Below are 231463 nucleotides of genomic sequence, written 5' to 3'. Positions count from 1 at the left end.
AGAATCTAGCGAATTTTGGAAAATTAACACCATCGTATCGACTACCTCATAAGCCACTCTTTTGAGACCCTAGAACGGAATCCATCGGGATCTGGAGACTTGCCAGCCCGTAGCTCCATCAATTTGCTCAGCACCATTGCCCTAGTGACTTCAATTTCACAAAGTTCCTTTCTCCCATTCACCTCCTGATTTGCAGCTATTACTGGAATGTTTTTTGTATCCTCTATCATGAACACAGAAGCAAAATATTTGTTTGTTTCTTCTGCCTTTTTTTAATTATCTAATATTAACTCCCCACTGTCACTCTCTAGAGGACCAACACTCACTTTACTTACACATTTCTTTTTTAAGTACCTGTAGAAACTCTTGCCATCTGTTTTTACATTTCTAGCTAACTTACTCTCATACTCTAAGTTCTTTCTCCTGATTAACCTTTTAGCCATTCTCTGCCGTTCTTTATATTCTGTTCAATCGTCTATCCTGCTACACATCTTTGCAGAGTGGTATGTTTTTTCCTTAAGTTTGATGCTTTCCTTAACTTCTTTAGTTAACCATGATGATGGGTCCTCCCCTTAGAATTTTTCTTTATAACAGGAATGTACTTATTTGGAATATTCTGAAATATCCCCTTAAACATCTGCCACTGCTTCTCTGTTGATCCATCCTCTAGCCTAGTTTCCTAGTTCGCTTCAGCTAGCTCATCCCCACATAGTTGCCCTTATTTAAGTTTAAGATAGTAATCTTAGACCCACTCTTCTCCCTTTCAAACAGGATGTAAAATTCAATCATTGTGGTCACTGCTACCTAGCGGTGCCTTTACTGAGATCATTAATTAATCCTGTCATGTTACACAATAACAAGTCTAATATAACTTGCTCTGGTTGGTTCCAGAGCATGCTGCTCTATGACCCCTCTGCTAAGGGGAAAAGTTTCTTCCTATCTACACCTCTCAATTTTGTATACCTCTATCAGGTCCCTCCTCAGCCTTCTCTGCTCCAAAGGAAACAACCCTAGCCTATCCAGTCTCTCTTCATAGCTGAAATGCTCCAGCCCAGGCTGGATTGGATTCACTGAACTATTGGTGCTGATGGGCCCTGACATGTTTATCGCATGCAGCCAGTGGTCATCCCCCAGGGTAAACTTGATACATCTTGAAAGGCCAAGTGCTGGCTTGACTTTTATTTCTAAAATTAACAAGTGAATTGGGACTTTTAAAGTGGAAGTGTCATGATGCAGTACACCCCTCAGTACTGCACTAGAATGTCACCCTGAATTTTGTGCTCAAGTCTCTGTCTTCTGTCTCAGAGATGAGAGTGGTACCTGAGTTGAAGCTGGCAACATAGGACTATATGCCTGCCTGCCTTGAGTCTGAGATGTTAAACTTGTTTATAAAGCTTACTGTTTTAAAATATATCCCATTCAATGTAAGCTTGCTGACAGTATCTGCCATGCCTCTTGAATCAGAAGTTTGGGGCTTCAAACTCCACTCAGGAGTTGAGCTGAAATTCCAGTGCAGCAATGTGGGAATGCTGAAATGTCAGAGGTGCCATCTTTCAGGTGAGAAGTTAAACTGAGACAGGGGATGGAAAAGGTCCCATGAAACTATCTAAAAAAGTTAACATTTTGGGTCAATGACCTGTCAGAATGTGAACTGATTCTCCACAGATCCTGCAATGACCTGTTGAGCATTTCCAGTATTTACTCATTTTATTTCAGATTTCCAACATCTGCAGTATTTTACTTTTGCCTCAATGAACATAAGTGCTTTAATAACTTTATTTTCTTCCACAGCACAACTTAATGACTGAGAACACAAACAAACAAACATGAATTCTTTATGAATTGACAATGGCAGGGTGATAAATACTGAATCTTCAGTATCAACAGCACTGACAGATTTAAATAGATTAATATACATTATGTTTAATTCATTTACATTTCAGCAGATGATTGAGCTGCACTAAACTGCTGCTTGAAATGGTGGCACTACTTGCAAAAGTCAAACTTCTAATTCACAAGTGATTATGCTTCAGTATTAAGAAAACAATTGTCTCCACTCAGATAGCACATGTAACTGCACTCGGTATATTTATACTGTTTAAGATAAATCTAAGCAAATTGCTTAATTGGACCATCAAGTTCCAGCCATTAAGTAGATTGCATTTGAGCAGGATCTTGTCTGGCCACCAAGCTTGTCCTTTTGACCCATTCTCAATATCCAATTGTTATCAACTGAATTTCAGTTTTCTTTGCTTTGTGCTCCAATTTATTAGTTTGCAGGAAACTGAACCCAAAAAATGACTTTCATTTGTAGAACAATCCACCCATTGATAGAAATATCCTTTATGTCACAGAAAAATTTGCATTTATAAATCGTCTTTCACAAACTCAGGACATCCCAAATTGCTTTACAGACAATGACTACACTTCAAAAGTACTTAGATGTCCTGATGTTGGAAATAAGCAGCAGGGTTGGGTATAGCAGGGTCCAACAGACCACAATGAAATAAATGACCAGGTAATCTATTTTTGTGATCTTAGCTGATCTTGGCCAGAGCAATGGGGAGAACTTCTCCTGCTCTTTGAAATAATGGGCATGGGATTTTTTTTTACTGAAATTGCAGATAGAGTCTCGATTTAAAGTCTCATCTGAAAGACAGCAATTGCAGCACTTCTGGACTGCTGTGTCAGCCTAAATTCGTGTTCAACTCTCTGGGGTGGAACTTCTACTCATGACCATCTCGTAGGAGGCGAGAATGATGCTCACTATTGCTCTTCATGAACTTCTGTTGGAGTTGCTGAGAACATTGCTTTAAGCCTGGCATTTAATCAAATTTAGGCAAATGTAATGTCTAGGACTCAAGGCAGGCAGATACATAACCCTATGTGGTGTTCCTAAAATTGGTGGATCTCCCCTGCTTAGCATTCCAAGTCTGAGGAATGTGTGCACTGAGAGAGGGGTGGCTGGGGGTGGGGGGTGTGGATTGGTGGTGAGTGGGCAGTTGATAAAATCAAGGCGTTTAAGGCGTTTATTGGTAAAAGGTTAGCAGTGGTGGAGGGGTGGGAAGAGAGGTTTGGGAACTGGGTATAGGGATTGGAATATCAACAGGGAGGGCGGGAGTGGAATACACAGTAAGCCCTTAAAAGTTGTAGTCACATTCCCAAGAAAAGCAACTACAACTCCAAGTGAATCATAGGTTCCCACAGGAATCAATGTTAAAACCAGAGTGAGGTTCCCTCGATATTTCTTGCCCGGAAAACCAATGTACAGGTTGAAATACTGTACTGTACATGTGCAGCACTGTGCATTCCTAGCTGAAAGAACTTGCAAAATAAACCACTAAATATAAAAGAAACACTCCATAAATTCAAACTGGATATCACTCACCAGTCTCTCTTTTTAGGCAATCCCCCAGGTTCAGGGATAGCTTGTTTCCACTCTGGCTCAATGGGTTCCAAGATGGCTGATAAGTCCAATGCACAATCTGCAGTCTTTGCCACATGTGGGACAGGTGTTGCTTGGAGAGTCAGTTAGATAAGTTGTTTGGAGGTTGTATCACTCTCTCCGATGCCTTGACTTCACTTCTGCATGTTCCTGACAAAATGCTTGTTTGTTGCCTTCCCGAATGAACCTTTTTTGTCAGTTACCATGAGTTGGAGGAGATGTTTGACTACTTCAGGGGTGCACTGAGGACAACTCTAAAATGTTTCAGGGGAGGTAACTGAGTGATTAGCATCTCAATGCTGCGTTCTCTCTCTGCCTCACCTGCTGCAGAGTTGAACTTGGGGCTCCAAAATTAATCAGAAATTAGCAATCAGGCTCCCCTGTCTTTTTCACCCAACCAAGCCCTGAGACAAGGAAAGCAATTTTACCTGTGTGCTGTAAAGTAGCAAATGATGTGCCCTCAGTGACTTTAAAATGGCCTCTCTGCCTCACCCCAATGTATAGCTCTATAGCAGACATATGTAAGGCTCCAAAATTAAAACCAGCTTGCAGTCAAGTAACAGGCCTTTTCTTCACAGAAATGTGCAGCCTAGGCTTCAGCCTTTTCCTTGCAAAAAAAAAATCCTTGTTTGTTTGGATATTCTTCTTGGAAAAGTTTGTTTCAGGCTTTTAAAAAAATGTAATGAATCCTTCGTGTGCAATTAAAAGTTGCTCATCACACTTGACTGGCGATCAGGTTATGGAACCTAATGTCAAACCAACCTGAAATGGCGACACAAAACGGCAGAGAACAATAATGCACAACGACACGAAACAAGGTAAAACTGGAAGTGAAGGTGTAAAACGGGATTTCTGGCCCTAAACACTGCATGACTTTGAAAGAAAATGACTTAAAGTGGGGACGTTCTGCACAAGAAGTCAGAGCAAGGGGCTCTAGTCTTGTTAGGGGATTGGGATTTTTGAGAGAGCGTAAATGTGACTTAACTGTAATTTTCAACGGAGGTTGCCTTGAGCATTTATTTTACGTAATACAAGTTTCCCCAAGTAACTGCTGGAAAAGCTCCTATGGCACGGGTGGAAGAGGAGTGGGGAATTCTTCCTGATGTCCTGGTTGATGTCTATCCTTCAACCAATAATGCTAAAATCTGCTTATCACATTACTGTTCACAGGATATTGCTGTGTGCAAATTTACTGCCATGTTTCCTACATTAGTGTGTACACTTTACTTCAGTGGCTGGAAAGCACTTTGGGACTTACTGGGGTCGTGAAGGGCACTGTATAATTCCAAGTCTTTCTTAAAACGATTATCCCAAACAGTGCTGAGATACCATGCAACTTTGTTGGAAGTACAAGCCCAGGGCAACAGGCAGGACTTAGGAGCACCAAGAAGGTGAACTGTACCACAATATTACCCCTCTTGGGAATGGAACTAAGACTTAAACCAAAGCAAGCAATAGTGCTACTAACCTACAAGACTAAGCTTCAATTGAGTCCTCCAATTTAAGTGAAATGAATTAAGTTTAATCCTGACAGGAGGAAGTAATCATAACTTGGTAGGAAGTGTGAACTTCAGACTTAATTGTTTGGCCTAGCAAAATGTGAGATTTGCACACCTGGAAGGTACGGACATGGCAGAAACCAGATGATATGCAGTTAGAAGGAGCCTACGTTGTGCAATTTAAAATATACACTCTTCTTCTGCTGTTAGTTTAAGTGTGTGTGAACATTTAAAATGTAGTCAATAAAAGCAAAATACTGTAGATGTTGGAAACCTGAAATAAAAACAAAGTGCTGGAAAAACTCAGCAGGTACAGCAGCATCTGTGGAGAGAAGAGTCATAATTGACTCAAAACTTTAACTCTCTCTCCACAGATGCTGCCAGACTTGAGTTTTTCCAGCACTTTGTTTTCATCACTTTAAGATGTATTGTTCTGCATCCTTGAAACAAATGCTTTGCAATGGGATACAAAGACTCTGCCTCAGTTAAGCATGATGCAGAGATTTTCAGATGACAGTTTGTGCAATTTGAAATGCAATGCTTAGCGTAATGAAATTGGTTTAAAAAATAACCAGAAACAGTGCTACAGAATGTTAAGTCAAAGGATGTGCTTGTTATAAGGACAGGAGGATTACACTGAGATAGAATGCAAGTGTACATCCATTTGTTCCATGGATTCACGCTGGGATTTAGGCACAGTTGGAGTTCAGTGGTTAAGTGGGAGAGAAATACAGTGAGGGGGGAGGGGTAGATGGACAATTACCCCTGACACCCCACCAACTCATTGATATCCACCTTTTCTTTTGAGAAACATCAGAAAACATTAGGCTGAAAAGTTACACTTAAAAGTACTGGAGGGCTTCCACCCAGTACCGAAAACACAGGATTGGAAAATGCACAATTCTGCTTGGATACTTTTTCCAATTGTGTTTGGGGGAGACAAAGACAAAAAGATCAACAATTTTGAAAGTTATGAAAAAAGCTTTAAGTTAGAGGGAAAACAGTGCCCCAATGAACATAAATCTAGGTCATTTAAACGTCGAAAGGTGCCTGTTTATCAACGCTATTAGTTACCTCGCTGAAAAAAACTTCTATGTTTTTAAACCTACCGCTTTAAGGCAGTTTTTGGCGTTGAGATGTCCTCCATCTAATTTTGCAATATGACACTTTTCCACTGCTTTTATTCATGTCACTGATGTGACAGGAGGTGGAATTCCACACAAAACTCAAACACTCAACATTGAATTCAAATTCTCAAATTGTCACAGAACGCATCTATGAGGCATCTTTAAAATTCTGAAACAAAGGGTGGTGACAGAATGCTGAGTTGTGGCCCTACAACAGTTAGCATGCTGAGGTAACTCAATGGAATCAGCACCCACTTCAAACTTTGTGCACTTTGCACTTGGTTGAGCTACAATAAAAGATGCAACGAGATTGTGTTCTCAATTTCCTAAAGTTCAATAAAAAACAAACACACCACCATAGATAAAAACAAAAAACTGCGGATGCTGGAAATCCAAAACATAAACAGAATTACCTGGAAAAACTCAGCAGGTCTGGCAGCATCAGCGGAGAAGAAAAGTGTTGACGTTTCAAGTCCTCATGACCCTTCGACAGAACACACCACCATGTTTAATCTGCATAATATGATTGTGTATTAGACCAATAGGCATACCAAGGAGTTTAAGGGAACAGGTTAGACTCCTGCCTTAAGTGTTTCTGAGTTGAAGTATACTTCAGAAAAGCAAAAGCAACACCAGTGTGTATCCAATAAACAATCCAACAGGGAACATGGTAATACAATGGTTATTTTACTAGGCTAGTAATGTAGAGAATGCAAGTTCAAATTTCACTGTGACACTTTGAGAATTTGAATTCAATGTTGAGTGTTTGGAAATGTAAGAAGATGGCATCAATAAAAAGTGATCAACATTAAATGCTAGATTGTCAGGAAAACCCAACCTTCACGAATGCCCTTTAGGGAAGGAAATGTGTCGTTCTTACCCAGCCTGGCCTACAAGGGACTCCTGTCCCACACCAACTACCCTCTGGTGTGGCCTAGCAAGACACTCAGATGCATCAATGCTGCAGTTCAAGAAGGCAGCAATGGCAACTAAGCATGGGCAGTAAACATTGGCTTTGTTAGTGGTTCCAACATTCCATGAATGAGCTTAAACAACAAGATAGTAGCTGTATAGACCAGAGGAGAATTTGTGGTAGGAGTACCATGGGAGAATGCACACCCTTCATTGGAACAGGAATTCCCTTCATGCCCACAGCTCCAACTGTATCAGACGAGAACAGAGTCGGCTGTTCAGCCCCTCAAACCTGTTCAGTGAGGTCATGGCTAATCCGCATCTTAGCTGCATCTACCCACTTTGGTTCCATACCCATCATTATCCTTGTCTATCAAAAATGTACCCAAAGGGTACAAATATTTCATAGATGCAAATCATACTTTTCCTTGAGCAATTAGAAACACTTAACACCTTTATGCGAAGATCTGAAGACAAATAAGACATGACAGGTAAACTCCATTTCTTTTAATCCACGTAACAGATATTGCTATTAACCTCACCAGCAATGTTTAAATTATTGCCATAAATACATTCCCATTATCAACTAAAGTGGTACTGTATACATGAAGAAATGACCAATAAGCGATTTAATGATATAAACCAGAGTGAATCAGGCCACAAAAATGCCGTGCTGTTTGCATGTGACATCAAGGACAGAAGTTTGTGCACATTCCCTCCTTTTCTGAAGGTACCTCCCTTAAATCATGAATGAAAAAAATTACATTGATCATACATAGCCAGTTAATAGGATGCAAATAAATGATTTATTTTCCCTTCCATTTGTACCTATGTGAAGCCCTCCCATGAACACAACACAAACTTGTGGTCATAAAATACTGATTTCCTACTCTACCAGAGTTCTCTTGCTTTTCCTCAAAATAAAATAGCAGCAAAAGCAAACTGATTATCTTAAATTAGCATGAATAAACACAAACACAATATTTATCTAAGATTCACATAATCCTGAGGATTACTCTTAATGGACAGAAAAAGTAACCAATGCTCCACATTAACATGGCATATTAACTATGAGACAAATTTAAATCACGCCAGGGTTTCAAAATGTATCATCATTCAAGTCTACACTTCCTGTATTCTGTATAGTATGGGAATTCACAGGATTCTCTTGAAAAGCTCTCAAATAATGTATTTTAAAATTTTACACATTGCTAGGATTAAACACCTGCAAGTACATATTAAAAATTGTGGAGTTTTCTTTCACACAAAGCTATCAGGCTAAATTCATTAGCAACAGTATTGACAGATTCTTGAGGGGTGCTGAGAATAGGCGTTCATTTATATCATTTTTATGCAATTGGAATTCAATATGATACCTAGGAAATGAACGGTGATTGTGAATAAGATAAAGTTGCCAAATATTCTGAAATCTAAGGCACCTCAGGTGCATTTTTCTCCCCTCACTTTGAAAACATCAACTCTTCTCCTGGGATATGGCTCTATGGATGCCCTCTAACACCTCACTATTTCCATCCATGAGCCCAATTGATTGAATCCAGACTAAAGTTGTACAGGGCATCACAGCCAAGCCTGACACATACTTGCAGCATGGGTTGCTGGAACAACAATCAGGGACAGGAACCTCAGTCCATCTTCCTCTCCCTAGCTCCAGCTGAGTTCTGCCAACAAAACACAGACTTTTCTGGTTTTCAGGAAATACTCAACCTCTCTGTTGCTCTAAGGCAAAAATGGAAATCAGAATCTGAGGGTGTAAGAAGGAGATTCATTCCCATAATTCAAGTTAGACAACTTATTCCTTTGGTGTTGACAAGATAATTTTCAACATCACAATTAACTTAACACTTGAAGGATAAATAAGGCCAGTGGCTTAAGTATTTACTACAAAACACACACGCGCACACAAACATACATGCGCGCACAAACACAGTATGGCTTTTGTCAAAAATTCTAAAATTAAAAAATGGGGAAAGATCTATTTGACATTGGACCAAAGGTTCTCTTCACAAATGATAAGCAGTGAAGTTGGAGTGGAATTCAAGTCCTAGCTTTTGTGAAGGTTTTTCCATTTTGAATAGTTCCTTACTGCAAACAAACCGTTTTATTTTCACCATGGGGTATTAAATTACTTTATCAAGCACAGTATCAACATGATCCTAGTCTGAGCTGTTAAGAAGTGTAGTCTGAGTCAATATTTACCCTGCCCATTGCCTCTGAATTTGTAGATTTAAAAAAACACTTCCTTAAACAGTGTTTCCAAGCCTCATGAAATACCTGGTTGAGAGAAGGATTTCAGATTACCACTACTGGGCAATGATCAGTGACTGAAAACCTCAACAGTTGTAAACTACAGCTTGCTATATTCTTACTACTGATAACACAATCCTCAGATATTTCCAAATTTTGGCCAGAGTCTCCGTGAACAGGCAGTAAGCAAGGAAAAAGGGGAGAGAAATATTTAACTCTTGGAGCTTTTGATCCAGGTTGCTTCTGTGCAACTCCATACAACTGTTAGCAGATACATGCCTGGGAATAGACCCATCTGACTGACTTCCCTCACATTGCAGCATAGTGCTCAGGATATCTGCAGGAGTACACCACTTGACCCCTTGAGCCTGCTCTGCTATTCAATATGAATGTGGCTTACATGATCTACCTCAACTCCACTTTCCTACCATTCTACATATCCCTTGATTCCCTGAGAGACCAAGGTTATCTCAGCCTCAAATATATTCATTGATGGAGCAAACGCAACCCTCAAAGTTCTGAGTAAGGAAATTTGTCTTTATCTCAGTCCTAAATGATTGACCTCTTATCCCAAGGATGTGCCCCCATGTTCTAGGTTCCCCTGCCGGGGGAAACAACCTCTGTGTCTACTTTGTCAAGCCCCTTCAGAATCTTGTATGTTTCAAATGAAATTGCCCTTCATTCTTCTAAACTCCAGACAGTATAGGCCTAATTTATTCAGCCTCTCATCGCAGAAATTAACCTCTTGAACCTTCACTGTTCTGCTTCTCTAAGGCAAGTTTATCCTTCTTTAGATATGGAGACTAAAGCTGCACCTACACCACCAGGTGTGGTCTCACCAAAGCCCTATACAATTGCATCAAGGCTTCCTTATTTGTGTACTCCAATCCCTTTGCAATAAAGGCCGTTTTGCCATTTAAATGCCATTTGCTTTCCTAATTGCTTGCTGTACCTATATGCTAACTTTGTGCTCCTTGTACTACTGCATCCAGATCTCTCCAAATGTCAAAATTTAAAAGTTTCACTGCCTTTAAAAAGTATTCTGCTTTTCTATTCTTCTTAGCAAAGTGAATAACCTCACACTTCTCCACATTGTTCTCCATCAGCCACTTATTGTCCAGTCACTTAACCTGGCTTTCTCTTTGCAGCATCTGTGTCCTCCTCATTGCTTACATTCCCACCTAGCTTTATATCATCATCAGCAAATTTGGATACATGACTCTTGGTCTCTTTGTCTAAGTCATTAATATAGATTGTAAATCGCTGAGGGCCCAGCAATGATCCTTATGACACTCCACTAGTTAGTCTGCAAATTTGAAAATGCCTCATTTATCCCTGCTCTCTGCTTCCTGTCAATTAACCAATCCTATATCTGTTCTTATATACTATTCCTAACTCCATCAGCCCTTATCTTGCAAATTGACCTTTTGTGTGGCATCTTATTGAACATCTTTTGGACGTCCAAAAATATTACATCTATGGTTCCTCTTCATCTACCCCACTTAGCTACCACCTCAAAAACTTTAACAAATTTGTCAAACATGATTTTCCTTTTGTAAAACCATGCTGATTCTGTCTCGTCATACTATGATTTTCTAAGTGATTATTATTAATAAGCTTAGATTCCATTATTTTCCTGACAACTGATGTCTGGCTAACTGGCCTGTAGTTCCCAGCTTTTTCTCTCCTTCCTTTCTTGAACAGCGGCGTTACATTTGTTAACTTCCAACTGCTGGAACCATTCGAGGAACTCAGGTATTCTGGAATCACAACTAGTGCATCCACTAACTCTGCAGCTACCTCTTTTAAAGGCCTCGGTTGTAGGTCATCAGGTCCTGGGATTGCTGGCTTTTAGTCCCTTAAAATCTAAAGTGCAATAGAGAAGCCTAACTCAGGGCAGCATTCTAACTGTTGTGAAACATCAAACATTAGCAGTGATGAGCTGCCAGTAACTCAATGACGCAATTTAAAACTGAACATATACACAAAAAATGCAGGCATAGAGCTATTATCTAGTAATGTTATTTAATATATAGTCCCACTCCCTAAAAAAGGGAAAACACACAGCATTCGATATATTCTTCATTTGTAATTAACTTTATAAAATATCTGTTGAAACTTGATAGAACTATTGCCAGAAGTGGTATCACAAATCCTGCTCAAAATGGAGACGAAACAGATGCAGAATCAGTGGACTAAGCCTCTTGAAGTACGATGGCATGGCCAAGTGTTCCCCTTGATCCAACAGCATTGCTTTTACCATGCTAATGGGCATCACAATCAAATGCAATTCACAGTACAGCTTATATGAAACATCATACTACAACTTTTGTTGTAACTGCTCACCAAATACACTGTGATCCTTTGGCAACTGGGCAGAATTTTAAACACTTGCCAATTCAATATATCAGCATCCTCTCTCAGAGGTTATAGTGTTTTGAACTTGCTGTATTTTAACAAAGGATAATAAACTCCATTGTTTCATCAAGCTCCTTCAGCCCCTTAATTGTTCTATCACTGCCAGCACTAATTTTGAAATTGAACTGACTGAAACAAGGTTGCATTGATAGAACTTGCATAGTGCTCTGCAGGAAGACATTGAAAGGGGAAAATAATTTTTTCTGCATTATAAAACAAAATTTGACTCGCAGAAAGAACTTTAACAAAGTCAAATATAGCAATAACTGCAAAGTGCTGTTGACTTCTGACTAATATTAACTGAATTGACCAAAATGGTACAATTGAAGCAGAATTTTGTAAGGATATCAATGTGAATCTCAATTCCTTGCGTGATCAAAAACATGTTTACCCAGGTATCAGATACAACCTGAAAACAGCTGTATATTGTAATTTTATTTTACTCTTATTAAATTTAAACAGGATGGAGCATCATATAGAAGAAAGATACTGATCACAGCTATAGCGAAAACTGGTAGTTCCTGCTTCTCACTACTTCAAATGTTAACACTGGCACAGCCACAACAGTTAAATATCATCAGTGGACTGATGTGCCTTCCCTAGTAGTGAATTATGCAAGGCAGAAAATGGCTTCCACAAAGAGGGGGGTTGAAATGCTTCCATAAATTAAGTTAACATTTTCAAATTTCTAATTCCTTCACCCTCCCCTACATAAGACCACAGTGCGGTAGTAGATTCTTATCCTCATCAAATAGGGCGTACAAAAAGTCAGAAACTACAACAAATGTAGGCTTCCTTGTGGACAGGATCTGGACGCACTGTATCTAGATTATAGACACAGCAGATTAATAGCAGTTCATGTCAACTTAATCAACTCAGAGACTAGCCATTGACATTACTCTAACAGCAAGTTACAGTGGCGCTGCTACTCTCAAGCATGGTGAGTCAGGAATTCAGAACTGCTGCCACTCAAAGCCAAAGATGATTTGATTCGCATCCTGGTTTCTCGTGATCTCTTCTAGAATGCGGTGCTGCTGCCACAGTTGCTCGAGTTTCTTGTATCGCTCCATGCACAGATGCAATGGGTTACCTCTCCTTTAAGAGAAAATATAGAAATTTAAAATGTGTAAGGCTTCAATTTCTCAAGATGCTCATTTTGTTTTACATTTGGTGAATGATGCAATTGGCACTTTGTGACAGTTGATGAAATCAAAGGGCCTGGGAGAGACCCAACAATAAGTGACTGCAGAGACAAAGAATAAAGGAATGCAAGCGACGATTGTGTAGCAATCCAATGTGTTTATACAGTAAATCAATTCAAAAACAATAGCCTTTTCTTCCCCTCCCTACTCCATCATTATTTGCGTTGGGCATTGGTCGTTCAGGTTTTTCCTAGCATTTATAGAGATGCTTGTTTTACATTACATTTAACTGCCAAAGGGTGCTTCCTAGAAGTTTAGAGCATTATGGAAATCTCACTTTCGTTTGGTCAACTCTCTAGTACCTTCAATGCAATAAATTGCTGTATAATGATTACTGGCTCTTTGGAAAAGCTATTCGATCAATCCACTCAACTGCTCTTTGCCCACAGCCCTGCAACTTTCCCCAACTTTGAGTATTTATCCAATTTCCTTTTGAAAATTATTGAATCTGCTTCTACTACGTTCACACAGTGTATTCCAGATCACAACTATCAACAAATTGTGATGTCCATTCCTTTGTTGATTTTGCAATTGATGGGAATGTTATTAAAGGACAACCTCACTGTCTAGGTGATTATATTCTGTTCTTTTTACTCAGGAATATTTTTTCATGCTTACTATCCTGATTGCTTGTTTCTGGCATACTGCCTGAAGCGTCCTGTCTAACGGATTTGGCACTTTATATCCTTACATAGATCTTTGGAAAGTGCTGAAGGCTCATGCCAGTGTCAGACTTTCAGTTTATCAATGTGCTTCTCTCTTTATTTGTTGTTTAGATTCAGAGGCAAGGTGGGGCTGATTTTCATGTACTAATGGTAGGTTTTTTTGTACATTGAGGTACCTTGAGCCTTCAGCTGACAAGTTTGCTTTCCTGTTGCAGTTTTTATTTAACAGTTTTCCTCAGCCTGTTTGTCTTAAGTATAAGGTTAGATTGAGCTGGACTCTTTCTGACAGGCTCTCACCTCAAGTTAATAAAATTCTGTTGGAAATCAGTGCATGATGTTGAGGCCCAAAGGGGTAGCTTTTCAAGAGACCGGCAAAAGTGGGGAAAGTGGCAACACACCGGAGGGTTTGGAGAAAGAATTCCAGAATTTGAGACCATCATTGCCTACCCAAAGTTTTGCATTTGAAGATGGAACTGAGAGATTATGAGGGTGCAAAGGAGGCCAGAGCTGAACAGTGGAGGATATGGATTGGCACACCGGTGTGAAGAAGATTAGAGAAGTGAGGGAGCTGTGATTGGAACCATCTGTCAAAGCAGTTGAGGATTTGAACCACTATGAATGGACAACAGTTATCCATGTCAATCATTAGGTAGTCACTCTGATAAACAAGGGCAAAAAAAGCTCATACAACAACTGAGTCTTGGCCTTCCTAGTAGGGTTTTCTTTAATCCTGCCTTCCCTCAATGCTGAAAGTGAACGAAACCCACTTGATGGGCATTTCCAGGACTTGAGTCTGGAAATACAGTTCCACTGCTTAGGGTGGCCACATTGGCGCTATTGCAACTTGCTTGCTATATGCACTAGACAAATTAAAAGAGTTGTGCTATTGGTACTGAACAAACCACTGTAGCAAGCTATTATTCAATATACTAAAAAAGATTGGTTGCTGTGTGTAACAAGCTGAGAGAATTCTGCCTGGTGCTGTAAGTCCCCAAATCTGCCACAAATTTTCAGCACTCAGAGGGGCTGTGAATCAATGGTAGCACTCTTGCCATGAATCAGGTGGTCATGGGCTCAAGTCTCACCCTAAAAATGGGATCACAATCTAGAATTTCACACCCAGTACACGACCACCATTACTTCATCATTGGTGGCTGTGCCCTCAGCTATATAGATCCTAAGCTCTGGAATATACTCCCTACACCTCTTTGCCTCTTTACCTCACTTTCCTTCTTTAAGACACTCCTTAAAACCTACCCCTCTTTCCAAGCTGTTGGTCAGCTGACCTAATATCACCGTATGTAGTTCAGTGTCATATTTTGTTTTACAATGGTCCTGTGAAGCACCTTGGGACATTTTATTACACTAAAGATGAGATATAAATATAAGCTGCATTTGTTGTGAGGGAATACTGCTCTATTGGAGATGGTGTCTTTTGGATGAGATGTTAAAACTATGTCCCATCTGCTTTCAAGTGGGTGCAAAAGATTACAGGGCACCATTTTGAAGGGAGGAAGAGTTCTCCCCAGTGCTTTGGCCAATACTTAACCTACAAGCACCACCTAAAAACAGGTCACTTGGTTACTATCATATTACTATTTGTAGAGTTTGCTGCCATTTTTCCTATATTACTATACAATTCAATAGTATTTCACTGGCTGGAAAGCACTTTGTGACATCCTGAATCATGACAGGCACTATATAAACACAAGTCTTTTTCCCTTTTCATTTTACAGAGCCTGATAATACAGATTCTGCAAGGTCCACATAGCCTCTGCAAAACATACAGTGCAAATGAGATGCAATTTACAACTGCTAGAAAAGATATTACATAGCTATTCAACATATAGGAATAAATTCTCTTGAAATAATCATACTTGAGCAACTGGTCAGTCTCCCCATAATCATCCAGGTATGGAGCTGGTATGAAACATCCTCTATTCTTTCCTGCCAGCAGCAGCACCTGACACTCCCGTATCCTGGTGGAAGAAATGATAAGAAACATTCAAATAAATAGCTGCATTTTATCCTCTCTTTTTCTTCTTAACTCTATCAAAAATATTGTGTTCTTGCTGGGGTAGAATTATTACAGGTCCCGACTGACCAACACTCATTGGCCCATACATGGGCCTAACCAGCAAATGTGGGTAGGCTCTTCAGGCATGGAGTGCATCACTTCCAAGCTTCAAATGACCTCCACAAATACACCCTGCATGGGTCACTGGATTACAACCAGGAACAAGATGACTTTTCACCAACACAGGAGAATTAAGGGTTGAAAAGTCCCTACCACTACTCCAGCTGAGATCAGTTTTTAAAAATTCTTTCTTGGGATGTGGGTATCGCTGGCTAGACCAGCATTTGTTGCCCACACCCCTAACAGCCCTTGAACAGAGTGGCTTGCTAGGCCACTGCAGAGGGCAGTTAAAGGTCAACCACATTACAGTGGGTCTGGAGTCGCATGTAGACCAGACCATATAGGAACAGATATCCTTCTCTCAAGAACATTAGTGAACCAGATGGGTGGGGTTTTATAACAATCAACGACGGTTTCATGGTCACCATTACAGAGATGAGCTTTCAATTCCAGATTGAATTTTAATTCTACCAGTTGCCATGGTGGGATATGAACCCATTTCTGCAGAAAATTAGCCTGGGCCTCTGGATTACTAGTCCAGTGACTTACAACCACGCCACTGTCTCCACCTATTTAGTTAGCAACGTGCAGGTCTTGCAACCTGCCTAGTCTGTCTGACTCAGTTACCATCATTTTATGCAGATTGAACGATGAACTGATATTTTAAGAAATGTTCCTTAATACTCTCACTGGGGCGTGCAGCTGCCTTAATACCTTACAATTTTTTGATGAATTTACTGATCGTAGTTTTGTAACAGATTAGGCTGATCTAGTGATAAAAACAAAAAAACTGCGGATGCTGGAAATCCAAAACAAAAACAGAATTACCTGGAAAAACTCAGCAGGTCTGGCAGCATCGGCGGAGAAGAAAAGAGTTGACGTTTCGAGTCCTCATGACCCTTCGACAGAACTTGAGTTCAAGTCCAAGAAAGAGTTGAAATATAAGCTGGTTTAAGGTGTGTGGGGGGGGGGGGGGGGGGGGGGGGGGGGGGGGGGGGAGAGAGAGAGAAGTGGTTGCAGTTCTATCACTGCTTGTTTGTCCCTACAACCACACCAACCCCCTCCACTTCTCTCTCTCTCTGCCCCCCCACACACCTTAAACCAGCTTACATTTCAACTCTTTTTTGGACTCGAACTCAAGTTCTGTCGATGGGTCATGAGGACTCGAAACGTCAACTCTTTTCTTCTCCGCCAATGCTGCCAGACCTGCTGAGTTTTTCCAGGTAATTCTGTTTTTGTTTTAGGCTGATCTAGTGGCAGGAGGGTCAGCAGCCAGAGGGCAGAGAATTAGGATTTGCAAAAGAACCAGAGGGGTGATGAGGTGAATTTTTTTTTTGAGTAGTTACTTATGATAATCTGGAATGCACTGCCTGAAAGGGTGATGAAAGTAGAGTCAAAAAAATATAAAAGGGAATCAGTTATATCCTTGAAAAGGAAAATTTGCAGGACCATGGGGAAAAGAGCAAGGGAGTGGGAGTAATTAGTTAGCTCTTGCAAAGAGCCTGCACAGGCACAATGGCCCAAATGGTCTCCTTCTGTGCTGTATGATGTTTTTAAAAAAATTTTTCCATGGGATGTGAGCACTACTGGTTAGACCCGCATTTATAGCCCATCCCTGATTGTCCATGAGAAGGTGGTGACGAGCTGCCTTCTTGAACTGCTGCAATCCATTTGGTGTAGGTACATCCACAATGCTGTTAGAGAGGGAACGCCAGGATTCTGACCCAGAGGCAGTGAAGGAATGGTGATATATTTCCAAGTCAGGATGGTGAGTGGCTTGGAGGGGAACTTCCAGGTGGTGGTGTTCCCATCTGCCTGCTGCCATTGTCCTTCTAGATGGTAGTGGTCATGGGTTTGGAAGGTGCTATGCAAGAAAGCTTGGTGAGTTCCTGCAGTGCATCTTGCAGATGGTACACACTGCTACTACTGTTCGTCAGTGGTGGAGGGAGTGAATGTTTGTGGAAGGGGTGCCAATCAAGTAGGCTGCTTTATCCTGGGTGCTGTCAAGCTTCTTGAGCATTGTTGGAGTTGCAGTCATCCAGGCAGGTGGAGAGTACTCCATCACACTCCTGACTTGTGCCTTGTAAATGGCGGACAGGCTTTGGGGAGTCAGGAGGTGAGTTACTCATTGTACGATTCCTAGCTTCTGACCTGCTCTTGTAGCCACAGTATCTATATGGCTAGTCCAGTTCAGTTTCTGGTCAACTGTAAACCTCAAGACGTTGATAGTGGGGGATTCAGCAATGGCAATGCCACTGAATATCAAGACACGATGGTTTGATTCTCTCTTGTTGGAGATGGTCATTGCCTGGCATTTGTGTGGCATGAATGTTACTTGCCACTTGTCAACCGAAGCCTGGATATTATCCAGGTCTTGTTGCATTTGGATATGGACTGCTTTAGTTTACCAGAATGGTTCCAGGGATGAGGAACTTCAGTTATGAAGAAAGAGTGGGACTGCTCTTCTTGGAGAGAAGGCCAAGGGAGGAATTTCAAAATCATGAGGGGGCTGGATAGAGTAGATAGGGAGAAACTATTCTCGCTCGCAAAAGGATCAAGAATGAGAGGGCACAGATCTAGTGATTTGCCAAAGAAGCAAATGCGATGACAATTTTTCACAAAGAGAGTGGTTTGAGTTTGGAATACACAGTCTGGAAGTCTGGTGGAGGCAGGTTCAATTGTGGCTTTCAAGCGGGCCTTAGATGATTATTTGAATAAAAACAACGTGCAAGAGTATGAGGAAAAGGCAGGAGAATGGTACTGAGTCATAATGTTCATTTGGAGAGCTGATGCAGACATGATGGGCTGAATGGCCTCCTTCTGCACTGTAACAATTCTGTGCTTCAATATCTGCGCCATGAATGGTGCTGAACTTTGTACAATTAGCAGTGAACATCTCCCACTTCTGACCTTGTGGTGGAAGGAAGGTCATTGATGAAGCAGCTGCAGATGGTTGGGCCTAGGGCACTATCCTGAGGAACTCCTGCAGTGATGTCCTGGACTGAGATGATTCACCTCCAACAACCACAACCATCTTCCTTTGTGCTAGGCACGATTCCAACCAGCGGAGAGTTTCCCCCCACAATTCCCATTGACCCCATTTTGCCAGGACTCTTTGATGCCAAACTTGGTCAAATGCTGCCTTGATGTCAAGGGCAGTCACTCTCATCTCTAGAGTTCAGCTCTTTGGTCCAGGTTTGAACCAAGGCTGTAATGAGGTCAGGAGCTGAGTGACCTGGTGGAGCCCAATGTGAGCATCAGTGAGCAGGTTACTGATAAGCAAGTGCCGCTTGATAGCACTATTGATGATCTTTTCCATCACTTTACTGATGACCAAGAGTAGACTGATGGGGCGATAATTGGCCAGGTTGGATTTATCCTGCTTTTTGTGTACAGGAGATATCTAGGCAATTTTCCACATTGCTGGGTGGATGCCAGTGTGGCAGCTGTACTGGAAAAGCTTGGCTAGGGACACGGCAAGTTCTGAAACAAATGTCTTCAGTACTATTGCTGGAATGTTGTCAGGGTCCATAACCTTTGCATTGTACAGTACCTTCAGCTATCTCTATGTCACGTGCAGTGAATCAAATTGGCTGAATACTGGCATCTGTGATGCTGGGAACCTCTGGGGGAGGCCGAGATGGATCATCCACTTGGCACTTCTGGTTGAAGTTTGTTGCAAATGCTTCTGCCTTACCTTTTTCACTGTTGTGCTGGGCTCCCCCACCATTGAAGGTGGAGATATTTATGGAGCCTCCTCCTCCAGTGAGTTGTTCAATTGACCACCAGCATTCACGACTGGATGTGGCAAGGCTGCAGAAATTAGACCTGATCCGTTGGTTGTGGGACACAAGTAGTCTTGTATTGTAGCTTCATCAGGTTGACACCTCAGTTTTAGCTATTATGGTGCTGCTCCTGGCTTGGCCTCCTGCACTCTTTATTGAATCAGGGTTGATTCCCTGGCTTGGTGGTAATGGCAGAGCGGGACATATGCCAGGCCATGAGGTTATAGATTGTTGAGTACAATTCTACTGATGGCCCACAGTGTCTCATGGTTGCCCAGTCTTGAGTTGCTAGCTCTGTTCGAAATCTATCCCATTTCGCACGGCGGTAGTACCACACAAGACGATGGAGGGTATACTCAAATGTGAAGATGGGACTTTGTCTCCACAAGGCCTGTGCTGTGGTCACTCCTACCAACACTGTCATGGCCAGATGTACATGTGGCAGGCAGATTGGTGACGATAAGGTCAAGTATGTTTTTCCCTCACCACCTGCTGCGGACCCAGTCTAGCAGCTATGTCCTTTATGACTCAGCCAGCTCGGTCTGTAGTGGTGCTACAAAGCCACTTGGTGATGGACAATGTAGTCCCCCACTCAGAGTACATTCTGCACCTTTGCACCCTCAGTGTTTCCTCCAAGTGGTATCCAACATGGAGGAGTACTGATTCATTAGCTGGAGGAAGGGGGGGGGGTGGGGGTCATCAACAGGAGGTTTCCATGTTTGACCTGATGTCATGATGGTGGTCTGTCCGGTTTCATTCCTTTTAGAGTTTGAGTATCTTGCAAGGTCATTTCAGAGGGCAGTTAAGAGTCAACCATATTGACCTGGGTCTGGAGTCACATTTAGGTAAGGACAGCAGTGAACCAGGTGGGTTTGTACGACAATCATTTCATGGTCATCAGACTTTTAACTCCAGGTTTTTATTGAATTCAAATTTCACCATATGCCATGGTGGGATTTGAACCCGGGTCCCCAGAGCATTGGCCCTGCATCACTGGATTACCAGTCCATGATACTGCCACTACGCCACCACCTCTCCTGTATATAATACCTCTATGCCATGAAAGTAGGCACAAAATAAGTCAAATACTTGGTGCATGTGGCGAGATACCTGAGGAACATTCCCAATCCGGACCCACAGTTTATAGCGTGAGCTGCACAAGCTCCAAACTCTTCTCCATTTACTTCTTCCCGGCAGCATTGACTCTGCGAACACAGCATGGCTCCGCAGAACATGCAGAGGGCTAGATTCTTCGTCTCATCATCAGAAGATCTGGAGCACCTGTTAGAGAAATTGTGGAAATCTACTCAAAGTTCTGGCACTGTATATGTCATACACACTGCACCATCCTCGCCCTGCTATTGAATATCATGCTTCCATTGGCAGGAGAGTTGGTAACCAGAGGAAATTAAATTAAGAATTGGTGCTGGAGACAAATGAAGATGAGGAAAATTTTTTGCACCTCAAGCTGTTGAGATCTGGAGTGTATTACCTGAAAAGCTGGTGGAAGGAGAATGACAACTTTCAAACAGAATTGGATAACTGGAGTGCGACCTCAGAGTGCTAGTAGTTTGGCGAGTTGAGGGAATTTTAAATCTCTTTCTAAAACTCTAATAATGTTTGTAGTTAACACTTAACTGAAAGTAGTATTTAAATTCTAAATCTCATCAAGAGGCCTAAGCAGGGAGATAGAAGCTATCCACTGGGAAGCAGTTATAGTTAGTTAATTAAGGAAACTAGCTTGAACTGGTTTTTCTACGCCTGGGGCTCAGCTAGTTTCTTTAGTTTCAAAACATATAAATACAGTCATCTCAGTGCGACCTCAACGGAGTGCTGGGATTCTGGTAAGTTGGGGGAATTCGGCGAGGAGGGGGAGGAGGTGCTCCTTTGCTTTTTCTAACTTTTTCACCTCTGTCGGAATAGGTTCTTACTCTACTGCAGGAGAAGCTAGCTGTTTGGTGAGTATTTGATAAGTGGCTGAGGTCTATTCTATTCTAAGATTTAAAAATAATTCATGAAGTTGTGGTAAGGTTACTAAAAGACACAAGGAAAATAAGTAATTGAATAAAATAATTAAGTAGATAATTAAAACACATTAAGGATGGCAGGACAGGTGATGGGTTAAGGCTGCAACATGTGGGAGCTCCTGGATGCCAGTGTGATCTAGGGCAAACACGTCTGCAGTAAGTGTTTGCAACTCGAACAGCATCAGCTCAGGGTCATTGAGCTGGAGACCGAGCTACAGACACTGTGACACATCAGGGAGGGGGTAAGTTACCTGGTTGTTTTGTATCGGGAGGCGGTCACAGCCCTTAGGATAGGGTCTTCTGATTTGGAAAGTGGTCAGTATCAGGAGGGTGTGACTGCAGCTAAAGGGACCCAGAGAGCAGGAGTACAGGAACCTCAGCCTTTGCAATTATCTAACAGGTCTGAAGTTCTTTCAGCTTGTTTGGATGAGAGTGGAGGCTGCAGGGTGAATGAGGTGACTGACCATGGCACCATGATACAGGAAGCCAATCAAGTGGTGGGACGGAGGGGGGAGAAACAAAAAAGAATGTAGTGGTAGAAGGGGGCAGTATAGTGAAGAGGATTGACACAGTTCTCTGCAGCAAAGAGTGAGAGTCCAGAAGACTGTGTTGCCTGCCGGTGCCAGGGTTCGGGTCATCTGCTCAGGGCTGGAGAGGAACTTAGCAGGACGGGGAGGATCCAGTTGTCATGGTCCATGTAGGTACCAACAACAGACAAGATGAAAGAGAAGCTTCTGCATATTCAGTCTGAGGAGCTAGGCACCAAATTAAGCAGAGCCTCTGAATAATCTTTGGATTATTACCTGAGCCACATATAAATTGGCATAGGGCAAATAAGATTAGTGTGGGAGAAGTGGGTTCCGGTTCATGGGGCACTGGCACCAGTACTGAGGAAAGCAGAGGCTGTACCGTTGGGACGGACTACACCTGAACTGTGCTGGGGCTGGTCTTCAAGCAAGCCGCATAACTAGGCAAGTAGAGGGAATTCTAGACTAAAAAGTGGGCGCAAGGGATCATATTTGGGAAGATGTGGTAAATCAAAGAGACAAGGCAAGAGCGAAAGGTATTAATATGGGAAATAATAAACAAAACATGACAGGAATGGATAGAGTGTACAAATCTAAGAGTAAATCAACAGGTAAGGCTAGAAGTTACAAAAATAATAGAAAGTCACAACCAAAGACTCTGTGTCTGAATGCACATAGCATTCGAAACAAAAGGTGAACTGAGAGTGCACAAAGAAATAAATAAGTACGATTTGATAGCCATTACAGTGACATGGCTGCAGGGTGACATAGGTTGCGACCTCAATATTGAAAGGTGCATGACAAGGGGATAGGAAAAGGTGGGGCCGTGGCTCAGTTAATGATGATATTACCACAATTGGATGACCTAAGTTCAGAAAACCAGGACGTAGAAGCAGTTTGGTTAGAGATGAGAAATAATAAAGGTAAGAAGTCACTTGTGGGACTGGTGAACAGGCCCCCTAAAATTAACTGTATGGTAGGGCAAAGAATAGAGGAAGAGATAATGGGAGCTTGTCAGAAAGCTACGGCAATAACACAGGGGATTTTAATCTACATATAGACTGGAAAAATCAAATAGGCAAAGGTATCCTAGATGACAAATTCATAGAATGTTTTTGGGATAATTTCTTAGAACAGCACTTTCTGGAGTCAACCAGAGAACAGGCTATACTAGACCTGGTATTGAGCAACGAGATAGGATTAACTGATAACCTCATAATGAAGGTGGCCGTTTGTAGCAGCAATCATAATATTGTTGAATTTTATATTCAATTTGAGGGAGGGAAGAGTGGATCCAAGACTAGTATTTTAAACTTAAGAGCAATTGAGGGCATGAATGCAGAGCTACTAAAGTGAACTGGCAAATGAGGTTAAGGGATAGGTCAATAGAAATACAGTGACAAACAATTAAGGGGATATTTCAGAATACACAAAATAGATACATTCCAACAAGAGAAAAATTCCAAGGGGAGGACCCTCCATTTGCGGTTAACTAAAAAAGTTAAAGATATTATCAAACTGAAAAGAAAAAGCATGTAATTGCACAAAAATGGGTGGCAGGTCAGAAGATTGGACAGAATATAAAAAAAATCAATCTTTTAGTCATTCTTTGCTAAGGAGGGAAAAATCAGTGTGAGAGAAAGCTACCTAGAAATATAAAAACAGTGAGAGTTTCTATTCATACTTAAAATCATTAACTATGTGAGCGTTGGTCCTATAGAAAGTGAGGAGGATATCAGTAACATCCCACAAATAGCTTTAAGTTAGGAAATAGGAGGGAGGGAGGAACTCAACAATTTATAATCAACAGGGAAGTGGTACTGAGCAAATTGTTGGAGCTGCGGGCTGATGGACTTCACCATAGGGTCTTTAAAGAAATGGCTAGGAAGATAGTTGATGGGTTGGTTTGAATTTTCCAAAATTCCCTAGATTTGGGGAAAGTTCCAGTAGATTGGAAAATAGTGAATGTACCTCCTCTATTCAAAGAGGAAGACAGAAAGCAGGAAACTATAGGCCAGTTGGCTTAAAATCTGGTTTAGAAACTATTAGGAAATTATATCAGGGCACTTGGGAAAAATTAAAGGTAATCAGGCAAAGTCAATATGGTTTTGAGAGAGGGAAATCATGTTTAATTAATCTATTGGAGTTCTTTGTGGACAAAGGGCAACTGGTGCATGTGCTGTATTTAGATTTCCAGAAAGCATTTGATAAGGCGTCACCTCAAAGGTTATTGCAAAAAATAAAAGCTCTTGGTGTAGGGGATAACATATAGGCATGAATAGAAAATTGGCGACCCAACAGGAAACAATAGGCATAAATGGGTCATTTTCTGGTTGGCAAGATGTAACAAGCGTGTGCCACATGGAACGGTGTCGGGACTTTTTACAATTTATATAAATGACTGGATGAAGGGACCGAAGGTATGGTTGCTAAATTTGCTGATGATACAAAGACGGATAGGAAAGTAAGTTGTGAAGAGGACATGAGGAGGCTATAAAGGGATATAGATAGGTTAAGTGAGTGGGCAAAGATCTGGCAAATGGAGTATAATGTGGGAAAATGTGAAACTGTCCATTTTGGCCAGAATAATAAAAAAGCATGTTATCTAAATGGTGAGAGATTGCAGAGCTCTGAGATGCAGAGGGATCTGGGTGTCTTAGTGCAGGAATTGCAAAAAGCTAATAAGCAGGTACAGCAAGTAATTAGGAAAGCTAATAAATTATCATTTATTGCGAGGGGAACTGATTACAGAAGTAGGGAGATTATGCTTCAGTTATACAGGGCATTGGTGAGACATCTTGAGTAGTGTACAGTATTTGTCCCCTTATCTAACAAAGGACATAAATGCACTGGAAGCAGTTCAGAGAAGGTTAATTAGATGGGCTGGTTGCCTTGTGAAAAAAAGTTGGACAGGCTAGGCTTGTAACCACTTGAGTTTAGAAGAGTAAGAAGCGACTTGACTGCAACCTTTAAGATCCTGAGGGGTCTTGACATGGTGGATGTGGAAAGGATGTTTCCCCATGTGGGAGAATTTATAACTAGGGGTCACTATTTAAAAATAAAGGGTTGTCCATTTAAGACAGAGATGAGAAGAATTATTTTCTCTCAGAGGGTCGTGGGTCTTTGTAATTTTCTTCCCCAAAAGGCCTTGAAAGCAGGATCTTTAAATATTTTTAAGGCAGAGGTAGATAGATTCTTGATAAGCAAGGGAATACAAGGTTATTGGGAGTAGGCAGGAATGTGGAGTTGAGGTTACAATCAGATCAGCCATGATCTTACTGAATGGCAGAGCAGGCTCAAGGGGCCTATTCCTGCTGCTAGCCGGTATGTTTGTCTAAATAACTGAAAGGAAAATATGCAAAGCTATGTGGAAAGAGCAAGGGAATGTAACTAATTGATAGATGCTCTTTCAAAGAGCCAGCACAAGCATGATAGGTTGAATGATCGTTTTCTGTACTAAATTAATGTGATTACTTAATAAGATCATATCAAAACAATTACCTGATCACTTGCAGCTACAATCCAGCAATGACAAGCATCAGTGCTTAATCTACAACTCCTGAACCTGATACCCAATTTACTCTGCGACCTTCTGCATTAATGGTTGTAGAATGGTCATGTTTGTCTGTTTGCACTTCTGGCCACAGACATCACCTGATGTCAGGGCAAGGTGCATGCAGGCCAATGACATGGAAACGAGAACTCAAACCTGCCCACAGTCAGAATGGAATCACTGTGATCTGTGGTGATTACTAGCAGAGCTCTAGCCCTTGTCTTAGGAAACAAAGCTGTTTTTTGATGTTAGGTGGTTTGCATCCAGAGACACCTGCTCGTTTATATTACAGCACAGACTCTGGATGAAGAGCTGTAATACAGATGTGAGGTGAAAGCAATTAATGGCATCTAACAGTTTCTGAATGCTAGCTCCAAAGAGCTTGCCAGGTGACTTCAATGTCAATTTTTAAAATACATTTTCAACCTTAGGATGTGGGCCTTTCTATAATCTGTTCTGCTTTTTGCAATCCTAATTCTAACAAAAAAGTGTACAAAATAGTAACATTGAGAAGAGATGTTGATGAATGGACTCACTTATACTGGCAACTCTGATTCAGTATACAACTGTAGTCTTCTGGAAGTTCCATTAATTGATTTCTTTCCCTTGGATACCTTTTAAGAAAGAAGTTACTGTCAAGCAGCATCACCATTAAAGGAAGGATATCATTTTAAACATACATAACACAGCCTCATTCAGAAGCCTATACTGCTGCCATCATTCATCCATCAAAGAGGAGGCAAGACACCAAACGAGGCCACACTCTACTTTCTCACTGGCTCCTGTAAATTACACAATATAGGTGGATAGAGCTCAAGCACCAGACTACCACGATGGTAGCTGATTCTGAATAATTTGAGCAGAAACTTAATTCATACTCTTCCTTCACTATTTCCATCTTAAATAATTTTAAGAAAAAATATATCGAATCTGATATCATTCTGTAGAGATGAACAGAAACTGGTTCTCTGTACTCATAGGAATATGAGAATTTAACTTTTTAAATGCAATCAAATGACATGCAAATCATAATGTGTCATTAACTCAACATTAAAAATGCATTTATGTATTACATATCCATAAAATGATTACATAAAAACAGTTCGGATCTGTTTATAGTATTCACACATACAACTGCTCTCTGCAATTCACTTCCCTTTCACTCCCATCCCAATTTAGCTATCACTGGCTTCCCCTTGCTGAGTGAAGTACAAAGCTGCTCCAAGGTAACGTAACTGCTATTGCATTTGCACAAAAAGCCCCAAAGGGAATAACTGCTTATCTCAAAGCCAGCAGGCAAGGTGTCTCATTAATTTTGTCCTCGTGTTCTTACTTACTGAGTCTTATGAAGGTCTAACCTTTCACCCTTATCATTCTGCACAAAGGTGAAACAACAAACTGGGTAAAGCGTAAAATAGGTGCACTACACTCCTTATATCCTGCTAAACTTTAAAATTCTCAACCTCTTGTTCAAACCTCTTCATGGCCTTGTTTCTCCCTACTTCTGTAACCTCCTCCAGCTCTATGACTCTGAGATCTTTACTCTTCCCCTATTCTGGATAATTTTAATCCCTAATTTCCTTCACTTCACATTGGTGGCCCTGCCTTCAGCTGTCTAGGTCCCAAACTCTGGAATTCTTTAAATTGCTTCACCTTTTCTTCCTTCTTTCAGTCACTCCTTAAAACATACTTCTTTGACCAAGTTTATGGTGATATGTCCCAGTATCCCTTAATGTGGCTTGGTGCCAATTTCTGTCTGATAATGTTCCTTGGGACTTTTCATTATGTCAAAGGTGCTATTTAAACGAAAATTGCTGCTGCTATCTTCTAATCTGATTACTCATTCCTGACAAAGAAATTCAAAGATAAAAGAAAAACACTGAACAGAACAATTTTCCAAATTCTGGAAACTTATAGCAGGTTTTTGTGTGAGACCTTTTACCAGTGCTATGCTTTTGCAGCATTTTCTGACCTTGTTTTAGATAATGACAGATTCAATGAGCAATCAATAAAGGAAAGGGTTGAGAGAGAGAAAGATGAATGTGACCAGATAAGAGGGGAAGCATAAAGAACTCAGATGCAAGTCTCACTAACCGGACTGTTGTTCGCTTTCCCTTAAGAAAGCTTTGCACTGAAGAATCAGAACACCACCTGCAATAAAGCAGAAGAATTTTAATCAAACAAGCCTTCAGGTAGGCAGTTTTCAGATTTAAAACCTATAACAGATCAAACTGATGGCAAAAACTATAGTGATAAAGCTCTAATATGTGCTGGCAGGTATGTGTAATCAATAAAATGAGAAGACTTGGGTGCCTGAAAAAAATGGATCAATTAATATTAACTTCAAAGATCAAGGAGAACATGTTTGCACTAATTATAAGACCACAATATTTCGGTTTATTCACAGTAGTAGTACTGTAAATTAATCCATAGGATCATACTAAATCAATGACCTTCCTTCCATCATGTCAGAAGTGGGGATGTTCGCTGATGACTGCACAATGTTCAGCACCATTTGCGACTCGTCAGATACTGAAGCAGTCCGTGCCCAAATGCAGCAAGACCTGGACAATATCTAGGTTTGGGCTGACAAATGGCAAGTAACATTCACGCCACACAAGTGGTGGGCGATGACTATCTGCAACAAGAGGGAATCTAACCATCGCCCCATGACGTTCAATGTCATTACCATCACTGAATCCCCCACTATCAACATCCTGGGGGTTACCATTGACCAGAAACCGAACTAGCTATATAAATACTGTGGCTACAAGAGCAGGTCAGAGGCTAGGAATCTTGTGACAGGTAACTCACTTCCTGACTCCCAAAGCCTGTCCACCATCTACAAGGCACAAGTCAGGAGTGTGATGGAATACTCTCCACTTGCCTACATGAGTGCAGCTCCCACAACGCTTAAGAAGCTTGACACTATCCAGGACAAAGCAGACCACTTGATTGGCACCACATCCACAAACATTCACTCCCTCCACCATCGACACACAAACAGCAGTGTGTACCATCTACAAGATGCACTGAAGGAATTCACCAAGGCTCCTTAGACAGCACCTCCCAAACCCACAACTACTACCATCTAGAACGACATGGGCAGCAGATAGATGGGAACACCACCACCTGGAAGTTCCCCTCCAAGTCACTCACTTGGAAATATATCGCCGTACCTTCACTGTCGCTGAGTCAAAATTCTGGAACTCCCTCCCTAACAGCACTGTGGCTGTACCTACACCACATGGACTGCAGCGATTCAAGAAGGCAGCTCACCACCACCTTCTCAAGGGCAATCAGGGATGGGCAATAAATGTTGGCCCAGCCAGTGAAGCCCACATCTCGTGAATGAATTAAAAAACTGTACAATAATCAGATTTAATACTATTTTGACACAAAATTAAACAAGTTCTGGCCTACAGGTACATGCATTACAATTACTTGAAATCCCACCTTGCAAGATTTGCAGATCATAAAAACTTACATAAAGGTTCATTTTATTAATCTCCAGGACCATTCATGCAGCTGATAGTCACTACTTGCTCTGCTTTTTCTGCTCCATGTGACCACCCTAAGCTCATTCCACAATGTCACTATGACTGCTGCCTCAGCTCCCACTTCAATCTCATCTCTTACTCAAAATAAACTTCTTGCCCCCTCAATCACTCCTCACTGAGGTCCAGAGCACTCAATAATCCTCGCTGGCTACATGACTTACTTTCACAACACTTCAGTCAGTTCGGTCGAAGGGTCATGAGGACTCGAAACTTCAACTCTTTTCTTCTCCGCCGATGCTGCCAGACCTGCTGAGTTTTTCCAGGTAATTCTGTTTTTTTTCACAACACTTGTCTGCTCTGTTGTTTCCCCATCAGCATGAATTGAATTGGCATATTAGAGGTGTTCAATAACACATGTTGAGACAACAGGCTGGTTGCTCCCATGTTACTGAGCCCCCAGTCTTAACAATGCTACTATATGGTGGTAATTGGAAACCAAGGTACCTCCCTAAGGCACCACATGGTGCCAATTTGGAGCAGTATGAGCAAAACCCTGCCCACTCAGCTGCAAAAGGTATATAACGGGGCGGGGAGGGGATTGGGTGGCAGAGAAAGAGGGGTCATGGATAAACTGGCTGACGGGTTATAAGGCTTTCAATTGATGAAGAAGACCTTATAGTCTTTATAGTGGCAGGAAGCTGGATGAAGACTGGCTCTATTTTTTTTAAATGCATTAAAAAAGTTTATTTTTAACAGTGCAGCTCTAAATTTGTGAACTAGATTTTGCCTGCATCATCATTATGAGAGATGATCAGAAAACTCTGCTCCAGTCATTCACATCCTTGTTCAGTGGGGGAAGAAAAACTTTGCTTTAAATTGCATCTATTCATCCTCTCTTCGGATTATTTTTAATGTCCTAAAATTACTTAGACACTAGTACTTACCTTTGCAGCAAAAGGGACACTGTATCCTTGTGCTCTTGGAAAAGCTTGAAAAGGTTTGTAGGCAATGCCAGGTAATAACATAAGGCTTCAAACTGCCCTTCTGAGGAATCTAGGAACAAAGGGAAGATTCTAATGATGCACAAACCCAGTGCTTCTACATTAAAAATGTTAAAGCTTTGTTTAGGAGTTATTGGAACTCCTGGATAGAGAAACTGGATGGAGATTTTAACCAGTTTTATTTAACAAATGTTTGGCACAGCCTTGTTAAAAACAAGCCTAAAGCTACTTTTATATTAACACCATTTTAATTCTAACTCCAGGCAATTAGGTTGCTAAACATAGCTCCTTTATCCCAGCAGCAGATTTAGCAGTCCAGCCGTGGGATAATACAACTAGATTTTAACAACAGGAATGCCGGGAAATGATTTGCTGACCCTGGTATCCTTGAAACTGAATTAAAGCTGTGTTCATATAAAAAGCAATTAAAATAATGTACAAATTTTACAGGAATGTATCCCCAAGAACTGCTAATGCACTATTGCCACATCAATCACGTGTTTTACAAACATCACAATCAACAGTCATAACCTTTCATGATGGTGAATTTATTTATTCTGATTATTCAATCTCCTCAGCTTCATAATTACAATGATGCCTCCTGCCTTACTGTTGCTGCACACCCTCAACTCCCCAAGCACTGTCCTCTTTGACAGGGCGCCTCATTAGTGGCTGCTCGTTTGGACATTAAGCTGCTGTTCTCTGCAACTTTATGCTCAGTTTGCTCCACATGCCACCATAACAATCTTTCCCTTTGACCAGGCCTTTTGGCCCCATCCTAACCCCCTCCCTTTAATTTAGAAACTCCAACATTGAAACATGTCAGTTTTAAACATTCTAAATCCCAAAGCTTTTCTCTAATTACTGTCAGGAAGTTATAACAATGTTATTGGAATTTATTGTAAAACAGTAGTATCTGTGTCTTTATATGTGTGCGTGTGTTACTTAATTGGATTAAAGGCAGCTGGTCTGATGTATTAGAAGATGAACTAGATTTGAAATGTTAAGTAGGTAAACATGGAGGAAGTTCACAATGCAAGGTGTAAAAGGACATTTGCATTTTTAAATAATCTAGACTTGATTGTTTTCAGAGGAGCGGTGAAATGTATCACCTCGCCAGGTGAAGTTCAGAAACAGAGTGTTTATTTTCCCCAAAGATTACTGGTAGCATTAGTACTATGAGATATTTTTATGATCAGGGATGTAAAGTCGAAAGACATAGTGAAACAATGGGAATTTGCATTCAAAGGGGAAAATATGTTTAAAGGAGAGAAGGCTGTGTGTAAAGGGAGGCATTTTAAGATCTAACGAGTGTAAAAAGCCTTCAGCACCTGCACCTGAAACTGCTGTCTACAATGAACTGAAGTTAAGGAGACTCACTTTGAATTGGATTGTTCGGGGTGTCATGTTTCTTTGCCTGGGTCTTTTAAAATCCATGTTTTACTCTTGCCTTAACAAAAGTGGAACTGGGGGTTAGATTAACTAGGGGATTTAGAAGTTATTATTGTGGTAATTTGTAGACATACATATGCACTTAAAATCATTTCTCTTATTAATAAAAGTTTAATCTAGTTTTGTTCAAACTTATAAGGCTCAGTGGTCTTATACTATGGAATTCAAAGCCCACATCTCGAAACATAGAAATTGCAAAAATAAGTTGTGGCAGTTGTCTCAAGTTTCCCTCTGGGATTTGAACAACTCAGCATTTACCATTGGCTGTGCCATAACATTGCTTTATTCCCCTTTTCTTCAAGCACCCACCCTTAAACGTTCACATGGTCTTTGCCTCAAACACCTACTTCAGTGGTGCATTCCACAGCCTCACAACTCTGAGTGAAGGTTTCTCCTGCTTCATGTTCTAAATCCCTTGCATTTAATTTTCAAATGTTCCCTTGCTCTTAGCACTCAACCATTGGAAATTGTCTTATTCCAATATCTTCTGTCCTATTACTTCACTCTGTAACCCCAGATTTTTAAGTCTTTATTTAAGCCCAGTATATCATTAGGTTTTTGTAAGGCTTTATGATTTCCACTGCTGCTTTACACAAACCTGAACCCCTAAATATCTTCCTCCAAAATATGATTACCAAACTCTGGGAAAAAAAATCTACCACCTCATTTATTAACACTGAATTTTATTTGCCACAATGTTGCCCATTTCACCGACTCATCAATATCCTCTTGCAGCTTCCACTGCCCTGCAGTTACTGTACCTCCTATTCTCAGTATCCCATTGTTCAGTCCTCCTTAATGTGAAGTGACATGTGTTATCTTTCTGCAAGAGCAGCACTACAGAAATACAAGTATTTTTGTTCCTAATTCTTCTTTGCAATTTAGATGTAGAAAATAGATGCTGTGGTGTGAGCTCAAATTTGTACTTCTACCTTGGGGTGCAACTGAAACTCAAAGGTGCTTGATTACGAATGTACTGAAATCTAATAATCAAGATGTGAAATCAAAACAGTAATATGCTGAAAATGTATACAAGTCATTCAGTATTGAAAAGAGAATGGAGTTTAATGGAGGGGTGCACTTGAACATTAAGCATAGTCTCCTGGATGCTGACTGATCTGTGCTGCAACTCCACCTCCTCTAATTCCAGCCTCTTGTGCAGCCCTGATTTTCTTTGCTCCACCTTTGGCTGCCATGCCTTCAGCTGCCTAGGCTCTAAATTCTGGAATTTATCCCTAAATCTCTCTGCCTCTCTATTCTCCTTTAAGACACTCTTAAAATCTACTGCTGTGATCACGCTTTTGGTCAGTTGTCCTAATATATCCTTGTGGGGCTGTGTCAAATTTTGTTCGATAATACTTCTGTGAAGCACCTAGGGGGGGTTTTACTATATTAAAGATGCTTCTATAAATGCAAGTTATTGCTTACTACTCCAATTTCAAATGCCCAGCTTTCCTGGTTTTGCTTTGCTATTTCAGAATGAAACAAAGCCCAACATTCCACCCACCTAAAGCCATATGCCTAAACTAGAACGGTAATTGCTCCTCTTCACTTACCTTTTGAGAGCTCCTCGGGAGGGGGCACTCCTAGCAAGTAGTTGAAGAACAAGGCAGAACAACGAAGGAATGGAGTGATGCCACACTTCACACAATTCCACAGGTACCAGCCATGGGGCTTACATTCTAAAGATCTGTTAACAATTGCAACTCATTTCAACAATGCATTTGACTTGCAGAAGACAAAACCCTTGCTTTGCAGAATTAAGACACGCAACACAAATTGCAATTAAGAACAAAACAGATTATAGTAACCCACAATAGGATAATTAATTGCTGGAAAACAAACACTACCGTTGGATTCTCTTAAATAAAATGAAAACAAAAGACAAAATTTATTTTATTGTAAGTATATTTGAAACTTAACACTGCAATTGTAATCCCACAAGGATCAAGTAGCAATGTAAGCAAATTGCAAGACTTAAGGAGAGTCCTTTGAATAGCCAACAACTTCAGATTAAGTGCACAGAAAACTTGCATAAAGGAGGGAAGGAAGAAAATAATGATTATCAGAACACTAGATGAAGCCCTGCTTGACAGCAAAATAATTTTACCTTTCCCATGTGTGCCACCATTTTTTGCCTGATTTTGCAAAGAACTTTCTGCTACAATATTTGCTGGTCTAAACTTCAGGGAGACAAGCAGTTCCCAAGCCTCTACCAATGTGAAAAAGCATGTGCAGCATCAAGCTAGGGTGCTTGCCCTAAATTTTCTAATTCTCCACATTGGGAAACACCCAATATCCATTCAGCATTTCAGCTGATGGAATGATGAAATTTGGAGCTACATGTGTGGCAATATGATGATGGAAACAAGGAGATTTTGAACTGGAAATGCATCAATATGATGGAAAGGAGGAGATCGGGAGCAAGGACGTGGCTTATGTTAGAATGGAATAAGATCAATGAAACTTAGTGGACAGGAGGCAATTTAGCTAATCCATGTGCACTGGTTCTTCAAAAGCATCCAATTGGTTCCATGCCCCACACCCTCAGGCACTATCCCTCTCTTCTTGAAACCTGTTGTCACCACCTTCTCTTCAAAAAGCCAGCTCTTGACCCCACCGTCCTTGCAAATTATGGTCCAATCTCCAACCTCCCTTTCTTCTCCAAAGTCCTTAAATATGTTGTCCCTTCCCAAATTTGTGCCCATCTTTCCTGGAACTCCAGGTTTCAATCCCTCCAATCAGGTTTCTGCACTGCCACAGTATCGAAATGGCTCTACTCAAAGTCACAAATGGCATCCTATGTGACTGTGACAAAGCAAACTTTACCTCCTTTCCTTCTTAACCCACATCTAGCTTTTGACATGGTTGACACAACCATCCTCCTCCAATGCCTCTTCAGCACGGTCCAGCAGGATGGGACTTCTCTCATCTGATTCTGTTTTTATCCATCAATTAGAAGTCAGAGAATCATTTGCATTAGATCCTCTTCCTGCTCAACCACTGTTATTTCCCAAGGGTCTATCCTTGCCTACCACCCCCCATTTCTTATCTACATGCTGCCCCAAGACAACAGCATCTGAAGGCACAGCATTAGTTTTCACACATACACTGATAACACCCAGCTCTATCTCACCACCGCCTCTCTCAACTCTTCCACTGTTGCTAAATTATCAGACAGGTTATCCAACTTCCAGTACTGGATAAGCAGAAATTTTCTCCAATTTAATATTGGGAAGACTGAGGCATTGCTTTCGGTCCATATCCCAAACTCCATTCCCTATCTACCAATTCTATCCCTCTCCTTGACAGAAGTTTGCGCACAACCTTGGTGTCATATTTGATCTAAAGGTGAGCTCCTGATCTCATATGTGTGCCATCACTAAGATCACCATTTCCACCTCTGTAACACTGCTTGACTCAGCTCAGCCTCATTCATGCCTTTGTTACCTCTCGACTCGTCTCTTCCAATGCACTCCTGGCTGGTTTCTCAAATTCCACCCTCTAAAATTTGAGGTCATCCAAAACTCTGCTGCCTGTGCCTTAACTCGCAGCAATTCCATTCCTTTGTGCTTGCTGGCCTAATTGATTCCTGGTCAAGAAACATTTTAATTTTAACATTCTCACCTTTGTTTTCAAATCCCTTCATGGCCTCATCCCTACCTCTATATTCCCCTCCAGCCCCACAACCCTCCAAGACGCCTGTATTCCTCTTATTCTGGCCTCTTGCTCATCCCCAATTTTAATTGCTCCACCATTGGTGGCTGTGCCTTCAGTTGCCTAAGCCCTAAGCTCTATAATACCTTCCCTACATCACTCTGCCTCACTTTCCACCTTTAAGACACTCCTCAAAACCTGCTTCTTTGACCAGCTTTTGGTCAGCTGACCTTATATCTCCTTATGTGCCTCGTGTCATATAAGTTGTTGTTATCCCTTTAAAAAATTTTAAAAAGTTTATCCACTCCTTTTTAAAAATCATAGTATTATGGATTATTACATCATTGATTTGTGTTAGGGGATTCCATTTGCTAATGGGCAATCTTAGTGAAACATGAAGAAAGCTGATGGAATGGCCAAGATTGGGAATTAGATGAGTGAGAAGCAGCCTACTACACTGTATCATGTTCCACATTTATTGGGGCAAAAAAAAGTATACTGACTGGTCACAATTTCACTGACCCTGTATATGATGATTACAACTCCTGGGTCATTGCAGTGGAGGCCGCATATGCAGTGATGAGGATTTAGCAATTAGGTAGGCTGCTAAATGAGCCTAGTTTGCAATACTACAGGAACTAGGAAATCACATTATTGCAAGCATCTTTATCTATATACCTGCTTGTGTATTCCCGAAGAATTACATACAGCTCTGTTGCTGATTGGGTCTCCTCACTTTCCTCTCCATCCTGCTCCATAGGGCAGTCTGTTCAGGAATAACGCAGTATTACATTAAACAATGACACTTTGAATTATAACTCCCTGTGCATTATTAGTTAACACATCATTTCTTTTAGTTTAGAAAGGAAACTAAAATAAAATACAACATAGAGCAAAACAAAGGAAAGCTCATGTGCAAGTTTATATTGCGTACATGGCCTCTCAAATTCAGCTTTAAGTACAGGCAGCCTATCTAATATCTTCTGCTCATCAATGTTACACCCTTCAAATGTCTGAACTATCTCCTCTTTCACCATGACCTATGCAGCATCATCTTCCTTGGTAAAGGCAAATGTAAAGTATTCATTTAAACTCAACTCATAACTCAGTCCCTAATCGACCTCACTCCTCCTATTACCACTCTTTTACTATTTGTACGCCCATAGAAGACTTTTGGATTCCCTTTTATATAAGTTACCAATCTCTTTTCATACTCTCTTTGTTTCTCTTATTTGCTTTTTCAATTTCCCTCTGAACCGTGTATAGTCAGTCTGGTTCTCAGTTGTATTATTCACCTGACATTTGTCATGAGCACCCCTTTCTGTTCCATCTTAATTGTTATATCTTATGTTATCTGAGGCTCTGGATTTTTTTGTCCTACCTTTCCCCCTTGTGAGAATATACCTTGACTATGTCTAGAACACTCTTCTTTAAAGGTAGCCCATTGTTCAGTTGCAGTTTTGCCTGCCAACTTTTGATTACAATTTATCTGGGTCAGATCCATTCTTACCCCACTGAAGTTGGCTTTCTCCCAGTTAATTATTCTTACTCTGGGTTGTTATTTGTCCTTTTCCATAGCCAGCCTAAACCTTATGATACAATGATCACTGTCCCCCAAATGTTCCCCGACTGACACTTGATCCACTGAACCCATCTCATTCCCAAGAACCAGGTCTAGCAGCGCTTCTTTTCGCTGGAGTGGAAACATACTTCTGTAGAAAATTGTCCTGAACACACTGTAGGAACTCTTGCCCCTCTCTGCCCTTTACACTATTATTATCCCAGTGTATATTCGGATAATTGAAATCCCCCATTATAACTACTCCATAATTCTTGCACCTCTCTAATTTCCTTGCAAAACTCGTTGGTGGACTATAGACTATACCAAGCAATGTAACTGTACCTTTTTTGTTCCTCAGTTCTAATCAAATAAATTCTGTCCTTGACTCCTCTGGGACATCCTCTCTCTCCAGCACTGCAATGTTCTACTTAATCAATACTGCTATCTCTCCTCCTTTCCATCCTATCTTTCCAGAACACCTTACATTCAGGAATTTTTAACATCCAGTCCTGCCTAGGCAATTTTCCACAGTTTTGGGTAGATGCCAGTGTTGTAGCTGGAACAGATTGGCTAGAGGTGAGGCAAGTTCTGGAGCACAGGTTTTCAGTGCTATTGCCAGCATGTTGTCAGAGCCCATTGCCTTTTTGGTATCAAGTGTATTTAACCGTCTTGTGTTATCACATGGAGCAAATCAAATTGGCTCAAGATTGGCATCTGTGACGCTGGGGGCCTCAGGAGGAAGCCGAGATGGATAATCCACTCAGCACTTTGGCTGAAGATGGCTGCAAATGCACCAGCCTTGTCTTTTGCACTGATGTGCTGGGCTCCACAATAATTGAGGATGAGAATATTTATGAACCTTTTTTCCTCCAGTGAGTTGCTTAACTGTCCACCACCATTCATGACTGGATCTGGCAGGACTGCAGAGCTTAGATCGGATCCATTGATTGTGGGATCACTTAACTCTGCCTATCACCCTCTGCTTTCACTGTTTAACATGCAAGCAGTCCTGTGTGTTGTAGCTTCACCAGGTTGACACCTCATTTTTTGGAATGCCTGGCATGCCCTCCTGCACTCTTCATTGAGCCAGGGTTGATCCCTTGGCTTGATGGTAATGGTAGGGTGAGGGAAATGCCAGGCCATGAGGTTACATATTGTGGTTGAATACAATTCTGCTATTGCTGATGGTCCATAGTGCCTCATGGATGCCCAGTTTTGAGCTGCAAGATCTGTTCTGAATCTATTCCATTTAGCACGGTGGTGGTGCCATGCAACATGATGGAGGGTATGCTCAGTTTGAAGATGGGACTTTGTCTTCATAAGGACTGTGTGGTGGTCACTCATACCTATATAGTCATGGCCAGAAGCATCTGCAACAAGTAGACTGGGGAAGACAAGGTCGAGTAGACTTTTCCCTCTTGTTGGTTCACTCACCATATGCTGCAGGCCCAATCTAGTGGTTATGTCCTTCAGAATTCAGTCAGCTTGGTCTGTAGTGGTGCGCATAGTGGCAATGTCACTGGACTAGTCATCCAGAGGCCCAGGTTAATTCCCTGAGGCCGTGTTCAAATCCCACCATGGCAACTGATGGAATTTAAATTCCGTTAGTTAATTTTTAAAAATCTGGAACTAAAAGCTCTTGATGATGGACATTGAAGTCCCCACCCACAGTACATTCTACCCCCTTGCCACCCTCGGTGCTTCGTCCAAGTGGTGTTCAACATGGAGGAGTATTGATTCATCAGCTGAGGAAGGATCAGGTGATGCTCAATAGGAGTTTTCTTTGCCCATGTTTAACCTGAAGCCATTCGGCTTCATTGGATCTGGAATCAATGTTGAAGACTTCCAGGCAACTCCCCCCTGAATGTATACCACTGTGCCACTGCCTCTGCTGGGTCAGTCCAGCCAGTGGGACCGGGCATACGCAGGGATGTTGTGGTGGCGCCTGGGACATTGGGTGTAAGCTATGACTCTGTGAACATGATGACGTCAGGCTGTTGCTTGACCAGTCTGTGGGAAAGCTCTTCCAATTTTGGCACAAGCCCCCAGAGGGCTTTGCAGAGCCGACAGGGCTGGAAATGCCGCTGTCATTTCCAATGCTCAAGTTGATGCCAGGTGAACTGCCTGGTTTTATTCCTCTTTCACTTTTCTGCAGCAATTTGGTACAACTGAGTGGCTTGCGAGGCCATTCCAGAGGGCATTTAAGAGTCAAACACATTGCTGTGGGTCTGGAGTCACATCTAAGCCAGACCAGGTAAGGAAGGCAGACTTTCTCCCCTGAAGGACATTAATGATGGGCTTTCACAACAATCGGTGATAGCTTCATGGTCACCATTACCAGGACTTGCTTTTAGTTCCAGATTTTAAAAAATTAACTAACGGAATTTAAATTCCAACAGTTGCCATGGTGGGATTTGAACACGGCCTCAGGGAATTAACCTGGGCCTTGGGCCTCTGGATGACTAGTCCAGTGACACTGCCACTATGCTATTGTCTCCCTGAATCTAATGTCTTTACCATTTCTTTATTTCCCACTATAATTTCTCCTGTCTCAGCCTTGAAGGGACCCACATTTATTTTTGCTCCTTTTTTTTCATACTTCCAATTTATTTTCATATTTTTTGCTGGTTTACTCTCATATTTTATTTTTTTGATCAATCAATTTCATGGGCATCTTTTGCTGATTTTTAAAACCCTCCCAGTCCTCAGAGTTACTAGTCATTTTGGTAACATTGTAAGCCTATACTTTTAATCCAATATTATCATTAACTTCTCTAGTTAGCAATGGTTTTACCACTTTTCCAGTGGAGTTATATTCCTCAAAGGAATACATGTTTGCTCAGAACCTTCTGAGAATGTTGTGTTCTTTCAACCCTGGCTTCTTGTGAACACCACCACCTTCAACCCCACTCCTTTCACCCCACCAATGACGGCCATGCCTTCAGATGTCTAGGCCCTAAGCTCTGGAATTCCCTCCCTAAACTTCTCCATCTCTCAATGTCTCCCTTTTTAAAGACATTGTTTAAAACTTCTGCTCACCTGTTCTACTACACCTTCTTTGACTTGGTGTCAATTTTTGTCAGATTCCGGACCTGTGACATACTTTGGGATATTTTACTGCATTAAATGGTACAGTAAAAATGCAAGTTGTTGTTTTCTTGTACAATCAAACATTGTTTTTGTTGTTTTTGGGGTCGAAAATCTGCTATGATGCAACTTAACAGGATTCTGAAATATTCGAACAGTAGAGTAAACATACTTACGTGCAAGTTTTAAATGTACAAGGCACGTCAAGTATTAGGCACTAAAATTAAAAAGTGGGTTAGTGTTGATTGTGTGCTATTCTAGAATTGCTGACTTAGAGAAATACACCGAGGAACAAGCTGAATAGGTTTGCACTAGCATTCGCCAGTTGTTAATACTGCATACATAAAAAACAGGCATGTACTTTGTGTCTCAAACAGCTACCAGGTGTGTCAGGTCAACAAATGTGACAGGACTTATTTTAGAGTTTTTCAAAATGCTACATGCTCAAATATAACACTAGTTAAGTTACTTTCCCCAGTCTGTAGACTAGCCACCAAGCAACAATGTATATTTGTTTTTTGGTGGTGCCAGGTGGGAAAGGAAAGTTGGCCTTGACCCTTCACTTCAAACGCTGTATGGGATCTCTTACAATAACTTGGCAAAGTAGATGAGCAAAGAAAATTCCAATACTGTCCACGACTACAACACTAACTGTTAATCAAATAACCATAAACTCTTGTTTTGTTCCTGGAATCCAATGGTACAATTATCAAGACTTTTCTTTTCATTGGGCACCAAACACATGGCACTTATAAAAATTAAAGTGCTTCAAAATATGAATGTTAATGTTTGCTACTGTACTCAGAACAGACCAGCTGAGACCTGGAAAATATCAGACATTGCCCAGCTTCAACTTTTATTCTTAGGAAGCAAACTGAGAGACAACTGTGAAAAGGTTCACAGGAAATTAGATTTCAGCTTTTCCTCAAATGCTCCTTAAACTCAACTTACTATTTCTTGGAAGTCAGAGGAACTCTTTCATTGCATCGTGCTGCACAGAAGGCCATTCGGCCCATCTTTCCTGTGCCAGTTGCTCTTTCTCTATAGTCCTGCAACATTTTGTATTGGCAAGGGGGATAGAAACCAGAGAACTAGAAAAAATATGGCACAGAAAGAGGCCAATCAGCCCATGTCTGCACCAGTCAAAAAGAGAAAAAAGAAACTAGCCGCTCATTTTTAAACCCACTTTCCAGCACCTGGTCCGTAGCCTTGCAAGGTACCTTTTAAATGAGTTGAGCGTTTCAACCCCAACCACCAATTTAGGCAGTGAATTCCAAACACCTACCACCCTCTGGGTGTAAAAGGTTTTCCTCATGTCTCCTCTAATCCTTCCACCTATCACCTTAAATGTACGGCCCCTGGTAATTCCCAATCATGCCTCTCACATTTAAGTCCAAATCATTAATTTATACAACAAACAGCAAGGGCCCCAACTCTCAACCCCGTGGAACGCCACTGGAAAACGCTTTCCATTCGCAAAAACATCTATCCACCATTACCCTTTGTTGCCTGTCGCTAAGTCAATTTTGGATCCAACTCTTCACTTTCCCCTGTATTCCATGGGATCTCACTTTTCTGACCAGTCTATCATGTGGGATCTTGTCAAATGCCTTACTAAAATCCATGTAGACAACATCCACTGCATTACCCTCATCAATTCTCCTTGTTACTAACTTAATCAAATTTTATGAAGAAATAAGACACGATCTTCCCCTAACAAAACCAATCTGACTATCCCTGATCAATCCCTTTCTAAGTGACAGTTTCTATCCCTCAGAATGCCACAATGGTCACAGACCACTTAATCCGCTGGTACCTCACCTGTATCCAAGTGAGACTTGGGAAATAATCGTCAGAACATCCACTGTTTCATCCCTGACTTCCTTTAACAACCTGGGATACAATCCGTCTGGCCCTGGTGATTTACACACATTCAAAGATCCAGTCCCTCAGTACTTCCTCTCTCATTCTGCTTATTGTCTCTAAATTTCACACTCCTCTTCCTTAACTAAAATTTTTGCATCATTCCTCTCCTTAGTGAAGACAGAGGCAAAGTACTCATCGAGAACCCTGCCCACAGCTTCAGCATCAAAACACAAGTTACCATGTACATCTCTGATAGACCCTACCCTTTCCTTACTTATACTCTTGCACTGGTAAAACATCTTTGGGTTCTCTTTGATTTTATTTGTCAATATTTTTTCTTATCTGCACTTTGCTTTCCTCAATTCCTTTTTTACTTCACCCCTGTAATTTCTATACTCCTTTAGGCTTTCTTCAGTATTAACCTTTTTGTGACTTTCATAAGCTTTCTTTTCTGCTTCATCTTACCCTGTATGCTTCTGGATAATCGGGGACTCTAGGTTTGGCAGTACCACCCTTTTTTTGTGGGGAATGTCTACACTGTGCCTGTAGAATCTCGCTTTTGAATACCGCCCACATTTGACACAGTTTTCCTTTCTAATAGCTGCATCCAGTCCACTTTCACCAGTACAGCTTTGTAAAATTTGTCTTCCCCAATTTAGAACTTTTAATCCTGTTTTATCTATGTCCTTTTCCATAATGATGCTAAATCTAACTGCATTTGGTCACCATCTCCAAAATGGTCCCTCACTGCTATTTCATCCATTTGCCCAGCTTCATTTCTTAAGACTAAATCTAGAATTGTGCCCCCTCTTCTTGGGCTTGTTATGTGCTGGCTGAAAAAGCTCTCTTGAATACAGTTGAAGAATGTTGTGCCCTCTGTGCCCTTCACACTGCTCATATTCTAGTTGATATTAGGGTACTTGCAGTCTTCAACTATTACTGCCCAATTGTTCTTTCACTCAGAAATTTGCCTATATATTTGCTCTTCCAACTCCCTTCCATTATTTCGGGCTCTACAGTACAATCCTAACAATGTGGCTGCCCCTTTTTTCTTTCTAAACTCAATCCATATGGCCTCATTTGCTGCTTCATTTAGCATTTCTTTCCCCCTCGCTGCCGTGTCACCGTTGGCCCCCCTTCACTGCCGTGTCACCGTTGGCCCCCCTTCACTGCCGTGTCACCGTTGGCCCCCCCTCACTGCCGTGTCAGCGTTGGCCCCCCTTCACTGCCGTGTCAGCGTTGGCCCCCCTTCACTGCCGTGTCAGCGTTGGCCCCCCTTCACTGCCGTGTCACCGTTGGCCCCCCTTCACTGCCGTGTCACCGTTGGCCCCCCTTCACTGCCGTGTCACCGTTGGCCCCCCTTCACTGCCGTGTCACCATTGCCCCCCTCACTGCCGTGTCACCGTTGCCTCCTTCACTGCCGTGTCACCGTTACCCCCATCACTGCCGTGTCAGCGTTGGCCCCCCTTCACTGCCGTGTCAGCGTTGCCCCCATCACTGCCGTGTCAGCGTTGGCCCCCCTTCACTGCCGTGTCACCGTTGGCCCCCCTTCACTGCCGTGTCACCGTTGGCCCCCCTTCACTGCCGTGTCACCGTTGGCCCCCCTTCACTGCCGTGTCACCATTGCCCCCCTCACTGCCGTGTCACCGTTGCCTCCTTCACTGCCGTGTCACCGTTACCCCCATCACTGCCGTGTCAGCGTTGGCCCCCCTTCACTGCCGTGTCAGCGTTGCCCCCATCACTGCCATGTCACCGTTTCCCTCCTCACTACTGTGTCACCGTTGCCTCCCTCAGTGCCGTGTCACTGTTGCCCCCCTTCACTGCCGTGTCACAGTTGCCCCCCACTCACTGCCATGTCACCATTGCCCCCCCCTCACTGCTGTGTCATCGTTTCCCTCCTCACTGCCTTATCACCGTGGCCTCCCCTCACTGCTGTGTCACCATTGGCCCCACTCACGGTCGTGTAATTGTTAGATGTAAACGATGAAGAGTATAGATGTAGAGGTGATTCTTTAATATAATACTTCCAATTTTGTGACTGCAAAAAAAGTATAGTATATTTCATTGCTACCAGTCTTATAGTGCTCACCTGTTGTTGAGGTAAAAAGTATCTGTACAATGTGCGCCATGGTAATCAGGTGGAAGAGGTAGAGGTTGTTGAACGCACAGCTGATGTCTGAGGGTTGTAGTTCCACAGTCTCTTCCCAGTACAATGAAGGAAATGCTAGGACTAGGCTTACCTGAAAAACAAATTAGATGCAACAATACTGAAGAATTAAACAGCAATTCAACCTGCAAAAGGCAAACTCATCATCAATCACACAAATCAGTGTGGCAAATGCAATTTACAACTGGACTTCAGCCACCTACATCTTTAAAGAAATTCATATGTCTTTGTGGCCAGGTTTTTGCGAGCGGAGGAGAAAGGGAGGCTCATAGATGCAACAATGCACCCACCTATTCAATGAGAATTATCTGACGTCCTTTCATGGGCCTACTGCATGTGTTCCTAAATGAATTAGGTCAAAGGTTAGTTGGTAGAAAGGGCAAGTCTTCAGACTGGGGAAAATTAATTCATTTATTACTTATAATGCTTGAATAATCAACACAGCTTTCCTCTTCCACACTTGAGATGAAAGACTGACCTTTGTTATAAATCACTGCTGCAGTGAATTACCCACAGGTGTGGAGATAATCTACAAAATAGACGGGAAACTGTTCAACCTACGCCGCCTTCAATCCAAAACCAAATTGACTCTAACTTCAGTCATTGAGCTTCAGTACGCAAATGATGCTTGTGTGTGCACTCACTCAGAAACTGAGCTCCAGGTTACTGTTGACTCCTCCTCTGAAACATGAGAAAATGGGCCTTTTACTAAACACCCAGAAAACTAAGGTCCACTTTTAACCAGCTCCCACAGCATGATACCCGTGCACTAGCCCGTGCACCACGCCCCCCCACCCCACCCCCTGTTGATTAAGATCAATGGTGTGATCCTGAAAAATGTGGACCAATATCCGTATCTTGGAAACGTTCTCTCTATCAAGACAGGCACAAGATGATGAAATTCATCATAGCTTCCAATGTGCCAACTTAGCTTTCGGCTGACCAAGAAAAAGATTATTTGAGGACCAGGATATCAAACCAAAAACTAAAGTCTCAGCTTACTGGGCAGCAGTGATCCCTGCACTTGTGTTTCCTGCGCTCTTATGTTTTGAAGATTTGGACAAATTACAGCAGGCCAGGGGAGACGATGGCGTAGTTGTGGTGTCATTGGACTAGTAATCTGGAAGCGCAGGCTAACGCAATCAGCTTTGGACGCATCAGCCATCGAACCAGAGTGAAAGCAAGTCATCCTCCATTTCCAGGGACTACAGAGGAAGGCAAGAAGATTGCTGCAATAGTTGAACTCTAGATCAGTTGTGAGCTGACATATGGGCTGGATAAAACAGGTACAAACATTGACACTTCGTGAAGGTTCGTCAAAATCTACTTTATCTAAAAGTCTCGTCATGTAACAACTAAAAAGCAGGTTCTAGACTTGTAGATGGATTTGATCTTCTGATTGTTTAAACTATGGTTAGCTTAGGTAAGTGCTCTTCGCTTCTCACCTTGTTGTATCATTATTGTGTCATCATTTAGAAGTTGTAACTTCTAAATCAGCCACAAGTTTTGGCCAATAAACATTGATCTGACCATGTAGCATTTACTACTTTCCAGAGAACATGCTGCACAACCCACTGGATCGCTGGTAGCTGATATGACAAGTAAAGAGTCAGCACCATTCATAACTCCTCAGATACTGAAGCAATCCGTGCCCATATGCAGCAAGGCCTGGACAACATTTCAGTTTGGGCTAATAATTGGCAAGAAGTATTCACACCACACAAATGTCAGGCAATGACAATTTCCAACAAGAGAATCCAACTACCTCCCCATGACATTCAATGGCATTACCATCGCTGAATCCCCTAACGTCAACATCTTGGGGGTTACCAATGACCAGAAAGTGAAACTGGGCCAGCCATATAAATATTGTGGCTGCAAGAGTGGGTCACCTGTTCACCATCTACAAGGCACAAGTCAGGAATATAATTGAATACTTTCCACTTGCCTGGGTAAGTTCAGCTCCAACAACACTCCCATCCAGGACAAAGCAGACCGCTTGATTGGAACCTCATCCACCAACATCCACTACTGATGCACAATGGCAGCAGTGTGTACCATCTACAAGATGCACTGCAGCAACTTACCAAGGCTCCTTTGACAGCACAATCCACACCCACAACCTTTACCACCTAGAAGGCCAAGGGCAGCAGATGCATGGGAACACCATCAGCTGCAAGTTCCCCTCAAGTCACACATCATCCTGACTTGGAAATATATTGCCATTCCTGGGTCAAAATTCTGGAACTTCCTTCTGAACAGCCCTGTGGATATACCTACACCATACGGACTGCAGCGGTTCAAGGCGGCAGCTCACCACCATCTTCTAAGGGCAATTAGGGATGGGCAATAAAAATGCTGGGCTGGCCATGTCCCGTGAATGAATAAAAAAAGTTAATTCTGGTTGTGCTTCATACATGGTTGGATACTTCAGTTCCCAGAAGATGCCGTCTATTTAAAGAAACTCTCTTAAAAGCCCAAATCTCCAACTGTAATATACAGGAACAGGAGGCTAATTAACCCCTCAAGCCAGTGTTCTGCCATTGAGGTAGATCAATTTATCTGCTTTTGCTCCTTATCCTTGAACTCTTGCCTAACAAAAATCTATCAATCTCAGCCTTGAAACTTTCAATTCACCCCCAGGCTCAACAGCTTTTTCGGATAAGAGTTGCCACTACAACATGTGAAATGCTTCCTGACAATGGCTTGGAATCAGGAAATCCATAGTACAACCATGATATTACAATAGGACACACTATTAGATTAAATAATCTTCTCATATACCACAAAGAATAAAGGCCCATAAACATACCAAGAGGTGGAAGAAGTCAATATCCAGAATTGACCAAGAGTCTTCAACATCCATGTGGGGCACAAAAACTAGAAAGCAAAACAAAATCATATAATGTAAAAAATACAAAAACAAAAATAGGTGGAAAAACTCAGCAGGTCTGACAGCATCTGTGGAGAGGAACACAGTTGATGTTTCGAGTCCATATGACTCTTCATCAGAACTAAGGAAATAGAGAAATGAGGTGGAATATAAGCTGGTTGAAGGTGGGGGGGTGAGACAGGTAGAGCTGGATAGAGGGCCAGTGATAGGTGGAGGCAAAGAAGAGATTGCTAAAGATGTCATTGACAAAAGGATGAAGGGGTGTTGACAGTGGTGATATTATCTAAGGAATGTGCTAATGGGGACATTAAGGGTAGCAAGCAGGACAAGCACTGGCAGCTGGCCCTAGTGGGGGTGGGGTGGAGGGAAGGGATCAAAATAGGCTAAAAGGTGGAGATAAAACAATAGATCAAAATAAATTTAAAAACAGGTGGGAAAAGAAAAAGAAATTTTTTTTTTAAAATTATAAATTATTGGAAAAAGGGGGGTCAGAAAGGGGATGGGGATGGAATAGAGTTCAATGTAAAAAATACTTTCGTTGACTGAAGTGAATGGTTAATTATCAGATGTCAAACTAGCTTAGCTGAAATGTTTTGAGGTCCTTTCAATACAATAACTTGAATGATCAAAGTTCAGCAAAACTGAAAACATTCTATACCAAAATAACATGTTTCAGCAGCTGGAGTATGAATACAGACACAAATCCATATTTATATGGATGGCCAAATGTTACTACAAATTACAATATTCACTTACTAATTCCTCTTTCTACTTCTGAATCGCATAAGATACCATGGGAATTGGAGGACACGATTTGCTCTAGTTTGATGCTCAGCTGACATCATGCATGATTTTAACAGAGTCAGGTTTCAACAAAGGCAAGGCATTATGTATCTAACCTGGATATATATTGTCATAAAAAAGGTGTGAAGAAATCGATTTTCTACTAAAGGGAGAACAGCCATGAAGCAGATATCTACGGTCATAGAAATAAAGAGCACTCTTTTACATTTCTTATTATTTTTATTAATACGAATTTTACTACATTACATATAAAATAAAAATATAAATTAATATAACTTCCTATTATTCTTTCTATTTCGCATTACACAAAATTGAGCACATCTTTAGTACAGGGCAAAATCTGTCTTTGTCCTGCTAAGTATTTCAGAACAACTGATTAAAATTGTCCGTCTTTCCAAAATAGATTATTGCCAAACATTTCATAAGAGATTTTTTCTGAGGGCCATGAGTCTTTGGAACACTCTTCCCCAGAAAGTGGTGGAGGCAGGATCATTGAATATTTTTAAGGCAGAGGTAGATAGATTCTTGACTACCAAGGGAGTCGGAAGTTATTGGAGGTAGGCAGAATGTGGAGTTGAGGCCACAACCAGGTCAGGCATGATATTATTGATTGGCAGAGCAGGTTCAAGGGGCTGAATGGCCTACTCCTGCACCTAATTACTATATACATATGTGCTACTCCCATGGCGATATCATTTGTAAACACATCAAATTCCACACCCATCTTTCTCTCTCATTACCACCATTCTTGACACCTCCACTGTCTCCTATTTGTTACACAGCTTGTCCAACATCCAGTATTGGAGCAGGAATTTCCTACAACTAAATATTGGGAAGGATGAAGACTTTAACTCTTCTCCCTGTCCATCTTTTCCATCTCTGGTAACTGTCTTAAACTGAGCAAAACTGTTTGCAACCTCAGTGTTGTGTTTGACCCAGAGATGAGTTTCTGGCTACATAACCGCACTATCACCTGAACTGCCTATTTCCACTACTACAACACTGCGTAACAACTTTGCCCTTTACTCAGTTCATCTGCTTTTGAAACCCTTTTCAATGCCTTTGTCACCTCTACACTTGAATGCTCTACAATGCTATCCTAGCCACTGCTGCCAATACCTTAACTCCCTCCAAATTTCATTCACCCATTACCCCCATTTTGTTGACCTTCATTGGCTCCCCATCCGACAAGGTATTCATTTTAAAATTCTCATCCTAGATTTCAAATCCCACGATGGCTTTGTCCTTCCCTATCTCTGTAGCTTCCTCCATCCTACGAGGCTTTGAAATCTCTGCGCCCCTCCAATTTTGGCCTCTGACACATTGCTTACTTAATTGCTCCACCATTGGTGGCCACGCCTTCAACTACTTGAGCTCTAAGATCCAGAATTTGCTCCTGAAACCACTCTGCCTCTCTACCCTTCTCTCCTCCTTTAACGTGTTCTTTCCCTTTGATCAAGTATTTGGTCATCTCTCCTGATTGCTCCATCTGGGGCTCAATGTCAAAAATAGTTTTACTGATATTGCTCTTAGTAAAACATCCCAAGGTGCTTAACATGTTAAATGAGCTATATAAATAAATCTAAGTTGTTGTTGATGTTGTTGCTTTTATATAGCACCATACCACATCCTAAAAACACCTCAGACGACTTAATATTCAATAAATTACTTCAGAAATGGAGTTGCTGCTGTTATGTTGATTGAACAACACAACAACCAATTTGCACACAAGGTCTCTTAAAACAGGAACAACATAAATGGTGAGTTAAACTGCTACTGGGGTACTCATTGAAGGAGGATTGCTGACCAGAACTCTAAGACAACCCACTCCTCTACAACAGTGTCATGGGATCTGGTAGATTTAATGTCTCATCCAGCATCTCTGACAATTCAGCACTCCCTCAGAATGACACTTTTCAGTCTAGATTATATGCTCAAATCCTAAATTGGGGTTTGAATTGTCAACCTCTGACCCAACGGCACCCCTGAGGTCTTGCTGACATGAGAAGAACTGAGTAATCGGCAAAGATGGAAAATACAGGCTTTTCAGCCTTCTAAGAAGAACAGTTAAGAATGGACTTTAGGGAGGTATATAAGATAGTGAATCACATAGGACACTTAACCATAAAAGAAGGTAAGAGAGTACAAGCTCACAAGGAAGATTTTGGATTCCTATCAGGAACCTCTTTTACGAACTTCTAGGCACAGCAGCTGATGTGACAGTCCTGGGATTCCTTCAGAACTGTTGGGTTCTGTTTTGAGGGAATTTTTCTGAATGATCAAACCATATTGAATCAAATAGGCTCTCTAATCCACATCACTTTGGTATTAAAGACCTCATAGTAAAGGATACTCTAGGCAAGAGTGATCATAACATGATGGAATTTTACATTCAGTTTGAGTGTGAGATATGTGGGTGCATAACTAGCGTCTTAAGCAAAAGCAATTACAAGGGTTGAGAACAAAGTTGGCTCAAGTGGACTGGGTAAATAGGTTAAATGGGAAGATGGCAGAGAAGTAATTTAAGGAGATATTTCATAGCTCTCAACAAATTCCATTGAGGAAGACAGACTACCAGAAGGATGCACCATCCATGGCTAACTAAGGAAGTTAAAGGTGGCATGAAATTGAGAGGGGTACAATGCTGCAAAGATTAGTGATAAGCCAGAAGATTCGGAAAGTTTTAGAAACCAGCAAAGGATGACAAAAAAAGGGAGAAATTGGAGTATGAGAGAAAACTAGCATGTAATATAGAACAGATAGTAAAAGCTTCTGCAAGTATATAAACTGAAATGAGTAGCTAAAGTGAGCATTGGTTCCTTAGAGCGTGAAGCTGGGGAATTAATAATGGGAAATGAGACAGCAGAGACTTTCAATACACATTTTGTATCCATCTTCATGGTAGAAAACACAAAAGCATCATATTAGAAGACACAATAAACATCCCAAGAATAGTAGGAAATCAAGAGACAAAAGGGGGGAGGGACTTAAAACAATCACTATCACTAGAGGAAAAGTTCTAGGGAAACTAATGGAACTTAAGGCTGACAAGTCCCCTGGACCTGTAGGCCTGCATCCTAGGATCTTAAAAGAAACGTTTGCAAATATAGTGGATGCTGTAATCAAAAAACGGGAGGTGTTAGGTGTCTTGAAGAATATTAAGGTGGATAAGTTCCCAGGGCCAGATGGCATCTATCCCAGAGTACTGAGGGAGGCAAGGGAGGAGATTGCTGGGGCCTTGACAGAAATCTTTGTATCCTCACTGGCTACAGGTGAGGTCCCAGAGGACTGGAGAATGGCCAATGTTGTTCCATTGTTTACGAAGGGTAGCAGGGATAATCCAGGAAATTACAGGCCGGTGAGCCTTACGTCAGTGGTAGGGAAATTATTGGAGAAGATTCTTCGTGACAGGATTTACTACCATTTGGAAGCAAATGGGCGTATTAGTGAGAGGCAGCATGGTTTTGTGAAGGGGAGGTCGTGTCTCACTAACTTGAGTGAGTTTTTCGAGGAAGTGACAAAGATGATTGACAATGGAAGGGCAGTGGATGTTATCTACATGGATTTCAGTAAGGCCTTTGACAAGGTCCCTCATGGCAGACTGGTACAGAAGGTAAAGTAGCATGGGATCAGAGGTGAGCTGGCAAGATGGATACAGAATTGGCTTGGTCATAGAAGACAGAGGGTAGCAGTGGAAGGGTGCTTTTCTGAATGGAGAGCTGTGACTAGTGGTGTTCTGCAGGGATAGTGCTGGGACCTTTGCTGTTTGTAGTATACGTAAATGATTTGGAGGAAAATGTAACTGGGCTAATTAGTAAGTTTGCAGAAGACACTAAGGTTGGAGGAGTTGCAGATAGTGAAGAGGATTGTCAAAAGATACAACGGGATATAGATCGGTTGGAGACTTGGGTGGAGAAATGGCAGATGGAGTTTAATCCGGACAAATGCAAGGTAATGCATTTTGGAAGGTCTAATACAGGTAGGAATTATAGAGTAAATGGCAGAACCCTTAAGTGCATTGACGGGCAAAGGGATCTGGGTGTACAGGTCACTGAAAGTGGCAACACAGGTGGATAAGATAGTCAGGGTATTGAGTATAAAAGCTGGGAAGTCATGCTGCAGCTGTATAGAACCTTGGTTAGGCCACATTTGGAATATTGCGTGCAATTCTGGTCGCCACATTACCAGAAGGATATGGAGGCATTGGAGAGGGTGCAGAGGAGGTTTACCAGGATGCTGCCTGGTCTGGAGGTTATTAGTTATGAGGAGAGGTTGGAGAAACTCAGATTGTTCTCACTAGAGCGACAGAGATTGAGGGGCGACTTGATAGAAATTTACAAAATTATGAGTGACATAGACAGAGTAGATAGTCAGAAGCTTTTTCCCAGGGTGGAACAGTCAATTTCTAGGGGACATAGATTTAAGGTGAGAGGAAAAAACTTTAGAGGAGATGTGCGGGGCAAGTTTTTTTTTTACACAGAGGGTAGTGAGTGCCTGGAATTCGCTGCCAGAGGAGGTGGTGGAAGCAGATACGATAGTGGTGTTTAAGAGGCAGCTTGACAAATACATGAATAGGATGGAAATAGAGGGATACAGAACCCGGAAGTGCAAAATGATTTAGTTTGGCAAGCAATATGATCGGCGCAGGCTTGGAGGGCCGAAGGACCTGTTCCTGTACTGTACTTTCCTTTGTACTTTGTTTTAATCTTCCAAAATTCCCTAGATTCTGGAAAAGTCCCAGAAGACTGGAAAACCATATATGCAACACTGCTGCTCAAGAAAGTTAGGAGACAGAAAGCAGAAAACTATAGGCTAGCTAGCCTAACATCTGTCATTGCAAAAATGCTGTAATCCATTAAAGAGATAGTAGCAGGACATTTAGAAAATCATAATACAACCAAGCAGAATTAACATGGTTTTGTGAAAGAAAAATAGTGCTTGACAAATTTGTTAGAGTTCTTTAATGCTGTAACTAGCAGGATGGACAATGGGGAACCAGTAGAGGTAGGGTATTTGGATTTCAAAAAGGCATTTGATAAGGTGCCAGATAAGAGCTTATGGTGTTAGGAGTGATCTTTTAGCATGGACAGGAAACAGAATCAAGATATATGAATCATTTTCAGGATGGCAAATAAACTGGAGTGGCACAGGTATCTGTGCTGGGGCCTCACAACTACTTACAATCTAAAACAAAAAAAGAATTACCTGGAAGAACTGTTCTGTTGAAGGGTCATGAGGACTCAAAACGTCAACTCTTTTCTTCTCCGCTGATGCTGCCAGACCTGCTGAGTTTTTCCAGGTAATTCGGTTTTTGTTTTGGATTTCCAGCATCCGCAGTTTTTTTGTTTTTGTTTTTATTTTTGTTTTTACTTACAATCTATATTAATGACCCAGATGAAGGGACCGACTGTATTGTAGCCAAATTTGCTGATGATACAAAAAAAGGTAGGAAAGCAAGTTGTGAAGTGGATGCAGAAAATCTGCAAAGGGATAAAGAAGTTAAGTGAGTAGGCAAAAAATTGGCAGATGGAGGATAATGTAGGAAAATTTGAGGTTGCCCACTTCTTTGGTAGGAAGAATAGAAAGGCAGAATATTGTTTAAAGAGAGAGAGAGACTGCAGAATGCTACAGTACAGAGGGATCTGGGTGCCCTTGTACAAAAATCACAAAGTCAGCATGTAGATACAGCAAGTAATTAGAAGGCAAATGGAATGTTTGGCCTTTATTACAAAGAAGATAGAATATAAAGGTATGTAAGTCTTGCCACAGCTGTACGGGGCATTGGTGAGACGACTAGAGTACTGTGCATTGTTTCGGTCACCTTACTTAATGGAAACATACTTGCAGTGGAAGCAGTTCAGAGAAGGCTCACTAGGCTGATTCCTGGGATGAGGGGCTTGTCTTGAGTAAAGAGTGAGCAGGATGGGCCTATACTCATTTGGAGTTTAGAAGAATGAGAGGTGATGTTAATGAAATATAATATTCTGAAGGGGCATGACAGGGTAGATGATGAGAGGATGTTTCCTCTCATGGGAGAATCCAAAACGACGGGGCACAGTTTAAAAATAAGGGGGCTCCCATTTAAGATGGAGAGGGGGAGAAATTTCTTCTCTCAGAATGTCATTAGTATTTGGAATTCTTTTCCTCAGCGAGCAGTGGAGGCTGGGTCATTGACTATATTCAATGCATGACATAGGCAGATTTTTGATTGACAAGGGAGTCAAGGGTTATGGGGGACAGGCAGGAAAGTGGAGTTAAAGCCACAATTAGATTGCTATGATCTTACTGAATGGCAGAACAGGCTCAATGGGCTGAATGGCCTACTCCTGCTTCTATTTCTAATGTTTTTATTGTTACTACAAGTTTAGCATGCCTTGTTTAAAAATAAAGTTATTTTTTGCCTTTTCCCAGTCTGTGTTGGACACCTACAGAGTGTTTTAGCCATGTCTGAAAACTGCTTACAGGCTTCCATCAATGTTGTTCTGGATGCTTCCAAGGCTCATGAACAGAAAGCTCCTGGTGCTTAATTAGCATATTACAGGTTATTAAAGACAGCAAGCCTTTAATCCAACATTGTGCACATGTTATTGGATGGGAGGAGTGAAATTCAGGTGCTGCATCAGTTACTAAATGAACTTCATAGCGTTTTAAAGATTTTATATTTCTGCTTAGGAAACTAAGAAAGATTAGATCACACAAGGATGTCATAACAGGACACTCCGAAAATATCAACGGGATTAGACAAAGTCAACATGGATTTATGAAAGGGAAATCATGTTTGACAAACCTGGAGTTTTTTGAGAAAGTAACTAGTACCATAGATAAGGGAGAAACCAGTAGATGTGGTGTATTTGGATTTTCAGAGAGCTTTGGATAAAGTCGCACATTAGAGATTAGTGTGCAAAATTAAAGCACATGGGATTGGGGGTTATATACTGGCATGGATTTGGAATTGGTTAGCAGGAAGGAAACAGTAGGAATAAATGGGTCTTTTTCAAAGTGGGTGACTAGTGGGGTATCACAGGGATTAGTGCTTGGGTCCCAGCTATTCACAATATATATCTATCAATGATTTGGATGAGGGAACCGAATGTAATATTTCCAAGTTTGCTGATGACACAGAACTAGGTAGGAATGTGAGTGGTGAGGAGGATGTAAAGAGGCTTCAAGGCCGTTTAGATGAGTTGAGTGAGTGGGAAAATACATGGCAGATACAGTATAATGTGGATAAATGTGAAGTTATCCACGTTGGTAGGAAAAACAGAATGGCAGCGTATTATTTAACTGGTGATAGATTGGGGAATATTGATGCACAAAGGGACCTGGGAATCCTTGACTGTCAGTCACTGAAAGCAAGCATGCGGGGTACAGCAAGCACTTAGGAAGGCTACCAGTATGTTGGCCTTCATTGCAAGAGGATTTGAGTATAACAGCAAAGATGTCTTAATGCAGCTGTACAAGGCCTTGGTGAGATGACACCTGGAGCAATGTGCGCAGTTTTGGTCTCCTTGCCTAAGAAAGGATATACTTGCCATAGAGGGAGCGCAGCAAAGATACACCAGATTCCTGGAGTAGAAGGATTGTCATATGAGGAGTGATTGGGTCAACTAGACCTGTATTCACTGGAGTTTGGAAGAATGAGAGGGGGTCTCATTGAAACATATAAAATTCTGACAGGGCTGGACACACTGGATGCAGGGAGGATGTTTCCCCTGGCAAGGGAACAAGGGATCTAGAACAAGGGGTCACAGTCTGAGGATATGGGTAAGCCACTCAGGGCTGAGGTGAGGAGAAATTTCTTCACTCAGGGGGTGGTGAACCTGTGGAATTCTCTACCACAGAAGGCTGTGGAGGCCAAATCACTGAATATATCTGAGGAGGAAATAGATTTCGAAACACTAAAGGCGCCAAGTGGTATGGGGAGAGAGCAGGAGTATTGCGTTGAGGTAGAAGATCAACCATGATCATATTGAATGGCGGAGTAAGCTCGAAGGGCCGAATGACCTACTCGTGCTCCTATTTTCTATGTTTCCATGTTTTCAGCTGTCGATGTCAACATCAAGAACCTTTAACAGCCAGCTGCACAATAAAGGTCCCTCAACTATGCTCATTAATACACTAAACCACAATCTTGGAGTAGCACCCTTTACTGGACCAGCGAGACTTTTCATTCAGAAGCCACAGGGGACAGCTAGTGCAGGCTGCCGACATCAATCTTCCCCACCAATCTCTCCAAAAGACTGTTGACTGAGTGTCTCATCAATTTTTCGGATGCGACATTAAACCAAGGCCTTATCCAGCCTCTCAAGTGGAAGTAAAAAATCCCATGGCACTATTCGATGAGCATTAGGGGCATTCTCCCTGGAAAATATTTCTCCCTCAACCATGATCACCATCTGGTCATTATCTAATTGATCTTTGTGAGACCTTGCTTTGAGCAAATTGGCTGCAATGTTTCTTATATTACAACTGACTACACTTCAAAAGTGCTTCATTGGCTGTAAAGAGCCGTGGAACGGCCTGAGTCCATGAAAAGTTCTGAATAAATGTAAGTTTTCTTTTTCTTTTTTAAGCTCAGTTTATGGCCTGGGGAACTTGGTTGAAAATTTATTTCAAATGGGACTCAGACAGAAGGGGCACCTTTATTCCATCTGTCTGGTCAGAATTCAACCCCATTATTTCATTCAAACACTTCCCCAATATTTTAGATTCAGCAGTTTATTTCTATGAAACAAGTTTATTCAACATAAGCCACAGTGGTGGTTTGCATCATAATCTGTTTTATACACTGTAAATGACGCAAATGTAAATGAGAATATATGTGAAACAAATCCTACCCTTACATAATGCGGGAATATGTAAGTCATGTTAAAATCATAATGAGCGTGAATTTTTTTGGGGAATTTCCATTTCTGTTCATTTGCCTCAACTATACTTATTACCAAGACAGTTACTAATAACTGCTTCAATATTGTATTCATTTCATGTTGTAAATGAAAAATCCGCGTGTTCAACTGCCCAGTAAATGCCCATACTTACCTGACATTAAGCGGGTCAGGTGTTTCTGAATAACTCTGGGTGATGCCACCACTCTCTGAGAAGCAGCAAACTGCAGAATTGCTTTCAGGCTAATACCCTGCAATTAGAAATACCGGTCACTTACTCTTCATCAGCAACACAATTTCCTGAGATACAGACCGAGGAATAAAAACCCCAGCTTACTCCAGGCATCGTTAAAGATGAAAAGCAAAATCTTCTTTTGGAGATTGAAAGAATGGAAGAGATAGTAGCAAGTACTTTGAAGTGGTTTTCACAGAGGGGAATGACAATGAGAATAAAAGAGGAGGGGGTGGAGCAATTAGTTAACTACAGGTAAGGAAGCAGTACTGGGAAAAAAAAATGCATATCTCAAAAATACAAAATGCACTGGACCCTGATGGCAAGCATCCCTGAATGCTAAGGAAAGCTAGACAGCAGGAGCTGTGACCACAATCTTTTAGGCATCCCTAGATGCAGAAGTTGTACTGAAGGCTAGAAGCTTTCATTGACCTAGCAGCTGTCCTCTGAGGGAAAACACATCCAAGGACACATCTGCGCAAGTCTTGAGCCCTGTAACCCATGTAAGTGTCTAAATGTCTCCAGTTGAATAACTTGATTAACAATTCAGTCAAGATGAAGGAATTTGGGGAATTATTCTTGTTGAAACTCAAGTGCAGCCAGTTGGATGAGTTAATAATTTGATGCATGTAGATTATCACATAATCAGAGTGAATGAAAAATGTACAAGGAGGGGTGTTGGAATAGAAATTTAGGGCCTTAATGAGGCTTGACCAGCCATTCCTTCAAGCTTGAAATGTGACCCTAAACATATGCATAATTGTTAATAATAGCTATAATTGTATGTTTAATTGCTATGATAGTCAATAAAAAAAGCTCAAATCCTGTCATTAGTTTATAGTTTAGTTTATAAGTTCTTATTAGTTTATAAGAACATCCATTTCCGAATTATCTGGGATTACATTAAATCTCACCAGAGAGATATGGGTTGATTAAGCACAGCCAACATGGATTTGTAAAAGGCAAGTCACATGTTGGAATATTTGGAACTCTAAGGAATTAGTGAACTGTAAAGGAAAGGTTGCAAATGTCCTATTAGATAAGGTGTGTGGATAGCAAGTGAATTCAAGTATACAGAACAGAAACAAACAGCTCAAAAAGCAGAAAAATGCAGATACTGGAGATTTGAAATAACACTCAGCAGGTCAGGCAGCATATGTAGAGGGAGAAACAGAGTTAACATTTCAAGTCAATGACCTTTTATCAGAACAAGGAAAAGTTAGATACCCTGTATAAATTTGAGTAATAGTTGATCTTGTGTAAAAGCTGACCCCCGGCTTTTAACCAAAAAAATCCTGAATTTGTCCATATTCCTTTGGTAAAAGACGACCCTTGACTTTCCAAGGACACTCCACTGTGACTCAGCTCACTGCTCCACTCACAAGAGACCAGGATTTGAAGCAAGAGTTTTCTGATCTTTCTGCATCAGTGCTAGGTCACAAAGTACAATTTGCCCACTGAGATATCGGAGAACTTTAGTAAAAATGTAATTTCTTGTTGAAATGACAGAAGAAAGATTAGAAAAAATTGCTAAGTCAGTGTGCACAGTGTGAGCTACAAGTGTATTAAACTTTCCCAGAAATTGAACTAAGCTCACTGAGTTGTCATGAATAAACCTATGATGCCATAGGAAAAGAAAAGGGATTATTAAAAACTTAGTTTTTAGGCTTCCTTCTTGCTCCAATCCACTTTCTTCAGAGCCGTGAGAGACTGAAACCGAAAGACTGGAAACCCAGAATGGTTCTCTGCTGGCTGAGAGAGCCACAAGCGTCAAAATAAGCCCCTCGAAAACATTGCCAGTGTTAAATTTGACCCCTTGATTTTTTAATCGAAAGATAAGTTGCTGTCCCTCAAGCTTATGTTGACCTAGAACAGTGCAGCAAGCCAAGGACAGACACATCTGCGTGAGCTCGAGTTGGAGAATTAAAATGACAGGCTCCCGGAAACTTGGGATCATGCTTGCTGACTGAATGTAGGTGTTCTACAAGACAGTCATCCAATTGCATTTAGTCTCCTCAATGTAGAAGAGTCCACATTGTAAGCAGTGAATACAGTTGACTAAATTGCAAGCAGCACATGTAAATTGCTGCTTCACCCAGAAGGAGTGTTTGAAGCCTTGGATGGTAAGCAGAGAGAAGATAAAGGACATGCATTACATCTCCTTAATTTGCATATAAAGATGCTGTGGGGAGGGCTGGGGTGTTAGGACATGATTGAGATGTGAGCCAGGGCATTACAGGGGGAATGGTCCCTTTGGAATGCTGAGAGGGGAAGGGAAGATGTGTTTGGTGGCAGCATCATTTTGGAGGCAGCAGAAATGGAGGAAAATGATCAGTTGAATACGGAGGCAGGTAGGGTGGAGGATGAGGACAAGGGGAACCCTATTGGTGGTTCTGGAAGGTGGGGAAAAGGGATGAAGTGCAGGACACGATTGGGGGACCTGTCAACCATGGTGGGGGTAATCCCATCACTGAACAATGACAACTTAAATGTTGAAATGGAAGGTTACATCACTAGAACAGATGAAATGGAGACAGAGGAACTGGGAAAATGGAATGGAGTCCTTACAGAGTGAAGGTTGTGAGAAAGTGTAGTTGAGGTAGCTGTGGGAGTCAGGGGGCTTATAATGAATATTGGTTCATAGCCTATTGTCAGAAAGAGAGACAGAGAAGTTAAGGGAGGGAAAAAAGGAGTCAGAGATGGGCCTTGCGAAACTGAGAAAAAGGTGGAAATTGGAAGCAAAGTTGGTGGCAGTTTTCCAATTCATGGAGAAAGCAAGACAGGGCATCAATACACTCATCAACGTAGCAGAAAAAGAATTGAGGGAGGCTACCCCAACCCCCACCCGAGTAGGACTGGAACCAAGAATGTTCCATATATTCCATAGAAAGACGGGCATAGCTAGGACCCACATGGGTACCCATCTTTTATTTGGACTTTTTGTCTTATTTTCAATTTCAGATAGTAGACACCTGCTCTAGGCATATCTTTTGTTTCTTTTCATGTCACATCTCTTTGGCCCTGGAAGTCTAACTCTTCTGTCATTTAATCTCTCTCGTCTTCCATCCAATCCCTTTGTCCTTGTCCCACCCACACCTTGCTCAAAACCTATCACATCTCCAACTTTTCCCAGTTCTGATGAAAGGCCATCGACCTGAAACGTTAATTGTTACTCTCTTCAGAGATGCTGCCATGACCTGAGTATTTCCAGCATTTTCTATTTTTATATTAGAAAGAAATGACTAAAATATCCTTTTTTGGGCTGGTGGATGGAAACAGAAGTAGTGCCCAGTGGTCAATATTGGGACCACCATTTTTTTTATATATATATATATATGAGTGAAGAGGCCAGAATGTGACACAGGTTAGTGGATGAAATTTAATGGGGACAAATATTAGGTGCTCTATTTTGGGGGAAACAGAGGAAAGAATACATATACTAAATTGTAAAACAATTGACCAGTTGAACATAGTTAGATTTTAGGTAAGCAGATTTTTTAAAAAGAGGGAGGTCAAGTCAATAAATCCCACACTGAAAAAAAAGACAGATGGTTGCTGAATACAAAAGTAAAGAGGTGATACTAAACCTACACAAACCATAGGTTTAACCACGGTTAATTCGTTAACAGTACATAGTGTCAAGTTTTACTTCAACAAATTTGTCAAGGTCATAAAAATGATGCAAAGTGGACCAACTAACATGAAGTACAGACTGGAGAAAGGGAGCTCTTTTCTTCAGGACAAAGAGAGGTAAGTGGAAACTTGTTAGGAGACATCCAAAATTACATGGCATAGATCTAAGGTCAAAAGAATGAAAGGAAAAGAGGGAAAAATCCATGAGGATAGATATCTGAAAAATGCAAACTTGAGAGAGTATGGAGAAATAGCAGGGGAATGGGACTAAACAGGTTGCTCTTTTTGGAGACCTCCTCAGACCAGATGGCTGTCTCCTGTAAAATTCATGATTCTAAGACAACCTAAATGTTAAGTCTGCAATCACCATTGTTTACATGCCCAAGAATTTTACTCAATTTTTAAAAGAGAACTATAGTAATTAATTAGAGCAGAGAGTAGCCAATCTACCTGTCTGTCTGGCAATGATCCGAACAAAACTTTGTCCTCATCTTTAAGCATATTCTCTGCAGGGGGGGAAAGTAGCATTAAAAGTGGGAATAATTGATTTATTTATCATTGTACATTGATCAACTTTTAACCATTTTCTAAACTGTCTGCAGTGCGGATTCGCTAGGGTAGATCTTCTGGTGGAGATGAAAAGAACCTTAAAATTAGAGCTAGGCCATTCTGGGGTGATGTCAGGGGCACTTGTTCACACAGAGGATAGTGGAAATTGAGAACTCTCTCCCATACTACCTGCCCCACCCCGCCCACCAAAAGCTGTTGAAGCTGGGAGCAAACTGAGATTTGTCAATTTTTACTAAGTTTTAGAACAGAGCAACCATGATCTAATTGAATGGCTCAAGGCGCTGAACAGCCTACTCCTCTTCCTGTTTCACTTATGGTTTCCTTTAAGGAAGTTTATTTACTTCACTTTATTGAGTTTGAACTTTTTTGAGAAGTTACACCCTACATCCTATGTGAAGAAATTATGGGTGACTCTATTTGTGTGAAAGAATGAGGGGGCTACAGGGGGCTGTTGAAATCTGGCCTATATCAAAATCTAGTCTAATGTCCCTGCTTATCAGTATGCCTAGGTACTTAGTGATGTCCAGCTTCGAAAGAAAACTCAATGTAAATGGTGGCCAAAATTGAGATCCAAACATATCTTCTGACCATGGTTCTACCATGCTATCACAGAGCTTCAAATAGGTTTCTGCTTCTGGTGCTGTCAGAGAAGCGCTAAGTATTAGCTGCAGAGGGGAGATGAGGAGGAGAGTGAGACCAATTGAATAGATTATTCAAATGGTTGACACAGACACTATTGGTTCCTGAGGTGAAAGGGTTGTCCTATGATGAGCAGCCAAGTAAATTGGGCCTACACTTTCCAGATTTAGAAGAATGAGAGGTGATTTCATTAAAACATAGAAGATTCTGAAGGGGCTTGACAGGATAGACACAGAGGTTGTTTCCTCTAGCTGAGGAATCTAGAACACAGGGGCACAGTCTCTGGATAAAGGACAGATCATTTAGGACTGAGATTAGTAGAAATTTATTCACTCAAAGGGTTGCATATCTAAGGAATAGTCTACCCCAGAGGTTGTGGATGTTTTGGCATCAAGTATATTTAAAGCTGAGATAGACAGACTTTTGGTCTCTCAGGGAGAGAAGGGATATGGGAAGCATGTGGCAAAATGAAGTTGAGGTAGATCATCAGTCATGACTGTCTTGAATGGCAGAGCAGGGTCAAGAGATCGTATGGTCTTCTGTTCCTATTTCTTGCATTCTTATGGCTGTGCTGTGTGATTCTATGAACTTGTGCTCAGTGCTGCAGGATAGAGTTATAGGTTCCATTTTTATAATAAAAGAAAAATACTGCGGAAGCTGGAAATCAAAAAAAAAAGTTCTGAAAAATGATTATATTTGACTCAAAATGCTAACTCTGTTTCTCTCTTAACAGATGCAGCCAGATCTCCCGAGTTTTTCCAGCATTTTATATTTTTATTATAGGTTCCACTTCTACTCTACCTGGATTCCAATTGAGCTGCAATAAGCAAGGAGGTAAACAAGTAATAGCTGCAGCATCTTAATAGCTCAAGAAGTGGGATTTACAAGGGGTTGAGCAAGGGAAAGAAACATTTGAAGATGGGAGTATTGCCTGGATGGTCTGTGGCAGCCAGCACACCCACACCTCATAACTACAGCACTCGGCACAGGAACAGGAAGAGGTCATTCAGCTCCTCAAGCCTTTTCTGCATTGTTAGATCATGGTTCATGTGGTTCTCAAATCCACTGACTCACCTTGGTTCTATAACCCTTCATGCACTTACCTACAAACAAAAAACTATCAATTTCAGGGCTGGTGGATAAACAAAATATTTAATAAATACACAAAGAGGTTAGCTTGCCAAAATAAAGTACAGCTTTCAGCAATTTTAAGACAATATTAACCCAGAAACTGAAAAGTGTAACTAGACGGTGCATACCTATGGACTGAATGGTAAAAGCACAAGCACTCCATGCCATCACTGGTACTCTAGCATCAGCTTCATTAGGGGCAACCTTCAACCCTACTCGGTACACAGCTGTAGCGAACAACTGCAGCATTTCAACAATGCTTTTTGAATATGCAATCCTGTACAGAAAAAAAAGCAAAGATTTAAAAAAAAAATCTATATTTTACTATCATCTTAATTCTAGATTAATGGCCCTTTTATTCCCAATATTCTCCTCTTTTCTCCTTTGGCAGTGATATGCACTGGGGTCCACGTCTATGGGTGCTAAACAAGATCCAGAACCTCATCATTTTGTGACATTTCTCACTGAAGCTGCAACAATTCCTATCCTCACCCAATCTACACAAATACAAATTATAAATATTCTAATATTCATCCTTGGGATTTGGGATTCGTTCCCTCAGTATAACACTGGAATGTTAGTCTCGATTTTAGTGCTCAAGTCCTGGAGTGGGACTTTGGGCGGGATTTTCCGAACCCACCCGCCACCGCGATCTTCACGTTTTGCCGCAAGTCAATGGACTTCTGGCTGGGGCGCAGCCTCACCCACGAGGGGGGCCGGAAATCCCTTGGAACCTTGTGACTCAAAGACTAGAGCGCCGCCAACTGAGCCAAAGCCAAAAAGTCAAAGGTTCTGGAGGGAAGACTGAGAAATTGATTTTTAAAATTTGTTTACGGGATGTGGGCGTTGCTGGCTAGGCAGGCATTTATTGCCCATCCCTAATTGCCCTTGAGAAAGTGGTGGCGAGCTGCCTTCTTGAACTGATGCAGTCTCTGTGGTGTAAGTACACCCACAGTGCTGTTAGGGAGGGAGTTCGAAGATTTTGATCCAGTGACAGTGAAGGAACGGCAATATATTTCCAAGTCAGGATGGTGAGTGGCTTGGAGGGGAACTTCCAGGTGGTGACATTCCCATCTGTCTGCCGCCCTTGCCCTTCTAGGTAGTAGTGGTTGTGGGATTGGAAGATGCTGTCTAAGGAGCCTTGGTGAGTTTCTGCAGTACATCTTGTAGATGGTGCACACTGCTTGCCGGTGGTGGAGGGAGTGAATGTTTGTGGAAGGAGTGCCAATCAAGTGGCCTGCGTTGTTCTGAATGGTGTCAAGCTTTTTGAGTGTTGTTGGAACTGCACTCATCCAGGCAAGTGGAGAATATTCCATCACACTCCTGACTTGTGCCTAGTAGATGGTGGACAGGTTTTGGGGAATCAGGTGGTGAGTTACTCACCACAGGATTCCTAGCCTCTGACCTGCTCTTGTAGCCACAGTATTTATATGGCTCGTTCAGTTCAGTTTCTGGTCAATGTAACCCCCAGGATATTCTTACATGTTAATCTGGTTCCATCCTTCTTTGTAAAGGGGTGACAGGTATCCATTAGGCATCTGCCCCAGAAATGAGATCAGGAACTCAAAGTGGGGAATCTAGACAAGTGGAAACTGCTCGTGTAAACTTGAGCATGGTGTTTCATGTACCATGCCACCGCTTTCAATATTTAGTTAACTGAATACAATATTTTAATATATGAGAGAATGCTAAAAAAATTATGTTACATACGGTGACTGTACTCCAAAGCTGAGGATGGATCTAAATTCTACAGGATTCTTCCATGAGACGGGACTTGCTTGTATTAGGTTGCTTTCTTTTCCTAGGGGAAAAAAGGCAATGATTACTGAATCCCCACACATCATCACAAGTGCTATGTGTATTCTACCAAAATTGTATATATTGATTTCTACCAAAAAAGTGAAGCAAAGAAGCATGTCTGTGCTTCTGCTGAACTAGTAATTTAGTTCAGAGAATAACTGCGCTATCTGTACACGGACAACAAATTACAAAACAAATTAAAACATTTGCAGAACATTTTTCCCCTCATGTTCATTAATGTGGAACACCCTTAGTGGATAAGGTGTGGAGGAAGCAGCAACAGGGGAAAGTGATTAGAGTTGAAAGTAGTTATTTAAATTTAATTTGTGGATTCTAAGTACTTAACCTTGTCCTCTGGCCCTCCTAGCCTTGTTTGTCACAAGTATCCCCACCTTATTCAGGGTCACTTAGCACAGATATTCAAAATGAATAAATAAGGAGAAACTGTTTCGACTGGCAGGAGGGTGGGTAACTCAGATTTAAGATAATTAACAAAAGAACCAGATGAGGAAAATTTCTTTTTAAGTTTGAAGTTTTTTTTGATCAGGACTGCACTGCCAAAAAGGGTGTTGGGAGGAGATTCAATAGTAGCTTTCAAAAGGGAATTGCATACTTAAAAAGGAAACAATTGCAGGCTGTAGGGAAGAAGCAGGGGAATGGGACAGGTGCAATGGCCTCCTTCTATCCTGTATGATTCTATGATTTTTTTTTCTTTATTCGTTCACAGGATTTGCTGGGAAGGCCAGCATTTGTTGCCCATCCCTAATTGCCCTTGAACTGAGTGGCTTGTGAGGCATATTAGAGGACAGTTATGAGTTGCCCACTTTGCTGTAGATCTGGGTCTGGAGTCACATCTAGGCCAGACCAGGAAAGATTAGCAGATTCCTTCCCTAAAGGACATTAGTGAATGAGATGAGTTTTTAATGACAATCGATGATAGTTTCATGGTCACCATTGCTGAGATGGACTTTCACTTCTAAATTTATTAACTGAATTCAAATTCCACCAGCTGCCATGGTGGGATTTGAACCCATGACCCCAGAGCATTAGCCTGAGTCCTGGATTACTCGTCCAACGACATTACCACTATGCCACCATCTCCCATTATGTGCACTAATTGCAAGGTGTTCTTTCACTCTTAAGTTGCATAGTGGTATTTGCCCAATGAGCAGTCTGGCATACAACAAAACAAAGAAAGGGGGCAAAAGGAGGAATTTCCAAACATTGCAGAACTCAGTATGGTAATTAATCACTTGTAGCTCAACAAAATGAATAGATTGCATACCTCTTTGCAAGTAATTTCTTGTAAATCTCACTTGCAGCAAATAGCACAGAATCCAAGTAATTAAATCAACAATAAATACTGATCCCTTATAAGGATCTGCCTAATTCACAACTAGAAGTGTGTGTTTAATTCTGGTCATATTTTAGAAAGGATCTGAAGGGCCTTGAGAGAGTGCAGAGGAGATCTACCAAAATGGTTCCAAGGATGAAGGATTTTAGTTACAAAGTTTGGTTTGATATACTGGGGTCGTTCTCCCTGGAGCAAAAGGAGATTGAGGAGAGATTTGATATAGGTGTACAAGATTATGACAGGTTTAGAGAAACTAGACAAAAAAACTTTTCCCATTAGCTGATCATACAAGGGCTAGGGGATACAGATGTAGGTTTTGGGCAAAGAATGCAAGGGTGTGAGGAGCTTCTTTACATGGCAAGTGGTAGTGACCTGAAATTCAATGTCTGTGAGGGTGGTGGGAGCAAAGGTGATTAACGATTTCAAAAAGAAACTGCATGGGTACTTGAGGATAAAACTTGCAGAGCTATGGGGAAAAGCCAGGGCAAGGGGACTGATTGGATTGCTCTGCAGGGAGCCACATGGACTTGATAATCTGAAAGGCCTCCTTCGGTGCTGTAATGCCTCTATGAACAGGCCTTTCCTGGTTTTGGACTGATACCACTTCAAGTGACCTGCCTGGTCAGAAAGTCATATAGCATAATGAAGGCCATTCAGCCCACTGTGTCTGTGCCAGCTCTTTGAAAGAGCAATTCAATTAGTCCTACTCTTTACCCATATGCTGTTGTCACTTTCAGAATCTGACAATGACCAAAAAATGCCTCAACTTCCTCTGGGTATGACCAAGCTGCAGAATGCTGTGCTTTCACATTGTGTTGGATGGTTTTGGTAAGAAATTTGTTTGATGTCAGACTGTAGCTGGATTGCATTTCAAACAATGAGTTTCATGCTAAGATGTAAATTCCCCTCATGAACCCACCTTTTGTGTCTGAAATATTTAATCCAGTTATCCGCGCTGACACATTTTGCAACCAGCGAGATAAAGTCAGGATCTGTGCTATAGTTTCTGTATCTTTGCTGTAAAACAAGTCATAAAAAGGACAAGTTATAAAAAGATCTTTCATATAATATACCAATATTTTACAACAGCAAAGCTGTTCATCTGGCAATTTGTTATTCACATAACAGTTCTTACAACTTTAACCTTTACAATGGGATTTACTCACTTTGTTTAAAACCTTTGAGACAATCTTTTATCTTAAGAATGATAGGTAGGTTATAGCAACCAAAAATGCATTGAAAACTCCTAACTAGACCCCAAGGATAATCCCATTGTAAATGTCGATGACATGGCGCTTGGATAGCCTTTCTTAACATCAGTAAAGGAAAGGACTTGCATTTATACAGCACCTTTCATGATGTCATGATCTCCCAAAGCACTACACAACCAGTGAAGTACTTCTGAAGTATAGTTACAATTCTAACATAAGGAAATGTGGCAGCCAATTTGTGCACAGCAAGGTCCCATAACAGTCATGAGATACATGAGCAGATAATCTCTTTTAATGAAGTTGAATGAGGGCTGGAGATCTTGTGGTGCAGTAGTAGTATCCCTACCTCTGAACCAGATGCTCCAGGTTCAAGTCTCACGCCAGGTCTTGATGGCCATGAATGGTGTGTTCATAACGTGGTCAAATTGGTTGATTATCAACCTGTACATCCTTTCAACACACCTGATGGCAGGTGGTTAAGAGTGGTAGAGTTTCCAGGTCAGTCATACTGCAGAAGGCATTGGAAAAACCATTGCAGTACTTTGCCAAGTATAATCATGGACCAAACCAATGGAAGTCCATGGTTGCCAATGCCCCATTATGGTATGGCACTGAAGGTGGTGGCTGAGGGATAAAATATTAGCCAGGGAGAGCTCCCTGCTCTTCTTCAAAAAGTGCAATGGGAACTTTTACGCACAATTGAGGGAGTAGATATTGGTTTAAAGTCTCATCCAAAAGATGACACCTCTGACAGCGCAGCATTCCTGCAGAACTACACTGGAGCACATTATCCAGCATGGCACTCAAGTCCCTGCAGTGGGGCATTAAAGAAAGAGAAAGAAAGAGAAGATAAAGTAGAAGATAAATGGATAAACAGAGGGAGAGAACAAAAGATTTAAGTAGGAAACCAGAAACAGTTTGAGAGAATTTTGAACACATTTAGTCAACACTGTGAATGGCATCAGATTGACAATCTTTTGACTACCATTTGGTTGACAAACTAACAAGTTTTTAAAGTTTGAAGAATATATGAAAGTGGATTATTAAAGCATTTCTCCCATATAGGCAGACAACAATTAGATTGCTGGATACACATACCTGTCTAGATTGTGAGCCTGCAGTGGAATAACTGGCATGACAGTGTTACACAGAGCTTTGCAAAGAGGGCAGAGGAATTCCCCATTTTCCAGGTCAAATGACAGTTCCGCATGCAGCCTGTTGCGTGTTGAATTCTGCACGGCTTCAAAATATCTGCATTTAGGGTGGAGGAAGAAGACTTAACTAAGATGGCTTTAGAAAGCAGTTTCAATCAGAATTCAAAACTGAAGAGGAATAGTGGTTTAAATATATTAAAAGATCTACGATCAATCCCCATTACTCCTGGTCTGAGTCAGCATGCCACCAAATTCAGCAACTGTCCAAATTAGTGTTTGGAGGCAAGTGACAAATGCTGCGTGGAATCTATCATTACAACCGCATCTCATCCTTCAGAAAATTGTGGAAGTCTCCAACTTTCTAAAGTATCCCAGTCTCAGATCACAGAACCATACAGCACAGGAGATCTACCACCCGTGTCAGCTCTTAGAAAGCTATTCAATTGTTCTCCATCTCTTTTCCCACAGCCTTGTAATTTTTACCGCTCAAGTATTTATATAATTCCCTTGTGTAAGGTACCAATGAACCTGCTTTCACTAACTTTTCAGTGGATTCCAGGTTACAACAACTTGCTGCAAAAAAGCAAATGTCTCATCATCCCTCTGGCTCTTTTGCCAATTATCTTAAATCTATGCCCTTTGGTTACCTGTCCTCCTGCCAGTGGAAACTGTTTCTCCCAATATACTCTATTTAGTTTGAATTTGATGGCTGTTTAAAAAAACACAGCAGCCAACTTTTACCAAAATCAACTTCGGATTGAGTCCGAATCATTGGGCCACAGACTTGTGTTTAATTGCATTCTCCAGAGACTGGTGGAAACAGTGAAAAACATTTAAAAAAATTTGTCCATGGGATGTGGGCGTCACTAGCTAGACCAACATTCATTGCCTATCTCAAATTGCCCCTGAGAAGATGGTGGCTAGCTGCCTTCTTCAACCACTGCAGTCGTTGTGATGTAGGTACACCCACAGTGCTATTGATGGAGTTAAACCCAAGATTTTGGCCCTTTGAGGATAAAGGAATGGTAAAACATTTCCAAGTCAGGCTGGTGTGCAATTTGGAGGGAAACCTGCAGGAGGCGGCATTCCAATACACCTTTTGCCATGTCCTCCTTGGTGCTAAAGGTCACAGATTTGAGAAGTGCTATCGAAGATGCCCGAGCGAGTTGCTACAGTGCATCCTGTAGAAGCAACATGGTGTGTTGATGGAGGAGGGAATTAATTTAAGGTCAAGTATTGGGTGATCAAAAGAGCTTTGTCCTGGATGGTGTTAAGCATTGCAAGCTGCACTCATCCAGGCAAATGAAGAGTATTCCATCACACTCCTGACTTGTGCCTTGTAGATGGTAGACAAGCTTTTGTAAGTCAGGTGGTGAATTAGTCGCCTCAGGCTTTGCAGCCTCTAACCTGTTCTTGTAGCCACAGTATTCATATGGCTGATCCAGTTGGTTTCTAGTCAATGATAATCCCCACGGTTTGGTAGTGGCAGATTTAACAATGATAACGCAACTGAATGTCATGGGGAAATAGTTAAGATTTTTTCTTGCTGGAGATGGCCATTGCCTGGCTCTTGTGTGGCTTGAATGTTACTTACCACTTATCAGTCCAAGTATGAATGTTGTCAAGGACTTGCTGCATGCGGGCACAGATTATTTCAGTGTCTGAAGTTGCAAATGAAACTGAACACAATGCAAACTTCAGCAAGCATCCACAATTCTGACCTGATGATGGAGGGAAGGTCATTTAATGAAGCAGTGGAAGATGATTGGGCCTAGAACACTGGCCTGAGGAATTCCTGCAGTGATGTCTTTGGGGTGAGATGATTGGCCTCCAACAACTGCAATCAACTTCCTTTGTGTGAGGTATTACTCCAATCAGTGGAAAGTTCCCTCCCTACCACACCTCTGCCTCAGTTCCCATTGGTCTCTATTTTGTTGGCACTTTTTAATGCCACGTGTTGTTAAATGCTGCCTTGATGTCAAAAGCAGTCACACTCAACATCTCTGGAATTCAACTCTTTCTTCCATGTTTTGACCAAGGCTGTAGTGTGTTCTGGAGTCAAGTGGCCCCAAAGGAATCCAAACAGAGTACAGATGAGCAGGCTATTGTGCCGCTTGATAGCACTGTTAACAACACCTTATATCACCTTGCTGATGATTGAGAATAGACCGATTGGGCACTAGTTGACCAGATTGTCTCGGGTCAGCTTTTTGTGATGAGGTATACTCGAGCAATTTTCACTTGGTTGGGTTGATGCCTGGGTCGTAGTTGCACTGGAACAGCTTAGTTAGGGGCGTAAAAATCTTCAGCACTGCTGCTGGGATGTTGTCAGGGCCACCACACTTATTCATTTTTTGATATCACAGGGAGCGAATCAAATTAGCTGAAGACGAGCATCGGTGATGCTGGGGACCTCAGGAAGCCGCCAAAATGGATCACCCAATTAGCACTTCTGAATGAAGATGTCAGCAAATGCTTTAGCTTTGTCTTTTACATTGGAAGCTGAGCTCCCCATATCTTTGAGGACTGGGATGTTTGTGGGGCATCCTTCTGTTAGTTGCTCTGTTGTCCATTACCATTCACAACTGCATGCGGCAGGACTGTAGAGCTTAGATGTGATGTGCCTGTTGTGGGATGTGATTAGTTATATCTATAGCACACTGCTTCTATATCTAAAGCAGTTAGCTTCTACTGTTTAGCATGCGTGTAGCCCTATATTGTAGCTTCACCAGTTTGGCACTTCATTTTTAGGTATGCCCAATGCTGCTCCTGACATGTTCTCCTGCACTTCACATTGAACGAGGGTTGATCCCTTGGTTTGATGTGGTAATGGTAGAGTGAAGGATATGCTGAACTGAGAGGTTAGATTGTGGTGGAAGATAATTCTACAGTGCCTCGTGTCTAATCGATGCTCAGTTTTTAACTGATAGATCTGTTCTCCATCATTTAGCACTGGTAGTGCACACAATACGAAGGAGGGCATCCTATGGGGCGGGGGCAACAAGGGCGGCCCCGGGAGACGGTGAGATCAAGGGCACCAGCTGAGGGGGCAGGGTGGGTTGACCAAGAAAGGAAGGGGGGAGTGAGGGGGGTGGGGATTGAGAGTGCTGGTGGAGGTGGGAGAAAGAGAGAGAGAGATTGAGAGAGGGATGTGTAAGGAACATATCTTTTTATTTTCTGTTGGACTGGGAACTAGAATTACAATGGCTGCAGGTTGAAAGACATGTCCACCAGAACAGGATGAGATATATAAAATGTTATATATACACTCTGGAACTGAGTGGCCATGAAAGACAGGATGGTGCCGGAAAAGAGTCCTGGACCAAGGGAGCTGCCTGACAACAGCATTTTAATTAGCCCCTGACCAGGTGACCAGGTTTTATGTGACAGCAGGTCAGAATAGCTCCTAGCCAGAAAGGAACAAGCCCCATAACCTCTTTCTCCTGTGTTTGGAAGTTTCCAATGATTCCATAATAAACTAGCTGGCTTTCTCTCCTCATATCTCTATAACTGCCCTCTCTGAAAATCCCTGTCATGAGGCAATGCGGAAAATCACTGTTCGAGGCATTTAAAGGCAAGTGCTCAACCAGTGAGCTAAATATTGAAAGTGCTGGATGATCACCTCGTGTTATCATCAAGAACTGAAAGGAATTTGGAAGACATCAATCAAAATCAACCCATCGGATCCTGTATTCCGGAATTGGTGCTATTGAACTGTTTTATCCCACCCTTAAAATCCATGTTTTTATCTGTCTTATGTGTCTCCTTTGTGTGTGTGCAGGGGTTTAATAAGGGAGTAGAGTTTAAGTTATAGAGTTAGAAATTAGCAGTTCATATTTCTTTCTTTTGCCACTGGTTAACAACAGTTTTTGCAATAAACAGTTATTTACTTCTTAATTTTACAAATCTGGTGCTTGTATTCTGTTAACCTAAATTAAACAGTTAGGTAGAATTGGGGCAATCTGGTTGTTTGATCAAACTTTTTCACATTTGTCGCATCTCGGGGAACAGGGGGCTTGATATTACAGCCCATTATCTCCAGTGACTCATGACAGGGGGCGCTGGTGAGCGAGGCAGCCATCGCTCCATTTTAAAACTGCATCCTCAGCATCTAACCTCAATTTTTGTGTGTTCCAAATTGGAAACAGTTTCAATACTTGGGTACCACGGAGGGCGTTCATAATCAAACTAAATTACATGTCCGGCACCACGTACGAACAAATTTTAAACAAGTACTGTACACTCACATATTAACTTACTTCTGCCAGCAGGTGGCATGCATAACATGACCACAGCTTCCTACATGAGTGCCGCAGCCAAGGTCAGGGTGCATAATTATAGGGTCATGGTTGTCTAAAGCAAAGGAGGAAATGAGAGAAATGTTCAAATGTTAAAACAACTTTGAGATAATACCCTTAGACTAAGAAGTGATTTTATGACAGTATTTCCCTTAAACCTACTTAGGAACACAAGAACTGAAACAGGTCATTCAGTACCTCAAGCCCATCCCATTCAATTATCTCTAGTTAATCAGTGTCTCTATCCCATTTTCTAGTCTTTGCTCCATATCCTGATAGCCTTACCCCCAAAAAAGACCTAATGATTGCAGTCTTGAAAATTTCAATAGCCTCAACATCCACAGCCCTTTCAGGGAACAAATTCCAGATTTCCATTAATCTTTGTGTGAAAAAGTGGATTAATAATTTGACACCCTTACATAATACTTTTTGATCTCAGTCGAAAGCACCATTGACCTATCTAAATATGCAAGCAGTGTAGCTGGGCTTGAGCAAACACGACCTCAGAAGAATAAGGGAAAAATAATGAATAATGAGAGTAAAGCAACACAGAAAAAAAACTTGAAACAAAAACAGAAAATGCTAGAAAAATTCAGCAGGTCTGACAGCATCTGTGGAGGAGAGAAAGAGTTTACGTTTTGAGTCCATATGAACATTCTTTAGAGCTGAAGAGAAGTGGAAATGTGATAAAAACCCCCTATTTAAGGAGGGGTGGAGCAGGTGAAGCTGGATAGAAGGCCAGTGATAGGTGGGGGCAAAGGAGAGATTGACAAAGATGTCATGAACAAAAGGACAAAGGGAGTGTTAATGGTAGTAAGGGTTTGAAAAGGTGCTGATAGTGGCATTAAGGTAAGAAAGCAGAATGTGATAATTGCAGGACAATGATAAGTACTCTGAAAAGAACAACATGAACAAGCAACAGATGGCCCTTGTGAGGGTGGGGAAAAAGGGATAAAACAATGAATAAATGAATGAAAATAAAAATGAATAAAAATAAAAATAAGTGGATTAAAAAATGGACTTAAAAATAGGGGTGAAGATAGAGGAGTGTTCATCATCTGAAGTTGTTAACTCAATGTTAAGTCCAGATGGTTGTAAAGTGCTAATCGGAAGATGAGGTGCTATTCCTCCAGTTTGCTTTGGGCTTCACTGGAACATTGCAGCAGACCAAGAATGGACATGTGGGCATGAGAGCAGGAAGGTGTGTTGAAATGGCAAGTGACAGGAAGGTCTGGGTCATGCTTGCAGACAGACCAAAGGTGTTCCACAAAGCAGTCACCCAGTCTGCGTCTGGTCTCCCCAAAGTAGAGCAGATCACATTGGGAGCAGCGAATGCAGCAGACCAAGTTGAAGGAGGTGCAAGTGACCTGAAATGAGTGTTTGGGCCCTTGGACAGTGAGGGAGGAGATAATGGGGCAGATGACAAGAAAACGACTTGTCATCTCATTCAGAAGTCAGCAAAAGGGTAGAATTTTTGTGAAAACCAGATGAACAGGCAAATTAAATATTTGTCCACATTTCCCTTAACTTTACACAAGTGCCAAATGGTACCTTCCTTTGAGATGTACACTATGCATGGTACATGTAAATTGTTAACTGAGCACCAAAAAGCTCCCCAATGGGAGAAGTATTTTGAACCAATTGCATTTTTTTGTTTTCAAGGAATAAGAGTAAGCCATTCGGCCCATCGAGCCTGCTCCCCCATTTAATAAGATTGTAGCTGAACTGATTGTGGCTTCAACTCCACTTTACTGCCTGTCTCTCATAACCTTTGACTAGCTTGTAGATCAAAAATCTCGTCTAACTCAGCTTCAACATATTCAATGTTCTCTGGAGTAACGAATTCCATAGACTAACAACCCTCAGAAGAAATTCCTCCTCATCTTAGTCTTAAATGGGAGGTGCCTTATTTTTAAACTGTGCCCCCAGGCCGAGGTTCCTCCTCGAGAGGAAACATCCTCCAGCATCTACCCCTCTCAGAATCATGCATATTTCATTAAGATCACCCTCATTCTTCTAAACCCCACTGAGTATAGGCCTTCTCAACCTTTCCTCCTAAGACAACCCCTTCATTCCAGGAATCAGCCTAGTGAACTGAACTGCTTCCAATGCAAGTACATTCCTCCTTAAGTACAGAGACCAAGACTGTACACAATGCTCTAGGTGTGATCTCACCAATGCCCTGTGTACAGTTGCGGCAAAACTTCCCTACTTTTATACTCCATCTCCCTTGCAATAATGACCATCATTCCATTTGCCTTCCTAATTACTTGCTGTATCTGCATGCAAGCTTTTGGAATTCTTGTACAAGGGCACCCAGATCCCTCTTTACTGCAGCATTCTGCAGTCTCCCTTGTTGATTCTACCTGACTGCATTATGATTTTCTAAATGTCCTGCTACTACCTTCTTAATAATGGATTCCAGCATTTTCCCAAAAACAGGTTTTAGGCTAACTAATCTGGAATTCCTGGGATGAAGAACTGTAGCTATGAGGATAGATTAGGACTGTCTTCCTTGAAGAAAAGAACGCTGAAAGGAGAGGTATTCAAGATCCTGAAGGGTATGGATGGGGTAAATAGTGAGAAACTGTTCCAACTCAAGAGAACATCAAGAACTAGAGGGCACAGATTCAAAATAATTGGCAAGAGGAGTAAATGTGATGCGAGGAAAAGATTTTTCACCCAGAGGGTGATTGGAGTCTGGAACAAACTTTCTGAAAGGAGGCAGATTCGATCAAGGTATTCAAAAGGGAATTGGATTGCTACCTGTAAAGAGTCAATGTGCAAGGTTACAGGGATAAGGCAGGGGAGTGGACTAGGTGGAATGTTCCTTCAAAGAGCCAGTGCAGTCTCGATGGGCCAAATGGCCACCTCCTACTCTGTAAAGATACTGTGATACAGTAGTTTCCTATTTTCTGATTCCCTCTTTCCTTGAATAGGTGTTACATTTGTGCTTTTCCAATCGCAGACTTCCAGAATCTAGGGAATTTTGGGATGTTACAAACATTTTCTCTCCAGTCATTTTAAGACCCTCGGATGCAGGCCTCTGGTCCAGGAGGCTTGTCAGCCTTTAGCCCCATTACTTTCCCTAGCGTTTTTGCTCTAGAGGTTGTGGTTGTTTTAAGTTGCTCCCTCCCTTCTGCCTCTTGATGTTCTACTATTCTTGGGATGACTTTTGGGTCTTCTCCCTGAAGACAAACACAAAATACTTATTCAAAGTCACCGTCATTTATTTGTTCCCCATTATGAATTCCCGAGACTCCACCTCTAAGGGACCAATGCTCACTGTCACTACTTTCCTTTTTTTATACTCGCAGAAGCTTTTACAGTCTGTTTTTCTATTTCTCACTAGTTCTCTCTCATACTTCAATTTATCTCTTTTTTTTTGGTTTCTAAAATTTTCCCAATCTTCTGGCCTACCACTAATATTTGCAACATTGTACATCTTTTCTTTCAATTTGATACCACCCTTAACATCGTTAGTTAGCCACAGATGATGCACCCTTCTCGTAGAGTCGTTTTTTTTCTTGATGCAATATATCTTTGAGTTAATACATTTTTCCTCAAATGTCTGGCACAGCTTCTCTATAATCTTATCTTTTAACTTATTTGCCCCTTCCACTGTAACCAACTCTGTCTCCATACCATTGTAATTGCCTTTAAGTATAAGACTGTAGTTTCAGACCCACATTTCTCACCCTCAAATAATGTAATATTCCATCCTGTTATGATCATTCTTCCCAAGATGGTCCTTTACTTTGAAGAGTCATTAAATATGTTTGTCTCATTACACAGTGCCAGGTCTAAAATAGTCTGTTCCCTGGTTGGTTCCAGAAAATAATGTTCTCAGAAACTGTCCTGAATATACAATAAATTCATCCTTCAGGTTACCTTTGCCATTTTGATTAATCAAAACTATACAAAGATTAAAATCTTTCAAGATTATTGCAGTATCATTCTTACAAGCCCCCATTATCTCTAGAATTATACTCTGTCCTACACTATAGCTTTCAGGTGGCCTGTAAACCACACCCAGTGACTTCTTTCCTTTGCTATTTATCTCCACACAAACTGATTCCATGCCTTGACCCTCTGAACAAGGATTATATCTTAGTACTGCACTGATCTTATTCTTTATTAAGTGGGCTACCCCACTTCCTTTTCCTTTCTTCCTGCACTTGTGAAAAGTCAAAGCTCTTGAATATTCAGGTCTCAACCATGCTCACTTTGCAACACGTATCTGTAATGGCTATCATATTCATTTATTCCCATTTGTGTCATCAATTTATCCATCTTGTTATGAATGATGCTTGTATTCAGATAAAGAGCCTTCAATTCTGTTGTTTTACCATTACTCCCTACTCTGACTTTATTTGCTATTGCACGTTTATGTTTATACTCCCTGCCACCTTTGGTTATTAGTATCACTGTCATGCCTTGTTGGCTTGTCCTTCCTCTACAAATTCCAAATCTTCACACATGTCAACCCTCCCCACCCAACCCTCAACACCCCCCCCCACTCCCAGTTATTTATAATCCTCTTTACAGCCTTAGTTATACCATTTGTCAGGACACAGTCCCAACACAGTTGAAGTGAAGGCCGTCCCAACAGTATAGTTTCCCCAGTCCTGGTTCCAATGCCCAATGAATCAAAACATATTTCCCCCACAGCAATCTTTGAGCCACACATTCTACTCTCTGAGCTTATTCACCCTATGTCAATTTACTTGTGGCTCAGGTAGCAATCTAGAGATTTCCACTTTTGTGGTTCTATTTTTTAAATTTAGTTCCTAGTTGCTTATACTCCTTCAGCAGAACCTCTTTTTTAGTCCTACCTATGTTGTTGGCACCCACATGGACCACGACAACTGGATCCATTTCTTCCCACTCCAAGTTTCTCTCCAACCTGGAGGTGAAGTCCTTAAACCTTGGAACTGGGCAGGCAACACATGGGGCTCTCACTCTTGGCTGCAGAGAACAGTATCTATCCCCATAACTATACTGTCCTCTTCTACAACTACACTGTTGCATTGCTTTTGTTATTCTTTAATGTTATGTTCTGGAGTCTGGGATCAAAAGCAGTGAGCTAAGACCACACTGCTTTGAATGTGCATTTGGGTAAAATAATGCACCTCGAGAAAAATGCTACAGGTTCCAAATGGCATGGTTGAGAACTCACACTTGCAAACTCAATGCAATGCCACTTTTGTTTTGAAAGCTCAGTGTGTTGTGAATGCGCAAATACACACAAAGGACAACATTCACAGCTCTGGGGTTCTTGGCTTGTAAATCAGGTATTTAACTAGGGCTTCTTCCTGCTCAACAGGAATAATTATTTTGTACTGAATTCATGATACGTACAAGTTTAAGATGATAATTCTGTGTTTTCAATCTGTGTCAGAAAATATCCATTGGTGCCAATTGCCAGCTGAGCATCACAGGGTCCTCAAGTGCAAGATCACCACAATGTAACCTTTACTAAATATTACATATTTGTTTTGTACCCACACATAACCACTTAAATTACTTTTTAATATCTGTCACCTTAAGCACAGAATTTTGATTCTGTGCAGCGGAACCGTTTTCCACTATATACAGTGTTAATATCACATACTCAAGGTGGCCACAGGAGCACCTCCAATCAACTGCTTCCTCCCAGCTTGATGAGGATACATCGGGCTGTCCCATGTTCCTTTCCTGATAATGTAACTTAAATCAGAAAGTCATGATTAGCAAAACAGCTGTTGTTTAACACACATTCCATCACTTTAGAACAGAGGACGCTGGTATCAAAAATGTATGTTTCTTTATTATGATGGAGGAGATTGGGTAAAAGGGGTTTCAGAACAGAATTAAAGCCTTTTCTTTGCTCCTTTCTCTTCTCATCATATGACAATGTTTGCTTCAGTACTAAATATTGAGAAAACCTCTGTTTATTTCCATTTACTACCTGATGCTGACAGATGAATTGGCCTAGTGGATGCCAGAACATCAGAAATTACCTTGGAGTTTTAGATTAAAAAGTTGGTTTCAGGAGAAGTTGGTTACAATGTATGAAGAAAAAACTTCTTGTACACAGGATCTCATTTTACCTCCTAGATTCGTTATGGTTCGAGATGTATTTTTTGACAGCGCTGTGGACCTCTGAACACAAGCTGCTAGTACCATGGCCATTTCATCTGTTTTCACTTCCTGCTCTTCCTGACATAAGATGCATATTAGTGTTATTTTCTCAGCTGCAGTTGCACCTTGCATTGGTCCCAAAGCTACACCAGAATCCTCAGTCATCGGAACACTGTAACAAAAGACAGATTCCTCACAGTGATTTAAAAGACACATTTTTTTAGACATAAGTAATTCTTGTTTTCAATATTCTTTCCTTCCTGCATTTCTCATTTCACCCGATCAAGTACCATGACATCATCAAAAACTCAGTGTTTCATTAGGCAAACCCATGTTCTCTGCTTCTTGGAAGGAGAGTGTTTTTTAGAAACAAAAACAACCACAACGGGAATTATCTGTATGGTTACTATCATATTAAATTTCATTCACTTGTTTTGATGTTAAACATTATACAATCAGAACCGTTACAGCACAGAAGGCCACCATTTGGCCCATTGTGTTGATGTCATTTCTCCACAAGTCCCTCCAAGCTAGCCTCACCATGCCTTATCCCTGTAGCCTTGAAAACCTTCTCTTTTCAGGTGTTTATCCAATTTCCTTTTGAAAGCCAAGATTGTATCTGCCTCCATCAGGCAGTGCATTCCAGATCCTAACCACCTCCTCCGTAAAAAAAAAAGCTTTTCCTCATGTCACCTCTGGCTTTTTTCATCCTTCACCTTAAAACAGTGTCCTCTGGTTCTTCACTCTTCTCCCATGGGAACAATTTCTCTCTACCTTCTCTGTCTAGACCCCTCATGATTTTGAACACTTGTTCTATTCTCCTCTCAACCTTCTCTTCTAAACTTCTCCAATCTATCCTTGCAATCATTTTTGTAAATCCTTTCTGCACCTTCTCTAATGCCTTCACATCCTTCCTAAAGTGTGGTGTTCAGAACTGGACACAATACTCCAGTTGAGGCCAAACTTGTGTTTTCTATTGGCTGACCAGAAAAGTCCAGGATCCCATAAGACTTTTTAATCACTTTCTCAACCTGCTCTGCCACCTTTAAAGGTTTGTGCATATGTACACCTGGGTCTCTAGGTTCTTGCATCCCCTTTAGAATTATACCCATCATTTTATATTGCCTTTCCTTGTATCACATATATTACTTCACACCCCTCTGCATTAAATTTCATCTATCATTTGTCAGTCGTTTCCACCAGCCTGTCTACATCTTGAAGTCTTATCAATATCCTCCTCACAGTTCACAATACTACCAAGTTTTGTGCCCATTTTGTTGGCTGCTAGTCTCTTCTCATACTCTCACTTTGCCTTTCATATTTTCTTTTTCACTTCTCGCTGAACTTTATATATTCAGCCTCGACCTCAAATGCACTATGACATCTGTCACATGCATGCATTTTTATATCGCCTTTGATATATGAGAACATCCCAAGGCACTTTACAAGGAGCAACAGACAAAAACTGAGACACAGCCACATTAGGAAATACCTGGACAGGTGACCGTAAGAACATAACATAGATCATTCAATCCCTCAAGCCTGCTCTGCCATCCAATAAGATCATGGCTGATCTTCTTGTGTTTCGATTTCCACATTCCCATTAACCCTGATAACCTTTAACTCCCTTTCCTAACAAGAATCTATCTACCTCTGCTTTAAAAATAGTCAATGATCCCGCCTCCACCACCTTCCGAGGCAGAGAATTCCAAAGCCGCATAACACTCAAAGAAAAATTTCTCATCTCTATCCTAAAAGGGCGACTAAAAACTTAGTAGGTTTTAAAGAGCATCTTAAAGGTTGATAAGGTCATTGAATATATCCAAGTCTCAACTAGACAGATTTTTGACCTACAAGGTCAAATGTTATGGGGCGAGGGCAGGAAAGTGATGTTAAGACCAGAATCAAACCAGCCATGGAGAGGTTTAGGGAGGGAATTCCAGGGCTTAAGATAAGATCATAAGAAATAGGAGCACAAGTAGGTCATTTGGCCCCTCGGGCCTGCTCGGCCATTCAATAAGATCATAACTGGTTTGATTGTGACTCCAATTCTAGATTCTCCCACAAAGGGAAACATCGTCTCAGCATCTATCTTGTCAAGCCCCCTCAAGAGTCTTGTGTGTTTCAATAAAATCACTTCTCATTTTTCTAAATTCCAATGAATATAGGTCCAACCTGCTCACCCTTTCCTCAAAAGACAACCCCTTCATCTCAGGAATCGGCCTCGTGAACCATCTCTGAACTACTTCCAATGCAAATATATCCCTCCTAAAATAAGACAACCAAATCTGTACGCAGTACTCTATGTGTGGTCTCATCAATGCTCTATACATCTGTAGCAAGACTTCCCTACTTTTATGCTTTATTCCTCTTGTAATCATGACCAACATTCCATTTGCCTTCCTAATAACTTGTTGTACCTGCATGCTAATCTTTATTGATTGGTGCACGAGGGTATCCAGATCTCCCTGTACCAGAGCATTCTGCAGTCTCTTTCCATTTAAATAATATTCTACTTTTCTATTCTTCCTGCCAAATTGAACAATCTCACATTTTCTAATATTATACTCCATCGGCCAAATTTTTACCCACTCACAACCTATATTCCGTTGCAGACTGTGTCTTCCTTACAACTTGCTTTCTTACTTATCCTCATAACGCATTTGACTATAACAGAGGCAATCCTTCATCCAAATAATTAATATAGATCCTAAATAGTTAAGGCCCCAGCACTGATCCCTACAGCATTCCACAAATTAAATTTGCCAACCTGAAATGACCCATTTATCCCAACTCTGTTTCCTGATAGTCAATCCTTTACCCATTTCACCCTCAACACCATGAATTCTTATCTTGTGCAGTAACCTTTCATGTGGCCCCTAATCAAATGCCTTCTTAAAAATCTATATACTCTATAACCACTGGTTCCTCTTTATCTACCCTGCTTGTCACATTGTCAAAGAGCTTTAATAAATTTGTTAAACATGAACCCTTTCATAAACCAAAATTGACTCTGCTTGATTGTATTATGATTTCCAAAATGTCCTGCTACTACTTCCTTAACAGATTCCAGCATTTTACCAACGACAGAGGTTAAGCTAAGTGGCCGGTTATTTCCAGCTTTCTGCCTCTCTCTTAAATAAAAGAGTTTACATTTGTGGTTTTCTAATCTGGTGGGGCCTTTCCAGAATCAGTGCAATTATGGAAGATGTAGACAGTCCATTGATTTTATAAACAGAATACATTGGCTGTCCAAGATGGGACCACAGAGCAAAACATGGCCTGCAAGCATCACCAATCCTGTCTTGCCTCTTGCTTGCACTGTTTTTTGCTTTCAGCTCTTGAAATTTCAACTCCATTTTTCAGAGCTCATTTTACATAGGACCCTACAGCTGAGGGGGCAAGGTGCCTTTCATTCTCAGACGGTGGGACGACATGAATTCCAGATTTCAGACATGAGGAGTGAAAGGACAGTATGTCAGAATTACATATATGTTTATAAAATGCTGCAATAATAAAATTGCTAACAGTGTTATGCACTCAAAAGAACTGCTGCAGAAAAATGGAGTTGAAGTTTAGAGCAGTCAATTGAGCTAGATAATATGCATTGTATGACATGACATTTGAAGGACACTTGATAGCTAAATGTTCTGCTCCATTTTTTTTAAAAAGGCACTACAAGAACCAACATGAAGCTCCACAAACTATTACAGGAGGTCCATGCAGCAGAACAGATTGAAAGATGGCTACAAAACAGAAAACAGAGGGCAGGAATTGTGAAAGTGTTTTAGAAGAAAGTGGGGAGTATTGTCCTCCATGGATTTGTGCTGGAACAACTGTTGTTTACCATAGGCAGAAATGGTTTGGAACTCAAGAATTGGAGGTATGGTATCGAAAATTGCAGATTATACCAAATTTTGGGGAGGGATGGTATGGGTTGGGGTAGGTGCTGGAAGATAGTTAACAATATGGAGGGCTGAACCAAAGTACAGGTAGACCTTGCAGAGTGCATGATTCAATGGAAAATGAAATTTAACACAGTGAAGTGAGAGGTGGTTTGTTTGGTAGGGCTAATAAAAAGGTCAACCTTTTCTTTACAAAGCAAAGGAAATAGAGGGAAAAAACAGATCAAGGAATACAGATATACAAATTGTTAACAGTAGTGTAAAGAACATAGCTTTTTATTTTCTGTTGGACTGGGGTTTAGAATTACAATGGCTGCAGGTTGAAAGGTATGCCCAATAGAACAGGATGAGAGACATATACAATGTTGCAGTCCTGGAACAGAGTGTTAATCCAGGCTGGTCTTTTGGTTCAAGCTGGTTTATTTTCAAGAAAACTCCTCAGTGCTACTGACTTCCAACCAAAATGTTCCAGCTGTATCTTTTTATTCTATTTAGATGGGATAATCAATGCCCATCACTTGTTTAACTAACTAGCAATTGTCTTTAATAAGGTGATTGCCACATTGACAAGCAGGGCATAAAATGAGCAGCATCAGATCGGTCACTTAATATTTCCCCCTACTGATTTTCCTTTCCATTGCCTTTGGTCAATAGTATGCACTGTCAACAAGGGGGCTGCAGAATTAGAATGCATCCTCATTGCCTCATTGTGTCTACCTACGACATACCTATCTTCCTCAGTCCTGATCGTCCCTAGTCTTGGTGCTTCTGTCGCCTTCTCATAGAGGTGCTTGTTTGATTCAATGAAATTTTTCTGCATTGCAGACATCTGTGCCATAATCTTCTGCCGGTATAGTTTGGCTGCCTCTGCTTTCCGTTTACGTTCAGCCTTATCTTTATCCTGTATGGTCTGCATTACAAGAAAGAACAAACTTTCTATAGCTCCTTTCATAACCTTAGGATGTCCCAAAATACCTTACAAGTGACGAAGTACTTTTGGTGTGCGGTAACTGTTATAATGTGGAAAACATGGCAACTAATTTGTCAACAGCAAGGTCTTACAAACAGCAATATGATAATGATATTATCTATTTTAGTGATTTGGATGAGGAATAAATATAGGGCAGAACAAAGAGTATAGCTCCCATTCTCTTCCTTGAATGTGCCATAAGATCTTCTATGACCACCTGGGAGAGGAAATGGTGCCTCAGTTTAATGTTTCAACCAAAAGACAGCACCCTAAACAGGGCAACACTCCCTTTATACTGCACAGAGTGGCAACCTGGGTTATGTGCTCAGGTCTCTGGATTTCAACCCATAACCTCTGACTTAGAGGTGAAACCGCTACCACTGAGACATGGCTGGCACCAAAGTCACTCCTAATCCTATTAGTAGGTTTCCTTAACCTCATCAATCACTAGTTGTGAGCTCAGATTGGTACCCAGTTCCCAGATCTCTTATAACGACTTGATTCAGCTGCCTTGTGGTCCGTGAAAGATCTGGATGACCCTTTTATCTGAAAAGCCCCATGAGTTTCAGCTTGGCAGGTCACTGATATTATAGCAAAGATAGAGATCTTGCAGCTTGCTCCATTGCTGGAACACCACTTAATAAAAAAAAACAAAATTTAAAAAAAAAACGCCAGTACCTCATTTGCCTTTTGACTGCCTGCTTCTGTTGCTGAACACGGACTCGATTTCTCCCTCAGCTTTTTCACAGTATCAAACATCTAGAAATATATAGACACATGACATTTTTGCCTTCCAAAGGTTCTTAGAACAGAGAATATTTTCTTGAAACTCTCGTCTACATTATCAAAACAGTGCATTGTCAGCCAATAGACTTTAAAAATATCAATGGGAGTGTCTTGCCCAGCATTACCACTCTTCCAGTTCTGCTCCTCCATTCCCTGCCTGCCTTCAACAAAGGACCAGCCTTTAGATGCCAAGGCTACCAATATTTACCTGACATTTTCTCACATAGGTTACCAGGTGTAATATACCTGTATTGCTAAAAGGTCTGTGGCAAGGTCCCACATAATAAACCACTGAGTGAGCATGCAGAGCCATGGAGCAGAATGGAAAGCCAGCTGCTTGCAAGACAGAAAGCAGAGAGTAAAGGTAAAGAGTGGCATAAGGTGGGAAGTGGAGTCCCAGAGATCAGTGCTGTGACCACTGTTGTTCACGATTTATATTAGTGAATTAGGCTTTGCGGACAAGACCAAGTTGGGAGGGACAGTTAATACTGAGGAGAACTGAAACAAATTACAAGAAACTGGGCCAAATCTTCCTGTTTCCAGATCATTGGAGACTATACATACAACCGAAGGTGCATGTCAGGACCCTATGAAAGTTCTGAGACACTGACCTACATGGGAAATGACCGGGAAGTTTCAACTTCCAGTGGGCTTCTTCCCAGGCCCTCTGCAAAAGTCGTAGACTTTGGACAGTTCTATGGTATTTACCTGGGTAGATACCCAGGAAATGTCAGACAGATTAAAACCCAGTCTAACATCTGAGTAACTACGCAACTGACGCTGCCCATCACCCCTCCCCCACCCCCAACTACCCCTCCTCGGCCACCTGACAACCCCCTTACCTCCCCCACCGACCATATTCGACCAACCCACTCGATTACTCCCCGAATCCAACCACCCCCCAACTACTCACTCACACTCCTACCCACTTCACTCATACCACCTACCCCCTCACCCATTCAAACTGGACTTTTAAATATACCATACGGCAAGAAGTGGCGTAAAAAAGGGGCATGTCCTGTCTTCCCCCCCGGCTCTAATCCGCGCCAACAGAGTTCCCCGAATGATGCTATGCATTTCTGTGAAGGCTGGACTCAGAAGACCCTGGTAGGAATGCATAACAGCATTCAGTCAGGGGAATTTTCACGCACAGCTGCAATCTGATGATCATTGCTGCTACTCGGAAGATCTGGCCCAATGTCCATAAACTAAATTCATTTCCAATTAAATATTCAAGACTGAGAGGTATTACAGCTTGGTGAGGAAAACGAGGTGGTCGCTTATTGCTTGGAAAATAGGGATCTAAATGGGGTGGAGGAGCAACGGGATCTGGGAATACAAATGTACAAATCAATAAAAGTTGCAACTCAGGTCAATATGGTCATAACAATAGCAAACCAAGAACCAGGGTTTATTTCTAGAGGAATAGACTGGAAAGTAGAGAAGCTATGCCAAACAACGGTTGGACACACTTATGTACTGTATACAGTCTGGTCAGATTATAAAAGAGTGCAGAAGCAGTCCCTCAAGCCTGTCCCATTATTCAATCAGGGCCGTGGCTGATCTATATCTCAACCCTTTTTATACACCTTTACTCCATGTCCCTTGTTACCCTTAGCCAACAAAAATCTATTGATTGGAGTGTTGAAAACTCCAACTGACCTCCAGCATCCATAGCCTTTAAGGAGAGTGTATTCTAGATCCCCACTTCCCATTCTGATTTTACTCCTGAATAGCACAACTCTAATTTTAAGATTATGGCCCTTTGTTCTTGATACCCCCACCAGAGGCAATACCTTGTCTGTACCAATCCCATTGAAACTTTTAATAAAAAGCAGTTAAATTATGAAAAGAGATACCTCAGCTAGACCATTCCTCCCACAAACAGTCAGACTGAGATTACAAAACTAACTTCCATGGAGAAGCCTGGGGTGAAAGGTTCATTCAAGAACTTAGAGGTTAGATTTTCTGCCCTGACGATGGAAAGGCACAAAAACTGAGCCCACAGTCTCCTATTCTGGTATTCTGGACACTGATATTTTAACTCCTGGATCATAGTACATGAACTTCTTCCATAAGAGGTACATTGGAACAGGAAGAGGCCATTCATCCTCTCGGCTTTGTTTCACCATTCAATTTGATCATGACTGATCTGAATCTTAACTCCATCCAACTTGCCTTGGTTCCATAACCATTGATATCCTTGCCTAACTATAATTAATCAATCATACTTTTAAAATTCCCCAAAAAATGCACTGACTAAAATCCACATGTTATTTGTTGGTTCCATTTTCAATACATACCTGTAGAGTCCAGTTAATCATGTCCTTCTGGGCATCTAACTGATGTACATGTCTTAGTTTCTCTAGAAGTGACAAGATGCTCTCGGCATTCACTGCAGAGCTTCCTACCCCTTCAAAACAACCACAACAGATGAGACAGGCAATTGCATAACTGAAAAAATATAAGTAAACTGGCTTCGGTCTTCCTGTACCATCACTGGTTTTACTTGGAATTATGTGCAAAAGCATGGAAATGGTTCCTCATTCGTTTTCTTAAACCCAGGATCAGTTTGAAAAATAATTGCAAGGCTAAAGTCAGCAGTGTTACTGGTGATGGGGATAGTCTTTGTATGTAATATGACTGTCCCTGCTTTTGTCTGATCTTATTTATTTACAAAATAGGAGCATAAAAAAAACCTCAGGCTTTTGCTCAATAGAAATGAGCATAGATTACAGGATAAGTGAACATGGAATTTTAATTCTCTTCTCACTGGTGAGAAATGTGACTTTGGAGAAGGCAAATTAAACACTGGCAAGATTCACAACAGGATCCCCAAGAGAAAATCACATGCACTGTGCAAACTGAGACAAACTAACAGATTAGTTAGAACATTCTGATGAAAGGTCATCAATCTGAAATGTTAACTCTGTTTTTCTCTCCATTGATGCTGCCAGAGCTGCTGAATATTTGGGATTTTTTTGCTTTTTTCCGCATTTTGCTTTTTCCTCTGGGATGGAATTCAAATAAATGGTGAGATACTATGATGAGTAGGTATCGTGACACTACTTATGATCTGCAGCACAAATTGGAAGCCGGTTTGAAAACCTTTTAAATCTCATTTCCCCCGTCATATCCTCACCAACAGAACTGATGCTCAAACGATGAGCTGTGCTTTGTCTGGTCTGAAAGTAAAGCAGAGCTGGCAGTACATTACTGGCTCCACATCACTCTGAAATGGAACTAATCTCAGTGGTCACTGCAGTACAACCACCATTGCTTTTATCTATTGAATATAATTTTGAATTACCATTACAAACTTCAAAGATAATAGACTGAACTATTAATGTGGCAGTAACAATTATCAATTGAAGATTGGTTCCAAATTCAAAAGCAAGTCCAGTACTTACTTGTTGCCTTAAGATAAACATCAAAGGTCACATCTTCCTCTGCAACTCCTCCCTCTAGCTGGCTCTGTTCTTCTTGTAAAGCCATGCAGATCAGATGAAGAGTCTATGGTATGGAGAAGTACAACTGTGTGCTGTTAGTGACAAAATGTGCAATTATGGCACTGACAAAGAAACCATTAAAATCCTAATTAAAAAGATCTGTTCAATTCACCTTTTTGACATATTAGCGACTTATTTTCCTCGAAGGTTTTTGAAAAGCAAGCTCTGTTATTATTGCAGACAGCTGGAACTGGATTTTTTTTTAAAGATACTATGATAGAATGAATACAACCTACAAAAAACCTTTAAGCACTCTTTCTTGTAGGAAGAAGGGTACTTCTGAAAACTTCCTGGAAGCCTGATCAAGAGCAGAATTTGCACTACGCTGATAGGATCTCATTTGGTCACTGTCCCACCAAGGAATGGTATGGGGCATTAAATGTGACAAAAAAAATTAAAGGAAAATTAGCAACATGAGAATTGCTAGATTACAAAAGACTAAGGTCTATCTAGGAAGAGGGAAGAGTAACCATAACATGATAGAATTCTTCATTAGGATGGAAAGTGAAGTAGGCCAGTCCGAAACTAGGGTCCTAATTCTTAACAAAGGAAACTTTGAAGGTATGAGCGGTGGGTTGGCTACATTAGATTGGGGTACTTCATTTGAAAAGCAAGACAGTAGAAGGGCAAAGGCTAAAATTTAAGGAATGAATGCAGGCATTGCAACAGCTATACATTGATTTCTGGTGCAAAAACACAACAGGAAAAGTAGCCCAACAATGCTTAACAAAAGAAATTAAAGATAGTATTAGATCCAAAGGTGGCTCATATAAAATTGGTAGAAAAAGTAGCAAGCCTGAGGATTGGGAGCAGTTTAGAATTCAGCAAAGGAGGACGAAGAGGTTGATTAAGAGAGGAAACAGTGAGTATGAGAGTAAACATTCAATGAACATAAAAGTGTGTAAAAAAAAAAATTAACGAAGACAAATGTAGGTCCCTTCCAGTGTGCCACAGGGGAATTTATAATGGAGAACAAGGAAATGGTAGAGCAATTAAACAATTACTTTAGTTCTGTCTTCACAGAAGACGACAGAAATAACTTCCCAGAAATACTAGTGAACCAAGGGTCTAGTGAGGAGGATTTGAAGGAAAATAGTATTGGTAAAAAAAAAAGTGCTGGAGAAATTAATGGGACTGAAAGCAAATAAATTTCCAAGGCCTAGAAATTTACATCCCAGGGTACTAAAGGTGGCAGCCATGGAAATAATGGATGCGTTGGTTGTTGTCTTCCAAATTTCTATAGATTCTGGAATAGTCCCAGCAGTTTGGAGGGTGGCAAATGTAAACCCACTATTTAAAAAAGGAGGGGAAAAAAAAACAAGGAATTACAGACCGGTTAGCCTGACATCAGTAGAAGGGAAAATGCTATAAAGTATGCAATAACAGGACACTTAGAAAGTATCAACAGGATTAGACATGGATTTATGAAAGGGAAATCAAGTCTGACAAACCTACTGGGGTTTTTTGAGGACCTAACTAGTAGAATAGATAAGGGAGAAACCAGTGGATGCGGTGCATTTTGATTTTCAGAGAGCTTTTGATAAATTTCCACATAAAAGAGGTTGGTGTGCAAAATTAAAGCAGTTGGGAATGGGGGTAATATATTGGCATGGACTGGGAATTGGTTAACAGACAGGAAACAGAGTAGGAATAAATGGGTCCTTTTTTGGAGTGGCAGGCAGCGACTAGGGGGCTACCACAGGGATCAATGCTTGGGCTGCAGCTATTCACGATATATATCAATGATTTGGATGAAGGAACCAAATGTAAAATTTCCAAGTTTACTGACAACACAAAGCTAGGTGGAAATGTGAGTGGTGAGGAGGATATAAAGAGGCTTCAAGGCGATTTAGATAAGTTGAGTGAATGGACAAATACATGGCAGATAAAATATAACGTGGATAAGTGTGAAGTTATCCATTTCGGTAGGAAAAACAGAATGGCAGAGTACTATTTAAATAGTGATAGATTGGGAAATGTTGATGTACAAAGGGACCTGGATATCCTTGCACACCAGTCACTGAAAGCAAGCATGCAGGTGCAGCAAGCAGTTAGAAAGGCAAATGGTATGTTGGCCTTCATTGCAACTGGAATTGAGTACATGAGCAAGGATGTCTTATTGCAGCTGTATAGGGTCTTCATGAGGACACACCTGGAGTAGTGTGCGCAGTTTTGGTCTCCTTACCTAAGAAAGGATATACTTGCCATAGATGGAGTGCCGCAAAGGTTCCTGGGATGGCAGGATTGTCGTATGAGGAGAGATTGGGTCCACTAGGCCTCTACTTATTGGAATTTAGAAGAATGAGGGTGATCTCATTGAAACTTATAAAATTCTGAGAGAGCTGGACAGACTGGTGGAAGGGATGATGTTTCCCCTGGCTGGGGGTTCTAGAACAAGGGGTGTAACCTTGTCTCAGGAAACGGGGTAGACCATTTAAGACTGAGATGAGGAGAAATTTCTTCATTCAAAGGGTGGTGAACCTGTGGAATTCTCTACCACAGAACACTGTGGAGGCCAAATCACTGAATATACTTAAGGAGGAAACACATAGATTTTTAGACACTAAAGGAACCAAGGGCGGGAGAGAGCGGGTGTTTGGCATTGAGACAGAGGATCAGCCATGATCTTATTGAATGACGGAGCAGGCTCAGAGGGCTGAATGATCTACTCCTGCTCCTATTTTCTATGCTTCTATCTAGTTTGCTTTCTGTCATCCTGGCAGATGCATGATACAATGATAATGGAGTTGCGGACTATTTATAGCAATTAGGCTTGAAAATTAATTTTCACAAAGGTAGAAGTTGTAGGGTTAAATTGAAAAGCAGAAGGAACATAAATGAAAAAGCAACTCCCCAAAATGAAATACATAAAGACAACAAGTATTATTTAATTTGATTCTCAAAATGCTCCAAATTGGAAGCTGCATTACACCAATTCTTTTCCATGTGGGGCAAGTTGCAGTAAAATCCATTTTAATTTTTTATGACCAATTGAACAAGGATCGAAACTGTGCAAATTCATACCTTCTGCACCATTGCTTCACTCCACAATCGTCCTGTAGAATCCACAGCCCGCTGGAGAACTGTTCTCAGGATTAGCATTAAAATGTCACAGTTCAAAATGTTTGTGACCTTCACAAATGTGGAAAAAAATTGAGGAGGGAGAGGAGGTGGAAGAGCTGCAAGACACATTGTAAACAGTCTGTTAGCACTTGGTCTACTCAAACATAATACAGGCTGATAAAACTACCAGGGCACAACTTCATGCAGTCATGCTTCCCAAGAAATAGGTATATAAAACTTCAGATCTGAGAAAACCTCACCAAATGGTTCAAATAGCCTACTCCTGCTCCTATTTCTTATGATCTTACAATCTTTAATAATCCCACATCCCTACATCTAAAAATAAAGTGTATATAAGATTCACAAGGATGTAACCAAAATTCAGAGAATGCAACACTCAGGAAATATTGAGCAGGTTGGAGCTTTTCATCTGTTGAAAAGAGGAGATTAAGTGGAGGCCTAATAGATGTCTTTATTATGAAGGGGTTCGTTAGTTTCTCCACGTATACCCTGTTTGGCCTTGTGAACAAGGAGGCATAAATGCCAACAGATCAAATATAGAATTTAGGAGAAACTTAATTATACAAGGGTGTGTTGAGAACATAGAAGTCAGCAGCACGTGTAGTTAGTTAGCTAGTTAGCATTCACAGATCTGTTGGACGGGTTTGATGAATACATGAAGGAAAGGGGAACAGATGGACATGGCAGCAAGTTGGGAAAAAGTATTTAGAGTGAGCAGAGGCTCGTATGAAGTATAAAAGCAGCACAGACTGGGTGGGTCGACTTTTTTTGGCTGCAATCCCATGCAATATATCAACCTCCCTTTTAAAGTGTTCTGAGGGGTGGATGGGTGTGTGCTTGTGCATAATTAGACACATACATATATGTATATAAATTATTACTGGACTCAATTTCCTTCTGAAGATGATGTCCCCTTGCTCTACAACTTTGCACATGGTGAAGGGTCATTTCCTATCTAAACTGTGAATAAATGCCTCAAGCATATCACCCAATAACTTACTCATTAATCCAGTTTACCTGTCTCCCAACATAGCATTTCATTCCAAATTATCATGTTTATATCCTGTTTATTGCTGCAGACCTCAGATTTTTTATGTGCCTTTTTTAGGTGGGATCTTGGTACTCAGACAGGTAATGAATGGCATGATAAAAACAAAAAAACTGCGGATGCTGGAAATCCAAAACAAAAACAAAAACAGAATTACCTGGAAAAACTCAGCAGGTCTGGCAGCATCGGCGGAGAAGAAAAGAGTTGACGTTTCGAGTCCTCATGACCCTTCGACAGAACTTGAGTTCGAGTCCAAGAAAGAGTTGAAATATAAGCTGGTTTAAGGTGTGTGTGTGGGGGGCGGAGAGAGAGAGAGAGAGAGAGGTGGAGGGGGGGTGTGGTTGTAGGGACAAACAAGCAGTGATAGAAGCAGATCATCAAAAGATGTCAACAACAATAGTACAAAAGAACACACAGGTGTTAAAGTTAAAGTTGGTGATATTTTCTAAACGAATGTGCTAATTAAGAATGGATGGTAGGGCGCTCAAGGTATAGCTCTAGTGGGGGTGTTTTTTTTTTAAAAATAATGGAAATAGGTGGGAAAAGGAAAATCTTTATAATTTATTGGAAAAAAAAGGAAGGGGGAAACAGAAAGGGGGTGGGGATGGGGGAGGGAGCTCACGACCTAAAGTTGTTGAATTCAATATTCAGTCCAGAAGGCTGTAAAGTGCCTAGTCGGAAGATGAGGTGTTGTTCCTCCAGTTTGCGTTGGGCTTCACTGGAACAATGCAGCAATGAATGGCATGAGACTGCCTGTACCAAATGGATTTAAAATGGGCTCCTAGCCTTGAAAAAACTGTACTCCTCACTGCTCCCAAGTTTTCTGTTTTAATGCACAGATTAAGCCGATTGTACCCCTGGATCTCCACTGTGCTTGGTACATCTCACCTTATATAACCTATGCTTGTATTTGCTGCTGCAGTATGTATTAAATCTTCCATTTCAACGTGTATGCTTAAAAGATTAACTGCGCAATTGCAAGTTTATTGAAGGGTATAGAAGAAGATGGGAATGAATTTGAAAATTTAATTCAAATATTCATAAATTATTTAACTATTTTTGCAATACTATGCTTACCTGAACTGCAAAGTGCATGGCTGCTGCACACTTAGGAACATAGGAACAGATGCACTCCGTTTAGCCCTCCGCGCCACGCCAACCTGAGCCTATACCGCCATTTAGGCTATGTTCCCTAGTCGTAACCTCTTTGACCAATCAAAATAGTATGTCTATCTACCTTATCAGTTTGCCTTAATACCTAGAATATTTAACCTTCTAAGTACCAGACTGCGAGGGAAAACACACTACTGGGAGAGTTGAGTAGTTAATTAGCTAACTGGTTTAATCTGGTTTCTTTAACCTGCTGTTCAATTTAGTATAAATTCAGGGGTCTTTAGTGTGGCCTTGCAAATGAGAGCAGTTTGGAACTGAGTGTATACTTGGTAGTCTGGTGAGTGGGGGAATTAGGTAAGGAGGGGATGGTGGTGTTCTTTTCCTCTTTTACGAATTGGTTCTTACTCTACTACAGGGAAAGAAGCTTGCTGTTTGATGAGTATCTGGTAAGTGGTTAAGGTCTATTCCATTCCTAAGGTTTAAAATAGTACAGGGACTAGTGGTAACTTTAATAAAATATATAAAAAGAAACTAAATAATTGAATAATATACTTAAGTAGTTAATTAAAACACATTAATGATGGCAGGATAGATGATGTGTCACAGCTGCAGCATGTTAGGGACTCCTGGATGTCAGTGTGATCCAGGGCAAACACCTGTGCAGTAAGTGTTTGTCACTCAATGAGCTGGAGGCTGAGCTGCAGACACTGATACATCAAAGAGGAGGGAAAGTTACCTGGATGCTTTGTACCAGAAGGCAGTTACACCCCTGAAGATAGAGTCTTCAGATTTGGTCAGTGGTCAAGGACAGGAGGGTGTGACTGCGAGTGAGGGAGGTAAAGTGACCAGAGAGTAGGGGTGCAGGAGCCTTGGCAATTGTCCAATAGTCATGAGGTTCTCCCAGATTGTTTGGGTGAGAGTGTGCACTGCAGGGTGGATGAGCTGACTGCCATGGTGCAGGAAACCATTCATGTGGGGGAAGCAAAAAGGAATGTAGTGGACAGTATAGTGAGGGGGTAATCATACTGTTCTCTGCAGCAAAGAGTGAGTCCAGCAGCTGTACTGCATGCCCAGGGCCAGGGTTTGGGACATCTGCTCAGTGTTGGAAAGGAACTTGCAGTGGGAGTGGGGTGGTGGATCGAGTCGCTGTGGTCCATGTAGGCACCAACAACATAGGCAGAACCAGGAATGAGGTTCTACATAGCCAGTATGAGGAGCTAGGCACTAAATTAAAAAAACAACCTCAAAGATAATAGTTTCTGGATTATTATATGAACCATATGCAAATTGATGTAAGGTACATAAAATTAAAGAGATGATTGCGTGGCTCAAAGTCTGATGTGGGAGAAATGAGTTCCAGTTTGTGGGCACTGGCACCAGTACTGGGAAAAAGTGGGGCTGTATCGCTGGGATGGTCTACACCTGAACAGAGCTGGGGACTGGTGTTCCAGTGAGCCACATAACTAGGGAAGTAGAGAGGGCTTTAAACTAAATAGTGGGGGACAAGGGATCAAGTTTGGGGAGATGTGTTAAATCAAAGACTAGATACAAGGCAAGAGAGAACGGTATTAGAGTGGGAAATGATAAACAGTGATAGGAAGGGATAGAGAGTACAAATCTAAGAGTAAATCAGCAGATCATGCTAGAGGTTACAAAAATAATAAAAGGATAAAACTAAAGGCTCTGTACCTGAATGCATGTGGCATTCAAAACTAAACAGATGAACAATGAATCTGCATCAGATAATTATGATCTGATAGCCATTACAGAGACATAGCTACAGGATGACATAGATTGGGACCTGAATACTGAAGCGTACATGACAATTTAGCAAGAACAGGAGGCTAGGAAAAGGTAAAGCTCTCTTAATTAAGGATGATATGAGCACAATAGAGAGTGATGACCTAAGTTCAGGAAACCAGGATGTAGAAGTTGTTTGGATAAAGATGAGAAATAATAAAGGCAAGAAGTCACTTGCGGGAATTGTGTACAAACACCCTAACAGTAACCATATGGTAGCACAGGGTATATAGTAGGAAATAATGGGAGCCTGTCAGAAAGGTACGGCAGTAATTATGGGAGGTTTTAATCTACATATAGACTGGAAAAACCAAATAGGCAAAGGTACCCTAGGTGAGGAATTTATACAATGTTTTTGGGATAGTTTCTTAGAAAGCACGTTCTGGAGCCAACCAGAGAACAGGCTACAGTAGACCTGGTATTGTGCAACAAGACAGGATTAATTAATGACCTCGTGATGAAGGAGCCCCTTGGTAGCAGCAGTCATAATACGATTGAGTTTTAAACTGAGTTTGAAGGAGAGAAGAGTGGGTCTAAAACTAGTGTTTTAAAATAAAATAAGCGCAATTATGAGGACATGAAAGCAGAGCTGGCTTAAGTGCACTGGTAAGTTAGGTTAAGGGATAGATCCAAAGTGATGCAGTAGCAGACATTTAAGGGGATATTTCAGAAGATCAAGGCTGATCTGTTTTTGTTTCCAATTCCACATTCCCATCTACCTCCGATAACCTTTGATTCCTTTGCCTAACAAGAATCTTCCAAGGGGAGGACCTGCCATCTGTGGTTAACTGAAAAAGTTAAAGTTAGTATCAATCTTAAAGAGAAAGCATGTAATTGTGCAAAAATGGGTGGTAGATCAGAAGATTGGACAGAATATAAAAAAAACGAAATGATTGATAAGGAAGGAAAAATTAAGAGTACGAGAGAAAACAAGTTAGGAATATAAAGACAGATAGTAAGAGTTTCTATAGATATTTTAAAAAGAGTTAACAAAGTGAGCACTGGTCCTATAGAAAGTGAGTCTGGGAATTAATAATGGAAAATAAGGGGACGGTAGAAGAATTAAACAGCTATTTTGCATCGGTCTTCACTATAGGGGATACAAGTAACATCCCGGAAATAGCTTTATATCAGGAAATGGAAGGGAGGGACTCAAGAAAATTACAATCACCAGAGAAGTAGTATTAAGTAAATTGTTGGAGCCGTGGGTTGGCAAGTCCCTGGGATGGGACCTTCAATTATCCAAACATAGACAGGGATAGGAATAGTACAAAGAGACAAGAGGGGCGAGAGTTCCTGTAATGTGTTCAAAATAATTTTCTGCAACAGCATGTTTCCAGTCCAATGAGAGGTAAGGCACTGTTGGGCCTGGTTCTGAGAAATGAGTTGGCCCAAGTGGATCAAGTATCAGTGGGAGAGCATATAGCAGACAGTGGCCATTGTATCATAAGGTTTAGATTGGTCATGGAAAAAGGCAAGGAACAATTCAGAGTAGGGATAATTAATTGGGGGAAAGCCAACTTCAATAGGATGGGAATGCATCCGAGTCAAAATCAAACGTTGACTGAAAAGACAGTGGCTGAACAATGAGCTACTTCCAAAGAAAAAGTATTTCAGGCAATGTCAAGGTAGTACAAATAAATCCAGAGCACCCTGGATGACAGGAGAGATAGAGTTGAAGCTGAAACTGAAGAAGTGCACAGATGATAAATATCAGGTAGGAAATACAATGGAGAATCAGGCTGAATATAGAAGGACCAGAAGGAAGTGAAAGAGCTAACAAGAAAAGCAAGGAGAGAGCATGAAAAGAGACTGGCAGCTAACATAAGAGGGAATCCCAAGGTCATAAGCATATAAAGTGTGGGAAAAGAAACAGTAGGGCCACATAGCAATAAAAAGGGGACATGCACATGGAGGCAGGAGAAATAGCCAAGGTATTAAATGAGTACTTTGCATTTGGCTTTACAAAGGAAGAAGATGCTACCCAAACTAAGACGAAAAAGGAGGTAAATGGTACACTAAAGGAACTTACAATTGAGGGGAAGGAGGTGGCTTTAGAAAGGCTATGTTTACTTAAAATTGATGAGGTACCAAGACTGGATGAGATGCATCCAAGAGTACTGAGGAAAATGAGAACTGAAATTGCAGGGGCATTAGTGATAATCTTCCAGTCTTCCTTAGACACAGCAGTGATGCCAGAGACTGGAGAATTGTTGATGTTAACACATCCTTGTTCAAAAAGGGATGCAAGGATAAAACCAGCAGCTACAGACCAGTCATTTTGACTTCAGTGGTAGGGAAACGTCTGGAAACTATAGTTCGGGACAAAATCAATAGTCACTTAGATAAGTGCAGGATAATTAAGGAAAATCAGCATGGATTCATTAAGAGAAAGTCATGTTTAACCAACTTGGGAGATTTTTGAGGAGGTAACAGAAGGTTGATAAGGGCAGCGCTATTGATGTGGTCAATATGGATTTTCAAAAAGGCATTTGATACAGTGCCACACAACAGACTTGTGGGCAAAATTCTAGCTCATGGAATAAATGGAAGAGCAGGCACTTGGAAAAGAAATTGGCTGAGTGACAGGGAACAGAGTAGTGGTTAATGGGAGTTTTTCTGATTGGAGGAAGGTTTATAGTGGAGTTTCCCCAGAGGTCAGTGTTGGGACCCTTGCTCTTCCTATATATACACATACTGGACTGTGGTGTACAGCGTGTGATTTCAAAATTTGCAGAGGATATGAAGATTGGAAACATTGTCAGCTGTGATGAGGATAGTCATGAACTTCAAAAGGACATAGACATGTTGGCGAATTGGGCAGACAAGAGGTAGATGAAATTCAATGCAGAGAAGTGTGAGGTGATTCATTTTGGCAGATATAATATGGCGAGACAGTATAAACTAAAGGGTGAAACTCTAAAGGAGATGCAGGGACAGAGGGACCTCTGTGAATATGTACATAAGTCACTGAAGATGGCAGGGCATGTTGAGAAAGCAGTTAACAAAGCATATAGTATCTTAGGCTTTATTAATAGGGGAATTGAATACAAGAGTAAAGAGGTCATGTTGAACTTGTATAAGGTAATGAGGTCTCACCTGGGGTACTGCATCCAGCTCTGGGCACCATACTTGAGGAAGGATGTGAAGGCATTGGAGACAATGCAGAGGAGATTCACAAAAATGATTCAAGGCATGAAGAACAATAGCTATGAGGATAGATTGGAGAGGCTGGGACTCTTTTTTTCCTTGGAGAAAAGAAGGCCGAGAGAAGACTTCAGAGGTATTTAAGATCCTAAGGGGTTGGACAGGGTAAAATGTTTGCAGTCAAGGGAGCATCAAGAAGTAGAGGCCATAGATTCAAAAGAATTGGCAAAAGGAGTAAAAGTGAGGTGAGGAAAAAATTTTTCACCCAGAGGGTGGTTGGAGGATGGAATGAACTTCGATACGGTGGTCGAGGCAGGTTCGATCGAGGTGTTCAAAAAGGAATGGATGGTTATCCGAAAAGAAAGAATGTGTAAGTTTACGGGGATAAGGCAGGGGAATGGGACTGGGTAGAATGCTCTTTCAGTGCAGACTCAAATGGGCCAAATGGACTCCTTTCTCACTGTAAAGATTCTGTGATTCTGTGGGACCTAATGGACTTCATCTTAGAGCCTTAAAAGAAGTGGCTAGTGAGATAGTTGACGCATTAGTTCAAATTTTTGAAAATTCCCTAGATTCAGGGAAGGTTCCATTAGATTGGAAAATAGCAAATGTAACTCCTTTTTTCAAAAATGGAGGGAAACAGAAGGCAGAAAACTACAGGCCAGTTAGCTTAACATCTGTCATAGGGAAAATGTTCAGAGCTACTATTAAAGACGTTATAGCAGGGCACTAGGAAAACTTCAAATTAATCAGGCAGAGTCAAAATGGCTTTGTGAAAGGGAAATCGTCATAAATCCGATTTATTGGAGTTCCTTGAAGTAATAACATATGTTGTGGATAAAGGGGAACCGGTGGATGTACTGTACTTAGATCTCCAGAAGGCATTTGGGTAAGGTGCCACATCAAAGGTTATTGCGAAAAATAAAAGCTCATGGTGTAGAGGTAACATATTGGCATGGATAGAAGATTGGTGAGCTAACAGGAAACAGAAGGCAGGCATAAAGGGTATTTTTCTGGTTGGCAAGATGTGGTGTGCCACAGGGATCAGTGCTGGGGCCTCAACTTTTTACAATTTATATAAATGACTTGGATGGAGGGACCAGATTTGCTGATGACACAAAGATGGGTAGGATAGTAAGATGTGAAGATCACATAAGGAGGCTACAAAGGGATATAAATAGGTTAAGTGAGTGGACAAATGGAGAATAACGTAAGAAAATGTGAAATTGTCCACTTTGCCAGGAAGAATAAAAAAAGCATATTATCAAAATGGTAAGGGATTGCAGAGCTGAGATGCAAAGGGATCTGGGTGTCTTGGTGCATGAATCGCAGAAGTTTAGTATGTAGGTACAGCACGTAATTAGAAGACTCGTGGGGATTCGAAACGTTAATTCTGTTTCTCTCTCCACAGATGCTGTCAGGCCTGCTGTGATTTTCCTGCATTTTCTGTTTTTATTGCAAAAATAGAAGGTTATGCTTTAGTGATATAAGACATTGGTGAGACCACATCTGGAGTACTGTGTACATACTGGTCTCCTTATTCAAGGAAGGATGTAAATGCAGTGGAAGCAGTTCAGAGAAAGTCTAAGAACAAAAAAACTGCGGATGCTGGAAATCCAAAACAAAAACAGAATTACCTGGAAAAACTCAGCAGGTCTGGCAGCATCGGCAGAGAAGAAAAGAGTTGACGTTTCGAGTCCTCATGACCCTTCGACAGAACTTGCATTCGAGTCCAAGAAAGAGTTGAAATATAAGCTGGTTTAAGGTGTGTGTGTGGGGGGCAGAGAGATAGAGAGACAAAGAGGTGGGGTGGGGGTGTGTGGTTGTAGGGACAAACAAGCAGTGATAGAAGCAGATCATCAAAAGATGTCAACGACAATAGTACAATAGAACACATAGGTGTTAAAATTAAAGTTGGTGATATTATCTAAACGAATGTGCTAATTAAGAATGGATGGTAGGGCACTCAAGGTATAGCTCTAGTGGGGTTTTTTTTTATATATAATGGAAATAGGTGGGAAAAGGAAAATCTTTATAATTTATTGGAAAAAAAAAGGGAAGGGGGAAACAGAAAGGGGGTGGGGATGGGGGAGGGAGCTTACGACCTAAAGTTGTTGAATTCAATATTCAGTCCAGAAGGCTGTAAAGTCCCTAGTCGGAAGATGAGGTGTTGTTCCTCCAGTTTGCGTTGGGCTTCACTGGAACAATGCAGCAAGCCAAGGACAGACATGTGGGCAAGAGAGCAGGGTGGAGTGTTAAAATGGCAAGCGACAGGGAGGTTTGGGTCATTCTTGCGGACAGACCGCAGGTGTTCTGCAAAGCGGTCGCCCAGTTTACGTTTGGTCTCTCCAATGTAGAGGAGACCACATTGGGAGCAACGGATGCAGTAGACTAAGTTGGGGGAAATGCAAGTAAAATGCTGCTTCACTTGAAAGGAGTGTTTGGGTCCTTGGACGGTGAGGAGAGAGGAAGTGAAGGGGCAGGTATTGCATTTTTTGCGTGGGCATGGGGTGGTGCCATAGGAGGGGGTTGAGGAGTAGGGGGTGATGGAGGAGTGGACCAGGGTGTCCCGGAGGGAGCGATCCCTACGGAATGCCGATAAGGGGGGTGAAGGGAAGATGTGTTTGGTGGTGGCATCATGCTGGAGTTGGCGGAAATGGCGGAGGATGATCCTTTGAATGCGGAGGCTGGTGGGGTGATAAGTGAGGACAAGGGGGACCCTATCATGTATCTGGGAGGGAGGAGAAGGCGTGAGGGCGGATGCGCGGGAGATGGGCCGGACACGGTTGAGGGCCCTGTCAACGACCGTGGGTGGAAAACCTCGGTTAAGGAAGAAGGAGGACATGTCAGAGGAACTGTTTTTGAATGTAGCATCATCGGAACAGATGCGACGGAGGCGAAGGAATTGAGAGAATGGGATGGAGTCCTTACAGGAAGCAGGGTGTGAGGAGCTGTAGTCGAGATAGCTGTGGGAGTCGGTGGGTTTGTAATGGATATTGGTGGACAGTCTATCACCAGAGATTGAGACAGAGAGGTCAAGGAAGGGAAGGGAAGTGTCAGAGATGGACCACATGAACATGATGGAGGGGTGGAGATTGGAAGCAAAATTAATAAATTTTTCCAAGTCCTGACGAGAGCATGAAGCGGCACCGAAGTAATCATCGATGTACCGGAGAAAGAGTTGTGGAAGGGGGCCGGAGTAGGACTGCAACAAGGAATGTTCCACATACCCCATAAAGAGACAGGCATAGCTGGGGCCCCAGCTATGCCTGTCTCTTTATGGGGTATGTGGAACATTCCTTGTTGCAGTCCTACTCCGGCCCCCTTCCACAACTCTTTCTCCGGTACATCGATGATTACTTCGGTGCCGCTTCATGCTCTCGTCAGGACTTGGAAAAATTTATTAATTTTGCTTCCAATCTCCACCCCTCCATCATTTTCATGTGGTCCATCTCTGACACTTCCCTTCCCTTCCTTGACCTCTCTGTCTCAATCTCTGGTGATAGACTGTCCACCAATATCCATTACAAACCCACCGACTCCCACAGCTATCTCGACTACAGCTCCTCACACCCTGCTTCCTGTAAGGACTCCATCCCATTCTCTCAATTCCTTCGCCTCCGTCGCATCTGTTCCGATGATGCTACATTCAAAAACAGTTCCTCTGACATGTCCTCCTTCTTCCTTAACCGAGGTTTTCCACCCACGGTCGTTGACAGGGCCCTCAACCGTGTCCGGCCCATCTCCCGCGCATCCGCCCTCACGCCTTCTCCTCCCTCCCAGATACATGATAGGGTCCCCCTTGTCCTCACTTATCACCCCACCAGCCTCCGCATTCAAAGGATCATCCTCCGCCATTTCCGCCAACTCCAGCATGATGCCACCACCAAACACATCTTCCCTTCACCCCCCTTATCGGCATTCCGTAGGGATCGCTCCCTCCGGGACACCCTGGTCCACTCCTCCATCACCCCCTACTCCTCAACCCCCTCCTATGGCACCACCCCATGCCCACGCAAAAAATGCAATACCTGCCCCTTCACTTCCTCTCTCCTCACCGTCCAAGGACCCAAACACTCCTTTCAAGTGAAGCAGCATTTTACTTGCATTTCCCCCAACTTAGTCTACTGCATCCGTTGCTCCCAATGTGGTCTCCTCTACATTGGAGAGACCAAACGTAAACTGGGCGACCGCTTTGCAGAACACCTGCGGTCTGTCCGCAAGAATGACCCAAACCTCCCTGTCGCTTGCCATTTCAACACTCCACCCTGCTCTCTTGCCCATATGTCTGTCCTTGGCTTGCTGCATTGTTCCAGTGAAGCCCAACGCAAACTGGAAGAACAACACCTCATCTTCCGACTAGGGACTTTACAGCCTTCTGGACTGAATATTGAATTCAACAACTTTAGGTCGTAAGCTCCCTCCCCCATCCCCACCCCCTTTCTGTTTCCCCCTTCCCTTTTTTTTTCCAATAAATTATAAAGATTTTCCTTTTCCCACCTATTTCCATTATATATAAAAAAAACCCACTAGAGCTATACCTTGAGTGCCCTACCATCCATTCTTAATTAGCACATTCGTTTAGATAATATCACCAACTTTAATTTTAACACCTGTGTGTTCTAATGTACTATTGTCGTTGACATCTTTTGATGATCTGCTTCTATCACTGCTTGTTTGTCCCTACAACCACACACCCCCACCCCCCCCTCCACCTCTTTGTCTCTCTATCTCTCCGCCCCCCACACACACACCTTAAACCAGCTTATATTTCAACTCTTTCTTGGACTCGAACACAAGTTCTGTCGAAGGGTCATGAGGACTCGAAACGTCAACTCTTTTCTTCTCCGCCGATGCTGCCAGACCTGCTGAGTTTTTCCAGGTAATTCAGAGAAGGTCTATTAGACTAATACTTGGAATAGATGGATTGTCTTATGAGGAAACTTGTACCCACTGGAGTTTAGAAGAGGAAGAGGCAACTTGACCGAAACATAGAAGATTCTGATGGGTCTTGACAAAGTGAACGTGAAGAGGATGTTTCCTCTTGTGGGAGAATCTAGAACCAAGGGTCAATGTTTAAAAATAAAGGGTCGCCCATTTAATGGGATGAGGAAAATTTTTTTTCTCAGTAGAGTGTCTTTGGAACTCTCTTCCTCAAAGGCAGTGAGAGCAGAGTATTTGAACATTTTTTAAGGCACAGGTAGGTAGATTCTTGATAAGCAAGGGGTGAAAGGTTATAGGGTAGGTGGGTAGCTGGTTACAATCAGATCAGCCATGATCTCATTAAATGGCGGAGTAGGCTTGAGGGGTCAAGTGGCCTACTCCTGCTCTTAATTTGCATGCTTGCATGTAATATAACCTTAGTTTGTGTAATCTCTCCTCATAATTTAACCCTGCATAGCCAGGGCAACAATGCCTCTAAGCTGCGTGTGTATGCAGCAATCAGGAAAATGCTATCTAGGGTTCAGAGACCATGCACAATCAATTAACAGCTCCTGCATGGCAGCAATATTACAAGGGACTGTGGCTTGGCCAAAATAGCCAAGTGGTTATGGTACTGGGTTTGTAACCCCAAGATCAAGAGTTCAAATCTCACAATGGCAAACTATGAAACAATGTAACTTCATCTGAAACAGATGGAAACCGGTTTGTACTCGAAAGAGTTACAAGGGACTGTGCAGTGCAAATGGGTCATACACAGCAAAGGGAGATGAGATGGAACACCGGTCCAGATTCACAGAATCAGAATTGTTACAGTGCAAAAGGATACCAAGTCAGCCTATTCTGTCTACACCACTCTCCAAGTGAGCAATTCGCCTACTGCTAATCCCATACTTTCTCCCTGTAAACCTTCACATTCTTCCTTTTCAGCCAACAATCTAATTTCCTTTCGAAACAACAATCGAATTTCCTTTTGAATGCCTCGATTGAACCTGAAGATGGTTTTCCTCACGTTGTCGCTGCTTCTTTTGTCAAATAATTTTATATGCCCTCTCATTCTTGATCATTTTAAGAGTGGGAACAATTTTTCTCAATCTACTCTGTCCAGAGCCCTTATGATTTTGAATATCTCTATCAAATCTTCTCTCAGCCTTCTCGTCTCCAAAAAAAACCTCTCCAATCTATCTTTATAACTGAAGCTCCTAATCCAGGTGTCATTCTGGTAAATCGATGCTGTACAATCTCCAAGGTCAATATATCCTTCCTAAGGTGTGGTATCCAGAAGCGCTCATGGTACATCAAGTGTGACCAGGGCTTTGTATAGCTGATGCATGACTTCTGCCCTTTTGTATTTTACTCCTCAAGTTATAAAGGCCAACATTCCATTATCCACATTGATTTTTTTCCATACATGCTCATGATGTTTTAATGAACTGTACACCTGAATGCTCCCAGATATATTTTCACCAGTTAGAAATTAGCTTATTTCATCCTTTTTAGGTTCCAAGTGAATGACCTCAACTGCCTACCGAAATCCATTTGCCAGTTTTACCCATTCGTTTAATCTATACCTTTGTAATTTTAAGTAATGGTCAATCGTACAACTATTCTGCAACTTTTCCCCAACTCTCCCTCCTGATGCAGGAGCTGTCATCAAACCATTGGGTTTGAAACTATTGGCAACAATCTTCTTGACACTAAATTGTGTGGAACATAAATCCACAAGAAATCACAAGCCACACCTCTTACTTTTGAGCACATCCTTAAAATACAAAATTCCCAAATTATAACCTGAATTACCTTCATTGCTGTTGGCTTGTTTTTTCCTCTTCTTCTGCTCATCTTCAGCCTTTAATAAAGGAAAATAAATAAAATAACTGAGCACAAGAACTACTCACATTTATAAAGCACTTTTAATGTAATGAGATGTCTCAAGGTGCTTCATGGGAGCACTATAAAACAAAATGTGACACCAAGCCACATTTATTTTTTCTTTCATGGGACATGAGCATTGCTGGCAAGGCCAGCATTTGTTGCTCATCCCTAGATGCCCTTAGAAAGCAGTGTGGGCCGCCTTCTTGATCTGAAGTCCATCCAGTGTAGGCACGTGTACAGTGGGAAGGGATTCCCAGATTTTGACACAACGACAGTGAAAGAACAGTGATATATTTCCAAGTGTGACTTGGAGGGGAACTTGCAGATGGTGGTGTTCCCATATATCTGCTGCCCTTGTCCTTCCAGATGGTAAAGGTTACAGGTTTGGAAGGTACTACTGAAGGAACCTTAGAGATGTTGCAGTGTATCTTGTATATGGTACACACTGCTGACACTATGAATTGGTGGTGGAGGGAGAAAATGTTTAAGGTGGTGGATGGGGTGCCGATTGAGTTGGCTGTATTTTCCTCAATTGCATAGAGCTTCTTGAGTGTTGTTGGAGCCAAATTCATCCAGGCAAGGAGACAATATTCCATCACATTCCTGATTTGTGCCTTGCCGACAGTGGACAGGCTTTGGGGAGTCAGGTGGTGATTTACTCGCCCTAGGTTTCCCAGCCTCTGACATGCTCTTGAAACCACAATTTTTACATAGCTAGTCCAGTTTAGTTTCTGGTTAATGGTAGCCCCAACAGGATGTTGATGCTTGGGAGATTGTGCAATGGCAATGTTGTTGAACGTCATGGGGAAATGGTTATATTCCCTCTTGTTGGAGTTGGTCATTGCCTGGCACTTGTGTGGCGCAAAATGTTACTTGCCACTTATTGACCCAAGCCTGAATGTTGTCTAGGTCTAGTTGCATATAGACACAGGCTGCTTCAGTATCTGAGGGGTCATGAATGGTACTGAACATTGTCATCAATGCAATCATCAGTGAACATCCCCACTTCTGGCTTTTTGATGGAGGGATGATCATTGATGAAACAGGGGTATGTCCCAGGCCCAAGCATATTCATCTAAGGAATTCCTTTAGTGATGTGTTGGGCTGACATGATTGAGAGAGATTAGGTCAGATGACCAAATGCTTAGTTAAAGAGGTGAATTTTAAAGTGTGTCTCAAAGGAGGAAAGTGAGGTAGAGAGGCAGAGATGTGGGAGGGAATTCCAGAGCTTGGGGCATAGACAATTGAAGGTATGACCACCAATGATAGAGTGATTATAAGTGCAGCTTCACAGGAGATAGAGAGTTAGTGGAGCGCAGTTAACTCGGAGAGTTGTGGAGTTGGAAATGATTTCAGAGATAGGGACAAGACCGTGGAAAGGATGAAAACAAGGATGAGAATTTTGAAGTCAAGACATTGCTTGGCCGGGTGCCAATATAGGTCGGAGTACAGGAATGACAGGAGAATGGGATTTGCTGCACGTTAAGACACGTGCAGCAGAGTTTTGGATCCCAAGTTTACAAAAGGGTAGAATGTGGGAACCAGCCAGAATTGGGTTGGAATAGGTAAGTCTAGAGGTAACAAACACATGAATGATGTTTTCAGCAGCAGATGAGCTGAAACAGGGCAAAGTCAGGCAATGTCAGGGAGGTGGGAAATAGGCAGACCTAGTGATGGCGCAAGTATGAGGTTGGAAGCTCATCTTGAGGTCAAATGTGAGACCAAGATTGCTAACAGACTAGCTTAATCTTAACAGTGCTGCCAGGGAGATGGATGGAATTGGTTGCTAAGGAACGGAATTTTTGCTCTTCCGGTACTGGATATTGGATAAGCAGTCGGATAATTTAGCCAGAAGCAACAGTGGAGGAGTTGAGAGAGGTGGTGTTAAGGTAGAGCTGGGTATCATCAGCATACATGTGAAAACAAATGTTGGGCCTTCAGATAATGTCACCAAGCATGTATATAAGTAGGAGGGGGCAAAGGATAGATCCTTTGGGGACATAAGAAATAACTGTGCAGGAGCAGAAAGAGGGGCCATCGTTAGTGATTCAATAGTCTTGATTAGATAGATAAGAATGGAACACGGTGAGAGCAGTCCCACCCCACCGGACGACAGTGGAGAAGCCTTCGAGCAGGATGGTGTGGTCAGCTGGGACAAAGGCTGTAGAAAGGTCAAAGAGGATAAGGAGGGAAAGTTTACCTTTGTCACAATCAGATAGGATGTGACACAGGCTAAAGTTACATTTTATATCCTGCCCCGATTTAAAAATGAGATCAAGTGGACCTAATCTCTCCAATTGTTACACACTCTGATTAGTGGGTATGATTCACTAATGGTACTTTTATGCACCGTGTCACTCAATCGATGGCACTGCTCTAAGTAGGAGGAAACGTTTGCCTTCTAGTTGCCTCTGTTCAGCTAGCTGAGTGTCATGAAGGTATTAATGTATATAATAGTTTGGAAAATAATTTTTCATTTAAAATCGAGGTTTGGTCTGCAGGTATGTCTTAATTGGATTAAAGCCAGCTAGTCTGGGCGCTTTGATATGTGCTAATTTGAGATGTAAACAGAGGTAGAGTGTATTTGCATTTTTTGAATCAAGTATTCAAGAAAAGGGGTGATAACTTGACACCTTTCTGACAGCTACCAAGCAATATATTTATATTACGAATAAAATTGGTATTATGAAAGGGGTTTCATTGTTAAAAGGTGAAGTTCAAAGAGGTTGTTGATACAATGAGAATTAATATTCAATGGGGCTGGTAGGTATAACTTCAATAGTTTTCAGGTGTGCAGGCAGAGGCAATGTAAGATCAAAAGGCCTCCAACTGGCTCCACAGTGGAAAGAACTTCATTTTGAATTTGTAAGGTGAAAATACTTTGGTGTTTTGGTTACGTCTATGGGTTATTGTTGCCTTAACGGAGATTAGTTTGGGAATTTGTTAAAAATTATGATAGTAGTAATTTGTAGCCGTGTGTACATATATTTTAACCTGTGTATATTAATAAAATGTTTCATTTCGTTTAATGTAAAACCTCGAACGGGTGGTCTGATTCCTGAGTTTAGATCGCATCTCAAACATAACACTTAAAATTGTTCACTATGACAGTTGTTTAAAGTTTCCCTCTGGGATTTTTAAATAACTCCATTTTACCGACTGCATCAGTCATAACACTGAGTGAGAAGGTTACAGTAACATCTCTGGACATGGCAAGAACATGAATTACCTAGAATATACAGCACAAAAACATGTCATTCAGCCCAACCAGCCTACACTACTTCTATTCCCTTACATTTCATATGCTTATCTAGCCTCCTCTTAAATAAACCTTTATTGATAATAATGGTATTGATGCACTTATTTAAAAATCAACTTCCATCTTGGCCAAGGGCCAAACTGAGCTAAGTCTTACAATCAATCATTCCAAGTACAATATAAAAATACAAAAAATGACAAAGAATATACTGATCATCAGATTAGGGTCTTTAACTTATCAGAGTTTGAAGTTTAACAGCCATTAAAGTTCGTTATGAGGGTTAAATTGCTGAAGTGGCTGTCTAGTGAGGGCTTTTAACTTAATTTGAGAAGTGGGGACTCCATCAAAGGGGATTAATGGTTAGGCTGGGTTTCGCCAGCAGGCACCAATTTTATTTGGGGGCGGTGGTGGCTGGCTGCAATAAGAGGGGCCAGGGAATGGCACACCTGGAGGATAATATCATGTCTACTTCGGTGATGATCTTGGCCCTGCCGGTCAGCGCCTTTCAACATTAAAAACATCAGTTAATGACCAAAGGAGTAAACCTGACAAAATCTAGAGAAGAATCCAATTAGGCACAAAAACAAAAATACCTGGAAAAACTCAGTAGGTCTGACACCATCTGCGGAGAGGAATACAGTTAACGTTTCGAGTCCGTTTGACTCTTCATCAGAACTAAGAAATGAGGTGGAATATAAACTGGTTGAAGGGGGGTGGGACAGGTAGAGCTGGATAGAGGGCCAGTGGTAGGTGGAGGCAGAGAAAAGATTACCAAAGATGTCATAGACAAAAGGACAAAGGGGTGTTGACGGTGGTGATATTAGCTGAGGAACGTGCTAATGATGATGTTAAGGGTAGAAAGCAGGACGAGCAATTGACAGATAGCCCAATTGTGGGGGGTGGGGATCAAAATAGGCTAAAAGGTAGGATAAAACAATGGATGGAAATACATTTAAAAATAATGGAAACAGGTGGGAAGAGAAAAATATATATTAAAAAAAATAAAAAATTATAAATTATTGGAAAAAGGGGGATCGGAAAGGGAGTGGAGATGGAGGAGAGAGTTCATGATCTAAAGTTGTTGAACTCAATATTAAGTCTGGAAGGCTGTAAAGTGCTTAATCGGAAGATGAGGTGCTGTTCCTCCAGCTTGCATTGAGCTTCACTGGAACATTGCAGCAGGCCAAGGACGGACATGTGGGCATGAGAGCAGAGTGGTGTGTTGAAACGGTAAGCGACAGGGAGGTCTGGGTCATGCTTGCGGACAGACCAAAGATGTTCCGCAAAACGGTCACCCAGTCTGCGTTTGGTCTTTCCAATGTAGAGGAGACCGCATTGGGAGCAGTGAATACAGTAGACTAAATTGAGGGAAGTGCAAGTGAAATGCTAAACAAAAACAGAATTACCTGGAAAAACTCAGCAGGTCTGGCAGCATCGGCGGAGAAGAAAAGAGTTGATGTTTCGAGTCCTCATGAAGGGTCATGAGGACTCAAAACGTCAACTCTTTTCTTCTCCGCCGATGCTGCCAGACCTGCTGAGTTTTTCCAGGTAATTCTGTTTTTGTTTTGGATTTCCAGCATCCACAGTTTTTTGTTTTTGTTTTTATCCAAGTGAAATGCTGCTTCACTTAAAAGGAGTGTTTGTGTCCTTGGACGGTGAGGAGGGAGGAAGTAAAGGGGCAGGTGTTGCACCTTCTGTGGTTGCATGGGAAGGTTCCGTGGGAGGGGGTTGAGGTGTAGGGCATGATGGAGGAGTAGACCAGGGTGTCCCGGAGGGAATGATCCCTGCAGAATGCCGCTGGGGGGGGGGGGGGTGAAGGGAAAATGTGTTTGGTGGTGGCATCATGCTGCAGTTGGCAGAAATGGCAGAGGATGATCCTTTGAATGTAGAGGCTGGTGAGGTAGTAAGTGAGGGCAAGGGGGACCCTATCATGGTTCTGGGAGGAAGAAGAAGGTGTGAGGGCGGATGCACGGGAGATGGGCCGGATACGGTTGAGGGCCCCGCCAACTCCAGCATGATGCTACCACCAAACACATCTTCTTTTCACACTCCCCGGCGGCATTCCGCAGGGATCGTTCCCTTCGGTACATCCTGGTCCACTCCTCCATCACCCCCTACACCTCAACTCACTCCCACTGCACCTTCACATGCAACCTCAGAAGGTGCAACACCTGCCCCTTTACTTCCTCCCTCCTCACCGTCCAAGGGCATAACACTCCTTTCAAGTGAAGCAGCATTTCACTTGCACTTCCCTCAATTTAGTCTACTGTATTCGCTGCTCTCAATGCGGTCTCCTCTACATTGGAGAGACCAAGCGCAGACTGGGTGACCGCTTTGTGGAATACCTTCAGTCAGTCCGCAAGCATGATCCAGACCTCCCTGTCGCTTGCCGTTTCAACACACCACCCTGCTCTCATGCCCACATGTCCACCCTTGGCCTGCCGCAATGTTCCAGTGAAGCTCAACACAAACTGGAGGAACAGCACCTCATCTTCCATCTAGGCACTTTACAGCCTTCCAGACTTAATATTGAGTTCAACAACTTTAGATCATGAACTCTCCTCCATCCCCATCCCATTGCCGTTCCCCGCTTTTCCAATAATTTATAATTTTTTATATATTTTTTTAAAATACATATTTTTCTTTTCCTACCTGTCTCCATTATTTTTAAATGTATTTCCATCCATTGTTTTATCTCTAGCTTTTAGCCTATTTCGATCCCTCCCCCCCCACACTAGGGCTGTCACTTGCTCGTCCTGCTTTCTACCCTTAATGTCATCATTAGCACATTCCTCAGCTAATGTCAACACCGCTTTGTCCTTTTGTCTATGACATCTTTGGCAATCTCTTCTTTGCCCCCACCTATCACTGGCCCTCTATCCAGCTCTGCCTGTCTCACCCCCCCTTCAACCAGCTTATATTCCACCTCATTTCTTTATATCTTCATTCTGATGAAGAGTCATACAGACTCAAAACGTTAACTGTATTCCTCTCTGCAGATGCTGTCAGACCTGCTGAGTTTTTCAAAGTATTTTTGTTTTTGTTTCAGATTTCCAGCAACCGCAGTATTTTGCTTTTAGTCTAATTAGGCAGCTGGTGTTTCCCTTGTTCACACCTTCTGGCAACTCCTGCAATGACTAGGCCCCAGACATATAGGATTTCGTCTTTCCTTTGGATACCAGCATACAAGATCGAGGGGGGTACTGATGGTAGACAAGCCTACACTTTCTAAAACCATGTCTAGGCTTCACAGTCGGCAAAAGTAATCTTTCAGCTTGAAAGCTGGAATGCATGGGCAATGTGTCCTGGTAATAACGACCCACATTCACAGTAAACATACGCAAGATGGCCCTGACTGACTATGAGCTACACAAGCTTAATGTGCACATTGGTGTTCTACAAGAAACCAGACATAGGCTCTATTTGAGAGGCTAATTACACCTTCTACTGGCATAGAAAGAGCACTGAAGACCACCATGAATATTGTCATTGGTTGCTCACTGTAATGCCTACACCATCAAGTCACCAGCAGAAATTTCAGAGCACCTCATCTCCCTGCAGTTATCAGCTGATGGAGGAATAGTCAACATCCTATGCGCCAATTCCATAGTGCAGCATCTCAAAAAACATTTCTATGACTCCCAAGGTGATGTTCTGAGGACTTCAATACATGTTTTGGTGTAGACAGTGATTCATGGCCAATGTGCCTGTTGGCATGGAGTGGGAAAAATCAACAATAATTGACAAAGTTTCTTGAGCTTTGTGCCCTGAATATACTCTATCCCACCAAAACCTTTTTTCGGGGCGAATATCACCATAAGGTATAATGGCGTCACCTAAAATGATTCCATTGGCACCAAGTAGACCTAGTCATTATGAGAAGATCTGCCCAGTGTTCTCCACACCCTCACCCACCATGCATCAACATCCCTTGTACAAATGCCAAATACCAGCATTTCGGCACTGTCGCTGGAACAATTGCTACCCACAAGGTAGCACCAATGCTGATATTGAAGCTTGAAAGTCACTAAGCTCAATCATCTATGAAAAGAGGCATGATTTGGTCAAGGTGGAACCTTGCATCTGTCATTGGTGCAAAAAACAAAGCCTACATGAAGCACAGCACAAACCCAACATCTAAAACACGGTATGACTTGAAAGTAGCCAAGACAGCCGGCAAAAGATAGGAGATACGGCGCTAGTAAATACTGGATCAACTTATGTCAAAAAATCCAAACCACCTGTGACAAGGGAAATCTACGAGTTACGTATAAAGGGATCAGGAGGGTGCTTGGTCCTACCACCACCAAAGTTGCCCCCCTTAAGTCAACAGATGGTGAAGTACTCACTGACAGAAGTAAACAGATGCCCCACTGGGCTTAACACTACTGAACATTGTACTCCTGTGAAATGGACATCTCTCAGTCCACACTCGCTCTCCCCGAGTTTCCTGTCATGAGTGAGTTAAATGAAGATCCCTCATCTCAAGCACCTTCTGACTCATCCTGCAGCAACTAGGCCCCAGAGGTGGTCATAGACTGCTTAGCAAACAGAAAGGCATCCAGTAAGGATGGAATCCCAGCCGAATTACACAAACATGCAAAGTCCCATATGTTGCCACAGCGTTATGACCGTCTCCTTCTCTGCTGGAAAGTAGGTTCTGTTACACAGGTGATGCGTGATGCAATGGTCATCACACCATACGAAAACAAAGGTGACAGAGGAGACTGCAACAAATACAGGGGCATCTCACTTCTTAGCGTCACAGGGAAGGCCTTTGCCAGGGTCATACTTGAAAGACTTAATCTACTTGCAGACTGAGTGTATCCAGAAGCATAGTCCAGTTTCCATGCCAGCAGATCTACAGTGGACATGATATTCTCCATATGCCAGCCACAGGAAAGGGGTAGGGAACAGGGTATACCTCTTTACTTTACTTTCATAGATCTCAACAAGGCATTTGACACCATCAGCGGAGCAGGATGCAACAAGATTTTGGGAAACTTGGCTGTCCACCAAAGCTCCTCAATCCCATCTCCTCCTTCCATGCCAAATGCACTGCACTGTACAGTTTGATGGTTCTGCTTCTGACGCTTTCAAAGGGAAGACTGGAGTGAAACTGGCCTACATCCTAGCCCCAACTCTGTTTGGCATCTTCTTCGCCATTCTGCTGACCTTTGCCTTCCCTGCAATCTACTTGCACGCTCAGTCAGACGACAAGCTCTACAATGTATCAAGACTGCGGCAGCTTGTGTCTCTCTGACCACACAGCATAGGCATCTTAACTTTCTTCCTGTTGGTACTGCTTCCAGGTCAATGGTCTCCAGGTTACACATACCAGTATTTATTATTCAAGAAAATTACAATTCATCCCTTTACAACTGATGCAAATTCCAAGACTTTTTCAAACATTCTTGAAACCAATTAGAGTTCACAAACACGTTAAAGAAATTACGAATTTTCCTTATGCACTACTTCCAGGTCAAAAGGGCTTTGCACAGATAATCTTGTTCCTTGATGCAGAACTTGATACGTACGTACCTTTGGCCAACTCACGAAATGCACGTGGACTAATATCAAGCTGACCCTTCAGACTAAAGCACCTTGTTTGTGGGTGACTTAGAGCAATCAAGGAAAGAAGTTCAACAACTTCCATTTTTGCTGTCTGCGGCGCATTATGGGTGTATATCATGGCAGGACAAAATCACAAATGTGGCAGTTCACTCAAAGGCAGAGCTCCCAAGTTTGTTAGCACTCATCAAACAGAGGACGTCTTTGGCTCGGGCATGTCCACAGGATGGAAGATGATCACATGCCCAAGGGCTTTCTGTATGGTGAGGTAGATGGAGCCAGACAGCCAGTGGGACACCCAAAGCTCCACTTCAAGGATACTTGTAAGCATGACATGAAGGCCCTAAAAATCCATTATCGCACCTGGGAGTCCACTAGCTGAGAAGAGGGGAAAAAACGGCAACACCTCCTGTGGACTGGCATGCTCCACCATGATAACCCGTGGCTTGGCCACTGGCACCAAAGCCAAAAACAACCACCCACAATGACATTTGGAAGCTTTATATGTGGCACTTGTGGCAGAACCTGCCTCTCAAGGATTTTCCTCTTCAGCCATCAGCAAAGGTGTGCTATATGAAGGCAAGCCACTGAAAGTGACTGTTTGTTGTGTGTCCATCATCTCTCGTAGATGGAAGGATGCCGAAAAGTTTGTTCACTATGCACAATATTTGGTGTTGGACTATTCTTAAGTTTTGTTGTTTCATATCTTAATTCAGTTTGTTGTTTTGAGTTCCATGGCTGGTAGTCACTATGAGATCTGTCTGCAGGTTCTATTCACTTTAACTACACTCTGTGGTAGTGAGTTCCACATTCTCACAACTGTCTGGGTAAAAATGTTTCTCCTGAATTCCCTATTTGATTTCTTGGTAACTATCTTATATTGATGGCCTGTAGTTTTGCTCTTTTCAGTTCTATTCTTGCAATTGTTTTCTTCATAAAGACACAACAGCACAACCTCAATAGTGAGAAAGAACATGAGGTGTAACTAATGGTTTTAATAGACTGGGAATGTACTAATATCACTATTGTAACAAACAAAAAAAAAATTTAGTAATTTTAAAAGGCATTTTTATTTTCAACACCCTTCCATTCATGTCTACAGCACATAAGGAGGCCATTTGACTTAACATACCTGTGCCAGTTCTTTGAAAGAGTTTTTCCATAGTCCCACTCACCAACTCTTTCCCTATAACCCTGTAATTTTTTTTCCTTTTCAAACATATAGCCAACTCCTTTCTGCTTCCATCACCCTTTCAGGTACTGCATTCCAGATCGAGACATTGTGCTGCATAAAAAATAATTCTCATCCCCCATTCCTGGCTTTTTCACCAATTATCCTGCGCTTGTTGAGATGCACTTTAGTCATTTGGTATATTTATTTTATTCTTTGGTCAAGGGTGCATTTCCCATTGGGGAAGCTTGCCTCACTTTACTAGGATACTTGCTTTTGTTTCTGACAAAATGGGTCCAAATCCTACTTCTAGATCAACAGTCAATCAGCTAATAGCCCTTTCCCCACTGAAACCCTGTGCAATTTTACAAAAAATGATAGAAAAAACAGAATAAATAGCATACTGATAATTAGATTAGGGCCTTTAAGTTATGGGGGTTCAAAGTTTAAATGTCATTACAGTTTGTTCATTGTGATGAGATACAGCATTGGATTATTCTTAAATCTTGTAATGTTACATCTTAATTCAGTTGGTTGTTTTCAGTTCCATTGCTGGTAGCCACTGCGAGATCTGTCTGTGGGTACTACTCACTTCAACTACACCATGTGGGAGTGAGTTCTACATTCTCACAACTGTCGGAATAAAGAAGTTTCTCCCGATATCCCATTTGATTTCTTTGTGACCATCTTATTTTGAAGGTTTCTAGTTTTGTTCTTTATAATTCTACTGTAATTTTTTTAATAGCTATACAAGAGCACAATCTCAAAAAAGCATTTATTTGCAATAATAATTAGAATATTAGTAACACTTAGCAAAGTTCAAGCAAAAACTTAATATTTACCTTTGTCTGCTGTGACTTGTAGTAATGGTAGAAGAACAAATTGAAGTGCTTCAGATATTCTGGTTTCAGCTCATATACACCATGCCCAGACAACCCTGGCTTTCTAGAGAGGAGAGAGTAGTTATTTGCCTGCCCTGTTCAGTCCCCAAGTACCATAGTGACCTACCCTTTCCAAATGTAATCCGAAAGGGCTGCCCGCCAAGAAAGTTATGTGGGGTTAGTTGCGTATACTAAATTTGGAATTTAAAAGGAAAAGAACTTTTTGATAATCAAGTTGACCAGATATAAGTGAAAGGGTCCAGTCAGTAACTCTAAACATGAATCTCCTGCCATTTTTAAGCAAGGAAGAGCACTCTACATCAACCAGGCAATTTAAATACTCGCTAGCATGTGAGTGACCTGCACGAGAACAGGAAAGACATCACTGCCTAGAACTGAAATTAATGGAATGTTCCAGAATATTCACATGCCAGCCCATTAAGGCACTGTGTAACCTTATGCATCAAAAAATAAATCACTTTTACTGGTCAGATTTTTTTGCAACAGTCAATCTCTTAATGGAAACTATCTGCAATTCATTTCCAAAGTATTTACAGATCAGGAACCTAAGACATTGAGGAATGATGCCCTTCTTCCTGACTTATTGGAATTAACAGTTCTCCCTCCATGCCTAATAGCCAGTCTGTTGTTAAATCTAAAAAATGGGTCCTCTCTCAGACTCAATAATAAAGTTTTCCTAGCAGTTTTCAACATTAAAATTCATAGCTCATGTGTAACCTGACAACATATTCTTCAACAGTCCTTCCACAAAGGACGTGACCGTCATTCAGAGCACATGTACTTGTTCCTCTCTGGATAGCAAGTACACTTGTCCTTACAGAAATATTTACGTGTCTATTTTTATAACCGAGGTAAATATGGTAATAATTGCTTTTACTAGAAGCATCCACTCCTTTCTTCGACGGATTCCTCAGCCTCTAAAAATTTGGATTTAACTAGAGATTCTTGAAGCCTTTCACCTATACAGTTTCACAGGGAGTGTAGGTTCAGCAGGTGGAGTGACTGGAACCCACAGTAAGGCAAATACCTTTGCTTTGGAACGAAACTGTGCTAGTCTCATAAAATGGGAGGTGAAAACACTCAGCTGGAGTCAAGCAAGAGGTAACTCCAAATCAATGGGAACTGCTTTCAGCTGAGATAAGGCCATATGCCTCAGACAAAGGAGCAATTTTCACCTTGGTTCAGAGTTAATTGGCACCAAAACATTCAATGGTAGTAGAATCGGTGAATTTAATCTCTATTGAGGACTAGAATTGGTTTATACCAGTAGATGCCATATAATTTAAATACCAAAACTATCATAATGATCACAAGATCCTACGATTAGATGGCTGCACAGCCTTATGGTGGTGAGGGCTGAGAAAGCCCCCAATACCTCCTTCCGAGGTTTCTGAATCATCGTGGAATCTGGAATTTTGTCTCCCTGGTATAGTCACTTTGGATCATTCCTTAGTGTAGTTCCTACATTGCTTTCTTCTTCACCTGTCTGAAGGTGTATTGACTATATCTTTGCATCAAATACTAAGAAAAAGTTGACAGAGGGAAACCAGCCTAATACTTGCTGTCAGGAAGTTGCTTGAATCCATAAATAAGGATAGAGCAACTGAATACTTTGAATAATTTCAGCTGATCAGAGAGAACCAGCACGGATTGTGAAAGGTAAGTCATACCTGAAAAACCTGATGGAATTTTTGAAGATGTGCTCAAAGTAGTGGACAGGGGAATATTTATGGATGTTGCTTATGTGATCTTCCAGAAGTCAACTGCCTCATAAAAGACTATTAGCTATGGTTGAAGCTCATGGAATTGAAGGAAAATTATTGACCTGGTTAGGAAGTTGACTGAGCAGGAGTTAGAAAGTAGGGATAATGGGCAGGCAATCTAACTAGCAAGATGTCACTTGTGGAGTTCCGCAAAGATGTGTGCTGAGGCTTCAACTATTCACTGTATTTATTAACAGCTTAGATGATGGGATAGAAAGCCACATATCCAAAATTTTGTTGGCAGGGCAAAGATAGATGGCATTGCAAGCAATATAGATGGAAGCATAAAATTACAAAGAGATATTCACAGATTAAGTAAATGGCCAAAACTGCATCAAATGAATTTCAATGCAGGCAAATGTGAAGTCATCCCTTTTGGACCCAAGGAGGATAGAACAGGGTACTTTCTAAATGATGAAAAGCTAGAGACAGTGGAGGTCCAAAAGAGATCTGGGGATCCAAGCACATAGATCATTAAAACATCATGACATAGGAAATAATCAAAATGGTTAACGGAATGGGGGCCTTTATATCGAGAGGATTCAAATACAGGGAGGCAGAAGTCATGCTTCAGCTATACAAAGTTCTGGTTAGACCACACCTGGAAAAACGTGAGTATTTCTGGGAAAACACTGATGAGGCTAACTGACCCTGTTTGAGTTGCCGCGCGGATGGAGAAACACATTCTGAAACATTTGTGGGGGGCTCTATCATCAAGAGAAGCTCAAGTGCTTCCGCTGAACTTTTCCCCTGCCAGGTGAACACAATGTTTTTCTTTCAGTGATTCGCTCTCAGCAAACTTGGTCTCGTGGGGAAGGCGTATCAATGGTCAGTCTATCGAGTTCCACGTCGATCATGGCTACCTTATGCATGTTGTCAGCCAGTTGCAAGTTGTCTATCAATCCTATACATATGGTCCTGAAGTTCTACCTTGCCAATCAAAGTGTTGCCATCTTCTCTTTGTTTTTGTTTTGTTTGCTTGATGTGATGCATTTGGTCCACTTGTTGGGTAGAAACGCTACGCTCCAAGTACCCAATGAAACAGATTGACCGTGGCAGGGTAGCACCTTAATATTCAGAGGCTGCCCAATTTGAGGTGGGCAGTGGCTGACCAGTGGGGCATGGTGGTCCCCCCAACCAGTGGAGACAACTTGTAGCACACGTTCTCTACACCAATCGAGTTGGGCTTACCACTGGTAACTGCTATCTCCTGTGTTGAATTAACGCTTTGCAGAAAAACTGGAGTGTCCTAACCAGAGCGCAAACTTGGGCAAAATTTATGGAGACTGTGGGTTGCCCAAACATCAGGGTCCCTCCCTTGTACTCCTGGTTGAGTCCAAAGGAATGCAAAGCACTATGTTTGATACCAGCTTGGTTGCCAGAAAGAAGACATATTTATCCGCCAGTGCACCTTTGGGCTCCACTCCAGATTTTCTGCCAGGGTTTACTCTCTTAGCCTTCAACTCTCCCAAAATGCCCACAAGGCTATTCGATCACAGCTGAGATTTTGGTTCATGAGTGCCAGGAGTACAAGAAAAGATTCCACAAACCAGGGTTGCAATTCCAGGTGTTTAGAGGGTCATGGGGTAATTGGGTCAAGGTTTCCAAGATTTATGGGGAACTAATAGGGTAGGGTAGAGAAAACCTAATTTCACTGGTTGGAGAGTCTAGGACTAGGGGGACATAGTATAAAATTAGAGCCAGAAACTTTCATGAATTAAATTATGAAACTTTTCTATGCACAAAAGGTGGTAAAACCTTGGAACTCTCTTCTGAGAACAACAATTGATCCTAGATTTTAAATTAACAACATATTAATCTGAGATTAGTTGATTATTGTTTACAAAGGTCTTAAGGGATACGGGGCAAAGTTGGGTATACGGAGCTTGGTCACAGATCAGCCATGTCATCACTGGATAGAGGAAAAGGTTCAAGGGACTATATGGCTGACTCCTGTTCCTATGTGATCATGAAGATTTGGACATCTTTACTGCACATCCAACAGGATAATCAAGCAATGTAATCTTGAGCTTAGAAATTATTTATTTATTCACAGGATATGGGCATCGTTGGCTAGGCCAGTATTTATTGCCCATCCCTAATTGCCCTTGAGAAGGTGGTGGTGAGCCGTCTTCTTGAGCCGCTGTAGTCCATGTGCTGAGGTACACCTACAGTACTGTTCGGGAAGGAGTTCCAGGATTTTGACTCAGCAGCAATAAAGAAAGAGCAATATAGTATCAAGTTAGGATGGTGTACGGCTTGGAGGGGGACTTGCAGGTGGTGGTGCTCTCATGTTTGCACAGCCCTTTTCCTGCTAGGTGGGTAGAGATCATAGATTTGGCAGGTGCTTGCAAAGGAGCTTTGCTGAGTTGCTGCTGTGCATCTTGTATGTAGTACACACTCCTGCCACTGTGTGTTGTTGGTGGAGGGAGTGAATGCTTAAGGTGACTGATGCAGTGCCAATCAAGTGGGCTGCTTTGTCCTGGATGCTGTCAAGCCTCTCGAGTGTTGTTGAACTGCACTCATCCAGGCAAGTGGAGAGTATTCCATCACACCCCTGACTTGTGCCTTGTAGATGGTGGACAGGCTCTGGGGAATCATCTTGTGGGCACCTCAGAATTCCTAGCCTCTGGCTTGTTCTTGTAACCATAGTATTTATATGGCTGGTCCAGTTCAGTTTCTGTTCAATGGTAACCCCCCCAGGATGTTGATAGTGGGGGATTCAGCGATGGTAATGCCACGGAATGCATGGGGAGATGATTAGATTCTCTATTGTTGGAGATGGTCATTGCCTGGCACTTGTGTAGTATGAATGTTACTTGCCACTTACCAGCCCAAGCCCGAATATTGTCCAAGTCTTTCTGCCTATGGACATGGACTGCTTCAGTATCTGAGGAGTTGTGAATGGTGCTGAACATTGTGCAACTATCTGCGAACATCTCCATTTCCGACCTTATGATGAAGGGAAGGGAACTGATGAAGCAGCTGAAGATGGTTGGGTCTAGGACACTAGCCTGTGCAACTCCTGCAGTGATAACCCAGGACTGAGATGATTGACCACCAACAACTACATCTTTCTTTGTGATAGGTGAGATTCCAACAAGTGGAGGGTTTTCCCCTGATTCCTATTGAATTCAGTTTTTCTAGGGCTCCTTGATGCCACATTCAGTCAAATGCTGCCCTGATGTCAAGGGCAGTCACTCTCACCTCACCCCTGGAGTTCAGCTCTTTTGTCCATGTTTGGATTAAGGCTACAATTAGGTCAGGAGCTGAGTGGCCCTGGTGGATAGCACTGTCGACGACACTTTCCATCACTTTGTTGATGATCGAGAGTCGGCCAATGGGGCAATAACTGGCTGGATTGGATCTGTCTTGCTTTTTGTGGACAGGGCATACGTGGGCAAATTTCCACGTTGCTAGGTGGATGCCAGTGTTGTAGCTTTACGAGCACAGCTTGGCTAGGGGCACAGTCAGTTCTGGAGCACAAGTCTTCAGTACTATTGCTGGAATGTTGTCAGGACTTTGCAGTATCCAGTGCCTTCAACTGTTTCTCAATATCTCGTGGAGTGAATTAAACTGGCTTAAGATTGGCATCTGTAATGCTGAGGACCTCAGGAGGAGGCCAAGATGGATCGTCCACCCGGCACTTCTGGCTGAAGATGGTTACAACTGCTTCAGCCTTGTCTTTAACAGAATCTTTGTGAAATTCTGCGAACAATGGGGCAGAAAACTATACAACACCTTGTACTCTTATGTTCAGGCATATGAATCCTGATGGATCACATCAGACAATTCTGAGAAAGAATGGATTCCAAAAGCCACGAACAGAAGTCCCATAGTCTTCCCTTGATTGCTTTCAAAACAAAATAAAATATCTTCTCATCACAGAGGCAATGTAGGTCACTCTGCAAAGTTGAACACTTAATAAGACCTGACTCCAGAAGTTACCCAAAAAAATGCTTCTTGGAAAAGAAGTATTGTATCCTATATGATGTAAAACAACTGCTTAAGATGATTGTTCCAAACCTGTATGCACACAGCGGTCGCTCATTTAAGACAGAGATGAGGAGGAATTTTTTCTCTCAGGAGGGTCCCGAGTCTTTGGAACTCTTCCTTAAAAGGCGGTGGAAGCAAAGTCTTTGGATATTTTTAAGGCAGAGCTGGATAGATTCTTGATTAACAAGGGGATGAAAGGTTATCAGGTATGTAGGCAGGAATGTGGGGTTGAAGTTACAATCAGCTCAGCCATGATCTTAATGAATGGCGGAGCAGGTTTGAAGGACTGAGTGACCTACACCTGCTCCTAATTTGTACATTTGTATGTTCTCACAGTAACAGAATTAATCATCAGGTAAACCTCCCAGTATGATGCATAATATGGAACCTAACAAGTTATAGCTGTGGTAGCTGTAGGACAGGAGGGAAGGGAAGAAACATAATTACAGGATCTGTCACAACTCTGTGGTCTCAAATTCTTGAAAGGGTAATAACCCCGGTGGCTTTTTCTCCATTGGAGATGGCCTCTTCAGTTGTACGTCAAAGTTGAGTGTTAAAAGCATCATTTACTGGAGTAATCATTCCAAATCAGACCATTTGTAAAAAAAGATTAATTTAAAAAATCACTGAGGAACGACTGAAAAGAATACTGATTTAAAAACCTAGTGATGTGCTATTGCATTAGTATACGAGCAAAGAACACAACAAATCTGCACCTTGCGATATATTTGAAAAATATCATACCAATAATTCTTATGGAAAACTAGACTTACTTGAAAGTGGCCACCTGATGTATAACATTTTCCAAACCAGTTTCATTGTTCTCCTGTTAAAATAATTTTAACACAATCACTACACCATTCTCAGATTTTTTTCAAAGAGTGGCTGATTACTACTGTATGCTTTTATCAAATCAATCATTAATATTGCTCGTGGTTTTTATGATGCAAGATGTTGGGTCGAATGGCCTGTTTCTATGCTGTACATCCAATGTAGTGTTCTACCAAACCAGTTCTACCACATATGAACATTACTGAAGTTAGCAGTTCATATTTCTTTCTTTTGCTATTAGGTAAAAGACACTTTGTTCAATAAACAGTTATTTACTTATTAAGTTCACAAACCTGGTGCTTGTATTCTGTAAACCTTAATGAAAGGGCCAGGTAGAATTGGAGCAACCTATTGTTTTGGTCAAACTTTTCACATTTGTCGCAGCTCGGGAAACAGTGGGGCTTGAAATTACAGCGCGCTATCCCCAGTGAGTCCTGACAATAAAGCTACCACAATTGCTCATCTGTAAATTTTCTTTCATTGTATGTTCTAAACCCATCTGGCTCCAGTACTCAAAATTATTTGGAAGTACGTCAATTTTGCCTCTCAAATCATAACTCAATTTATTCTTAAGCCACTAACAATCACTGTTTGGATATCAGCTGGACTACTGTGTTGAGTTCTGGCCTTGGAGCGGCTGCAGAGGAGATTTACCAGAATAGTAGCAGGGATGAAGAAATAAAGTTATGTGCAGAGTCTACAGAGGCTGGGCTCTGACATTCAATAGGTATTCCATATTATACAAGTTTTAACAGAGTAAATAGGGAGAAATTGCTTCCACTGTTAGGAAGTTACTTAACTAGAGGACACAGACTTAAAATAATTGGAAAAAACCAGGGGAAGAAGGGATTTGTTTCGGTAATGCAGCAAGTTGTTCTGATCTGGAATGCACTAATCTGGCATGGCAGTGGGAGCCGATTCAAGAGAAACTTTCAAAAGGGAATTGGACATATACTTTAGAATAAGAAAGCTGACAGGTTATAGGGAAAGAGCAGGGGACTGGAACTAACTGGAAAGCTCTTCCCAAGAGCCAGAACAGGCTTGATGGGTTGAACAGCTTCCTTCTGTCCAGTATGATTCTATGATTCCATAGCTGCCTGGGAAACCAGATCAGAGATTAGGTGGATGAGAAACTGCAGGTGTGTAACATTTTCCTGAAAAGAGGGACCTTCCTCAATGAGTACTGTGAGAAAGTAAACGACCAACATCTGCAAAATTAAGCCATATTTATACATAGATTTCCTTTCTGCACTGTGTTAAGCATTAGCAGAAATCATTCCAGGAGAGCACTGAAAACCTCACTTAGCTGTGACCCACAGTGTATCAAGATATACGATTTCTGAACATTGAAGTTCTGCATCCTTTCCCACAGTCTGAACCCTCTCCCATCCTCACTAACCTCCAATGACTCCCTATGTCCCCGTGAATTAATTATATAATTCTTGTTTTTAAATCTCTATCGTCCAGACCCTACTGTCATAGTACCAACTTGTTTTCTCTTCACTCCCCAACAGTGGAATTCACCACCCTTGTTTCCATCTGCTCCTCCACTGGCAGTAGCTTATTTAACCTCTACAGAGGAGATTTACCAGGATAGTACTAAGGGTGAGGGAATAAAACTACGTGGAGTCTAGAGAAGCTGGGACTGGAGATTTAATAGGCATTCTAGATTATATTGGTTTTTGTCAAAGTAAATAGTGAGAAATTGTTGCCATTGGCAATGAGGTATGTGACCAGAGAACACAGGGGTGCCCTCTGGAACTCTCTACTGGTTCTCTTCCTAAATACTTTCAAAGCCTCCACAAAACCCTCCTCTTTGACCATGCCTTTGGTTCTCTGTACTAATCTTCCTGAGGGGTACTTCATAAATGCTAGTTGTTGCCAAATAAGTACATACGGTGTTATGCTGTCTTCAAGTGGCAATGCTGTTTCAAAACGACTGCATAAAATGCCGGTTATGCTGACAGGGTTAAAAGAGGAGTGGGAGGAGGCCCGTGTGGAACATAAAGACTGACATGGAGTAGTTCAACCAAATAGCCCGTTTCTGTGCTGTCCATTCTACGTAATTCTATACATAAATGTTGATATAGGACTAAAAAGGGTGTAAATGGAATACAAAGAGGTGTACGGCTTGCCAGACAACTCATGAGCTAGAAGCTACAAACAAGGAATGAATTGCATACCATGACACCCTGCTTGGACCAGCAATTAAAATTAAACATATTTTAAGTATTAACTATACTGATGCACAGATTGTTGTAATACCATTAACGTTTTCCACAGTGCTTTCTGTTCTGTACTGTGACACCTCTATTACATTTTTAAATGTTCATGAAATGAAACCACTGCTTTTTGTGTGCTACAGAAAGACCCACATTAGCACATTTAATTATTCTATAATTATCTCAGAGAGGAATATAGATTATCTACAATGCCTCAGCAGTGTGCGTCTTAGGCAAGTGTGCTACCATTGATCCGAGTTCAAGTGTTCCAATCCCACTCCAGTGACTTGGGCACAAAAACCTAGACTGATACTACAGTACAGTACTGAGGGAATGTTGCAATGTCAAGGTTGCCATCTTTCAGATGAGACATTAAACCAAGGCCCCTTCCAACCTCTCAGATGGATATAGAAGATCCCAGAGCAATATTTCGAAGAAGAGCAGGGGAGTTTGCTTCCATATCCTGGCCACTATTAATCACTCAGCCAAAATCACAAATTACCTGGTCATCATCACATTGCTGTTTTTGGGACCTCGCTGTGAGAAAATTGCTACCTTTCCTACAATACGACAGTAATTCATTGGCAGTAAAGTGCTTTGGGGCATGCTGAGGTGAGGAAAGGCACTACATAAATGCAATTTCCTTACTTAAGTTCCAATAAACTAAGGAAATGTTGCATCAAAGTAGGAACACTCACATTCTCAGGTAATGATTTTGCCAGTTCACTATGAGGCATCGGTTCAATGCAAAGTAAATGGATCACCTCCCTCAAAGTTACATCATCTTTATTCACATGGCCCACTCCAGGAACATACCTTTCCCCTTGAGAGAAGCAAATGCAAATTCATTAGATTCAGTGACAGCAATGATAACAGATAAAAGGCTGAAATTAACAAAAAGATAATCTTCCTACACAGCATTATCATTCTTACACAGTATTCCTACATAGTCTGATTTAGTTCTACAGAATTGTGTGCATAAGTTAACCATCAGGCACTTTCTTTTAACAGTCGGAAACCAGCATTGTAAATTTCAAACTTTCTTATATATGTTAATATTTCACCCTCAATCATCTTTGGGAAGTTTCTTTCATTCAAGTTGCGTCAGCATTGATGGCATGTAAATAAAATGTAACTGTTGAAAAGGAAGAGAAAATATTGCAGCAACCCATGATTCAAATCTGAAGACCTACTGTTTAAAAAAAAAATACACTAATCTCCACGTGTTACAGATTTTATGACTGCACCAGATATTCCCTCAGGGTCAGTGCTGTCTCCGTTGTAAGCAGATCCTGTGTCTCTTATGATCAGGTGTGGAAAAAGGTACATACCTACATATAAACATACAAAATAAGAGTAGGCCATTTGGCCTTGTCAAGCCTGCTCCGCCATTCAATAAGGTCATGGCTGATCTGTTTGTGTTTCAAGTTCTAAATTCCCATCTACCCCCAATAACCTTTGATTCCCTTGCCTACAAGAATTTATCTATATCCGCCTTAAAAATATTCAGTGACCCCAACTCCATCGCCTTCTGAGGCAGAGAATTCCAAAGTTGCGCAGCCCTCAGAAAAAATTTCTCCTCACATCTGTTGGAAAAGGGCAACCCCTAATTTTAAAACAGTGCCCCTTAGTTCTAGACTCACGCACAAGAGGAAACAGGAGAAGGTCACTCAACCCCTTGAGCCTGTTCCCATCATTCAATTAGATCATAAAAGCTGCATAACTCAATTCCATTTACCCACTACAGCTCCATAACTTGCAAAAATCTATCCATCTCAGTCTTGTAAATGCTAATTAACCACCAACATCCACAGACTTTGGCAGTGTCTCTTCTGGGTTTCCGCTAACATTTGCGTGTAAATGTGCTTCGTGATTTCAAATAGCTGAGCTCTAATTTTAAAATTCCCCTGCCCAAACCAGAGGAAACAGATTCTCTATCATTTTAAACAATTCCATCAGATCATGTCTCAATCTTCTAAACTTTAGGGAATACAAGACAAGATCATGCAAACAGTCATTATGATTTAACGCTTTAAGCCCCAGCATCATTCTGATGAACCCACATTATCTCCAAGGCCAAAATGTCCTTCCTGAGGTTCAGTACCCAGAACTGAACACAATGCTTTAGATGGGGTCTGACCAAGGCTGTGTACAACTAACGCATAACTTCTTCCCCTTTATATTCCAATCCATATGAGAGAAAGTCCAACATTCCATTAGCCTTACTCATTATTTTTTTACATCTATGTATTAGGTTTTAGTGAATTGTATACATGGGATATCCAAATCCCTCTGCACCCCCTCTTTCCATTAAAATATTTCGATTCGTCTTTCTCAGATCCAAAGTGAATGACCCCACATTGAACTCGATCTGGCAGTTTTGCCTACTCATTTGTGTGTCTGTCCCTTTGTAACTTCCTTTCATCTACATAAATTACTGCACCTCCTAATTTAGCATCATCTGCAAACCTGAATATACAACTTCCTATTCCTTCATCCAAGTCATTGACAAACAAGGTAAAAAGTTGTGAGGCCCGAGTACAGATGCCTAGGGAATATACTTGTCATATTCTGCTAATCACACAACATTTTCTTTATCATTACTCGTGTGTTTCCTGCCTCCCATAAAGTTAATTCGCATTCCATGCTCTTATTTTGGATAAACTTTGGCACAGAGCTAATCAAATGCCTTTTGATGTCACCTCCTCAAAAAACTCAATTTGATTCTTCAGATGAAGATGATTGAGTTGGGGAAAGATTTCACCTCAACTGTGGCTTGTGTGCCCACTATGGAGGAAGCAGGGCCATTTGAAAGACCTCTTGAAAAGATCTGGTCTCTGGTTACTCCATTGTGGCTCACTCCTTTGTATTCCTCTGTTACTCTTGGCCTTGGGAGATTTTACCACATTAAAGATGATACATAAATGTATCTTTTGGCCTTTCTCCATTACTCTATTAACTGTGTTACTCTAATTGTGTCTGTTACTCACTTTTTTCCTTTAAATTTGTTGCTGTCCATTACTCTGTTTTTCACTGCTATTTTTCTCCTGTTATTTTTTTTAACTCTCTCCCATCCCTTTCCTTCCTACGTTACTTTCCTTTGTTTTCTGAATAAAGTTCAATTAACATAGTTTTGGATTGATTTTATTTTCATTGGACACATTTAATCAAATTGTTATCTTGTAAGTGTCAATAGGTCATTCATTTCAACTGGGCATATAACAAGTATGACAACAACGTTTGTTCCGATTTAGGTAGCTAAAATCACTTTTGTGCATCGTCTTACATCTCATGGAATTGGATTCTGTTAAAATTAACATTTTTGTTGTGTGTGTACAGTCCTGTACATTATATCCCTTTCAGTTAATAAAATGAAGCCTTACCAACCACCATAATAATAAGGTGCAGCAATTCCTCTATTAGAACATTGGTCTGCTGAATTACATCCTGCAATACAAGAAATGCATGTATATTTAAGTCTCATTAGTCAAATCAGGGAATAAAAAATTAAACAGAGATTAAAACAAAAAAAACTGCGGATGCTGGAAATTCAAAACAAAAACAGAATTACCTGGAAAAACTCAGCAGGTCTGGCAGCATCGGCGGAGAAGAAAAGAGTTGACGAGCATGTCACTTGCATTTCCCCCAACTTAGTCTACTGCATTCGTTGCTCCCAATGTGGTCTCCTCTACATTGGAGAGACCAAACATAAACTGGGCGACCGCTTTTCAGAACACCTGCGGTCTGTCCGCAAGAATGACCCAAACCTCCCTGTCGCTTGCCATTTTAACACCCAACCCTGCTCTCTTGCCCACATGTCTGTCCTTGGCTTGCTACATTGTTCCAGTGAAGCCCAATGCAAACTGGAGGAACAACACCTCATCTTCCAACTAGGCACTTTATAGCCTTCCGGACTGAATATTGAATTCAACAACTTTAGGTCTTGAGCTCCCTCCTCCATCCCCACCCCCTTTCTGTTTCCCCCTTCCTTTTGTTTTTTTCCAATAAATTATATAGATTTTTCTTTTCCCACCTATTTCCATTATTTTTAAATATTTTAAAATATTTTATGCTCTCCCCACCCCCACTAGAGCTATACCCTGAGTGCCCTACCATCCATTCTTAATTAGCACATTCGTTTAGATAATATCACCAACTTTAACACCTATGTGTTCTTTTGTTCTATTGTTGGTGACATCTTTTGATGATCTGCTTCTATCACTGCTTGTTTGTCCCTACAACCACACCACCCCCCTCTTCTCTCTCAGGAAAAGACAAGATTGTGAAAGGCTAAAGGGAGATGGGGTAGCAGTAGTGGGGTAGAGAAGACATTGTAGTGTTGGAAAGAGAGGATGTCCTTGGAGGGTCCGGGGGGCGGGGGGGTGGCGCAAAGACAGAATCCATTTGGTGAAAGCCACAAAAAAAAAGGGGATGGTCACACAACGGTGTGTTCTATTGGCCTCCAAATAGTAAAAGAGATATGGAGGAACAAATTTGCAGGGAAATCACCAAGATGGGCAAGAACTGTAGAGTGGTGATATTGGGGGACTTCAATTAGCCAAATATCAATTGGGATGATGTTAGAGTAAAGGTTGGGAAGGGTGAGAAGGAACTTTAAGAATGCGTTCAGAAGAATTTCCTTGATCAGCATGATCTCGTTCCAACTACAGAGAGGCATTGCTCCATCTGGTGCTGGGGAATGAGGTGGGCTAAGTTGACCAAGTGTCTGTGGGGGAACACTTGGATAAGAGTGCTCAACATATCGTAAGGTTTGAATTGGCAATGCAGAACAGCAAGGACCAATCTAAAGTAGAACTTCTAAACCGGATTAGTGCTAACTTCAATGGGATAAAAGTGGAAGGAGCCAGGGTAAAACCCATCCAAAGATTGACAAGAAAAGCTGAAACAGAACAATGGGCGATTTTTAAGGAATGCATCAGGTATAGGCTAGGTACATTCCAATGAGAGCATAAGATATGAGAACTGCAAACAGGGTTCTTTGGATGGCGAGGGAGATAAAGAATAAGATGAAACAAAAAAACAAGGGTGTATAATGTATGTCAGGCGAATTCTTCAAGCGAAAACCAGGCCAAATACAATAGGTTCAGAGGGGAAGTGAAGATGAAAATATGACCAGCAAGGAGATAATATGAGAATAGAATGGTAGTTACATAAAAGGGAACCCAAAAATCTTCTACCGGCATGCAAATCATAAGCAGGTAGTAAGAAGTGGGGTGGATCCAATAGGGACAAGAGGGCAATGTGCGCTTTGAGGCACAAGACAAGGCTGGAATACTTCATGAGTATTTTATATCAGTGTTTATCAAGGAAGAACATGCTGACAAAATCTGAGTAGAAGCAGAGATGGTAATGGATGGAGTGAAAATTAATAGGAAACATGTGCCGGAAACACTAGCTATGCTTAGGGTGGATAAATCACCTGGTCCGGGTGGCTTGCATTCCAGGTTGGTAAAGGAAGGAGAAGTGGAGATAGAGGAAGGGCTTGTAATAATCTTCCAGTCTTTCCTAGATACAGGGGAGGTGCCAGTGGATTGGAGAATGATAAATGTGATACTCATTCAAGAAAGGATGGCACATTATGATCCCAACTGCTGTTAATACTGGAGAAATCAGATCCCAGAGTGAAATCCTAATTTTTTTTGAGAAAACCGCGGAGGAAAGTTACTGAACAAATTCACAGGAGTCTGATGAACTTGCAATACAAAAAAAAAAATTAAAACTATATTACACCAGATAAAAAGGTTGGAAAGATCTCAGTACAAACACAAGATGACAATTCAAATTCCCACTATTCCTATACCTCTGCAACATCTTTACACAACACATAAACCAGTGAAGGGTTACCACTAGCTTGACACAAAAGCTTCTTGCTTGGACTGGCACAACGGCAAATGCTTTTCTTCCACTGACTTCCTGAGCATTCACGCGATGCTCTTCAACCAACTCGTATTTCTCTCCGAGACACCTAAAAACTGCACTCCTAACTCATTGTTTCTTCAACTGCAGAGCAAATGAGTTCCCTAAACTCAGTCTTCCAGTAGCACCTCTGTTAAATTGATCACTTTACTGAGTTTTATAAATGACTATTCAGTCAACTACTGCCCTTTGTAGCTTTACCAGAGAGCTTAAAAATCCCTGTCTGCCCTCCTTGACACACACACGTTAAACTCACTCCCTCTCAATTCCTGTCTTTTTCTGTGCGTGCATCACTGGATCGCTGTCACTAAGCAACAATAAAACTTTTCTACTTTGTGCTTTATTTCCAAAAATCACAACTTTTAATCCCTTTCAAGACATCTCTTTCACTTCAGGGGTTGCAAAACCTTATTAAAAATGCATATATACAAACCAACCCAGAAGACCTGAAACAAAAACAAAAATTGTGGAAAAACTCAACAGGACTGACAGCATCTGTGGAGAGAAAGACAAAGTTAACGTTTCGAGTCTGTATGACTCTTCTTCATTCTGATGCTGTCAAGCCTGCTGAGTTTTTCCAGCAATTTTTGTTTTTGTTTCAGATATCCAGCATCCGCAGTATTTTGCTTTTACCAGAAGACCTGAAACCTTTTATCAGATCAGAACAAAGGCAAGATGCTGGAAATCTGAAATAAAAACAGAAAATGCTGGAAATACTCAACAGGTCAGGCAGCATATATCGACAGAAAGAGTTAATGTTTCAAAGATTGTGATTATGGTCAACACAAAGTGACTAACACTGATGCACAAGGGCCTAGCAAGAAGTTAACTTAATAAAATCCTTAGCTACAATGACCAACAACTGAAAGTTAACATCTCTGTGAAGACCCAATTCAAAGCTAGGCTTTATCTACAGGCATAAGATAGGTAGGACACTTGGATTTTACCTTATTTCTTGGAACTGGGGACTTAGAAAAAACTTCAAACAGTTCAAATCTGTTCAATACAAACATTAGGAATCGATTTGGATCCATGATTGAAGCAGCAATCTGTAATACAAAGGCCATTTAAATTTCAGCGCCAAGATCAGTAACATTGACAGCTGCAGAATTGGAGCAGATTACAGTTGCCAGCTGGTAATTCTATTACATTGCCTGGTTGCGAATTGGTCTCAAAGTCTAACATTTTGAGAGTGCAAGCAGGAATATAATTTCTCAAAAATATTGATAAATTCCTGGTTCAGTTTATAAAGTAGCAGGAAGTCCAACAGTTAAAAAGGATACTTATTCATACCTGCTACACTGGAATTGCATTCTACATAGCAGCAAATCCAAGTGGTGTGCCAACCCTATACTGGCAACAAGGCTAAGAACAGATTCTGAGATAATGCTGCACCATCTCAATGCAGCAGCTCAACAACACCTTTAGTCTACTTCACTGAAATAAACAGATTCTTAAAATGAATATAACTTAATCCAACTATTCCTCATCCAATTTTATAAAAGCTGACATGCTTTTTTTTTTAAATGTAGTTTTTCAAGACAACGTAGAGGAATGAGAATACTAATCATGCTTATAACTGTTAAACAATTACTGAGTTACCAAGGCCCAGTGCGACATCTGTGGATATCCACCTTACTTCAGTCAACGCCTGAAAACAATTAACACAGTGTGTCTACAGCATTGTGTCCACTCCATGATACAAGAGAAGGATAAGCTTATTTTGTTAACCATTTTGCAGCTTAATCTCAGGCAATTTTTCACCTAATTATCACTGTGGATTGTGCAATAAGAAACGTTATACAACGCAATCTGATTTAATAAAAAATAAAACGCAACTTGTTTTCAATACCAATGAACAAACATGGACCAACAGACCCCCTTAATTCACATCACATAACCCATATGCCCCATTAAAATAAAAATTTACTTTGCAGTAGGGGACAAGAATATATCACTTACTGAACTTAGACCTAGACTAAAAATCCTCTTGCAACACAACAGCTTCTGCTGAGAATCCCTAGTATAGAAAGTGGTTGCAATGTGATCAGTTTACTCATGAAAGTAAACGGTTGATTCCAGGTTTCACAGAATCACAGAGTGCAGAAGAGGCCCTTCGGCCCATCGAGTCTGCACCGACACATGAGATACACCTGATCTACCTACCTAATCTCATTTACCAGCACTCAGCCCATAGCCTTGAATGTTATCACGTGGCAAGTGCTCATCCAGGTACTTTTCAAAGGGTGTGAGCCAGCGGATTCCAGACTGTTACCACCCTCTGGGTAAAAAAGTTTTTCCTCACATCCCCCCTAAACCTCCAGCCCCTCATCTTAAACTTATGTCCCCTCGTGACTGACCCTTCAACTAAGGAGAACAGCTGCTCCCTTTCCACCCTGTCCATGCCCCTCATAATCTTGTACACCTCGATCAGGTCACTCCTCAGTCTTCTCTGCTCCAATGAAAACAACCCAAGTCTATCCAACCTCTCTTCATAACTTAAATGTTTCATCCCAGGCAACATCCTGGTGAATCTCCTCTGCACCCCCTCCAGTGCAATCACATCCTTCCTATAATGTGGCGACCAGAACTGCACACGGTACTCCAACTGCGGCCTCATCAAGGTTCTATACAACTCCAACATGGCCTCCCTACTTTTGTAATCTATGCCACGATTGATAAAGGCAAGCGTCCCATATGCCTTTTTCACCACCCCACTAACATGCCCCTCTGCCTTCGGAGATCTATGGACACACATGCCAAGGTCCCTTTATTCCTCAGACCTTCCTAGTGTCATGCCATTCATTGAATACTTCCTTGTCAAATTACTCCTTCCAAAGTGTATCACCTCACACTTTTCAGGGTTAAATTCCATCAGCCACTTATCTGCCCATTTGACCATCCTGTCCATATCTTCCTGTAGCCCAAGGCACTCAACCTCACTGTTAACCACCCAGCCAATCTTTGTGTCATCCGCAAACTTACTAATCCTACCCACCACATAGTCATCTAGGTCGTTTATATAAATGACAAATAATAGGGGACCCAGCACAGATCCCTGTGGGGTGCCACTGGACACTGGCTTCCAGTCATCACCCTCTGTCTCCTGCAACTAAGCCAATTTTGAATCCACCTTATCAAATTACCCTGGATCCCATGTGCCTTTGCCTTCTTTATAAGTCTCCCATGTGGGACCTTGTCAAAGGCTTTACTGAAATCCATATAAATTACATCAACTGCACTACCCTCATCTACACACCTGGTCGCCTCCTCAAAAAATTCAATCAAATTTGTTAGGCATGACCTCCCTCTGACAAAGCCATGCTGACTATCCCTGATCAAACCTTGCCTCTCCAAGTAGAGATAGATTCTCTCCTTCAGAATTTTCTCCAATAGTTTCCGTACCACTGACATGAGACTCACTGGCCTGTAATTCCCTGGCTTATCTCTACAACCCTTCTTAAATAGCGAAACCACACTAGCTGTTCTCCAGTCCTCTGGCACCTCCCCCGTGGCCAGAGAGGAATTAAAAGCTTGGGTCAGAGCCCTTGCGATCTCCTTGATTGCCTCCCTCAGCAGTCTGGGACACAAATCATCCGGACCTGGAGATTTGTCCACTTTTAAGCCTGCCAACACCTCTAATACCTTGTCACTTCCTATATCAATTTGCTCAAGAACCTTGCAGTCTCTCTCCCCAAGTTCGATACCTTCATCTTCATTCTCTTGGGTGAAGACGGATGTGAAATATTCGTTCAACACTCTACCGGTATCCTCTGGCTCCACCCATAAATTCCCCCCTTGGTCCCTAATGGGCCCTACTCTTTCCCTGGTTATCCTCTTCCCATTGGTATACTTATTGAATATCTTGGGATTTTCCCTACTTTTACCAGCCAGAGCTTTCTCATATCCCCTCTTTGCTCTCCTAATTGCTTTCTTAAGCTCCACCCTGCACTTTCTGTACTCCACTAATGCCTCCGCTGATTTGCTCTCCTTGGACCTGCTAAAAGCCTCTCTTTTCCTTCTCATTGTATCCTGTTTACTGGAAGAAAATTTTACCAAAGCTGAGTCAATCTTCAGAGAAATTGGTGAAAACTGGAAAATTTTTCAATATATTAAAATAACTTTTCTAAATTAATTCAACATCCCTGGATACGTATGTTGCTTTAGAAGTGAAGACAATGCAGGCAAGTTGTTACAATCTGGAACGCACTCTCTGAAAGGCTGGTCAAAGATTTAATCGTAACTTTCAAAAAGGAATTAACTAAATACTTGAAGGGGAAAACAAATTGCAGGGTTATGGGGAAAGGGCAGAGCAGGAAGTGGGACTAATTGGATAGCTCTTTCAAAGTATTAGCACAGGCATAATGGACCATAGGACCTCCTCTGTGCTGTAACATTCAATAATTCTATGTTCTGCTCTGCATTATGCGAACACCATTCTGTCAAGAGACATATTGATTTCTTTACCATGGTCAAATGCTCCAGTGCTGATCATCCTTTCTTAGTCAATTAGCCAATTAAAAAAGATAATTTGAGTTTGTTGAGCATGCCAGATATCCCTGGTACTGGGTCCCATAGATATATTTCTGAAGTGCAACAAACACTAAGCTACTTCAAACTGGTGTGTTTGCTCAACTTGGGAACTACTATTGAATAAATTTGAATTTTCACAAATAGATTTTAAAGGCGACAACCATACCTGTAACATAATTATGTCTTTGTCAAACATCTCTTCCCTCCATTTCACATTTCGATAACAAAACACCTTAAAGAAAAATAAAGGAATAAAGTTACCACCTTTCCATTACTTCTAGCATACATTTAACAGCAACGAAGAACAATCAAGTGAATCCATCAAAACTACATTACACAGATGACTTTTTGAATCAGCCACAGAAATTGCTGAAATTACAAATAAAAGATCAAATGAGACAACATCTTTATGAATGACTTGTGGAGCACTCTGATATAAATTTATTACTGAGATTAACCTTACACTATAAAATAGGGTTAATAAATCCAAACACTAATATAAATTGTATTCATTATGTATCATTTAGGTTTAAGCAAGTCTATGTTCCCATTTTGTTCTGGGCCCACAAACTTTTCATTTTTGACCACTCTGACCTGAATTTACCTAAAACAGTCCCCAGAGCTCTGACTGGCTAAGTAGTGACACCAAAAGTATTTTTTTTAGGCCAATCAATCAGGAGAGTAAAGATTGCAGATTATTATGGCCAGTTGACTGCACCAGATCAAACCATCACGTCAAAAGTGGGTCCACAGCCTTTCAGGATTGCCTTAAGGAACACCCTAAGGAGGGCTGAATACGGTATATGCCTTATCCTAAAGCAATAACTACTTGTATTTACAGAGAATGTTTAACGTAGTAAAATGTCCCGAGATACTTCACAGGAACTTAATCAAGCAAAATTTGACAATAAGCCACTTTTTAAATTCATTTATGGAATGACGCCCATCCCCAATTGCCTTTGAGGAGATGTTGGTGAACCACTTTCTTGAATAGAACTGAGTGGATTGCTAGATCATTTCTGAGGGGAATTAGGAGTCAACTACACTCCTGTGGATCTGCAGCCACATGTAGGCCAGGCCATGTAAGGACAGAAGATATTTGAGGACTGTAGGACAGCAGAAGATTAGTAATAGGGAGGGGTAAGGCCATGGAGGGGTCTGAAAACAAGGATGAAGATTTTAAAATTGAGGCATTGCTCAACCAGGAGCCAGCATAGGTCAGTGAGCACAGGGTGCTGGGAAAAAGGGACTTGATGTGAGCTAGGACACAACAACAGATTTTTGGCTGACCTCAAATTTACAGAGCATAAAAGTTGGGAGGCCAACTAGCAGTGCGTTAGAATAGTCAATTTTGAGATAAAAAGGCATGGATGAGGAATTCAACAGATGAGCTGAGACAGGGGTGAAGTCAGGCAATGTTACTGAGGTGGAAATCAGCAGTTTTACCGACGGCGAGCATATGTGATTGAAAGCCCACCTTGGGCTTTAGTATCTGTAATTAGTTAATACCAACAGGAGGAAGCTAGAGCTTAAAAAAAAGGTGGATATTGTGAAAGCTGGTAATATGAAATAAAAACAAAACATGCTAGGAGAGGGATGATGCAGACATTCTAGTTAAACGAGGTGTGAGAGAAATATTAGATACAAAAATTGGCCATGTAGTTGACAATGAAGAGGATAGCTGTTGTCTCCAGAATTATACCACTGGTTTGGTTAAGTGGTTGGAAAAGTGGCAAATGGAATTCAATCGAGAAAAGCGGGACGTAATACATTTGGGGAGGCCAAAGAAAGCAAGGGAATGCTCAATAAACAGGAGGATATTGAGAGAGGTTGAGGAAATGGGAGATCTTAGAATGCATGTCCACAGGTCCCGGATGATGGTAGGACAGGTGGATAAGACGGTAAAGAAAGCATATGGAATGCTTTCCTTTACTGGAGAAGGTATTGAATACAAAATCAGGGATGTAATAATAGAACTGTATAAAACATTGGTTAGGCCACAGCTGGAATTGTGTACACAGTTCTGGTCACCACATTACAGGAAGGACATAATTGTTCTCGAGAGAGTAAAGAAGATTTACAAGAATATCAGGGCTTGAAAATTGCAACTATGAAGAAAAATTGGATAGGCTAGGGTTGTTTTCCTTAGAACAGAGGAGACTGGGGAGACAGTGGTGTATTGGTAAAGTTGCTGGGCTAGTAATCCAGAGGCCCAGGCCAATGTTCTGGGGACATGGGTTCAAATCCCACCATGGCAGCTGGTGGAATTTGAATTCTGTTGGAATATAAAGCTAGACTCAGTGATGGTGACCATGAAATTATCTTCGATTGTCGTAAAAACCTAACTAGTTCACTAAGGGTAGTATTCAGGTACAGCAAGTAATTAGGAAAGCTAATAGAATGTTATCATTTGTGAGGAGAATTGAATATAAAAGTAGGGAGGCTATGCTTCAATTGTACAGGGCACTCGTGAGGCCACATTTGGAGTACTGTGTACAGTATTGGTCACCTTATTTAAGGAAAGGTGTAAATGTGTTAGAAGCAGTTTAGAGAAAGTTTACCAGACTCATACCTGGAATGGGTGGATTGTCTTATGAGGAAGGGTTGGACAGACTAGGCTTGTATCCACTGGAATTCAGAAGAGTAAGAGGCAACTTGATTGAAACCTAAAAGATCCTGAGGGGTCTTAACAGGGTGGATGTGGAGAGGATGTTTCCTCTTATGGGAGAATCTAGAACTAGGGATCACAGTTTAAAAATAAAGGGTCACTCACGGGGTTGTAAGTCTTTGGCACTCTCTTCCTGAAAGGTGGTGGAAGCAGAGTCTTTGAATATTTTTAAGGCAGAGGTGGAAAGATTCTTGGTTAGCAAGAGGGTGATAGGTTATCAGGAGTAGGTGGGATGCAGATTTCAGGTAACTACAATCTTATTAAATGGCTGAGCAGGCTTGAGGGGCTGAATGGCCTATTGCTGCTCCTTGTTCCGTATGTTCATATGTAGTGCCCTTTAGGGAAGGAAATCTGCCATCCTTACCTGGTCTGGCCTACATGTGACTCCAGGTCCACAGTAATGTGGTTGACTCTTAACTGCCCTCTAAAATGGCCTAGCAAGCCACACAGTTCAAGGACAATTCAGGATGGGCAATAAATGCTGGCTTTGCCAGTGATGCCCACATCCCATGAAAGAATAAAGCTGAAGGGTGACCTAATTGAGGTATACAAAATTGAGGGGCCTAGATAGGGTAGACAGGAAAGACACATTTCCCCAAGCTGAGGGGTCAATTACCAGGGGACATAGATTTAAGATGATTGGCAGAAGGATTAGAGGGGACAAGAGGGAAAACTTTTTCATCCAGAGGGGGTGGATGTGTGGAATTCACTTCCTGAATTGGTGGTTGAGGCTGAAATGCTCAACTCATTTAAAAACGTACCTGGTTCTGCACCTCAAGTGCACCTGCATGGCAATGAACCAGGTGCTGCAAAGTGTGATTAAAGTGATCAGTTAGTTTCTTTTTTCTTTATTGGCTGGTGCAGACACAATGGACTGAATGGCCTCCTGCTGCGGCACTACTTTTCTATGGTTTTATTGAAAAACTCAGCAGGTCAGACAGCATCTGTGGGTTTGTCGGGGGTGGGGGAGGAACCATTTCAGGTGTGATAATCCTTGGTCAAAACCAATCCACAACCTAGTTACATCCATTTTGTTAGCAAAAATTTTCCATTTTAAAACAGATTTCATTGTCACATAAAATTTGTTTTAAGTTAGACTTTATATAAATTTCCCAATCCTCCAAACGAAAATTAAAAAGAATCACTTCAAGTTAAATAAGTTTGCAGATTCTTGCATTGTTTTACTACGGGCTCGTTTTGGACCCCTCATTCTCAGGTTTCCATGAGGTTGTGCATCTCAAACCAATCACGACTGAACTGTATGGAGTCTCCCCTCTTTCATTTCTTCCATTCCCTGTCTGCTAAGTGATTGAGTTCCTTATGGAAACTCCTCATATAACACTGCAGAGATCAGAAACAAAGCAGGGCAAGAGATAATAAATATGAACCCACATTTGGCCATTTCTTACTGCCTTGTACTTTCTTGTGTAAAAAGGATTCACCACCATAAAAGTTAAGTTTTTTTTCCCATACATAAACGTCAAGTCAACATTTCCATAGTACCTGATTTACTAAGGAAAATCCATTTCTTCTCCACATATCAGCCGAGACCTGAGACACAAGCACTAAGCAGCGCAATGGGTAGTCCATCAATTTTTCTACTTGAAACTCTGACTGTAATAATTGGCATAATAGTATGTGGTTAGTATAGCCCAAGAATATGCTACAAGATACAATGGCTACTGAATGTGACACCATTTTGGTATTCGAATTACCCAACAAACATAACAGCTAACATCAGCGATGTGGAAATTTAAATGCCTCCAGATTTAAAGTGGCTGTATTTTTTTTCCACATTTTAATGAATGCTGTAACTTCCTCACTCAAAACAAGGATTTAGAAAATGTAATTATAGCCTTTCAAAACATACCAAATTTAATCTTTTAAGCAACTCGAGTAACTCCAAGGTCATGGTGGACATATTTGTTTGTTTTCAGTTTCTATAGAGTGAAATTACAGAGGAAGAAGGTGGTGGGAAACAAAAACTATAAGTCTTTATGCTTTAGGCAAGACTTTCAATAATAAACTTACTCCAAATCCAAAGCTTTAGTAGTTAAATGTAGAACATTTATAGGCATGTAATATGTTTAATTATACATGTATCTTGGAGAACAGGCAGAGGCCATTCAGCAATCTGATTGCATGAGAACAAACTGGAGATTTCTCTGCTGTACTAAGCTTTTGGAACACAAAAGAAATGAATTCACACATTTGAAAACAAAAGCTGCCATTACACCAAGTTGATAAAATTAAAATGCCAGACTGCATTTTCAATAATTTAACAGCAAATCTCTTGATATCTAGCATAAATAACATTGTAAGATAAAGGATGGAGGATGTTCAGACTTTACAGAAGTACTTGAAATAGAGAAAAGGAAACTTATTTTTATTGCTCTTTACTTACTGGAGGCACAAACTCTTCTAACTTGTCAATTGCTCCACTCTTGTTTAGATGCACATGTAAACCTATAACACAAAGTAATGCATAAGAATCTGTTGAATAATTGTTATCAACAACACAAGCCAGCAAAATTGTAAGAGTTCACCTTAATACCCCAGAGAAACCAGCTAAATCAACTTGAATGTAGATTTTGGTTTGGCCAAATCACTGTCATAATTAATACAATTGCTACCACTTGCAGCAGCTACAAGCCCATCAAAACCAGAAGTTTTAATACTCTTAGGGAAAAAATGAGCGCGCAAATCTAGAATCTGGCAAGCGTTTTCCCCACAGTGTAAATGGCTTAAAGCATGCCACATGTTCACCAGGACACCTTACTAAAATCCAGTTACGATGCAACCCATATTGTGGATTTCCAGGCATTCATAAGTATTGAACACAAAAGTGTAAAGGTTGCCATGAGTTAGTACAGAACATATTGACAACTGTTGAGAAAAAAATAAAAACTGGGCCAAAACTATTATGCCCCTCCTTAAAACTAAAAGCACAAAAATAGCAACCATCTTGGAGTGTTTACAAGACAGTAATCTAATCTAAATTTGGCATCATTTGAATCCTTGGATTAAGTTACTGCCTTGGAAAGACTCCCCTATACTCCATGATTGTTGAGATTTCTACATACATTATTTATTTGTTTACTATAACTATCCAGAATATAGAAAGATCAGTGAACTTTATTATAAAAATAATGTACGTACGCAAGCGCTCACTGGTCCTGGACCTTGCATTTAACAAGCAGATACTGAGAATGATCAGAACCCAAAAGGCAAAATGCCACTCAGTTCATTCTTGCTTACATTTTCAAACAAACATTAAGATCTTTCCCAAGTCCAGTTGGTAAAGGTAGTATGAGCCATACAGGGGGGTTCCTAGTCTAATTTCTTGCCTTTGTTAGTTTCAGCCAAGTAGGCTGAAGTAGAATATAACTGTCCTAAACGCCTTTGAAAGAAGGATGGAATAAGAAAAATTAACCAGGGGTCCTGCCTCAGGGAGTACAGATGTGGTCATTGGTAGCATACTGAACATTCAATAAAGAACTGGTTAGGGGAAGATATCGCTGGGAACCACCATTAGCTGGCAATTTTCAAAAGTCAGGGCAAGGGGTATTGGTAGGTCAGTATTCATTAGCTAACGTGCAAGTCTTTTCCTACCTGCGAGTCTGTTGTATAGCTGACAATAAGGGAAAAACAGTCCAAAGTGTCAGAAAAGGGCCCCATACGCTGCACACTTGGATTTTGTCACTCAGTAAGACTGCTGCATTCGTGCTATAATTGTAATCCTAAAATGAACAGCTGGGTTTATTTAAAGTTGCATCTGTTGGAAACTGAAGAGAGTTGGAGAGAAACAAAATGGGCTACAGTGTCACTGATTAAGGATGAATGATGTTGTGGTCATGTCAATATCATCTGGAGTTAGGGGTTTATAAGGAACTGCCTTAAAGGGGAAGGGCGGAGTAGAACAAAGGGACACAATTTCACCATATTATCCCTTTGATTGGGATGATATTGACCTTTTGTACTTACATCGTTTTAATTAGATGTACTGTAATAATTACTCATGTCACTGTATTGGTTGTCCTGTTGAACTGGTCTACATAATCAACTGAACCAGCAATAACCCATTTTACACAAGAGTATTAACTAACTGCGCAGAGGATTTCATGCCAGCTTCACAATGCCCAGGTTAAAGGTTTGCTCTCTAAAAAGGTACACCAGACTTAAGTCCACATCACTCTGGAAATTAGATGGTTCCCCTCATTCTGCTACTGCATCACCGTGTTGTCCAGGATACTTTAAATCTGCTGCTCCCAAGTCATTACTATTATGTTAGTGAAGCAGTTCCCTTAAACCAACCTGCAAGGAGCCTGGATAGGGGAAGGTGGATACTGACAGGCTCTCGAGATACCAAGTAGCGTTTCAAGCTGATGGAATGACCACACATGGTCAGAGTGTTGAGTTGCTTCCTTGCATTGCGCTGATTGCACTCGTTAGAACACTGGGACAAAACACGATGGCACTCCTTGTAGGCTCGAAGAAGGACTTGTTCCTGCATGTATACATCAGAAATAAGGACTTAAGAAACAGGAGTTAGAGTACGCCCATACAGACCCTCAAGCCTGCTTCGTTATTCAGTAAAATTACAGGTGAACTTCTATATCAATTCCACTTTCTCACCCAGTCCCCATATCGCTCGATTCCCTTATTGCCTAACAAAATCTATCAATCTCAGTCTTAATTATGCTCAAACAGCTGAGCAACCAAAGCCCTCGGGGCTAGTGAATTCCAAAGTTTCATAACTGAGTGAAAGATAGAACTCTTTTTTCTAAACACAACCAACTTTGAAAATAAATGCAATTTCCTTTCATGCGAGTAAAATAAAGCAATTATTGGAGGACTGATTCTTTAAAGAGGCCGAGTCAAAGGGAGTCACTAGACTGTTGTCTCCCCAGTGGAATCCAGCTGTAAATACATTCATGTCAAGCGGGGGCTCTTTACTAAAGGAAAGCTGTATTTAGATAGTACCTTTCGCAACATCAGGGTGCCCAAAACAGCTTATGAAGTACTACCGTAACATATGAAACACAGTAACCAATTTATGCACAGTAAGCTCCCACAAACAACAACATGATAACGGCCAGATAATCTGTTTTAGTGATGTTGGTGGAGGGATTAATATTGACCAGTACACCAAGGAAAACTCTTCAATTCTACTTCAAAATTGTGCCATTGGACCTTTTATGACTACCTGAAAAGCCTCAATTTTACAGTTCATTCTAAAACAGTGCAGTCTTTCTTCAGTATAGCACTGGAGTCTCCAGCCCTAAATTTTGCGCTCAAGCATCTGGAGTGGAACGCTAACCTACAACTTTCTGACTCAGAGGCAACAGTGCTGCTACTAAACCATGGCTAACACTTTGAGATATACCAAAACAGTAATATCACCTTTTTGAGCCATACAAGAGCTGGATATCAAAATAAAGCCTCAATATTTTCTTGACGGGTTATTATTTGTTTCAGTCTCAGAGCTGTGTTTTGTACATGTTGTCAAGCGATAATTCTGTCTACCAGATATTTTTATAGCACTCCAAGGTAGAAGAACGTCTTCAAATCACTTAACAGGAAGGAGCAGAAAAATTCATTCAAGGATCCAACTGAACTGTGTTATGGTTGCATTACATGCCTGTTAAATTTATTAGGAAGTTAGAAATACACAAACAAATTCTGAGGCTATTCATAACTGGAAGGTTGATGTGTGACAATGGCTTATGACATCAAATCATTGTGTGGACAATGGAAAAATCCCAACACCATGGTCAAATGACAAAAACAGTTTATGATAAACACTTCACAACTGACTTTTTTTTTTGACTAGCCAGAAGTCTGGGAGTTAATCTGGGGGACAAAGACGACCCAGAGGGAAGAGATCCTGGGCCTGCAAAAGAAAGAATTCTGCCTAGGAAACATTGTAGGGACAAAAGTGGGGCTATTCAGTTTGGACTGGAAAAGCCATAAACTTTCAACCCCTTTCCTTCAGTGAACCAAGAGAGAATCTTTCAGGTCGGCAATATTTTAGTTACCAAGTTGAGGACTGATAACAGAAGTGATACTTTTGACCCTCTAATGATCTAAATGCATGTTGTATTTTTTCTTCTGTGCGCACATGGATCTTGTGTGGATGAGCAGATGTTGGTCACATTTACATTTTGGGTATTGTAATAAATAAACATTTATCTTTTCTTATGATTTAAGCTTACAAGGAAGCCTGTCCTGTGCCTTTTTTTTTTGAGTCTCAGTACTTAAGGGGTTAAAAACTCCAAAAAAATACACCTTGTTGAGAGGTAGGAAGAGGAGAAAATTATCCTACATCTCTCCCCTGTCCTTAACAACTGTCAAGCAGGTGGACTTTATGTAGAAAGGCTTCTGAAGGAAAGCTATGCAGCAAATTGAGAATAGCCTGTGACATACGTGAGAAGATAAAGTGGGTCCAGACCGTGGAGTGTTTTAACAACAGGATTTGAGGACTTTGAAATCAGTGTTTTGGGAGAAAAGGGCCAGGAGAGCTTTGTAATGATGGAAACATGGGAAAATTTGAGAGTTCAGGTGCAATCTGAGCACTGCAATTAAAGTTTCCACTTCTATTTTGAGTATTATTCCTGGGAAATGTAAAGCCAGTATCATTATCTAAAGCAAATAAAGTGGTCTAATAATGTGTCAAAGTTTGTTAACATTTTGTACCAAAATAAGGTTCGAGAAATTATTTGCTATCATTGCAAGACACAGCACAGGCATGACCATTTGGCTCATTATATGCCTTTAACAGCTCTTTGGTAGGGTTGTGCCAATGAATCCCACTCCTCTGCTCTCTCCTCATAGCCCTATTTGTTTTTCCTTCAAGAATTTATCTAATTCTCTTTTGAATGTTACTGCTGAATCTGCTTCCACTAGCCTTTCAGCCAGTACATTCCAGATCACAATTCACTGTGTAAAAAAAAAGTTTCATTGTCATATCTGGTTAAACCTCTGTCTTCTGATTATCGACTCACCTACCACTGGGAACAGGTCCTCCCTACCAACTCTATCAAAACCCCTCAAAATTTTGAGTTCCTCTATCAAATCTCCTCAATCTCCCTGCTCCAAAGAGAAAATTCAAGCTTCTCCAGTCTCTCCACATTACAGAAACTCCTCATCCCTGGTACCATTCTAGCAACCTCCTCTGAATCCTCCCCAAAGCCCAGATATGTTTCCTAAAGTGCGGTGCCTGGAATGGAAAACAATACTCCAGCTGAGGCCTAATCAATGTTTTATATAGGTTTTGCATAACTTCTTTATGTACTCTATTTGTCTATATTTAAAGCCAAGGATCAATTTGTCCTGACACTTTCAAAGATTTGTGCACATACATTCCCAAGGCCTGTGTTCGTGTACTCGGCTTATTGCAACAGCCAAAGGAACTTTGATATGATCCACTCAGACCACTGCTCGCTGTGTATCGTGCACACTCACAAATGGGCCTAAGACTCCCAGTTTTGGAGCTGAAAAGTACCCAGCATACCTCAAATTACACTCAAAGGGTAAGGTATCTCAAAAATTTGAGCAATAGGTGAATCTAGCTGTTGCTACTCTTCAGCAGTGACATGACTATATTTTCCACAATCAGGATGCTGCCTTCAAACCAAAAGACATTCTGCCTTCTACATAAATGAGCAATGTGATATTTGAATATCAGTGGCAGAGTGATGCCAGGTATGTAGGCCGTAGGTTGCAATGACTGGCGTATGGTATCAAACAACAGGTCTCTTCAGCTGTTCGTAACAAGTAGAAGGCTGACCGCACTCAACAAGCCAGTGCTTGCAAAAACTCAACATAATGTCTAACATTAGATTTGATTCTGTGATTGGGCATGCCTTGCTGAACAATCCTGAGTGTGCTAGGAATTACACTAACAACCAATTTAAGATTATCAGTTGGGCTCACAAAGGCTCAGTGCTTTCACCAGTGCTGCTTACATTAGATCCTGGGCATCACATGGAGAGACAGCATCACCAAAGTGCTGACCAGAGGCCCCTCCGGGACATCGGTGACAGAGAGACGACTAAGGTTGTCGGGACAAGTATTTCACTTCATGGACTTACGAACTTAGAACATAAGAAATAGGAACAGGAGATCATTCGGCCCCTTGAGCTCACTCCGCCATTCAATAAGGTCATGGCTGATCATCTTGTTTTGATTTCCACGTTCCCATCTAACCCTGATAACCTTTGATTCCCTTGCCTAACAAGAATCTAACTCTGCTTTAAAAATATTCAATGACCCCACCTCCACCACCTTCTAAGGCAGAGAATTCCAAAGTCGCACAAAGGAAAAAAACTCTCATCTCATCTGCCTTAAGAGTCCCCTAATTTTAAAAGTGCCCCTTAATTATGGACTCACCCACAAAAGGAAACAACTTATGCCCTGCCAGAGTGACAGTAGAATGGGTACTACCAGATGGAAGATGATGATGGGGTCTCCCAAAGAGGACCTGGCAAAGTACATTTATGGAGGGCCTTTAAGAGCAGAACACCACCTGGGCTAGGGCAAGAGATTGTAATGGACCAGGAACAATGGCGGAATCTCGCTGCCCATAGTCCTGCTTGGGACTGGCGGAACTAAGTCTAAGTATGTGGGGCTTGCAATGTGGTTCACTTACATATGTTAGAAGCTACATATAATCATACGCAGGGACCTGTCCTCTGCAGGACAAAGGAACATGGGTTCACTAATGCCCTTTAGGGAAGGAAATCTGCCATCCTTACCTGGTTTGACTTTCATGTGACTTCAGACCCACAGCAATGTGGTTGACTCTTAAATGCCCTCTGAAATGGCCTCAAGGGCAATTAGGGATAGGCAATAAATGCTGGCCTAGCCAGTGATGCCACCATCCCATGAACGAATATAAAAGTAAACATTTGCAGGCTTTGCACCTTTTTTAAATTAAACAAAAGCATGGGGGACAACAGTTCCCTGACACTTTCTCCATGGCAACACCTCAACCAGAGTCAACTTGCCAACCAATCAGCACCCTTTTTTTATGCAGCATAAACTGCTGTTCCCTTGGAAAACTGACATTCTTGCTTCTGTCCTGATGAGTACAAAATGAAAAGCTTCCACAGCATGGCTCTTTGCTCAGCAATATATATCTTTTTCTTTCAGTGGCTGTGCCATAGGACCACATAGTAAGCTGCAAAGTAGACCTACTAAAAGTAATAATTCTCAATACTTACATCAGATGCACACCATTCCTGAACCATGGACAGGACACATTTTAGGAGCATCTGAATAGTGAACGCTGGCTCCCATTCAGGCTCAATCTCAAGATGTTGCCCAATCTGCCGGTTCACTGGCTCCATGTTCTGCAAACAATGCATTAAATGAACTATTTAAAGTTGCTTCCAAAAGAAAAATCTCTTCAACAAATTGCATCTATACTAAATCAACAGAATCGCCAAGCAGAACAAATTGGCACGTTTTACTAACAGTTAAAAATGGTAATCTGTCCATTCCTAATCTTGAATCACATTGGTCACAATAAACATTCAAAGGTTCTTACTAGGATATTCGAGTCTTCATAAATAAAGATCAGTTAGTGTGCAAACCCTTTTTGTACCAAGCTGCAAATGGGAGAAAATGTTTTACTACCCTTAAGAACCAATAGTGCAGTCCGAGAGTTATTTCCAAAAAATGTATCAACAGGAATCTTATGGTCCCAATTCTACCCTTGAACCTCATGATAGCTTGCCAAGGCACATTATGCAGCCTCACAAGAAAATCTTTGAGTAATATACCAGAGGGCTGCCAGTACTCAAGCAAGGGCAATCTCAGCAGAAGTCAAAATCTTACTGAGAAACAGATAAGAAAAAGAACAGAAGGAAAACTAAACCCAGACCATTGGGAGGGATTGTGATAGTACGCCAACAAAAGCATTTTGTTCTGTCACATCAGTTTCAGTTATATCAGAAATATCTTTTGGAAAAAAAAATGTGGAAAGTTAATATGTGGGCAATTATCTATAAATGTTTCTGGGGCTAGGACAATTCTGAGTTTTTAATAGTGTCAAGATTGCATCCACAACTGGGATGAGAACCCAACATCCATACCCATATTCTCTCTTCCACCCTTCAAAAATAATAACTTGCATTATATTGCACATAGATGGTCATCATAATAAACATCCTAAGGCACTCCACAGGAGCAATCTTGAACAAAATTTGACACTACATAATATTAGGACAGGTGAGGTAGGTTTTAAGGAACATCTTAAAAGGAGGAGAAAGAGGTAGAGAAGGAATTCCAAAGTCTAGAGCCTAGGCAGCTGGAGGCACGTCCACCAAAGGTAGAGCAATTAAAATCAGAGATTCAAAGGGGCAAAAATTGGAGGATAACAGAAATCTCAAAGGGCTGTAGAAGGTTACAGAAGTAAGGAGGGACGAGGTCATGGGGAGATTCGGCAACAAGAATGAGAAATTTAAGTCCCACTAACTTGTCCCAAAATAATTAACTGCATTCCCAGCTAATCAAGTTCTTGCAGCTTTGACAGACTATTAGCACAGAAAGAAAATTCCTTGTAACGGGAATACAAAATATCCCACATCTACCCACTAGCCTTGATAAATTATTTAGTGGGAATTGTTCACATTAAAAGCACTTCCTCTCAGTACCATTAATAACTTCATAAATCTGCAACATTAAGAACAGTGCAACTGAAGTTTTACTGTTAGTTACCTGCATAGATTTTAAAAGCCTCAGAAAAGCTTTAAAACCTTCGAGGAAATGTTCTCTCTGTCTATCTGTCCACAGAGGTGGTTTGCTGATCAAAACATATCTGCAAAGAAGAGGGGAGAAAAAGAAGAAAAATTGCACTACTGTGGAGAAACTATGCTAAATAAGGAGGGAACAACAAAGTACATCTAACTTTAAAACATAGCATTATTTGAGAATGTAGAGCACAGACACAAGTCTTTCAGCCAACTTGTTCGTGGTAGATTTTATGTTCCACCTGAGACTCCTCCCACTCTTCTTCATTTCATTCCATCAGTAAAACCTTCCATTCAATTCTCTCTCATCTGTATATTTAGTTTCCTCTTAAATACATCAATGCTATTCACCTCAACCTATCAATGTGGCAGCAAACTTGAATTGACCAAGTCAATGATTTACCCCTTGAGCTGGAGAAATTACTTGTGCAAAGCCACATTCTGCCATGCTGCAGTGAAAGTCATTGATAGGCCTGCAAAGTAATTGCAGCCACCAAATGAATTGTTTTGACCCATCTTGAAGCTATGCTGATCTTTAGAATATATTTTTTAAACTATACAAGTGATATTGGGCACTGACTGGTGGATTAGCCTTGCACCTCAAGAAACTGGATTGGAATCCAGTTCAAACTGATGGGTAGAACCTGCCCCCTCCCCAAAATTTAAGCTGCCCAAACTCTCTCACTACTGCACCAGAGCTTACAATTAAAACTATCCATAAATCACCACAAATAGGCAATCTCATTCTAAAGCCCATGATACCTGCAGGAATGGAACAAGTTCACTCTAGTGTTGTTTTCATGGTAGCAATAAGCATGAGCAAATCAAAAGAAAATTTACTCTAAATGGTAGGGTGACAGAATGTAAACTGGTTGGGACCTTGGCCTTTACTGCCTAACAATTTCCATGTTTCTAAATTTGTTGCCCACGCCTAATCTGAAACTGCCTGATACCAATACACAAATCCAAAACAAAAATATACTTCACTCTCCAGAAATGACAATCTAACAAGCACACAAGAAAAAATAGCAAGATTCTATTGGTAACTCAGTGGGTAAACACTGTACGTTATGACTGACCACAAGGACTACAAAGATCCCAGCTTCAAAGGAGTCTCGGCTGAATTCTTCACTGGATTTATTAGTGACTCTCGCTAATGACCCCTAGTTTAAGATCCTCCAGAAGTGCATCTTCTCTGCATCTATCCTATCAAGCACCTTGATAATCTTGAAGAGAATAATTTCATAATTAGCCGCTGAGCATCTTTGTTTGTCTCTAACCAATCCCTTGGTTTCCAACTGAGGTTAGATAGTGGCTTGCTTCCAAATGCTGTAATGCCGAGTTGCAACTGGACTTAGCTATTCCCGGTTGAGCAACGAAAGTGGAGACATGCTACATCTGGCATGTGTTTGAACTGGGGAGAAAAAAATAAGCTAGCAACACCATGGACAGTAAATGTTGGAAATGTCAGGAAAGGGACATGGTTGAGCTCGATTTCTTGCACATGAAGAGACTCTCAGGTAAGGTACTGGATAGGCAGACCAGCAGAATCATAAAATCGTAAACCCTTTCTTAGAAAAAGAAAAACAACAACTTGATTTTCTGTAGCATCCTTCATGACCTCAGTACATCACAAAATGCTTTCCAACCAATTAAGCACTTCTTGAAGTGCTGCCACCATTTTAATTTAGGAAATGCAACTGCCAATTTGGTCACAGTACAAACAGCATTGTTATGACCAGATAATCTGCCTGTGACATTCACTGATGGATAAATATTGGCCAGGACACGAAGGAGAACTTTGAAATGGTGCAGTGGGATCTTTTACATCCACTTGAGGGGGAAAACAGGTCTCAGTTTTATGTTTCAGCTGAACAACAGCACCTCTGACAATGCAGCAGTGCACTACTGCACTGAAGTGTCTGCATGGATCTTGTGCTCTAGAGTAGGACTTCTGACGTAGAGGTGAGAGTTTTACCAAAGAGCCATGGCTAACAGAACAACCACCATATCGATACATTGGCCATACATTTCTTAGTGGAGTTCAGTATCTTGATCTTACCTACCAAGCCCTGCGACCCAATTAAGCTGTTGATCATAATTTGGTAAAGGTAATACTTCCTGGCATCTGTCTTAAAGCCCTGGTTGATCTGAAAATAATTTTCTTGTTACCATCTCTATCACATTTTCATTTCATAAAGAGGCCTTTCAAAAGTTTTTTTTGAGGCTGAAAAGTCCCAGTTTGTTCATTCATTCCTCAAATTTCCACGTGACATGAGCAATCTCATTTTGCACTGCTTTTAGGACCTGGATATCACTGTAATGTTCTATCCTATCCATGGAGCTTGCAACTTCTGATCTAATATCCCAAAAGCACTTCACTAAGATGATTAACAATAAGTCATTCCCTCAGAGTTTAAAGTTGGTCAAAGGAAGAACTTGCTTTTATATAGCACCCTATCCCATATCGCAAAGCAACTTCATATACAATTAACTACTTTGGAATGCACTTTTGCAATGAAAGTGAAAGCAGTCGCTTTTGCAGACACCACAACTAATAATAAAACGAATAATGCATTTTTATATGTTGGTCAATGGATAAATATTTGCCAGGCCACAAGAACAACTTTTCTTCATCAACATAGTGTTTTTACCTTTAAACAAATTCTTAACCACCTGAGAGATCATAGTTAAACAGAACTGAATGACTGAATCTCCAACAATGCAACTGATCAGAGAAGAACTATGCCCAACTTGGTAACTTTTAGTAAGGAGTGGATAAGATATTAAAATGACAGTTGATTTGGGTTATCAATTAAAAAACCTACTGGATTTTTTGTTTTTGTTTTTAAAGTGTATCAGGTAACCAGACTAAGCAAGGTGTCCAGAGGTAATCTACTTGCACTGAGCCTTCCACCAATATAAACCTGTCTCAAGGTTCATAGTGAACTCCACTAATAAAATAAAAGCACAAAATGTTAGAAATACTCAAGTGGGTCAGGTAGCACCCATGGAGAGAGAAACAGGGTTAACAGCCCTGATAGTTAATGGGGTGTATTTTTGAAGCAAGGGGTAAGAGTTATGGTTGGGAAACGTGAAAGTTTTTAACTCCATGACCTGTGAGGTTTTTATCTGGGTTCCATGCCGGAAAGCTAATCTGACTAACAGGCTTGGCCGCCTGTCAGGCAAAGTATGCTCCAGTAAAGGCTGCATTTCAGGTGTAGCTAAGATAATTGGGAGCAGGGATGAAATTTATAGGTAAATTTCCTGGGTTTTCCTCTGGCCTCTGAAAGGGCACTTACCTTAAAAATCCAGCTCTTCTCATCTCTTGAGATTTTGAGGTCAGGGAAACAAAGAACAGTAAATAAAATACAAACCTTGATGCAATGAAAGCACATAGCCTCCTTAAAAGGGTTTCAAAAGACTGGCCCGCCTCTTGAGAGTGAATTGGCTGCCCACCCATTGTCCTGCCTCCAATAAAACCAGAAGTGGGCAAGTTCAGCGCACTGACCTATACCCCCCAGTTTTTTAGATGTAAATTATCCTGATATTTCAGGTTGATAACCTGACATCAGAACCATCAGGGGATTAAACTAAAACATTTGTATGTGGTAACAGGGCTCTTGGATAATTATAATTTGATTAACAAATCAATGTTGATAGTCCCCAAAAATAAATCATGTTTGACAAATCTATTAAGAGTTTTTGAGATTGTAAATAACAGGTTAGACAAGTAGAACCAGTGGATGTAATGTATTTGGACTTTCAAAAGGTGTCACACAATAGATTATTACACAAAATTACGGTTCTTGGGACTGGAGGTAATGTATTAGCGTGGACTGAGGATTTGTTAACAGACAGTAAGCAGATTATGAATAAACAAGATATTTTTGGTTGGCAGGCTGTAATTTTTAAAATTCATTTATGGGGTGTGGACTTCACTGGCTAGACCAGCATTTATTGCCCATCCCTATTGCCCTTGAAAAGGTAGTGGTGAGCTGCCTTCTTGAACCGCCACAGTCCTTGTGGTGTAGGTACATCCACAGTGATGTTAGGGATGGAGTTCCAGGATTTTGACCCAGCAACAGTGAAGGATCCGTGATATAGTTCCAAGTCAGGATGGTGAACGGCTTGGATGGGAACTTGCAGGTAGTGGTGTTCCCATGTATCTCCCGCCTTTGTCCTTCTAGATGATAGCGGTCATGGGTTTGGAAGGTGCTGCCCAAGGAGCCTTGGCGAGTTTCTGCAGTGCATCTTGTAGATGGTCCACACTGGTGCCAATGTTCATCAGTGGTGGAGAGTGAATGTTTGTGGAAGGGGTGCCAATCAAGCAGGCTGCTTTATCCTGGATGGTGTCAAGCTTCTCTAGTGTTGTTGAAGCTGCAGTAATCCAGGCAAGTAATTAGTGAGATATAGCAAGAATCAGTGCTTGGCCTCAACTATTTACAATCTAAATTAATGGTGTAAATCAGGGATAACGGTGCAATGTATCCAAGTTTGCTGATAAAACTAGTTAGGTAGCAAAGTAAATAGTGAGGAGGATACAAAAAGGCTGCAGAGGGATACAGACATGTTGGGTGAGTAGGCAGTATGGCAGATGGACTACAATGTGGACAAATGTGAAGTTATCCACAATGGCAGGTCAACAGAGAAGCAGAATATTTTTTTCAAAAGAGTGGGAAACTGGGGCCTGGATGTTTTCACATATGCAGGCACAGCAAGCAAATAGGTAAATAAATGATATGTTAATATTTGCGAAGAGATTGTAATACAAGAGTAAAGAATTCTTAATGCAATTATTTAGGGTCTTGGTGAGGCTACAACTGGAGGACTGTGTAGAGTTTTGTTCCCTTTACTTAAGGAAGGACAAACTTATCTTAGAGAAAAGCAACAAATGTTCACTAAAATGATTCCTGGAATGAGGGGAGTGTCCTATAAGGGCAAATTGAATAGACTACGATATTCCCTATATTCTCTAGAATGATTATCACATTGAAATGCAAAAATTCTTAAGGGGCTAGATAGGATAAATTCTGGAAGGATGCCTCCCCTGGCTGGGAAATCTAGAACATATGCCATCTCACAATAAGAGGTCTTCCACTTAGGACTGAGACGAGGAGAAATTTCTTCAGTCACAGGTTGTGGATCTTTTGAATTCTCTACCTCAGTGAATGCTCACTCATTCAAGATGTTCAAGACAGAGATCGACAGATACTTGGTTACCAAAGGAATCAAATTATATGGATATAGTGCAGGAAGAAGTTGAGGTAGATGATCAGTCATGATCTTATTGAGTGGAAGATGAAGTTGGAAGGGCCAAATGGCCTATTCCTGCTCCTATGTTATTGTAACTCAGGATTTAACTGATTTGTTTAAATAGATAATATATGTTTTGTTTAAGCATTATAATTTCTCAACTTCATTAAATCCAGATCCTTCACAAAATGCAGCGAATAAAACAGCAACAGAATACAACTCAGTTAAACAAAGGAGCAAAATACAACAATTTCTTCATTACACTAGAATTTTTGAGAGCAGCTGTGTGATCAAAATGGCTACAGAGTCGAGCACAACTACCAATGCACTTCCAGAACATTGTACACAGTTCCCAGTCATAAAAATGAAATACACCACTTAAATGAATTAAAGAATTATATTTGCACGCTTGGAGGGAATAATCTTTACGAAGACTCCTATGCAGCAAGGAGTTAACAAGAAAAACTTGTCTACAAAGCACAGATTGGAAATGAGAAGCTGCCACTTTGCTATGCGACTTTTGTTACATATATACAATGGTCCTAAATATTATCTGATCGCCAGCAAACCTTGTAAAAAAAATCAGGCTTTCAACATGTCAAGAAATAAACGACAACTTGAAAGTACACTGGCACCCAATCCATCACAAAAGAAAGGTGCCCAATCTGGAGTCTGAAGACACACTTACTTAAGGTCATACAAGACCATTTGTTTCCTGAACAATTTATCCTGGGAGTAACTCTGAAAATGAAGCTTGCCGTTATCCATGTGTTCAGACAACAGCTCGATTATGGTTTCGATAATGATTTTGAGAGCATCGTGTTCTTCAATCAGATGACGAGCCTGACAAAAATTAAAAACTTACTGTTAACATTCATTCAAGTGGAGACCAGAAAAAAAATTAAATCAGAACCTTTACGTTGTTACATTTTTCACCTTGGATGATGCACATAGAGCTAGGGAGAAACCAAAGGGTTTAAGAACATAACAAATAAGAGGAGTAGGTCAAGACTTCTCTGACAATCAAAAAGATCATGGCTGTTCTTCAACCTCAAATCCACTTCCCCCTCCAACCTATCAATCTCAGCCTTGATTATACTCAATAATTAAGCATCCAGGGCATCTTGTTGTAGAGAATTCCAAAGATTCCCAACTATTAGAATTAAATTTCTTCTCATCTCAGTTCTCTGGGGCCAACCCCTTATCCTTAGACAGTGCCCTCTAATGTTGAACTTCCCACCCAAGAGAAACATCCTTTCAGCATCTACCATGTTAAATCCTCTCAGAATCTTATATTTTTTAATCAGGTCACTTCTCATTCTTTTAAATGGTAGCGATTTGGGCCCACTCTTCTCAAGCATTCCAAATAGGGCAAATTTCTCATCCCAGGCATCAATCCAGCAAACCTTTGTTGCGCCCTATATAGGCAAGTATAACCTTCCTTAGGTATGGAGGCAAACTGTTCACAGTACAGGTGTGGTCTCACCAAAGCCCCGTATAATTGCAGTAAGACTTCCTTATTCTTGTATTCTAAGTCCCTTGCAATAAATACCATGTAACTTTGCCTTACTAATTGCTTGCTGTACCTGCATGCTAACTTTGTGTTTTGCATACAAAGACATCAAAATCCTTCTGAACGCCAACACTGACTTGTTTATTACCACTTAAAAAATATTCTGTTTTGCTATTCTTCCTACCAAAATGAATAACCCCAATTTCCCCACATTATATTCCATCTTCCACTTTCCTGCCCATTTACTTCACTATATTCTTTAGCAGACTCAACAGCTTATTTTCACCTAGTTTTGTACCATTAGCCAACTTGGCCCATTCATCTAACTCATTGATATAGAACGTAAACACCTGAGGTTCCAACACTGATCCTTGCAGCACCTGACCAGTCGCAGCTAGCTAACCTGAAAATGGCCTATTTTTACCTCCACTCTGCTTTCTGTCCTTTAACCAATCCTCCATCTAGGCTAATATATTATCCCATCCCATGAGCCTTGATCTTGTGCATAAAGGTTTCGTGTGACACATTATTGAATGCCTTATGAAAATCCAAACATACAACATTTACAGGTTCCCCTTTAATTTACCTGTTAGGCCCATTCTCAAAAAATCTAATAGATCTGTCAAACACAATTTCCCTTTTCTAAAACTCTGCTGTCTCTGCTTAATATTATGATTTTCTAAATCCCCCATTACATCTTTAATAATAGATTCTAGCATTTTCCCAATGGCCGATGTTAAGGTAACTTGCCCACTGTTCCTGGTTTTCTTTCCCTTCTTCCCTGAATAGCAGTGTTACATTTACAACCTTCCAATCCCTTGGGATCATTCCAGAATCTATGAAATTTTGGAAGATCACAACCAGTACATTCACTATCTCTGTAGCCATCTATTTTAGAACCCGAGGATGTGGGTCATCAGATCCAGGAGCTGTCAGCTTTTAACCCCATTAATTTTTCTAGTTTTTTTTTCTTTACCAACATTAATTACTTTAAGTTCCTCAATCTCGTTAGATCCTTGGTTTCCCACCACTTCTGGTTTGTTTTTTATGTCCTCTACTGTGAAGACAGGCAAAATATTTGTTTGTCTTTGCCTTTTCCTTACTCTTGCATTATCACTTTCCCCTTCGGAGCCTCTCAGGGACAAAATTTATACTCTTTTTTAAAAATTTATTCTTTCATGGGGTGAGAGCTTCACTGGCAAAGCCAGCATTTGTTGCCCATCCCCAATTACCCTTGAACTGGGGGCAGTTGAGAGTCAATCACAATGCTGTGGGTCTGGAGTTACATGTAGCACAAACCAGGTTAAGGGTGGCAGATTTCCTCCCCTAAAGGGCATTTGTGAACCAGATGGGTTTTTAAATGACAATGAAGTTTCATGAACCACTCCTGAGGCTAGCTTTATATTCCATATTTATTAATTGAATTTAAATTCCACCAGCTGCTGTGGTGGGATTTGAACCCATTTCCCCAGAGCATTAGACTGGGCCTCTGGATTACTTGTCCGGTGATATTACCACTACACCAGCATCTTCTCTAACATCTGTCGAAGTTCTTGACATCAATTTTTATATTACTTGCTAGTTTACTCTCCCACTATCAAATTTTTGGACCTGCTTTGCTGGTTTAAAGTTCTCCCAATCCTCAGGCTTACTACTCTTCTCGACAATACAATAAGCCCCTCCTTTTAAACTAATGCTATCCTTAACCTCTTTAATTAGCCATGGATGGATTGCTTTTCCACGTGAAGATTTCATTTCTCAATGCAGATTTGTTGAGAATTATGAAATATTTATTTAAATATTCACTACTGCTTATGAAACGTCATACCTTATAAACTGATTTCCCAATCTACCTTGGCCAACACCACCCTCATACCCACATAATTAGCTTTATAAAACAAATTTAGTACCCTAGTTTCAGATTTAACCACATTGCTCTCAAAGATAATGAGATTCTATCATATTATGATCACTCTTCACCAGAAGATCCCTTACTATGAGATTACTAATTAACGCTCTCTCATTACCCAGGACAAGATATGAAGTAGCCTTTTCCCTGGTCAGTTCCACAACATATTGCTCTTAGAAAATGTCTTGAATGCATTCCATGAACTCATCTTTCAATCTACTATTGCCAATTTGATTTGTACAGTCTGTGTGAAGGTTAAAGCTCCCCCACAATTATTGCATTGCCTTTGTAAAAAGCTCTTTTTATTTAATGCTCTATCCAACAGCATAGCCACCATTAAAGGGCCTAGCAACCACTCCCACGAATGTTTCCCACCCTTGTTATTTTTCATCTCCATCCATACTGATTCTACTTCCTGATCTTTTGAGCCAAGGCTCTTCCTCAATGTCCTTGTGTCATCCTTTATCATCAGGCTATCCACGTCCCAACACTTTTCCATTTTGTCTGACTTTCTGAAACGACAAATATCCTGGAGTATTCAATTCCTAGCCTTGCTCACCGTGCAACCATATCTCTGAAATGACTATTGAATCAAACTCATTTATTTTTGTTTGTGTCATCTAGCTTGTTACAAATGCCTCATTCTTTCAGATTAAGCCAGAAAATTTAACATAGTATCATTGATTATCAGTCTGTTCAATCAACAGTCCAGTCATCACATGGTCTTCATTGCAAACATAATTAATGGAATTAATGTGGTACTTTCCATCCATTCTTCAGAACTGTATTGTACTCGTTCAACTTACCAGTGTTGGAACGGTGAATATTTGAACAGACTGTGCAGTCACAGAAACGTTGCGATCATGATCGTCCTCCACAAACTCAAGCTGCAGTTGCTTGTAATGCTATTGGGAACAAAGATAATCATTCCCTTTCAACCACACTGTAGAAAACTTCAGTGGCTAATGCACTAAGTTTAAAAATCTATAATTACATTACAAAGTATAAGTCATTAGGCCCAACAAATCTCTGTTCCATGCAAGATTTCTCTAAATCATCTAACCTTATAGGAACAGGTCATTCAGCTCCTCAAGCCATTACGTCTTCAATTAGATCATTACTCATCATCTACTCCAAATACACCTTGGTTCCATAACCCTTAATAACCTGACATAACAAAAATCTATCAATCTTGGTTTTGACATTTTCAACTGAAACCCAGCCTCGTCAGCTTTTTGGTGGAAAATGTTTCAGATTTCCCCTATCCTTTGTATGATTTGCTTACTGATATTATCCATGAACAACCTAGTTCTAATTTTAAGGTTATATGTCCTTGTTCTGAATTCTCCTACCTATCAGCATATTCTATTCTTTTCTCTGTCATGTGCTTTAAACGTATCTATGTTATTCGTTTCAACTAATCCCTGTGGTAGCAAATTTCATATTGTCATCAATTGCCAAGGAAAGAAGTTTCTCCTGAATCCCTCATTCGATTTATCAGTGGCTATCTTATATTTACAGCCCCTAGCTTTGCACTCCCCTACAAGTGGAAACACCTTATGTCTACCCTATTGAACCCCTGAATGATTTTAATGACAATTTCAAATTTGATGCCTTGCACCAAGGATTTCCCACAATTAATTTGCCTAAAACAGTGTGTTTATTTTTACTGTTGATTTCTCTCAGTGACCAAATTTTGCATTTTAATCCTCTCCATTTAACATTTAATTTTTTGTCTCTAACCTATACTCTAGAAAATCACTTTCCAACTCAGGGCTCTTGGGAAGGAAGGAAGGTCTGCTTCCAAATCTTAATCACTGCTGGGCTGTAACCAGGACAATATAAGCACTTACAGTGACAAATTCAATAGCAAAGAGCCTCTTGTATTCGGTTTCCATCAGCAAACTGCACACTATTAGTTCATGGAAGACTTTGCGTGCTCCTGCATTAAAAAATGAATGCATATTTATTCTGATTGTTCCTTGGTTAAGTCCATAGCGTTAAGACACTTCATATTTTTATACTTGTGCAATCTGTAGTAGTGTCAACAATGACATCTTGCACCTACCAAATACAAATCCACACTTGTAGTCATGGGCTGAATGGCCACAATATGATTTACAGTTGTGTGGTAAACCAACTACTGAATGAGTGGCATATGTCAGAACATCAAGATAAAGGGTTGGTCTGAATTCCCACATAGGATTCTGACCACAGCAGCATTAAGAATCATGTAATAAAGTCATGAAGAAAATGGAAAGCGCATTTCATATTTAGTGCCTTTACAAAGCGTCCTAGGCCCAACCATCTTCAGCTGCTTCATCAATGACCTTCCTTCCATCATAAGGTCAGAGGTGGGGATGTTCGCTTGTGATTGCACAATGTTCAGCACCATTTGCAACTCATCAGATACTGACGCAGTCCATGTTCAAAGACAGCAAGACCTGGTCAATATTCCAGGCTTGGGCTGACAAGTAACATTCTTGCCACACAAATGCCAGGCAATGACCATTTCCAACAAGAGAGAATGTAAACAACGCCCCTTGACATTCAATGGCCTTACCATCACCAAATACCCTACTATCTACATCCTTGGGGGGGCTAATATTAACTAGAAACTGAACCAGACTAGCCATATAAATACTGTGACTACAAAAACAGGTCAGAGGTGAAGAATCCTGTGCGAGTAACTCACCTCCCGATTCCCCAAAGCCTGTCCACTGTCTACAAAGCACAAGTCAGGATTGTGATACAATACTAAAACAAAAACAGAATTACCTGGAAAAACCCAGCAGGTCTGGCAGCATCGGTGGAGAAGAAAAAAGTTGACGTTTTGAGTCCTCATGACCCTTCAAAAGAACTGAGTAAAATTAGGAGAGGGGTGAAATATAAGCTGGTTTAAGGTAAGAGGGGTGGGGTTGTAGGGACAAGCAAGCAGTGATAGGAGCAGATAATCAAAAGATGTCACAGACAAAAGAACAAAAGAACAAAGAGGTGTTGAAGGTGGTGATATTATCTAAAAGAATGTGCTAATTAAGAATGGATGGCAGGACACACAAGGTACAGCTCTAGTGGGGGTGGGGTGAAATAAGACTAACAGAGCATAAAAGGTATAGATTTAAAAATAATGGAAATAGGAGGGAAAAGAAAAATCTATATAAATTATTGGAAAAAAAAAAGGGAGGGGGAAGAAACGGAAAGGGGGTGGAGATGGAGGAGGGAGTTCAAGATCTAAAGTTGTTGAATTCAATATTCAGTCTGGAAGGCTGTAAAGTCCCTAGTTGGAAGGTGAGGTGCTGTTCCTCCAGTTTGCGTTGAGCTTCACTGAAACAATGCAGCAAGCCAAGGACAGACATGTGGGCAAGAGAGCAGGGTGGAGTGTTAAAATGGCAAGCGACAGGGAGGTTTGGGTCATTCTTGCAGACAGGCCACAGGTGTTCTGCAAAGCGATCACCCAGTTTGCGTTTGGTCTCTCCAATATAGAGGAGACCGCATTGGGAGCAACGAATGCAGTAGACTAAGTTGGGGGAAATGCAAGTGAAATGCTGCTTCACTTGAAAGGAGTGTTTGGGCCCTTGGACGGTGAGGAGAGGGGAAGTGAAGGGGCAGGTATTGCATCTTTTGCGTATGCATGGGGCGATGCCGTAGGTGGGGGCTGAGGAGTAGGGGGTGATGGAGGAATGGACCAGGGTGTCCCGGAGGGAACGATCCATACGGAATGCCGCCGGGGGGGGGGTGAAGGGAAGATGTGTTTGGTGGCGGCATCATGCTGGAGTTGGCGGAAATGGCGGAGGATGATCCTTTGAATGCAGAGGCTGGTGGGGTGGTAAGTGAGGACAAGGGGGACCCTATCATGTTTCTGGGAGGGAGGAGAAGGCATGAGGGCGGAAGCATGGGAGATGGGCCGGATACGGTTGAGGGCCCTGTCAACGACCGTGGGTGGAAATCCTCAGTTAAGGAAGAAGGAGGACATGTCAGAGGAACTGTTTTTGAAGGTAGCATCATCAGAACAGATGCGACAGTGGTGAAGGAACAGAGAATGCGATGGAGTCCTTACAGGAAGCGGAGTGTGAGGAGCTGTAGTCGAGGTAGCTGTGGGAGTCGGTAGGCTTGTAATGGATATTGGTGGACAGTCTATCACCAGAGATTGAGACAGAGAGGTCAAGGAAGGGAAGTGTCAGAGATGGACCATGTGAAAATGATAGAGGGGTGGAGATTGGAAGCAAAATTAATAAATTTTTCCAGGACCCGACGAGAGCTTGAAGCAGCACCGAAGTAATCATCGATGTACTGGAGAAAGAGTTGTGGGAGGGGGCCGGAGTAGGACTGGAACAAGGAATGTTCCGCATACCTCATAAAGAGACAGGCATAGCTGGGGCCCATGCGGGTACCCACAGCCACACCTTTTATTTGGAGGAAGTGAGAGGAGTTGAAGGAGAAATTGTTCAGCGTGAGAACAGGTTCAGCCAGATGGAGGAGAGTAGTGGTGGATGGGGATTGTTCGGGCCTCTGTTCAAGGAAGAAGCTAAGGGCCCTCAGACCATCCTGGTGGGGGATGGAGGTGTAGAGGGATTGGACGTCCATGGTGAAGAGAAGGCAGTTGGGGCCAGGGAACTAGAAATTGCTGATGTGACGTAAGGGGTCAGAGGAGTCACGGATGTAGGTGGGAAGGCACTGGACAAGGGGAGAGAGAAGGGAGTCAAGATAACGAGAAATGAGTTCCGTGGGGCAGGAGCAGGCTGACACGATCGGTCTGCCAGGACAGTCCTGTTTGTGGATTTTGAGTAGGAGGTATAGAATACTCTCCACTTGCCTGGATGAGTGCAGCTCCAATGACACAAGAAGCTCGACACCATCCAGGACAAAGCAGGCAACTTGCTTTGCACCCCAAACACAAACATTTACTGCCTCCACCACTGAGGCGCAGTAGCAGCAGTGTGTACCATCTATAAGATGCACTGGAGCAATTCGCCAAGGCTCCTTAGATCGCACCTTCCAAACCCATGGCCAATACCATCTAGAAGGACAAGGGTAGCAGATGCATGGGAACACCACCACCTGCAAGTTCCCCTCCAAGTCACACACCATCCCTACTTGGAAATATACCGCCATTCCTTCACTGTCACTGGATCAAAATCCTGGAACTCCGTCCCTGACAGCACTATACTTGGATAAGCATGCTCCAACTACACTGAGGAAGCTTGACACAACCCAGGGCAAAGCTGCCTGCTAGGTCAGCACCCCATCTACCACCTTTAACAATCACCATCTCCATCAGCGTACAGTGGCAGTAAACATATATATGATGCACTGCAACACAGAATCTCAGTGCAGATGAGGCCCTTCGGCCCATCGAGTCTGCACCGACATTGACCAGGTCAATGGAATATTGACCAGGTCTTGCTGCCTTTGGACATGGACTGCGTCAGTATCTGAGGAGTTGCAAATGGTGCTGAACATTGTGCAATAGCACCTTTCAAATGCGTGACCTCTATCACCTATAGGGACAAGAACAGTAGGCGCATGGGAACACCACCAACTGCAAGTTTCCCTCAAGCCACACACCATCCTTATTGGGGACTATTTTATTGTTCCTTCACAGTCACTAGGTCAGAATTCTGGTGCTTCCCTCTTAACAGCATTGCCACCACATGGTCTGCAGTGGTTCAAGAAGGCAGCTCACTACCACCTACTCTAGGGAAATTATGGATGGGCAATCAATGCTGGTCCAGCCAGTGCCACCCACAACTCATGAGTGAATAAAAATACATTAAGGTTTAGATAGTCCGAAGCCCTTTTGTTCAAATCCAGATTACACAGAGGTCAGTTAAAAAGCAAAATATCTTTAAAAAGACAATTTAACTTTGTACTTCCAGACCCTCATTCCTCTAATGCATTCCTCCTTCCTTTCCAATTGTTCCTCCTGCTGGCTAAATTCTGCACTCTAGGATTCCCTCTTGTACCTTGCTGCCTCTCCACTTCCCTCCTCAAAACTCACCTCTTTAACCAAGCTTTAGGTTACCTCCCCTAAAATCTCCTTGAGTAGGTGGGCTTGATACAACGAAGAGAATGCTACCCATAAAATTTCCACAAGGAATGGCAACAAAGCACTGGCAGGGACTTAATTTTCCCGCAGGTCAAACTTTAAGCTCAGAATCAAAGCATAGAAAGATTTTTGGTCCATTGTGCTTGTGCTGGCTCTTTGAAAGAGATATCCAATTAGTCCCACTCTTGTGCTCTTTCCTCATAGCCCTGCAATATTTTCATTTTCAAGCATAAGCCCAATTCCCTTTGAAAGTTAGTTTATGAGTTCTTAAAATTAAAAATACATCAGTAGGATAGTGGGGGAAAATCACTTCTGGTTACCATGGATACAATATTGCTGCGCAATTGGATTGCAATGATTTTTCGCTCCAAATGAAATGTGCAATAACAAAATACCAAAAATTAAATACGAAAAGACTACTTTCAAACAGCATTTGAGAGACGTCAAGTTAATAGGGCTGGATTAATAAACAATTATGCGGCAGGAACCATCTCACACAATAGTAGTGTAGGGCCTTTAAATGATAACTCGATGACTCGAGAAACACTGGAACCCATTATTGGAAACTAACCTGTGTTAAAAAGACACTAATCATTTTCTGATTATTGTGCCTCAAAAACAAAAAAAGTTACCTGATTCAGATTTTTAAATGAGAAACAAAAAATCCTTTGGAAGGTAGGAAAACCTCCGGAAAAACACAGTTGTGGGCCTCCTTTGCCTGGAACTGGACTAGTTACTGACACAATTGGCGGAGCACTAAATTTACTCACCTTTCCAGAGTTTGGCATCAGCCAACATTAATTTGCTGATCAAGCAAGGCTGATCAGAGTCTGATTCTTGGTTAAGCACCACCTCACAGAAAATCTGACGTAAGCTAGCTGCACAAAAGAAGGAAAAACAATTCACATCCACTCAAACTCAAATTTACGTTTAACAACACAGTTCTGCTCTAACCAAGAATTATGACACGTCATGAATTAAGAGTGAAATTGGCAATGTTTTATGTGACTCTAAGTTATACAACTCTGCTCCAACGGATGAAGAAATACTCATGCAGTTTCAAAATTTAAGAAACTCAAGACACCAGTCCCCAGAATTAGACCTGTTAGCTTGACATCAGCCATAGAAAAAAAGGGAAAGCATAATAAGGAATGTAGTTTATGAATTTAGCAACTATTAGAAAACCCAATCATAACTTTAGAAAATAGAAGTCTTATCTATCTAACACATTGAGTTATTTGAGGAAGAGATCAAGTTAATCAATGACAGAAATCCAACGTGTGTTATATTCTTTGATAAAGTGCCACAGGACAGCTATCAAAAGGAAAATTGGGATTGGCAGCTAAATATTTAACAGGCTCAAAGGCATAAGGGACTTATCAACTGGAGTAGATGCACAATAGTATAATGAATGACCTGAGCCCCACATGATTCTACATTGGGACCAGTGCCAGTCTTCACTATAAAAGAGTTGCGTGAGGGCATTAACAACATCATGCACAAGTTTGCATATCACACAGAAATGTGTTTAGGATTTGACAATTTATACAAAATAAATTGGGCACACAGCAGTAAAGGCCACAGAGTTGGTCAGGGGCCTGAAGATTATAGTTAAATTATTGAGCGCCCACAAGCAGTGCAATGGGGCCACTGGGAAAACAAACAGGTCCTTAAGGACAATACAATATAAAACTAAGGAAACTGTACTTAGACTTTTTAATACATGAATTCAGTTGCACTTGGAAGACCCTGCCTAGTCTTTGTCCCTATCAATGCATATCAAGGTACCAAAATAATACCCAGTCTTCAGAATTTTTGTTATCATGAGCAGCTTTGACATAGACATGGAGGCAAAGTGCATTTGAGGTTTGCATGTATGATTGAGGAAACAACGTCAACAGTTCAATTATGCTAATGTCTTGCAGGTGCCTTCTACTTAATTAGACACAGTGTAAAATGGATTAAGATACCCATTCAAAATAGTAAAACAAGCTTTGCACTTGCCTGAGTAACTGATAACTTGGTTGAGCCATGAGACAAGACGTAAAGCGAATGTCTGATGGGATACAACAGACGAGTGAAGAATTTCAACGCGTAGAGGTGACTGGAATACATTGTTTGTAATGTTCTGAAAGAAAAGACAACAATTCACATTATTCTTTACATTTGGATAAATGCCCATTTAAACAATCCATTGTTTGTATTTGTGTTAACGGTAGAATAGTGGATACTCAGTCCTCGATGTATGGCCTAGATCCACTAGAGTTTAGAAGAATAAGAGGTGATCTTATGGAAGCATAAGATTCTGAGGGGACATGGTAAGGTGGTTACAGGGAAGACTAGAACTACAGGATACAATTTAAGAATAAGGGGTCTTCCTTTTAAGACAGAGTTGAGGAGAAATATTTTCTCTCACTCAAAGGGTCGCTAGTCTGTGGAATTCTCCTCCCCAGAAAGCAGTAGAGGCTGGGTCATTGAATTTATTTAAGGCTGAATTAGATAGATTTTTGATAGACAAGCGAGTCAAGGGTTATGGAGGCAGTCAGGAAAGTGGAATTGAAACCACATTCAGATCAGCTATTATCTTAACAAATGGGGCAGCAGGCTCGAAGGGCTAAATGGCCTACTCCTAAGTCCCATGTTCCTACATTACTATAATTACAGTAACTTAAGCAAAAGAATCCTTTCATTCTGTGAATAGTCATTAGGATTGAGGTGGGTGTAGGTGGGAAGGAGGAAAAACACAGATCACTATGAGGCATGGACAGAAATGGTGAGAGAAAAAAAGTGCAAAAATAACTCACACTTAAAAGAGGCTGATTAAACATTATAAAAGGAAAATGTCATTATCACCCAGATTATCCAGTTTTCACTGAAATCTCCAGAAAATCTGAGACAAAATTAGTTGTCAATTCCTTATGCATACTGTTCACATAATAAAAGCTGACCATCGAGAAATAGTGCTAAATGCTTTAATAATGCCTCACTGTGTAACTTCTAGTGGCGTAACTGTTATCTTCAACCACAGCTGTTAAATGCACAGAGCAAGCATTTGGTCTTACTTACAAAAACCTCTAACTTTGTTTCTTGACAGGAGTGTAGTGATCCATGCTTTACTGCTCTACGACCCTAAAAAGATAGAACACAAATTAGAAAGATCAGTACTGCAGTGAAATTCAAACCACAGCTCTTAAGGCATCTAAGCAAGTTCACATGAGCTAACCTAGAGATCAGGCAGATTGCATGAAACCATTGCAGTTAACCATGGTTTTGCTGACTGCATAAGCTACTGATTGCAGATCAAGTTGCACACATTTGTTTGATAAGCAAATACAATGCAGGATAATGCAACTGAAGTTGCTGGTTAACCAGTACCTTTGTGCTTATAAAAGGGCTGTTTATTTGTGTGTGTAGAACTCTGCTCTCAGGTGGTAAATTTTAAACGTTCTGAGAATAAGAGTTGGGATGCCACTTGCACAAAGCCTTACAAAAACTGTACAAGTGCCTAACATGTACCAGGGATCCCTTCAGCACTATATAAAAGCTAGCTCAAGAATCACAATAGTGTTCAAGTCTATGCGATATCAAGCCCAAATGGCGTAAGATGACCTCTCACAATGGATCTTGGAGAAGAACTTGCATCCACAGCTATGATCACTTGTCAATTACTGCAATATAAAAATGGCAATATAATTGCAGCCTTAATTAACTATTAACACCCTGATTTTTAAAATTCTTATCCTCGTGTTCAAATCATCATGGTCTCACCCCTGCCTATCTCTGTAACCTCCTACAACTCTTGTAAATAAGCATTCTTCCAACTCTGGCCGCTTGTGTATCCCTGACTCCATTCTTGACAATTGAGCCTTCACCTTTCAAGGCCCTGAGCTCTGGAATTCTATCTTCCTCCAAGGCCCTTCCTAAAATCTAGTTTTTTTGATCAAGATTTCAGTCATCAATCTTAATCTTTCCTTTTTTTGGCTGGGTGGTATTTTTTTTTGTCTGATTACTCCCCTGTGATGTGCCTCAGGATGTTGAACTATGCTAAAGATGCTTTATAAATGCAGGTTGCTTTTGTTGTATTTAGAATAACCTACAAACAGTAATGACCTTAGAATCATAGAAAAGTTACAGCACAGGAGGTGGCCATTTGGCCCATCTTGTCCATGCCAGCCTGAGGACACCCAGATGCCCTTTCTAATCCCACCTTCCTGCACCCTGCCCATAGCCCTGCAGCTTACAGCACTTTAGGTGCAGATCCAGGTACTTTTTAAGAGTTTAGAGTTTCTGCCTCTATCACCAACTTCAGCAGTGAGTTCCAGACACCCACTACCCTCTGCGGAAAAATGTTCTTCCTCATGTCCCCACTACACCTTCTGCCACTTATCTTGAATCTATGTCCCCTGGTTCTAGAATTCTCCACTAAGAGAAACAATTTTATCTTGTCCACTCTATCTATTCCCCTCATACTTTTGTACACCTCAATCAAGTCACCTCTCAGCCTTCTTTGTTCTAAGGAAAATAACCCCAACCTATGCAATCTCTCCTCGTAGCTACACTTTTCTAACCCTAGCAACATGCTTGTAAACCTCCTCTGCACTCTCTCCAGAGCTATTACATCCTTCCTGTAATGTGGTGACTAGAACTGCACACAATACTCCAGTTGTGGCCTCACCAGTGTTTTATACAATTCCAACATTATACCCTTACTTTTATATTCTATACCTCTGCCAATGAAGGAGAGCATTCCATATGCCTTCTTTACAACCTTGTCTATTTGAACTGCTGCCTTCGGGGACCTGTGTACTTGTACACCAAGATCTCTCACTTCATCTACCCCTCTTAGTTTATTCCCATTTATTGTGTAATCCCTGTAACTGTTTGATCTCCCTAAATGTATGACATCACACTTCTCTATGTTAAAATCTATCTGCCACTTTACCGCCCACTCCACCAACCCATCTATATCGTTTTGGAGATTATGGCTATCCTCTACACTATCCACTACTCGGCCAATCTTTGTGTCAACTGCAAATTTCCCAATCGTGCCCCCCACATTCATGTCCAAATCATTAATATGTAACACAAACAGCAAGAGTCCCAACACCGAGCCCTGTGGAACACCACTTGAGACAACTTTCCATTCGCAAGGGCATCTATCGACCATTACCCTTTGTTTCCTGTTACAAAGCCAACCTTTTATCCAGTTTACATTACCTTGAATCCCATGGGCTTTTACTTTTCTAACCAATCTGCCATGTGGGACCTTGTCAAATGAGCTTTTACTTTCCTAACCAATCTGCCATGTGGGACCTTGTCAAATGCCTTGCTAAAATCCACGTACACAACATCCACTGCACTAGCTTCATCAACCCTTCTTGTCACTTCCTCAAAGAATTCAATCAAATTTGTGAGGCAAGACCTTCCTTTAACAAATCCATGCTGACCATCCGTGACTAGTCTATGCCTTTCCACGTGACAGTTAATCTTATCTCTCAGGATTGATTCTACTAATTTGCTCACCGATGTAAGACTAACTTGCCTATAATTGTTTGGCATTTCCTTTGATCCCTTTTTAAACAATGGAACTACGTTTGCATTTCTCCAGTCCTCCGGTACCTCTCCTGTATCTAGTGAAGTTTGGAAAATCATCCTCAGAGCATCTGCTATCTCCTCCCTGACTTCCTTCAGCAGCCTCGGAAACAATCCATCTGGCCCTGGCGACTTATCAACTTTCAAGGATTTCAACCCTTCAAATACTTCCTCTCTCTTTATGACTATCCCATGCAATATCTCACAGTATTCTTCCTGAACTACTATATCTACATCCTCCCTTTCCTTTGTAAACCATCCTCCCTTTCCTTTGTAAACACGGAGACAAAATATTCATTCAAAACCCTTCCCACAGCCTCTGCATCTACACACAACTTTCCATCTTCATCTCTGATAGGTCCCACTTTTGCCTTAACTAACCTTTTAGCATTAACGTATTGGTAAAACATCTTTGGGTTATCTTAAACTTTACTTCCTAATTTTTTTTCATGCCCTCTCTTTGATTTCCTTATTTCCTTTTTTACTTCATCCCTGCACTTCCAATATTCATCTAGGCTATCTGCAATGCTTAGTTCTTTGTGCCTATCGTACACTTTCTTTTTCTGTTTGATCTTCCCCTGTATTCCTCTAGACAACCAGGAAGGTCTAGATATGGCAGTACCACTCGTATTTTTGTAGGGGACATGTCTACTTTGTACAATCAGGATCTCGCTTTTTAGTGTTTCCTACTGGTTTTCCACTGTTTTGTCCTCCAGCAGTGCTGCCCAGTCCACCTCAGCCAAGTCCCTTCTCATTTCTGCAAAATTTGCCTTCCCCCAACACTTACCTCTTTATCTATCAAGGTGGTGTAATTCTGCGCTTCTCTCTGTGAGCAACCTAATGACCTCTGGAGTGAATCAATGACATGATCAAACGAATGCTGCTCATCATTAAACAGCACACAGAAATATGAGTCTGTCTTCTCCCTTGTGGAAAAAAAGTTTAAGGGTAAGCTTCAATGTTGGTACATTTGCTTGCAAAGTTCGCCGAATTTTCCCCAAGAGAGTCTAATTGGCAAGCATACTGCGATGCAGTTTGTGCATGTTTCAATCCAAAATTGTGGAACCCACTCACTCAACGTTTAATATCCAGTGCTGATGTGGACACCTCCAGTGGAAAATATGTTATCTAATGTGTTAGCCACTAGCCAATTGTGACAAATTGAGAATCTGCCTGTGGCTCAGTGCTAATTGATTAATCACAAATGCAATAAGTAACAGATACTGTCATTGGTCACATGATCTCAATACAATCGCACGGCATGTCACAAAATGATATGTGTGAACTCTAACCTTTTCATACATTTTTTGGTAAAATGCTATGATGATATGCAATGTGTGCAAGTGCGAGCTTAGCCTAGCTTCCTTGATTACTGAATGACAGTAAGGTATCCTACTAGAATTAGAGCATCTGGCTAAAATAGTGTCGCCAGAGGCGCTCTTGTAGCTATTCAGCAATTTCTATTGGTGCTGACTTGAGAAACTTGCATTTCATTCATTTCAAAATAAAAATGGTCAGCCTTCCCCTAACCACCATTAACTTCATTCTCCTTTGCGTTTGTCAATTAGTTCTGTATTTAAAAACAAGTTTGGGCAATTACAATTCTTCCAATATCAAACCTATTTCAAAACATTAAAAAATATTTTCAACAGGTATTCTTTTAAGCTTCATGTTCATCAAGACTTCTCAGCTTTCAAATTAAATTGATTTTCAGTACAATATACTTGGTTAGTCCCATTTCACTTTATTTATAGGATATTAATATTCTTGTTCTCCATAGCTCAGTACATTACAAGCTCAAAGCAATTTAATAGACAGACCAGTAAATAATCATCCGCTCTTTGAATATATTTAACCCCTTGTTTCAGCCAAATTAACAGCTCTTGCATTGAGGGCTTTATTGGCAATCATATTTGAGAATATTGTAAATGGTAACCTAACTGATTCCCTGCAACAAGACTTGACAAGTTTTGTGCAATCATACTTTCTATCAATTATTGCAACGCAGCACCTTGGTGGCAAAATGGAAACTTCCCTTTGTATACCTCGGTTGTAGTCCCAAAGGCAGCTCTTTGTCTTCTGACCAAATTAACATATCCACGATATACCTGAAGATAATAGTGAACAGCTGCTGGGCTCGTTCAGCCAAACCCACAGGTAATTGGTTCGCAGGATTCTGCTTGAAGACAAAGACAAATTTGCTTAGAATGCAAAAAATGAGCAGATCACTGGTGATATGAGTTATTTTTAAAAATATATATTCATTCACAGGATGTGGGCTTCGCTGGCTGGCTCAGCATTTATTGCCCATCCCTAGTTTCCCTTGAGAAGGTGGTGATGAGCTGCCTCTTGAACCACTGCAGTCCATGTGGTGGAGGTACACCCACAGTGCTGTTAGGGAGGGGGCTCCAGGATTTTGACCCAGCGACAGTGAAGGAACAGCTTTATATTTTCAAGTCAGAATGGTGAGTGACTTGGAGAGGAACTTCCAGGTGGTGGTGTTCCCATATATCTGCTGTCCTTGTCCTTCTAGGTGGTAGTTTGTATGGAAGGTGCTGTCTAAGGAGCCTCGGTGAATTTCTGCAGTAAATCTTAAAGATGGTACACACTGCTGCTACTACTATGCGTCGGTCACACTCTTCCTCTCCCTTTCATTCTTACATCCCTTTTTAAAAAAAAATTGGTGTAGGAATTGCAAAAACAGACTTCTCTATCTAGAATAAAAACAGAAAATGCTGGGAATATCAGGTCAGACAGCACCTGTAGAGAGAGAGAAGTAAAGTTAATGTCACCCTTCCAATGTGCTGTTAAGGCTCCCAATGACAAATTGGTTTACCTGACAAAAGTGTCCAAACATTTTCCCTTTGTTGACCAGTCAGTTGATTATATATGGCCTAGAAACCACATATAAAAAGCTACGCTTTACTACCTGCACCACCATGCTCTGGCACTGGGCTCCCTTCCCCTCCAGTGAAGCTGGGATTCTGCTCCCTGTCTCAAAAATGTTATATTATTCTCTTGCTCCAATATTTTCAAATTTGTACTAGCATTCTACTTTCCTCACTCCCTCCCCCCTCATTTTTATGCTGACACCATGATTCTCCACTCCAATTTCACACTGGCTCCACCACCTCCATTTCACTGGTGTAGCCCCCTTCAAATTCACACCGGCACCTGTACTCACTTCTTCAATTCTCCACTGGCAGTGATTCTTCTCCAAATTCATTGCTAGCAGTCACTCACCAACCACCCACCCTCCAGTTTCATGTCAGCATAGCTGCTTTCCCATCCCTCATCACACTCTTCAGTTTCTTACTGGCAATCTCCTGTCCTCAGCCCATCTCTCCATTCTTCTGTTTCCACACCACTGTTGGTTTCTACATCCCGCTGCTGCTCCAACTAATTAAGTAATACTGAACACTTTGGACTAGGATGCTGATAGAGGACTGCGAGAATTCCCATCCATCATGTACAGCTGCATTCTATTATTCCAGCTTGTGCTGCAAGAGGCTCAATATCTGCAGCTGGATGAAAAGTAAACATCACAGAGCTCACCCCAAGGGTCAGTGGTTCACTTACATGAAGAGGTGCCATGTTTTATTTCCAGCCTGTGCTCTTATCAAGTGCATTAAAACGCATATCCCACTTCCCAGACATCCTTACAAATACACTTAAATAGGAACTTGATTTAGTAGTGTTACAAATTTGCAATTATTCTCCCTAGAGCAGAGGTGGTTAAGGGGAAACTTAATGGAGATATTCAAAATTTTGAGGTGTTTGATGGTGTAAATGAGGAGAAACTGATCCACCAGATGACACAGGTTTAAGGTAATTGTCAAAAGAACCAGAGGTGACCAGTGTTGTGAGGAAGGATCAAAGCTCTGCATATTTACATCAGTATCTTCCCGAGAGACAGTGAGAGAGCAATGTGTACCGCCAGCCCCAGTACTACAACCCCCTTGCTCATGCCGGAAGGTCATGGGTTCAAATTCCACCCGAGAGACTTCAGCACATAATCCAGGGTGACATTCCCAAATCCACTACTCAAGGAGTGCTACACTGTCAGATCCCTCATTTTTCAGATGAGATGTTAAACAGGCGGTCTAACAAAGGGAAGTTTATCAGGATGAGGCTGGGCACTATCACAAAGCTAGGGTGCATAGCTTTTTATCATTTTTGACTTGTCTTAAATTCTATTGAAAAAGTAAATTGGTCAACATTTTTAAGTGAGTGCCAGTCAAATTGGGTTTCATTATTTTCCTAGGCAAGACTTTGCAATTCTTCACACCATGTCAAATACATTCAAAGGATATAAATATATTCAGTGCAATAAGATGATTTGTTACATAAAAAGGGTATATATAAATCTGATTCAAATTGAAAAAGATTGGAACTGAAAAAGCATTTGCTCTAACATGTAATCTGCATGGGTTGGGAAATGTTTACATGACATTTCTATTCTGGGAAATGCTCCAGGAAAATTTGATTCAATTGTTTACTGCAGATGGCTCCAGTTTATTACAGAACTGTACTTCAACTCTGGAACACTGTCAATTTCTCACAAAAGGACTGGGGGGTGGGGAAAGAAGGAACATTTAGTGCTACATATACACCAACACTGAAAACAAATTTTGCAAAAAAAATTTAAAAATTACTAGCAATTACTTACTCCCCCTATCATAAGTACTGCCAGTGAGTATAGTCCAATCACTTTGCAGGATAAACTGTGATCCAAATCACAAAATCAAACCACTGGTTATAAGTCAAAATAGATTAAAATATGCCAGATACCACTCTAACCAGCATGACCTCCTTCTACTGCATCCTTTTTTGTCTCAGCATCTATTTTTTTCTGATTACACATTGATACATTTTCTACATTACAGGCACTATATTAGTGCAAGTTGAATGTTGGATGTGGAGACTGATCACACAAAGGCAATGGACGGACAACTGAGGTGAAGTAGAATTGGGTGTCTGTAGAAGATGCCGCCAAGAGACAGCATGAAGAGGAAGAGAAGAGGACCAAAGAAAAATCCTTGAGTTCATCCTGAGCTGAAGAGAAATTGGTAACAATGCTCTGACAATGATCTAATTGATCCAACCCAGCAAAGGTTGTCTGATGAAGCTAGACAGCAGAGAAAAGCTGGTGAACAAGGATAGTATGATCAACTGTGCCAAAGTCTGAAGGTTGAGGAGGACAAGGAGAGATAATGCACCTCAATCAGAATAATGTCATCTCCCACTTCAAGGACATAATTAATGTATTATCCTGATTAGAGAAACAGGAAAGATGGCCACAAATCAGAAACTATCACATCAAGCACCCAGAGTTCAGGCACATTACACACGATATGCAGAGCAAATTTCCCTCAGCTTTGTCCCAACAATGTTGAACTTCAGAAGCACATCCTTCATTACAGAAACTGCCAGCTTAATCTTATCTCATCACACACCAGCTGGAGGGCATTAACTCTACTAAAGAATGAGGCAGAAAGAAAAGACATTTGAATATCGTCTTTCACATCAATTACAGCCAATGATGTACTTTTGAAGTGTAGTCATTGTTGCAATGCAGGAAGCACAGCTGCCAAATTGTACACAGCAAGCTCCCACAAACAGTAATGTGATAATGACCAAATAATCTGTTCTTTCTTTGCAATGTTCATTGAAATATAAATACCAGCCATGACACAGGGGAGAACTCCATTACTCGTATTTGAAATAGTGCCATGGGATCTTTCACATCCACCTGAGAGAGCAGACACAGCCTCGGTATAATTTCCTCTGATGGCACCTGACAATACAGAACTCCCTTACTAATGCAACGGAGTGTCAACCATAATTTTTGTGCCCAAGTCCAGAATTGGGACTTGAAACCGAACCTTGTGACTCAGGGGTGAGTGCAGTAATAACTGAACCACAGCTGAGACTATAGGTACCTGTTAAAGTGCATCATATATACTGATTGTGATATTTCACAACATTAAGGGGTGAAAATACTTGAAATTTCTACGCAATAGCATGACAGGACTTAACATGAATTTCTCGGGACACGGCATGACATGACATGAATTTCTCGTGACATGACGTCATGAAATGTCATGAATTTCTTGGAACATGTCATGACATGGCATGAATTTGAAATTTCTACGCAATAGCTAAATTTCAAAATCACTTAAATTGTACACAGAATAAGAATAAAATGTTACAATGTAGCTCATGTTGTTCCGTTGTTTAAAAAAGGCTCCAAAAGTAAACCAGGTAATTACAGGCCAGTGAGCCTGATGTCAGTAGTAGGTAAATTATTGGAAGGTGTTCTGAGAGATCGGATATACAATTATTTGGACAGCCAAGGGCTGATTAAGGATAGTCAGCATGGCTTTGTGTGTGGTGGGTCGTTTTTAACGAACCTTGTAGAGTTTTTCGAGGAAGTTACCTAGAAAGTAGATGAAGGAAAGGCTGTGGATGTTGTCTACACGAACTTTAGTAAGGCCTCTGACAAGGTCCCACATGGGAGGTTAGTTCAGAAGATTCAGACACTTGGTATCCATGGCTATGTGGGAGAAGACAGAGAGTGGTAGTGGATGATTGCTTCTCACACTGGAGGCCTGTGACTAGTGGTGTGCCTTAGAGATCTGTGCTGGGACCATTGTTGTTTGTTGTCTATATCAATGATCTGGATGATAATGTGGTAAATTGGATCAGCAAGTTTGCTGATGACACTAAGATTGGAGGCATTGTGGACAGCGAGAAAAGCTTTCAAAGCTTGCAGAGGGATCTGGACCAACTGGAAAAATGGGCCAGAAAATGGCAGATGGAATTTAATGCAGAAAAGTGTGAGGTGTTACATTTTGGAAGGACAAACCAAGGTAGGACATACACAGTAAATGGTAGGGCACTGAGGAGTGCGGAGGAACAAAGGGATCTGGGAGTTCAGATACATAATTCCCTGAAAGTGGCGTCACAGGTCGACAAAGTTGTAAAGAAAGCTTTTGGCATATTGGCCTTCATAAATCAAAGTATTGAGTATAGGAGTTGGGATGTTATGGTGAGGCTGTATAAGACATTGGTGAAGCCAACTTTGGAGTATTGTGTGCAGTTCTGGTCGCCTAACCACAGGAAGGATATCATTAAGATTGAGAGAGTGCAGAGAAGATTTACTAGGATGTTGCCGGGTCTTCAGGAGTTGGGTTATAAGGAAAGATTAAACAGGTTAGGACTTTATTCCTTAGAGCGTAGAAGAATGAGGGGAAATTTAATAGAAGTTTACAAAATTATGAGGGGTATAGACAGAGTAAATGCGAGTAGGCTCTTTCCACTTAGATTAGGAGAGATAAACACAAGAGGACATGGCTTTAGGGTGAAAGGGGAAAGGATTAGGGGGATCTTCTTCACTCAGAGAGTGATGGGAGTGTGAAACAAGCTGCCATCTCACATGGTGAATGCAGGCTCACTCTTAATTTTTAAGAATAAATTGGATAGATACATGGATGGGAGAGGTCTGGAGGGTTATGGACTAGGTGCAGGTCAATGGGACTAGCGGAATAATATTTCGGCACAGACTAGAAGGGCCAATTGGGCTGTTTATCTGTGCTGTAGTGTTCTATGGTTCTAATTAGAAACATGAATATAGTTATAGGAAAATATATTTCCTGAAATGTATCAAATATTTATGAATCAAATACGGTTCCCATTCTGTCTCATGACTAAGTAATGTGTTTAACAAGTTGGAATTATATCTTTAATGTAGTAAACATTCCAAAGGTCTTCACAGGATGATTTTTTTTTTATTCGTTCATGGGATGTGCACGATAGGCCAGCCTTTATTGCCCATTCCTAATTGCCCTTGCTTAGAGAGCATTTTTAAGAGTCAATCATATTGCTGGGTCTGGAGTCACATGCAGGCCAAACCAGTTGAGGACATTAGTGAACCAGATAGTTTTTTTTTTTTTACAAAGGTTTCATGGTCATCATTAGACTTTTTAATTCCAGATTTTTATTGAATTCAAATTCCACCATCTGCCGTGGTGGGATTCAAACCCAGGTCCACAGAGCATCACCCTGGGTCTCTGGAACACGAGTCCAGTGACAATATCACTACGCCACCGCCTCCCTTTATATTCAGACAAAAACTAACAGTGTAAAATGAAGAGATATTAGGAAGTGAGACTAAACCCATGCTTAAAGAGGTAAGTTTTAAGAGCGTCTTTAAGGAGGGAGGGAGACATGGAGATCTGGACATGAAATTCCAGAGTTTAGAGGCTTGGTAGTTGAAGGCATAACCATCATGGTAGGTTGGAGGAAGCAGGCTGGAGTGGGGGGAGGTGAGTGGAGGTTGCAGAAGGGGCCAGATTTGGTGAAACGTAGAAATGTGGGAGAATTTTGGGGTTGGACAAGATTAAAGATGGGAAGTAACAAAAACGTAGAATTTGATGGAGAATTTTGAAATTGAAGCCATCAGTTCCTATAATACAAAGAATAGCGAAAAAAATAAACATTCAATACTTCTGCAGAAAGTGGTAAAATACAAACTCATTTCAAATTTCAGAGCCTGCATCCTCTAACATGGTTATGAAAAATAAGTACGTGCATCATTTAAAATCTAATTACTGCCCTCAATTACTCAGAACCTCGATAAGCATCAATAAACCTAAATTACTGTGTAAACGCTGTTTCGTTCAAATTAAATGTTTTTTTCCAACAAATATGGCTTACAGGTTTTTTTTCCAAACCATACTCAAATGAATATAACTTTCTGGAACCAGAGATAGTAGAAGTTCTGTCATTTTTGGAAGCTGGGAGCAGGGAAATTGTTTCTTTTTAATTACTTCTAGGATTGATAACAGACCATTTTAAGGAACTTAGTGGCTAAACCCTTGTATGTTTAAACTTATTTTCAAATTTGCTGGCAGATTTCCTCTAAGCATATCCTCAATCTTTGGTGAACCATGATGGCACAGTTAACGTGTTGTGAGTGGTGCCTTTGTAATTAATTCCTCTAGTAATGGCAAATGGGTAAGTGTCATTTACACAATACAAGTTGAATATCCTTTATCGTACACCTGAAAACAGAACACATCCAAAAACCGAACATTTTTGAACAGCTATGCAGTTGATCTCTGTGTTAATAAAGCAATGTAACATTATATTACAGGTGTAACAAGTGTTAACAGGTAAAAAGTAGGGTGCGACAGTTGGCAAATGGAGAAACAACCTAATATTTGTCGACTTTGGCTAACCTAGGCTTAGACTACTGCAAGTATGCCTAGGCCTACCGTATATACAGTAGATCTGAAAATCGAAAATATTTGAATACCGAAAGCAATCGGCCAAGGGTTTCGGATAAAGGATACTTGGCCTGTAGCAGGCCTTCATAATCGAATAAGATGTAAGTGATGGATGCTTTAATAAATGTGTAACAGACACACATACCTAGTTCAGATTATAACTATATAGTGACTTATGCCACTGAATTCAAGAAGGTATCTACAGCAGACCAGAATTTGAAACCTTGAGCAACATGCCAGGCTTCCAGAAACAACTCATTTTTTGTGTTGAAAGAATATAACTTACCAGAAATTGTTCTACAACGCGGCTAATAGTTGAGCAGCTTTATTCTAGAATATTGTTCACAAAAGCATTTTTCATTTCACGTTTGTTGAAAAGTTTTTTTTTAAATAAGTACCTCCTGATTGACATGAAAACTTTTAATGTCATTCCCACTATCCAGGGATGCTGGAGGGTTACGCCCATTAAATGCTTCATTTGTCATATGAAAAAGAAATCAAGACAGTGGATTTGAATAAGACAAATAGGATGCCATGGATAAATACTGGTGGGGTTTACTCTGCAGTTTGCAGTAGCACATTGGTACCCAAACACCACCAGATACTTGCACCCCAGTCACCCCAGTAGCTTTCCAATACTCAGTTGCAGCTTTAATGATCTTGTGGTCCTAAAAGCATTGAAGCCCAACATTCTCACCTACAGTTCTCTAAAACTGCATTGTGTACATAAAAGCCTAGTTAGGAGCACACTTGCAAACTGGGTTGCCAACCTTCCAGGATTGCCCTGGAGTCTCTAAGAATTGAAGATTAATTTCCTGAAAAATATTGCAAACTTATGTGGGAGGAAAGCCATAGGGTTTTTTTTAGTTTCTTTTAATTACATGTTTAATATTAGAAATGCAGGGAAAAAAATGCTTTGATTGGTTTTATGATGGGTGATTGATTTGATGCAGGGCTGTTGGAAACGGGAGGTCAATTGATGAATCTTCCAGCTATACAATCAATCAAAGCTGACAACCATACTTTTAGATTACTGGGGACCTATGATGTTGCAGTCGGGATACTGCAGCACACGCTGTTTCTGTGATTGGCTGAAAACCAAATGCAAGACTGACAGGGCTCACTAAAATCAGCAGCTCTGAACAGCCATTTTTAGTGGGTCTTCCACAATAGTTAACAAATCCTGGCGGGATTACGTACTCTAGTCATAACCAGCTGTGCAAGTTTTGCGTGTCAGGAACTCAGTGTCACCAGTTCATCATAAGAGCATCTTAAGATTTAGAAGCTGATTTGTTGACCAATGTTTCAGACACATTCAACATGGCCACCGGAGTCAGAGTTTAGGACATGAAAGTAGTTTATCTTAGGAACATTATTCCAGGGATGATAAACTTCAGTTAGCTGGTAACACTAGAGAAGCGGGTATTGTTTTCTTCAGAGAAGTTTAAGGGAGGATTTGACAGTGCTATTCTGATCCCAAGCCAGTTGGAGAAGTATGAAACTAAATACTAATACTTTTCTTGATGATATGTAATGCTGCATTCTGTGGATAAACCTATGTCTGACTCCTATCTACCAACCCAGTATCCCAGCAGTCTCTCTTTGGAAATGTTCTAAGTATTTAATTAAACAAAGCCCTTCATCTGTATATCTGAATAATATAACAGATCATTGTAAGATTCCCCTTTCTTTCTTTAAACAAAAGCTTTATGACAAATAATTACAAAACAAATCCAAGAGAAATAAAATTATTTTCCATATTTCATATAAACCCTCATAATACAAGACATCCCTCTTCTAGGAGCTCCAAAGATTTCTTTGAGTAAGCATTCCTTTTTATAAATGTGTCTGATCATTGGTGACTTGCATCGACCCATTTTATTTTAGAGATCCTTTTTCTCTCTGACATCTCTTTTAAACAAGCAAGGTAAATTCTTAACCTTTTCTCAGTCACATCTTTTGTCAAATGTACATTATCCCATAGAGAACAGTTATCCATATAACATTCAAAGGACAACTCCCTAAAGTCGGTATTGGGATAAGGTGCTTATCAGAAGGGTCCAGTGAATGGAGGGACGCAATCATTTTAAGGAGAGCTGGGAAAGTCACTGCAGTCAATGCCATTAACACTTCTTGAACACTGATTAGAGGTGCTAGGTTTTGTCAAAGGGATACAATAATGTTCTGATTGAGTAAACTGCAGGTCTACTGACTTCCCAAAGACAAAGGCTTTGTCATATTCCAAGTCCAGTTTCACTGGTGCCTTTTTCAATGGAAGGCTTGCTCAACAACCAAGATATTGCATTAGATACAACATCTAAGTGGCTTACTCCAGCTATTTTGCATGGAATCTCCACTCTTTTCAGATAACCTCAATGTGTTGTCATCCCCAAACCTGAAGCCCTAAAATCTTTTATATTCCCTTACTTTGATCCTTACTTCTGAGTGAATCTAAATAACATTTCAACCAATCCATTCCACATACTGTCAATGTGCAACCACTGCCCAATATGGTGCAATCAAATGAATCTGCGACTAGTACACTCATTACCAGACTGAAGCTTTTTGCGACCAGTACAATTTCCTCAGACTGATCAATATCATGTTCCACTTCCAAACTGTGTATCATGCATTGCTTCAAAAACCCTGTTGTTCCACTTTGGACAATTTACCACAATGATATTTTGAGTCACATCTGGAACAACTGTAACAGTTCCTCAGGCATTCTTGGGGCTCATTCACCTATTTTTATTACACCAATCCTGTCTTCTGCCAAAAATGTCTCCATCTTCATTTTTTCTTATATGTAATTTTTCTGTTCTATTGACACCTGCGTCCCATATCTGAATGATCTGAAAGGTCACAGTCAAGTCCTCCATCTTCTGTGACACCTCCGAACGTTCCATTCAGCTGTTGGAAATGACTGCTTTCCCAGGAGTTTTTTTTTAAAAAGGCATCAGGCAGCTGAATTAAAAGTGCGTCTATTTCCGAGAATCGAATTCCAGTTAAGAACAAGAGCCTGGCCTTGTGCACAATCCAACAATTTGAAAGCGAGCACTGAAAATGGAATTTCCAAAGTGAATTTCTGCAATCTGTTATATAATCTATTCAAATCCTTGATATATTCCACTATGGAATAACCTCCATCTTTCTAAATCTATCAAATTCTGATCATGTCTTGTAGGCATCTTTCTTATAACTTTCATCCATGAAATTTAATAGAATATCCAAACCTTTAGTGTCCAAGTGATGTGCAACCAGCTCACAAAAACCTTTGCTGCTGATTTTGCTTTTGTCAGGAAGTGACAATGCCAAGGTCATACCTTGTTTTCTCTTCAGTCAAGCCATGACCCATGTCCACATATCCATTCGATTTTCCCACTGATCATAAGGTTAGGATTTGGAGAATGGCGGGGCTAATTATGCCCTGACACTTTATACCAGTCTTCAGCCATTTTTTTCACAAAACTAAATCTCTGCCTGGAAAATAAATACTTAGTTTCCCAGGACATTGCTGCAGGAGTTCCTCAGGTTAGTGTCCTAGGCCCAACCATCTTCAGTTGCTTCATCAGGTGACCTTCCTTCCATCATAAGAAGTGGGGATGTTCGCTAATGGTTGCACAATGTTCAGCACCGGTTGCAACTCCTCAGAAAACGAAGCTGTCCAAATGTAGTAAGGCCTGGACAACATCCAGGGCTGGGCTGACAAGTGGCAAGAAACATTCACGCCACACAAATGCCAGGTAATGAGCATCTCCAACAAGAGAGAATCTAATCATTGTCCCTTGACATTCAGTGGCAAAACCATCATCAAATACCCTACTGTCAACATCCTGGGGGTTACCATTGACCAGAAACTGAACTGGACTAGCCATAAAAATACTGTGGCTACAAGTGCAGGTCAGAGGCTGGGAATCCTGTGGTGAGTAACTCACCTCCTAACTCCCCAAAGTCTGTCTGCCATCTAGGGCACTAGTCAGGAGTGTGATGGAATACTCTCACTTTGTCTGGGAGTGCAGCTCAAACAATACTCTTGACACCATCTAGGACAAAGCAGCTCGCTTGATTGGCACTCCATCCACAAACATTCACTCCCTCCACCACTGACACACAGTAGCAGCAGTTTGTACCATCTACAAGATGCATTGCAGAAACTCACCAAGCCTCCTTAGACAGCACCTTCCAAACCCATGACTACTACCATCTAGAAGGGCAAGGGCAGCAGACACATGGGAACACCACCACCTAGAAGTTCCCCTCCAAGCCACTCACCATACTGACTTGGAAATATATCGCTATTCCTTCACTATCGCTGGGTCAAAGTCCTGGAACTCCCTCCCTAACAGCACTGTGGGTGTACCTACACCACATGGACTGCAGCGTTTCAAGAAGGCAGTTCACAGCCACTTTCTCAAGGAGAATTAGGGATGAGCACCTAATACTGGCCTAGCCAGCAAAGCCCACATCCCATGAATGAATAAAAAACAAACTTCACCTTTAGGCAACCATCCTTTTGTTATGTTATTCCAATCCGAAGCCAGTTAAAATACGAAACTAGACACTAACATTTTTCTTGATAATAGGTTTATTCAGAATGCAGTATTACATATGCCTGCTTCCTAGCCCTACGCCCCAGCAGTTTCTCTTTATACTCTTTTGAGTATACCAGTTTTGAGTATACCAGTTATAGGTGAGTGTAGCAAAATTAAAATAACAAATTAATCAATTGAACAAACCAATTAAGCAAACTGACACGCCCTTAAAAGGGGCCAGTCTCTCTTTATACTCTTTTGGGCAGAACTTATTTAAACAATGCCCTTCAACAGTGTAACTCTTTCGAGTACAAACACGTTTCCATCTGTTTCAGATGAAGTTACAGTGTTTCATAGTTTTGCCATTGTGAGATTTGAACTCTTGATCTTGGAGTTACAAGTCCAGTACCATAACCACTTGGCTATTTAGGCCAAGCCCCTTCACCAGTGTAACTCTTTCAAGTACAAACACGTTTCCATCTGTTTCAGATGAAGTTACATTGTTTCATAGTTTTGCCATTGTGAGATTTGAACTCTTGATCTTGGGGTTACAAACCCAGTACCATAACCACTTGGCTATTTAGGCCAAGCAAAGGATATTTGGCTGTAACTCTTTTGAGTACAAACACGTTTCCATCTGTTTCAGATGAAGTTACATTGTTTCATAGTTTTGCCATTGTGAGATTTGAACTCTTGATCTTGGGGTTACAAACCCAGTACCATAACCACTTGGCTATTTAGGCCAAGCAAAGGATATTTGGCTGTAACTCTTTTGAGTACAAACACGTTTCCATCTGTTTCAGATGAAGTTATATTGTTTCATAGTTTGCCATTGTGAGATTTGAACTCTTGATCTTGGGGTTACAAGCCCAGTACCATAACCACTTGGCTATTTAGGCCAAGCAAAGAAGATGTAACTCTTTCAAGTACAAACACGTTTCCATCTGTTTCAGATGAAGTTACACTGTTTCATAGTTTGCCATTGTGAGATTTGAACTCTTGATACTCTTTTGAGTACAAACCTGTTTCCATCTGTTTCAGATGAAGTTACATTGTTTCATAGTTTGCTATTATGAGATTTGAACTCTTGATAATCTTTTAAATGAAAACCAAATCAACAAAATTGGGAAAAATCAGGCACAGCCCCTAATTCAGGTCAGCTGTAAAACCAAGAACAAAGTTTTAAAGGAAACTTACAAACTTTAAATCAAAATGTGATTAAAGGGGTCAACAAAACACCCCAGTCCCCGCGGTGCCCACCGAGCACGGAAGGCCTCGAGAGTGCCAGCAGACACCGCGTGCTCCTTCTCCAGGGACATCCGGCAGCGAACGTAGCCGCGGAAGAGGGACAAACAATCGGGCGGGACTCCCCCGTCGATCGCCCGCTGCCTGGACCTGTTAATGGCCAACTTGGCCAGGCCCAGGAGCAGGTTCACGAGGAGGTCCTCCTCCTTCCCGACCCCCTTCCGCACCGGGTGCCCATAGATCAGGAGCGTGGGGCTGAAGTGCAAACAAAACATCAATAAAAGGTTTTTCAAATAACTAAAAAGGGAGTGCAGCCTACAACACCCTATGTATACATGGTCCACGGACTCCACAAGACCGCAAAAAGGGCACGTGTCCTGAGAGTCCGCGAACCAATGCATCCTCTTATTATAAGGGACTGCTGCATGCAACACCCTCCAACCCAGGTCTCCGATAGAAAGGGGGAGGACACCTCCGTAGAGGGCCTCCCATCGGGGGCCTCCGCCGCCGGATGGCAACAAGGCACGCCAGGGCGTGTCCGGTCGACGGACAAGGGCGAGAAAATGGAAGGTGTGCAGCAGCAGTCCGTACAAAAAGCTCCTCTTTGCCGTGCCAAAAGGCACAGAGGGCATGTCCCCGAGGCGGCTCATATTGCGGGGCACCAGCACCCGAGGGAGGGTTCGGGGCTTGGGGCCAATGTGGAATTCCGTCCGAACAGGGGAACGCTCAGACGGAAGACCACCGCGCACCTGGGCCGCCTCAAGACCCAAAATAACGTCGGGTCCGAGCACGACCGTTCTCAGGTCTTGGATGGCATCGGCTGCGACCTGGACACTCACAGACGCGCGTCGCGCCAACTCCTGCGGGAGCATCCAGCCCAGTCCTCCGCCACCCAGCACGTCCCCGATTCTGGTCACCCCTGCGGCCACAGCCCTCCTCTCCGCCAACCACTGAAAAGGACGGAGGGGCGGATTCCTGAGCAGCGGCTCTCTGACGATAGCCGCTACTCCTGACGGGGGAGAGCTGCGTCGCGAGGCGACCACTTTCCAGACTTTGATCAGGTCCTGGTAAAAGACGGGCAACGCCTGCAAGGAGCCACCGAGGCCCAGCTGTTCTATAAACAGGAGCTGCACGTCATAATTCAGGCCGTGCACCTGACGGAGGAAATACGTCATCAGGGCACACCATCTAGGAGGAGGCTCGACGTAGAGGTATCGCTGCAGGGTCTGAAGGCGGAAAGTCGCCACCTGTGTGCGTAGGCACACTAGCGCCTGACCACCCTCCCTAAGCGGGAGACTCAGAACCTCGGCAGCGACCCAGTGCAATCTTTTGTCCCAGAAGAAGTCGACTAACAATCTCTGGATTCTTGTGACAAAGTCCGGGGGAGGGGTCAAAGTGACCAGCCGATACCACAACATGGCGGCGATCAGCTGGTTTATGACCAGAACTCGACCTCGGTAAGATAGCACTCGGAGCAGTCCTGTCCAGCGCCGCAGGCGAGCGGTGACTTTCGTCTCCAGTTCCTGCCAGTTTGCCGGCCAGGATTCCTCAGCGGGGCAGAGATGGACCCCCAGGTAGAGGAGGCTGGTCCTGCTCCAGGTGAAAGGCCTGAGCTCCTCGGGTAGGGGATCCATCTGCCACTGACCGACCAGGAGTCCAGAACATTTACCCCAGTTGATCCTGGCAGAAGAAGCGGCAGAGTAGACCTCCTGGCACTCGCGCATCCTCCGCAGGTCAGCCGGGTCACTAAACATAAGGAGCACGTCATCGGCATAAGCCGAAAGGACCACCCCGATGCCCGGCCCGAGCAGAACCAATCCCGACAACCTCCTCCGCAAGAGGCGCAGGAAAGGCTCCACGCAGATAGAATACAACTGGCCAGACAGGGGGCAGCCCTGACGTACCCCTCTCCCAAAGCGAAGGGGCGCCGTCAGGGACCCGTTAACCTTCACTAGACACTCCGCGGCGGTGTACAGAAGTCGGATCCGGGCGACAAAATGCGTCCCGAACCCGAAAGCTCGCAGAGTTCCGAGTAAGTATTCGTGATCCACCCTGTCGAACGCCTTCTCCTGATCGAGAGACAGGAAGGCGCTCGACAGACCAGCCCTCTGGGAATGGTGGATGATGTCCCGGACCAGATGGATGTTATCATAAATGGTTCGGTCCGGGACGGTGTAGGACTGGTCAGGGTGGATCATGTGGTCCAGCACGGTGCCGAGCCGAGAAGACATGGCTCGGGCGAAGATTTTGTAGTCCGTGCTGAGGAGGGAGACCGGGCGCCAGTTTTTAAGAAGGCGGAGATCCCCCTTCTTCGGCAGCAGGGCAATCACGGCCCTGCGCCACGAAAGGGGCATCTCCCCGGTAGCAATGCTCTCCCCCAGGACCCCCGCGAAGTCGCTCCCCAAGACGTCCCAGAACGCCCTGAAGAACTCCACGGTCAGCCCGTCTAGTCCCAGGGTTTTGCCCCTAGAAAGACCGTCGAGTGCGCCGGTCAGCTCCCCCAGACTTATAGGGGAGTCGAGCTTTCCGGCGCACTCCGGGCCGACCTGCGGCAGGTCCTCCCACAAAACTCTGCAAGCTTCCTCACTGGACGGATCCGGAGAGAACAGGGCAGTGTAGTAATCTCGGGCAATGGCCCTGATGCCCTCCGGATCCGAGACAAGGGATCCGTCGTCGGCCAGCAGCGTAAAGAGCTGCTTACGGACCCCGTGCCTTTTTTCCAGTGAGTAGAAGAAGGGAGAGCCACGGTCCAAAAAATATGTAGGGAGCATTGCAGTCTAGGTGGATCCTAGCCTTGCCCATCATTCATGTAACTCTTTCTAGTACAAACACATTTCCATCTGTTTCAGATGAAGTTACATTGTTTAATAGTTTGCCATTGTGAGATTTGAACTCTTGATCTTGGGGTTACAAACCCAGTACCATAACCACTTGGCTATTTAGGCCAAGCCTAGTGCTGTAACTCTTTTGAGTACAAAGATGTTTCCATCTGTTCCTATTCAGATGAAGTCACATTATTTCATAGTTTGCCATGGTGAGATTTGAACTCTTGATCTTACAAACCCAGTACCATAACCACTTGGCTATTTAGGCCAAGCCCCTTCACCAGTGTATCTTAACAATATAATTAATGCCATTAACAATCAGATGTTCAAAGAGAAACTTGATAAATACTTCAAAGGGAAATACCTGCAGTTATGGTGAAAGAACAGGGAATAGGACCAAATGAATAGCTATTTCAAAGAATTAGCACAAGCATGAATGGCCTCCAGCTGTGCTATATAATTGTATGATCCTTTGTAAGCATTCCCCAATTCCAATCAGACATCAGAGTTATAAGTAACTGCTTATGCCTAAAAAACTAAGCTTGAACTTTCTCACAATTGAGACTTTCGGTGAATGGCATTCTAGTCAATCCTCCAAACTGAGCTCGAAATGAACTTGAAACCACTAGTAGTTGTGTAACATTGGAAGGCAACTCAAACAAATACTATAGTTTTCAGTCACTGGAAAGGATCCAACTCATCAAACATATGAAGTGAAAAAAAATGAATCAAAGTATCACAGAGGGTCAAAAACCAAAAAAGACATTCAGCAAATCAAAATGCCAACCAAACACCAATCTCAAAAATAGACAAACATTAGGTGGCAAAGCACAACCTTCCTAATAGCATTAATCTATCATGCTGAGAAAAACTAATTAATGGACCTCAAGCTTTCCAATTATGTTGGTAAGACAATTGAGACCAATTAAGGAAGATGGACAAAAGCTTGAAGATGTGTGCTGGAAAAGGGATCAATACGGGTCAAGCTGTTTTTATATTGTTTTTCAGCAACCATCTCCCATGCCAGTTGTCATATAAAGGTAAGTCTGCCAGATTTCGTTAAGAATGGTGGGCAAACCATGTTATTGCCTTGCTCCCAGCAACTAGCGCACTGGTCTAACTTGGCCAAAAGTAACAACTATGCTATGAGCAATACAATCTCTGAATTCCAAGCACATTCTCCCACTGTAGTGATAATGCACATAGTGGTCATGATGCTATCATAACGCTATTAAATATTGCATATTTAATGGTCAATTTGACACAGTCACATCGAGCATCCCTTGTTTCTCACATGTCGGTGCAGACTCGATGGGCCGAAGGGCCTCTTCTGCACTGTGTGTGTGTGTGTGTGTGTGAGTGAGAGGAGAGAGATAGAGAACACTGCCACTAAACAAAGGAAAGGTGGCGATATCACCCATAGAATAAATTTAGAAGCGCAGTATAAATTTGCAGGTCACTCTCCCAGTATCTAGCCTGCAGTAATAAACTCCTCACTGCAAGAAAAGTCAGTACATTTACATGGCACACTTTTTTTTTTAAATGGAACACTACCAGGAACCATCCCTGTGAAGTAGAAGTATATTACGCACTTTTTGTACGTGCAAGAAAAAGTTTTACAAATGAATAAATGCCAAATCCTAGTTCAAATGATAGCAATCTAAATCAACGAAAACCTAGTTTCCGTGGCAACAAACATGATTTTCATCACTCCGCTGCAATTAACTTGAGGCAAACCAATAAAAAGGTGGGGGAGGGGGAGAGAAATTAAGATAAAATAAGCCTAAATTTAATTGATCTGTCTGGTCACCATCACTAGGCAAGCTACAATCAATAAAGATCAAATGCTCCTGGAAAAACATCTTACCACAGCGTCCTCTGAGGCACCATGTTCATGCTTTTTACAAGCAGGTCCAGTCTTCCAGGCTTCAACATCCCCACAGTCACAAAATCCTCCTCCATAGGAAGAATTCATCTTCAATACACAAAGCAAACAATGTGTTCAATAATGCAGCAACATAAGTGTAAAAAATTTAGAGAAATAGCATGATCTTTACTGATACTCCAACATAATGCAACACAAAATGGTAAGATACCTAACACCCCTGTTCTCACTTGCACAGTCACGGAAGGAAGATTGAATTGGGATTTCTCTAGCCACTTAGCAGCTGCCCAAGTGCTCCAGAGGCAGTGCACCAAACACTGGCTACAAGTAAATGGCCCAAGTGCAAAAAACAAAGCTAATATTTTCTTATACAAACAAAACATATCCATACAATGTAACTGTTCAGAAAATGAACACTCTCATGGAATTAGTTTCATGCGGCAACATCTTGTACACGATTTAGTTTGGAACAGGTGGGGCCAATTTTATCCTGCTTTTCCAGAGATCAACTAAGTCAGCACAAACTTGAGTACAGAGCCAGGAATCCATCTGGTGTGTGCACGTGTTTCATTTACAGTGGAATCAAGCAATCATCATTTTGGAAAAAAAACATGCTTTTAAGAGCCTGGCCCCATAAACCCTCTCATCGAATGCCACTATTTTCGAATGCTACTATGTGTGTGTGTGTTCTCCTAGTGCCCTAGCCAATATTTATCCCTCAACCAACATCTAAGTCAGGCCAAAACAAAAACAGAATTACCTGGAAAAACTCAGCAGGTCTGGCAGCATCGGCGGAGAAGAAAAGAGTTGACGTTTCGAGTCCTCATGACCCTTCGACAGAACTTGAGTTCGAGTCCAAGAAAGAGTTGAAATATAAGCTGGTTTAAGGTGTGTGTGTGGGGGGCGGAGAGATAGAGAGAGAGAGAGGTGGGGGGGGGGGGTGTGGTTGTAGGGACAAACAAGCAGTGATAGAAGCAGATCATCAAAAGATGTCAACGACAATAGTACAATAGAACACATAGGTGTTAAAGTTAAAGTTGGTGATATTATCTAAACGAATGTGCTAATTAAGAATGGATGGTAGGGCACTCAAGGTATAGCTCTAGTGGGGGTGTTTTTTTTTTAATTTTTTTTTAAATAATGGAAATAAGTGGGAAAAGGAAAATCTTTATAATTTATTGGGAAAAAAAGGAAGGGGGAAACAGAAAGGGGGTGGGGATGGGGGAGGGAGCTCACGACCTAAAGTTGTTGAATTCAATATTCAGTCCGGAAGGCTGTAAAGTGCCTAGTCCGAGTAGGCACTTTACAGCCTTCCGGACTGAACATTGAATTCAACAACTTTAGGTCTTGAGCTCCCTCCTCCATCCCCACCCCCTTTCTGTTTCCCCCTTCCTTTTTTTCCCAATAAATTATAAAGATTTTCCTTTTCCCACCTATTTCCATTATTTAAAAAAAAAAAACACCCCCACTAGAGCTACACCTTGAGTGCCCTGCCATCCATTCTTAATTAGCACATTCGTTTAGATAATATCACCAACTTTAACACCTATGTGTTCTATTGTACTATTGTCGTTGACATCTTTTGATGATCTGCTTCTATCACTGCTTGTTTGTCCCTACAACCACACCCCCCCCTCCACCTCTCTCTCTCTCTCTCTATCTCTCCGCCCCCCACACACACACCTTAAACCAGCTTATATTTCAACTCTTTCTTGGACTCGAACTCAAGTTCTGTCGAAGGGTCATGAGGACTCGAAACGTCAACTCTTTTCTTCTCCGCCAATGCTGCCAGACCTGCTGAGTTTTTCCAGGTAATTCTGTTTTTGTTTTGGATTTCCAGCATGCGCAGTTTTTTTGTTTTTATCTAAATCAGGCCATCTGGTCAATATCTCATTGCTAGTCATGGGAGCTTGATGTGTACAAATAGCCTACCATATTACGTTACACAGTGACTAAATTGAAAATTAATTAGCTGTTAAAGAGTTTGGAGCATCCCAAAATTGTAAGAAGTGTCAAAATCCTTTATTTAGTGAGTGGAAGTTTGACTAATGTTAATGTTTCTTTGAAGCACACCAATCAGAGCGTGTCCTGTTTCCAGTGCTAACTGCAAGAAAGGCAAGCTGAAGTGATCAACAGCCAATGAAACCAGACTGGCCACACTTGACAAGCATCGTTTCACCTAACTGGCAACAACCATGGTGAACATCTTCACGGGGTCCAAGTCAGCTGAGAACCAGATGTGGAGTTGTGACATTTGTTGCTACTGTGAACCATAAGATTAGCTCAGCTAGTGACAGGTGGCAAGGTTGCCAGGAGCAGTATTTTTTTGTTTTTTTCTTCTTTTAGCCTGTTCTTGCTTCTGGACAGCAGCTATTCAAGAGTTCTGCCACTTTTGTTTCTTTACTTGTTCCATTGCCACTCCCTTTGGATATGGACCATGAAAACTTTTGTAATTTAATCTGTCCTGTCCTCCATCCTATCACAGACCTACCCCCCTTTTATTTGCATAAAGCCTATTAAATTTCCAACTTTATCCAGTTCCGATGAAAGGTCACAAATCTGAAATAGTAACTGTTTCTCTCTCCACAGATACTATTTGCCAGACCTGCAGAGTATTTCCAGTATTAATTCTAAAAGGCTGGCAGCAGGGGATTGAGTGCTAATGACACATTATCATTCTGATCAGTTTGTGCTAGTTCTTAACCATTTAATGCAGAATATTCAACTCATTACCGCCTCAAAACAGAAGTAAACTCTTTGTTTTTAAACACCAACTCAAAGTAAAGGACTGCTTGGCTATATAACAGTATTACAGCCAATCCCTAAACGGTGGCATAGTTTTTGATTCTTCCCCACAAGAAATATTAGATAGTGGAGGAGTCATGAGTTCCAGGCAGGCCTCTTCAGTACTGGTACATGCATATTCAGTCAGGCTGACAACAGCTATATTTCCTGGCTGTTTCGCTGAGCAGCTGACAAGCTTAGCAGGTGCATATATATTCAATCTGACAAATGTTATTAAAAAGAACTCCTGTTGGTCTTATAGCTCCCCAACACATGATCTCCATTAACTTTATGGTCTAGGGGAGCAGAAGCACAACAACCATCACCTCCAAGTCACCCACCATCCTTCATGGTCGTTGGGACTATATCCTTGAACTCTCTATCTAGCGGAACTTAGGAGCACCTTCAGCACATGGATGAGCAGTTCAAGGACAATATGTGATGGACAATAAATGCCAGTCTTGTCAGCAAGATCCAAATCTCCAGAATGATTTATTTTTTAAATTCTTACAAGTGAAAATACTACCAAATGCTTTCACAAATCAAATTAAGATGCAGTAAAAAACAGAGCAAGCAGAACATACTATACCTTGTACCGATGATTTCGGTGAACACTATTTTGGAAACAGTCCATGCATAGCACACAAGTGGGATCTATTGCACAGTCTCTGTAACAAAAATGGTACAGTAACAACCACTTGCTAAATTCTGACCATATATGTAACATTCTTCATCATGGTCATAGAATCAACCAACACAGGTCATTTGGCCCATCATTCCCAGACATCTTTCATAGAACTACCCAATTAGTCTCCTACTCTTTCCCTGTAGCCCATAAATCTCTGTTTCAATTATATATCCATTTTCCTTTTATAAGTTATTGAATCTACTTCCACCACCCTTTCAGAAAGTATATTCCAAATCAGTACATGTTGCATAAAAAAACTCATCTTCTTGGATTTTTTGCCAATTATCTTAAATCAGGGTCCTCTGATTACCAACTCTTCTACCAGTATAAGCATTTTCTCCCCATCTGTTCTATTAAAACCCCTCATAATTTTGAGTATCTCTATTACATCTTCCCTTAGCTTTCTTGAAAACAACCCTTCCTTCACTTCTGGTATCTCCACATACTGAAGTCCCTCATCTCTGGTACCGTTCTAGGAAATTTCTTCTGCACCTTCTCATAGGTCGACAATTCAACATTTCTCTCAATTTCTGCCTTGCACCCTCCAGCCAACGATATAATTTGAAGCATGCAATATGGCCATTTTCATTTTTCAGTTCATTTAGTGTAGGCTTCCATTTACCATCCCTATCATACATTATCATATGCCTTAGACTCTGGTACCTGCTGAAAATTGTTAGTGGTTTCGATCTTGACTACTGCTGAATATCAAGCTGCAGACTAAACATGGAAAATCAGAGTTCTTGCCTTATTGATATGAAAAACCAAAATTATTTTGCTTGAATTAATTTTCCACATGTTTAAACAACAAAGTGCAATGCCCCTTTTTGAAATGAGACAGGAAAAACAATCCAAACAGGTTACATCAATGCCTCTTTCCTCCCGTGCAAGTCACAACATAGTTACACTTCCTCAACTGGGAGCCTGGTACTCTTGAACTCACCACTCACACAACTCACAAAAAGCAAGCTTAGACATTTGCAACAAAAAAAACTGTTAACACACTCTCTCTCTCTTCAGCTACCATGTCATGAGAAAGCATTGACGACCATGGTTATGCTTGGCAAGATACTGCAGTGATTTGCCATTGCCTTCTGCAGGTAGCATTCACTACTATGGAGTAACAAGATGCTGTACAGTTGACACAGCTAGTTGTGTAACAGTGCTGATGGCACACAACTTAGTACTCACATTGTTGAGGTCCCAGTCCTGGCTGCATAACTGTGGAGACACGCTGAATGAAAGCCAAGTGTTAGAAAGAACAAGTGTGCATTATATAGCATCTTTCATGATCTTAGCATGTCCCAAAGTACTTTACAGCCAAAGAAATAATTTTGAAGTGGAGTCATTATTGACAGTACAGCACTCCTTCAGAACTACAAGTCTGTAAATGAACGTATGGAAGAGAAGTCCTGCTCTTTGTCATGTGTACATGTTGTAAGAAAGGCAGAGACCGCAACTGACTGCTTGCTTGCACTGCACTGGAATGGACTAGGAGGGAAGGAATAAATGATGTATGGAATTTAGAGAGAGGGAAGAGAAACTGTTATTTCAATTTAAATTATTTAGTTGGTGGCTTTCACTGTGCTCTGCCCCACCTCTCCACAGTTAAACCTTAAACTGACACACTAGTTATTCTCTCAGATGGACGTAAAAGATCCTATCATACTATTCAAAGCAGAACAGGTGAGTTCTCCCTGGTGTCATGACCAATATTTATCCCTCAGTGATTATGTTACTGGACCAATGATCTGAAGACCGTAGTTCATATCCCATAATGGCAACTGGGGAAATTAAATGCAATTAATTAAATTAAGCTGGAACAAAACAAAATAAGAAGTTGGAATCAGTATTGCGACAATGAACCTACAAAAATGAAATTGTCAAAAAACCTATCACATTCGCCAATATTCTTCAGGGAAGGATTTTATCTGGTCTGGCCCTAATGTGACTCCAGACCCACAATGTGTTTGACTCTTAACTGACTTCTGAAGTGACCTAGCAGACAATTCGTTATATAGGTATGGGCAATAAAGGCTGGCCTTGCCAGCAATGCCCACATCTTGTAATAAAAATAAAAATTACATTCTTATTACCTCATTGGCATTTGTGGGATCTTGCACTGCACAAAATAGTTGCAAAACTATGTGGGACATTCTGAGATCATGAAAAACACTACATAAATGCAAGTTTTGTTTGTTCGCACAGCATTGAAATAGCAGCCTGGATTATTTGTTTGTGTCCTGGAATTGGAATTGAACCCATGACTTTCTGAGTCGAAAATAAGAGTGCTATCACTTTAACTCAGATTAAGAACAGAAAGCTTTGATAAGGTGGCAAATCATCTGTATAGATGTTGTCTTCATACGATGCAATGAGATTGGTTGGCAACATGTTTACATTTGAGAAACAGATTTTCTTGAATTATGGGATTATGACCCTGATGGCATTCAAGAGAGACATGTTATTCATGAAGTATGCTACAGCATGCTATGAAATGCAGCAAGGCTTCACAATGAGAAAGTACTCCAAACCAACTACTAAATCCAAGTCTTAAAGACTCTTCAAGTTTATAGCTATCTGTAGCAGTGTCAAAGGTGTCACCTTTTGGACATCCTCTCATGTGAGCATATCACATCGTGCTATTTGAAAAGCAGGGAAGTTCTCCCTGGTGTCCTAACCAATATTTATCCCTCAATCAACAAGAATAAAAACAGTTTACCTGGTCATTATGATATTGCTGTTTGTGGGAGCTTGCTGTGTGCAAATTGACTGTCGTGTTTCCCTATATCATAACAGTGATTTCACTTTAAATGCACTTCACTGGATATAAAGTGCTTTGTGATAGTAAAAGGTGCACTATAAAAGCAAGTTCTTTCCTTGCCCTGGTTTCTTTTGAAGAAAGTAACAGTATTTCAGTTGTCTTTGAATTCAGTGGAAAACAAGCAAAAGATAGTTGGTTACAAGAGGGTTAAAGCCATTTACAAAGCAGCAAGAGAAGTGGCCAGGAGCAAAATAATGCGCTCAATTTACACATCTCACCGACAGGAATACGTTGTTTCTCCCCCTTTGAAAACTCGACCACAGAGCTGTGAAGAACTATTGTTTTGTTCCAGTTTTGCAAAGCCATCTGCTGGGGTTTCTCCGAACAGAAACCACTCCAAGGTTTGAAGTAATGTTTGATAGGCCTGCTCATCCTCAGGTGGCTTGACTTCTGATCCCGAGCAATGCACCGGAGGTACATAGTCCTTCAGGTGTTGATATATCCCCAAACACAAATCAACTCCTTCCTGCCAATTCTGTGTGAAGAAAAGTAAATGTCAGTTACAACCAAAACTTCCCACTTTTACCTGCTGTACCAAATAACTCAGTTACTGTTTTGCATTATCACATTGAACTTATCACTCCAGACCACCTACGACCAATGTTTCCTCTAAAGCTACACGGGAGCACAGCTGTGTAGCAGTCCAGAACTTACCGCACATGGAACAAACAGGCCACATACAAGAGGCAATTCCTTTAAAATATACACATACACAAACAGAAAATGCTTGAAACGCTCAACAGATCAGGCAGCATGTGGAGAAAGATAGGGTTAATGTCTCAGGTCAATGACCTTCAGTCAGAGGATCTGATAAAGGAACTGAAAAGCTAAGAACTTAAATGTCCAGAAGGTGTGTGGTGCATCCCATACTTAGATTGCAAAACAATTTACTGCTACTGTAGGAATGTGTTCCACTTAGAAAACTTTGCATTAGTGGCACCTAACAGCAGAACACTTGAATATCTTCGCTGAGATAAGAAAATGGAAGTGCTGTGAAATCTTGACTCCAATGGTCTCCCAGGACAATCTGTGGTACATAATTCAACCATAAGCAAGTATTATTTCTTCCTAGCAATCATGAATGGGGTTGACTAGAAATCACTACGTTGGGTTCAAATAGTCCTTTAGCAGAACATAAAATTGTGCATTGCTGAAAAAAAAAGACATGCTGTCAACACTTTTTGTCTTGCACTCATCAGGGTAGATTCGCAAGAATACCAAATTTCAAAGGAACAATAATTTTAACTTTTCAACTAAACAAAAGCTTGGGGAACAGCCATTCTCTGGTTCATTTTCCATGGCAATGCCTTGGCAGTGTAAACCTGCCTGGTTTGAAATTAAACAAAAGCTTGGTAGTTTCCCTAGTGCATTTGCCATAACAACACCTCTACCAATCAGAGACCACTTGCCAGCCAATCAGCACCCTCTTCTCTTGCAGTATAATTATTGTTGTTCCCTTTGAAATTTGTTATTCTTGTGAATCTGTCCTAATGAGTGCAAGACAAAAAGCTTCAACAGTTTGTCTCTTTTCTTCAGCAATACTTAAGTTGGGTTCCTGGCTGAACTGTTGACTATCTCTTAGCAGAAGTTTCAGAAAAAACAAAAATAGTTTAGCCAATTGTGGTTTAAGCACTTACAGTCTATAAGCATTTGACAACCCCGTTGCAGCAAGGTTTCTTTTGCACTCTGTGATAGGAGGCTCACAATAGCAGATATCTTACTTAAAAACCCACAAGTTCAGCAAATCACATCGCAACCAGACAAGAATGACTGAATACCACAGAGCAGATATAGGGACCACATCATTTCTTGTTTTGTAATATTCTATCAGCACTGGGACTTTCCTTCCTACAGTTCTAAAACATATTAATGCCCTATTTTGGTGCATGTACTGTAACTGTGAACACCAGCTGCCATAAACAGGGAATTCATTACTACTTTTTCCTTTATTTGGATGTCACTGGTAAGGACAGCATTTACAGCCATCTCTAGTTGCCCTGAGAAAGTTGTGGTGAACCATCTTCATGAACCATTGTAACAGTTTAATACAACTGAGTGTCTTGCTCAGCCACCTTCAAAGGGCAGTGACTGTGAGTCACCAAAGCTCCAGAAAAGTGTTGAGAATACTAGAAATAGGAGAATGTTAGGTTGTAAACAATTCTGCTTCAAACTGTCCATCTACTTCCCCAAGTTGAAAGAGGATTAGGGTCTCAAAGATAGGTAATCAATATTCCTACTTTGATACAAGACCCATGTGATTCACGTTGCACTAGAGATGAGTTTTGAGGATCTAAGACACTATTGAAAACTCACAGACAAGGTTAATTTGCCAGAATCTGGGAGAGGGATAGCAACTATAGGCAGCAAGACACTGTGGTTCACCACACAGTAATGGGGTGGGAGCTTGCGCTCAGATCGGAGAGGCTGAATATATGTGGAGTTTAAAAAAACAGGCTGGAAGATTCGCCTAGCTTGCACTAGAGGAAGAATCTCTGGTTAAAAAAAAGGTCACTGTGAAAGACAGTTTTGAGAATAAAAGTTGGCAAGCGGAGAAAGGAAAAGTACAGGGCTAAAACCTTGGGAGAACTGAATTTCTACTTAAAGGACAGAGTAAAATGTATCTGTGAAGTGTGTTTTCAGCTGTGCTAAAAGAAAAAGGGGAATGTTCTGTTTTGTGGTTTAAAGTGTAAGTTGCTTACAAAGACAGTACTTCAGTCCATAGTGTTTTTGGTCTTTTGTTATTGTAAAAGTCTTAAAATGTGAAATTTGTCATAACTTCCAGTTAATAGCTGAAATGATATCAGTCTGTACGAAGATCATAACAAAATACAAGACAGACCAGGTAAGGAGGCAGATTTCATTCCCTAAAGGCATCAGTAAACCAATGGGATTTTCTTAATTACAATAACCTAACAGCTTCATGATCACTTTTACTGATATCAACTTTTTAATTTTCAAATTTTCTGAAAGCAAATTCAGATTCTCAAACTGCCACAGTGGAATTTGAACATGTTCTCCGGATTATTGATCCAACTTCCTGGATTACTAGTCCTGTAACATAACTAGTACACTGCTGTACTGTTTATGCTGCTCAGTTACCAAAGACACTGAACTTTGTACTCACCTCTGGGAATCTTTCAAAATTTCCTCTCAACAATTACTACAATATTTCACTTCCTTTTATGCAAATAAGCAGCTTTAGGAAAACAAATTAGGGTAGACCAGCTAATTTTAAAGATCAAGAATCTTTTTCTTCTGACCCACAGACTAAATCTTCCACAAGTGCTGTTTTTTGAGGCAATTTGCACACATCTTCACACCCTTTCCTTGGTTTATTTCCATGCTACCTTTAACCTCTGTATAATCCTTCCAGCAATCAGAAAGAGTTATTTTCATCTCATCAGTCTGGCTTGGACCAGAGCCCACGTTTCTGAGATAAACGCTCCAGTTAAAGAAAACCTCAAGCTTTCATCCAAAATGATCCATTCCTCATATTTCATGGGAAAACCTCACTATAGTACTGAACAGCTGATTACAAATCTTGGAGGGGGTGAGGGTAGCCATAGGTTGAATTTGCTCATAATTATGTTTGCTATTCCTAAGACAGGTTGCTTCCAAAGCAATAGTAAAGAGCATTTTAATTACTATTGCATACAGTGATTTGGATCAGAAGACAAATGTGAATTTGTGACCAAGCTTAAAGTTCTTTCTGAAATCTCTCCAAAATATGATATTTTTAAGACATCCTGTTTCTTTGGTACACAAAGTACTAAGTTTTTGGGAGAAAAAGGACTGTAGCTCACAGTACACTGTGCGACAGATTAACAGTATGGTGAAGCATCAAGGGAGAGGGCTTGCTCCCACACTCCCCTCTCTCACCAAAGAATGTAAAGGGGGAAAGAGGAAGCAGGGCCATATAATATCACAGAAAGAAAACAGATTCTGTACCAGATGAGGTGCATTTTAATTGTCTAGTTATTTGCCTTTATGAATGAGCACATGCAATTTTGCTGTGACCTGAATCTCATTCCCAAGGAAGGAATCCCTGTAAGTAACTGGGTGACAGCTGGGCTAAAATAGAAACACAAATCACAATGATGACCTTTCACCCTAAACATAACCATTATTTAGCAATGAACACCGAAATAGCGAAGATGTAGAGACAATTATTAATTCTAACCACTGCATAAGTCTGGTATTTGTGTCCATTGCACTGAGTGATTGAAAGTTTTTAAAAATTGACAGGTAAAGCTTGTGATTCCATTATTAGATGGATTACAAAAACAGGTATCAGATGTAACCCAATGGTCCTCTCACCTCTGAGTCAGAAGTCTGGGGTTCACGCCCTGAGATTTGAGCACGTAATCCAATGCAATAGTAAGGGAATACTGCACTATCAGAGATACCATGCTCAGATGAGATGCTCAAATTGAGGCTCTATCTACCCTTTCAGGTAGTTGTAGAAGATTCCAAGGTTCGATTCGAAGATGTGTAGGGAAGTTTTCCCCAGTGTTCCGACCAATCTTTATTTCTCAACCAGCATTACTAAAACACAAAACAAAAACAGAATTACCTGGAAAAACTCAGCAGGTCTGGCAGCATCGGCGGAGAAGAAAAGAGTTGACGTTTCGAGTCCTCATGACCCTTCGACAGAACTTTGAGGACTCGAAACGTCAACTCTTTTCTTCTCCGCCGATGCTGCCAGACCTGCTGAGTTTTTCCAGGTAATTCTGTTTTTGTTTTGGATTTCCAGCATCCGCAGTTTTTTTGTTTTTATTACTAAAACACATTATTTCATCGCTGCTTGTGGGACCATGCTGTGCATAAATTGGCTGCGCGTCTCCCAAAATTACAACTTGACTACATTACAAATGTACTATTGGCTGTGAAGTGTTTTGGCGCACCCTGTGGTCATAAATGGCACCGGATAAATGCAAGTCTTTTTCTTAGAACGCAATTAGCTTTTACTTGTGTTTTTTGAAAACAAAAACTTTAATCACAGGCAATTTTAATCTATCTTCTTCATAGAATTAAGTTATTACACAAATCCTCCCTGAATCCACTTGCATGGCCAAGCATGGAAGTACCAGTGGATATTTTAAATGTACCACACAATCAGCTATTAAAAGCAATTACGATTAAAAAGTCCATAATTTAATTAACTCCTGGACCAAGTAATAACATTTAGCACTAGTCTACGATTGCTAAACATAACATTGAAGAGTAAGTGTTTTTATTCATAAATTTTGATGAAACATTTTTGGAGGGAATTCAGCAATGTTAATATATCTGTGGGGCTGGTACTTCAGGTAATCTTTGTCACATCACCCCCAAAGTGCTGGCACAGGCACAATGGGGCAAATAGCCTCCTTTTATATTTCCTGATTCCAATTTTTTTTTTACATGAGTTATGATGATCTGTGATGCGCTGTCTGAAAGGGTACTAGGAGTAGATTCAATAATAACTTCAAAAGCAAATTACATAAGTACTTAAAAAAGGAAAAAAAATTGCAGGGTTACGGAGAAAGAGCAGGGGAGTGAAACTAATTGGATAACTCTTTCAAAGGGCTGGCACAGCACAATGGGGTCAAATGTCCTCTTTCTCTACCGCATGATTCTAAATTCAGTTTAAGGTCAACAATCTTTTCATACTTGGGTTTATGTATTATTTCCTGCTGTATACTTAGATGGTATGTTCCTTCTTTGACACAGATCAACAGACTGACACCAGTTACCCTAAATCACCAAAACAAAAACTCCACAGATTGCCCCTCAAATCTAATAATGTGGCAAGTTCATTCAAAACATGGAAATATCATACTCTACACATCACACCATTACCCAATGCAAGACAGTCTGAAAATGCTGAATGCTTCAAACCTGCAGCCTGAAACTGACTAGCACATTCCCACTAAGAAGTGTTTGGATGCGCACTTGCGATGCCATGGCAAACAAGGCTATGGGCCGAGTGCTGGAAAATGGGATTATAATAGTCAGGTACTTGTTTGACTGGCGCAGACTCGATGGACCAAAGGGCCTTTCTCTGTGCTGGAGACCTCTATGACTCATCCACAAAGTTCCATTACCAGGCCGCACAAACACTCTCAGGCTTAGGTCAGTGACTTTATGGCCTTTGTGTTCTGCCATTGTGAAGTAGTACATTATGAACAGAAAATGTTTGAATTACTTGGCAGGTCTGACAGCATCTGTCATTGAATATTTCCAGCATTTTTCTTTATTTCAGATTTCCAAAATCTATAGTATTTTGCTTCTGAAATAATACATTATCCATGTCACTGTTTAAAACTTAAAAATCGATGAGCCAACTCACCATGAGCGTGGAATTTTTTTTTGAATCATTCCTAATATTATTGCCCTCTTTCTTAGCATCTATAGTTTGAATGATAAATGTTGATTTATCTACAATTTTGTCACAACTACATAATTATGAGTATGGTGCAGAGTCTGGTGAAGGAGAACAGCTGAATTTTAGTCCAGGCTTCTGGATTACCACTCCAATAACAATTATACTACAGCAACCGTTCAAAGGTTAGGCGGCAGGGGGCGGGGTCACATATTTCCATCTCTTGTTTATCTGCAGGTGCCTCTTTTAGAAGATTAAATATGTGGGCATAGTCCATGATAGGTCATAGAGTGTGTGGATTTTGGAAGGGAAGCATGCAAAAGGCCAGCTAACCTGTTTAACTGAATATTTGCTTCTGAGGTAAAGAATAGGCTGCCACTTAGTGACGTCACCCTCTGCTACCTCTTCTCCAGATGCGAGCAATGAATCTGTTTATTTTGGAAATGCACTCTCATTTGGAGAAAACAATAACTATACATACTGTTGTGGAAGGAAAATAATTTGCTAACTCGTTCTGCATTCAAATTCAACGATGAATATGTATTTGGTGTAATTGTATTTAGTAAGCTGATCACAATATAATCTACCTCTAATAATTCAACATCCTCTTTTGAAAGACAGCAACAGTTCGAGCAGGTGTATGAACGTCACCTGAACAATGCCCCTAAAAGCAAACTCCAATGTGTTTGTGCTAAGTTTAAATCCAGACAGAGGGGGGAGCTTTCGTGACAAGACAGAAAACTCTTCAACAAAACCATACAACTGAGGCACTATTATACCAAATGATTTTAACTGGCTTCAGTTAACTGCATTTTATAGAAGATCAGCAAACTATGAAGATATAATAGGCCAGTCCTGCTAACTATTCTCAACCCATCTCATGTATAGCAAGCTATCAAAACCATTGCCTTGTACTCTTGTTAGATCAGATAAGAATTCTTCAGAGCGTTTACTGGCTAACACTGATTTTGCCTCGAGTTGTTCTTTAAAGGATCCCTGACCATTTTTGGACTTTTCTAGTCCAGCTGACAGAACTTTGGCAAAAACACTTAATTGTTGGTTACTGAAAATATTTTATATCATAAACATTCAAAGTTTTATAAAGGTTAATTTGAAGAGTATAGAAAAGGCCGTACTCATTTTTTCTTAAATGATTATAAATGCACCTTCCAGAGTGAAACTGAGCCATGCTACGGGTAAAGTTTCAGGATGAGGAGAGAGGTTATGATTCAGTTGTACAAGGCATTGGTGAGGCCACATCTGGAGTACTGTGTACAGTGCTGGTCTCCTTATTTAAAGAAAGATGTAAATGTGTTAGAAGCAGTTCAGAGAAGGTTTACTAGAATAAGACTAGGAATGAGCAGGTTGTCTTATGAGGAAAGGCTAGACAGGTTAGGCTTGTATCCACTGGAATTTAGAAGAGTAAGAGATGACTTGGTTGAAACCTTTAAAAGATCCTGAGAGGTCTTGACAGGGTGGATGTGGAGAGGATGTTTCCTCTTGTGGGAAAATCTTGAACTGGGGTCACTATTTAAAAATAAGGGGTCGCTCATTTAAAACAGACAGGAGAAATTTTTTCTCTGAGGGTTGTGTCGTTGGGACTCTCTTCCTCAAAAGGCAGTCGGAGCAGAGTCTTTGAATATTTTTAAGACAGAGCTAGATAGGTTCTTGATTAACAAGGGGGTGAAAGATTATCGGGTGTAGGCAGGAATGTGGGGTTGAGGTTACATTTAGATCAGCCATGATCTTATTGAATGGCAGAGCAGGCTCAAGGGGCCATGTGACCTACTCCTAATTCGTATGTTTGTTTGTTCGTATCAATTCACAGTCTGGGCTAAATTAGCTGATTTTAAACAACATGGCCATAGGGGCATAACAGGCATCATCAGCCGTGTAGTAGAGCCAAGAGAGAGGTAAAATCACCCAGGATTCATGCATTTCTTTGGAAGCATAAAATAATGGACTAGTAACTGAGCCAATGAGCTATAGGTAAATATGGACATCAATGTTGAGGCAAAGGGAAAATGGGTGCAATAAGAGGATACATGCACAGGGTGATTGAAACAGTCTCCTTCCATTGCTGTTTTATTTGCTTAAGTGCAACAAAACCTAAATACTGCCCACATTCTCTTTGATGAATCTCTGCACCGGTTAGTTCCCAACACAGAAACAGGTCACCTTCACCTGCAGTTCACAAGTATACAGCAGATCTACTTAAGGTATAAACAAAAAAAATCTGCATTAATATTGCACCTTTAACATAGTAAAATATCCCAGTGTCCTTCACAGGAGCATAATCAATCAAAATTTGGCACAACCATTTCATGAGATATTAGGACAGATTGGTTAAAGAAGTAGACTTTAAGGAGTTACTTAAAGGACAACATGGAGGGGAAGAGAGAGATGTGGAGATGTTTAAGGGGGAAATTCCAGATTTTATGGCTTTGGCAGCTGGAAGTACAGCCACCAATGGTGAAGCGATTAAAATCAAGGATCAACAAGAGAGCATAATGGAAGGATCACTGGGCTCTCAGAGGGTTTGAGGCCATTTTTAAAACACAGGTGAGAATTTTGAAATAGAGGCATTGCCAAATCAGAAGTTCATGTATATCAGTGAACACAGGATTGATGGGTGAATAGGACTTGGTGTGATATAGGTTATGAGGAACTGAGTTTGGATGATCTCCACAAACATTAAGGATGAATTTCATAGAATAAAGCTTGCCAGTTCAGATTACTCAAATGAAACTAAAATATCTGAACCATTTCACTTTCTAAAAATTTAATAAATCGGCTTCAATTTTAGCAGTAATTTTAAAGAGCTTCCTTGTAATTTTGAAGAAAAAGATTATGCTAGACCACTCCCTTTCGAAAGATCTGGGATTTTAAGTAAAGAAAACGCTATTCAGTCACATTAACTTGAAAGGTCTGTATATTAGCTTAAATTTCGAAAATATTTGTAGCTTTCCTTATCAAGATTCCACCACCACTTAGTTGATTTAAAGAAAGTCACACAGTTTACAGGACAGAGGCAAGGACATAAGAAGGCACACACCAACTGGGGCTGAGCACAACAACAGATTGGATTTCTTGGGTTCAATGTATAAACAAACTCGGGCGAACCATGAGACTCTGGCCTAAAAAAAGCAAGAACTGAAGAAAACGTTCGCTGGTTTCTTGTAGAAGAGTCAACATTTCCCCCAACTTCAACTCTAATGCAGGCTGACGATCTTCCAGTAGCCTTAAGGACATTAGCGGGCTCCAAGAGACGGTGAACAAGGCCCCGATACCGCTCCCACCCCACCTCGGCTACCCCCAAACCGGTACCGGCCGGCTCCCGATGTTGATCCTGACAGAATATTTCCGACCAGGAGAATAAAACCCCCGCAGTGATGCAGCAGGTTTGTCTCCCTGGACTCACCCTAACCACCTGCTCGGGCTCCGGGACGCCCCTTGTCCCCAGCTCTCCGCCAACACTCCGCTCTATCACCCGTTCATCCGCCATTTTCGCCACTGTTGTAAAGCGAGTCCGCCAGGGCCGGCATCGTCCGGCTACACTTTCCGACAGTTTTCCAGCGGAGGCCGCTGACAGTTTACAGCAGTTTACAGGGGAGGGGAGACCAGGAGAATATAAACAAAACAGAAACGAGAGCGGTCCTTACAGAGTTAAGAATTATTAGCAAGAACAGCAGATTTTACAAACTGGTTCTCGCGTTATTTTTCAAGAAGAACATCTTGTGGCATAATCTGAACAACAATAACTTCCACTTATATAGCATATAGATGCCATATAGGTTGGCCACTGAAATGCACATAAAATACTGCAGATGCTGGGAATCAAATAAAAACAAAGCGAATGAGGTCTGACAGCATCTGTGGAATGAGAAACAGAGTTAATGTTTCGAGACAAATATAACTATTCAAACCTACTATTTCCAGCATTTTCTGTTTTTACTCTAGGTTGGCCAACTCTGGAACTATTCCTTGAAGCCTGATCTTGCGACATCTCTAGAGAGCCACCTGAGGATGGGGCATCCGCAAATGCTATTCCCTTTCATTCACAAAGTTTGTGTCCTGCTGTACTTTAGTATCTAGCTTTGCTCATGGTTTCACGCCATTACATTCACAGTAATGCCAACCCCACCATCTCATAAATCAAGAGACAAACTCTTAAAAATTAAGAAATTTGGTAAATAAATCATGAATTACTTTTTTAAAAAACATTTCAAACATAGAAAACCTGAAAAGCAGATGCAGAATTGTTAAAAATGTAAACATATTGTAATCCGTAAAATATTAATGGCATAGGAACTAATGACCTGATCTCTGAGGAAAAAAAATTACAATAGTGATATGCAAAACTGAAGAAATCAAAGTGCTCTACAAGGAAATCTCTGGGTCAGTGATTCAGTATCAATTACACTGAACTTGAAAAACAGAAGTCAACGGAGCTGGAAAGCCTACAGATTGCGAAAAACAGTTATTTCCAGAAATAGCTTTTCCTATCAGACCCAACTCCCAGTCTAATAAATATTAGGTCTTTGTGCCTCATTAAATAATCATGGAAACATGCACACCTATAAATCTAATATTGCAAATGGTTTACTAACCTTCCAGCATAAGTGGCAGATGGAATTTAACCCTGAAAAGTGTGAGGTGGAAGGAGTAATTTGACAAGGAAGTATTCAATCAACGGCATGACACTAGGAAGTTATGAGGGACAAAGAGACCTTGGTGTGTGTGTCCATAGATCTCTGAAGGCAGAGAGGCATGTTAGTGGGGTGGTGAAAAAGGCACATGGGACACTTGCCTTTAGCAATTGAGGCATAGATTACAAAAGTAGGGAGGTCATGTTGAAGTTGTATAGAACCTTGGTGAGGCCACAGCTGGAGTACTGTGTGCAGTTCTGGCCGTCACATTATAGGAAGGATGTGATTGCACTGGAAGGGGTTCAGAAGAGATTCACCAGGATGTTGCCTGGGATGAAACATTTAAGTTATGAAGAGAGGTTGGATAGACTTGGGTTGTTTTCGTTGGAGCAGGGAAGACTGAGGGGTGACCTGATCAAGGTGTACAAGATTATGAGGGGCATGGACAGGATGGATAGGGAGCAGCTGTTCCCCTTAGTTGAAGGGTCAGTCACAAGAGGACATAAATTCAAGGTGAGGGGCAGGAGGTTTAGGGGCGGATGTGAGGAAAAACCTTTTTACGAAGAGGGTGGTGACGGCCTGGAATGCAGTACCTGGGAGGGTGGTGGAGGCAGATTGCCTCACATCCTTTAAAAAGGAGCTAGATGAGCATTTGGCACGTCATAACATTCAAGGCTACGGGCCAAGTGCTGGTAAATGGGATTAGGTAGGTAGGTCAGGTGTTTCTTACGTGTCGGTGCAGACTTGATGGGCTGAAGGGCCTCTTCTGCACTGTGTGATTCTGTAATTCTGTGATTCTGCAAAGCGCAAACAATTCAGAGAAAATGAAACCGATTAAGGGCTGCCTGAAGTTTCACATTAAAAATCCATGCAGATCTGATCAATAGCACAGTGGACCTCAATTTATTTAGTTGAAGGAATGGTTTTCAAATGGATTAGTCATCACATACACCCCCATCTAAATTATAACACTAAGTAATATCCATATTACAGAAGTGCTGCATGTAAACAGTGTTTTAATAAAGCTTTTAAGAAAACAGGTATTTACTTTGAGTAACAACTTGGGAATATTTCATTGATGTGGCTTTTTTTCCAAAAATATACTTTATTTATAAAAGTATGTTACATGACCATTCAAAGTTGACATTATACAAAGTGCAAAACAAATCAGTTTCTTCCGATACAGTATGTTATTCTCTACATTTACAACTATACTCAAATGAAGCCCAGCACTCAGTGCAAAGGATAAGGCTGAAGCATTTGCTACAGTCTTCAGCCAGAAGTGCCGAGTGGATGATCCATCTTGGCCTCCTCCAGAGGTCCCCACCATCACAGGTGCCAGTCTTCAGCCGATTCAATTCACTCCACGTTATATCAAGAAATGGCTGAAGGCACTGGATACTGCAAAGGCTATGGGCCCTGACAATATTCCGGCAAAAGTACTGAAGACTTGTGCTCCAGAACTTGCCACGCCCTAGCCAAGCTGTTCCAGTACAGCTATAACACTGGCATCTACCCGGCTATGTGGAAAATTTCCCAGGTATGTCATGTAGACAAAAAGCAGGACAAGTCCAACCTGGTCAATTACCGGCCCATTAGTCTACTCTCAATCATCAGTAAAGTGATGGAAGGTGTCATCAACAGGGCTATCAAGCGGCACTTGCTTAGCAATAATCTGCTCACTGACGGCCAATTTGGGTTCCACCAGGGCCACTCAGCTCCTGACCTCAAACATGGACAAAAAAGCTGAAATTCAGAGATGTGGTGAAAGTGACTGCCCTTAACATCAAGGCTGCATTTGACCGGGTGTGGCATCAAGGAGCCCTAGCAAAACTGGAGCCAATGGGAATCAAGGGGAAAACTCTCCGCTGGTTGGAGTCATACCAAGCACAAACAAGATATTTGTGGTTGTTGGAGGTCAGTCATTTCAGTTCCAGGACATCACCACAGGAGTTCCTCAGGATAGTGTCCTCAGCCCAACCATCTTCAGCTGCTTCACTAATAACCTTCCTTCCATCATAAGGTTAGAAGTGGGGATGTTCGATGATGATTGCACAATGTTCAGTACCATTCGTGACTCCTCAGATACGGAAGCAGCCCATGTCCAAATGCAGCAAGGCCTGGACAATATCCAGGCTTGGGCTGACAAGTGGCAAGTAAAATTCATGCCATACAACTGCCAGGCAATGACCATCTCCGACAAGGGAGAATCTAACTATCGCCCCTTCACGTTCAATGGCATTACCATCACTGAATCCCAAACTATCATTATCCTGGGGGTTACCATTGACCAAAAACTGAACTGAACTAGCCATATAAATACTGTGGCTACAAGAGCAGGTCAGAGGCTAGGAATCCTTCGACGAGAAACTCACCTCCTGACTCCCCAAAGCCTGTCCACCATCTACAAGGCACAAATCATGAGTGTGATGGAATACTCCCCACTTGCCTGGGTGTGTGCAGCTCCCACAACCCTCAAGAAGCTTGACACCATCCAGGATAAAGCAGACTGCTTGACTGGCGCCACATCCACAAACATTCACTACCTCCACCACCGACGCACTGTAGCAGCAGTGTGTACCATCTACAAAGTGCACCGCAGGAATTCACCAAGGCTCCTTGGACAGCACCTTCCAAACCCATGACCACTACCATATAGAAGAACAAGGGCAGCAGACAGATGGGAACCCACCATCTGGACGTTCCCCTCCAAGTCACTCACCACCCTGACTTGGAAATATATCGTCATTCCTTCACCGTCGCTAGGTCAAAATCCTGGAACTCTCTCCCTAACAGCACTATGGGTGTGCCTGTACCACATGGACTTCAGCGGTTCAAGAAGGCAGCTCAACACCACCTTCTCAAGGGCAACTAGGGATGGGCAATAAATGCTGGCCCAGCCAGTGAAGCCCACATCCCTTGAAGGAACAAACAAAATTTCAATGTTCATTATACGTCAAACATATAGCCCAAGGGGTTTTCCACGGTCTTCAGCCTCTCAGCACAATGGCTGAAGGGTCTTAGTGGCCTGTCCGTCACTTGACCTCACTGGCATTCTAGTGCATGTCAAGCACAGCTTTCAACGTGGTTAAAGATCGCCTATTAATACACACACAGACACACACACACGTGTTTTTTATTCATTCACGGGATGTGGGCTTCGCTGGCTGGGCCAGCATTTATTGCTCATCTCTAGTTGCCCTTGAGTAGGTAGTGATGTGATCAGTTCACACATCACATCCAATACAAACAGCTATTGGTCACATCAGTATTAACAGCAGTCATACCCCATTTAGATGTTTAACAGACTCAAAGCTGGTTGTTATTTCAATTTTCAAAAAGCTTCCCAAAAATTTCTCATATGAGTTTTCTTCCCTCCAATTCTACTACAAAGTGCTCACTTGAATGTGACATTTTCAGGAATATTTTACAGATCTGGACAAATTCAGACCAGTTACTTAGTGTTATTCAGTCACCCAAGGAAGTTAGATTAGTGTGGCATAGTAGAAGATTTAAGCTAGGCAAATTGACAGCTTTACCACAAATTCAAGAGTCACAGAATTTTAACAGCACGAAGGATGCCAATCGGCCCATCATGTCTGCACCAGCTCTCCAAATGAGCATTATGACCTAGTGCCATTGCTCTACCTTTTCCCCGTGCCCCTGCACATTGTTTCTATTCAAATAATCATATAATGCCCTCTTGAATGCCTCATTTGAACCTGCCTCTACCACACTTCCTGGCAGTACATTCCACACCCAAACCATTTGTTGTATGAAAAAGTTTTTTCCCACCTTACATTTGTTTCTTTTGCAAATCACTTTAAATCTGTGTGCTCTTGTTCTTGGTCCTTTTACAAGCAGGAACAGCTTCTCCCTATCTACTCTGTCCAGCCCCCTCATGATTTTGAACATCTCTATCAAATCTCCTCTTTGCCTTCTTCTTTCCAAGGAGAACAGTCCCAACCTCTCCAATCTATCCGCATAGCTGAAGTTTCTCATCCCTGGAACCATTCTTGTAAACCTCTTCTGCACTCTCTCCAATGTGTTCACATCCTGCCTATAATGTGGCACCAAGAATTGTACACAATACTCCAGCTGAGGTCTGAGTGTTTTATTTAAATTCAGAATAACCTCCTTGTTCTTGTACTGTATACCCCTATTAATAAAGCTCAGGATACCATATGCTTTATTAACTTATCTCTCCATCTGACCTGCCACCTTCAATGATCTATGCACATATACTCCCAGGTCTTTCTGCTCCTGCACTCCCTTCAAAGTTTCACCCCTTATTTTATATTGTCCGTCCATGTTCTTCCTACTAAAATGCATCATCTCACACTTCTAGGCAATGAACTTCATCTGCCACCCATCTGCCCACTCCACCAACTTGTCTATGTCCTTTTGAAGTTCTACATTGTTCTCCTCACAGTTTACAACACTCCCAAGCTTCATAACATCCACAAACTTTGAAATTGTCCCTTGCACACCAAGGTCTAGATCATTAATGTATATCAGGTAAAGCAAGGGTCCCAATACCGATCCCTGGGGAACTCCACTACAAACGTTCCTCCAGCCCAAAAACTATCCATTGGGCAGGATTTTCCCCCAGTCGGGGGCGAAGTTGATGTGTGGGTGCACACTGGTGCGCCTCCAATCGGGGGTGCGGTGCCTGCCCAGCGTGACGGTAGCGCTATGTGCTCCCTGTGTGGGCAGGGGGTTCCCTAAACACGAGAGTGCGCTCTTTCTTGCGTGCGCATGAAAGAGCGCACTCGTCTTCCTGAGGCTAAGTACTGCCTTAGGGACAGTGGCTCTACTGTCAAAAATATTAAAAATAGAGAAAACAAAAATTCTCTGACATGTCCTCTCATGTGACACTGTTACATGATCCATAGAACCATAGAAAACTTACAGCACAGAAGGAGGCCATTCAGCTGTAACTTGTCCATGCCAGCCCAAGAACACCCAGGTGCCCTTTGTAATCCCACCTTCCTGCACCCGGCCCATAGCCCTGCAGTTTACAGCACTTTCGGTGCGGATCCAGGTACTTATGAAGAGTTTAGAGTTTCCGACTCTAACACCAACTTGAGCAACAAATTCCAGACACCCACTACCCTCTGCATAAAAAAGTTCTTCCTCATGTCCCCCCTACACCTTCTGCACTTATCTTGAATTTATGTCCCCTGGTTCTAGAATTTTCCATCAAGGGAAACAATTTTATCCTGTCCACTCTATCTATTCCCCTCATAATTTTATACACCTCAATCAAGTCACCTCTCAGCCTTCTTTGTTCTAAGGAAAATAACCCCAACCTATCCAATCTCTCCTCGTAGCTACTCTTTTCTAACCCTGGCAACATTCTTGTAAACCTCTTCTGCACTCTCTCCAGAGCTATTACATTCTTCCTGTAATGTGGTGACCAGAACTGCACACAATACTCCAGTTGTGGCCTCACCAGTGTTTTATACAATTCCAAAGTTATATCCTTACTTTTATATTCTATACCTCTGCCAATGTAGGAGAGCATTCTATATGCCTTCTGTACAACCTTGTCTATTTGAACTGCTGCCTTCAGGGACCTGTGTACTTGTACACCAAGATCTCTCACTTCATCTACCCCCTTAGTATATTCCCATTTATTGTGTAATCCCTGTAACTGTTTGACCTCGCTAATGCATGACATCACACTTCTCTATGTTAAAATCCATCTGCCACTTTACCACACACTCCATCAGCCCATCTATATCGTTTTGGAGATTATGGCTATTCTCTACGCTATCCACTACTCGCCAATCTTTGTGTCAACTGCAAATTTCCCAATCGTGCCCCCCACATTCATGTCCAAATCATTAATATATAACACAAACAGCAATGGTCTCAACACCAAGCCCTGCGGGACACCACTTGAGACAACTTTCCATTCGCAAGGGCATCCATCGACCATTACCCTTTGTTTCCTGTTACAAAGCCAACCTCCTATCCAGTTTACCACATTACCCTGAATCCCATGGGCTTTTACTTTCCTAACCAATCTGCCATGTGGGACCTTGTCAAATGCCTTGCTAAAATCCATGTACACAACATCCACTGCACTACCTTCATCAACCCTTCTTGTCACTTCCTCAAAGAACTCAATCAAATTTGTGAGGCAAGACCTTCCTTTAACAAATCCATGCTGACCATCCCTGACTAGTCCATGCCTTTCCACATGACAGTTAATCTTATCTCTCAGGATTGATTCTACTAATTTGCTCACCACCGATGTAAGACTAACTGGCCTATAATTGTTTGCCATTTCCTTCGATCCCTTTTTAAACAATGGAACTACGTTTGCATTTCTCCAGTCCTCCGTTACCTCTCCTGTATCTAGTGAAGATTGGAAAATCATTCTCAGAGCATCTGCTATCTCCTCCCTGACTTCCTTCAGCAGCCTCGGAAACAATCCATCTGAACCTGGTGACTTATCAACTTCCAAGGATTTCAACCCTTCGAGTACTTCCTCTCTCTTTATGACTATCCTGTCCAATATCTCACAGTGTTCCTCCTGGACCACTGTATCTACATCCTCCCTTTCCTTTGTAAATACGGAGACCAAATATTCATTCAAAACCCTTCCCACATCCTACACAGAAGTTTCCATCTTCATCTCTGATAGGTCCCACTTTTTCTTTAACTAACCTTTTAGCATTAATGTATTGGTAAAACATCTTTGGGTTATCTTTAACTTTACTTGCTCATCTTTTTTCATGCCCTCTTTTTGATTTCCTTATTTCCTCTTCTACTTTGTCCCTGCTTTTCCTAAATTTGTCTAGGCTATCTGCAGTGCTTAGTTCTTTGTGCCTATCGTATATTTTCTTTTTCTGTTTGATCTTCCCCTGTATCCCTCTAGACAACCAGGGGAGGTGTCTAGATTTGGCAGTACCACTCTTATTTTTGTAGGGGACATGTCTACTTTGTCCAATCAGGATCTCGCTTTTTAGTGTTTCCCACTGGTTTTCCACTGTTTTATCCTCCAGCCGTGCTGTCCAGTCCACCTCAGCCAAGTCACTTCTCATTTCTGCAAAATTTGCCTTCTCCCAGTTCAAGACTTTTACTCCTGCCTCATCTCTGTCCTCTTCCATGGTAATGCTAAATCTAACTGAATTGTGATCACTGTCCCCGATATGGTCGCCAACTATCACTTCACCCACTTGCCCCTCTTCGTTCCCCAAGACTAGGTCTAGAATTGCATCTCCTCTCATTGGGTTTGTCACTAATTGGTTCAAAAAATTTTCCTGGACACATTATGATTTTTTCTCCCTCAGTACCCCTTATATTGTTTGAATCCCAGTTGATAATAGGATAGTTGAAGTCTCCTACTATTATTGCCCTCTTGTTCTTACAAGCAGAAATTTGCCTACATATTTGTTCTTCTATCTCCTTTTCACTATTTGGGGTCTTTAGTATACTCCCAGTAGTGTGACTGCCCTTTTTTTATTTCTAAGCTCAATCCATAAAGCCTAGTTTGTTGACCCATTTAGTATATCATCCCTTCTCACAACTGGAATTAATTCTTTTACCATTAGTGCTATTCTCCTCCTTTTTTTTATCTCCTACTCTATCGTGTCTGAAGATTCTATAACCAGGGATATTAAGCTGCCAGTTTTGTCCCTGCTTTAGCCAGGTCTCCATTATAGCAATGACGTTCTGCTGTCATGTGTCTACCTTGTTTGTAATACTCCTTGCATTGAAGTATAAACAGTTTAACCCCATCAACTTCCCTTGCTGGACGCTTTGTAAACTTTGCTTCTCCTGTAACTCCATGTCTATCACAATGTCCTTAGCTAATGTTCTACCTCCATTTTTCTGGTCTGAATCGACCTATCTGATCCTACTTCTGAGATCCCATCCCCCTGCCAACAGAACTAGCAAAAGCCTCCACAAGGACACTGGAACCAGCTCTGCCTGGGTGTAGCCCGTCTGGTTTGTACAGGTCCCACCTTCCCCAGAACCGGTCCCAGTGCCTCAAGAATCTGAATCCCTCCCGGCTACACCATCTCTTCAGCCAAGTGTTCATTTGGTCTATCCTCTTATTCCTGCTCTCGGTAGCATATGGAACTGGGAGTAATCCTGTGATTACTACATTTGAGGTCCAGCATTTTAATTTATCTCCTAACTTCCTGTACTGAGCTTGGAGGTCCTCTTCCCTTAGTTTACCTATGTCGTTGGTACCAATGTGTACCACAACCACTGGCTGTTTACCTTCCTTCCCCAGAATGTCCTGGGACATTTCCATAATTTTTAAAAAACCTTAATTAAATTTCTAAAAACCTACATGAAACCTCATCCCACCCGTCGATGAGGTTTCATGCTTTTTCTAATTCCCGCCAGGGCTCCTGCTCCTTAAGTTTGGACGTGCAGGTCCATTAATTATTTTAATGATTCTGTCAATGGCCTCAATTGACCACTGACAGGTCGGCGGGCGGACAGCTGATTTTGTTGCGCCTCCGCCTACCTGAAAATTTAAATGAGGCCCAGTGAAGTCGGGAGTTCCGCCCGACATCACTGCGCGTCATTTTACGCGTTGGTGAGTGGGCCCCACCCCCCACTTGGGAAAATCTTGCCCATTGACTCTCTGCTTCCCATTTTTCAGCCAATTTTGTATTCACATTGCTGCTGTCCCTTTTATTCCATGAGCAATAACTTTTCTCACAAGTCTGTTGTGTGGCACTGTATAAATGCCTTTTGAAAGTCCATGTATACCACATCAACAGCGTTACCCACATCGACCTTTTCTGTTATCTCTTCAAAATTCCAACAAATTAGTTAAACATGATTTCTCCTTCAGAAATCCATGTTGGCTCTTCCTTATCAACTCATATTTTTCCATGTGACTACTAATTATATCCCGAATAATTGTTTTAGAATCTTGCCCACCATTGAATTTAAACTGACTGGTCTGTAATTGATGGGCTTATCCCTACAACCTTTTTTGAACAAGGATGTAATGTTTTCAATTCTCCAGTCCTCTGGCACCTTCCCTGAGTCTAGGAACACTGAAAAATTATGGCCAGTGCCCCTGCAATTTGTACTCTCACTTCCTTTGATATCCTTGGATGCATCCCATCTGGTCCTGGTGCTTTTTCAACTTTAAGTACCGACAGTCTATTCAACACCTCCTCCTTATCAATTTTGAACCCTTCTGGTGACAGAGTTTCCTCATCTGTCACCACGGCCTGGATAGCATCTAGTTCCTTGGTAAAGATGGATGCAAAGTATTCATTTAATACCTCAGTCCCTTCGTCCATGTGTAAATTACCTTTTAGTCCTTAATTGGCCCTACTCCTCCTTTTACCACCCTTTTACTATTTATATGCCTTTTGAAGACTTTGGAATTCCCCTTTATGCTGGCTGCCAATCTTTTCTTATAATCCCTCTTCGCTTCACAAAAATGCTTTTTCACCTCCCCTCTGAACCTTTTGAATTCCTCTTGGTTCTCAATTGTCTTTTCTACCTGAAATAAGCACACTTTTCTTCATTATCATAATTTCTATCCCTTTTTTCATCCAGGGATCACTGCTTTTGTTTGTCCTACCTTTCCCTTTCGATGGAATATACCTTGACTGTGCTCGAACCAATCCTTTTTTGAAGGTAGCCCATTGTTCAGCTACAGTTTTTCCTGCCAATCTTTCATTCCGGTCTATCTGGCCCAGCTCCGTTCTTGCCCCATCAAAATTGGTTCTCTTCCAGTTAATTACTTTTACTCTGAATTGGCTATCGTCCTTTTCTATCGTTATCCTAAAACGTACAATACAATGATCACTATCTCTTAAATGACCCCGCTGACACTTACTTGATCTACTTGGCTCACCTCATTTCCAAGAACCAGGTCCAACAGTACATCTTTTCTTGTTGGATTGGACACATACTGCTGTAGAAAATTTTCCTGAACATAATCTAGGAACTTTAGCTCCTCTCTGCCCTTTACACTACCACTGTTCCAATCTGCATTTGGGCAATTAAAGTCACCCATTATTACCCTATAATGTTTGCATCTCTCTACAATTTCCCTGCAGATTTGTTCTTCTACATCCTTCTCACTAGTTGGCAGTCTATAGGCTACACCAAGAAATGTAATTGCACCCTTTTTGTTCCTTAGCTCTCGCCAAATTGATTCTGTCCATGAACCCTCTGGGACATCCTCTTTCTCCAGCACTGCAATGCTCTCCTGAACCAATACTGCCATCTCTCCTTTCCTATCTTTTCTGAACAATTTGTACCCAGGAATATACCCAGAAAGTCTACCGCCTATCACCCACAGACAGAGGGAGCTTTAGAGAGATATCATCAGACACTCAAATCTATCAAGACCTATTGCCATGAAAACCCAAAGAATTGGTACAAAAGATTAGATTTCTTACTATTTGCTCCCAGAGATTCTCTGATTGAATCTACTGGATTTAGTCCATTGAATTGATCAATGGTCATGAAATAAGAGGCCCATTAAAAGTGATTAAGGAAAAGGTTCTAAAGCAAAAAGATGAATCCTCCATGTTGGATTATGGGTCCATGTTTTTAGAAAGACTCACAGGAGCTGTAAAGTAGCATGACAGCACTTAAAAATTTCCCAAACCAAAATGAAAGAAGAGGCAAACAAACATGCTACAGCTAGAACGTTCCAAGCAGGAGATGAAGTATTGGCATTATTACCTTTGCAGGGTGAACCCCTGAAAGTGAAATTCAGTGGCCCCTTCAAGATTATTAGGAGAGTTAGTAAAAGTGACTTATCCGATAGACACTCTTGAGCGCAGGAAGGAAAAACGGCTATGTCACATAAACATGTTGAAGCAATATAATCACTGAGAAGATGATAAGACAGAGCAACATGGTAGGAGTAGTGGAGGATGACAGAGACAGTAAGGGCAAGGTAGAAGGAGAAGTAGACAGTGTCCAAAGCAAACCTCCTACCATTCGACTAGCCAATGCGAAGATACTGGGACAGTTAGACACTGTGTTCTCATATTTAGAGGAAGGACCACAGAAATATTTTGAAAAGTTACTTAGGAGGTACTCTACAGTAGAAAAAGAGACTCCAGCATTGTTTTTGTCTCTTCGACACTTTGAAGTTTATGCCTGATACGATAACAAAGAAACATTAATCAACACTGACCATAATCCGCTGGCATTCATTGAAAGGTTTAAAACTCAAAATGCGAGACTGTTTAGATGGAGTTTATTGTTTCAACCATTCAATGTAAAAATTGTTCACATTGCCGGTAAAGATAATGTGATCACAGACGCATTATCCCAGGTGTAAAATACTAAAATAAGTTAAAGGGGTAAGAAATGCTGAAGATTGTATAAGGGGGAGGGAGGATGAATGAAAGTAAGCCTTGTGTTTTGTTGTCCATGTGTCACATAAACTGTGATGAAATGCATTTTTGAAATGGCGTTTCATCTCTTTTAAGGGTGGAGGCACGTAAAGAACATATCTTTTTATTTCTGTTGGACTGTGGATTAGAATTACAATGGCTGCAGGTTGAAAGACATGTCCATTGGAACAGGATGAGAGATATATACAATGTTGCAATCCTGGAACAGGATGTGCCGTGAAAGACAGAATGGTGCTGGAAAGGAGTCCTGGACCAAGGGAGCTGCCTGACAACAGCATTTTAATTGGCTCCCGACCAGGTGACCAGGGTTTTGAGTGGTAGCAATCCAGCAGAAAGCTCCCAGGCTGCAAAGAGAAAACATATAAAATCTCTCTATAACCTTTTTCTCTGGGGAAACCTCTGTAAAAAGGAAAAGGGGAAAACCACTGTTACAGATATTGAAAAGCAAGTTCTCAACTAGTGAACTAAATATTGAAAGACCACCTTGTGTCATCAACAAGAACTGAAAGGAATTTGGAAGACATCAATCAAGATCAACCCATCAAGTCCTGTACTCCAGAATTGGTGCTATTGAACTGTTTTATCCTACCCTTAAAATCCATGTTGTGTGTGTGTGTTTGTGTGTGTGTATAGGGATTTAAGAAGGGGGTGGACTTTAAGTTATAGTGTTAGAAGTTATCAGCTCATATTTCTTTCTTTTGCTACTAGCTAAAGACAATTTGTTAAATAAACAGTTATTTACTTATTCAACTACAAACCTGGTGCTCATATTCTGTTAACCTAAATTAAACATTTAGGTAGAATTGGGGGAAATCTGGTGGTTTGGTCAAACTTTTCACATTTGTCGTGGCTCAGGGAACAGTGGGGCTTGATATCACAGCGCACTATCCCCAGTGAGTCATGACACCATGGAGGCTCTGGACCAGCAAGGGCAAGTCATTGGGGTGTGTGGAGATGTGTCAGGGGCATGGAGGAGTGGAAGACAGGTCCAAGATAGGTCAGAGGGTGGGTTGGGGACATGGAGGAGTGGAAGAGGAAAGGGCCTGGCATCCTTGTTCTGGTGGGAACAGGCAGTAAATGCAGGGCCTAAAGGGTGGTGTCAGTACTGTCCACATGTGGATCCATTTCACGGTGGTGGTTGGCAGATTCCTTACAGGGCTCTGTGTTCATCTACAGTAATTCAATTATCCCAACTGAGAGTGATCTTGAACAATGTCCTTTACAATGCACAGAAGGGAGGGTCAGCTGAGCCTGCAAGTTGAGCCATGTCCTACAGAGTGGCGGGTACAACATTTAGTATATTATTTGTAGTTTTAAGAATTAAAGTGCTAATTATAGAAAACAAGCTGGGAGGTAATTACGCTTAAGAGGCCAGAATAGAAGAGATAGAGCTATAAAACAGCATGTGGAAAAAGTTAAACAATGCATGATTTAACTAAAAACAGAAACTGAAAATGGAAACAGACAAGGGAAACATGGAAAGGAAACTGATCCTCCCTGTTTATAAGGAAACAAAAACCGAATCTGAAATTTGGAACCAAAACTGCTGGGCAGACTGAAACTGGCTGAGGCTATATAAAGAGACGCAGAACCATCCAAGTAGTAGTTGCAGCTTGGAACTGGTGTGTGCACTTTGCAGCTCAGTTGAGAAAAGATAAACAAAGTATATGACAGTTGGATCTGCACTATAAGCAGAGTTAAAAAATTAACTTTATCATTCACCTGGTGAAGTTATTCTATTTCTTAAAACTAGGTGTTTAGGTTTCTCTTTAAAAGTTAATAGTCCCTAACCAGATTGTAATAAGAGTGAACACAAAGATACATCATAATTTCTTCCACAGTAAAGAAATGTCCCTAACTCCCCTGTAACCATCAATGTGTTCCAACCATGAGGGGCACCATTACTAGCATCAACAAATAAAGATGACGCACACATGAATAAAGTAAAGCTAATGTAATGTGAAATATTTATGTGAAATTTAAACTTGGAAACTCATGCCACCTTTGTGACAATAAGTCTTATGCTAATGGCATTGGAGTTGGGCATAGTTGTGGCTGTGATGAAGACCCTCCCTGTTTAACCAGAAAGATCTTTTATAGCCCACCTGTATCTGTTGCATTGTTGATGGCAGGTTTCATACTGAAAAGCTTTTCCCGCCACGTGATTGCATATGTCTCCCATGCATGCCGTCAACACTTTAAATTTCAATTAGAATCGTGTGGGAACCAGCAAAAAGCAAGCGAGCAGAAGTGGCGCCCAATTCCTGTCCGCTGTCGGGAACGGCGTACAGAGTTAAAATTTTGCCCATGGTTTCTGAGACAGACAATTTACCTGTCAAAAGCAAAATACTGATGATGCTGGATATTTCAGGTGTGAGACCATGGATCTGAAACATTAACTCTGTTACTCTCTCCAATTTACTTTTCAATTTTTCGTACTGAATGCAAATTACTTGGCATAAAGTCGAATGTCCTCTTCTATGCCATAGTGTCTCTATTTGCAACAATGGTTCTTAATTAGATAACTGCAAGAGATAACTGCACAAGATGGATGACAACTTCTGAATGGAAGTGAGTTGCAGCTGTGCTTTTGTATGAACTTCATTAGTTGAAAATAAAAAGGAAATTGTTTTACTCAAAGGGGTATTGTCTCTGCATAGGGACATTTGAGCATATTGATTTCCTTGATGGTCTTATTAACCTACGTCACTACTTTTAGTGGTTTACACAGAACCCTTTGCTCCTCTAGCTCATTTAGATTATTTTCCAAGTAATATGTGATCTCCTTATTTTCCTTAATTGTGTTTCCTCATTTTCTTTGAACAGTTCCGTTTCTTGGTAATAAAAATATGGGAGATGCAAGCGTGATGGGGGAAATATCATTTGATTGGGTGAGGCATTTGAAGGTGGGACCTCATGGAATGAAACCTTCAGGAACATGTCCAACCAGAGTTAGCAACCCTACATGAGTCCCCAAAACAAATGGCAGAAAATCACAAAGGCACTGCTTCTGTTTGTCCAATACAGAGTACAAACTCTCCCCAAAGGGACATATCAAACATACGTGTACCAAGTTTAGAGACCTTTGAGACTGCAGTGCTGCTCCTAAAGGATAACTAGGTGTCAGCAATGGTTCAGTGGGTAGTACTTTTACCTCTTGATCAGAAAGTTGTGAGTTCAAGCCCCATTCAGAAGCTGTGAGCTCAAAATTGAAGATGACACTTCAGTGCAGTATTGAGGATCATAATAAATGTTCAGCACAGAAACAGCCATTCAATCCAACCAGTCCATTCTTGTTTTTATTCATTCACAGGATATGGGTGTCACTGTCTAAGAGAGCATTTATTGCCCGTCCCTAATTGCCCTTGAGAAGCCGCCTTCTTGAACAGCTGCAGTCCATGTGCTGTTAGGAAAGGAATTCCAGGATTGTGACCCAACGACAATGAAGGAACAGTGATATTTCCAAGTCCGGATGGCATGTGGTTTGGAGGGGAACTTGCAAGTAGTGGTGTTCCCAAGCATCTGCTACCTTTGTCTTTCCAGGTGGTAGAGATTGCAGGTTTGGAAAGAGTTGCTGAAAGAGCCCATGGTGAGTTGCTGCAGTGTCTCTTATCGATGGTACACAGTGCTGCCACTATGTGTCAGGGGTTGAGAGAGCAAATGTTTGAGGTGGTGGGTGATGCCAATCAAGCGGGCTGTTTTGTCCTGGATGGTGTTGAGCTTTTTTAGTGTTCTTGGAGCTGCACTAATCCAGGCAATGGAGAGTATTTCATCACACTCCTGACTTGTGCCTTTGCAGATAGTGGACAGGCTTAGGGGAGTCAGGAGGTGAGTTAATTACCACAGAATTCCCAGTCTCTGACCTGTTCTTGTAGCCGCAGTTTTTATATGACTGGTCCAATTCAGTTTCTGATCAATGGTAAACCTCAAGATGTTGATAGTAGGGGTTTTAGTGATGGTAATGACATTGAATGCCAAGGGGAGATGGTTAGATACACCTTTGTTGGAGATGGTCATTGCCTGGCAGTTGTATGGCACAAATGTTACCTGCCACTTATCAGCCCAAGTCTGAATGTGATCCTGATCTTGCTGCATATGGACACAGACTGCTTCAGTCTGTGAGGAGTTGTGAATGGTACTGAATACTGTGAATTCATCCTTGAATGTCATCACTTCTGACCTTATTATGGATGGAATATCACTAATGAAGCAGCTAAACATTGTTGGACCTAGGGCATCACCCTGGAGGAACTCCTGCTGCAATGCCTTGGGACTAAGGTCATTGACATCCAACAACCACAATCATCTTCCTTTGTGCTAGGTATGACTCCAACCAGTAGAAAGCATTCCCCCCACCCCAACAATTCCCGTTGACTTCAGTTTTGTTAGGACTCCTTGATGCTACAGTCAGTCAAATGCTGCCTTGATGTCAAAGGCAGTCACTCTCACCTCACCTCTGGGGTTCAGCTCTTTTATCCACGTTTGGACCAAGTCTGAGGTCAGGAGCTGAGCGGCACTGGCAAAAGCGAAACTGAGAGTCAGAAAGCAGGTTATTGCTAAGTAAGTGCCACTTGATAGCACTGTTAATGGCCCCTTCCATCACTTTATTGATGATTGAGAGTAAACTGATGGGGCGGTAATTGGCTGGGTTGGAATTGTCCTGCTTGGGCTATTTTCTACATCGATGGATAGGTGCCAGTACAGGAGCAGCTTAGCTCGGGGCTGAAGACTGACACTTGTGATGCTGGGGACCTCAGGAGAAGGGCAAGATGGATCATCCACTCAGCACTTCTGGCTGAAGATGGCTGCAAATGCTTCAGCCTTGTCTTTTGCACAGATGTGCTGGGCTCCCTCATCAACGAGAATGTGGATATTTGTGGAGCCTCCTCCTCCAGTTAGCTGTTTAATTGCCCACCACCATTTATGACTGTGGGTGTAGCAGTACTGCAGAACTTAGATCTAATCTGTTGGTTGTGGGATTACTTACTGCATGCTGCTTCCACTGCTTGGCATGCAAGTAGCCTTGTGTTGTAGCTTCACCAGGTTGACACTTCATTTTTAGATATGCCTGGTGCTGCATCTGGCATGCCCTCCTGCACTCTTCCTTGAACTAGGGTTGATCCTCCAGCCTGATGGTAACGGTAAACTGGGAGATACGCTGGACCATGAGGTTACAGATTGCGGTAACCTGATGGTGCTGCTGCTGGTGGTCCACAGCATTGCGAATTTGCCCACCTTGGAGTTGCTAGATCTGTTCGAAATCTATCCCATTTAGCATGGTGGCGGTGCCACACAACCCGATGGAGGGTACACTCATTGTGAAGAAGGGACTTGCTTCCATATGGACTGTGTGGTTGTCACTCCTACCAATGCTGCCATGGACAGATGCATCTGTGGCAGGTAGATTGGCAAGGACGAGGTCAATTAGGTTTTTCACTCTTGTTGGTTCCCTCACTATCTGCCGCACACCCAGTCTAGCAGCTGTGTCCTTTAGGATTCAGCCAGCAGTGGTAATTGGCTGGGTTGGAATTGTCCTGCTTGGGCTATTTTCTACAATGATGGATAGGTGCCAGTACAGGAGCAGCTTAGCTCGGGGCTGAAGACTGACACTTGTGATGTTGGGGACCTCAGGAGAAGGGCAAGATGGATCATCCAAGCCACTGTTGATGATGGGCATTGGAGTTCCCCATCCAGAGTACATTCTGTGCCCTTGCCAGCCTCAGTGATTCTTCCAATTAGTGTTCAACATAGAGGAGCACTCTTTCATCAGCTGAGGGGGATGTTAAGTGATAATCAGCAGGAGGTTTCCTTCTCTATGTCTGACTTGATGCCATGAGATTTCATGGGGTCTGGAGTCAATATTCAGGGCTCCCAAGGCAACTTCCTCCAGATTGTATATCACTGTCCGTCATCTCTGGTGGTGTCAGTGACCGATGGTGATGATGGTGGGCAGAATTCTCCATCAGGGATGAACTCCTGTGGCAAGGGTGGGGACGGGGAGTGTTTGTCACCCTGGAGGCTGATGGGAATTCCTGCAGTATCACGTGACCCCAGCCTCATTAATTATGCAGTCAGGGGTTTCCTCACATATCGCACAGCAGGGCAGGCTGGATGGCATGGGGTGAAAGTGCTCAGGCACAGAGGGCACCAGCAAGCTCTGCAAAAGACATGCCTCTCTGAGCCCTTAACCTTACGTGGATGGGCTCAACACTCTGGAGAGTGCTGGCCGAGGACCCTTCTGGACAACATGCACTGCGTTAACGAAGTGTCACACAATCCAGTGTGTTTTCTCTGAGTCTGGAAGAATAGAAAGAAACGTGAAAATGCTTTGTAAAGATGGATGCTAAATACAATTCCTCAACCCATCTTCTCTATTCTCTTTGAGCAGGACAAGTTAGGCTATACCCGGCAAGAGAGGGAGAAGATTGGAGGGGTCAGCCACATCTGAAGGAAGAAACTGAGTTCGAAGAGAGGACAACCCAGCTGGCAGGGGTGGAACAGGACTGGGGATGGGGAGACTGGATTTGGGTCTCCAACCAGTAAGGATCCACGCATGTAACAGAACTTCATTTCCAAGGGTGCCTCCATGTTGGAGGCAGCTCATGACGCCACTTGCTCTGTCCTCTCTCACTTAAAGGTGCCACCAGGAAGAGGGCAAGGCCCGGGCCAGAAGAAGATCTGTCCAGCTTCAGTGCAAGTGCAAGCCCAGAGAGAAATGAGGACATAACACAAGAGCCATATGCAATTGTAAATGTGGCACAGCAGGCACCTTCACCCTCCACTAGCCCAAAAACACACATCTCAGTGGGTCTTTGCTCTAGAGTAGGATGGATCTCACATCCTGGCAGTCACCACATGGACACGTGTCCACAGCAAAAGGAGGCAGGGTTAGCTGAGCCAACCTGCACTTGGAGGAGTTCTGGGGAAGAGACATCTGTGAGGTCAGAGTCCTATGACGGGCCTCTAGAAACGACCTTCCAACTGATACTGCAGAGTCAGCAAGAGGTGGGGTAACATCAGACATCAGGCAGAGGTGTTGGAGGCCCTCAGTGGCGTAGCACGTGAGTCTGAGGTGTCCATCCACCTGCTCTCTAATGAAGTGGTGCCAACCTTTGGCCGCATAGAGGTCTGCATGGGACAGATGGCAGACTCCATAGAGATCCTAGTCCAGCAGATTCTGTCGAAGATGCACGCAAGCCTACACTCCATTGCAGTAGCCATGGGGAGCTTCTGCAGTGGCTAAGCAAGAGGGGACTGGGGCACCTTGACCTCCCTCCAGGTGCCCCTTCCCCTCAAGGAGTCAGGCAGGCGTCTTCCAGTACCCAAAGGGAGGAGGAGCGGCAGCCGGACACCCCTGGGACATCCACTAAGGAATCTTAGACTGGCTCTTCTGAATCCCCTTTGCCTGTGACCCATTCAACCTCATCCTCTACCACTGCAGAGGTCCACAGCAGGACAGCCAAAGTAAACTAGGGCCCTCCCGGCCTCAGTTCTCCAGAGGATAGCCGCCAAGGTCATCCAATGCAACAGGGCCAACTGGTCAGCAGGCTGCCTCCACCTCTGCTGCGGATGTCGGGAGAGCACTTAGAAGGGGAATAAAGAAATATTAAAAGCATAAGTTGTTGCACAGGTGAACAATTGAATTTCACAATCAGAAAACCACCCCCCGCCCCCGCCCCACTTCATCTTCCTGCAGACACTCCATCCCCTGCAATGAGGCATCTGCAGGAAGGCAAATCTACGCACGGCCCTTGCATGCCACGTGCAAGCAATCTTCTGCACATGTTGAGCCTTTATCCTCCAAACTGCTTTGTGTCCCAGGGCCCTAGCATTGTAAATACTACATGCTGGGGTTCCCTTTCAGTTGTCCGGTTGAGATGACAAGCATCTCTGCCCACACCCTGATGACCCAATTCCCATGCACCATCTCGAGATCTCAACCACGTGGCTCTGCATAGTTGCAACCAGCTGAGCAATGGTGGATAGTAACACTTTACCTCTGCTCCAACATCTTCTCCCCTCCCCCAGTCACTCACACCCTATCCCCCATAACCACTGAGCCCCCCCACCACACACCAGTATTAATTTTGATCTCCTCACTATTACCTTTCAACCCTCTCCCATCACCTTCGGCAATATGAACACTGAAATCCCCTTCTGTGCCAAGAATCCCACCCCTGTTACCACTGACTTGCCCACCCTCATCCTGCCCAACCCCCATCGCCCCGAATCTGAGTCCAGAACTCCTACATTCTGGATGCTGCTTCGCGGAGAAGATCCACGTGGTCGAAGCTTCACCCATCCAGTGCTGCACATGGTGCTCCAGGGTCCAGTCACTGGAGGACTCCATCTTCTTCTCAGATCTCAGTGATCAGCCCAAGGCCGTCTTAAGGGAAATCCCAACTTTTACACACCATGTTGGTCCAGATTTGTTCTGGCTGGCATGGAGTACAATCAGGCATGGGGGGCGTGATTCCGGTCAGTCCTTCATCTGCATCCCATTAGTGAGAAGCAAATCAGTTTCACACTGGCCTTTGGTGGGACTTGTCATGTGTGCAGTAGTGGAAGATCCCACCGTCTTTTCACGCCAGCATGAAATGATTTTTGGACCTCCTGCCAATTTCTCCTCCATGCCCGCCTGCCATTAAACCTACCAATGGGGGCATGGGAGAATTCTGCCAGTGTCTGGGACATTGTCTCTAAAGTACAACTGAATAGCTTGCTAGGCCATTTTGGGGGCATTTCAGAATCAACCACATTACTCTGGGTCTGGAGTAACATGTAGGCCAGACCTTCCCTAAAGGGCTTTAGAGAGCCAGATATACTAAATGTCTGGACGCTGTACTCAGAAATGGCAGGCGACAGAGTGTAAGCAAATCACCCACGATTATCACTATACCTTTTTCACAAGCACCCATTATTTCTTCCTATATACCCTCTCCTACAGTATGGTTACTATTAGGGCGCCTTTAAACCACTCCCACATGTGACTCCTTACCTTTACTATTTCTCATCTCTACTCAAACTCGTTCTACATCTTGACCTCCAGAACTAAGGTCACTTCTCTCTATTGTACAAATGCCATTCTTAATTAACAGAACTACCCCTCCACCTTTTCCTAGCTTCCTGTCATTCCTAAATGACATGTACCCTTAAATACTCAGATACCAGTCTTTGTCATCATGCAGCTATGTCTCTGTAATGGGTATCAGATCATACATATTTATTTCTATTTGTGCTGTCAGTTGTGCTGTTTGTTACAAATGCTTTCAGATACAGAGCTTTCAGTTCTGTCTTTTTACTTTTTTTGTAAACCCTAGCCTTATTTGCTGGCACACTCTTAGGTTTGTACACTCTGTCCCTTCCTGCCATACTCCGATTATAATTTCCCTTATTCCTACCTTCCACTTTTACCTTGGCTTCTCTATATAATTTATCACATCTTCCCAAACTTAATCCCTTGCCCCCACTATTTAGTTTAAAGCCCTCACTATCGCCCTAGTTATAAGACTCGCCAGAACACTCGTCCCAGCACAGTTCAGGTGAAGGCCATCTTAACAGTACAGCTTCCACTTTCCCCAGTACTGATGCCAATGCCCCACGAATCGAAACCCATTTCTCCCACACCAGTCTTTGAGCCATACATTTAACTCTTTAATCGGATTTACGCTACACCAATTTGCTCGTGGCTCAGGTAGTAATCTAGAGATTATTACCTTTGAGGTTCTGCTTTATAATTTAGCCGCTAGCTGCTCATACTCCCTCAGCAGAACCTCTTTCCTCATTCCATCTATGTCATTGCTACCTACATGGACCACAATGACTGGATCCTCCAGCTCCCAATTCAAGTTCCTCTCCAGCCTAGAGCAGGTGTCCCAAACTCTGGCACTGGATAGGCAACACATCTGTTTGGACCCTTGCTCTTGGCTGCAGAGAACTATGTCTACCCCTGACTATATTGTCCCCAACTACCACTACATTTCTATTAACTCCCCCTGCTTGAATGGTTTGTTGTACCATTGTCAGTTTGCTCATCCACCCAGCAGCCACCACTTTGATCCGTACAGGCTGCAAGAACCTCGAACCTGTTGGAAAAATTGCAAAGATTGAGCTACCTCCACTTCTACCTTCTGGGTCTCCATACCTGCCTCACACACACCCTCCTGTCCCTGACCACTGACCAAATCAGAAGACCCCACCCTCAGAAGCTCATATTGGGGTCAAATGTTGCAAACAGGGTTACAAATAGACAGGCTTAATCACAGACAATTGCCAGGGAGAGGAATGGAGTCGGTAGCTAGAGAATGGAGTTTGAAGTGGCGACTGAAATCACTGGCTTTAGTCTTCCCAATGTTTAATTGGAATAAGTTCCTTCTCATCCAGTACTGGATGTCAGATAAGCAATGTGACAATTTAGCAACAATTAAAGAGTCTAGCGAGATGGTGGTGAGGTAAAGCTGTATGTCATCAGCATATCTGTGAAAACTCACATTGTGTTTTGGATGATGTTGCTGAGGAGCTGCATATGGATGAGAAATAGGAGGGGCCAAGGATAAATCATTGAGGACACCAGGGGTACCGGTGCAGGAGCAGCAATAGAAATCATTGCAAGTGATTCTCTGGCTATGCTTAGATAGATTAAGAAAGGAATCAGGTGAAAGCAATCCCAGCGAGTTATTCTCAGAATGGGTCAGTCAAGGACAAGTGTCTAGGGCAAATTGCTCATTCATTCTAAAGAAGTCAATCATAGCCCGCGGCTGAAGATGGCGGACAGGCTGGTTCCAGTTATGGGGAAGCGCTTGATGGATGTGAAACTGGGGGAGCTGTCCCGATGGATCACTGAGCGAGATTTCACTCCCAATGGTATTCTAGGGGTTTTGCGTTGAGGCCATAACTGGTATTACACCAAGTACATTAAGCGAGGTGGGATCGGTGGTGTCGCCATGTTCCTGGCTGGTTATGTTCCCATCAGTTACATCTGGGAGTATGATCACCTAAAGCATGAGTGTTGGAGAAAGTATCATTGAACTGCTGCTGAATTCCAGATCACTCCATTCGCTGTATTTATGGAATTTTAAAGAAACGAGCATTTGAGTTAGAATCATGGAAAATAAAATTAGGACCAGTGTCAATCTCCAAAAAAAATAAATTGCAGCCGGTCTTTTTTGTTTGAACACTTTTGGCACTCTGTTTCTAAATTTTTGTCTTCATATTTTCATTAATCAACAAAAACAAATCCAACCTGTGAACATCAACAGAGAAGTAGTGAATGAAAACCCCTAACTAATAACTGGTTTTAAACATGAACGTCTTTCCTGCCTCCCCAATTTATCCGTGACAATCCAGCAAATTCCAGAGGGTAACCTGAGAACAAAGGAGATTTGAATGTAGAACTTCTTGTAGTGAATCCACTTTTTAACAGTGACAACAAGGTCCCAAAACCTTGCTTGCTTTTAGGGTCTTTATGGCTTTATTGAATATGAATGTATTTATGAATGCAAACCAAGAAATGCAAAAGACTCAATGTATATTTTGCTTGTGAAATCATGGAAAAGAGGTTGGGTGGTGTGACTTATGTTTTACACAAGCTGATTTCTGCCGAGTCATTTGACATGAAAGCTATGACATATACACCATTTTATTCCAATTAATGTTTAAAAGAAGGCTGACAGTCACAATTGTTATGTATCTTCTTTTCAAACCATGAAATTGAAGAAAAAATGTGTAAGATACAGCTTGTGAGGTTTCAAGCTGAAAACTTACATGTCAGTCATATGTTTGTGTATTCTCTCTTTCTATGCAAGCACATATATATTCTCTTAGTTTAATAATTAAAGCTTTTATTTTCTTTGCATCTTGATTATTAGATACAAAATAACTTCACTTTCATTAGAGAGTTTGACAATTACTTGGAAATTACAACATGCAAGCAGACCATCTGACCCAACCAGTCTATCTTTCACACAAGCAGTGGCCCTAATCAGTTATTCCTGTTGGCAGAAGGATCAAGAACTGGAGGGCACCAATTTAAGGTAATTGGCAAAAGAAGCCATAGCGATATGAGGAAAAACCTTTTATGCAGCAAGTGGTTGGGATTTGGAATGCAGGGCAGTAAGGCTAGCTGTTTTGCTCTTGCAGAGAGCTGGCACAATTAAGATGGGCCAAATGGCCATCTTCTGTGCTGTAACTAGCCAGCTGGACAACAGTGCAGAGGCATTGGAGGAGGATGGTGTGGGCAACCATGTCAAATGTTGCAGGCAAGTTGGGAAGAACAAGGAGGGAAAGTTTACTTTTGTCACAGTCACGTAGGATGTCATTTATGACTTTTATAAGAGTTGTTTTGGTGCTGTGGCAAGAGCAGAAACCTGATTGGAGAGATTTAAACATTGAATTCTGCAAAAGATGGGAATGGATTTGGGAGGTGACAACAAGTTCAAGAACTTTGGTGAGGAAAGGGAGTTTGGAGATGGAGCGATAGTTTGCAAGGATGGCAGGAGCAATGGTTGGTTTTTTTGAGGAGAGCAGTGGTGACTTCAGATTTAAAGGAAAGAGGAGCAACATCTGAAGAGAGAGTACTGTTCACAATATTGGCTAACACAGGGAAGATGGGTGGTCAGCAGTTTAATGGGAATAGAATCAAGGGAGCAAGAGGTCAGTCTCATGAACAAGATATAGCCTCTATTTCAATGTCAAGACTTCCCAAAACACTGCACAGCCAATGAAGGACTTTGAAGTGTAGTCATGTTAAAATATAGGAAACACAACAGCTAATTTGCACACAGCAAACTCCCACAACAGCAATATCATATGACCAGATAATCTGTTTTAGTGATGCTAGTTGAATGTTAAATATTATCCAGGACACTGGGGAGAACCCCACTGCTGTTGTTCAAAATAGTGCCATGGAATCTGAGAGGGCAGACAAGGCCTTGATTTAATGTTCCATCAGAAAGACAATTAAATCACTCTTCAAACTTTTAAATTGAAGAGAATACAAGCCAACTTTATTCAACTAAAACAAAAACAAAAACAAAAATACCTGGAAAAACTCAGCAGGTCTGACAGCATCTGTGGAGAGGAACACAGTTAACGTTTCGAGTCCGTATGACTCTTCAACAGAACTAAGGAAAAATTCAACTAAATGCGTACTAATTAACTGAGCCACAAGGGGAGCTCTCACCTTGCAAAGTTTTATTCTCTTTCAAAACTGAACTGTGTGTGAATCAATCTGATGAAAGGTTTCTAGGATATGTTACTCTCCCTGTGGAGGAACTGTAAACCAAAATAACCAAATTGACCCAATGATGCCCAAATAAAGAAAACGCCAACACTTCTTGTAGCTTTTACTTTAACATTAATCAGAATCCACATAAATTAAACATGAATTAACAGGCAAATTACATGCAGCAGGAATAAACTAAAAATTATACATGGGGCAGAATTTTACAGTCCCCCACTACTGAGTTTGAATTGGGGGGGGTGGTGAGAGGGGAGTTTGTAAGATGCGGTGCATGGCCTGCCCCCGTCCTATCTCCCATTTTATGGAAGGCACAGTGAAGACGTTGGGTGGTCTCCCCTCCCTTGGGCCTATTGAGGCCCTTAAGTGGTCTTATGTGGTCCCACTGCCATTTTACCCATGGTAGACAGAGGCCCACACCAAGTGACTAGACCAGGAGCTTTAGCTGCATGGGTTGGTGTTGGGAAAGGGTGGGGAGGGGGGGAAACTCCTGTGCCCATTGGAGTTGCCCACCGCCCCCACCCCCCCAAAGTCATACCCCCCTATAACCCTCCCTCTGGCCTCTCAAACTTGGTCTCCCAACCCCCTCACTCCCCTCGCTGGGGCCTGCCAGCCAGGTCCAGTTGATATAAAAACAAAAAACTGCGGATGCTGGAAATCCAAAACAAAAACAGAAATACCTGGAAAAACTCAGCAGGTCTGGCAGCATCGGCGGAGAAGAACAAAGTTGACGTTTCGAGTCCTCATGGCCCTTCCACAGAACTCTTGAAGGGTCATGAGGACTCGAAATGTCAACTTTGTTCTTCTCCGCCAATGCTGCCAGACCTGCTGAGTTACTCCAGGTCCAGTTGATACCCTGGACTCACCTTCAGTCTAGCCACCAATAGCTCCTCTTCTTTGGGACTACCAGTAGTCCCAGCAGCGGCCACCACCCAAACTTGGCACTGTGGTAGGACTTCCTCCCTACAGGGGGGCGGACACCTTAGCCAAATAGCACCCTGCCGAACATTAAATTGTTGCAAGGCTGAAAAATCCTGCCCATGGAATAGCAGATACAACAAAGGCTCTCGCATAGGATTACAAGCAT

General features: G+C 41.6%; 1 protein-coding gene and 1 pseudogene across 4 annotated transcripts; one reads left to right on the top strand and one right to left on the bottom strand.

The window, feature by feature from the left end:
• Positions 1 to 7475: 7475 nt before the first annotated feature.
• On the bottom strand, positions 7476 to 204682 carry ubr1 (ubiquitin protein ligase E3 component n-recognin 1). 4 transcript variants are annotated; one of them, XM_041214122.1, is made up of 47 exons: positions 204540 to 204682; positions 194973 to 195229; positions 191832 to 191910; positions 188441 to 188548; positions 170727 to 170857; positions 169469 to 169607; positions 166156 to 166218; positions 165094 to 165217; positions 163860 to 163967; positions 158897 to 158985; positions 157850 to 157948; positions 154310 to 154464; positions 148334 to 148433; positions 146836 to 146964; positions 141926 to 142118; positions 140016 to 140077; positions 139115 to 139225; positions 135110 to 135175; positions 131358 to 131459; positions 127857 to 127920; positions 125172 to 125296; positions 122194 to 122246; positions 115602 to 115704; positions 104684 to 104732; positions 90775 to 90929; positions 87652 to 87754; positions 86545 to 86654; positions 84134 to 84214; positions 83214 to 83395; positions 78550 to 78752; positions 72419 to 72512; positions 68104 to 68256; positions 66714 to 66811; positions 64351 to 64441; positions 62769 to 62917; positions 60751 to 60806; positions 56590 to 56686; positions 46666 to 46733; positions 43776 to 43926; positions 35851 to 35938; positions 33072 to 33205; positions 30007 to 30115; positions 27657 to 27713; positions 26099 to 26176; positions 20566 to 20736; positions 15411 to 15512; positions 7476 to 12761 (listed from the first exon to the last, which is right to left on the bottom strand). In XM_041214122.1, exons 1-47 carry the CDS (start codon positions 204621 to 204623, stop codon positions 12620 to 12622), a joined length of 5265 nt encoding a protein of 1754 aa, XP_041070056.1. In that variant the 5' UTR covers positions 204624 to 204682; the 3' UTR covers positions 7476 to 12619. The 4 variants fall into 4 exon arrangements, with proteins under 4 accessions (XP_041070056.1, XP_041070058.1, XP_041070059.1 ...); XM_041214124.1 differs by lacking the exons at positions 56590 to 56686; positions 60751 to 60806; XM_041214125.1 differs by lacking the exons at positions 191832 to 191910; positions 204540 to 204682 and having other exon boundaries at positions 194973 to 195080.
• A 23220-nt stretch (positions 204683 to 227902) lies between these two features.
• LOC121292796 lies at positions 227903 to 228166 on the top strand (annotated as a pseudogene).
• Positions 228167 to 231463: the final 3297 nt, after the last annotated feature.

Source organism: Carcharodon carcharias, chromosome 20 (assembly GCF_017639515.1).
Source record: "Carcharodon carcharias isolate sCarCar2 chromosome 20, sCarCar2.pri, whole genome shotgun sequence".
Taxonomy (NCBI): domain Eukaryota; kingdom Metazoa; phylum Chordata; class Chondrichthyes; order Lamniformes; family Lamnidae; genus Carcharodon; species Carcharodon carcharias.
Note: the sequence above shows the minus strand (reverse complement) of the source record. Positions and strands in the feature narration are given on the sequence as shown.

Coding starts and splice junctions, on each gene's coding strand:
- ubr1 (XM_041214122.1), bottom strand. CDS start 204,623: ATGGCGGATGAACGGGTGATAGAGCGGAGTGTTGGCGGAGAGCTGGGG. Junction 169,608..170,726: donor CCTTTGGGACTACAACCGAG/GTATACAAAGGG, acceptor TTTTTCCACAAG/GGAGAAGACAGACTCATATT. Junction 142,119..146,835: donor AGGAATGGTGTGCATCTGAT/GTAAGTATTGAG, acceptor GTATACATGCAG/GAACAAGTCCTTCTTCGAGC.